The sequence below is a fragment of the Dromiciops gliroides genome, chromosome 3, assembly GCF_019393635.1.
Source record: "Dromiciops gliroides isolate mDroGli1 chromosome 3, mDroGli1.pri, whole genome shotgun sequence".
NCBI classification, from domain to species: domain Eukaryota; kingdom Metazoa; phylum Chordata; class Mammalia; order Microbiotheria; family Microbiotheriidae; genus Dromiciops; species Dromiciops gliroides.
This window is the reverse complement of record NC_057863.1, coordinates 339,805,355-340,093,712: the sequence shown is the minus strand read 5'-3', so window position 1 is coordinate 340,093,712 and position 288,358 is coordinate 339,805,355. Positions and strand designations below refer to the sequence as shown.

Below are 288,358 nucleotides of genomic sequence, written 5' to 3'. Positions count from 1 at the left end.
AGATGTTGGTCTATGCCTAATTTCTGCCATACTCACTTCCACTTTTCCCAGCAGTTTTTGTCAAATACTGAGTTCCTATCCCAGAAGCTGGAGTCTTTGGGTTTATCAAACAGAACATTACTAATGTCATTTACTACTGTGTCTCCTGTGCCTAATCTATTCCATTGATCCTCCACTCTATTTCTTAGCCAGTACCAGTGTGTAATTTAAGATTCTAAATGTGGATTCTAATGTGTTCCCCCAGTTTGGGGGAAACTGACTAAAAATCACTGATAAAACGAGTTTAGGTTTTTAAGGGTTTATTGGAAAATAGAAAGAAAAAGATTGAGAACAGAATTCTAACAGCCTGGCATTCCTATCTTTCCTCAAATTTCCTGTGAAGTCCTCTGCCGCCACCACCATCAAGTCCGGAAGCCAAAAGGGCCAGCACTCTCCGCCCAGGCTCCCTTTCCCCCTTCCTGTCTCCTCTTCCCCCTTCCTGTCTCCTCCCAGACCATAGGAGGCTCCTCCAGTTGATTGGCTGGTAGACTTGATAGACAGCACCCATGAGCAAACGTCATTTCCTGACGCCAAGGAAAAGCCACAATGCCTCTGAGGCATTTTCCTCATGGTGGAGCTCTCCACAGCAAGTCTCCAGTAGGTGGCGTCATTCCAATCATTACAGTCCCCCCTTTTGTTCCTCAAGAAACAAAATGTTTCCTTGACGGAACAGTAAAAAGAATATAATAACTAATGCTAACTAATAATACGTGAACAACAATATAGAAAAGGAAGAGAGGAAAGTTTTGTCCAGAGGGGCGATTTTTTTTTTTTCTCTCATGAACCGACGCTTTGACATTAGTCTTGCAAAGGGAGGGCCTCTGCATAGGGTACATGTTACAGATGATGTATATTATAACAGAAAGGAGATAGTAAAAACTAACAAAGCAAAACAGTTCATATAAAGTCTCTGAGTTCTCTTGTCTTCTTGAAGTGGTAAGATGTCATCAGGAGGAAACTGGATTCTGGTCTGGAAAACTGGATTCTGGACTCTGGTCTGGATTCTGGATTCTGGACTCTGGTCTGGAAAGCTGGATTCTCTTCTTTAACTGTTTGAATTGCTGTATTTTTACTAAACCTTAGCATAGCATTGTCAATGATCAAATTAGTAAATTCCATTACATTCCCTTCTTTATATCCTTAGACTTCCAATAGAGGGTTGAGGTAGTTTTGCAATCAGTAACACTTTTTACCACCATGTGTCTGGATCAAAGCCAAATTTAGTATGTGTTCATGACACCTGAAAATGTTATGGAAAGGTTATCATACCATATCTCATGGTTCCGAGACAGCCAGTGATTGTGCTAGGCCACAGGTGAGTTCAACAGAGTGAGATAAAAAGATAAATAAGTTCAGTTAAATTAGGTTAAATTAAGTTAAATTAGGAGGGAGAGAGGATGAATACTGGACTGTGCCTAGTAATTGTGCTCTACATAGTCACCATCATAAGCAAACCATGGACTTACGTGTACCTGTCTCTCCTTTTGTTGCACATATATTCTCTCCAGGGCCTGCATCAGAGTTCACAGCAAGTTAGTCTCTGAAATGATAAGTTTCCATATTTCTGAAATCTCATTAATTTCAGAATTCTAACAGCCTGGCATTCCTATCTTTCCTCAAATTTCCTGTGAAGTCCTCTGCTGCCACCACCATCAAGTCTGGAAGCCAAAAGGGCCAGCGCTCTCCACCCAGGCTCCCTTTCCCCCTTCCTGTCTCCTCCCAGACCATTGGAGGCTCCTCCAGTTGATTGGCTGGTAGACTTGATAGACAGCACCCATGAGCAAACGTCATTTCCTGACACCAAGGAAAAGCCACAATGCCTCTGAGGCATTTTCCTCATGGTGGAGCTCTCCACAGCAAGTCTCCAGTAGGTGGCATCATTCCAATCATTACACCAGATAGTTCTGATGACTGCCGCTTTATAGTATAGCTTCAAATTTGGTACAGCTAGCCCACCTTCCTGTGCATTTTTTCATTAGTTCCCTTGATATTCTTGACCTTTCGTTTTTCCAGATGAATTTTCTTATTTTTTCTATTTTTTTAGGTAGTCTGATTGGTATGGCACTGAATAAGTAAATTAATTTAGGTACAATTGTCATTTTTATTATAGTAGCTTGGCCTATCCATGAGCAATTGATATTTTTCCAATTATTTAGATCTGATTTGATTTTTGTGAAAAGTGTTTTGTAATTGTGTTCATAGAGTTCTTGGGTTTGTCTTGGCAAGTAGACTCCCAAGTATTTTATATTGTCTACCATTATTTTAAATGGAATTTCTCTTTCTATCTCTTGCTGCTGGACTTTGTCGGTCATGTATAGAAATATTGATGATTTATGTGGATTTATTTTATATCCTGCAACTTTGTTAAAGTTGTTAATTGTTTCAAGTAGTTTTTTTTAGTTGATTCTTTAGGATTCTCTAAGTATACCATCATATCATCTGCAAAGAGTGATAGTTTTGTTTCCTCTTTACCTATTCTAATTCCTTTAATTCCTTTTTCTCAATAAACATTTAAGTGCCCATTATGTTCCAGGTACTGTGCTAAGCACTGGGGACAGAAAGAGGCAAAAGACAAGGGTAGGAGGTAGAACAAGAGCTTGTTAACTGAAATAAATAGAAAAAAAATGTTAAGCCTCCCTAATATACTCTTTGTTCCTCCTGCAACATAGGAAAGCCCCCTGTTGGCCATCAGTCTCTTTTGAGACTTACTGTATCCCATCACTCTCTCTGTGTAAATCCTTGTGGTTGCATGCTGACTTCCAAAAGACAACTACAGCATTCACGCCCATGTACCCTGCTCTGGGTCCCTATTCATCAATCTCCTTATCTCAACCTCCCTGTCTACTACCTCAAGTACCCACTGTGATGGTTATACTTTGGACGTTCTCAAATCTGTACCACCTTGGGGAAGAAGGTAGAGTCATAGGTTTCTTATGAATGGATCAAATAATGTAAGTTAAAATCCCCCAAATTTAGAAACCTTAAACTATGGTAAGAAGAAAAATAAAATAATGTCACAAGCTAATTAAAATAAATTTAGGCCAACTGATCATCAAGACATTGTTCTGGGTACTCTATACTACCACAAAACAAGCATACTGAACTTGAGATTTAGATGTGAAGAGAAAATCTTAATAGATATGAAAAACCTGAATACCTTACTTCCTCTCTGCCCACCTTACTCCTACCCTCCCCAAAGAAAAAAAAAGTTGAACATTACCCTAAATAAAACTGATTAGGACTGAGGCAATAAAATCCAAGCATATCAGTTTATTAGCAAGGCTAGCAGTTGCATAACAAATTGGGTCCAAAACCTCAGTAGACACAAGGATACCATTTGGGAGTTAATATCATTCTTATAGGCAGTAATGAGGAACCAATCAATTTATGCAATCTTGAGTAACATTTTCTCTTCTGATTGGTCAGAGTTTTATAGATCTTGTCATTATTTCCAGGACATCCTGGTACACCCTACAGTCATTACAAAGCATCCTGGAACATTCTTATAATAACCACAGAATGTTCCAGTATGTTTGCCAAGATGTACAGAACATTTTGTGGACCACCCCCTATTACCTAAGTTTCTCAGGATTGTTTCAACATCTTAATTTGCCCCCATAACCATTTGATAAACAGCAAAGCAAGGCCTATCTCACAAAATGGAGGATAATTGCAATGTAAAAAGAACCCCCCAAAAATGGAATTTTAACATTTCACACCAGAAATATTGGCAGTAGATGCTGAAATCTAGGTTGAAAGAACCTATAGAACACCAACAGGAAGAAAGTCCAAATTTAAATCACTGAGAAATCAAATTTCAGAGCAAGTCTTACAAGTAGCAATGAAAAAACCTTCCAATTTCAAGGTGCCTCAAAATGGTACAATCCTGTGGTTACAAGAAGTCAGTGGAAAAACTGGAATATGGTATTACAAAGATATGAAGGTTAACTGGTGCTCAAAAATTAATATTGTGGAAAACTGAGGTTAAAACTCAAAGAAAATAATTGGATGTTGAATAAAGAGGAAAAAATTGAATCCATTCATTCAAAATAACCCGGAACATAAGCAAAATAATCACTTTAAAAACTGACCAGACAGAAAGTCAAGTAACTTTCAAATATGGTCAAGGCTAGATAAGGATGTGAATTCAAGATGTGGGGAGTATTTCTTTTGTTTCATTTTCTTTACAAACACATTGGCAGTGATAAGGCAGAATATAAGTATAATGGGGAAATAATGAATAGTTGGGGAGGGGAATTCTATTCTTTCTCCTTCTGCCATTAATAAATCAATGTTAGCTGGATAATGTTGCTTCTGTGATGGAACGAGGATGAATTGAAAGGTAAGAAAAAGGGGAATTACTGCTCAGGAAGATGCTTTCAGTCTCTTCTCCTGCATTACATAGCAGGATAATAAAGATAGGATAATGTGGAGCAGAACACAGGGAAAAAGGAGAGTTGGGGATAGACATCAGAAAGTGAACAATCAGACTGAAACCTTAACCGAGCCCATGGAGACTGGAGGGGTGAGAAAAAAGTATGAAACAAATGTGGGGTGGGGGTAGAAATGGGGTGCTAATGAACAGCAGATCTCCAAGACTAGGTCCTACTGTAGAAGGTAGTATATCATGAAAGGCACAGCTTAGAGAAGAGTAGAACAAGGTAATCTAAATTCACAGGGATGATGATGGCATTGAAAGAGATAAGTAATAGGGGAAAGGCAAACAATCACCCCCAGAATGAAGGTCACAACAATTTCTACTGTACCCAACTGCCTCCACAATAATTCTATGAGTATTCTTTTTTTTTTTTAAGTTTTTACATAGTTTATTTTTGTTTTGTTTTGCAGTGCAATGGGGGTTAAGTGACTTGCCCAGGGTCACACAGCTAGTACATAGTTTATTTATGCTCTGATGAAAAATCCATATCTTCATGGATAAACATCCTCCATAGTGCCTTTTATTCCTTCTTTTTGCCAGCACTGACATTTGCCTTTGCAGTACTCCTGACTTTCTTCATTCTGTTCTTGTGCTCCTTTCACTGCTTTCTTGACGTCTTTTTTCTTCTCATACAGGCCATGCCTTGCAAGACTGTGCTTTGGTTAATTTTTCTTTGTATAGTTAAGGGAATCATAAATCATGCCAAAGCCTGTTGTTTTGCCACCACCAAAATGGATTCTGAATCCAAAGACAAAAATGACATCTGGAGTTGTCTTGTACATCTTGGCCAGTTTTTCTCAAATTTCAGGCTTGGGCACTGTGGCCTTTCCAGGATGAAGGACATCTATAACCATCTGTTTATGCTGAAGAAGTCTGTTTGTCATGAACTTCCTTGTTCTGATGGTTACAGTGTCATTCATGGTGGCGATCAGCTAGCTCCTTGAGCAGCAGGTGAGGACCGGTGAGTATTCTTGAGAATAAATTCTATAGAATCCTAGAAGGGGGGGGGGGGCAGCTGGGTGGCGCAGTGGATAGAGCACTGGCCTTGGATTCAGGAGGACCTGAGTTCAAATCCGGACTCAGACACCTTACACACTTACTAGCTGTGTGACCCTGGGCAAGTCACTTAACCCCAATTGCCTCACCAAAAAAAAAAAACAACCAAGAATCCTAGAAGGGATAGGGGGTTACAAAGTGAGTAAAAAGAAAACACTTTGTGGAAAGGGACATCACAAATCATTAAGGGACATCATTAAAAAGAATGGGGCATCTGGTGGTCCAGTGGATAGAGCACTGGCCCTGGAGTCAGGAGGACCTGAGTTCAAATCAGGTCGCAGACACTTAACACTTACTGACTGTGTGACCCTGGGCAAATCACTTACCCCAATGTGTCTCACAAAAAAAAAAAATTTAAAAAAAAATTGAATGAATACAGTGGGGGTGGGAGAGGGAAGATTAGGTACTACATTAAGTTTTTTTAAAAAAGAAAAACATGGTCTACTTCCGGGACGGAGCAAAGATGGCTAAGGAAAGGCAGTAAGCTCTTTAACTCATGACATGATCACTCCAAAAAACATCCAAATAATGCCATAGGACAATGCCTGGAGAAGTAAAACCACAGAAGAATGTGCTAAAAATCATCTTCTAACCAAGAACAGTTTGGAAGATCAGAAGGGAGGGAGCAGCTGTCCTGAGACAGGGAGTCGAGCCAATCCACAATCTCCCTGACACAGATCCAGTCCCAGGAAGGCTTCACCAGAGGAAGGAGACTCCAGAGCCTCTGAATCAGCTGACGCTCCTGTGTTGTCTGGAACTAAGTTCACAAGTCTGGTAAGAGGGCTAATCCCTGGGCAGGGGGGAGGACTACAGGGGTTCATGCTGGTGCTGAGCAGAACTTGGGATATTTCACCCCTTCTGGGAACCAGGAGGTAGGCTTGAGTAGCAGTGACCCAGGTAGGGGAGGGCACAGGCTCATAGGAGCTGACAACCACAACACACAAAGCTGGTTGATTAGCATGTTGGTCTGGGGTCATCTACAGACCAGGGAACAGGACCAGGTGAATAAAGAACCTGATCCTTCTTAATCATACCACCTGGGTCTTCTGAAGCTTGGGATACTGCAGCCTGGAAACAGTGCCCACTTTAAGGAGCTAAAAGTCAAGTTAAATGAAGACAGATGAGCAGACAGAGAAAAGTGAGGACCATAGAAAGTTTCTTCAGTACAAGGAAGACCAAGGGGCACCCTCAGAGGAAGATTTCAAGATCAGGGCCCTATATCTAAAGCTTCTCAAGAAAATAAATGAATTGGTCTCAGGCCATAGAGGCACTCACAAAGGACTTTGAAGATAAAGTTAGAAAGGTAGAGGTAAAAATGGAAAGAGAAATGAGGGCAATGCAGGAAAGACACGAGAAAAAAGTCAACAGCTTGAAAAGTCAAATTGGCCAAATAGAAGAGGAGGTACAAAAGCTCTCTGATGAAAATAATTGCCTAAGAATGAGGATTGAACAAATGGAAGCCAGTGACTTTATGAGAAACCAAGACACAATAAGCAAATCCAAATGAATGAAAAATAAAGGCAATGTGAAATATCTTCTGGGAAAAACTGCTGACCTGGAAGATAGGTCCAGGAGAGATGATTTGAAAATTATTGGTCTACCTGAAAACCATGATCAGGAAAGTTTAGACATCATCTTCCAAGATATTCTCATGGAAAATTGCCCTGAAATTCTAGAAGAAGAAGCTAAAATAGAAATTGAAAGAATCCACCCATCATCTCCAGAAAGAGCTCCCAAAAGGAAAACTCCTAGGAATATTATAGCCAAATTCCAGAGCTCTCAGGTCAAGGAAAAAATATTGCAAGCTGCCAAAAAGAAAGAATTCAAGTACTGTGGAGCCCCAGTCAGGATAGTACAAGATCTAGCAGCTTCTACATTAAAGGACCAGAGGGGCATGGATTATGATATTCCAGAGGCAAAGGAATTGGGAATCAGAACCAAGAATCACCTACCCAGCAAAAACTCAGCATAATCTTTCAGAGAAAAAATGGGACTTTCATAAAAAGAGACTTTCAGGTATTTGTGATGAAAAGACTTGAACTGAATGGCAGGACCCTAGAGAACCATAAAACATTGAGTTGGGGACATACCTGGGGTCGTGCAGTGGGTGACTGTCTTGTGTCTGAGGCTGGGTTTTGGCTGGGATCCCCTGGGTCCAGGGGTGATGCTTTGTCCACTGTGTCACCTAGCTGCCCCATGATGACATCTTTAGGGTTAAATTGAGGGGTGAGGGGAATGCATTAGGGGAGGGGGGAAGGGCAGAGGTGAAATCCTACATGAAAGAAACAGGAAAAGGCTTATGGAGTGGCAGAAGAGATGAGGGAGGAGCAGGGCAATAAATGAATTTCATACTCATCAGAAAAGGCTCAAAGACCTTAAACTCATCAGAGTTGCCTCAAGGAGGGATTAACACACACACCCAACTGGGTGAGTAATCTATTTAATCTGGCATTAAATCAGCCTATCACGCATCAGAATTGGCTCAGAGACCTCAATCTCATCAGCATTGTTTTAAGGAGGGAACAACATACCCACTCATTGGGCAAAAGAGGGGCAAAAGAAGGAAGGGCAGATTGGGGGAGAGGACAGACAGAAGCAGACCCCTTTTGAAGAGGGATAGGATGAAAGAAGATGGATAATAGAATAAATATCATGGGAAGGGAAGAGGATGGAAGGAAACAGTTAACAATAGTAATTATGAAGAAGAGAAAAGGGGGAAAAATTGTACAAAAAATATTTATAGCAACTCTTTGTGGTGGCTAAGAATTGAGAACCAAGGAATGTCCATCAATGGAGGAATAATGGAAGAAGCTGGTGGTATATGATTGTGGTGGAATGGTCTTGTGCTATAGGAAATGACAAATAGGATTATCCCAGAAAAACCTGGAAAGACTAATGAACATCCGATGTATAGTGAAGTGAGCAGAACTGGGAGGACATTGTGCATAGTGACAGCAGTATTCTTCAATGAGCAATTGTGAATGACTTAACTATTCTCAGCAATACAATCATCCAAGACAACCCCAATTGACTAATGAGGAAGCTTACTATCCACCCCCATAGAAAGAACTGATAAAAAGAGCACTTGTGGATTGTACATATATAACCTGGTTGCTGTCTTGTGGAGGGGGGAGGAAAGGGAGGGAGAAAAATTTGGAACTCTAAATCTTATGAAAATTAATGTTGAAAACTACCCTTACATATAACTGGAAAAAATAAAACAAATGTTTGTTGCAAAAAAGAAAAAGAAAGAAAAACACAATGAATTTGAGTTTGAACCACTAAAAAAAGAAAAAGGAAAAGCACACACACACACACACATATATAATATGAAAATATTTATAGAAGCTCTTTTCTGGTGGCAAAGAATTGGAAATTGAGGGGATGCCCATCAATTGGGGAATGGCTGAACAATGCTGTGTGATTGTGATGGAATATTATTGTGTTGTAAGAAATGATGAACAGGATTCCCTCAGAAAAATCTGGAAAGATTTACATGAGCTGATGCAAAGTGAAATGTATTGTCTATAAAGTAACAGCAATATTGTAAGATGATCAGCTGTGAACAACTCAACTATTCTCAGCTATACAATGATCCAAGTCATTTTGAAGGACTTAGGATGAAAAATGCTATTCATCCCAGGCAGAGAACTGATGGTGTCTGAATAAAGATTTATTTTTCTTTAGGGTTTTTTTTCTTGGTCTGTGTTTCTTTCACAACATGACTAATATGGAAATATGCTTTGCACGACTACACATGTGTAACCTATATCAAATTACTTGCCTTCTCAATGAGAGGGGTGGGAAGGGAGGAAGGGAGAGAATTTGGAACTTAAAGTTTTAAAAACAAATGTTAAAATTGTTTTTACATTTAATTGGGGAAAAATAAAATACTAAATTAAAAAAATGCAAAAAAAAAGAATTTGGGTTTGGGCAGGGTAATCAGAAGGAGGTTCACATTAGTATAAGTAAAACAGAAACTTAAGGGTAGGATTCAAAAAGTTGCTTTTAAGCTTTCCCTTCTCACCTCCAGTTTAGTATCCCTAATTTCCTTCTAAAAATAGTTCAAATGACTTTTTCTACATGAACCTTTCCCCCCCCCCATCTCCTACTGTTCTTTCTGGCTATCTCCTATACCTGGATCATTCTTTTTTTTTTTTTTTTTAGTGAGGCAATTGGGGTTAAGTGACTTGCCCAGGGTCATACAGCTAGTAAGTGTTAAGTGTCTGAGGCCAAATCTGAACTCAGGTACTCCTGACTCCAGGGCCGGTGCTCTATCCACTGCGCCACCTAGCCGCCCCTGGATCATTCTCTTCCTCCTTGGTTCTGACTACTTGACCTTCTTGGATTTCTTTTCCAACTAAAATCCCACCTTCTACAGGAAGCTTCCTTAACTCCTCTTAATTCCAGTGCTTTCCCCTCTTGATTATTTCTTATTTATCATATATTAAAGCTTTTGTTGTTCAGTTGTGTCTAGTTCTTCATGATGCCATTTGGGTTTTCTTGGCAAAGATACTGAGATTAACCAGCCCTGGATTCAGGAGGACCTGAGTTTCAAATCCAGCCTCAGACACTTGATGCTGTAAAGAATTAATTGTTATTTGAGGTTTTTATGACCCCATCTTTTGGCTAGAATTAAAAAAAAACCCCGGCAGATGCACTGGTCTGGGGCTCCACAAACCGCACGGTGCTCCACCCACTGGTTGTAGCCGTTGCCAGGGCTCTAGCACCTCACGTCATCACCACTGGCAGATGCCTACATGGGCCTGGCAAAATTATAATGATTGGAAGCCCAGTGAGGGCAGTCATGTGACTGTCAGAGAGACTGTCAGCCATTTGGCTGGGGGCTGTGTGTGGTCAGCCTGGGGTCTGCTGGAAGGGAAGTTTTTCACCTTCCTTCTTCCCAGCAGACCCCAGGCTGCTGATGACATGAAGTGTCAGCGCCATGGCAACGGCTACAACCAGTGGGTGGAGCCCCAGGCCTGTGAGCGTGCTGAGATTTAAAAAAAAATTCTAGTCAAAAGATGGGGTCATAAAAACCTCAAATAACAATTAATTCTTTACAACACTTACTAGGTTTGTGACCCTGGGCAAGTCACTTAACCCCAACTGCCTCACCAAAAAAAAAAAAAAGATACTGAGGTTAACAGGATCAAGTGACTTGCCAAAGCTCACATAGCTGATAAGTGTCTGAGGCCAGATTGGAACTCATAAAGGTGAAGTTTTCCTGACTCCGGGCCCAGAGCTCTATCCCCTGGGCCACCCAATTGCCCATATAAAGCTTGTTTTGTATTTATTTTTATACATGCTGTATTTCCCATTCAATTGTAAACTTCAGGACAGGGACTATCTTTTGCGTCATTTCATATATTCAGTGCTTAGCACAGTACTTGCATATAACAGGCACTTAATAAATCTTGATTGATTGATTCCTATTTCTAAATGTTATTACTTCCCTTCTTAGTTACCTTTTAGTTATCTTGCATATGTATGTATACATGTGAGCATGTGTTTCTACACATATGTATGTGTGTTTCCCTTATAGAATGTAAGTTTATTGAGGGCAGGAAATTTAATTTTTGATTTTGTATCCCTATGGCCTAGCATAGTGTCTGTCACATAGTATGTGATTAATAAATGTTTGTTGATGGATTGATTAAGTTTTTTTTAAAAACCTCAAGAACAAAAATATAGAACTGGGCAGATTGTTGGAGAAACTATATTTGACTGATCTACTATATTTGACAGGCTAATTTTGATTGGGAAGGTAAAGTAATACACATTTTTCAGTATCCTTTACAAAAATTGTTCATATACTGAGGCATGAAGGAATCATAAATATAAAAAAGCAGATAAAATAAATGCCTTTAGCCTACTCTTTTCTAGACTAGATTTCATTCTTTTTTTTTTTTTTTTTTTGCAGGGCAATGAGGGTTAAGTGACTTGCCCAGGGTCACACAGCTAGTAAGCTTCAAGTGTCTGAGGTCAAATTTGAACTCAGGTCCTCCTGAATCCAGGGCCAGTGCTTTATCTACTGCACCACCTATCTGCCCTCCTAGATTTCATTCTTAAAGGATGTTTCCTTCTACCAATGCAGATTGGTACCTGCTCAGCAACTTAAAACTTTAGAGAATTGCCTGGTACACAGAGTGGTTAAATGACTTGTATTCACACAGTTGTATGTATCAGAGATGGGCCTCAAACCCACATTTTCTTGACTGTGAGGCCAAATCTTCATGTCATAGATACCATGGGACCTCGGAGTAAAGGAATGATGAGCAAAAAATACAAATGTAAAGAGAGACTGATGATATGCTGAGTAATGATTAAGTCAAAGAATGAATCCTAGAAATAATAATAAGTAATGATAAAGATGAAATAACACATCAAAACATTTTTGATACAAACTAAAGCAGACCTGAGGGGCAAACTTATAGTTCCCAAAACAAAACAGAAAAAGATCAATGGATTGAGCATGTGATTCAGGAAAAAAAAAATTATCAAACTTTAAATAAGTACAAAAGAAAAATCTTAAACTAGAGAAATAAAGAAACTTGAAAAGTAAAGGATTATAGAATTGATAAAATTAAGAACTTTTTTTGTTTAAAGCTAGCAAAATCTGTAAACCATTATCCAACCAGATCAAGAAAAAGAGAGAGGTGGGGCAGTCAGGTGGTTCAGTGGATAAAGCACTGGCCCTGGATTCAGGAGGACCTGAGTTAATATGGCTTCAGATACCTGACACCTACTAGCTGTGGGACCCTGGGCAAGTCGCTTAATCTTCATTGTCCTGTGCAAAAAAAAAAAAAAAAAAGAGAGAGGAAGTTCAAGGTACCAAAATAAAAAATGAACAAGGTGAATTCTTGACAGAGAACAGACAACAGGAATTATCAGAGGAGCCTCAGAAAGACAGGTACACTGATAGGTTATTAGAGGAGTTGTATTACTGTACTGACCCAAGTATTTTGGAAAATGATTTGGAATCACTCTAAAAAGTGACTAAAATGTTCATGTCCTTTGATTCAGAGATCCCACTGCTAGGCATATACCCAAAGGAAGTGAAAAGCTGAACAGTCATTGATACCAAAATATAATAGGAATATCTTTTTGTTGTAGAAAAGAACTGAAACAAAATAGATGCCCATTAACTGGTGTGGTAGAAATTATTGGAGTTTAACTGACTCATTTGGGAGGGGCCACACCTGATGTATGCTACTGAGGTCAGGAGAAACCTCCCCCTAAAAGGGGAGGAAGATTGAACTCCCTGAGGGGAGGCTGAGGAGCTTCCAGAAAGCGCGCGCTCGGGCTCGGGCTCTCTCTCTCTCTCTCTCTCTGTCTCTCTGTCTCTCTCTCTGTCTCTCTCTTTCTGTCTCTCTCTCTCTCTCTCACAACTGCAGACATTCCATTAATCTAATTCCTTTGAATTAGCTTAATTGGAAACGAGCTGGGGATTGTATAGATTTAGGTTGGAGCTAGGAGAATTTATCTGTATTTCTTTTTCCCTACTTCCTTATCTTTGATTTTTTTAAATTTCACCTTTGTTGTCTAATTAATTCCCAAGTAATAAAATTTGATCCTTTTGTGGAAAAGAAGTTGTAAAGCTCCTTTCTTATTGGCCTGGGAGAAATATCTAAAAGGGCAGTTTGGAGGGGAGGGAGCTTTGAACCTAGAGGTCCCTCATTATTTCCAGGACCCCACTATTTTGGCGAGTCACCCAATTAACTCTACATACATTAAATTTGGCCCTCACACTAGAGAATACCTAAATAAAAAGTGGTACATAAGATCATGGATTTAGAGTTGGAAAGTCATCTAGTCCAGGGCTTTTCCCACTCACTACTCCTTTTTACCCAAGAAATTTTTATACTATCCCAGGTCTAGAGGTACACAAATCAAACCTTTACTGTCAAATGTTTCACAACCCCCATATTCAATTTAAGAAGCTTTGATATAAATCCTATGAAAACAAATGTTGAAAACTATCCTTACATGTAACTGGAAAATAATAAAATACTTTTATTTTTTAAAAAGTCATGCAGAATTGAGGGGCAGCTAGGTGATGCAGTGGATAAAGCACCGGTCTTGGATTCAGGAGGACCTGAGCTCAAATCCAACCTCAGACACTTACTAGCTGTGTGACTCTGGGCAAATCACTTAACCCCAACTGCTTAACCAAAAAAAAAAGAAGAAGAAGAAAAGCATTTATTAAGTGCTTACTATGTACAGAACACTGTGTGAAATAAGCATTTAATAAATGCTTTTTTTCATGGATTCATTGATTCTTTCATTCAAGACCTGCTCTATACCCACAAGTTGCTCATAGTCCCAGACACATAGTATTTGGCCACCACTTTCCTCCAGACTACAACAGTTTGAGGTAGAGTAATATCTTCTTTTAGGGTGTCTTTAAGTCTGCTCTAAGCATACTTCTTATATTAATATTACCATCAGTCACATCTCAATCTATAAAGTGACAAAAGGGCTAGGTAAACCTCAAAGCACACCAAGTCACTCTCCTGACATCCTGACTATCCTTTTTAATGTTATTTGCTCTCAAACACATCAAATGTTGTCCTAAGAGGTACTATTCATAATATTTGTACCATTCATTTTACATTTCCTCTGTAAACTGACCAATTGCAAGGTTTTTGTTTTTGTTTTTTGTTTTAAAGCTTAGTGGACCTACACGATATTTGAAAAATATCTAAATGATGGTATATTAGAGAATCCTAAAGAATCAACTAAAAAACTACTTGAAAAAATTAACAACTTTACCAAAGTTGCAGGATATAAAATAAACCCACATAAATCATCAGCATTTCTATACATGACCAATAAAGCTCAGAAGCAAGAGATAGAAAGAAAAATTCCATTTAAAATAATGGTAGACAATATAAAATACTTGGGAGTCTACTTGCCAAGACAAATCCAGGAAATCTATGAACATAATTACAAAACACTTTACACAAAAATCAAATCAGATCTAAATAATTGGAAGAATATCAATTGTTCATGGATAGGCTGAGCTAATATAATAAAAATGACAATTCTACCTAAATTAATTTACTTATTCAGTGCTATACCAATCAGACTACCTAAAAATTATTTTACAGAGCTAGAAAAAATAATTACAAAATTCATCTGGAAGAACAAATGTAATGTACTGTTTGATAAACCCAAAGACTCAGCTTCTGGGATAAGACCAAGGCTAATTTCTCTAATTGGCCTTGTATTGTTTCCTTCTTAAGGGTGCTTTATAGGTTAACACTGTTCCTTGTACCCCAATGCTCTTCAAATCTTTGAATTCTGTCTACCAACTACTTTGACTATATCTATAAAAATTCTAGGTCTCATTATTAAAAACCTCTATTTCCTCTCAAGTATCCCCTCAAATTTCAACCTATATCTCTTCTGTTTTTCAGTGCCAAACTCCTAGGATGATTCTTTCATATTCACTGCCTCTGTTTTCTTACCATCCTTCACTTCTCAATGTCTTAATTTTGCTGAATCTGCTTATCAATCAATATCTTTTAAACAAAATTTTATTTTCCTCATTTATCAAGCATTCATTTTCTCTTCCTTCTTATCTTCCTCCCCATTCTCACCCCCAACTGGAAAAAGAAAAACAAAACCCTGTAACAAATATTCATAGTTAAAACAAATTCCCCAAATGGGTATATTCAAAGATAGGTTTCCTTTTTGTTGTTTGTTTGTTTGTTTGTTTGTTTTGCAGAGCAATGAAGGTTAAGTGACCTGCCCAGAGTCATATAGCTAGTGTCAAGTGTCTAAGGCTGGATTTGAACTCAGGCCCTCCTAAATCCAGGGCCAGTGCTTTATCCACTATGCCACCTAGCTACCCCTGGTTTCTTTTTTTTTTTTTTTGGTGGGGCAGTGAGGGTTAAGTGACTTGCCCAAGGTCACACAGCTAGTAAGTGTCAAGTGTCTGAGGCTGGATTTGAACTCAGGTCCTCCTGAATCCAGGGCCAGGGCTTTATCCACTGAGCCACCTAGCTGCCCCCCAAAGATGGGTTTCTAATTCTGCATATGAGTCCATCACTTCTCAGTCAGGGAGACAGATAGCATTCTTCATCATTGCTCTTTTGGAATCCTTGTTGATCATTGCATTTAAAAGAATTCTTAAGTCTTTCCAAAAAAAGGGGTTTTTTACAATGTCATTGTTATAGTATACATTTTTCTCCTGGTTTTGCTCACTTTCACTCTACATTATTAGTTCATACAAGCGTCCTCAGGTTTCTCTTGTGTTTTCTAAATTATTTGTTCTAAACTGTACTTTCTAAAATTATTTGCTACTTATATATTAATGCTGTTGCACCTGTTTTGGCAGTATTATTAATTAATATTACATATTAATAAAGTATTGACCACATGTCTCCCTGGCTTCCCCACTAGCATCAAGCTTACAGGTCTAATTACATACCCTTAAGAGTCGGCATTCTGAGCCAAGAAGGTGAGCCAAGAACAAAAGAGAGAGAGCAAGACTCTCTTGGCCATGGCTTTTTATACTCTTTTGGTAGACGTGGGTCACTATACATTTATCTAAGCTAATTGGTTATGGCATCATTTATCTCCATTGATTGGCATGACTTGAGGGGTAGTCTAGAGAGGGTAAATTCCAATGGTTAGGTACTTCTTCCCCTAGCAAAACAAAAGAAATGATCTGCATTCCTTTTGTTCACCTGGGCTCATCCCTGGCAGGGTTTAAATCTTCTTCCTATTTGGTACTGGCTAAGAAATAGAGGGCTGGATCAATGGAATAGGTTAGGCACAGGAGACACAGTAGTAAATTGCTTTTGTAATGTACTGTTTGATAAACCCAAAGACTCCTGCTTCTGGGATAGGAACTCAGTATTTGACAAAAACTGCTGGGAAAAGTGGAAATGAGTATGGCAGAAATTAGGCATAGACCAACATCTTACACTTTATACTAAAATAAGGTCAAAATGGGTACATGATTTAGACATAAAAGGTGATACCATAGGTAAATTAGGAGAGGAAGGAATGGTTTACATCTCAGATTTATGGAAAGGAGAACAGTTTATGACCAAACAAAAGATATAGAATAGTATGAAATGCAAAATGGATGATTTTGATTACATTAAATTTAAAAGGGTTTGTACAAATAGAAGCAATGCATCCAAAATTAGAAGGGAGGCAGAAAGCTGGGAAACAATTTTTATAGGCAGTATTTCTGATATAGGCCTCATTTCTAAAATATATAGGGAACTAAATCAAATTTATAAGAATCTAAGTCATTCCCCAATTGAGAAATGGTCAAAGGATATGAACAGGCAGTTTTCTGATGAAGAAATCAAAGCTATCTATTGCCATATGAAAAAATGCTCTAAATCACTATTGATTAGAGAAATGCAAATTAAAACAACTCTGAGGTACCACCTGACACCTATCAGATTGGCTAATATGACAAAAAAGGAGAATAATAAATGCTGGAGAAGCTGTGGAAAAACTGGAACACTAATGCATTGTTGGTGGAGCAGTGAACTGATCCAACCATTCTGGAGAACAATTTGGAATTATGCCCAAAGGGCTATAAAGCTGTGCATACCCTTTGACCCAGCAATACCACTTTTGGGTCTTTTTCCCAAAGAGATCATAAAAAAGGGAAAAGGACCCACATGTACAAAAATATTTATAGTTGCTCTTTTTGTGGTGGCAAAGAATTGGAAATTGAGGGGATGTCCATCAATTGGGGAATGGCTGAACAAGTTGTGGCATATGAATGTAATGGAATACTATTGTGCTGTAAGAAACAATGAGCAGGCAGATTTCAGAGAAACCTGGAAGGACTTACATGAACTGATTCTGAGTGAAGTGAGCAGAACCAGAAGAACATTGTACACAGTATCAACAACACTGTGTGTTGATCATCTGTGATAGACTTGACTCTTCTCAGCAATACAATGGTCCAAGGTAGTTCCAAAGGACTCATGATGGAAAATGCTATACAAATCCAGAAAAAAGAACTATGGAATCTAGATGCAGATTGACCCATACTGTTTCTTTTTGTTTGTTTGTTTTTATTTTTTGAGGTTTTCTTTTTGTTCTGATTCTCCTTTCATCGCATGACTAATGCAGAAATGTGTTTAATGTGATTGTACATATATAACCTATATCAGGTTGCTTGCTGTCTTGGGGAGGGAGGAAGGTGGGGAGGGAGGGAGAAAAATTTGAAACTGGAAGTCTTATAAAAACAAAGGTTGCAAACTATCTCTACATGTAACTGGAAGATAATAAAATACCTTTTTTTTTTTTTTTGCAGGGCAATGAGGGTTAAGTGACTTGCCCAGGGTCACACAGCTAGGAAGTGTCAAGTGTCTGAGGCCGGATTTGAACTCAGGTACTCCTGAATCCAAGGCCGGTGCTTTACCACTTCGCCATCTAGCTGCCCCATAAAATACTTTTATAAAAAAAATTCCTCCTAAGAATTGAACTTTCTGGGGTGAGGGACAGAGAACAGCTAAAACTGGGTCTCTGGGTCCCCAAGAAATTCATTATTGTTTTTGTTGTTGTTGTTGTTGTTTTTTGTGGGGCAATGGGGGTTAAGTGACTTGCTCAGGGTCACACAGCTAGTAAGTGTCAAGTGTCTGAGGCCGGATTTGAACTCAGGTCCTCCTGAATCCAGGGCTGGTACTTTATCCACTGAGCCACCTAGCTGCCCAAGAAATTCATTATTTTTTTTTAATTAATTAATTTATTTTTTGGTGAGGCAATTGGGGTTAAGTGACTTGCTCAGGGTCACACAGCTAGTAAGTATCAAGTGTCTGAGGTCAAATCCGAACTCAGGTCCTCCTGAATCCAGGGCTGGTGCTCTATCCACTGCACCATCTAGCTGACCCCAAGAAATTAATTATTAATAATTATTTTCTCACACTCTGAAACCATCTCCTTAACATTCACATACCATAACTTATTCAACTATTTCAAAGATTTTTTTTAAGTTTTGAGGCTTTTTGTTTTTATATCAACCCTTTGCCTCAGTGAGCCTTTCCTTGTAAGAAGAGGACAAAAAAGCTAAGCAACCAATGAACACATTGATCCATCTAATAAGCATAAGCAGTAGTCCACACTCAGAACCCTCACTGGCTCTACTGAAAAGAGGAAAGTGCCTTTCCTGATTCTTTTTCAGGGACCAAGACTGATTATAATTAAGCTGTGCTCAGCTTTGTTTTCTTTCCCCCATTTTAAAATGTTTTGCTAATGTATTTGTCTTCTTTCAAATCACTCTTGCTTCCCAGTGATTCTCCCCTTCCCCATAACAAATAAGTATGATTAAATAAAATTAATTATCATATTGATCATATCTGAAAATGTATGCCTCATTCCATATCTAGCATTTATTACCTCTCTGCCAAGAGGCAAGAGGCGGGTTTCACTCTAAGTCCCTCTGAAGTTACAATTGGTTATTGCAGTGGTCAGTATTCTTGCAACATTGTTTTTCTTATGTATTATTCTGTCTGGGACTACTTCCCCCACTCTAACTCCCACTCAATAGTTGGGTTTTCTAGAAGGTGAGGTGTTGATTAATACTTTTAGGATTTTAGGAGTAAGCCCAAAGGGCTCAGATTTCTAGTACTGTGGCTCATACACCCTCACTGGTGTGTTTCCCATTGATTATCATACAGTAGCCTCAATTAATCTTTTTTTTTTTTTTTTGCAGGGCAGTAGGGGTTAAGTGACTTGCCCAGGGTCACACAGTTAGTGTCAAGTGTCTGAGGCCGTATTTGAACTCAGGTACTCCAGAATCCATGGCCAGTGCTTTATCCACTGTGCCACCTAGCCGCCCCCTCAATTAATCTTTAGCGAAAGCTTTTATTAAGATGGTTTAGGAAGAACAGTTGACACAAAACATTCCCTTCAAATTGGAGACACATTCTCACCCTACACACACAAGATTCCTAGGCAGGATGAGATAAAATGTCAAGTTCAAAGGTAGTAAGGCAAGCCTGTAGTAAATACGAGTGGCAAATGGGTAACCCCCCCCCAATACTGGCACTATCCAATCCAATAAACATTTATTAAGCTTCTACTATGTACTGGAGATATGATAAAAATACAGTCTCTGACATCAAAGAGCTTAACAATATAATGGGGGAGACAATACACAAAAAGAAGCAGGAAAAGGGAAGGGAATGGATTTGGAACAAGGAATCTTGTTCATTGGAGTTAAAACCAGGCAGAGCAGCAGATGCAGAATGGAATGAGCCAAAGGCCAATTTCTGCCCTCTATAAAGGAAAACATTGGGAGGACCGGAAGTCCATTCCTTTCTTTGTGAAGTCCCCATGAAGTTCACCATTAGTGTAGCTCTCTGTTGGGCTCTAAGGATCAGTGCCTTTCTAGAGTTCATAGCTGGGATTCTTACAACCATGAAGGGCTACACTCCCTGAAGCTGCTTCCTCCCTCAGTGGCTATCCTGTATCTTTTTGTAACTGTCTTTGTCCTCTGGGTGTTATTATCTGAACCTAGTTTGATGCCATACACTACTGATACAATTTTTTCAATAAAGCGGTCAATTGAGGACAAGGAAAGAGAAACTCTTGTTTCTCAAGAGTGAATTCTCTGAAGTTTGGCTCAAACTAGAATCTTTAACTGCTGAACTGAAATCTTCCACTGTTATGTTAGACCTTTAAACTAGGCTTTGATAAAAATCAAATCAAATCAAATCAATCAAATTACTGGATCTCACTGATTGGCCAATGGTGGACCCCAAGCCTCAGTTGGTTATTGTTTGGGGTTTTGTTGGCTCAGAGTGAGTGTAAGTAGCAGTTGTTTCTGTTCTGGCCAGGAAGCCTGAGAGTCTTTCCCTCTCAGATGGATTTTTTTTTTTTTTGCCTCATTTCTTATCTAACCTTAATCACTGAATGTTTTTCCCCCAGGGCAATGGGGGTCAAGTGACTTGCCCAGGGTCACTCAGCTAGTAAGTGTCAGGTGTCTGAAGCTGAATTTGAACTCAGGTCCTCCTGAATCCAGGGTTGGTGCTTTATCCACTGCACCACCTAGCTGCCCCCTACTGAATGTTTTTTGCCTCAGACAAACTGAGACCTGGGAAAGACCTTAGCTGAAAAAGGCCAAGATCTCCCACTTCATTGGAGGATATCTCCTGTGTTCCTGATCTAGTCTAGTCACTGGACCCAGATGGCTCCAGAGAAGAAAGCGAGACTGGTGACTTTTTACTGCCCTTCTCACTTAAATCCAATTCACTTGCAAATCAAGACGTCACCTTTTTCTGATATCATTGGTCCTCTTCAAGGAAGGACAAACAACAACAACAAAACAACAACTTCTGCTACCTAAAGTGCCCAGAGGCATAGTTAGCTGTTTTGCTTAAATTTTCCCCTTCTGGATTCACCAAAGAGATTTTTATCTCATAAAGTAGCCAATCTTGTTTACATATCATTTCCATTGATTCTCTAACTCAATCAAAGCCATTCTCACCTAATAAAGGTATGAAGGCATAAAACATCTTTTTAATTGGGGTTTCATCCCTTACATTTACATTATTAGAGTCATCATGCCTGGGGACTACTGGGTGGTACAATGGATAGATAGAGTGCCAGGCCTGGAGTAAGAAAGACTAGAGTTCAAATACAGGCTTAGACACATACTAGCCATTTCACTCTGGGCAAGTCACTTAACTCCTGCATACCTCAATTTCCTTGTCTATAAAATGGGGATAATAATACCTTCCTCCTAGGGTTGTTGTGAGGATCAAATGAGATAATAATCATAAAGCATAGTAAGTGCCATATAACCTATTATTGTTATTATTAAATCATTCTGCTTCTGCTTATTTCATTCGGCATCACTTCCTACAATTCTTCCCAATTTTTTTCTGAATTCTTTATATGTGTTGTTTCTTACAGTACAATAACATTCTATCATATTGATTTATCACAATTTGTTTTAAGCTTTGTTTTTTTCCAAAGATCTCTTTACTAAGTCAGATAGTCTTTTCTCGGTCCTTACTTTCTTTTGACTGTTTTGCAAGTTTTGATATGGCTGACCATGCTCTCTTCTTGGATAAATTCACCTCTCTTGGCTTCTTTGATGTTGCTTTCTCTGCTTTCTTCTCCTAGTCATCTTTTCACTTGTTCTCAATTTTCTTTGTTAGAGCATCATCTATATCCCCCCTCCTAAGTGTGGATATACACCCACAGCTCTGTCTTGTGTCATTTTCCCTTCTCACTCTCTACAATCTTTCCATCATAATCTGATCTCTTCCCATGAATTTAATCATTATCTCTATGCAGATGACTCTCAAATGCATATATCCATCCTTATTCTCTCTTCTGAACTTTAGTTCTATATGGCCAACTGCCTGCCAGACATCTCCATCTGTATGTCTTGTCAGACTTCAAATTCATCATATTCAAAACAGAGGTAATTTTATTTCCCCTTCTCCATGCTCACCACCTCTAAAGTTCTCTGTTTCTGTTGTGGGCACTGACATGGGGTGGGGGTTGTGGGGGTTGTGGTGGTTCTTAGGTATTTATTTCTCAGTAAAGAATTATACTCTTAGGGGCAGCTAGGTAGCGCAGTGGATAGAGCACTGGCCCTGGAGTCAGGAGTACCTGAGTTCAAATATGACCTCAGACACTTAACACTAGCTGTGTGACCCTGGGCAAGTCGTTTAACCCCAATTGCCTCACTAAAAAAAAAAAAAGAATTATACTCTTGAACACAGAATTAAAGTAATCTTTATTTGGCACTAGGTAACGTGACTGAGAGGAAAGTCAGAGACAGCCTCTCAGGGAGGAAAAAGTTTGAAAGAATTTCCTCAAAAGACAGAGGGAAGGGCAAACCTTTTTATAGAGGATAGATGGGGGGGGGGAGGGAGAGGGATTTGACACCAGATGCTGAAACCATTGGTATTACATTTCCTGGACACTGGGGTTGAAGGTTACATGCTTTGGGGTATGGATAATTCTGTCCTCTGGGATTTTCTCTGTCTCCTGGTTTCAGCTAGGTAGTAGCACAAGTGGTTAACATTTGGCTTCCTGCTATCCTGTTATCTGGTAGATTACCCATTTTTCATAAGAGGAACTTCCCAGACACTACTGCATCTTTGATTTTGTTTCTCATAGGCAAAACCCCTTCTGATTGATTTTAGTCCCATGTCAGCACCATCATCCTCCCAGTCACTCAAGTTTGTAACCTCAGATTCATCATGAACCCTTCTTTATTCATCACTGACTCTGTCATATTTGATTAGTTACTATGACCTGTTAATTCAACTTCCTCAACATCTCTTGCATACATCTCTACATAGAGTCATTACCCAAGTTCATACCTCAGCCTCTTAATTGGAATCTCCCTCCTCTCCTATCTCCCCCTCTTTAATATATCCCTCATAAAGCTGCCAAAATAATATTCATAAGGGACAGATCATTCTTTTTGCTCAAAAACTAGTGGCCTCTTTTTGCCTTTAGGACAAAATTCATACTGCCTAACCTGGTATTCAAAGGCCTATTTGAAACAAAGAACTATTTCTTCATATAGTTTGGCTCCTACCTCCCTTTCTAGACTAATTTAATATTACTCCTCTTTCCTGTACTCTAAGCTCCAGAAAAATTGGACTGCAATCTACACCCTAACCTCAGTATTCCATTGCCTACATTCATTCATTTGCATAAACTGCCCATGCCCAGAATTCGTTCCCTTCTCATCTATGCTTTTCAGAATCCTTACCTTTCTTCTAGGCTCAACTCAGGTGCTACCTTCTCCATGAAATCTTCCCTGATCCCCCCAGTTGTTACTATCCTGCCTAATGTTAAATTAGCCTATATTTACTTAACTGGGTATAAGTTGGAAACCACTACCTAAAAAGATGTAAGAACTGTTTTTTCATTTCTGTTTTTGTATTTCCAACAACTAAAACAATGCGTTGCACATATTGGGCATTTTAAAAAAAATTTAATTGAATGAAAATATTTTATCCACTTAAAAGATGGAAAGACGAAAGAGATGGATAAACCAGATTAAGCCAGAATATATGCACACACACACACACAAAAAAACTAAAATTATATTGAGAAGAGAGCAAGAAGCAACAGAAGGGTAAAATTGGATTTATAGTTTTTGGCCTGCAGCCTGGATGGAGTTTCCCATCCCTGTACTACAGCTGTTGAACATCTGGCCAAATTAGATAAGTAGGACTGAACTTTACTTTTCCATGGAACTAGTGCAAATTAGAATTTACGTGAATTAGTATCTTCATGGTAGTTAAGGGAAGTAATACTACCAAATACCAGCAATTCTTTCAACTTTCCTCATTAGTAGATCATTTATTAGCAAATGTGAAACTTCCCAAGTTACAGGATACAAAGGTACTAAAGTGATATATGTGGGGGTAGAGTAGAAGGGGAGGAAGATAGCCTACCTACAATTAGAGTTAAAAGGAACCTCAGAGGTCATCTAGTGCAATCTTTGATTCTACAGATGAAGAGGTTGAAACCCAGTGACTTGCCAAAATCACATGAATAATACAGGTAAGTGATGGGATTTCAACCTAGGTTCTTTGATGCTAGAAAAAGACACTGTTCTTGATGGAGGAGGCTAAAAGGGTTAACAGATAACCTATCAATAGTAGCTAGCAATAGTACCTAAAAGAGTTAACAGAGAAACTAGGGTTTCTGTTCTTACAGTAACCAAGAGGGTTCAGTCCCTATCAACCCTTACTATCAACAGAGACAGTAACCAGGGACCATTGACCATTAATAGCCATTAATATTCTTAGATGACAGGACACCTAGAAACCAGGCCCAAGTAAGAAAGATCAAAAGCACAGAGACACACTGACCGTGGCAAGTTGAGGTATGGGGGTTTTTTGTTTTTGTTTGTTTGTTTTAGGGCAACAGGGGTTAAGTGACTTGCCCAGGGTCACACAGCTAGTAAGTGTTAAGTGTCTGAGGCCGGATTTGAACTTAGGTCCTCCTGAATCCAGGGCCAGTGCTCTATCCACTGTACCACCTAGCTGCCCCCGAGGTATGTTTTTAGGAACATAAGCAGAAAGGACCAAATGTGTCCCCAGATTAACTTTATGACGTGTAAACCCCACAAAACACACCTCCACGGAAAAAGGTACCTGCCTAGGGGGTTGGCTTAGGACCCCAGAAAGTCCAAATTAAGACAAGACCTCCCATGAACCTCCCATAAGGATGAGATTAAGATAATGAGGTGATAACTTACTTTTTCTCACTATAAATATAACCATTTTCACCTCCCTATTGGGGATACCTCTCTCCTTGAGTGCTTTTCCCCTGTGGTCACTCACAGTATTGCAATAAAACTTGGGAAACTGAGTCACTGAGTCTTGTAATTCTTTGGGAGGCCTCACGATTAATTTGATCACCTTAATCCCATCCATCCTACATCACTCTTTCTGGGTGTCACTCTGTCCCAATAGCTGTATTCTTGAGTGCAACTCACTTTAAGAACTTAATGGAGAAACAACCAAATGTATAAAAAATGAATTTAACTTGGGTAAGATTGTGTCATTATCAAAAGATTATCTTTTATGAAGAGTACTGAACTCCACTAACATTAAGTTACAAATGAGGAGCCTCAAGAAAATATTAGGAGACTCTGGTAATTGCCTATCAATCAGAAATGATACATTTCTGGAATCTTGTGGGGAAATTATTGGGATAACAAAGACTTGATGCATACAACTTTTCAGCTGCATACACTATTTAAAGTAAAAAGTAGGTTAATATGGACTAGTGAAGAAAGTCTCAACAATTCAGTCCTCCATTGAAATTGTTACCCAGCTACCCCCTTTGCCGTTCAGAGAAAAACTCATGTCAACTTTAACCAAACTAGTCCTTGCTATGGTGATTTATGATTGTCCATATCCTTTCCTTGCACTTGTATCTCCCCTAACACAGTCCTGCTATAGTGATTTATGATTATCCCTTCCTTATACCTGTGTCTCCCTTAGCACAGACTCATAGAAATATATACCTGGTAGGGAGCTCATTACTATGATGCAGTTCTAGAGTTGAACATCTGGAGGAGTTTGTGGATGACAGGGAATAAAGAAGAGCGGGAAGAGCGGGGAGGTAAATTTAAGGATAACACTAATAAAATTCTAACTTGAAACACGTCTGAAAATAGAGGAAAGAGTCTATAGGTCAATATGAACAATATGAAATTAATATACAATATTATGAAGGGATGCAACTGTCCTGTTTTTTGTTTTTGTTTCTTGCACCTAGGCATTACCCTGAGGGGGGCAGCTATGTGGCCCAGTGGATAGACTGAGGGATTTGGAATCAGGAATTCATGAGTTCAAATCTGGCCTCAGAAACTTGCTAGCTGTGTGACCCTGGGCAAGTCACTTAACCCTGTTTGCTGCAGTTTTCTCATCTGTGAAATGGGCTAGAGAAGGAAATGACAAACCAATCTAGTATCTTTGGCAAGAAAACACCAAAATGGGGTCATGAAGAGTTGGACATGACTGAAATGACTGGACAAGAATGCTACATGAAACAAATCCTAACAAAGCATGACCACAGTTCCTAAAGAGCAGTCATTTGTCAAGGTTTAAGAATAAATAAAAACATCCTGAAAGAAAGTGATGCAATTTATATAATGGGATAGTCTAGCCTAGGGGAAAGGGCAGTCTTTAGAGCATGAGCCGATTATTTCCTTCCTGGTTAAAGTTTAAATAACCAAATGGTAGCTTGTAGGCTGTTTCCAGCTATGTATGGCTGAGGGGGCTGATACCATTTTCTAATTTGCTGTGGAACCAGAGGAACATATGGGCCAGGGACTGAGGATCTGGAACTCAATGGATATAGAAAAAGAGATGATCTGCCTCTTTCTTGTCTTTGTGTCTTTGAGTGATGCAGGCCTCCTTTGAGCTAGTAGTGAGAGTCTGTTGGGGGAGAAGATACAGATCTGTTTCTTTATTTAGTTCCTGATCTCAGGTGAATGAATACTCTAAGAAAAGAAATGTTAAGAGACCTTATGACTTTAGGAAATCCAGAAGTTGATTAAAGGTGGTTGGAGTTGAATACGGCAGCAGTGACCACTGGAATAATAGTAGAGGCCGAAGGTAATGAAAGTGTCTGAAGCTTGATGGAGAAAGGCATCTCAAGCGTGGAAGCCCCTTCCAAAAAGATAACTCCTTTCACCAATGAAGAGAGCCAACGGTGGATCCTTGGAGCCCAACAGAGAGTTTCATGTAAGGGAAAGCTCATGATGACTGCATGGAGAAAGCATAAGACCCCTCATCCTTTGCCACATTTGCATTCTTAGCCCATGTGCCTCACTGTCATTCTATGATTATCGTTCTATGATTATCCTTAAACTTTTTTTTTTTTTTGCGGGGCTATAGAGGTTAAGTGACTTGCCCAGGGTCACACAGCTAGTCAAGTGTCTGAGGCCAGATTTGAACTCAGGTACTCCTGAATCCAGGGCTGGTGCTTTATTCACTGTGCTACTTAGCTGCTCCTGTCCTTAAACTTAAACTTAAGTTTAAAGACAGTTTGAACTCTCCAGGGATGCTGTGCATCTAAGGTGAGAGGACAGCCCAGATCTGAGGGAATGTTGTATACCATCTGTTCTTACTGTATGCTTTCTCAGTAAATTCCTTTTCTAGAACTTAATGACACCTAGCCGACTAACTGCTAATGTGGAACGCAGCAGTAGGGGCTTGTGAAGGATAGAGATAAAAAGAATCTAGCCCTTTAGGGTAGCTCTCAAGAGAGTATAATAGTCAGCAACTCTCTGGGGATCCTAACCAAAAACTGGGTGTGTACAAACTGGGGGAGTGAGCGCCAGAGGAGGTACAAGACATGTTGTTTTTGTTATTAAGTCATTTCAGTTGTATCCAACTCTGTCACCCCATTTGGGCTTTTCTTGGCAAAGATACTGGAGTAGTTTGCCATTTCCATTTTACAGATGAGGAAACTGAGGCAAACAGGGTTAAATGACTTGTCCAGGATCACATGGCTAGTAAGTGTCAGATCAGATATGACCTTAGGTCTTCTTGACCCCAGGCCTGGTCTTCTATCCATTGCACCACCTAGCTGTCCATTTATATGTGTAGACTTAATCAATGTAACATAATTATACAAGTTGACATAATCAATAAACTGACAGCTGCTGGCCATACTTAGGATATAAATACTCTGCCCTTGAAGAGGTTATGGTCTAGTTGGACCCCAAGACAAAATTTTAAAAGACAAATGATACAGTAAAACCATAACTATCTAGAAATTAGGCTTCCAGAACCCTCAATCTTTTTGGATGTCTCTGGACCTAGATGTAGTCAGAAGCAAAAAAGAAACTGCCCCGGAAACCAAGCATAGATGAACAACATCTCACACCATATACCCAGATAAGGTCAAAATGGGTACATGATTTAAACATAAAGGGTGATACCATAAGCAAATTAAGAGAGCATGGAATAGTTTACCTGTCAGATCTATGGAGAAGGGAACACTTTATGACCAAAGAAGAGATAGAAAACATGAAATGCAAAATGGATAATTTTGATTACATTAAATTAAGAATTTTTTTTTACACAAACAAAACCAATTCAACCAAGATTAGAAGGAAAGCAGAATACCCTTTGACCCAGCAATCCCACTTTTAGGTCTTTTGCCCAAAGAAATCATGGAAGGGGGAAAGGGACCCACATGTACAAAAATATTTATAGTTGCTCTTTACGTGGTAGCAAGGAATTGGAAGTTGAGGGGGTGCCCATCAATTGGGGAATGGCTGGACAAGTTGTGGTATATGAATACAATGGAATACTACTGTGCTGTAAGAAATGATGAGCAGGAGGAGTTCATAGAAACCTGGAGGGTCTTACGTGAGCTGATGATGAGTGAGATGAGCAGAACCAGAAGAACATTGTACACAGTATCATCAACATTGAGTGTTGACCTACTGTGATGGACTATATTCTTCTCACCAATGCAATGGTACAGAAGAGTTCCAGGGAACTCATGATAGAAGAGGATCTCCAAATCCAAGAAAAAAAAAGAAAGAAAGAACTGTGGAGTATAGATGCTGATTGAACCATATTATTTCTTTTGTTTTGGGTGCTGTTGTTTTTTTTTTTTTCTATTTTGAGGTTTTGCATCACTGCTCTGATTCTTTCTCTTGTAACAGGATTAATGCAGAAATAGGATTAATGTTATTATGTGTATATATATGTGTGTGTATATATATATCTATATGTATATGTATAGAGATATATAGATATAACCTATATCAGATTACCTGCTGTCTAGGGGAGGGGGGAGGGAGGGGAGGGAGGGAGAAAAATCTGAAATTGTAAAGCATGTATAAACAAAAGTTGAGAACTATCTTTACATGTAACGGAAAAAATAAAATATCTCATAAAAAAAAAAAAAGAAGGAAAGCAGAAAGCTGGGAAACTATTTTTATAGCCAGTGTTTCTGATGTAAGCCTCATTTCTCAAATACATAGAAGCAAGTCAAATTTATAAGAATACAAGTCATTTGCCAATTGAGAAATGGTCAAAGGATGTGAACAAGCAATTTTCAGATGAAGAAATTAAAGCTATCAATAGTCGTATGAAAAAATGCTCTAAATCACTATTGATTAGAGAAATGCAAATCAAAACAACACTGAGGTACCACCTCAAACCTATCAGATTTGGCTAATATGACAGAAAAGGAAAATGATAAATGTTGGAGGTGTGGGAAAATCGGAACACTAATGAATTATTGTTGGAGTTGTGAACTGATTTCAATCATTCTGAAAAACAATTTAGAAATATGCTGAAAGGGTTATAAAACTGTGCATACTACTACTAGGGCTATATTCCAAATAGATCATAAAAAAAGGAGAAAGGACCCAAATGTACAAAATTATTAAAAAACAAAAAACCCTAAAATTATTTATAGCCGCTCTTTTTGTAGTAGCAAAGAATTGGAAATCGAGGGGATGCCCATCAATTGGGGAATGACTAAACAAATTGTGGTATATGAATGTAATGGAATTACATATTAATTGTGCTGTAAGAAATGATAAGCAGATGGATTTCAGAAAAACCTGGAAAGACTTATATGAACTGATGTTGAGTGAAGTGAGCAGAACCAAGAGAACATTGTACACAGTATCAACAACATTGTGTGATGATCAACTGTGATAGACTTAACTCAGCAATACAATGATCTAAGACAGTGCCAAAAGACTTATGGTGGAAAATGCTCTCCACATTCAGAAAAAGAGCTATGGAGTCTGAATGCAGATTGAAGCATACTATTTTCACTTTTTTGTTATTGTTCTTGTATATTTTTTTTTTTTTGCAGGGCAATGGGGGTTAAGTGACTTGCCCAGGGTCACACAGCTAGTAACTGTCAAGTGTCTGAGGCCAGATTTGAACTCAGGTACTCCTGAATCCAGGGCCAGTGCTTTAACTACTGCGCCATCTAGCTGCCCCTTGTGTATTCTTTCTTGCATTTTTTCCCTTTTGTTCTGATTCTTCTCTTACAACATGACTAATGTGGAAATATGTTTAACATGATTGTAATATATAACCTTTATCAAATTGCTTGCTGGCCTTGGGAGGGAGGAGGGAAGGAAGGGTGGGAGAAAAATTTGGAACTCAAAAAAAATCTTTATATGTTATTGAAAAAAATTAAAAATTAAATTAAATTTTAAAAAATACTATGCATACCCTTTGATCCAGCAGTACCACTATTAGGTGTCTGTTACCCAAAGAGATTTAAAAAAAGGTAAAAGGACTCACATGAACAAAAATATTTATAGCAGCTCTTTTTGTGGTGGCAAAGAATTGGAAATTGAGGGAATACCCATCAATTGGAGAATGGCTAAACAAGTTGTGGTATATGAATGTAATGGAATACTATTGTGTTATAAGAAATGATGAGCAAGGAGCAGCTAGGTGACACAGTGGATAAAGCACTGGCCTTGGATTCAAGAGGACCTGAGTTCAAATCTGGCCTCAGACACTTGACACTTACTAGCTGTGTGACCCTGGGCAAGTCACTTAACCCTCATTGCCCCACCCCCTCCCCCAAAAAGAAGGAATTAGAAATGACAAGCAGGCTGGTTTCAGAAAAATCTGGAAAGATTTATATGAACTGATCCTGAGTGGAATGAACAGAACCAGGAGAACATTGTATACAATAACAGTAACATTGTATAATGATCAACTATGATGAACTTAGCTCTTCTCAGCAATGCAATGATCCAAGACAATTCCAAAAAGACTCATGATGGAAAATGTTCTACACATCCAGGAAAAAGAACTGTGGATTCTTTTTTTTTTTTTTTTAGTGAGGCAATTGGGATTAAGTGACTTGCCCAGGGTCACACAGCTAGTAAGTGTTAAGTGTTGGAGGCCAGATTTGAACTCAGGTACTCTTGACTCCAGGGCCAGTGCTTTATCCACTGCGCCACCTAGCCGCCCAAGAACTGTGGATTCTGAATGCAGATTGAATCATACTGTTTCTACTTTTTGGTTGTTTTTTTCTTTTTTGAGGTTTTTCCCTTTCGCTCTGATTCTTCTTTTACAACATGACTAATGTGGAAATATGTTTAACATGATTGTACTGTATAAGCTATATCAGATTGTTTGCTGTCTTACGGAAGGGGGAGGGAAGGGAAGATGGGATGAAAATCTGGAACTCAAAATGTTACAAAAATGAATGTTGAAAACTATATTTACATGTAATTAGAAAAAAAATACTATTAAGATGGGGGGAAAAGAAACTGCTTTGTCCCCAGAAAAGCAGCCCCTAAATACCTAATAACAAATAATGTAAAAGAGCCAATTACACACTCAACACACTGTCATTGGTTGGCTTATTGGATGGCAGGAAAGTAACACTCTATTAGTCTGGTAACATTTATAATTAAAGCTCTGCCATTTTGTGTGAAGTCCAAGATGCCTGAAAGGATTTTGTTGTTTGTTGTTCAGCTGTATCATTGTGTCCAACTTTTTATGACCCTTGCACCAGCAATCCAGGCTCTTCTATTCACCACCATCTCTTGACAAGTTCATGTTCGTTGTCTCTATGACACTATCTATCCATCTCATCCTCTGCCATTCCCTTTTCTTTTTGCTTCCAATTTTTCCCAACATCAGAGTTTTCCAGTGAGGCCTGTCTTCTCATTATATGGCCAAAGTATTTAAGCTTCAGTTTCAGTATTTGCTCTTCCAGTGAATAGCCTGACTTAATTTCTTTAAGTATTGACTGTTTTGATCTCCTTGCTGTCCAAGGGACTCTCAAAAGTCCTCTCTAGCCCCACAATTTGAAAGCCTAGATTCTGCAGCACTCAGCTATAGTCCAACTCTCAAAGCCATACAATGCTACTCGAAAAACCATAGCTTTGACTATATGGACCTTTGTGAGCAAAGTAACATGTCTGCTTTTTAGTATACTGTCCAGATTTGCCATAGCCTCCTTTCCAAGGAGCAAGTATCTTTTAATTTAATCGTTGTCTGCAGCAATCTCTGAGCCCAAAAATATAAAATCTGACACTGCTTCTATTCCTTCTCCCTCTATTTGCCAGGAAGTGGATGGGACCAGTGATGGGAAGTGATAGGACAAGATCTTAGGTTTTTGTTTCTTTATGTTAAGCTTTTTTTTTTTTTTTTTAGTGAGGCAATTGGGGCCAAGTGACTTGCCCAGGTCACACAGCTAGTAAGTGTTAAGTGTCTGAGGCCGGATTTGAACCCAGGTACTTCCGACTCCAGGGCCGGTGCTCTATCCACTGCGCCACCCAGCTGCCCCTTCTTTTTTTTTTTTTTTTTTTAGTATGTTAAGCTTTAAACCAGCACTTTTACACTTTTCTCTTTCACCTTCATCAAGAGTCTTTTTGGGGGGCAGGTCAATGAGGGTTAAGTGACTTGCCCAGGGTCACACAGCTAGTAAGTGACAAGTGTCTGAGGCCGGATTTGAACTCAGGTTGGTGCTTTATCCACTGCACCACCTAGTTGCCCCCTATCAAGAGTCTTAAACTGTGAATGAGCTATTCTCAGCAATGCAATGATTCAAGACAATCCCAAAGGACTAGTGATGAAGTATAGTATCCACCTCCAAAGAAAGAATGGATATTGGTTGAACATAGACTGAACCATGCTATTTTTCAACTTTCTTTCACTTTTTTCTTTTATTTGAGTGTCTTTATACAAAATGACTAATATGGAAATATCTTATATAATTGTACACGTATAACTTATATCAGACTGCTTACCGCCTCAGGGAGGAGTGTGGGGAGGGAATGAGGGAGAGAGGGGTAGAATTTGGAACTCAAAACATTAAACAGGGGCAGCTAGGTGGTGCAGTGCATAAAGCACCAACCCTGGATTCAGGAGGACCTGAGTTCAAATCTGGCCTCAGACACTTGACACTTACTAGCTGTGTGATCCTGGGCTAGTCACTTAACCCTCATTGCCCCACCAAAAAAAAATTAAATAAAAATGTTTATTTTTTAAAAAATCTTCTTAATTAATATATAGGGAACTAAATCAAATTTATAAGAATCCAAGTCATTCCCCAATTGAGAAATGGTTGGGGCAGCTAGGTGGCACAGTGGATAAAGCACCAGCTCTGGATTCAGGAGTACCTGAGTTCAAATCTGGCCTCAGACACTTGAAACTTACTAGCTCTGTGACCCTGGGCAAGTCACTTAACCCCCATTGCCCTGCAAAAAACAAAACAAAACAAAACAAAAAAAAGAGAGAGAAATGATCAAAGGATATAAACAGGCAGTTTTCTGATGAAGAAATCAAAGCTATCTATTCCCATATGAAAAAAATGCTCTAAATCACTAATGATTAGAGAGATGCAAATTAAAACAACTCTGAGGTACCACCTGACACCTATTAGATTGGCTAAAATGACAAAAAAGTAAAATAATAAATGTTGAAGTTGTGGAAAAATTGGAACACTAATGCATTGTTGGTGGAGCTGCGAACTGATCCAACCATTCTGGAGAACAATTTGGAATTATGCCCAAAGGGTGGTAAAACTGTGCATACCCTTTGACCCAGCAACACCACTTTTGGGTCTTTTTCCCAAAGAGATCATGGGAAGGGGAGAAGGACCCACATGTACAAAGATATTTATAGATGCTCTTTATGTTGTGGCAAGGAATTGGAAATTGAGGGGATGTCCATCAATTGGGGAATGGCTGGACAAGTTGTGGTATATGAATGTAATGGAATACTATTGTGCTGTAAGAAATGATGAGTAGGAGGAATTCAGAGAAACCTTGAGGGTCTTGTGTGGGCTGATGATGAGTGAGATGAGCAGAACCAGAAGAACATTGTACACAGTATCATCAATATTGTGTGTTGACATACTGTGATGGACTATATTCTTCTCACCAATGCAATGGTACAGAAGGGTTCCAGGGAACTTATGATGGAGGAGGATCTCCAAATCCAGGAAAGAAAAAAAAAAAGAACTGTGGAGTATAGATGCTGAATGAACCATACTATTTCTTTTGTTGTTGGTGCTGTTGTATTTCTATTTTCAGGTTTTTCCTCATTGCTCTGATTTTTCTCTTATAACATGACTAATGCAGAAATATGTTTAATGTTATTATATATATATAAATATACACATACACACACACACATATATATATACATATATATAAAACAACTATATCAGATTACCTGCTGTCTAGGGGAGGGGGGAGGGAGGGAGAAAAATCTGAAATTGTAAAGCTTGTATAAACAAAAGTTGAGAACTATCTTTACATGTAATGGGAAAAAAAATAAAATACTTTTAATAAAAAAATCTTCTTAATTCTTCACTTTCTGCCATCAAATTGGTATAGTCTGCATATCTAAAATTGTTAAAATTTCTCCCAGCAACCTCTGGGGCAGGCACTCTGTCCCCTGTAGCACCTAGCTACCCTGCAAGAAAGGATATCAAAAACAAAAAGGAAGAAAACGTTAAAAGAAAGGGGAAGCAAGTGGGTAGAAGTGGTGCTAACGATTAGAGGAAACAAGTAATTGGGGGGATGGGTAGCAAGCAGCAGTGCCTTACAGTGGAGGGGAGAAAACATGAAAAAGATATAGAAAATAGAAAAGCTGGGCAATATGAGAGAAGAAATGGCCCATCTATCTGTCTTTCTGTCTGTCTATCTATCTAATCTAAATTAATCCTGGGGGCAGCTTAACTCCAGAGGGGGTTACTCTCTTTTTGTTCTCTATGAATCATTATACCTTTGCACTAGAACATAGTTCCAGGGAAAATCTCTTAATCAAAGTTCGAGTAAGACTTACATATTATATCTAGGGTTTCCCCAAAAGAGATTAACAAGATCCCTTCATGGAAAAAGTAAAAATGTACAAACAGGGGCAGCTAGATGGCGCAGTGGATAGAGCACTGGCCTTGGAGTCAGGAGTACCTGAGTTCAAATTCGGCCTCAGACACTTAACACTTACTAGCTGTGTGACCCTGGGCAAGTCACTTAACCCCAATTGCCTCACTAAAAAAAAAAATTTAAAAAAATGTACAAACAATGTACAAAATAGTTATCATTTATAGGATAGCTATTTATTTTCTCCACTACAAAAGAAATGCTTAAGGCACAAATAACTCATAAAAATATATTAACTAATTTTTTAAAAAGACCAATAAGCCATTACACCAATTATACTTTCCTGGGAGGAGGAGGGAAATTTGTAGGACTAATGAACAGCTATTACATTTTCACCTCAGAACACTGTATGGGCAATTACCAAGGTCTAGCTTTTCTGTACAATAAGACATTTCATCCTTTCAAGGTTAAGGTTATCTTGTAAGTGGTCATTATTCTCATCCAATAATTCATGGAGTTCTAGGAAGCACCACTGGATGTACCAACTATACTGAACCAGGAACTCTAGAAATCACGAGATGGTTACCAAGAATATCCATATCTCAGAATCACTGGTTCCTGGATGCACATCTGGTTGTTTTTTTGTTTTTGTTTTTGTGCATGGCAATGAGGATTAAGTGACTTGCCCAAGGTCACACAGACAGTAAATGTCAAGTGTCTGAGTCCAGATTTTAACTCAGGTCCTCCTGAATCCAGGGCTGGTCCTTTATCCACTGTACCACCTAGCTGCCCCCAGATCTGTTTTCTGAGAAGAAATAAAACAGCAGAAGAACACAGCCAGGGATTCAGCCTTACTTAGGAAAATACTAGCAGCCATGTGATTGTGCTTCAGGCTGCCATTGCTGAAGGGTTGGAGAAGGGAGGGAAATCCTCTTCTCCCATCTCTGGATATCTGAAGGATGACATGCTCAGTAGAGGGCAGATAGTCTCTCAGGCTCTCCTAATAACCTATGGAGGGGAGAGTCTCTTTCTGACTCTGTGGCCAATCATCTTTGATGTAATTCCAGTTGGGGGTATAGATCAGGAGTTATTGTATTATGTATGTTGTTTGACAAGGGGCTACAACATGTGCTTCCATAAAAAAAGACCCAGGATGAATACCCAGCCCCATCTTTATACTGCAGGCTACCCCCACTAGAGATGGAAATACTCTGTTAGAAAGGTTGTAGGTAAGACTGGCATAGTAATACACTGTTGGTAGAGCTGGGGTTTGGCCCAAACATTCTGGACATCAATTTAGAATTGTGCTTTTAAAAAGTGACCAAAAGACTTACATGAACTGAGGCAAAGTGAAGTGAACAGAACTAGGAGAACATTGTACACAGTAAGAGCAACACTGCGATCAACTGTGAAAGACTTAGCTATTCTCATCAATATATTTCCAAAACAGTCATGATGGAAAATGCTATTCACATCCAGAGAAAGAACTGAGGGAGTCTGAATGAAGACTGAAGCACAATATTTTCACTTTTTAAAATTTCTTTCTTTTGGCCTGTTTCTTCTTTCACACCATGACTAATATGTGAATATGTTTTACATGATTGCACATATATAACCGATATCAAATTGCTTACACTTTTAGGGAGGGGGAACTGAGGGTGAGAGGGAGAAAATTTTGAACTTAAAATTTTTAAAAATGAATGTTAAAATTTGTTTTTACATGTAGTTGGAAAAAATAAATTACTATTTTAAAATCTTGTTATAAGGGAAAGCTCATTGGGCAACAGAAATGGTTATATTTGCCAATAAATATGGTATGAAAACAGAAGGAATCAATTAAAACGCATGATAATAATGGAAGGTGGTTTTTTTTGATTGATATCAAAAGTGTCCCAATAGCCTTGGAAGGCATTAAAGTTTCAGACTGCGCCAAGATTTTTGAGAATTATATAGTCTACTTTCCTGACACTAAATTGAGGGATTTTTGTTTTACTTGGAAGCCAAAATAACACTTACAAACAAGAAAGAGATACATATCATTGGGTTTGAGTTTCAGCTCCACAATTGATCAGTTGTGTTACTTTGTAAGATCCTAGAGGTTATATTTGTCTCGATTCCCTGTACTTAGCACACACTGATTTCCACATGGTAAGTGCTTAATATTTGTTAAATTTAATTTGGACAAATCACTTAACCTCAATTTCATCTTTTGTAAAATGAGTATGATCAAATCTAACCTACCTGCTTCATAGGATTGTTGTGAGGATCCAATGAAATAGTATATAAGAAAGTACTTTATAGACTATAAAGAATTATACAAATGTAAATTATGATGACTGACAGAATTGGAGTTGTTTACATATTTTTGGCAAAAACTCAGAGCAGTTATCACCACCTAAAGGATATTTAACTGGGTAAAGATAATTTTTCATTTGAAAACTGTGAAGGAAATAATCCCATAATATTTATATCAAGAAAGTTATTTAATGCAATATTGCACAAGAAAGAATTCCAAGGTTGGAATTTGGACTGTCCATTCCCAAAGAGTAAAGTTTAAAGAAAGTTTTTTATAAATATAACATATAGTCTGAGACATTTATCTCTGTGGTTGATGAGTCAAGTCCTCAGAGCTCATCTCCTAGCTTCTCTCAGGGCTCAATAGTAACTCTAAGGGGTTTGGAAGTACAGTTTCCAGTCCTATTAGCTCAAGCTCTCATTTCTGCCATGTATTTCAGTTGAGAATCATTTAATTAGGCATAATTAAGCAGCTTCTAGAAAGGAGCATTTACTAAGGTGGCCCTGTAAGAATAATTGGTACAACACATTTTCCCCCCAGAAAAGTCCGTACCACACTTTCCTACAAATATATACTGAATCTAGGGGAAAGTGGGCTCAAGCTCAGAGAGTGCATGTGACAAACAGTAACAATACTCTTCGTTGCTAGAAGTCTTTTTATCTCCATTGTGGGGCACCCAAGAAGTTCCTTTATGGTATTGTAGGTTAAATGATTTAACATTTGTAAAGTGCTTTGTAAACCTTAATGGTACAAAAATGTTAGTTGTTGTTATAGTATAGCTTCTTTCCTGGGTTCTTTGTAGAGCTGTAAATTTCCACAATGGACCTGGAACTCAGCTGTTCCAGGTTTGCTGCCAGAATGCAAAAGGTAAAATGACCACACATCAGTATTTTGGGGGGGGGTGGGTGGGGGTGGCAATAAGAATTAAGTGACTTGCCTAGGGTCACACAGCTAGAAAGTGTCAAGTGTCTGAGGCTGGATTTGAACTCAGATCCTCCTGAATTCAGGGCCAGTGCTTTATCCACTGCATCACCTAGCTGGCCCCACACATCAGTATTTGCAATGCATTTCTATGAAAAACATTTTTATATGCTGTAGTGTGTAAAGAATGAATTGTTATTTGAAGTTTTTATGACCCCATCTTTTGGCTAGAATTTTTTAAAAAAACCTAGGTGCACGCATTGGCCTCTGGGGCTCCGCAAACGGCACAGTGCTCCACCCACTGGTTGTAGCCGTTGCCAGGGCTCTGGCACCTCACGTCATCACCACTTGCCGACGCCTACATGGGCCTGGCAAAATTATAATGATTAGAAGCCTAGTGAGGGCAGTCAAGTGACTGTCAGAGTGGCCATTCCATTGGCTGGGGCGGTGTGGGGGTTTCTAGGTTTGGGGGAGGAGAATTGGGCATTCTAGGTGGAAGCTGGAAAGAGACAAGCATTCTGCTGCGTATTTTCAGCTGATTCCTGGGTGGTGGTATTTTTTTCAGGTATTATAATTTCCCTTTCCCCATTTTATTTCCTTTCCCTTGATCCTACTGATCCTGTTTGTGTTGTGTTTTTTTTTAAAGTTTGTTCTTGTTAAAATAAATCTTGTTCTGTTTTGAGGGAGGCTGCCGGTCTCCTTCCTTGCCCCAGTATTGCGGTGAGCTGCTTAGCTAGCACTCCCCAATTAAAAATTGGTCCCCACAGAACTATTGGGGAAATCAGGGAAACTCTGTCAAGATACCCCTGGTCCTATCACCACTTCAACATTCCATTGAATCCTTAGCTAACCCACAAGGTCCTACAGAGGTATCCCAAGACTCACAGAGGGATCCTTTGGTTTGGATTCCTTTCCTAATTCCCAGAAGATAAATACACCTTGTGGCTCTTGAATAAGCAATTCCTTCCCATTAGATTTATACTTTTTGAATCACTCACCAGTAAAACACAAGTCTTCTGCTGTCTTTATAATGTGGCTTTAGTCCCTAACTGATTGGTGGGCAACATTTTTCTCTTTCTAATAAGTATAAAGTGGGGCAGCTAGCCAAGTATTATGCTAATTACTGGTGATACAAATATAAACAACAACAACAAAAACAGTCCCTGCCCTCAAGGCGATCCCATTCTAATGCAGATATGTTTTTGAAAATCTAGAAGTGGGGCAGCTAGGTGGCACAATGGATAAAGCACTGGCCCTGGATTCAGGAGGACCTGAGTTCAAATCCAGCCTCAGACACTTGACACCAGCTGTGTGACCCTGGGCAAGTCACTTAATCCTCATTACCCCACCAAAAAAAAAAAAGAAAAGAAAAGAAAAAGAAAGAAAGAAAGAAAGAAAAGAAAATACTTGAAAATCTAGAAGCTGGGAACTGAACCAAGAAAGGAATGAAGACTGGCATGGGCCCCTCCACAAAGAGGTTCCAGGAAGAACTCACCAATGGAAGAAGGGAAACAAGCATTTATTAAGTGCCTACCAATTGCCAGACTAGATTTTTTAAAGTAAGGGCAGCTAGGTAGGGTAGTGGATAGAACACCAGGCCAGGAGCCAGGAAAACCTGAGTTCAAATTCAGTAACAGATACTTAGTACCTGTGTGACCCCGGGCAAATCACTTCACCCTGCTTGCCTCAGTTTCCTCATCTGGAAAATTAGGGGGAGAAGGAAATGGCAAACCAATCCACTATATTTTCCAAGAAAATGGGGTCCCAATGGGGTACCCAAATGGGATCAGGAAGCCAGACAAGACTGAACGACAGCAAAAATGCCAACCACTTCATCTTATTTGAGCCTCATAACCCTGAAGAATAGATTCTATAATTATACCCATTTTATTTGAAGTAACTGAGTCAAGCAGAGGTTAAATGACTTGCCCAAGGTCACAGATATAGGAAAAAGTCAAATTTGAACTCAGTTCTTCCTGACCGAAGGCTCAGCAAGCTATCCATTGCACTACTTAGCTGCTTCTGATAGGATAAGGGGGTGGCCTTACAGAGGGACATTCTAGGGTGAGGAGGCCTTCGGTGCTGAGAGAAGTTTGAGGATGAGACAGCATGATTTGGAAGTCTGGAAGACAGAAATAGAACTGTGAGTGGACTGGTGGCCAGAGGGAGACCCCTTAACAAAATCTGCAACCGATTGTCACACACAGGATAGGCAAGGCAGCCAAAGCTGAAGCAGCAAGACACTCAGAGAGGGATGAGAGGCAGTATGTCCCAGGCATGTTTAACTGCCATCACCACCTAGACCACCGTCTTCCCTCAGAGCCTGACAGAGAAAGCCCAGGACCCTGAGCTCAAGAACCTGGACAATAGCAGCGCTTCTGGCCCAGACCTCACAGCCATAGTCCCCTGTGGAGATGCAACCTGGCAGTTGCTCGGGAAGGTACTACATCCACAGCCCCTAAAGACCCAGAAAAGAAAATCCTTGTTGCCAAAGTCCTTGGCACTGTCAAATGGTTCAACATGGGATGTGATTCTACCAGTGGAAATTACATTAAAGAGGAAACATCACCATCTGCTTTACTGCCGAAGCCTAAGGACCATAGGATCTTTCCATCTGTCTTGCAGTTGAAACCTTGCAAATGCATTGTTCCCCCCATTAGAATGGGAGCTCTTTGAGAACAAGAACTGCCTTGCTTTTTCATTTGCCTAGTCAGTGCTTCTGAACAGTGCTCTGCACCCAGTAAGTGCTTAATAAGTGGTTAATTCATTCACCAAGGAGCCCCACCAAACCAGCCAATTAATTTGGGGGCTGCCCTGGTCCTTGACACCTAATCAGGAATGATCATCGTCCTCAGCATCCTACTAATGGGCCTGAGTGTCTCATCCAAGGTCCCAAACAAAGGTTCATTGCCCTGTAAGCACATCAAATGGAAGCTCAAAACAGAAACAACACTGTACAGAGAACAAAGAAAACCCACAAAAGGCTTACTGTGGCAGGCCCTCCCTGCCCTCTCCTCCTCAGCCCAAATTCAAACAATCCTAAAATGAAGGCCTCTGGGTATCTCGAGGTCGCGGGTATAATTTTAGACTCCTCTGGGGATGCAAGGGCTTTGCAAGGGCGGCTTTCATTGGGTGGGGGTGGGGGTGGGGGCGGTATTCTGGTCTCTAACCGGCTTCCATCGGCTTTTGTTTGTTTTGGGATTTTGCTGTCAGACTAGCGGGGCTCCTCTTGACTCAGGTTCAGGCTTCTCTTGCAGCCCTTTATCTTCCAGTCCCACTCCATGTCCCCCTCCCCATTTTTCCTTCTCACCACTTAATGGATACTTAAGTCGGCTAAAATCTGGCTGTAGCGGTATTTGACAGACCTATTCCCAGGACACACCTATTTCTGGGATACTCCTTAAGGAAGATCGAAGCGGAGACATTTAGGTTTTCTCTCTCCTCCTCCCACTAGGGTCACATTATTATAGAATGTCTGGGCGGGAAGGGACCTTGGACGTCTCCTTTCTTTCCTCCCTTCCCCCCCCCCCCAATGACAGATGAGGAGTCTGAGGGAAGGGAAGTGTTTTCCAATTGACTGAATGGATGGAAGGAAGGAAGGATGGATGGATAAATGAAAGAAGGAATAAAAGGATGCAGGCAGGAATACATGAAGGAATGAAGAAGAACGGAAGGCATAGTTTTGTTGCTGATGCTGTTGTGTGTTTTTTTCTGTCACATTAGTCGAACTCCTCGCAAAGAAAAGCGCTCAAAGGGACTGGAGACACAGCTCAGGTTAGGGAAGGGGGAGGAGGTGGCAAGGGGCCTTGCACGGGGGTTTGGCAGGAAGGGAGACGAGCGCGCCAAGAGCGCGGCCGAGGCTGTATCCAAAGGGGAAATGGGAGGGGCGCCAGCTTAGCCTCTGCCCATCCTGCCTGGACCACCCGGGGCGCCCCTGCCGGGAGCCGCCGGACTCCGGTCAGGATATCCCGCGGAGCACGCCGGGATGCCAAAGATGCAAATCACCCCGCGTTAAGGAAAAAAAAAAAAGCCAGCCACCGCAGCCGAGTGTCCGTGGCGAAGGCAACCAATAAAGCTTCTTGAATTTGAAACGAAAAGAACCGGCGGCGGGGCTACCGAAAGCAGTCCGGCCCAGAGAGGGCGGGTCCGGTCGCTAAGGGGGCTGGCTGAGTAGCGTACTTACTGACTAAGGCGAGAAGGGGGGAGTGGGAAGGACTGGGTGGGACGCCTGCGCAGAGCACACAGCGGGGCGGGGAGGGGCGGGGCCCCTGCAGAGGGAGCGGGAGGCGGGGCGGGCAGCGCGCCTGCGCCGAGCGTGCGGCGGGGAGGGAGGACTTGTGTGTCTGTGTTGTTGTTCGGCGGCGGCGGCGGCGGCGGCGGTAAGATGGCGGCGCACGGGGGCTCTGCGGCCTCCTCGGCGCTGAAGGGGTTAATCCAGCAGTTCACCGCCATCACGGGTAAGAGACGCGGGCACGGGAAGGCGGAGAGCGGGCTCGGGAGTGGGCAGCCGGGAAGACCTGGGCTTCCCCGCTCTGTCCTCTCGCTCCCACTCCGGGCTTCCCCCTCGGCTCCCGCCCTCCCTGCGAGGCGGCGGCGGCAGCAGTGACGGGGTCCCGGGGTGAGAGCGCGGGCGCAGCCTCGGCCCCTCCCCAGCCTCGCGCCCCCCTCCCCCGTCCTTCCCCGCCGTGGGACGAGGACGCGGGGACTTGCCTCTCGTCCCGGGGTGCCGGCGGATGGGGCCTGGCCTCACTCGGGGAGCCGGGGCCCCGGGGGCGGAGGAGGGAGGGATCGGGCCCCGCACCCCGCCGGCCGCCGCCCTCAGACTCCTCTGGCTTCTCGGGGGGGCCTGCCCCCTCCCCATGCCCCGCCACGGACGCTCCACACCGGGAGGACGGCGGCGCCCGTCCTCCCCCGGTGACTCCCCAGAGCGACCCCCCAGACCGGGGGGGCCCCAGGGGCCGGCGCCCACATTCCCGACCCCGACTGGCGCAGGCCTCCACCGAGAAGGTAGTGGGGGAGGGGCAGCGACGTGAAGGGGGCGGGGGGGGGGAGAGGACACGACAGGCAGGTATCGCTCACAGGCTTGTGGAGAGAGGGGCAGCACCTAGTGACCCTTCCGCGGGGGACCCTGAGCAATGTGGGGGTGCCACGAACCCCCCCCCCCCCGATTCAGCGACGTAAGGATAAGGATGATGGTGATGCGGCCTTGTGCTGCTCAGGAGAGGCATGGCCGCAGGAGCGTCTGCAGAAAGGGAGCCCTTTGCAGAGTGACAGTATCCACCGCCCCTTATCCGGGGTTCTGCTGTGGGTTTGCACCTCAGAAAAGGACGCATTCGGGTCCCCTTTCTCTGGGGGTTAAGAGCCATTTGCCATCCTGCCAACCCTCCATGTCCTGTTCCTTTCTAATGGTGCTGAACTTTTTTTTTTTTTTTTTGCATGAGTTATTAGAGGGGCGGAGCAAACTGGGAAGTTCTCTGTAAAGTGATTTGAGGGAAGAGTGACTCCATGTGCCTAAGTGTAATTTAACAGTTCTAGTGATTTTTTTTTCCCCCCCAATTTTGAAGGCAGTCAGAGTAAGTAAGTCTATACCATATCTGTGAACCAACTAAAAGAGGTATTTGCAATATCGAAAATGCATTTCCTCGGGACAATTATGTTGAAGCTTTAGTTGTCAATCAGGATCTTGCCACTAAGAAAAAATGCCCGTTGTATTGAAGTTTGGAGATTATCGTGACAGGTGTTTATAACAAGTTGGGGAGGTATTATTTTTTGTTTTTAATTTTCACCTTGCTGACGGTGTTGTAGAAAGTTGGTGCAGATTATTTACTTTGTGGTATGACTTCAGTTTTTATCAAGTAGAATTTGTAAATGAAGTAGGTCTAAAAATGAGCAGTTATCTACAAGTGATATTATTGTGACATTTAGTGATTATTATGATAAATATTTGAGAAAAGCGAAATAGCCTTCCAAATGTTTTTTTTCCAGGTAGGTATGTTTCTTAAAAAAAAATTGGAGATAATGTAAGTTAACGTCCTATGTGTTTGCACACTGTCTTTGTATTGAGTGGGTCAGGTCAGAGTTAAGGCAGCTCAGCTAGGCGGAACCTATGGGTTAAGAATGGATGGACTTGGGAGTCCAGAAGACTTGAATTTAAATTCAATCTCGGATAGATGCGAGCTGTGTGATCATGGACAACCTCTTTCAGTCTGTTTCCTCATCTACAAAATGGGGATAATAGCACCTACCTCCCCAGGGAGATTGTGAGGATAAAATGAAGGTGATATTTGTAAAGCTCTTTGCAAACCTTAGGGAACTATTAGATCCAGGAATGATTTGATATATTATTAATCATGTCCTTATTGAGATGATGTGGTATAGTAGAAAGAGTGCAGGATAGACTTCAACTCCAGGCTATAACTTAATAGTGGCCTTGGGCAAGTCATTTGACCTGTTTCCTCATTTCTAAAATCTTAAGTAATTATACTTTTTTTCCTAGGTTTAATTCGGGAGAGGGGGTGTTTTTTAGAAAAGTGCTTTTCAAACCTTAAATGTAAGTAGTTATCAGAATTTCTTGGTTTAATTGTAGATGGCTACCTAAGTAATTTTAAGTGTCTATTTCTTGGGGAGCTCAAAGTGTTCTTTCTCAACATCTCTAGCACTGTTTTAGTTAGAGATAGGTAAGCAACACAGTAATTTCCTAAAAGCCTGGAGCATTGACAAGTGACTCATCTGGTTGCCCTGGTTCTTTTTCCAGCACTTTCTTAATCTAATACCAGAAAGAGTATATATGTGAAAGGAAGGTCTTTGAAAAGTCAGAAGTACTCTACTGATGTAATGTTGTAAAACTGTGACAGTTGGTGTTTTTATTTCCCAACGATGATTGTTAGAACCTTTTGGCAAAGTTATTAGACTAATTATGAATATTTTAGAATATCTGTTACCAAGAACTTGACATAAATAGTTGCATTTAACAAAAATTAGTTAAATTTAGTTTAATCCTGTTTATTGAGGATATGGGGTGTTTTTTTGTTTGTTTTGTTTTTGGTGAGGCAATTAGGGTTAAGTGACTTGCCCAGGGTCACACGGCTAGTAAGTGTTAAGTGTCTGAGGCCAGATTTGAACTCAGGTCCTCCTGAATCCAGGGCCTGTGCTCTATCCACTGTGCCACCTAGCTGCCCCGAGGATATGTTTTTTTAATAAAGATATGTGCATTTATTATAATAAAGCAGTCATTTATATTAAATATTAAGTCGTAAGTAGTTTAAAGTGTAACGATTGGAATGACGCCACCTGCTGGAGACTTACTGTAGAAGAGTTCTGCCCATGAAGCAAAGGTCTTTGAGGGCAAGACCAGGCTTCAGGAAGTGACGAGGACTAGTGGGAGGAGGAAGGAAGAGACTGGCGCTCGGTCTCACTCTCTTTCCTGAGGAGGTTGGCGGAGAAGGGAGCTAAAAATGTGCTCTCCCTTTAATAGATAGAAATCTAGGCTTTTCTCTCTCTCTTTACCAAATTCTTATTCTCCTTAATAAATGCTTAAAAGTCTAACTCTTGCTGAAGCTTATAATTTATTGGCGACCACTCATTAGATATTTTAGACAGACTAGCTAGAATTTTAGCCCTTAACAAAAGAATACAAGTTTCTCCTAACTTAAAATATTAGCTCTTATAGCTAATTTAGTCTTTTCTTGCTGAAAAAAACAGGATAGCTGGTATTTCTTTTTTTCTTTCTTTCTTTTTTTTTTGGTGAGGCAATTGGGGTTAAGTGACTTGCCCAGGGTCACACAGCTAGTAAGTGTCAAGTGTCTGAGGCTGGATTTGAACTCAGGTCCTCCTGACTCCAGGGCTGGTGCTCTATCCACTGCACCACCTAGCTGTCCCTGTTGGTATTTCTTTTAAAGACTTCTTAATTTGTAGTGACTATATCCAAAATGAGAAAACAATTTTTTATAACTTTAGAAACTACTTTCCTTATATATCACTTCAGTAGTCTTATGTAGCCATAGTTACCTATTCCTCAGTAGTTAAAAATTGGTTTATACCATTTATTATCAAGAAAATCACTTAGTGACTGTGCATAGTCTTTTGTGACTTATACAGATTTTCTTTGTGCAATTAAGGTTAAAAAAAAAAGCAACCCAACTGTACAAGTACAAAATAGGGAAGCTGAGGCATTTCATATGAAAAAAACCTGGAGATTTTAGATGATTGCAAGTTCAATATGAGTCGGTGTGACATGGTGGGATCAGAAATATATTGTCCAGAATAAGCAAAGTAATAGTCCTTCTGTATTTTGTGCTAGATAAAATGTTTGGAGTATTGTATTTCATTCTGGGTACCAACTTTTATGAGGGATTTTGAGATGGATTGTATTTAGAGAAAGGTGAACAGGGTTGTGAGGAAATGTAAAACCATATGATTATATGAAAATCAGGTAAAGGAACTGAGCTCCTTTCTAGCCTAGAAAGAGATGTGAGTGGGGCTGTGATAAAGTGGTAGTTACCTCATCTGTAAATGGACATAGTTCTCACAGAATTTGTTGTGAAGAAAGCTTTGTCCATAAAAGTGTTGTAATGGGAGCTGATATTAATAATTCTATGAATGGAGAAGCTCTCTTCAGACTCTGAAAGTTAGAACAAATCAGTTGAGTTTGTGTGTGTGCGCTTACATGCACATATACGTACCTACATATTGGGGCAGACACTAAAGATGAAGAAAAGGATTGGGTTTCATTTGAGAACTTGTGGAGGGCATTTCAAGCTTCTTGAAACAGGTTCATAGTTTTTTATTTTTATTAATAATCATCTTCATTTCCAAAAATACCCTCTTAGCCCCTCTTTAGGGAGCTATCCTTTAGGACAAAGGGTTCATGGTATTTGAATTCATGGATTGCCATAATCTAAAGATTTAAGTTTATAGGCCATCCAAAGCTCAATGAAGAAAAGGACATGGTGAACATACAAAACTGTAAGCATTAATGTACAATTGCACAGGAGAAGCATGGTAAAGGATATCATTAGAGGGGCAGCTAGATGGCGCAGTGGATAGAGCATCGGCCCTGGAGTTAGGAGTACCTGAGTTCAAATTCGGCCTCAGACACTTAATACTTAACTAGCTGTGTGACCCTGGGCAAGTCACTTAACCCCAATTGCCTCACTAAAAAAAAAGGATATCATTAGAGAGCTGTAACTAGGAGAAAAAACAGTTAAGTAGTAAGAATGAGGAATAGCACTGAATAGTCCAGATATTCTTTTGGTGTCTACTATACTTCAGTAAATCTAGAGAGAAACCCTCAGCGTGTTGGGTAGTTCCTTTGTAGTATTCTCAAGATGAGATCTGGACAGGATTAGGGGTGACTCTGCACTACTGGTGATAGCATGTACCTAAGTGAATCTGAATCCATTAAAGAAGTATTATGGGAAGGGGAATTAAACTGATTCTTCTTGATTCCAGGAAAAACTAGGATTAGCCTATATGACTGATACATCAGAAGCTCATAATATAAATAAGAACTTTCTAACAATCAGGAACATCCAAAAATATCTTGTGTTTCTTCATGAAGAAATGAATTTCCAGTCACTGGTGGTGATCAACCAGAGGCTTGTTTTGACTTCATAAGGATCATTTGTAGTTCAGACAGATGTTGGACTATATAATCTTTAAATGTCTTTTCCAACTCTTAAGATTCTATGATCCCCTCCAAAACAATTCTGAAAGACTCAAGATAGAAGATACTCTCCACATCCAGAAAAAGAACTATGGAACCATGGATTTTTTGGGGGGCGGGGTGAGGCAATTGGGGTTAAGTGACTTGCCCAGGGTCACACAGCTAGTAAGTGTCAAGAGTCTGAGGTCAAATTTGAATTCGGGTCCTCCTGAATCCAGGGCCGGTGCTCTATCCACTGCGCCACCTAGCTGCCCTAAGAACTATGGAATCTTAATGCAGATCAAAGCATACCATTTTCATTTTTGTTTTTTTTATTTCTTCTTGTGGTTTTCCCCTTTTGTTCTGGTTCTCTCACAACATGACTAATGTGGAAATATGTTTAACGTGATTATAATAGGTTATAATTTGAATTTTTAATTTTATTTTTACATTTGAATATTTGATATTGATATTTGAATAGTCTTTAAGATTTATCTTCCTAATTGTGCATTTTGTTTTGTTTTTTGGTAGGGCAATGAGGGTTAAGTGACTTGTCCAGGGTCACACAGCTAGTAAATGTCAAATGTCTGCAGTTAGATTTGAACTCAGGTCCTTCTGAATCCAGGGCGGGTGCTTTATCCACTACTACATCTAGCTGCCCTTCCTAATTGTGTTTTACTTAGGCCAGTATTAGTCTACAATGCCTTAAGCACATAATTTATTGCTAAGGAAGGGAGAGCATTTTGGAATTAAAATTGGCTGTTAATAATCAAGAGTTTCTAAAGGGATTAATTTTTTGCAGAACCAAGAGAATAATAACCAAAGCTCAGCTTGTTGGTAATTATTTTTGGAGTCATTTTTAGTAAAGTCTTATTAATCAGAATTTGTCCTTAAAATGAAAGCCTAACTTTTTAGTAAAAGTGATTGTCTGGACGTAAATGTTTAAAAGTGCACTCAAATACTGAACAACTGTGACAAATGACATCTGCACTTCTTCCTTGAATTCCAGAAGTTTCATTTTTGCTTGTAAATACAAAAATTCAACCTGACTCTTTAAGACCATGTTTTGTTAGCTACTCAAGATGATATTTCTTCATGAAGTTAAAATGAAAAGTGAGTGCTAGAATGTGTTGAGATGTTCTTTGAAACTTAAAAATAAGAGAATGTTTTGAATGGTACCCCCAAATTTAGAGAATTGTGTGATAAAGGTGTCAAAGGTGATTTGGTTGAGGGCAAGAAAACAACTTATAAGAAGGCTGCTTCAACTTTGATTCAATAATTACCTTGCAGAAGTACAACTTCTGTCATACAGTCCAAGTGATTAGCTGTTGTACATTTTATGTATCTTGATTAAAAAAAGGTAAATGACAAGAAATCAGACATAATGGAATTTATTAAATAAGTTTTAAGGTATGGATTGATACAGATTTCAAAGATGTTCAGTGTCCCAGACCATATAGCCACAAACACTAGCTTTGTGACCTTGGGTTAGTTATATGACCTCTACCTCAGTTTCCTTAGCTATAAAATAGGGATAATAGCACCTACCTCCTAGGGTTGTTAAGAGGATCAAACTATATATTTGCAAAATACTTAGCACATAGTCAGTGCTTAATTAGTGCTTATTCTTTTCCTTCCTAAATAATTGATCATGATAAAGAACCTCTTATCAGTAAAAGCTATTTGATATGCTGTTTACTTAAGACAAAGTATACAATATATTTTGTAAATATTTCTATCCTAAAAGGTTTAAAACAAACAAGTCGACACTTAAATAATAAAACTTAAATTACTCAGAATGCCTCATTTTGTATTACCACGCCTCAGGTACATTGACTTTTCAGTTAAAAATGAGGTAATTAGAGTAGATGACATCCAAGGTCTTTTCTAGTTCTAAGTATGTAATTCTGTTCTTTTTTGTTAAGTAAAGAATAAATGTTAATTCTTTTACTTTTTGATGTAAATATATGATGGATTTAGTTATAATATATAATGGAGGCGATGTCTGTTGATGTGATTTCATCCTTGTGAAATTTTATAGTAAAGTTAATTCAACAATGAAACGGTAATATTTTTTCATTTCAGAAAAAAAGCAGAGATTCTTCTAGTGCACTATAGTAGTAGGTTTGGCATTTTCCCCCAGCACCCTTACACATCAGTAGTAAGATTAGACTCCATTCCAAGAAAAGGAAGCCAATAGTTTAGATAGGATTGGACATTTCTCATTCCAATTGATGTGTAAAACTTATTTTCCCCTATTTGCAATTTCCTATTTTCATATTGTTTTGCTATTGATGAAATATCTTGGAATCTTTGTATGAAACCTACTTTGATCCCATGCCACATATCCTTAGTCTTCATTTAGGTTGCTACACTATGTTTGTAAATATTTAGAAATAATTAAAATTCCCAAGATAGATTAGTGTTGGTCTGGAGCACACTGATGTGACCTCAGAGCTCCAGGCCACCATTTAAAAAAATAAATGTTTATTGATATGTTTTGTGTTTAGGTAACTTTAAAAAAATAATAAAACTCAGATGCTTTGAAACTTACTAGCTGTTTGACCCTGGGCAAGTCACTTAACCCTCATTGCCTTGCCCTCCCCACCCCCTTAAAAAAATGTACTTTGGGGCCCTGAGCCTTTAGGGCCTTTGCTGAACCTGAGATTTCATAGGTAGCTTGTGTTCAATAAAGAACAGCAGCTGCTTTCCAACTTATAGTCCTAACAGGTGTCTGGGACACTGAGGTGACTTGCCTAGGATCACACAGACAGTGTGTGTCAGGGTATCAGAAACTTGAATCCAGATCTTCTTGAGTCTGATACCAGCTCTCTCTTAACTTTGCCGTGCTGGCATATTAAGAATATGCCCCTTAAAATGACAGCTCTTTGAAAGGAACAAAAATTAGATGTGTCCTGGGGAAAAAAATACCAAGTACAGGTTGCATTCAGGTTTTTTTTAAAGCTAGCTTTAAAAAAGGAAAGGGCAACCCAGTATTCAGTCTGTAGTGACTTAATCTGGAGTAGTCATAGGGCCTGAGTTCAGTTCTATACTTGCAGGTTAATTACAAGTGTGACTTTGGGCAGGTAACTTAATCTTTTTAGCTCTTATTTCCTTATCTGTAAAACTAACTTTTAAAAGACCCTTTTGGGGCAGCTAGGTGGCATAGTAGATGAAGCACTGGCCCTGGATTCAGGAGGACCTGAGTTCAAATCTGGCCTCAAGACACTTGACACTTACTAGCTGTGTGACCTTGGGCAAGTCACTTAACCCTCATTGCCCCGCTAAAATAAATAAATAAACAAATAAACAAACAAACAAATAAATAAATAAAATGAAAGACCCTTTCAGGAGGAGGCAGGGTCAAGATGACAACATAGGGAGACAGACAGACATAGAAATCTCTGGACAGGGCAGCTAGGTGGCGCAGTGGATAGAGCACCGGCTCTGGAGTCAGGAGGACCTGAGTTCAAAATCCGGCCTCAGAGACTTAACACTTACTAGCTGTGTGACCCTGGGCAAGTCACTTAACCCCATTTGCCTCACTTAAAAAAAAAAAAAGAAATCCATGGAGAGCATTTTACAGGGAAAAGCTGTGCTCTAGAGCAGTAAGAGGTATCCTCTTCATGAACCTTGTGTAGGTTGCACCAATAGGTGCTTAGTGCCAGTTCTGTTACTCTCTATTATGTCTGTCTTCCTGTGCTGACATGGGCTGGAAAAAAATGACTCACTGTGTTTTTTTTCCTTGCATTTCCTAAATAGGATTCAGAGTGGTCCATTTTTTAGATCTGGAGGAATTTAGTGTGGGACAAGGAAGCTTACTCTATTTCTTTTTGCTACTCTGCCATCTTGACTCTCCATCGTATCTAATTCTTTATGATCCCATTTGGCGTTTTCTTGGCAAAGATACTGCAGTGGTTTGCCATTTCTTTCTCTAGCTTGTTTTACAGATGAGGAAACTGAGACAGAGTTAAGTGACTTGTCCAGGGTCACACAGCTAGTAAGTATCTAGGGTTAGATTTAAACTCAGGTCTTCCTCATTCCAGGCCCAACACTCTACTGCACTACCTAGCTGCCCTTACTTTAAAAAATCTAGTCTAATTACTTCATTTTACAGATAAGGAAATAAGAGGGGTAGGAAGATTAAATTACCTCCCCACAGGCTGCTATATTGAACTGTAAAAGCAAGATCAAAAGCAAGCAAGCAGCTTTGTAGCTTGGACTTGACATGTGGAGTAAAGTGGAGTCTCAGTTCCAACTTCCAGCTCAGTCTAAAGTCTGCAGAGGAATAACTAGGGCAGACATCCCAGATCAAAGGGAAGCCTACTCTTCTGTTTCTCTGAACATTGGCAAGGTACAGTCTTCTAGATTGCTGATAAGTTGAGTTGCAGCAGCAGTCTACTGAAACTCCACCCAGGGCAAGCTCACAGGCTTGTTGCTCAGACCCAAATTGAACTTAGGAACTTGAAAAGTTCAAACCAAGGAGGAAGCAATCAGATTCTGCCTTGGGTTACAGCGTTTTAGGAACACTGACAGCTTGCAGGTCCTCAGCTTGAGCTGTTCCTGAGATCTTGGAATAACAAAGCTTATTACCCTAAGAAGGCAGCAGTAGGACCACCTTAGACCTTCCTTTCAGAAGTCTACAGAACCTAGCTCTAACAAAGTCTGAAGTCAGAAAGTAGTCTGGAAGAATAAACAAACAAAGAATACTACCATAAAAGGCTATTATGGTGACAAGGGTGACCACAAAACATCTGTAAACAAAACCTCAAATGAAAACACAGCTAGGACATAAATTCAACTAGAATTTCTGTAAGAGATGAAATGGGGGGGGTTGGTTTAAAATATTTTTAAAAATGAAATAGTATTTGGGGGAGGATGAAAAAGAAATGAGAGCTATGGAAGAAAGAATTGGAAGGGGAATGAATAGCTTGGCCACAAGAGATATAGAACTCCTTAAGTAACAAACTCCCTGAAAACTAGAAAGGATCAAAAATAGAAACTAATGACTTCATGAGACAAAAAATATTAAAACAAGGTCAAAAGACTGAAAAAACACCTCTCCATTTCAGAACAAAGTATCTCATAGCAAAAATGACCAACTTGGTTAATATGAGTGAGCCATAAAAGACTGAATTGAGAGTAAACTCTCTCTAACATTTTAATACAGGGAGAATATGCACTTGTCCTCTCAGAACCTTATTAGCAAGGGGGATGGAGTAATGATGCAAGGCCTAGCAGTGGTTCTGTTATGTCTTTTTTTTTTTTTTTTTTAGTGAGGCAATTGGAGTTAAGTGACTTGCCCAGGGTCACACAGCTAGTAAGTGTCAAGTGTCTGAGGCTGGATTTGAACTCAGGTCCTCCTGACTCCAGGGTCGGTGCTCTATCCACTGCACCACCTAGCTGCCCCTGGTTCTATTATGTCTTGATCAGAAAGGGAGAAGAGAAATGGTGGGGTGAAGGAGGAAGATTGAAGGGAAAAAGGTTATCTCACATAATGGGAGTGGCATACAAGTAGATAGAAGTCTATACAAACAAGGAGGAAAGGGTAAAGAGTGAGGCAAACCTCACTCTTCTTGTTTTTTGTTTTTTGTTTTTTGTTTGTGGGGCAATGAGGGTTAAGTGACTTGCCCAGGGTCACACAGCTAGTAAGTGTCAGGTGTCCGAGGCTGGATTTGAACTCAGGTCCTCATGAATCCAGGGCTGGTGCTTTATCCACTGTACCACCTAGCTGCCCCAAACCTCACTCTTCTGAAGTGATCAAAGGAGAAAAGAATATACACAATTGGATACAGAAATGTGTTTCACTCAAAAGGGAAATATGAGGGAAAAGAGAAGAAGGAATTAGAGGGAGGGAAAATTATATTTCAGAAGAAAGAGATATAATGCAAAACAAACCTTAAGGAAATATAAAAACATAGTACTTTTTGCGGCGGCAAGGAATTAAGGGTTGCCTAAACAAGTTATGGTACATAAATGTAATAGAAAACTGCAGCTTGATGGTGCAGCAGAACAGTACTGCTATCAGTGGTGGCTAGAGTAATAGCAGAAGTTGTCCCAGTATCATGTTATTTCTGCTTTCTGGGATATTTTAATGCAGCTTGAACTTCAAAAGGAGTTATCTAGATAATTGACACTGAACTGTTTCTCTGGGAAGAAAAAAATAGATAACTGTCTAGGGAAGTTAATTCTAAAGCTTACTGGTAAGTGACAGAGGACACCTTATTTTGATAAGGTGAGCAGCCAGAGAAAAGCCTTTAGGGTTTCTTTGATACCCAGAAGCTAGAAGCTGATGGAATAGATAGGAGTTGGTGATGGATCTGCAAAACTAAGTGCCTAGTCTTTGACAGCGCCAATATTTTTAGATCAGAATATTTTTTTAAAATAGTGCTAGAATTAATATTAGAAGTATCACAAAATTACACGTATATCTTTGGAGAAATATATAAACACAGTACTGTTGATTTGAACTGTTGTGAAATTTCACAAATTCCAAGAGACTTTAATATTTGGAACATCTATGTATTGTGTTGAATATTCTACAACTTATTCATTTCAACAAATATTCAGCATCTTTTAGGGTGCAAAGTACCCTGCTGTCAAGGATCTAAAAGTAATGGACTAAGCTAACACAGAGATAACTGACACAATAATCATATAGTTACAATACATAATAATATGTGATAATTACTTGAACAAGGTACAGCTTAAAGTGCTGTGTGAAATACAAGAGGGAAAAAAGTAGATATCAACTTGAAAACATGAGGAAAAGTTTCATTGAGGCCAGTAGAATTTCAGTTGGTCTTTAATATTAGATAGGAATTTAACAGGCAAAGAAAGGGAAGAGCAGGGCATTATAGAGTACAGTGTGAATTAATTGGGAAAGAGTGAAAACTAAACTTTTTTTGAACCATACACCTTTTAATGTTCTTTAGAACGTTAACATTTACATTAAAGAATGGTCCTTTTACTATACAATGTTCTTTTGTTGTTTTTACTTACAATTTTACAATTAGGCATTGAGTTCATAAGAATTTTATATTTTATTCACCATGAATCCATATTTTATCACATTGGATATTAAGTATAGTGAACTGTCTATTTTTCCAAGTTTAGCCTTAGAGTCCAGATATTTTTCCACGGAGTTTGAATCAAGCAGGTTTGGATAAATTTCTTAAGGTGTAGCATAATGTAAGGTCATGTTGCAATATTACATCTTCCTTTAGGAATTTTTGTAATTCTGGAACAGTTCTTCTAATCAGTATATCAGTCAGAATTTGTCATTTCCACAAAAAAGACAAGACTTGACAGCCCAGTAGAAATAAACAATCTTCAGCATTTTTAGAGGTAGATGTTTTACAATTTGATGATGATGCCTAGATCTTACAGGCTCACTTTGATAACTTATCTCAGTGGTTTTGAAATAGCTTTCAATGAAAAAGTGAATTTCATTGGTAAAAATTAATTTTTCAATCTTCTTTATATTGCCTTGTACATAAGAATTTTTTACTTCTAGCAGTGGTTAGCAGCAGTTTTTAAATAGTTTTCTTCCATTTAGAAACAAATTACAATCTCTCCAACTGTCAACTTTCCTCTGAAGTTCTTTGCTAAGGATTAATAAGGCTTCTTTATAGTGATAGTTTGCCATTTCTTGATGTTTTTCATTTTCAACTATACTTGTCTTTGAGCTTTGGAGCAACTTATCCTTGAAACTTTTTTTACTTTTTCCACATCAGCGCTGCTACACTATCTCTAACAGTCATTGAAGTGTGCTCTATGAGAGCTACAACCTTTTCACATTTCTTTGGAGTAATCACCATTCTTTTTTTTTTTTTTTTAATTGAGGCAATTGGGGTTAAGTGACTTGCCCAGGGTCACACAGCTAGTAAGTGTTAAGTGTCTGAGGCCAGATTTGAACTCAGGTACTCCTGTCTCCAGGGTCGGTGCTCTATCCACTGTGCCACCTAGCTGTCCCTAGTAATTGCCATTCTTAAAAATAATGATAAAAAAGAACAAAGAATATGTATAGCACTGAACTGTCAGAGAAATAACTAAAAGTAAGGAAAGTAACTCAGTTCAGTTTTACCTGAGCAAGGTCAGATGTTTTTCATCAGCCTAGTGTCCATAGAAGTACACACACAACTCTAAAAACCATATCAGATTGTACATATATAACCTATATCAGATTACTTGCTATCATGGGGAGGTGGAAGGGAGGGAGAAGAATTTGAAACTAGAAATCTTGAAAAATGTTAAACTATCTCTACATGTAACTGGAAAATAATAAAATACTTTTATAATTAAAAAACCATATCAGAATTATTGCTTGCTCTGAATAATTCATACATTACCATAAGGAATATTTTGAGCCAAGGCAGGGGACACTAAAATGAAGGTTATATTTAAGGAGTAGTGTTCAGTTTGAAATGTAGAGAGAAGTAATACTAATAACTGACTTTATATACCATTCAAATTGAATGCTACTTTATAGCTTATATGTTTTTCTGATCCTCAACAGCCTTGTGAGGTAGCTAGTTTATTTATTTATTTATTTATTTTTGTGGGGCAGTGGGGGTTAAGTGACTTGCCCAGGGTCACACAGCTAGTAAGTGTCAAGTGTCTGAGGCCGGATTTGAACTCAGGTATTCCTGAATCCAGGGCCAGTGCTTTATCCACTGGGCCACCTAGCTGCCCCCGAAGTAGCTAGTTTATTTTTTATTTTTATTTTTAATTAATAAAGTATTTTATTTTTTTTCCCGTTACATGTAAAGATAGTTCTCAACTTTTGTTTATACAAGCTTTCCAATTTCAGATTTTTCTCCCTCCCTCCCCCCTGCCCTAGACAGCAGGTAATCTGATATAGGTTTTATATATATATATATATATATACACACACATACATACACACATAATAACATTAAACATATTTCTGCATTAGTCATGTTATAAGAGAAAAATCAGAGCAATGAGGAAAAACCTCAAAATAGAAAAACATCAGCACCAAAAACAAAAGAAATAGTATGGTTCATTCAGCATCTATACTCCACAGTTCTTTTTTTTTTTCCCCCTGGATTTGGAGATCCTCTTCTATATCATGAGTTCCCTAGAACTCTTCTGTACCATTGCATTGGTGAGAAGAATATAGTCCATCACAGTAGATCAACACTCAATGTTGATGATACTGTGTATAGTGTTCTTCTGGTTCTGCTCATCTCACTCATCATCAGCCCACGCAAGATCCTCCAGGTTTCTCTGAACTCCTCCTGCTCATCGTTTCTTACAGGTAGCTAGTTTATTAACCCCATTTTTTTCTAGATGAGGAAACCGAGATTCAGAGAGGTTAAGTAGTTAAATCCATGATCACACAGTGTCAAAGGCAGGATTTGAACCCAAGTTTTTCTGACTTTCAGTCCAGTGTCCTACCCACTGTGCCAGACTATCTATGAATAATTTGAGATAAAGCTGGCACAGTAGCATGACCCAGGATAATGAAGGTCCTTGAATGCAAGGTATAGGTATTGGACCTTAACTGAGTAGGCAGTAGGTAGCCATTGAAGAATTCTGAGCAGAAGAATGACAGGATCAGATCTGTGCATAAGGTAGATTATTCTGAAAGCAGCATGAATCTGTGGGTCACAGAGGAAAATAAACAGAGGGGATTGAAGACATTTTAGTCAATAAACAAACAACCATGTGCCAGGCACTGTGCTAAACACTAGGGAGATCCAAAAAAAATTTGGCAAAAACACATTTCCTGCCCACAGGGAGCTCACTTTCTAGTGAGGGAGACATGTAAACAATGATATACATAGAACATATAGAGAGAATAAATGGAAGATAATCTGAGAGGAAAGACTACTAGCATTTGGGTGAGCAGAAATAGAGGGTGGGTCTGTGGGAAAGGCCTCATACAGAAGGTGGGATTTTGAATTGAGTCTTAAAAGGAGCCAAGAGGCAGAGGTAAGGAGGGAGAGAGCATTCTGTGTATGTTTGGAGCATTTTATGTAAGTTACAGCAAGTAGGTCAGTGTGGCTGGATCTTCCATGTAGGAGAATAAAATATAAGAATGGAAAGGTAAGAAGTGCTACCCCCCCAAAAAAAAAAAGAATGAAGAGGATTTTGTATTTGATCCTATAGTTAATAGGGAGGTTTATTGAGTAGAGTAGAATAATATGGTCAGTTCTGTGCTTTAGGAATATTATTTTGGCAGCTGAGGAAGTACTAAAGTGGGGAGAGACTTATGTAGGGAGACCAACCAGAAGGGTTTTAACAGTCGTCATGTGAGATGTTGAAAGCCTGAACAAGGGTGGTCTCTGGGAGTTGAGTGAAAGGGTATTTATTTAGCAAATTTAGTGAATGTAGAAGTGACAAAGACTTGGCAACAGATTGCATATATGGAGTGTAAGAGAAAGGAGTTGGGGATAACACTGAGTCTGGGTGACTGGGACTTCTTTCCAAAATATGTTGGTTTTTTGGAATAGGGGTTTCTTTGTAATGCTTCCAAGTAGACTTGTAGGATTATTGTTGTGATGGAATTTCTCTTCTCAGTCAAAGTTATAGTGTGATTTGAGAGATGGCACAAGATAGCAGACAGGAATTAAAGATGGGGGCTCTAAGTCATTTTAGTAATGGAGTTAGAGGAAAAGATGGTGATGAGGTCTCAAAGGATGGAGGATTGTGTACTGATAGAATGTCTCTGCTTATCCAGAGATCAGTCATCCTTATTAGTTGTAATTAAGTACAAAAGTTTCTTCTTTTTTTTTTTTGCTTTCTCTACTTTTTGAAAGATAAAATTATTATCCAGGCACATTGAAAGTGGATCATATGTACTCTTTTCATGCAGAGTATGATTTAAGTGAATATGTTAATGGAGAATTATATTTCTAGTACATGTGAAGAGAATTGTCCTCTCTCCTCAGTAAGTCCTCTGGCTTGCTTGTCTTCAGGCCGGTTTTATTGTTTTTAAGACTTGTATCTGTCTTCATCATTTAGTTGATGAATCTAGAGTGTGCTTTCATAGCAATGTGCTCTTTCACTTTCTGTTCTTGGTTTTTTGTTTTGTTTTGTTTTGTTTTTTGGTGAGGCAGTTGGGGTTAAGTGACTTGCCTAGGGTCACACAGCTGGTAATTGTTAAGTGTCTGAGGTCGGATTTGAACTCAGGTCCTCCTGAATCCAGGGCTGGTGCTCTATCCACTGTGCCACCTAGCTGCACCTTCTTTTTCTGTTCTTAACAAAGTATGGTAATGGTTAGCTAGGTGATGCAGTGGATAAAACACAGGCCCTGGATTCAGGAGGAACTGAGTTCCCACTTTAGACATTTGACACTTACTAGCTGTGTGACCCTGGGCAAGTCATTTAACCCTCCTTGCCTCCCCCCCAAAAAAAGTATAGTAATAATAATGGTTGATTTTTAAAAATATTAAGTTTACAAAAGCATTTTACATAATTTGAAGGTAGACACTCTGGGTATTTTTGTTTTCATTTAATAGATGAGAAAACTTGCGATTCATAGAGGTTAAGTGGTTGAGCCCTGGTCATGAAGATGCTTTTTACCCTTCCATGGCTGCCATGTGTCCTTCTGCAGAGTCTGTGACACTTTCATGAGATCATATTTACTTTATGAAAAAATTTTGAGTTTTTTTTCTGTCATCTGTACTCTCTTCATACATAGATGTGCCCATAGATATTCGAACTACTTTCCTTTTTTCACAAGAATTATCTGGCACTGTTAGTTGGTATTAGGTGTTACTTCTACTGTGCTGCTTCTTTCTTTATTGAACATGTTTGGGTTTGGTGTCCCCCGTCCCCCCCCCCCCCCGCCCCGCCATATTGTCTAGTTTTGTAACTTATCTGGGTAATGTGTCTTCTCTCTCCTTTCCCCTCTTACTTCATGATCAGATTTGTAAGTCTGCCAAAAACATTCTTTATAATCCTCATGAGGCCAGGGCCTCAGAAACCAAATACTTCTTGAATACCATCTACAAACATTACTTTCCAGATCTTTCTTTCAAGGAACTGATTTTCTAATTGGGAGTAGTTGTTAAGGCTAGATGGCATGTAGGTTGAAGTACTTTGATAAAATAAAACTTTTGATTTATCTTGTAAACCAATTTATCCATGTAAATCTTGATTTTTTTTTTATATCCATATAAATCTTCAATAATTATACAGAGGATCAAAATTATACTTTACAAGAAACTTCAGTTAATAATTTCTTGCATGAGAATTTATCACTGTTATTTAGAGATAGCATGATCGGGTAGGAAGAGGACCAGATTTGGGAATCTGGCCTTTGGTTTAGATTCTACCTCTTGGAAGACTGGGCTTTTTTCCTCAATGGAATTTTATTAAAATTATGAAAACTTGTGAATTTTTAAAAAGTAGGTATATTTTAAAAGCACAAAAATGATTTACTGCTGTTTATTAAGTAAATTAAATCTCCAGGATTTTGAGAATGTCTAATCTGGTACCCGATCAGTGCTAGTCAGCTGTGTCACTGTTTCTTTTTGTGTGTGGAGAGACAAGATTGCTGTAGCTTGATTGAAAATCCTTCCTGAATTATGAGTTTGCGTGCCTCATTTTCACTGGATTTGTGATCTTATTAATGTGGGTACTCCCTCCAGTACCAATCCATTCAAACTTTTTTATCCTGTGCAATATCCATAAGAGATCTATAAGCTTTTTTAAAAAACCCATTATATGAGTACTAGTGCAACACTCATGCCATCTGTTATTTCTCCCCACTACATGATCAGACTGCCTTCTTTTCTGGTGACACATCTCTTGGGTGATGCATTTTATGCCCCCGTTTGCATGTAAGTGATCATTGATAATATGCTGCAACCTGTTTGTGTTTATCAGGCATTTCTCCATCCTTGTATGCAAATTTAATTCCTCAGAGATTGTAGTGTCCTGTGATTCACAACCATATAACATCATAGGGAGACTCATTAGAAATAGGAGTTCTTATTTCAGGAAATAATTTGGTGTAGTTGAAAGGACTGTACAATTTCATTTTAGAAATGTTTTATTGATACTCTTTAATTTTTTTTGTATGACTGTCATTGTCCAGTGATTCTCACTGGTCCCCATCTCCATAGAACCCTCTTTTATAAAGTGTAGTCAAACAAAACAAATCAACACATTGGTCACCTATAGTCTACCCCCCCACCCCACCCCCCACATTTTTAAAAAATGTGTGTGAATTCTTTGTTTTGTTTTGTGGGGCAATGAGGGTTAAGTGACTTTTCTGGGGTCACACAGCTAGTAAGTGTCAAGTGTCTGAGGCCAGATTTCAACTCAGGTCCTCCTGAATCCAGGGCCAGTGCTTTATCCACTGTACCACCTAGCTGCCCCCAGTCTACCTCGCCCCCTTTTTTTTGGTGAGGCAATTGGGGTTAAGTGACTTGCCCAGGGTCACACAGCTAGTAATTGTCAAGTGTCTGAGGCTGGATTTGAATTCAGGTCCTCCTGAATCCAGGGCTGGTGCTCTATACACTGCGCCACCTAGCTGCCCCCAGTCTACCCCTTTTTTGACGTGAGGCATGAGGCACTGCACATATTCCAAAAACAACCCAGTTCATTGTCTGTCCATCTGTTCATTGTTTGACTAAGATACATTTTCTTGGACCAACTTAATAGGTTGTTCATACATCTCTTTTTTTAAATTTAATTTTATTATTTTCCAGTTACATATTACATATAAGGATAGTTTTCAACATTTGTTTACGCTGGATTTTTAGTTCCAGATTTTTCTTTTCTTCCCCCCTCCCTTCCCTCCCTCTTCCCCAAGATGGAAAGCAGTCTGATATAGGTTGTATATGTACATTCACATCAAATATATTTCATATTTCTACATTAATCATCTTGTGAAAGAAGAATCAGAGCACAAAGGATAAACCTCAAACAAGAAGGAAAATAAAAAAAACAGTCCAAAAGTAGAAGCAGTATGATTGAATCTGCATTTATAATTCACAGTACTTTTTTCTGAACGTTGAGAATATTTTCTATCACGAGTTCTTCGAAACTGTATTGTATTGTTGCACTGCTGAGAAGAGGCAAGTCTATCCCCATTGTTCATCACACAATGTTGCTGTTACTGTATACAATGTTCTCCTGGTTCTGCTCCTTTCAATCAGCATCAGTTCATGTAAGTCCTTCCAGGTTTCTCTGAACTACTCCTGCTTATCATTTCTTATAGCACAATAGTATTCCATTACATTCATATACCACAATTTGTTTAGCCATTTTCCTATTGATGGGCATTCCCTTGATTTCCAATTCTTTGCCACCACAAAGAGAGCTGCTATAAATATTTTTGTACAAGTGGGTCCTTTTCCCTTTTCTGTGGTCTCTTTGGGGTTCATACATCTCTTTATCATGGCTTGGACAATAAGTATTCTTTAGTTGTTGCTGGGTTTTTTCCTTATGTGGATCATTAGTTAAGAGTCTCTGTAATATTCTGGAGTTGGATGCAATCCACAAACAGGAACTTCTGGACAACTCTATTGCCCCTACATAACTCCTTTTCTGGATCCTATGATGGATGTCTTCCATGAAAGTGGTAGCTGGTTTTTGTTAACATTTGTCTGTTTTCCTACTAATTATCTATACTAGAAATGTTAAATTCACTTATCCATCATATCCATTTAGTTGTCAAATCCAAGAAATTCTGCCTGCAAAACCTTGAATGTCCACCTATTCCTTTTCCTTCCCAGAGTTACCTTATTTTGTATTTCAGCATCCTAGCCATTCTACTTATTTTCTCTCATCCTTCCATTATCCAGATTAATATTTTACACACACACACACACACACACACACACACACACACACACACACACACACACACACACACACACACCCTGATTACATAAATCCATTCTTTATAACTTTTTAGCACTACCCAGTTTATTGTAAATAAATATTGTCTCTTTGAGGACAAGCTTGTTCATTATAATCTCAAAGTATTCAGTTTCAGTGTTTTATTGTTTTTTCACTTATATTGTTTTATTGTCTTTATTACTTTTCTAGTTCTGCCTGTTTCACTTTGTATTAGTTCGTCTAAGTCTCTTTCCATGGGAAGACTGCTTTTTAGTTATGCCTCATCCCCTAATCTCTTTGTTTCACATCTAGCTGCCTACAAATAAGGTTTAGAAATCCAGACTTCTAAACTTCAGGCATGGGGGAAGGAAAGACAAGCATAGAAAAAAATGTAAAAATGCTCTCAGTTAATAGTGATAGTGACTTTGTGTCATATATTACATAATGTAAAATTTAGTTTTTGTCTTTGACTTTTTTTCCTCTGCCTCTTTTTTTTTTTTTTAAGGTGCAAGTGAAAGTGTGGGGAAACATATGCTTGAAGCCTGCAACAATAACCTGGAGATGGCTGTCACAATGTTTTTGGATGGTGGAGGAATAGCTGAAGAGCCTAGTACCAGTTCAGCCAGTGTATCTTCTGTCAGGCCACACACAGAGTATGTCTGTTTTCCCCCCACTATTGTGGGGTTTGTTTTTGTTTTTGTTTTTTTGGTCTAATTTAAACATTGTGTTTTTAGGAGAATTACTTAAACTGTCTTTTTGGTCAGGAGCTGAATACCTTAAAAATCTTACATCAAAAGAAAACAATTGCAAGTAGAAATAGTAATACTGCAATTTAAGGAACGATATTTTTTCCACCATGATTTTATTACTGCAATAACCATCTAGGGCAGACTTTCCCCAATTTTATGGATGTGGAAATGGATATATAGAGCCCAAGTGACATGCTGGAAGTTACGTGGTCTGTTCCTGACAGTTGGGATAAGAACTGATGTCATGCAACTTCTTACATAAACTGGCAAAAAATTATTTATTAAACACGAAAGGATTTTATTATTTTCCATTTACATGTAAAAATAATTTTTAACATTTGTTTTCATAAGATTTTTAGTTCCAAATTTTTCTCCCTCTCTTCTTTCCCCTGTCCCCAAGACAGAAAGCAATCTGATACAGGTTATATATGTACAATCACATTAAACATATTTCTGCATTAGTCATGTTGTGAAAGAAGAATCAAAACAAAAGGGAAAAACCTCAAAAAACAAAAAAAAAACCCAAAAAAACCCCCAGAAACCGTATAGTTCAGTCTGCATTCGGGAGAACTGGATAATTTACCTTTCTGGAAAAGAAAAATTTCTGTATAAAATTAGATGCCCAGAAAGAATTGTATTATGTTAATGATATTCATTATAGTGACTTATGAAAGGTTGCTTACTATATGTCCCCAAGAATGTCAAAATATAGTAAAAATATTGTAGGGGCAGCTAGGTGGCACAGTGGATAGAGCACCGGCCCTGGAGTCAGGAATACCTGAGTTCAAATCCGGCCTCAGACACTTAACACTTACTAGCTGTGTGACCCTGGGCAAGTCACTTAACCCCAATTGCCTCACTAAAAAAAAAAAAAATTAAAAAAAAAATATTGTAGCAGCACTTCTTGTGGTAGCAAAAAAACCTAGAAACAAAGTAGGTGCCTATAAATTAAGAAATAGACGACAGATTGTCACATGAGCATATAATGGAATATGTGCTATAAGAAATGACACATATAAAGACTTTTAGATAACTTTGGAAGACTTGCATGAACTGATGCAGAAAAATAATAAGTAGAACCATGAGCAGAATTTACCAAATGACTACAGTGATGTAAAGGGAAACACAAACTTGCATGACACCAACCATTGCATTGAATACTCTTGATTCCAATACTGACAGTGATCTGTAATTCTCAGTTTGAAAAGCATTGGAAAGTTTAAAAGATGTTTTGGGTTAGAAGTAAGCCATAGATGTTATTATGTGTATATATATGTGTGTGTGTATATATATATCTATATGTATATGTATAGAGATATATAGATATAACCTATATCAGATTACCTGCTGTCTAGGGGAGGGGGGAGGGAGGGGAGGGAGGGAGAAAAATCTGAAATTGTAAAGCATGTATAAACGAAAGTTGAGAACTATCTTTACATGTAACGGAAAAAATAAAATATCTCATAAGAAAAAAAAAAAAAAAGAAGTAAGCCATAGACTGAATTTAAATGACCAGGCCACAAGTGGCTAATCTCCTTTTTTTTTTTTTTAAAGAATTTAGTCCCAGGGGACAGCTAGGTGGCGTAGTGGATAGAGCACCGGCCCTGGAGTCAGGAGGACCTGAGTTCAAATTCGGCCTTGGACACTTAACACTTACTAGCTGTGTGACCCTAGGCAGGTCACTTAACCCCAATTGCCTCACCAAAAAAAAATTTAGTCCCAGTTTCCGCAGCATTTTGTTTCAGTATAGTAGTTGGACTTTGTCATTATTTTTATAAAGCTAATTTTCTTTAAGCATATGATTACTTTTAAGTGATCTTCATGTTATAAGTTGTTTTCTGTATCATTTGTGGGCTTAAATTTTTTTCCCTAAGAGAACTTATCTATAATTCTATAATGGAAATAATGTAACATGATTACATTTCCAAAAAACTAGTTCTGTCAGTAATGAATGACTTTTCCTGATTCTCCACAATCCCACTAAAATGAGTTTCATTGTTTTTGATCTTGTCAGTTTGGCAAGTGTGAAGTCATACCTCAAAGTCATTTTAATTTGCAATCTTTTGGTTATAAATAATGTTGAACTTCTTCCCAAGTGATTATTATTATTATTATTTTTTGTGAGGCAATTGGGGGTTAAGTGACTTGCCCAAGGTCACACAGCTAGTATGTGTTAAGTGTCTGAGGCCGGATTTGAACTCAGGTCCTCCTGAATCCAGGTCCAGTGCTTTATCCACTGGGCCACCTAGCTGCCCCGAGGACCTTAACTATCAAAACTAACTTTTGTGACATTCCATTTTAGAATTGCTTAGAAAAGTTCTTATAGTGATTTGAATGCTTCCTTCTTATAATTTTCACCCCTGTGGAACCATACGAAACCTGTCTGGAAACATTTATTGTGAACCCAAAGTTTTGTGTAACTTTAGGCTAAATATCCCTAAATATCCAGTTATTACTTTTATGGCTGCTTATTATGGGAGCCGTCTGTTTCTCTTGACGATAACTTTTGTAAGTGGTCCCCTTAAAATGGAGCACAGAACTCAGAACTATATTTTACATGTGGTCTGATTAAAGGAGTGTAGTGGGTTTGTAATTCTGGACATAACTGTTAACTCTTGCTGAATTTCTGGTCAACTCAGACTCCCAAATTTTTTCTTGTGAATTCTCTCTTATACATAAAAAGTTTTATTGCAGTACCACCTTTTGTTTTTGCCCGTTTCTTGTTTCCTTTATTGTTATTATTTGAGGTTTTTTGTTATGAACTTGGCAGACATGAATATTTCCATGTATAAAGAACAGAAAAAGGATTCCATATGAAACCATATCTTATTAATTTTGTAAAAAGTATATATTAAATTTAGCCAGCAATAATACCCACTCTACCTTGCTTATCTGAGTCCCCTTGTGTACTTTCTTCTGACGTCCCCCATGTATTTTAAAAATATTTCATTGATACTTTTCTTATTGTTGATATCATTGTTGGCCTCTCACTCCCTTCCCTTCCCCCCAATAAAAGAAAGCCCTCTCTTATAACAAAAAGTAATCAAGCAAAAAAAAAATGCGCACAATTTGGTCAGGTCTGAGATGGTATCATTCTTTACCTGCAGCCAGTCCATCATCTCTCAGCCAAGCTATGGGAAACAAAACAATCATCAGTTATTATTGAGAGTTATTGTCTTTAAAAGTTGTTTTCCTTCACAATGTTTTTGTTTTTGGTTTTTTTTTTGGTCATTGTACTCCTTGTTCTGCTCACCTTATTCTGTATCATTTCATATAAGATTTCCTATAATTCTCTGAATCTATCCCTTTTGTCATTTCTTAAGGCATAGTTATATTCTGTTATACACACACACACCCCATTTTTTTCCTTGGCCTTTACCAAATTTTTGTTTTGTTTTTGTTTTGTTTTGGTGAGGCAGTGGGGGTTAAGTGACTTGCCCAGGGTCATACAGCTAGCAAGTGTCGAGTGTCTGAGGCCGGATTTGAACTCAGGTACTCCTGAATCCAGGGCCGGTGCTTTATCCACTGCACCACCTAGCCGCCCCCTTCCTTTACCAAATTTAATGGGCAACCACTTTGTTTCCTATTTGTATGAAAATGTACTGCTTAAACATCTTTGTACATTTGGGTCCTTTTCCTCCTCTAATCTATTTGAGGTATACAGCATGTGCTGGTATCTTTGGGTCACTGGTTAGTGACATTTTGAACATAGTTCCAAATTGCTTTCTAGAATGGTTGTAGTAGGGGGCAGCTAGGTGGTACAGTGGTTAAAGCACCAGCCCTGGATTCAGGAGTAGCTGAGTTCAAATCCGGCCTCAGACACTCGACACTTGCTAGCTGTGTGACCCTGGGCAAGTCACTTAACCCCCATTGCCTCACAAAAAAAACCAAAAAACAAACCCCAAAAAACTAGAATGGTTGTAGTAGTTCATAGTTCCACCAACAGTGCATTAATATACCTTTTTCCCTAAAGCCCCTCCAACATTTGTCACTACCGTTTTTATCATCTTTTCCAATCTCTGATTGGTATGCAGTGCTGTAATTTAATTGCATTTCTGTAATTATTACTGGTTTGGAGCATTCTCCATATAGCTGATTTCTTTTTTTGAAATGCCCCTCTTCATATCCTTTTACCATTCACTCTTATTTTGAATCAGTTCTTCATATGTCCAGGAAATAACACCTGTTACAAAGATTCCACCCCCCCCACCCCCCCAGTTAATTCCAACTCCATTGTTTATGGAAAACCTTTTCATTTATGTATTTATGGTATGACTTAAAATCTAAGTCTATATGTAATAATTTATTTTGTTTTGTTTTTTTTGGTGGGGCAATGGGGGTTAAGTGACTTGTCCAAGGTCACACAGCTAGTAAGTGCCAAGTGTCTGAGGCCAGATTTGAACTCAGCTACTCCTGAATCCAGGGCTGGTGCTTTATCTACTGTACCACCTAGCTGCCCCAATAATTTATTTCTAATTATATATAAGATAAATATCCTTTTGGGACTTAACAACCTAAGTATGTGTGAATTGTTTGTAACTATCCTTTGAAGAGATCACTTTGGCATGTATCAATATATTTAAATTGTAGATTGACATACGTACATTTGACTATACACAGGTGTACACAGATTTAACACTTGACTACAAAAGTTTACATAAGAGTCATTTGCCAGGAAGGGTACCAGATTCCTCTAAATGACTTTGCCAAATTTTGTATTCAGTGAGATAGAATGGAGAAAAGGCAGCTAGGTCGCATAGTGTGGATAGTGTGTCTGGCCTGGAATTAGGAAGACTCATCTTCCTGAGTGCAGATCTGACTTCAGACACTTAAAAGCTGGGCAAGTCGCTTAATCCTGTTTGCCTTAGTTTCCTCATCTATAAAATGATCTGGAGATGGAAATGGCAAACCACTTCAGTCTTTTTGTCAAGAAAGCCCAAATGTGGTCACAAAGAGTTGGGCATGATAGATACCAAGTGAACAACAACAAGAATGGAGAAAAAGTGGTTGGAATCCAATTTTTTTTTTTTAATTTTAATTTTTGCAGGGCAGTGAGGATTAAGTGACTGGCCCAGGGCCACACAGCTAGTAAGTATCAAGTGTTTGAGGCCGGATTTGAACTCACGTCCTCCTGAATGCGGGGCCATTGCTTTATCCACTGCACCACCTAGCTGCCCCTGGAATCAATTTTTAAAAAATTAAACTGAGGTCTAGGCACAACCATGCCCATGAGCAATTTCTTTCTAACCTATACTTCATTGGTTTAATGGCTTTTTTCAGTCTATTTTAGGTTCTTTGATGGCCGTTTGATGTTTGCATTTTAGAAAAGTTTGTTCAATGTGGGCCCTAATCATCAAAAATTTTTTATTATAAATTTAATCACAAAATCAGACATTACATATACAAAGAACAACAAAAGGATTGTTCAGTACATGGTCATTTAAATTATATTAAATCTAAGGCTATGCAAACAACAAAATTGCCCTATTTGTGTTCCCTTCTGATTTTTTTTGTTGTTGTTTTTATATTGCCTACATCACTGTATATTTCTCCCTACTCTCTTACAGAGCCATTCTTTATGTTTAAGAATAAAAAAAGAGGAAGGAGGGGGGGCAGCTAGGTGGCACAGTGGATAAAGCAATATCCCTGGATTCAGGAGTACCTGAGTTCAAATCCAGCCTCAGACACTTGACACTTACTAGCTGTATGACCCTGGGCAAGTAACTTAACCCCCATTGCCCTGCAAAAAAAAAAGTGGAAGGAAAAAAAAGTTAGCAAAATCAACCAATAAAAAATGAAATTCTGTTATGTGTACTGTTCCCATGGACTGCTATGAAGAGGTGTGAGGGGCAGATATCTCTCTCATCTCTTTTGTAGTCAAGGGTGATTATTGTATTACCAGCATTCTATCATCTCTCACTAATTCTCCCCTCCTGATCGAAACTCTTACGTGTATCAAGTATAGTCATGTAAAACAGATCAGCACATTGGCCACATATGATAATGTATATTTCATCTGCACCACTCTGCTGAATGACAAGAAGCATGTATTATTAGTTTTTCCGAGTTCTGAAGTCTTTTGAGGTTGTTTCGCTCTACATTATTATGGTCATTGTGTACATTATTCTTCTGGTTCTCTTTATTTCAGACCCAATGTGAGCAAGAGAGTCGATGTTTAAAACAAGTCATTTTTCCACATAAAGTTTATGGCACTGCATTTTTGATAGTTGTAATCTCATGGATATTGATTTTCCAGCCCCAACAAGATCTGAAAACTTTATTTCACTTGCTATTTCTGGCTTCAGTTTAGTTGTCTAGTCCCTACAGATATGACAATTCAATTCCTAAGGAGTCTTTTCTTCTGAACCTGTTATATGTTGATGTATTTTATTACATTCATGAAAAGAGACAACGAACCCATGTCTAATTGGTTATCTCTTTGGGAATATTGTTATTCCCTTTGGTTCTTGTTTTTCTTTCTTTAAAAATTATTTTAAAGAATAAAAAAAGACAGTTCAGCAAAATACTTACTTAGTGAAACTTCGACATTACATGCTGTGGTCCACACTCATAGTCTCCTACATCTACAAAGAAGTAGTGGGGAGAAAGGTATCTTTTCATATGTCTTCTTTGGGGTCATGCTTGCTTTTTATAATTTGACATTAATTTTCATTTGTTTTGTTATCATTGTTCTTTCTGTGTACGTTGCCTTATAAGATGTATATGTTTTCCTGGCTCAGCTTACTTCATTTTCTATCAGTTAAGTCTTACTATGCTTTCTCTATGTTGTTCATGTCCTTTTTTCTTACAGAACAGTAATAATTACATTACATTCACATACCATGGTGTGTTTAGCCATTCCTCAAACAATGATAGTCTACTTGTTTCCAGTTCTTTCATGTCACAAGTAGTGCTGCTATACAATATCTTGGTATACATTGGGCCTTTCATTTTGTCATTGACTTTTTTGAAGCATATGCCTAACAGTGGATTCTTTGAGTCAAAGCATATAAACATTTTAACCACTCTCTTCAGATAATTCTACATTGCTTTCTAGAATGATGCTTTTCAGTCTTTTCGGTTCTTTCTTTACAGTCTCCACTTTGGATTTTATGGTATTCTGATAAGGGGTCAATGTATTTCTTATTACCTGCTTCTAGATTTTCACTTGAATTTTTGGCATTTTGATTGCTCATGGCTTTGTTTGTGCCAAGGGCCTTTGGCATACAGAATAGAATATCAGGAACGCTGTCAAGCTTTACATACATATGACACCTACACATCTTCCTTTCCTGAGGAGATTGTGAAGTTTCCCAAATGGATGTTTTCATCTCTGGACACAGCAAAGTGTTCTAAAATTATATACAGGAATGTATATGCATGTTTTTATGGTAATCCTAAAGTGTGGGGAAGTTCTTGAATGGACCTTTTCATGGCTCAGAGATAATCTAAGAGACTTCTTTTGGTCCTAAATTAGCTATTTCAGTGCACATAGCGACAATATTGCTTGGGGTTCAGGAAAGCATGAAGCATGAGTGTCTAGATTGCTGTCTAGGTAGGGAAGGGCAACAATTTTTCTTCACACTTCTCACTATTTGTGCAATAACTGTACTTTTGTTTCCCTTTGTGTCTGATAGTTTTCCTTTTTTTCTTCCTGGCCTTTCCTCGTTGCAAAGGCAGAGAGGATTGATGTTTTATTGATCTCCTTCCTCACTCAACTGATCTGTTAGACAAAAACAAAATTGAAAACTGTTCCTGTACCGTGGGATGGCTGTATTGGAAACATCAGTTCATGGATTGTTCTAACAAATCTGGGCAGTAATGTGGTGGTTTGGGAGTCCAGAAACCTGTGTTTTAGTTCCTACCTTAATTTTACCTTTTAATATAGCATGTCATTTTTGCTTATACAGGGAATAGATTGAATAAAACCACTAGGTTTTGATGTTCTCTCCTTTTCCTCTCCTTTTTTTATAGAGATGAAGTACGAGCTCCAATTCCTCAAAAGCAGGAAATATTGGTAGAACCAGAGCCCTTATTTGGTGGTGAGTTTCCTATCCTTAGAATTTATTTGGCTTCATTGTTTTTCTTTATATTATACCAAAATTATAGAAAGTATGAGGGTCTATCTAAAATTTTTGTGAGAGCTGAATAATTAATCATATACTTTAAATTCTCCTTGGGAAAGTTGCCCTAACCCTAAACCTAATAACTCTAACCCTCATTGCCCTGCAAAAAAACCCCAAAAATTGACCCTTTAAATTCTTCTTCACATGAATGTGGTTCTCGAAAAAAATCTCACTGGATGCCATTCTGATTCGGGAACACTGGGAGGTACTCAACAGGCCCTGGGTGCCAAAATATCCTGCCTGCTGTTGTTTGAATTCCATTTTTAATCCACATTGTGGAACTCTCCTTTACAGGCCAAAGAGTGTGGCCAGATGCAGAACAAGTGGCTTATGATCAGCATGGATGTGAATAAGAGTCAAAAAATCCTTATCTAGACAGGCTGCCTCATAGTGTTTGCACTTTACATTAGTTCAAGTCAGTCTGTCCATATTTCTCTGTGTTTATCTTGTTCATTGTTTCCTTAGAGCCAAGAATATTCTTTTTTTTTTTTTTTTGCGGAGCAATGGGGGTTAAGTGACTTGCCCAGGGCCACACAGCTAGTAAGTGTTAAGTGTCTGAGGCCGGATTTGAACTCAGGTACTCCTGAATCCAGGGCCGGTGCTTAATCCACTGCGCCACCTAGCTGCCCCACAAGAATATTCTTTTACAGTTATTTCCTACAAATTGTTTCTACTTCTTAGCTAGTCCTGCTATAAATATATTGATATATATTGGACCTTTCTTTTTGTCATTGACCTCTTTGGGGTATATATTTAGCAATTAATCCTTTGCAATAAAGGGTATGTATGGCTTAGATAATTTATTTGCATAATTTCACATTGCTTCTCAGAATACTAATTGTGAATACTAATTCACAGCTCTACCAACAGTGAAATAGTGTGCCTGTTTTTTTCCACAGCTAGTCCAACATTTACCACTGTGATCTTTTGCCATTTTATTGAGTGTGACGTGAAATCTCAGGGTTATTTTGATTTTTATTTCTTTTATTAGTTATTTATTGGAACTATCTTTCATATGGTCATTAATAGTTTGCAATTCTTTTGAGATCTGTTTATTCCTATCCTTTGACTAATTATCTGTTAGGGAATAACTTTTAGTGTCTTATATTGCTTTTATCTGTATCTTGGACACTGAACCCTTATCAGATGTCTGATAAAAAGTTTTTTTTTCCAGTTGACCACTTCTTATTCTTGATGCATTAATTTGGATTGTGTGAAAGTTTATTAATTTCATGTAATCATAAAGATCATTTTTATCTTTTGTAATTGCCTCTTTCTTTTGTTTCTTTTTGTTTGGTAAGAATCTCTGTTATACATGCCTGTAAAAGTTAAATCATTTGCTTCTCTACTAATTTCCTTGGCTTGATGGTCAGGTATCTGTATTGAATTTATTATGGAATATGATGTAAGATGTTTTTCTAAGCCTAATTTCTGCCAATATTTGTCCTAATTTAATGACTCTTTGTCAGATATGTTGTATGTGAGATTCCTTTTTAGGTATAAGTTAAACTAGATGGTTTCTGACGTCCCTTTTCAACACCGAAATTCTATGATTATAACTGAAAACTAGCACAGATCTTTTTCTTGATGTAATTTATCAGACAAGTCATAGTTAAGTGTGTTGATGTGAGAAACTTATAGATCAAACAATTTTAGGATTGAATTTCATGAAAAAAAAAACCAACAAAGACTAAATATTTACTTCTTTTCCTGTAGCTCCTAAAAGGCGACGGCCAGCTCGTTCAATATTTGATGGTTTTCGAGATTTTCAGACTGAAACTAGTAGGTATCTGTGGAACTTTTTTTTCTTACCTTTGTCTTGTTCAATGGCAATTATATTGCTTTATAGATAGTCTAAGTAAAATAATGGATAGAGCAGTAGATTCAGTTAGGAAAACCTGGGTTCTTAGATACTAGTACCCTGACTAGGGACTTAAACTCTGCCTCAGTTTTCCTAACTGTAAAATTGGTATAACAATACCTATCTATACCAGGGCTTCTTAAACTTTTTCCACTCGTGACTCATTTTTGCACAAGAAATGTTTACGCAACCCCAGGTATATAAGTATATACATAACCTTTTATTGTTGCCAAATTTTTCGTGACCTCCACATTCAGTAACTCAACCCCACAGTTTAAGGAGCTTTGATCTATACTGCCTATATCAAAAGAGCTGTGAGACTCAAATGAGATAAATAATATAAAATTTTGTAGATTTTAAAGGACCATGTAAATTATCATTACTATTAATTATAGAAGCACTATAAAATAGTTCTTGGGAGCAGCTAGGTGGCGCAGTGGATAAATCACCGGCCCTGGATTCAGGAGTACCTGAGTTCAAATCCGGCCTCAGACACTTAACACTAACTAGCTGTGTGACCCTGGGCAAGTCACTTAACCCCCATTGCTCCACAAAAAAAAAATAGTTCTTTAATTAAAGATTCATCAACACAATAAAAACAAGGTAATTTTAGCTTGGGGTTCATAGATTTTGGGGTGAGTGTGAATTTGAATAGGGAAAAATTACATCTATTTCAATATAACTAGTTTCCTTTGTAATCCTACATATTTTATGTATTTAAAACCATCATTCTTAGGAGGGTCCCTAGGTTTCACCAGACTGCCAAAGGGTCTGTGACTCAAAGAACAGTTAAGAATCTTTGCACTATATAAACACTTTTCCCCAGGGAGTTATAGCTTCAGATTTTATCTGTGGACCTACCAGTAAACACAGTATCTGTGATTTGCAAATTGCTTTTATAAAATGTCAAGAGAGGAGCTGTTTTTTCCATGTTAAATATGTAGGAACATTTTCAGACTATTTTGGTATTGTTTTATTTTTCAAATTATATATCCTTTTCATTCCATAGTGATTTTGTTCTATCTGAAAGTGGGCTAGTGTATGGTCAGATTTGTTGATTTCATTTTTTAAAAAATCCCCATTGAGGTCAAATGCTTAAAATTTTAAGTCATTAGGCTATAGGAGGCCTATTACATACATAACAGCACTGACAGAAACAGGGAGGGAGATATACAAGGTCTAATTCACGGTTGGCAGTATTTAGGACCTAAAAAATAAAAAATTCACTATGTGATATTAAAATGCTTCCTACTCTGGCAGTGTCATTTTTGTTAATAGGGCTGCTTAGTTCCCTTGGTTTCTTTCAGCTAGAGAGTGGTGTTTGTTTCAAGAGACATATCTATACATACATACATACATACATACATACATACATACATACATATATATACACACACACACACATCTATATATCTATACATACATATATATATAAAATAGGTGTACATAACCTTCTACTGTTGCCAAATATTTTGTGGGGGCCCCCCCCCCATTCAGTTACTTGACTCTATTCAAGACCCACAGTTTAAGAAGCTAGGCATTATAGGGCTGTAGTTCCTGTGGGTTTTTTTTTTTTACTCTCCCCATTTAATTGAGGACAGTTTTTTATATATCTGCTTTTGAAAACAGTGCATTATAATTATAATGATTATTTTTATTTAGTGAATCAACTTTTGTCCAAAAAATGTAATTGCAGACATTAAAGAATGCTGTTTCCTATTTCACTAACTTTGTTTTCTGTCTCTCTTCAGTTCGGCAGGAACAAGAGTTGAGAAATGGAGGAGCAATAGATAAGAAGCTCACTACCCTTGCAGATCTCTTCCGACCACCTATTGATCTCATGCATAAAGGCAGCTTTGAAACTGTAAGTTTTTAGGTTCCAAGTTTTAACAAAATGACCCAGAAGAACAGTGAAGAAAATTTTGAGTATTTTTTCTTAATGCCTTTATCTTCTGAATTGGGAAATTCTGCTTTTCTTGGAGTACACATTATTTTATTAACCCATTTGGAAGCTAGTATTGTCAGTGATCATTATTAGGTGATATACCCAAATTCTTTTGAAGGCCAGAATTTATGTGCAAAACTTCATTCTCATTGGGAGATAGGGTAATACTGGATACAAATCATAGATAATAGATATATAGTGATCCCCACAAGTACATCGTTCCCAAAGCTTGTTTTCTCTAATAGCTTTAGCTTTCTTCTCCAATTAAGAAAACAATCACAGAATTGGAAGGAAACTCAGTCTAATCTTTACCTATATATCTGAACAATGATTGATCAGCCCTGTCTTTCCTTGAAGACCTCTTGTGAGGAAAGAACCCTTTACTGCCTGAAGTAGCCCATTCTACTTTTAAATAGCTCTAGTTGCTTAGAAGATCTTTTTCAAGAATCAAGCATTAGTTTCTTTTCAGAATAGCTTATATCTGCTCGTTTCCAGCCTAAGCACCCCTAGTTCCTTGATCTGATTGTCGTATGACACTATCTTATGATCAGTAATTATTTGGAGGCCCTTCACCATCTTGGACTTCCCCCCTCATTTGCCAGCAAGTGGTTTGGAGAAGAATGTGTTCAGTGTTTCTCCTAACTTGTACTCATGTATTAATGGTGACCTAGACCAAGATTTCTAAGAGCCTTTTCCTTACCTCCATTTGCCTTTGCAAAATCTGTCCTTGCTCTGAGGTTGGTACTCAGAATAAATGGGTAAATAAGAGGGAAACTTCATTACTGGGACACTTACAGAAGTCACTGTGTAAGAACAAACTTCATGGTTTTGTAGTCATGCATACGATCCTTGAATTATTAAAAATTGACCCTTTAGGGGGGCAGCTAGGTGGCACAGTGAATAAAGCACCAGCCCTGGATTCAGGAAGACCTGAGTTCAAATTTGGCCTCAGACACTTGGCACTTAGTAGCTGTGTGACCCTGGGCAAGTCACTTAACCCTCATTGCCCTGCAAAAAACTGACCCTTTAAATTCTCCTTCACATGAATGTGGTTCTTGAAAAAAATCTCCCTGGATGCCATTCTGATTTGGGAACACTGGGAGGTACTCAACAGGCCCTAAGTGCCAAAATATCCTGCCTGCTATTATTGTTTGAATTCCATTTTTAATCCACATTGTGGAACTCTCCTTTACAGGCCAAAGAGTGTGGCCAGATGCAGAACAAGTGGCTTATGATCAACATCCAGAATGTGCAGGACTTTGCTTGCCAGTGCCTCAACCGGGATGTCTGGAGTAATGAAGCTGTGAAAAACATTATCCGGGAACACTTCATTTTCTGGCAGGTGGGAATGAGGCTCAAGAAGAGTTAGAAAAGCCCTTTTCTTTACTTCACAGGGGAAGGGAAGTGGCAAAAATTGTTTTTTAATCAGCCATGTCATTTTATAAACTAAAACCAACCCTGCTACCATGGCTGAAATACCATGATAGCTGAATATGGAATATAAGTAGGGAAGGGTGTATACTCAGTTATCTAAATTACCAAACTCAGTTATCCAAAATTACCTTACTTTCTTGGTGAAAAGAACAGCAGACTAGGAATCAGGAGACCTGTAATTCTAGTCCCATTTCTCTTAGTACCTTCATGGCCTGAGCAAGTCACTTAACCTCTCGGAGCTGAACTAGATCAGAGGTATCTAACTCAAGACCCACTGGCCACAGGGGTCCCACTCCTAAAGGTGGCCAGAACCAGAATAAAATATAATTTTAAAATGTTTAACAAAATAAATATAAAAATACAACATGGATAATATTAATGGGGAAGCTAGGGGGTATAGTAGATAGTTTGCTGGGCCTGGAGTCAGGAAAACCTGAGTTCAAATCCAACCTCAGACACTAGCTATATGACCCTGGGCAATTCACTTATCCTTGTTTGCCTTAGTTTCCTCAGCTCTAAAATAAGCTGCAGAAGGAAATGGCAAATCACTGCAGTTATTTCTGCCTAAATCCCAAAAGGAGTCATGAAGAGTCAGTCACACACAACTGAAATGACTAAATAGCACCAGTGTTAATTTATGGTTGTATTGGTATGTAGACTGCCGGGATCTGAGTGTGACACCACTGCTTTAAAGCAAGGTCCTTTCTGGTTTTATAATTCCTTAATTGATTTTAAATAAATTGTATAAAAGTTCTGTAACCTTAGTCTAAATGTTAATTTAAAGGCCTATCTTAGTGCTCTTTATAAGCATCCTGCCCACACCCAGTTTAGTTGTAAGTAGTATCTTTTGAATTTTTTAACTCCATCTTAAACCATATCTCTATTTTCCTTTCTTTTTGAGAATTGCTGATTTTCATTGTATGTCAAAGTAGCAGTTGGTAATTTGTCTTTGAGATTAGCTAGCTGTTTAATATCTTATGGTTTGACAGGTATATCATGACAGTGAGGAAGGACAGAGATACATACAGTTTTACAAATTAGGGGATTTTCCCTACGTCTCCATCTTGGATCCAAGGACAGGTAAGATAAGCATCAATTTTATTAAGTTTTGCAGGTCAGTTCAACTTATAACTTATAACTCCCCTTGAACATGCAAGGTACTGTGCTGGGTGCCCAGAAATCAAAATTAAAATGGACATAGTTCTTGTCCTTAAGTGGCTAGTTTTATTCTATGAGGGTGGCTGGGGGTGGCTGGGGACGGGAGCAGGGGGGGGGGCCCTCGGGGACTGGGAAAAGGATGTGCCTTGTATTCAGGCATAATATAAAATAAGTAGTGATGGTACAAAAGAGAACCCCAGAGAAAGTGCTAGAAAGTTTTAGAAATTTCTTAGAGTTGGGGAAGGATTCTTTATTATTATTTGTTTTTTAATTCTTTTTTTCCCCTCTGTTTAGAATTTTATTTTCCAAATTACATGTAAAATGAGGAAGGATTCTTAAAGGCATCAATAATCTTTTGTGATAGTCCAGACAGGAAGTGATGAGGACTTAAATTGTCTGAGTGGGAATGGTGGGGATAGATGTAAGAGATGTGGAGACATGAAAGTTGACATTTGATTGGATGGTGTTAGGGGAGGAGAAAATAGAAGGGATCAGAGATAACTCCCAAGGTTTTGAGTCTGAGTGACTGAGGATGAAGGTAAAGAGAGGTATCCTTACTAGAAATTGAATCATTAAAAGGAAGATAATTTCAGTGTTAGACATAATGAGGTTGATCCTGGTAGGACATCCAAGTAGAGGGGCGTCTTGACATCTTGAGTGATAGGACTGGACTTTGGGAGAGCTATTGGTACTGCACTTACAGATTTAGGAAGGTTCCAAATAGTGATATCATTTGAGTCCATGGGACCAGGAGAAAGTATACATAAAGAAAGACTAGGACAGAGACTATACTTAGCTATCAATAGAAAGAACAAGATGGAAGAACCAGGAAAGAGGAGTGTCATAGAAGCTGGGGGAGAGAGTAAATTAAGGAGAATCAGATGTGGCAGAAAGATAAAGGAGCATGAGGGCAATCTGAGAATGCACTTGTAAGCATATTTGCATAGGTCCTCTATGTGTGACATATCTTACATTAATGGTATTGCTCCATTTTCTGAACTAGTTCTTGGACTATCTGCACTCTTCTGTCAGAAACTATTAGTGCTGCATCAGCATCCCAAATCTGTAAAGAGCACGCACTTTTTCACCCAGGGTTTTTGCTGACAGTGTCTAGATTACCTAGCCCTAAATAAATACAATTTTGTTCAAAAATGGTATTTAACACAGACTACCACGCTTATATGACTGTCAAAAGTGAAATTCCTAATTCAGTATATATTATCAAATCTAGAAAAAATGCCTCATGTGAAAATAAAATCCTTAGCAGTAATTCTAAAAACATTATGTATACATAATTCATAATTCCTTTTGAAAGGAAGATGGCAATGAATACCTTTTCCTGGACCCCATTGAGCCTCCCTTGACATGAGGCCACAGCAGACTTTTCAACTTCAACTGAGAGAAAAATCCCTGCTTCTTGATATGCCCACTAGAAGAGCAGCCTTCTCTGCTACAACCCTCAGAGAAGTGAGACACCGCAATACTGGGTCCTTCCTCCAGAAGAAAAAAAAGAAGACACAGGGATAAATAGCTTGGCTCACTTGGCCTGCTAGAATTCAAGAGCAGTAAGAACAAAAGATCCAGAAAAGAAAGCAAAAGACCTGTGTCTTGAAACCCTAGGCAGGTAATATGGACCTCCAGACATACTCCTTTGCTCTTGAGTTCATCCCCTTGATGATTAGAAGCAAATGTCTTATTTTCTGCATTTACAGCTCTGCCCTATCTGAAGGTCAGTGGAGGTCAGTTCCTCCTTTTCCAAGGAAAAGAGTCATTTTTGTACCAAGTAGGTCTTTGTCCTATTAATGAATAGACACCTCCTCAGCTCAGTCAGTATGACTCATTGGGGACCACTTTCCTGGCTAAAGATGAATGGAGGAAGGGTGATGTCTTTTGTCTCCAGCTCCAGATGGCTAAATGGTAGCAGGTAAATTAAACTGGTGTGGTAGTGGCGATCAATCAGTTAATATACCTCTTGGTATCTGATGCTGTATCTTTTCTCATCCAAAGGCCTTGATACCTGGATTTTTATTGATGTTGTGTCTCCATCTGTCTGCTGTGACCTCTATAATCTAGTTGTAATAGTAATTAATGCCTCGTGCTTATGTAACACTTTATGGTGCTCTATTAAAATAAAGAAATTTCTCTTCAGCATCAGTTTATATTCTGCAAAGGCCTAATATTGTAAAATCGTTACAGGGAGAGGTATTGAACATAAATGCTGTTTCATATCTTAGTTTTTCTTCTTCAGGTCAGAAGCTAGTGGAATGGCACCAATTGGACGTGACTTCTTTCTTGGATCAAGTGACAGGATTCCTGGGTGAGCATGGTCAACTGGATGGACTCTCCAGCAATCCCCCCAAAAAATGTGGCCGCTCTGTAAGTATAAGGGTTCAGGGACCTCTAAGCACAGTTGTACTTAACATCTTATATAATATGCTTATTGAATTTAATTATCATATGTAAATACTGCAAAAAACGAAATTATGTTCAGTCAAACCAGTGCATTGTTATATGGCCATAGTGATTTTATCCTTTAAAAAAAACTTCTCACCTGATCAGCAAGAAACATTGTGAGTCTTAGGAGAAGATCACTGTTGGTAACAGTCACTGTAAGGTGACTACCCTCAGTTTTTCTTCCATTCTGTTTTGTGATTTGTTTTCTATTTTCTTTTTGAGCACATATTTTATTCATAAGTATAGTTAAAATGTTGTCATTAGCAATATCAAAACTATAGAAACTACATTTCTAATTATCCAAACATAAATATTGGGACTAGACTTGTTAGAAGTTTGTTATTTTCTTCAAAACCAAAACACCCTCTTAACAAATGAAAGGGGGGGGTGTTTAGAGCAAATAGTAGTGAGGAATGTATAAATCATATCCTTCTCAATTATAAGGCTTTAGAGAAAAAATTGAGAAATACCACCTGAGGTACCATCAGGTGACTCCTGTTTGTCCTTATGTTTGGACTAGTTGGCTCTTTTCATCACCTTAACATACCAGATTGTCAAAAGTTTTGCTGGATAATTAACCCAAAGAGTATTTTGGGGCTTGTAGTTGAAATCATGGAAGAAAGTACAGAATAGCAGGAAATTAGCATTCCTATCTTGACCAATCAATAGCTTCAAGAAATTGTAGGACAAGAGATACAAATTCTATAAAACAGATTCTGTAAATCCGTTTAATTGTGCTTGAGGAATTCAGATTTACATTTAAGTAGAGGATTTAGTTGTATTGTTTTGGAATATTAAGCTTTTCACTAATTTGTAAAAATTTAATTCACAGAATGACTTACTAGTATCAAGAGTTGAGGCAGTACCTAAATGTTCTCCTCTGCCAAGATCTATAACATTTCTCTCTGCAGCCATGTGTCTTCTCACTAGCAATAGAGGGGGAAGGGAAATGAAAATGTTCCTTTGGTGGGAGCTCATTCAAAGGAGGTAGGCATGGGTTGTCCTCTAGCTCTAGCTAAATGTGCTGTAGAAAAAAAATATAATTCTTGACATCTTGGTTGCTGCATTTCTTATGTTCTTTTGAATTTGATTGGCTGTTTTCAGGTTTGTAAATTGTGTTTTTCCCTTCACTTATGTCTCATGTCTGCACCTGGCAGGAGAGCCTCATAGATGCAAGTGAAGACAGCCAGCTAGAAGCAGCTATCAGAGCCTCCTTGCAAGAGACACATTTTGATTCTACACAGGCAAAACAGGACAGCCGCTCAGATGAAGAGTCAGAATCTGAACTTTTTTCTGGAAGTGAGGAGTTCATATCAGTTTGTGGTTCTGATGAGGAAGAGGAGGTAGAGAATCCTGCCAAATCTAGGAAGTCTCCCCACAAAGACTTATTGCATAGGAAAGAGGAGAACCGGAGGCCTCAGACTGAGCCTTCACCTAGGACTGAACCTGGAACTGCAACAAACCACCAAGTACTGTCAGGAATGGATTCTGAAATATTGGAGGTGTTACCTGAGAAGTCAGATGGGCTTTCAGAGGGGCTGGAAATGAATGGTGAGTTAATTTGTTTCCTAAAATGTGATTTATGCATCAGTTGTCTTCGTAATCTTACTATATTTCCTCTGTACTCTCATATCTTTTTTAAAATTTATTTAGGACCAAAAGCACAGCTGATGTTGAGGTATCCAGATGGAAAGAGGGAACAGATCACTCTTCCAGAACAAGCTAAACTTCTCGTAAGTAGAATTAACTAGAACTTTTTATAGCGGGCAGAGAAGTTACCTAACTGGAAGAATAGTTCTTTGATACTCCTTTGAAATAATCATCCTTGATCTAATTTAAACAGAAGCAAAAATAAACGGTGTATGTTCATAATACTATTCTAGACACTTGAGGCAGTCTGGCTCATAACCCGAAAGCAGGAATGGCAAATCCTAACTCTGGTGTTCCCATTGATTTGAAGGAAGCTATTTTCTGACCTATAAAAGAGCCAAAGAAAAGAAGGCCTTGTTAGTTGTTAACATAAGATTTCATAAAGGTGAACCCTAAATCACTCATTTAATTTCATTGGGGGGGCAGATTAGTTTTAAAAAGAGATCTAGGTTTTCTTTTTGTCCTAGAGAAGCTGAGGTTCTTTTCTTCCTTGTGTGCTTTGGAATCAAATCTGAAATTACCTAGAGAGAGCCATTCTTTCTCTTCACTTTCTTTTTCAGCACATACCTAAGCAACCTCTTATCAAGTCTGTTTCCTCCATCAAAACCTTTTGAGGGGCAGCTAGGTAGCACAGTGGATAAAGCACAGGCCCTGGATTCAGGAGGACCTGAGTTCAAATCTGGCCGCAGACACTTGGCACTTACTAACTGTGTGACCCTGGGCAAGTCACTTACCTCATTACCCTGTCCAAACCTCCCCCCCCCCAAAAAAAAACTTTTGAAAAGATTTTTAAAATTTTAATTGGAAATTTTAAATTAAAGTTGTGGTTTTCACCAAAATTACTTATCCAAATGATGAGTTTAAAGAACATGGAAGCTTAGTTGCTTTTAGCTCATCAGAATGGTTCTTCTCAACTGGAGACACAATAGCAAGGAATTTTAAAGATTTATGTACTTCCTAGAATATATCTATTTGACAAAAGTTAGTGGAAATCATGTAGATTTTAGTTCCATGAATAAAACTGAAGACATTAATTTTAGGTGCCATAATATCCTTGTTTGTCAAAGGTGGTTTTTTTCATTGAATTTCATTTTACAATTTGGGGTACTTTCTGGTATCTGCCACTGTTGTTATTCTCTTCCATTTCTAGGTTATGACACTGCCAGTGCCCCTTCTGCTGCCACATAATCCTATTGTCACTATTGTTAAAATCCTGAGAAGCTTTTTAGAGCTTAGCACCATTCTTTACCTGTACCCAACTCTGATACATAAGAAAACCAAAGTGGAGCAGATGGTTCTGTTCAGTTTCCCAAATAAAAGCGCATTGAAACCCAAATTTTTTTGGGTACAGATAGAGCCCCACCCATTCCCATTTCAGGTGCTTTGATGGATTGTATTCTGTCTTTAAGAGCCCTCCAGTTTTATTTTGGTGGCTCTTAAAAACAAGGCAACTCCTGAGGCCCACAGTACCAACTAGAGCCTTTGCCTGATTGATCAAGGTCTCAGGGCTCTTGGAGTACTATAACTGTTATAGTGGTGGAGGCTCTGGGCATTTTTGTGACCCTTCTTACCAGATGGTATTGTCACATGTAGAACTGGAGTCAGGCCTGAAAGTTTTCCTATTTAGAATGAAGACTTTGGGGTGTATCACTGAGATCTGTCTCAGACACTTTATTTGGCTTAGAGTTAAAGCAGAAATATAAGTAAAGTGTTAGCAGAAAGACAGCCACAGAAGAAAGTAGGTAGGGGCAGCTAGGTGGCGCAGTGGATAGAGCACTGGCCCTGGATTCAGGAGTACCTGAGTTCAAATCCAGTCTCAGACACTTAACACTTACTAGCTGTGTGACCCTGGGCAAGTCACTTAACCCCAATTGCCTCACTAAAAAAAAAAAAGAAGAAAGTAGGTATCATGACAGTAGAGCATGGCATAAGTGGCAGTGACATCAGGAGGAAGAGAAAAGCCCTTAGAGAATTTTTGTTGATATTGGGCAAGCCACTTAACTTCTGAAAAGGCAAATATTAGTAGCACCTACCTCAAAAGGTGGGTGTGAGGATCAAATGGGATAATGTATATAAAAGCACTTTATAAAATATTCTATAAATATGAAATATTAATTACTACTGAAGAAGAGCAAGTAGCTTAAAATCCCATGATCTTCCCTTTGGTTTCCTCATGGTGCTTTAGTTTGGGTTTTGAGATACTTCATCCAAAGTTAGATCACACAGTCTTCAATAGGAAAATCACTGCTTCTTCCTGCTTTTTGAAATGCCTAAGATCATGTACATAGAAGATCCATGCCCACAACATGCATCTGTAGACTCCTGGTCCATTGTTTTCTAGTGTGCTTCACTATCCCCTAGAATCTTAATTCAATCTGCTTTTATTGTTTTTAAAAGTCTTCCACATACCATTGTTAGAAAAGAAAGGGGTGTTACTGTCAAAATTTAGCTTTTTGTTGAAGAAGGTCAGTGCTTCTTTTAGGCTACAGCTGATGCAGATGGAACTGAGGTGGTCATTAATCCAAAGAATATTTTATCTAGTTTATCTAAGATAATCATAGTTTACTGTAATCCAGTATGTGGATTGGTCAAGAGATCACTTGACTGATTTTTTTTTCACCTTCAGATATAAGTATAAATCATAGGATATTCGGTCAGAAATGAATTTGCATTGACCTTCATCTCTTAAAGGTACCTCAGTGTAACTTTAGCACACTTGGTGGACCTACCCTAGAGAATAATAGGGCCGAGTAGTTAATACATCATTAAAAGCAGTGTTTTTTGAACAGGGAAGGGGGGCTGTTAGAAAGGGGCATACTCATATGAAAAAAATGCTCTAAATCACTATTGGATTATTATTATTATTATTATTATTATTATTAAATTTTTTTGGGGGGTGAGGCAATTGGGGTTAAGTGACTTGCCCAGGGTCACACATTTAGTAAGTGTCAAGTGTCTGAGACTGGATTTGAACTCAGGTCCTCCTGAATTCAGGGCCGGTGCTCTATCTACTGCTCCACCTAGCTGCCCCATAATCACTATTGATTAGAGAAATGCAAATTAAAACAACTCTGAGGTACCACCTCACACCTGTCAGATTGACTAATATGACAAACAAGGAAAATAATAAATGTTGGAGAAGCTGTAAAAAAAAAGTTGGAACACCAATGCATTGTTGGTGGAGTTGTGAACTGATCCAACCATTCTGGAGAGCAATTTGGAACTATGCCCAAAGGGCTAAAAGCAATTGACCCAGTAATGTCACTACTAGGTCTGTATCCCAAAGAGATCATAAAAAGGGGAAAAGGACCCACATGTATAAAACTATTTACAGAAGCTCTTTTTGTGGTGTCAAAGAATCAGAAGTTGAGGGTATACACATCAATTGGGGAATGGCTGAATAAGTTGTGGTATATAAATGTACTGGAATACCATTGTGCTGTAAGAAATGATGAGCAGGCAGATTTCAGAAAAACCTGGAAAGACTTAAGTGGACTGATGCTGAGTGAAGTGAGCAGAACCAGGAGAACATTGTACACAGTAACAGCAACATTACGTGATGATCATCTGTGATAGACTTAGCTCTTCTCAGCAATACAATGATCCAAGATAATTCAAAAGCATGCATGATGAAAACTGCTAACCACATCCAGAAAAAAGAACTGTGGATTCTGAATGCAGATTGAACCATATTCTACTTTTTTTTTTCTTTTTTGAGGTTTTCCCCTTTTGTTCTGATTCTTCTCTTACAACATAACTAATATGTTTAATGTGATTTGTACATATATAACCTATGTTAGATTGCTTTCTGTCTTGGGGAGGGAGAAGGGAAGGGAGGGAGGAAGAAAAATTTGGAACTAAAAATCTTATGAAAACAAATATTGAAAACTATCTTTACATGTAACTGGAAAATAATAAAATACTTTTATGATTTACAAAATAAAATAAAATGAACTTTCCCCACTAAGGAGGCAAGTTCATGATTTGAAGACGCTAGAAAAAAAGAGGGAGGGACTGACAGCAGCAAGAAATTATAGGCAGGGGGCAGCTAGGTGGCAGAGTGGATAAAGCACCAGATCTGGATTCAGGAGGACCTGAATTCAAATATGGCCTCAGACCTTGACACGTACTAGCTGTGTGACCTTGGGCAAGTCACTTAACGCTCATTGCCTACTCAAAAAAAGAAAAAGGAAAGGAAAGAAATTCTAGGCAAACAGAGAGGGAAACCAACAAAATATTTTTAAAATATGCAAAAACTTAAAGCATAGCAGAATGGGGTTATTTTTTTCTTTTAAAATTTTTAATAAACATTTTTATTTAAAGTATTCCATTTCAAGTTCTGTTCCTCCCTCCCTTTCCCCCTTTCTGAGGCAGTAATCAATCAGATATAGGTTATACACATGCAATTATGTAAAACATTACCATATTAGTCATTTAGTCAAAACTTGAATAAAAGAAAAAAACGAAAGTAAAAAATAGCATACTTCAGTCTGTATTCAATCAATATCAGTTCTTTCTCTAGAGGTGATTATTAATATGCTTCATCATTAGTCCTTTGGGATTTTCTTGGATCATTGTATTGCTGAGAATAGTTGTCATTCACAGTTCTTCATTGAACAATATTGCTATTATTGTGTACAATGTTCTCCTGGTTGTGTTCACTATTCATCAGTTCATGGAAATATTTCCAGGTTTTTCTGAAATCATCCTGCTTGTCATTTCTTATAGCACAATAATATCCCATTATAATCATAAACCCCAGCTTATTTAGACACTCCTCAATTGGTTTCTAATTCCAGACCTAAATTTTTTTTTTTAAAGAATTTTATTTTTCCCAAATTACATGTAAAAACAAATTTTAACATCGATATGTAAAACTTTTTGTCAGAATGGGGTTATTTACTATTTATTAAGTACCCTTACACACTTCAGTGCTGGTAAGGTGATTATTTGTATTTGTAATACAGAATGGTAATTGATGCTCATGATGACTTTGAATCATGAAGAACTGTTTAAAATTATGGTCCTTTACTCTGACTTTCATTTTTCCTTTTAAAAAGGGGGTTAAATTGTTTTTTAAAGTTTTGGCACTTAGAGGGAATACTTTAAGTTACTAAGGAAATTTTCTTATGTGTAGATCATCACATTCCCTAATAGTACTGTCTAAATGAGGCATTATTGTATTTGATTTACTACATGCTTAATGTTGTTTCTGTCATCATCTGTTACTTATGCTCTCTCTCTCTCTCTCTCTCTCTCAACCCCCCCCCCCCCCCCCCCCCCCCCCCCCCCGCTTTAGGCTCTGGTGAAGCATGTGCAGTCAAAAGGATACCCAAATGAACGTTTTGAACTTCTCACCAACTTCCCTCGACGGAAGCTTTCTCACCTTGACTATGACATTACATTACAAGAGGCAGGCCTCTGTCCTCAAGAGACTGTCTTTGTACAGGAAAGAAATTAGCACCGTGGCCTGACCTCTCTCAGCTGCCCCTCGTCCTTTTATGTGGGATACTGCATCCCTGTGTTGTGCAGTTTGGCTCCTAGGACCACAGAGCCAAACTGGACAAGCAGCACCCGCCTGCTTTCTTCTTTGTCTGGGCTCTCCTCCATAGCGTCTTTCCCTCTGTCTTCTTCTGTCCTTCCTCCTCTCCTCTTTCTTCCCTTTCCCCCCCTAATCTGGTGACCAAATGAAAACCTAAGTATACCATCTGTCCTAATATTGGCAGCAGGAAATGCTTGTTCCATTTGGAAAAGAGAGATGCTGCTGTCTGGCACATCACTCTCTGGAAATATGAAAAATAATGTGACCTCATTTTCCTGTGGTGGAGGAAGGGCCAGATTAAAAAAAAAAAAAAAGAACCACTTCCCATCCCCAACTTATTCTTTGCCCTTGGGAGAAAAAAAAAAGTGTCTTCATTTTTTTAAAGTTTCACATAAGAAATATCATGTAACAAAATAACCAGGCTTTTGCTTATGTGGAGAAAAGCGCTCCTTATGATAGTTTGTCTCCCCCCCAATTTTTTTTTAATTTCTCTTTCCCTCATTCTCTCCTGTAGAAGAATAGGTCCATGGTATATGTGCTATTGGGAAGTTGATTGTCAAATATGGGATGAGATAGATTAGAATGGCTTTCAACACTCCTGCCTTAGACAGTTTTCTCCATCACTCTTTATTTGGAATTATTTTATGGAAGCTGGTGATACCAACATACTAGGAGTGAATAGTAATTCAGTGAAGTTATTGAATCCTTTATACCCATTTTCAAGCTAATGATATCTTAAGATTTTCCATAATTTCAAAAACTTCTCGTGTTGGGAAAAGAAATGTGTTTACTCTTAGGACAGTATAGAATTTCCTGGCCTCTTCATTTTCTGGGTCCAACAAAGGGTTTAAGAATGGCAGGAGCTTTTTTTTTCCTTTTTAAATTGTAGTTTTACAATCATGCAGTAATGGTAACTGTAAATTAGAAATTGGTCTTGCTATTGATCTTATCTATGGTGCTTTAGGGCTGCCTCAGAGAAAGAGAGGAAAAAAAAAGGAACTCTGAATAGGGGGTTTCTTTAGATATAATGCAAATTCGTTTTGATCCCAGGGTAAAATAATCTTTAAGAGGCTATACTGACTAAATGAGCTTAACTCCTTTAAGATTTTGGTTCTGCCATCACCTCTTGTAGCCAAAGGATATTCAGTGGCATGAGAACTGAAAGCATCTCTTAAGAGAACACCTTTCAACTCAGTCCATAAAGCAGCATTTAATAACTGGAGTGAGAAAAGCTGTCTTTAGTAATCTTCCAACAGTTGTATTTTTTCCTGCCACAAAAAACTAACTCATTTAATTTGTAAGTAAAGTGAGAGTTTGATATTCAGCTCCAAAGAAGTTATCTATTTTGGATGAACACAACACCATTCATTTGCCCCTTCCTTATTTTGAGCTAGCAGGAGAGTAGGGACTTGGGGTGAAGGTGGCAATAGAACTAAAACTTTGTCTATATAGAGATCATACTATAGAGTGTACCAAGTTTTGTCACTGTTATTTAGGCTGATTTGTTTCTGCACCTTAGAGGAAAAATAAATTGCTAATGTTGGAAATAAAGTACAAAGTTTAACTTGTAACCCAAATTCAGATATATTTTCAGAGACTTTTAGGCTTCCTGTCTATTTTAAGAGATCTTACCTTTTAGCACCCAAGGGATAAAGGAGGAGGGGATTATCTTTTGTTCGTACACAATTGTGGAATGTGATTTCTAATGATTGATTGGTGAGGCACCCTCACTAAAGAATGAAATATATGTCTTCTATAGGAAATCATGGGAAAGTCTGTTTATTCTTTAATGGATCTTTACAAATGAATGTCCTTACATTTTCCTAAGTCTGTGTAAGTGCTTATGTATAAGTATATAATTGTATAAATATTTATAAATATATTTATATAATTACAGTTTCTTGTATGCATTGAGTCAGAGTTATCTATCCAGATTGGTGATTAAACAGCACTACTTTGGTGTTTTTGCACAGGGGTCTACAGGTTTACCAGCAGCTTCTGATTCCTTGCAAAAACATACCTTTCTTGGTAATCTCTGCAGGTAATATATTGGAGGGCCTTAGATATGAGCACTTGTTAACTATGGAGAAGCACTGTGTATTATCAGTAGTACACAGGAAGAAATGGAGATTTTGGATTAGAGAAGGATTTAGAAACCTTGAATTTTCGGGTGGCACGAGGTCAGGGCCTCTTCTAGGAGTACGGGAAAGACCAGTGAAGTAGGTCCACTTGTGAACTACAGATTTGTGAGCAGAGTGACAGCTGAGTGTGTGAAATGTTCTTTGGATAAATCACCCATTGAATTCCTTCCCCAGTTCCTTTGATATTCTCCTTTTTAGGAAAAATAGTCAAAGTCAAGATGTAGTCTTTTCAAAGGCAAGTTCCAGGCTTTCTGATAAAGCCCAGTCATTGTTAGGTGACTATTTGTATTTAGTATAGTGAATCTTGAGGGTGGAAATATGTAGAAAACTGAAAAACAGACAAATGAAAAGAGCAAAGATTCCTCCTATCCTAAGCACACTTTGGCCTTGAATTTCAGAATATGGTCATTGAATTATTTTATCTCACAGAGACATAACTATTCTGTGGTTGTTAGGGCTTCAGTAAGGGCACAGAGCTACCCCTTAATGGAGCACATACTTTATATCTAGCATTCTCCAATCCCAGAAAAATTTGTTGCTGCTCTCCTTAAAATTATTCTGCTTTCTTTTTATGCCTTCTTTCTTTTCAAGATTCTTTAAACTAAGTTAAAATAGTGATTTTTCGCTATTTTGGAGGCAAAGAGAAATGTGTTATGATTTAGCTTCGAGAGCTAAATTAAGTGGGTTGAGAAAGAAGCACTTTGGCTGTACATTTTTACTTCTTTCAGGACTTTCCCTTGCTCCTTTGAATCTTTCTCTGGATTAAGAAGAGGGAGCCCTTGTCTTTCCCTAGTTATGGAAGTACTGTTTCTGGGAGGGGAATTGCTGAGAAGAAAGTGGTTTATATGAATTACACTAATTGGTTTTGTTATTGGTTTAAATGGTAATTGAAGTTAGGGGGTCAGAGATAAAGAATCTATAGTCCAGCTGCAGACTTAAGAATGTCTGAGCACAGTCCTCTTACAGTATTTACTTACTCTAGCTGGGTGCTTTTCCTAACCTGCTTTGATCTTCAAAGGAAAGCATCTATGTGGAATCAGCATCCAGATTCACAAAAGTATAACTTGACACAACAGTTCAACAGCTGTGATTATAATGGTTATTTTCTTTTAATACACTGGGGCAGGATGGGAGGGTATTTAATAGGTTGGAAGGGTTGGGGGAGAAGGGAGGGTTTGGGAAGGGGACACACCTTAGAAATAAGCCAGGCCACAGAAATTAATTGAGAACTGGTAGGGAAAAGTGAGTTCAGGAGAATTTAAGATGAAGAGAAATATTTTTTGATGCAGGAAGGACCCATTTAAAAGACAAGATTTTTATAATTTGGGAAAGAAGATTGTTTTTGGTTAATGGTAGTTAATTCTATTTCAAAGGCCTATTCCTCCAACATTGACTAATAAAGCTTAAATTTAAAATCATAGGACTTTAATTTGTCTATTAAAATTTGGGAAGGAAAAAAGGGAAAATAATGGTAGAAAATTTTGAAGAGGACTTGCCCTGAGAATCAAAATTTCTTAATCATTCCACTGTTCTGAGGAGCTAGCTTTTTTTTTTTTTTTTTTTTTTTTTTTGGTGAGGCAACGGGTTAAGTGACTTGCCCAGGATCACACAGCTAGTAAGTGTCAAGTGTCTGAGGCTGGATTTGAACTCAGGTTGTCCTGACTCCAGGGCCTGTGCTCTATCCACTGCACCACTTAGCTGGCCTGGGGCTAGCTTTTAATACTAATTAGGAAGCTATTATTAAAATGAGTAGACTGGTGAAAGTATAAAAGGAAAAAAAAGAACTTAAATTATTAGATTGCTTGCCATGAATAATTACTCTGTCAGTGTACTTTACATCCTTAGGAAAGGATAGATTCTCTTCCTGTCTTCAAATATTATCAGGCTCAATATCTGTTGTTTAAGGACTTTTCCTATATCATTTCATTCAGGTATCATTGTCCCATTTTCCAGATGAGGAAATGGCCTCAACGAAGTTGAAAAATTTGTCCATGATTGCACAGGTTTAAACCCAGATCTTCTTGATTCCCAAGGTCAGCAGTCCAGCTGCTACTCCACTTTGCCTCTTGCCACACATTTGTTGAGTCCTGACTGCTGTGTCACCTGGCATAGACCCATGATGGACTACTAAATGAAAGGTTTAAAAAGAAAAGCATAATGTAGAACCCTGGTTCTCAAGGACCTGGAAACCTAGTTAAAGGGACGAAATACAAACGAAACGTTTAGAGAATAACGAATTACTAAGGTGCCTGTTAATGTATCGTTAGCAGTTCAGAGAAGATAAAGACCAGTATGGACTAGTGATCAGAGATGGCTTTATGGAAAAGGTGTTCTTGGGGAATAGGTGGGAAATGACCTGATTTTAATATAAAGCGACAAATTCCTTTACTCCATTTATTGCTGCCACAGTTTATGGTGTGATTGGGTGGATCCTTTTTTTTTTTTTTTAAGTGAGGCAATTGGAGTTAAGTGACTTGCCCAGGGTCACACAGCTAGTAAGTGTTAAGTGAGGCCGGATTTGAACTCAGGTCCTCCTGACTCCAGGGCCGGTGCTCTATCCACTGCGCCATCTAGCTGCCCCCTGGGTGGATCCTTTTAAGTTTTTGTGTCAGTTTTACCAAGATTGCTAACCACCTGCTTCGCCTTGAGACTATAGCTCACTAAGAAAATATCCCATATTTGGACACATAGGAGGAACTACTTGACAGAACCTCTAGTACTTAGTACAACTTGGAGAAAGTTATCTTCTCTGCCACATGCCAAGTCATTCATAGATGCCCCCTTGTTTTGTTGTAGGTTGTCCCAGAAGACTTTAGAGATGAAGTGTTTCCTTTGCCCTTTGTTCACGAACTGGTTTTTTGACTAATCAGTCCTGTCTGCTGAAATTCAATAATGGTGCAGTGGTTTTACTCTTCAGTGCTTTATTCCTGGTCAACATTGTCTCCAAATAAGGGATGATTAAATCAACCCGGATAGTTCACCATTGCTATAATAACATTTAACTTTCCTTGTTTTATAGGTTATTTTTTGTGCTGAAGCCTAAGATGTTAACTGTCTGAGTAATTTTGTGAGGATTGGTTTCAGAATCTAAATCTGTCTTTTTGGTTGTTTTTTGAGAAAATTTCCAATACTCCATCAGGCTATAAGTTACAGAGAAGTTGTAGTAGAGAGAATTTCCTCCCTCCCCTCATCCTATTAGATTGACTTGTAAAAAGACAGAAACTGATAAAGACATCTCTCTATGTTCCTTGCCATTTCCCCCAAGTTTTATGCTTTGTCTCTCTGAAGCACTTATTGTGCGGTGCTCATCTCTTTTATTATCATCATTGTTGAAAAGAATAAATTTGTGAGGAGTGCTCATGTCAGCCCCATTAGGGACACAATAAGTTTTTGACCATATTTGGTTTAGAGAATGCAGTGGACATTCTGTGGTTTGTCCTACTCCTTGAGTGATGGGTTTGGTTGGGGTTTTTTTTGTTGTTGTTTTGCTTTTTTATATGTGAAAGCCTTAGCATTCCCCAACAGAGGAATGGCTTTTCAGTGCTAAAGGTGTCACTTGAATTTAATGAATGAGTGTGTCAGCCTACTGTTTTACAGGACTTTTTGCCTTTTCAGCAATAACTTTCCACCCCATGAGGCAGCACTGCTGTCAGGATAGCTTGGGATTTCAAGTATGGTGTCAAGATGAATAATGATGGCTTTGAAGGTCTTCTGCCATTGAACTCATATTCATTGATTGTGAGATTTAATGTTATTTACTAAGTGATGCTTTCCTTAAAACATTCTTTTTCCTCTTCTCTGTTCTTAATTTAAAAAAAAAATCATTCCTTGAAAATTACTTTGATTATTGCAATGACCTGTGTTTAAGGGAGCTCATTTTCTAAAACATCTGGCTTATTTGTGTCACTTTTGGAGAAGTAGGTAGGAAAGCCTCTTTCCAGAAACATCAGAGGTGAGTGTTCTTGTTTTCTTTCCCCCCTTTCTTTAGAGAATCCTTTGTCCTATAGTTTTCCATTGGCCTCAAAAGGGAGAAGCAGATACTAGAATTGTTACATTACTGGAAGCCTGTAGAATAAGCAGACTGGCTTATTCTTAACTCCCTCATCAAAATCTTTGCTTATCCATTCTTTTCTTATAGGAGGGAGACACTATGGAAGTTGTATGGTATGCTTCACAAAATGCCACTGTAGAGCCTGGGCCACTTAGTCAAATTGATAGCTATTATAATTTGTGGTTCAGGATTTTTTTTTTTTTTTGCCAAATGATAGTTTGAAGTGAAACTGAATCAGAAATGCAGTGCATCTGAAGAAGTAATGGTAAAGCTTCAGAAAAAGAAACACCTGTGGTGATCTTGCCTATGCAATAGGTTCATAGGTTAATTTATGAATATTACAGTTTGCTGTGTTGGATTTGGGCCATAGCTAAAAACAGTAATTAGTCACTTGGAAAAGAATATTATTTCAAAAGATAATTCTTGCTATGACCTAAAATTGCTATCCCTATTAGTACTCAATGGGATCTTTAAAAAGAAAAGTAGAACTAAATATAAATGTTTATGATTTAAAATAAAAAGCTTATTGATTTATTTTTCCTTGCCACATTTATTTAACCAATGCTATCTCACAGTACCTTGAACATTTAGGCATTTAATATGATTGATTTTCCATTTCAGATAACTGTAGTCTTGAAATGGAATTCTCCTAATGTTAAAATTCTTTCTTTGCTTTCTGACAAAAGTCTCTCGGGGAGGGAATATAGTAGGAAATTTCAGGAGATAGACCTAAATTGTTATCATTTTTAGCTCCTCATGCATCTTTTTATATTTCAAGTGTCTTTAGTGTGAGTTACCAAGATTTGTGCTTTGTGAGTGGCATTGGAATCTAAATTCTTCTGGGGGCACCTTACTGGCATTGTGTGACAAGAGCAAATAAATATATCTTTCTCACAGCTATTATAATGGAAATCCAGCAGTTCATTAAACAGGTATGACTCAAAACAAGAAGAGATGTGCCACCTTAATCCTGCTTTCTTTAACTGCTCTTTTATTTTTCTGAGTCTTTACCCCATAGATTAGCTCCACATGTAGTGAATTTTATACCACCAAAGAATTTCTTTATATTCTGGTTATCAGGATGAGAATGATTTGTGCCCTCCACTTTTTAGTATGTGTATAGCAAGATTGTGATATAATCTATTTGTTTAATCCCTTGGAGTCTCAGGCCTCCTTATTATTTTCCCATTTTTGTACATTAGATTTAGAAAACTTACAATCCTTTCTGGGAAACAGGTGATGATGCTTTGTCACAATTTTCTGTTGGTTCCTTTTCCCTTAGGTGTACAGCACTGGATAATCGGTTGAGTTTAACAGTTCTAAGAGCTCTAAGAGGGTAGAATAAAGAGTTGCTACCTAGAACTTCAGTCCTCATTCATTAGGCAAGTGCTTTTAGCACCTCCAGGACTTTCTCTAGCGCTAACAACTCTTCATTTAAGTCTTGCAAAATATTGACTACATAGTTGTTATTTTAATCTTATAAAAGATTGTCATAATATGTGTAGTTCCATAGAAATTCATTGCAATGCTTATGGACACTTCATGTTTTATGGGTTCACTTGAATCATCTGGAATGTAAAATTCTAGCACACTTACCATTTTTTAAACTTATTTTCATGTTTTTATTTCCCCTTCTATATCCTCCATGTTATTCTGAGACATCAAGAATTGGAAATTTTCAATTATAGTTTGTGTTGGGTTTTTTTTTAAATAATAAAACCAAGATGAATGTCTAATTGAAAATGTTTCTCAAGCAAATTACTGAAAGAATTTAGAACTCTCTTAGGAATTTGTAAATTCCGTTATTCTAAGCAGAGGGGATAGTATTATCAAAATTCTTAGTTTAAGGAGAGGCCTCTAGGTTTGATTCCTCAATTAACCCTGCCCTGTTATTAAACCCAAGCTATTACTAGACTAGTGTTCCCATAAACGTGTTTCTAACATGTCCCCTGCTAAGATGAACGTTTTCAATTTTCTGGGCCTTTTATCCCATGGTGCTAGGAGGTATTATTCCTTCTTGTGGCAGTTCCCAGTGCTATAAAGTTCTGGGACTAATGAGTGAGGCACAATGAAAAGACTGTTAGTGTCATTTTTGTTCAAAGCAAAAGAACTTTTTTCTATAGATCTAGTAAATGGTCCTTAAGGTACTGAGAAGGCACGTGAACGTGGCAGGAAATCTAAATGAGGCAGAAAAGAGTGGCATTGGTTAAGACATCTATACTGTAACTGCTCACTTTAACAATTTCTAAATTAGGCTCTTTTTCCAGTTGGTGGTGATCTAGCTTTGGCCATACCAAATTGTGAATATTCCTACTATGTTGTACCCAGTTGCTTTATATTGATATTGCAACTTGGAAGTAGTTGGGTGGGGGGTGGGGGGGAGTCTTTTTAAGACATCAGCTCACTGTGCTGAGAGAGGGACCAAACTCAAGGAAACCTCTGATCTATAAACACAACTGCTGCAATTTTTTATAAATACATGTAAATGTCCTGTTGTAATATTTGATCTTGGAAATAAAAACAAAAACTGTTTTCAGTATTCACTTGTGTTTTGTTTTTTTGTGGAATAAAAATTCTCAAGGACAAAAGATTTTCCTTAATGCAATTTTAAATTGAATGAATGAATTGCATTAAGGGCATGGAGCTTTTGAATTAGTATAAAGGAAATTGCCATACTAAATTTGGGCACCCTCAAAGTATGAGCTGCTCCACACAAAATTGACATCTACTCTATATGTAGCTTCAGAGCTGGGAGTGAGTAGGAATCTTAGAAAGCCACATAGTCCAGCCCCTTTTGTTTACAGATGAGGAAATTAAAACCTACACATATTAAGTGACTTGTTCAAGGTCATACATGTTTTATGTTCCTCAGTCTCTGCCACAATATGGAACTTGCAAATGGGTAATATCTACTAGCATATCCATCAAGTAGGCCCTGCTTGTAATTATGTTGTAAAATAATTTTTTATAATGTAAGAACATTACCATGGAAGATATTAGATAATATTAGACCTTCCAGGGAAAGTGAGTCTTCATAATTTATTTGTATTTGTGAAATTCTAATAGCATTTTATATATTTGGGGCGGGGTGAGTCAATTGGGGTTAAGTGACTTACCCAGGGTCACACAACTAGTAAGTGCCAAGTGTCTGAGGCCGGATTTGAACTCAGGTCCTCCTGACTCCAGGGCCAATGCTCTATCCACTGTGGCACCTAGCTACCCCCATAATTTTTTTTTTTTATAATAAGGACTGCAATTAGTTTTAATGAATTTTATCATAGTTGAACATACCAGGATAATAGCCACATTTCAAAAAATTTAATAGTTTCTTATTCTTCACCTACCCTGCCCCACCCCCCAAAATGTTGGTCCTAATACAGATTTTGTTGGGTGAATTATTAAAGGTCCTTGTTTCTATATCCTTTTGTTTTGATCTCCTGTGCAACCTACTAAAATGTCAAAGGAAATTATGTTCTCTTCCATTTTAGTCACAAGCCTGCCAGAAACAATTTTTATTCATTTAGATTGTCCTAATCTAAATATTTCTGCTTAGAGTACTAAGACCAAAAAACAACCCCATGACTAAAAGTCTTTCTAACGTGTCGTTTTTGGAGTTACAGCATTCCTGGACAATAGACAATGATCCCACAGTAAGAAAGAGGCCTGTAATTTTTACCAAACTGCCAAAAAGGGGTCCATGATATTAAAAAGGTCAAAAATTCCTATTCTAGGTCTTATTCATATAGACCTTGTGGAAAGTCTATTTTTTCTTTTCTTTTTTTTTTTCTTTCTTTTTTTTTTTTTTAGTGAGGCAATTGGGGTTAAATGACTTGCCCAGGGTCACACAGCTAGTAAGTGTTAAGTGTCTGAGGCCAGATTTGATCTCAGGTACTCCTGAATCCAGGGCCGGTGCTTTTATCCACTGCGCCACCTAGCCGCCCCTTATTTTTTCTTTTTCATCTCCATTTAGACCTGTTATTTTCTCTGTCTTTTGGAAGATCTTTGTATTTGCAATATTTTTTAATGTGATATTTTATTTTCCCCAATTACATGTAGAAATTTTAACATTTTTTCCCCCAAATTTTGAGTTCTAAATTCTCTTCGGTCCTTCACACCTGCCCCCATTTAGAAGGGAAGCAGTTTGACATAGTTTATACATGTGTAGTCATACAAAACATACTTTCATGTAAATCATGGTATGAAAGAAAACACAAGTAAAGAAAAAGTACCTTCAATCTGTGTTCAGGCTCTACTAGTTGTTTCTCTGGAGATGGATAGCACCTTTCATTATAAGTCTTTTGACATTCTCTTAGATCATTATATTGCTGAGAATAACTAATTTATTCACAGATCACCATACAATATTGCTGTTACTATGTACAATGTTCTGGTTCTCATTTCACTGTGCAGCAGTTCATGTATGTCCAAATTTTTCTGAAATCCACTTGCTCATTTCTCAGAGCAAAATAGCATTCCATTCCATTCATAAACAACCTCTTTTATGTGAATAATTTGCCTCATTCTACCTCTCCTTCATTTCCCTTTTTTCCCAGTGCATCTTTTTCTCATATCTTTCTTAAAAAAATCATCCCATGTGGGAAAGCTGGAACACTAATCAACTGTTGGTGGAGTTGTGAAAAGATCCAACCATTCTGGAGATCAATTTGGAACTATGCCCAAAGGGCTACAGAACTGCATACCTTTTGATCTAGCAATACCACTGCTAGCTTTATATCTCAAAGACATCTCCAAAAAAGAGAAAAAAGACCTATTTGTACAAAAATACTTGTAGCAGCTCTCTTTGTGGTGGCTAAGAATTGGAAATCAAAGGAATGCCCATCAATTGGGGAATGGCTAAATAAACTAGTATATGGTGCTGATGGAATATTATTGTGCAATAAGAAATGACAAGCAGGATGACTTCAGAAAGGCCTGGAAAGACACGTATGAAATGATGTATAGTGAAGTGAGCAGAAGCAAGAGAACATTGTCCACACAGACAGCAATATTGTTTAATGAAGAACCGAATGATTTGACTTTTCTCAACAATGATCCAAGACAATCCCAAAGGACTTATTGAGAGGAAACATACTAACCACCTTCAAAGAAAGAACTGATGCTGATGAAACAGACTGAAGCATGCTATTTTTCACTTTCTTTCATTTTTTTCCTTTTAATCAAGTTTTCTTGTGCAAAATGAAAAATGTGGTAATGTTTTACATAATCATACATATATAACCCCTGCCAAAATCATCCCATTGTAGTCAACTCCCATCCATTCCCTCTATGTATACTCCTAACTGCCCTAATATGATAAAATTCTTAGGAATTACAAGTATCATCTTCCCATGTAGGAATGTAAACAGTTTAACCTTATTGAATCCCTTATGATTTCTCTTTCCTGTTTACCTTTTTATGTTTCTTTTGAGTCTTGTATTTGAAAGTCAAATTTTCTATTCAATTCTGGTCTTTTCATCAGGAGTGTTTGAAAGTCCTCTATTTCATTGAATGTCCATTTTCCCTCTGAAGGATCATACTAATTTTTGCTGTTTTATATTCATAGCTCTTTTGCCCTCCAGAATATCATCTTCCAAGCCCTGTGATCCTTTAATGTAGAAACTGCTAAATCTTGTATTATTCTGACTGTAGCTCCACAATATTTGAATTGTATCTTTTTTGGTTGCTTGCAATATTTTCTTCTTGACCTGGGAGCTCTGAAATTTGGCTATAATATTCCTAGGTGTCTTTATTTTGGGGTGTCTTTTAGGAAGTAAGTGATCAGTGGCTTCTTTCAGTTTTTTTACCCTCTGGTTCTCGAATATCAGAGCAGGGTTTGTTTTTTTTAATAATTTCTCAAAAAATTATGTTTAGGCCCTTTTTTTGATCATGGCTTTCAGTAGCCCAATAATTCTTTAACTATCTCTCCTGAATCTGTTTCCAAGTTCAGTTTTTCCAATGAGATGATTCACATTTTCTTTTTTTTTCATTCTTTTGATTTTGTTTTATTGTTTCTTGCTGTATCATGAAGTCATTAGCTTCCACTTGCTTGGTTTTTAATTATTCAGAAATTATTTTCTTCAATGAGATTTTGTACTTCCTTTTCCATTTGGCCAATTGTACTTTTTTAAAATTTATTTATTTATTTATTTTAGTGAGGCAATGGGGGTTAAGTGACTTGCCCAGGGTCACACAACTAGTAAGTGTTAAGTGTCTGGGGCCAGATTTGAACTCAGGTACTCCTGACTCCAGGGCCAGTGCTCTATCCACTGCGCCACCTAGCTGCCCCCCAATTGTACTTTTTAAGGAGTTTTCTTCAGCAAATTTTTGTTTATCTTTTTTCGTTTGGCCAATTCTGCTTTTCAAGTCATTCTCTTCATTGGATTTCATTTAATTTCATTTATTTATTTATTTATTTTTGCCTCTTTTACCAATTGGCCTCTTCTATTTTTTAAGGTGTTGTTTCCTTCGATATTTTTGGTGTCTCCTTTACCAAACTGGACTTTTTTCATGATTTTCTTGCATCACTCCTTTTTCTTCCCAGTTTTCCCTTTATCTCTTACTTGATTTTTTACATCCTTTTTGAGCTCTTCCATGACCTGAGGACAATTAATATCTTTCTTTGAGGCTTTGGATGATTTTGTTGTCTTCTTCTGACTGTGTTTTGATCTTCCCTGTCACCATAGTAACTTTCTTTAGTCATTATAATTTTCTGCTGTTTGCTCATTTTCCAGACTATTTCTTGACTTTTAACTCTATGCTTAAGTGGGGCTCTGCTTCTAGAGTGGAGGGAGCACCATCCCACACTTCAGGGTTTTTATGCAGCTGTTTTCAGAGGGACTTGTAAGTTTTTGGTTCTTCCAATGTGGTATGATCTAGGGCAAAGCTTCTTCTTTTTTTTTTTTTTTTTTTTTTTTTTTTTTTAGTGAGGCAATTGGGGTTAAGTGACTTGCCCAGGGTCACACAGCTAGTAAGTGTTAAGTGTCTGAGGCCGGATTTGAACTCAGGTACTCCTGACTCCAGGGCCGGTGCTCTATCCACTGCGCCACCTAGCCGCCCCCTAGGGCAAAGCTTCTTAAACTGTGGGTTTTGACCCCATATGGAGTCACAATGTGAATGTGGGGATCATGAAAAATTTGGCAGTAAATGTTTGGTTTGTATAGCTATTTTATATACCTATTTACTCATGATTGAATAAAAATTTCTCAGGTGAAAAGGGGTTGCAAGTGGAAGAAAGATTAAGAAGCCCAGATCTAGGGAGAGGTGTGTTTACTACTCTCCTGTACTGTGCACTGGTCTGTGAGTCACCACAAGCAATCTTTTCTACCCTGAAACTGTGCTCCACTGCAGCCACAAGCTCTGGTGTGCTCCTCACCCTGGAACAAAGACCCAGGACTGTAACTCAGATCCAAGTATGGACAATGCAACAGTTGTCTTGCTTCGGGTGCCAGTGAAAGGACTCCTATAATCTCCTTCTGATCAATTGTCTGACCCCCTTACCTGTGTCTGTGGGCTGAGAGGTCCAGAAGCCAGCACTTATTCAGTCAACCCTAAGGCCTGCTCCTGGTCTGCGCTGGACTGCGCTCCACTCTCACCCTGGTGCAACAGACCATTCTTACTGACCTGATAATTTGTCTTGGTCTGGAAAATTGTTTTACCCTGTCCTTTTGTGGATTCTGCTGCTTTAGAATTTGTTTTGAGGCATTATTTAAAGGTATTGGGACAGGGTGGGGTTGGGGGAGAGCTCAGGTAAGTCCCTGCCTTTTCTCTGCCATCTTGGTCATATTTGCAATAATTTTTAATACTGGTTGCTTTAATTTTCTTACCTCTTTAGCTTTAGTTCCTGAATTGGGGCTTTGTGTCAAGGCCTAGCAAGTCCTGTGATACTTTGGGGTGGAATGATCAGCCCTACTTGGTTTTATCCTGAGTCTCCTGCTTTTTTATGGTGACTTATACTTCTTAGACTCCTTGTATCTTTGAGGTTCAGAGTACTGGATCTTCAGCACCCTCTCTGGAATCTCAGGACAAAGTGCTAGGGATAATAATCCAAGCTTTTCTACAGCCCTTAGGCTTTGGGCTTACTTCTGGCTGACCTCATCTCATTCTGGGGTTAAAGAAGTTACTGTAGTTTCTCATTGAATTTCTTTAAAAAAATTTTTTTTTAACATTTTATTTTCCCTAATTACATGTAAAGATAATTTAAACATTTCTTTTAAAACTTTTTGAGTTCTATATTCTCTCCCTTCTTCCTCTCCTTCCTTGAGAATGTAAATCATTTGATGTAGATTATATATGTGCAGTTATGCAAAACACTTCCATATTAGTCACACTGTAAAAGACAGGAAAAAGAAAGTTAAAAAAAATGTTTGCTTTGATCTTCATTGAACTTCTTTTTTTAAAAGATATTTTCAGATCTGAGTTCTCTCCTGTACTCCACCCCCCCAATTGAGAAAGCAAGAAAAATTAAATTGAAAGTGTATAGTAAATCACAACAAACTCCCACATAGGCCATCTTATGGAACTTTTTCATCCTTATTCCATCCACTGTGAATTCCAGGGCTTTCCTGGAGTAGGTATGTAGAAGCTAGGTGTTCAGATAGCCATCTTTTCTATAAGTTCATCATTTTCCTATGCAGAGGCTTGCACTTTCATTTTTGTTTGTTTTTGTTTGGTTGGTTTTTTTTTTTTAGTGAGGCAATTGGGTTAAGTGACTTGCCCACGGTCACACAGCTAGTGTCAAGTGTCTGAGGCCATATTTGAACTCAGGTACTCCTGAATCCAGGGCTGGTGCTTTAACCACTGCGCCATCTAGCTGCCCCTGAGCCTTGCACTTTCAATAGCATTATCTTTTTCTGTAGAGTGGGAGTTAGCAGTTAAAGGCTAAAATTATGTAAATCAAACCCCAGATAAAATTTGCAATAGTTTTCCATTAATGAAGTGGGGGGAGGGGCAGGAGAAAGACTTCCTCTTCAGAGCCTACATTAGATTTAAAGCTATTTTGACATTTCCTCTTTTTTTCCCCTAAAAAGGAATACCTCCCACACCCAGTCAGCTGCAGTTGAAATCCTAAGCTCACCCACTAGGTTACTGAGTAACTTACTCCCCTATCTGGGAATGAGCTGAGTCAGTTGTCTATCTTGTGACTTCCTCATCCCTTTCTCTACCTCTGACCAATCAAGCCCTTTTTCTCAGCTCTGTCTTGTGCCAGACCTTCCCCCCCCACACCACTCAGACAACTATCACCACCACCACCACTCTTGAACATGTCTTATCTTCCTCCTCATTCAGAAGCCCTTTTTCTTTAGGAAGTCTTTTGTTGTTGACACAATAAAGCCACTTTATTACAGTCAAACATCCAATTCTGCAAATGCTTCCTTTATGAGGAGCTATCCTATTTGACAATCTTCTTTTCAAAGATTAAATTCTAATTGTTAAGAAATCTTGGTTCCTTTCTTTTTCCCTCTGTGAATCCTTTTCTAAGAAGTCTTTCACAGCAATAAGCCAGAGTCAGAAGTTACTCTTCTATTCCAAGCCCTTTTGATGGTTTGCCCTGAGCCTCTTCTCCTCCAGGCAAATGACAGCAAGTAATATCTAGAAGTCAAAATATCCGGGGACTTTGCCAAATAAAACCAGTATTACAGCCAATTGTTTTAAAAATAGGTTTGCCTTGTTTCCTTGGATATTAGCTCTTGTAAAGATAGGGTTTCAGTGATAAAGAACCCAGCCTCAGGAAAGTAAAGGGCCAATACAGCTCTCCCAGCAAATCCAAATACTAGAAAGTGGAAATGTGTTTTCTTAACAGGGATTTATTTTTATTTAGAATGTTCTAGCTGAGACTGTTAGAGCTAGAAGGGAACTTAAAAATCATATCATCCAAACCTCCCCCTCTTCTCCCATACCTCTTTTTACAGTTATGGAAACAGACCCAGAGAAGCTGACTTTGGCCAAAGTCACCTGGCTATTGGCAGAGCCAGAACTAAAAGTAAGATGTTCTGACTCACTTTCCTCACCAGTTCTCTGGCTGGCCCTGCCCCAAAGCTCCTGAGAAAGATTTATCTGCCCTTGGATGCTCCCACCTCACAAATCCAACTTATCTTTTTTTTGTCTTTTTTTTTTAATGTGGGGCAATGAGGGTTAAGTGACTTGCCCATCGTCACACAGCTAGTGTCAAGTGTGAGCCTAGATTTGAACTCAGGTCCTTCTGAATCCAGGGCCGGTGCTTTATCCACTGTGCCACCTAGCTGCCCACAAATCCAACTTAAATGGACAAGGGAGCTTGGTTCCTATTCAGGTAATCAGTTAAGACAACATATTATGCTTACTGTATGCTAAGTCCTCCTGGAGAGGTTACAAAGACAGATAAGACAGTCCCAGCCCTAAAGAAAACTAGTAGGAGAATTAATAGGTAGATGATTCAAGACAGAATGGGATAATTCCCAAAAAAGGGGTATAAAGTGATGAGAGGGAGAAACCACTTTTGCAGGATCAGGAAAGAATTCATTTAAGCTAGATTTTGAAGAGTGGGTAGAATTTTGACAGGTGGAGATTAGGAGTGGGTAGGAGGGTAGATAGGACAAAAATAGTACAGAAAAAAATATTAGCACATAGTAATCACTGATGAATATGAAGGGAGGAGAGGAAGGAATTGATTCTGGGAAGCAATCAACCAATCAATAAACGTTTAAGCACCCACTCTCTGACAAGCAGTGTGCTGGGCACTTAGGTAAAGTTAAATTCAGTGACATTGCTATACACTGGAAAAAGCACTGGGACTAAGGGAACCTGTTTTCTAATCTTGGTTACATTACTAACTTGTACAGTTTTGGATAAGTTGCTTTTCTTTTTCTAGGCCTCAATTACCTTTTCCTTAAAACAAGGGAGTTGAATTAGATCTCTCAGGTATCTTTCAACTCTTGAAAATTTGAGACTATGACAGTGACCAAGGTGGTTTTCAATTTAAAAGCAGAAGAATCTGCTTTATCAGAGATAACCTCAGACACATAACTAGCTGGGTGACCTTGGGCAAGTCATTCAGCTTCTGCCTCCATTCCTTCAGTTGTAAAATGGGCTTTCAGGATAGTACCTATGTAAATTAGGAGAGGAAGGAATAGTTTACCTCTCAGATCTATAAAGAGGAGAATAATTTATGACCAAACAAGAGATAGAGAATATTATGAAATGCAAAATGGATGATTTTGATTACTTTAAAAAGTTTTTGTATAAACAGAAGCAATGCAGCCAAAATTAGAAGGGAAACAGAAAGCTGGGAAACAATTTTTACAGCCAGTGTTTCTGATAAAGGCCTCATTTCTAAAATAGATAGGGAAGTAAATCAAATTTATAAGAATGAAAGTCATTCCCCAATTGAGAATGGTCAAAGGATATGAACAGGCAGTTTTCAGATGAAGAAATCAAAGCTATCTATTGCCATATGAAAAAAGTGCTGTAAATCACTATTAATTAGAGAAATGCAAATTAAAACAATTCTGAGGTACCACCTTATACCTATCAGATTGACTAATGTGACAAAAAGGGAAAATAATAAATATTGGAGAAGCTGTGGAAAAATTGGAACACTAATGCATTGTTGGTGGAGCTGTGAACTGATCCAACCATTCTGGAGAGCAATTTAGAACTTTGCCCAAAGGACTATGGTGCTGTGCTTACCCTTTGACCCAGTAATACCATTTCCAGGTCTGTATCCCAAAGAGATCATAAAAAAGGAAAAAGGACCCACATGTACAAAAATATTTATAGCAGCTCTCTTTGTGGTGGCAAAGAATTTGAAATTGAGGGAATGTCCATCAATTGGGGAATAGCTGAACAAGTTGTGGTATATGAATGTAATGGAATACTATTGTGCTGTAAGAAATGATAAGCAGGCAGATTTCAAAAAAACCTGGAGAGACTTAAGTGGACTGATGCTGATTGAAGTGAACAGAACCAGAAGAACATTGTGCACAGTAACAGCAACATTGTATGATGATCAACTGTGATAGACAACTCAGCAGTGCAATGATCCAAGACCATTTCAAAGGACTCATGATGGCAAATGTTCTCCACATCCAGAAGAAAGAACAATCTGGATGCAGATTGAACCATACTGTTTCTACTTTTTTTTGTTTTGTTTTTTGAGGTTTCTCCCTTTCATTCTGATTCTTTTTTCACAACATGACTGATGTAGAAATATGTTTAATGTGATTGTGCATATGTAACCTATATCAGATTGTTTTCTGTCTTGGGGAGGGGGGAGGGAAGGGAGGGAGGAAGAAAAATTTGGAACTAAAAATCTTATGAAAACAAATGTTGAAAACTATCTTTACATGTAACTGGAAAATAATAAAATACTTTTATGATTAAAAAAAAAGAATAGTACCTATGTCCCAGGGATGTTGAAAGTCTCAAATGAGGTAATATTTGTCAAGTGCTTAGCACAGTGCCTGTCACATAGTAGACACTTAGATACTTATTCCCTTCTATCTTAGTCATTATTTTGAAAGAATAATTCTCTGGGAAGGTATAGGATTTCATTTAAACTAAAAACAATTATCCTTCAAAATAAATGGGGCACCTTAAGTGATAAATTTGCTAAAAGTTATTAATTGCTGTATTCTTCAGCCTGAAACAGTTGAAGACTATAAAAATCCTTATATGATTTCAAACCCTATAAACATTCATAGATTTTAGGGATTTTGATAAATATATTTTTGGTAATGAGCAATGAATTGATTTTTTTTCTTTTAGAGCTAGACTAATAACTGACTACAGGACCCAGTTTACCTTCTCATCTACAGTGGCCATTTTTACTGGTCACAGGAACTGAAACAGATGTGTAGAATATACAGCTGTTAATTGTAGTTGTGCTCAATGTTATTCTCTTTGCTTTAAAATAGGACCATAGATTCAGATCTGGAATTACCTTTAGAGTCTACCTACTCCAATCCTTCTTGTTTTATTTTTGAGGAAACCGACACACAGAGTTGCTAAATGGTTTGCTTCAGGTGTCATAGTGGTGTGTGACAAAGCTGAGATTTAAATCTAGGTCTATGTCTCTTGCGACTATATCACCTTGCTCCTCTTTCCTCTCTGCTCCCCCATGCTCCCAAATGCCCATAGTTTGATGGGACCTGTGATGTGATGGATAGAGAAAACTCAACCAGTACAGACCAGCATCAACTTATAAAACTTAAAAAATATGCAAATGTCCCACAATATCCAGTCTTAGTTGCTTGGAGCACTGAGAGATGGCATTGATTTTCTGCACTGGACTCAGGTAAGAGCAGAAGGTGGAAAAGAATCCCAGGTTCTAATGAGTGTCCATTGATCTGGCTAAGTAGAGGGTAGAGTGTCTACCTAGTCAATTAGTATTAGCCTTTTTAGCTAACTATTCCTTTTCAGCTATTCAATTCACCAGTCATCTTTTTTCTTCTATGGTTAGAGCAGGGCTTTCCACTCACAACCCCTTACTGCCTGAGAAATTTTTACATGACCCTGGGTATATAGGTATATAAAATAGGTATACATAACTTTTTACCATTGCTAAATTTTTCATGACCCCCCCCCCACATTTAGTTACATGATCCCATATGGGGTTGTGACCCACAGTTTAAGAAGCTAGGGGTTAGAGAATAAGTATAGAGCATAATTCATGTTTGTGGAAAGCCTTATTGGGGTCTTCAGGAGGACCAGCACCTCTGCTGGGAGGGTTTGCCAAGCAGTACTGCTTATCCACCTTTGGTGTCTACCTGATTCACCCAACTCATCAGTGACTCCAAGAAGCTGTAACATACACAGCAGCCACACCCTGGTAAACTGCCTTAGCAGACCAGGCTAAACCAGGTTCAGAGTAACTGAAGGGTCTGAAACCCATTGGTGAGTTAGGGGAGTGTCTGCCCCAAGCATGTAAAGACTTTCCCCAGCAGAATTGGCAGATGAGGAAAATTTGTTCTAGTGACCATGAAGGTGGAGGAAGCAAGCATTGTGGAGTGCCTAGAGCTCGGTCAGACACAAAAGATGCCAAGATCATCCACTGCGTCCCAGGCCACCACTGGTCATCTTGACTTTTGTCTTGATTTTGATGACTGGAAGAGAGAAGCTGAAGACTGTACAACTCAGTCTCCCTTAAATCTAATTCACACTCAAGTCATGACATCACTCCTGATGTCACTGGTTCTCTTTGAAGACAAAGTAACAAAACAATAACCGCCTTACAATATCTCTTTTATTATAGGGAAAGGAAAAGGAACAAGCATTTAAGCTCTTGGGGGTGGGGAGGCGCTATAATATGCCTTCTAGAGACACAGAATTTGTCTATTAGTCCCTTTGTAAAACGTTTCTCAAACCATCCTTCCCACCCTCTCTCCAGATTATGGGGTGCTCCACATGGAACATCTAGTGTGACTTCTTTGTACCCAGTGAATACTCAATACCTACTGTTTCCTTGTAGGCATTTTGATAATAGCAGTAACTACTCTGCTGTTTTCTTCTCAAGTGCTCAGAATAGAGGCTTCTATGCTGAGATTAGGGCTCTGAGACTGTAACCAAACAGATGAGGATTAGAGCCTAGAGGGGGATATGCAGAGAAGCAAAGGAATGAGAGCTTGAGGAGATTGCGAAAGGGGGTGCCCAGTAAGGAGATGAGAGTGTGAGACTAGCTCTAGTGGACCCACCTCTGGGTGACTCATTAAGAGTATCCAGCTCATTCATTATTAACTCATTGCATTTTCTTTCCTTTTTTTGAAGTCACATGAGCGTGGGATCAGACAGAAAAGAGGTAGCCACTTGGATGAGAAACTCCTCAGATACTGACCATGTAGGGCAGAGAGAAGGGAGAGGTACATGTTTAGGGATGTATATATGTGGACACACACAATACTTTTCTTAGCTCCTACACAGGATACACCAGAAAGAAGCAAATACATCAGGCCACTGTGAGGCTCAGTTGGGGCTACAGACAGAAAGAAGCTACCTGAAGAGAAACGCACTTTAAGCTTGAACTTTCATTGACATTCATGCTCTTCACTGGGCACAAGTAGGAAGAAAAGAATCTCAAGTGCTTGTGAGTACCCATTGATCTCACTATCTAGATATTAGCTGTCATTCTTTTGGACTAGCTTGTCTTGCCTTTTCAACCACTTGGCACACTCACTACCTGCCAAATATTAGATGTTCAAACCGTTTTTAAAACGCTTTTTGACTTAGTGGGCCAGTCATCTTTTTTTTTCTTTCTTTTTTTTTTTTAAGTGAGGCAATTGGGGTTAGGTGACTTGCCCAGGGTCACACAGCTAGTAAGTGTTAAGTGTCTGAGGCCGGATTTGAACTCAGGTCCTCCTGACTCCAGGGCCGGTGCTCTATCCACTGCGCCACCTAGCTGCCCCACAGTCATCTTTTTATCTAGCTGTGTTCTATAGTAAGATAATAAGAACTAACTGTAGAGCATAACTCTTGTTTTTGGAAGTTTTATATTATTATTATTATAATCTCTTAGTTATTCAGGGACAGATTACCCAGACCCTTTGTATCTCTCCCAAATCTGGCCTCTGCTTTTTTTTTTTTTTTTTTTTGGAGGGGGGTGGAATGGGATGGTGGGAGGTAGAAAGTCACCATAGATTACTCCTTCTACCAGTGTATATAGGCAGGGCAGGAGAGATGGGGAAATTCATAAGCTTTATTTTTGGTCAGAGCTGCTCAAGTCAATATCAGGTAGGGAAGATGGGAGGAACACTAAAGCCACAGGTTAAAAGAACAGTTATCCAGATCTCATTTATCTATACTCTACATGACTGAAGGCACCACATTTGAGGGGTTTTTTTTTTGGTCTCCTTTGTGTTCATACACTTTCACTTCCTTCCCAAAACATTTTGCCTGTTAAGGTTTGAGCAATTAGTCCTTTGAAAAAAATTACATATGATATATGGTACCTAACTCCTGACAGAGATGATGGATTCAAGCTATAGAACAAGACATACAGCTTTGGGCATGGCCAGTGTGGGAATGTTTTGATTGATGATGTTTGTTACAAGGGTTTTGGTTTTTTTTTTTTCCTTCTAAATGGGAAATTTAACAAATTAACAAGGAGGGGTGATGAGAGGCACAGAAAAATAAAGGGTTTCTAATTTTTTTTAAAGGAAAAGATGATACTTTTAGCAATTTCAGGATTCAAAAGGGACAATTTGTGGTCAGTACCCAGAATGCTGCTGGTCCCAAACAGACTCTACCATTCCAAAATTTGAAGATAAGGTCAGTCAATAGCCTCTGAAATGGAAACAACACAAAAAGTATGAGGTTAGCTATAGTAACCCACCTACCTTAAAGAGATGGTTTGAAAATGTGCTGTTAGCAAGACTAAGAGGCTTCTTAAATCTTAGTAATGGGCCTCCAACACTCTTCTAAAAAGGGAACACATAATTTTTTTTCAAATTATTTATAGCATTGCTTTTTAAAAAAAATTGAGATCCAAATTCTCTCCCTCCCTCTTGACCTTCCCCCACCTATTGAGAAAGCTTGTAATATATCTACTGCACATGTGAATCCTGCAAAACATAGTAAAATGTCAATTTAAATAGTAACTAAAATACTGTAAAATGATCAACTGTGAATGACTTAGCTATTGTCAACAATACAATGGTCCAAAACTATTCCAAAGGACTCATGATGAAAAATGCCATCCCCCTCTAGAGAAAGAACTGATAGTCTGAATGTAGATTGAAGCATACTATTTTTCACTTTCTGTATTTTTAAGGGTTTTTTCACCTCTTTGGGTCTATGTTTTCTTTTACAATATGATTAATATGGTAATATGTTTTGCATGGTTGCATGTATATATCCTATATCAAATTGCTTACTGTCTCAAGGAAGAGGGTGGCAAGGGAGGGAGAAAGAAAATTTGGAACTCAAAACTTAAAGAAAATGAATATTAAAAATGGTCCCAGGGGCAGCTAGGTGGCGCAGTGGATAGAGCACTGGCCCTGGAGTACCTGAGTTCAAATCCGGCCTCAGACACTTAACACTTACTAACTGTGTGACCCTGGGTAAGTCACTTAACCCCAATTGCCTCACCAAAAAAAAAATGTCCTTACGTGTAACTGGGGAAATATTATTAGGACATATTAAACAAAATATTTAATATTAAAGTAGGAATATTAAATAGGAAATAAAATATTATGAAGGGGAAAAAGGTAGCTAATGTAAGACAAGTGGTAGTTTTGGCAATTAAAATGTAAGAAAGCATAAAAAGAGGGGTTTACAATGACTGACATTGATTTCACTTCCATTTGGTTTTCTTTTCTCCAATCTATCCTCCTAGTAAGTGACAGTCTTCCTAATCCACAGCTTGGACGCTCTCATCCCTCTGCTCAGAAACTGTCAGTGGCTTCCTATTGTCTCTAGGATAAAATATGCACTTCTTTAGCCTGTCATTTAAAGCCTTCTGTGATCTGGCTCCAACTGACCTTGCTGTTCTTCCCAACCCACACTCTTATCCCTTGACTCCATGCCTGGAGTGTTCTCCTCCTGTTTTGGCCTCTTGGCTTTTTTTATTTCATTCAAATATCAGCTCAAATCTCACCTTGCATGGTAAGTTTTTCCCAGGCACTGCTACTGCCTACCCTCTGAGATTACTTTCCCTTTACATTGTATATATCTTATATGTACCCAATTTTTTCAGGTGTTGTCTCCTTCTTTAAATGGTGAGCTCCCCTGGGGCAAGGAATGTATTTTGTCTTTCTTTGCATCCACAGGGCTAAGTATAGTGCCTGGTATGGAGTAGGTGCTTAATAAATGCTTGTTGATTGACTGAAATAAGGTTAGTCAGCTTTTTTTTTTTTTTTTTTTTGCGGGGCAATGGGGGTTAAGTGACTTGCCCAGGGTCACACAGCTAGTAAGTGTCAAGTGTCTGAGGTCGGATTTGAACTCAGGTACTCCTGAATCCAGGGCCGGTGCTTTATCCACTGTGCCACCTAGCCGCCCTGCTAGTCAGCTTTTGTTGTTTTCTCCTCTTTGCACTCCCTAGAGACTAGCAAATAAATAGCAGTTTATGAAATACTGAAAAAAGGAGAACTATAAAATAAGAATTTATCAAGTGTCTCTAACATTTTCCATGGAAAGGGTGGGTGTCAATACAGATTTAGAAAAATTCTGGTATCCAGTACAAAGAAATCTGCTTTATTGAGGAGACGTGCAATGTTAAAGGTCAGTCAGAGTGACTGGTGTAAACTGATCAGGCAGGCTATATTTCTCACCCCTTCCCTCTCCCCAATTGGACAAACCCAGTGGGGGCCAGTAATGGAATCGACCACTCCAACCTGTAAATGATTTTTAAAAAATCAATCAATAGGGGCAGCCAGGTGGTGCAGTGGATAGAGCACCAGCCCTGGAGTCAGGAGTTCCTGAGTTCAAATCCGGCCTCAGGCACTTGACACTACTAGATGTGTGACCCTGGGCAAGTCACTTAACCCCAATTGCCTCACAAAAACAAAAACAAAAACAATCAATAAACATTTAATAAATGTCTACTATGTGTCAGGCACTATGCTAAGCACTAGGGATACAAAAAGAGGCAAAAAGTCCCTTGCCCTTACGGAGTTTACAATGTAATGTAAGCCTGATGGGTTTTTATAGGGTTCTTAGATGGGTCATACTAGATATATACAGAGTAGATTGAAAGTAATCTGAAAGGTAAGGCACCTTCAGTCTCCTAAAAAAAAATATATTTTTTGGAGTAGGTCAAAGAGGCCTACTTTTTGCCCCATTTCTTACCTACCTTTAATCACTGAATGGGGTGTAGCCTCAGACAAACTGAGACCTGGGAAAGTGATGTATATCTTGCCACTGGACCCAGATGACTCTGGTGGAGAAAGTGAGACTGATGACCTTGTACAGCCCTGCCTCATTTAAATCCAATTCACTGGCAAGTCAAGATATCACCTACCTGGCTTTGGTCCTCTTTGATAAAGAAAGACAAACAACAAACAACAACAAATCTACCTTTACTTCTGGCTCTGTCATTTGCTGCTTGACCTGAGAGGGTTTTAAGAATATCTTTGAGTACCTAATCCCTAGTTAGATAGTTATCTGTAATAGAAGGTGTCAAAAGGGAAAAGACCTAATCTTACCCTAGAGGCAATCTGCCTAGTTCTGGTCTACTAGACCTGATGACTTTGACTAAAAAAGCTGTGAGCCTATCTTATCTTAGTTTAGCTCTTATCTGGCAGAGTGTCTAGCCCCACTAACCTAGATTCTACAAGGCTGAAGTCAAGATGCCTTGAGTAGCCCTGAGAAGATGAGCCTAGAAGATAGTTGTAGGGAATGATGCCCATCAAGACTACATGCCCCCCCCCAGTTTTTTTAATAGTTGAATAGAATTTTATTTTCCAAAATATATGTAAAAAAAACCCCCAAAACAAATTTTGACATCAGTTTTTTTTTAAACTTTGTGTTCCAACTTCTCTTCCTCCTTCCCTTCCCACTCCCCACCCACAAGAACTCAAGCAATTCAAAATACGTTATACATGAGTAGTCATGGAAAACACTCCCACATTAGCTAGGTTGTGAGGGAAAACAGTTAAAAAACAAAACTTCAGATTAAGGAATTTTTTAAAATAGTTGATAGTTGTAGGGAATGATACCCATCAAGACTACATGCCCCCCCAAAACAAACAAACAAAAACAACTACATGCCCAGTAACTACCAGAGCATCACTTTGCTGAGACTAGCAGATACTAACAGAACAGTGGCCCGGCAGAGTTGCTAGCACCCACAGAATAACACGTCAGGACCCAGAAAGGGCTCATGAAGAGTATGAAAAATGGCTAAATAACAATAGACAGCCTGATGCCCCCCCCCCTCAGCATAGAGTAGACATCCCATTTCCTTAATCTCCAGACTAAAAGTTGTGTTGAAAGTTGATTACCTAGGACAGCTAGGTGGCACAGTGGATAGAGCACCAGCCCTGGAATCAGGAGGACCTGAGTTCAAATCTGACCTCAGACACTTGACACTTACTAACTGTGTGACCCTGGGCAAGTCACTTAACCCCAATTGTCTCACCAAAAAAACAACAAAAAACCCAACCAAAAAAAAGTTGATTACCTGAAAAATGGCCTGTTCCAAACATTTCCCTAGTAAGAGAATGGTTAAAATTCTGAGAAGCAAAGAACAGGCTAAACTGATCCCCAAATTAGAGGTAGCATGATGATGTGGAAAGAACATTGGATTTGGAGCTCATAAAATGAGCTCAAGCCCTGATTTTACTGTTTACCCTTATGTTAAGGGCTAAAATTCTAGCTAGTCTGTCTAAAATATCTAATGAGTGGTCGCCAATAAATTATAAGCTTTAGCAAGAGTTAGACTTTTAAGCATTTATTAAGGAGAATAAGAATTTGGTAAAGAGAGAGAAAGGCCTAGATTCCTATTTATTAAAGGGAGAGCACATTTCTAGCTCCGCTCTCCACCCGAGTCCAGAGGAAGGAGCCGCGAGACTGAGCGCGTCAGTCTCTTCCTTCCTCCTCCCACTCGCCCGCGTCACTTCCTCATGCCAAAGAAAAGACTCCTGGTCTTGCCCTCAAAGACCTTCGCTTCATGGGCAGAACTCTTCTACAGTAAGTCTCCAGCAGGTGGCGTCATTCCAATCGTTACACTTACCTTGTATGACTTTGGGCAAGTCTCTTTTGCTTTCTGGGCCTCAGTTTACTCATCTGTAAAATGAGAGCATCAGATCAGATTATCTCAAAGGACCCTTCTAGCCCCAAATCCTATGATTTAAAAAATGTGCAGACTTTACAAAACAGCTTCTTATAATAAATTTTACATTCCTCAGTGACATTGATATGGGAAGGTCAGATTCCCCTCAATTAGAGCCTATGTTCAGCCAGTTATAGCCAGGTTATAACCAATACAGAATTATAAGGACTGAAATCATAGCAATAGTAATCTGCTTATCCCTTTGTTGTTTTAACCATGTCTGACTCTTCATAACCCCATTTGGGTTTTTCTTGCCAAAGATACTGGAGTGCTTTGCTGTTTTCCTTCTCCACTCATTTTACAGATGAGGAAACTGAGGCAAACGGTAAAGTGAATTGCCCAGGGTCACCCAGCTAGTAAGTGTCTGTGAAGTCTGTGAAGGTGAGTCTTCCAGACTGCAGGCCCAGCTCTCTGTGCACTATGGCGCCACCTAGATGCCCTTATACCTTAAATGACTAATTGCCATTGTTTTCTTATGCATTTGCCCCAAACTCAAGGGTCCTCACAATGTGGCACCACCCTACTTTTCCAGCCTTGTCTCATATTATTAAACCGCACATCCACCATTCAGTCAACAAGCATTTATTAAGCATCTACCGCATGCCAGGCACTGTGCCAAGCTTGGGAATACTGTATCTTTTTTTTGTGTGTGTGTGTGTGTGTGTGTGTGTGTGTGTGTGTGTGTCAGTGTTTTACTGGCCTTCTTGCCTTTGCTCATAGCCTTCCCTGTGTCTGGAATGTGGTTCTGGACTCATGGGGTGAATTCCCAGGGTTGGAGAGATGACCAGGCACTCATGCTCCTTTCTCAACATGTAGCAGTTAATGCTCTCTAAATTAATAATTATGTGGTAAACAGCATCCCTATGACACCAAAAGGTGAAAGCAAAACCTAAAACATCACTCATCTATGTTCCGTTGGGCCAGATTTTCAATGGGATGTAAAGAGAACAAAGCAAAGGCTGCCAGTGGTTCCCTCTGGTACTTCCAGGTAAAGGGCACAATCCTCTGGAACTAGAGAGTTTCTTCTGGTCCTATACCAGCCTTCTCCATAACGATATAAGGACCAGTATCCGTGGGAGGGCCACAGGATGAGTTTGCAGCAACAATTTGTCATGAGGTTGGATTGTTCCTGTTTATATACTAGAAAAGCCCCATGTCTGACATCTGTCTTTATCAATGAAGCCTCTAGAAGCTCTTCAATTATTCTTGAAAATTTGAGTGCCAATTGGTCAGATGGCAGATGCCTGAGCTGGATCATGGTCTACTCTGAATGCTAATTGGCAAGGGTGCATGTGCCTGGCATAGGAGCAGTCTTGCCCACACTCATGATTGGCCTTTGACCTTCTGTATCCTCAGATGTAGGCTTCTGATGTCCAGAGGAAACTTATAATGGATTGGTTCCCATAATTAGCAGGCAGCTGGGTGGTACTGTGGATAGAAGGCCAGGCCTGGAGTCCTCAGACACTTACTAGCTGTGTGAACCTGGACAAGTCACTTAACCCTGTCTGCCTCAGTTTCCTCATTTGTAAAATTAGCTGGAGAAGGAAATGGCAAACTACTCCAGTATCTTTTGTGTGTGTGTGTGAGGGGCAATGAGGGTTAAGTGACTTGCCCAGGGTCACACAACTGACTCCATATCTTTGCCAAGAAAACCCTAGACCCTAAAAAGGGGTCACAGAGAGTAAGACACAACTGAAAACATCTAAGCAACAACAAATTTCTTCCCCTTCTAAATTGTAAACTCTAAGAAGGCAAAGACTACCTTATCTAAACCTATTTCTTTTATCTCCATCAGTGTCTAGCCCAAACAGCCCTTTGTACACAGTAGACATTAGATAAATATGTATTGAACTGACATTCCATCAAAACAAACCTAACTTCTTCACACACAATGTCTTTCCTGGTCACCTCAAAATCAGAGCTTAAGTTGTCTTAGATTTAATAGTATCAGGGGCAGTTTAGAGGCTCAGTGGATAGAGCACTGGCCCTCGAGTCAGGATAGACCTGAGTTCAAATTTGACCTCAAACATGTACTAGCTGTATGACCCTGGGTAAGTCACTTAACCCCAACTGAAAAGATTTGTTAGTCTTTTGGATAGAATAGTCTCTTGATTTTATGATACTCCTCATAAAAGTATATTAAGAATGTCATACTTGTTTTCTCAGAATTATACTTTTATTCTGTTCTCTCATAATCTTAAGACTACCTGTTTGCTTGCTTCAGAAATTTTGTGACATTCTTTGGCCAAAATAAATAAGGCTTTGACCAGGTGAAAAGACAAAGGTCTTGGATGGGATTGCCCAACATGGGGGAAGGGAAGAAGGCTGCACCAGCACTGGCTGCTTCTATGGACTATGCTTCCTTCTTCCCTCCCACTGTCCCTAATTCACACCTGAAGAAGTACTTCCTATTCTTTCCTGTTTATGGATGAATAGTCAGTTAGGTGGTGCCATAGTGCACAGAGTGCTGAGCCTGGAGTCAGGAAGACCTGAGCTTAGATCTGACCTCAGACACCTTATTAGCTGTGTGACCCTGGGCAAGTCATTTAACCTATTTGCCTCAATCCACTGGAGAAGGAAATGGCAAATCACTCCAGTATCCTTGCCAAGAAAACCCTATGTATTGCCATGCTATGGTCTACAGGGTCACAAAGAGTTGGGCACAACTGAACAACAATAAATCAGGGCTGAATGCATGATCACCATAACTTGGGAGATGGGGCAAGGGAGGAGAAAGGGTACTATCCAAAAAAAAAGTTATGTATACTTCCCATCTCGGAGTCTTAGACTCAGCCAGGATTAGAAGTAGGCAAGAAAATCAATCCATTAGGACACAACATATTGTGGGGTGGGCTGGAGGGAAGTAGAGGAATGATGTTTTTATATGACTTATTCATGCATGGGGCAGCTAGGTGTTGTTGTTTGTCCTTTGTTCTTTTTTTTTTTTTTGAGGCAATTGGGGTTAAGTGACTTGCCCAGGGTCACACAGCCAGTAAGTGTTAAGTGTCTGAGGCCAGATTTGAACTCAGGTCCTCCTGACTCCAGGGCCGGTGCTCTATCTACTGCATCACCTAGCTGCCCCTGTTCTTTGTTCTTGAAGAGGACCATGACAAATGTCATGGCTTGTAATGAATTGGATTTAAGGGAGGAAAGGCTGTGCAAAGTCACCAGTCTCACTCTTTCCTCCAGAGCCATCTCCAAGATATACATCAGGATGACTGGAGATGGCCGCAGATGTTTAAAGCAATTGATTTACCTAGTGTCACACAGCTAGTAAGTGTCAAGTGGCTGAGGCTGAATTTAAACTCAGTTCCCCTTGACTCCCAGGCCAGTGCTCTATCTACTGTGCTAATTAGGTGGTATAGTGGATAGAGCTCCAGGCCTGGAGTCAGGGAGAATCATTTTCCTGAGTTCAAATCTGGCTTCAGACACTTATTAGTTGTGTGACCGTGGGCAAGTCACCTCACACTGTTTGCCTCAGTTTCCTCATCTGTAAAATGGACTAGAGAAGGAAATGGCAAACCACTCCAGTATCTTTGTCAAGAAAACTCCAGATGTGATCAGGAAGAGTTGGACATGACTGAGAAATGACCAAACAACAAAAACATACATATACACATTTTTTTTTGGTGAGGCAATTGGGGTCAAGTGACTTGCCCAAGGTCACACAGCTAGCAAGTGTCAAGTGTCTGAGGCCAGATTTGAACTCAGATGCTCATGACTTCAGGGCTGGTGCTCTATCCACCGCACCACCTAGCTGCCCCATACGTACATTTTTAATGCCAGAATATCTTACTCTCTACAGATTGTAGTTGTATTTGTTTTAGGATCAGGCAAGTTTCGTGTGCTACAGTGGAGGATCAAAGTAGAGAGTAAAGTGGAGGAGGGCAATAACACAGGAGGGTTTGGATTTTAAACCTTGGGCACATAAATACCTCCTCTGAACTTTGGTCTAGAGAAGACAATTAGTACTGGAATGCTTCATTTTTAATCCCTGGGATGGCTGCCAAGTATCAACCTCATGCAGCTATAGTTGGGCCAGTGCCTGGCTCATTTTACCCAAGGGAACAGGTGGGTCATCTGGGGGCAGAGAGACTTTGAGATCCTGTAAAACCACCTAAGATTCACCACCAATGCAGTATTACCTCGGCAACACTTAAGTTTAAAGGATAGGTTCACTCTACTGGAAATCATCTTAGAATCCTTGAAAGCACTTCTTGATTTCAGAAATGCAATCCAATCTGCCATCTTCCTCCTATTACACTTTGGTCCAGTTTATTGTCCAGAGGCAATGGGGAATATTCATTACCAATGTACTAATCCAACAGACTGGCTACATGATATAGTCTGGAAGCTAAATATAGATTAGTTTGTTTTCAAAGAACTAGCCAAGGTCTTTATAGATTTTCCTCTCTAACAGATGTTGGCACATAAACTGCATTTTAGCATTGCCATATGGTGATGGTGGCTCTTCCAAGCATAAAGTTCCCTACAGCTAGAGGCATGTGAATGCAGACACTTCTGACCAGGTCATCATGCAGCTTGTCTCTTTTCTCTGCAGTCTGCTAGATCCCTCTGCTATACAGAAACAGAGTAGAGGGATGGATTTCCCTGAATGTTTGCTGTATGTCTTGTTCCCCCTATTTTATTGTCAGTATTGTGGGGGGAGATCCTACATCTTATTTGTTTGGGTATCCCCTTTCAGTGCATAGCACAGGGTACAATACTTTGAAGGAAACATTTGTCGAATGAATGGATAACCTGAGGTTTGAAAGCTCTGATTAACCTTTCTCTGATAAGACCACCTCTGGAATATTGTATTCATACAGAGCTAACTGTCCCTTGTAACAAAGATTTTAAAAGAGAGGAAAAACAAACAAACCCCAAAACCAACCCAGTTCAGCAAAACCAACCATATATCAGCCAGGTCTGTGATATTACACTCTGGGTGCCACATTTTAAGAAAGGAAACACGGAATAATATTCTATAGTAGATACCACTTCTTAAGAATGCACATTGACTGGGGGCGGCTGGGTTGCACAGTGGGTGGAGCGCCGGCCCTGGATTCAGGAGTTCCTGGGTTCGGATCCGGCCTCAGACACTTGACACTTACTGGCCGTGTGGCCCTGGGCAGGTCACTTGACCCCATTCCCCCGTTAAAAAAAAATTAAAAAAAAAAAAAAAGAATGCACATTGACTTTTTGGTGGCAAAGAATTGGAAATTGAGGGGATGCCCATCAACTGGGGAATGGCTAAACAAGTTGTGGTATATGAATGTGATGGAATATTATTGTGCTGTAAGAAATGATGACCAGATTGCTTTCAGAAAAACCTGGAAAGACTTAGTTGAACTCATTCTGGGTGAAGTGGGTAGAATCACAACATTATACACAGTAACAGCAACATTGTGCAATGATACAAGGCAATTCCAAAAGACTCATGATGGAAAATGCTCTCCACATCCAGAAAAAGAACTATGGAGTCTAAATACAGACTGAAGCAGACTATTTTCACTTTATTCATTGCTGTTGTTTTTTCTTTCTTGTGGTTTTTCCCTTTTGTTCTGATTCTTCTTTCACAACATGATTAATATGAAAATAAGTTTAACATGGGGCAGCTAGGTGGCGCAGTGGATAGAGCACTGGCCCTGGATTCAGGAGGACCTGAGTTCAAATCCAGCCTCAGACACTTGACACTTACTAGCTGTGTGACCCTGGGCAAGTCACTTAACCCCAATTGCCTCAATGCCCCCCCCCCAAAAAAAGGTTAATGAGTGTAAAACACTTGAAATGCGAATGGAAAAGCAAAATCCAGTAAATGGAAGGTGCAAATTTTGGTACGATATAAGCTTAACGATGACAACTTCTCCTAGCTAGGGCTTCGAAGGTTGAGAGTACTTTTCTTTTCTCTACTAACAGACCACTCTTATCTTTGGACACATGAATTGAGGCCAAACCAGACATCCATAGAGAGCTCTTTATGATCCTACCCCTGAGCTCTGGGGAAAGTTCTTAAAACTTAGGTTTTACTGTTGCCTAAGATCTTCCCAAAAAGGAAGGGATAGGAAGAAGTCCAATGTAACCTATAGATCGGGACAGCTACTTATCTCTTGTACACAAAAGAAATGCTAAACACAAAAGACTCACTAGCAGGCACTGACCAAAAATAAAACAAAAACAAAACTTAAAGAATAAGCAGTAATAAACTGCTCTTATTATTTCTTGGGAGTTTGTACAGCTACTTAATAGGCATTTTGTGGGACTGCTAAGTAGGCACTTTACATTTCTCTTCAGTTCTGCATGGTCCAAACAATTACCTCAAGGTCCATGTTTTTTAGCAAGCCAGAATAGGGCTGGGGCTCATTCTTCTCTCGGTGTTCATCTTCTCAGATGCAGAAAATCCTGCTGCCAGTCAGCTGTAATTGAGAGTTTCAGGATCTCCTAAACTCCCAAATTCAAGAAGATATCTCGATATTACCTATTACTTAATCACCAGTGCTTAGAGAAGAAACACAGAACAAGAGGCAGCTAAGACTTGGAAATGGCGATTTCTTAGGTTCACTTAGTTTTTTTTAATTAAAAAAAATTGGGGGGGGCAGGGCAATGAGGGTTAAGTGTTCGCATAGCTAGTAAGTGTCAAGTGTCTGAGGTCAGATTTGAACTCAGGTCCTCCTGAATCCAGGGCTGGTGCTTTATCCACTGCACCACCTAGCTGCCCTCTCTTAGGTTCACTTAGGCAGGGAGTGCTTTCCTTGACATGTGTTTCTAGCCTACATATGGCTGGCTATGGTGGGGGATAACAAGGTGTTAGCACCTCTTTGTAGTTTGTTAACCTCATTGCCTTTGTTATTTTTCCTTGCTTTCTTTGATTATAATATTCAGTGGCATGGAGGGAAATCAGTTGGTCAGACAAGAGGCTATGGGAAGGTGGATTGAAAGCTAGAGCTGTCAAGCAGGATGATTTCAGAAAGGCCTGGAAAGAATTATATGAACTGATGCATAGTGAAGTGAACAGAACCAGGAGAACATTGTGCACAGTGACAGCAATACTGTTTGATGAAGAACTATGAAAGACTTAGCTATTCTCAGCAATATAACAATCCAAGAGAACCCCAAAGGACTAATGATGAAGCATACTATTCACCTCCAAAGAAAGAACTGATGTTGATTGAACAGACTGAAGTATGCTATCTTTCACTTTTTTCTTTTATTTAAGTTTTCTTATACAAAATGACTAATATGGAAATGTTTTATGTAATTGCCCATGTATAACCTGTATCTGATTGCTTACCACCTCAGGACAAGAGGAAGAGAGAGAGGGAAGGAGGGATAGAATTTGAAACTCAAAACTTTAAATTAAAAAAAAAAGAATTTAAAGGAAAAAAACAGAAAGCTGGAGCTGTAATAACCTGCCCCTCTTATTCTATCTTTTAGGACACAGTTCTTGCCCCAAGTCATGATGGCATGTTCTCGATCATGTTCCCGCATCTTGGGTGTCAGTCTTGGCATCTCAGCCCAACTTGCTGCTGGTGCCAACCTTGCTCTGTTCTTTCCTGACTGGCAAGTGACCTATCTGAAGAATGGCCTTATAGGCAAGCATGCTATGAGGGGTGCAGGCCTTTGGGCAGGTGGACTCATGGTAAGGGGACATCTTTTTCTTCACACTGGTCACCTTCTCTACTTTTCCTCATGGTGGTGTGCAATTAAGTCAGTGAGAGGTCTTTTTCTTTTTTTTTTTTTTAGTGAGGCAATTGGGGTTAAGTGACTTGCCCAGGGTCACACAGCTAGTAAGTGTTAAGTGTCTGAGGCCAGATTTGAACTCAGGTACTCCTGACTCCAGGGCCAGTGCTCTATCCACTGCGCCACCTAGCTGCCCTGAGAGGTCTTTTTCTAAGGAGCCAACACACTAATCTGAAACCTGAGATGGCTTCAAGATTGACTGGGAAAGAAGAGAAAAGAAGAATCTTTGTGACCAGTTTGCCAAATTGTAGTTTGGAGAATATGGGGAATGTTCTGACTACAAGGAATGGAGCAGCTAGCCATTGATATGGTGAAGTGGATAAAGCACTGGCCCTGAAGTCCAGAGGACCTGATTTCAAATCTAGCCTCAGGCACTTAATAGCTGTGTGACCCTGGGGAAGTCACTTAACCACAATTGCCTCCCTCTACCAAAAAAGAGAACTTGACTAAGATACAGAAATAGGGGATTAGCCTATATATTCAGGGTATTTGACTAGCCTACTGAGCATGAAGATGGAATCCTAAGAACTACTCTTTCTACTTCCTCCCTACTTTTTTTCCATAGGTGCTATTTGCATCCATTCTCATCACACTGATAGGCTGGCGCCGGGGCTGCTTCAGTAACACTGGGCCTTGCAAAAGTGTAAGTGGTTCTTTTGTTCTAGTTCTTAAAATGTTGTGATTCTTATATCTTTTTATTTTAGTTCATTGCTTAGTTTGGTATGTTCCCTGAATTACGAAATTATATAATGCAACTATAGAGATGTATATAATATGTGAGTGTATTTATATAACATGTATGTAATACATATATGTAAATTACATTGAATATATGTCTTTTTTCTTTTTTTTGTGTGAGGCAATTGGGGTTAAGTGACTTGCCTAGGGTCACACAGCTAGTAAGTGTTAAATGTCTGAGATCAGATTTGAACTCAGGTCCTCCTGAATTCAGGGCCAGTGCTTTATCTACTGTGCTACCTAGCTGCTCCCTGACCCACATCATTTTTTTACATTATATGATATTTTCTGCCCATATAAGTTTAGGGGGTTTGAGATTTTTTTCCATCAGATATGTTTATTACGGGATTAATATTTAAGATCTATAGGAAACTGACAAATACATAAAATTAAGAGCAGTTTTCCCATGGATGAATGGTGAAAGATATGGAAAAAAATTCTTAAAAGAATTGAAGGGGGCAGCTAGGTGGCACAGTGGATAAAGCACTGGCCCTGGATTCAGAAGGACCTGAGTTCAAAATCCAGCCTCAGACACTTGACACTAACTTTGTGACCCTGGGCAAGTCACTTAACCCCTTATTGTCCCACACACAAAAAAATTGTAAATTATCAACAATTCTATGAAAGATTACTCCAAATTACTAATAATAAGAGAAATGCAAATCAACACAACTCTGAGGTTTAACCTCAAACCTAACAATTTGGCAAAAATGACAAAAAATGGGAATAGTCATTGTTGGTTGAATTAGCCTCTGAAAGACAGGCACACTAATATATTCCTTGTGGAGTCGTGAATTATTCCAACTACTTTGGAAAGCAATATACAATTAAGCTAATTAAAATGACCACATCTTTTGACCCAGGAATATACCCAGGGTAGGCATGTACTTTATTAAGGTCAAAGATAGAAAATAGTCGGGGGAGTACTTTTGACAGTATCAAAGAATTGGAAACAAAGTGGATGCAAATGGAGTGGTGAATGCCTAAACAAATTCTGCTGCATGAATATGATAAAATATTAATGTACTGTAACGAAACATTAATAGGAAGCATTCAGAAAAACATGGGAAAACTTTTATGAACTGGTATAGTGGCTCCAGGCATTTTCTCTGGCTGTCTTCCATGTCTGGAATGCCCTCTGACCTCTTTGGCTTCCTTTGAGTCCTAACAAAAATCCCACCTTTTACAGTAAGCCTTTCCCCAACCCCAAGAGGGGTGCCTTTCCTTTGTTGATTATTTCTGATTTGTTCTGTTTATAGCTTGCTTTGTATATTTTTGCATGCATGTTGTAAGCTCATTGCGGGTAGGGACTCTTTTGCCTTTTTTTGTATTTCTAGCATTTGACACAGTGCCTGGAATAAGTAAGCATTACTAAAGGTTGATTGATTAATGTAAAGTGAAGTAAGCAGAACCAGGGAAACAATATACATTATTTCAATAATATAAGTTGAAGGAATAGAAAAAGAAAACAGACTTCTGTAATTACAATGACCAAACTTGGCTTAGGGGAAGAAATACCTTCTTTGGAGAAGTGGGGGACTATGGGTATGGGTTGGTATCAGATTGAGTTGATGTGTTGATTAGTTATGCTGAACTTTTCTTCCTCACTCCTCTTTTTCTTTTTCTTTTGCTACAAGGGATGGCTTGCAGGTAGAAGAGGAATATACTAAGAAATGAAGGTGTTATAAAAACAAGAGAAAGCAAAAACAATTGCAATTTTTAAAATTAAAATTTTTCACAATTAACATTGGAAAATATTATTTTTGAAAATAAGTTTTGATGATACTTTTTTGCAGGGCAATGAGGGTTAAGTGACTTGCCCAGGGTCACATAGCTAGTAAGTGTCTGAGGACAATTTTTTTTTTGGTGAGGCAATTGAGGTTAAATGACTTACCCAGGGTCACACAGCTAGTTAGTGTCAAGTGTCTGAGGCTGGATTTGAACTCAGGTACTCCTGAATCCAGGGCCAGTGCTCTATCCATTGTACCACCTAGCTGCCCCATGAGGCCAAATTTTAACTCAGGTCCTCCTGAATCCAGGGCTGGTGCTTTATCCACTGCGCCTCCTCGCTGCCCCATTACCTTTTCTTTTTATATAAGTCATTTCTGAGTACAACCCTTCCCTTCTTCAATGAACCCTTCCTCATAAAAAGGAAAAATGGTTAAGCAAAAGCAACTAAGGGGCAGCTAGGTTGGTACAGTGGATAGAGTACCAGCCCTGGAGTTGGGAAGACTTGAATTCGAATCCAGCCTCAGACACTTACTAGCTTGTGACCCTGGACAAGCCACTCACCCCTATTGCCTCAAAAAAAAAAAGGCAACTGACAGTGACTGTAGCCAACAATATATTCAATGTTCCATACCCATAGTCCCCCATCTTTCTACCAAAAGTAGGGAAGTATTTAATCATCTCAGATTAGGATTGGTTTTTACAGTTACTCATACATCAGCTTCATTTTATTTAATTATTGCATGTGGTATTCTATTAATTCTACTTGTTTCATTCTGTATCAGTTCATATAAATCTTACCATGTTTCTCTGAATTCCTCATATTTCTGAATACACAATAACATGCCATTGCATTCATGTACAATTTATTCATTCTCCAAATGATGCACGCGCGCATGCGCGCGCGCACACACACACACACACACACACACTTTGCGTCCAGCTTTTTGTTGTCACACACATATAAAAATCTATTGTAGATATTTTGGCATTTCTGGAGGCTTTGATATTGTTGGCGTATGTGACCAGTAGTGAGATTTCTGAATCAAAGGGAATCAATGGTTAAGTGCCTTTTCTTGCACAAATCTAAATTGTTTTCCAGAATTCACTGTGAATCTTTAACTTAAAATCAAAAATTTCTGCAACATATGTATACCTTCTGTGTACTTTGGGCTTCAAGGCAATTTGGCTTAAATGGAGAAACTACTGTATATCTGCATTTTTAAATTATGTATTCTTTACTCAAATGTATTTTAAACTTCATATTTTCTGGTTCCTTTAAGAAAGTAGATGATTTGGAAGTGAACTGGAAGCCAAGAAAGCCAGCAAAAATAATAATAATGATAATGCTAACATTTATATAAGCATTTAGTATGTGCCAGACACTATGTTAAGTACTTTACCATTTTAACCATTTGATCCTCACAACAACCCTGGGAAGTAGGTGCAATTATTATCTATTATTATCCCCATTTTATAGATGAGGAAACTGAGGCAAACAGGGTTAAGTGATTTGCCCAGGGTCACAAAGCTAGTAAGTGCCTGAGGCCATATCCTGACTCCAGGACCAGCACTCTATCCAAGGAGCCACTTATCTGCCCAAGGAATACAACTGACAAAGAAGCTAGCTAACAGAATTGCTGATTAGGAAAAAGGTAGATTGCCCATAATTTTTCTTTTTCTTTCCTGTGTTTGTTTTGAGAGAGAATTCAAGAATGAGAAAGTTAGAATTTAGATGGGAAAATATGGCCATATTTTGGGGGAATCGTTAAGCAGTTAAAACTCAATCTAGGGCAGCTAGGTGGTGCAGGGCATAAAGCACCAGCCCTGGATTCAGGAGGACCTGAGTTCAAATCTGGCCTCAGACACTTGACACTTACTAGCTGTGTGATCCTGGGCAAGTCACTTAACCCTCACTGCCCCGCAAAACCAAACCAAAACTCAATCTATCTAATGAGATTGTTAAGGGCTAAAATTCTAGCTAGACTGTCTAAAATCTAATGAGTGGTCGCCAATAAATTATAAACTTTAGCAAGAGTTAGACTTTTAAGAATTTATTAAGGAGAATAAGAATTTGGTAAGCAGAGAGAGAAAGGCCTAGATTCCTATCTATTAAAGGGAGAGCGCATTTCTAGCTCCCTTCTCCACCAGTGTCCTCAGGAAAAGAGCCCAGTCAGAGCGCCAGGTTCCTCCCTTCTTCCTCCCACAAGCAGACGTCACTTCCTGACGCCAAAGAAAAGACTCCTGGTCTTGCCCTCAAAGACCTTCACTTCATCACAGAGCTTTTCTACAGTAAGTCTCCAGCAGGTGGCATCATTCCAATCATTATAAGATCAATGGTTGAGTCAAAGATGTAAAGATGTTGTGAAACCCTATACCACCTCCTGACTTCTGTGCACTGAAGGTCTAAATGCAGATGGATTCTATACAGAGGCAAAAAAGCCTCTGTCCTATAATACTGGTACTTCTCGTTCAACTTCTGTAAGGTACCTAGTGCCATTCCAACACCCACATCATCTTAGTTGTGCTATGACTATCTATCAGTAGGGCAGCTAGGTGGTGCAGTAGTGCTGGACCTGGAGTCAGAAAGACTCCTCTCTCTGAGTTCAAATCCAGCTTCAGACACTTACTAGCTGGGTGACCAAGGGCAAGTCACTTAACCCTGTTTGCCTCAGTTTCCTCATCTGTCAAATAAGCTAGTGAAGGAAATGGCAAACCACTCCAGTATCTTTGCCAAAAAAACCCATGAAGAGGGCATCACAAAGAGTTGGAGAAGAATGAAAAAACAAATGAACAACACATATTTCAGTGGAGTGGAGAGAGAAACCAAAGCATAGTGATTTGCCTGGGTCACACTGTAGGTTAGTGGATAACTCTGTCTCAGAATTAGTTTCATTGTTTTTTCCCTCCTTCTATAGATGCTTGCTTCGGTGCTGGCAGGTTGCCTGGCTTTTTTTGGGGCCTTTGTTTGTTTTATCACTTCTGGTGTGGCCCTAAAGGATGGTCCCTTCTGCATGTTTGATGTCCCCTCATCCAATGAGACACAAGCCTCAAAGTACGGCTATCCATTTAAAGGCCTGAATGACAGGTAAACGGGAAAATGATCACAGGACCATAGATTTGGAAAAGGAAGGGACTTTAGAAGTCAAATGATAGCTTTACAACCTTAGTCCTTTCCCAGGAAATGAGAATGCTCATGCTAGTTTCTCATTCTTTTTCTTAATTTGTACTTGTCAATGATGCCTTTTGTCTTTTGATGTTGTTTAGTCATTTCAGTTGTTTCTGACTCTTTGTGACCCAATTTGGGGTTTTCTTGGCAGAAATACTGGAGTGATCTGCTGTTTTCTTCTCTAGCTCATTCTACAGATGAGGAAAGTGAGGCAAACAGAGGTGACTTGCCCAGCATCACACAGCTAGGAAGTGCCTGAAGCTAGATTTGAACTCAGGGAGATGAGTTTTTCTGACTTCAAGCCTGGTACTCTATACAGTAGGCCATCTATCTACCCCACTAATGGCATTTATACCCCATTAATCTCTTGACATTAGCAGCTAGGTGACTCATTGGAAAGAGAACTGGTCTTGGAATTAGGAAGACCTGAGTTCAAATATACTCTCAGGGGCAGCTAGGTGGCACAGTGGGGAAAGTACTGGCCCTGGATTCAGGAGGACCTGAGTTCAAAGCCAGCCTCAGACACTTAACACTTACTAGCTGTGTGACCCTGGGCAAGTCACTTAACCCCCATTGCCTCTCAAAAAACCCCCAAACAAACAAATATACTCTCAGGCGTTCACTAGCTGTGTGACCCTGGGCAACTTAACCTCTTTTTGCCTTAATCCACTGCAAAGGGAAATGGCAAACCACTCTTGTTTCTTTGCCAAGAAAGCTCCATGGACAGTATGGTCTACAAAGAGTCAGGTGCAAGTGAACGACTGAACAACAATAATTTTTTGGCATACTCCTTAACCCCAACAGAACCTTTTCTTGTAACAAAGTAAAAAACAGTTAAGTAAAAAACCAGCCAACACAATGACCATTTGCCAAATTTCATACTGGTAGTTTATCTATCACCTCTATTGAAATGTATGTTTTATGGAAATTGTGTTTTATCCTCTGTCCCTTAGGATCAAGACTGGTCATTCCATTTAATCTGGGTTCAGTTGTCTTTTTCAGTTGCTTGAATATGTCTTTCATTTATAGCATTGTGATCATGTGTCCATTGTCTACTTTCTTTACTCTGTACCAGTTTGTACAAGCCTTTCCAGATTTCTCTGAATTCTGAATGTTCATTGTTTATTGTGGTGCAATAATATTCTATTCCTTTCACATACCCACAATTCATTTTGCTATTATCTAATGGACATTTTGTTTCTGATTCTTGTTGTTGTTGCTTTGATCCCCAAATGTGCTGCTACAAATATATGAGACATTTCTTTCTCTCTTTGATCTCTTTAGGGTATAAATTTTAGTAGTGCAATTGCTAGGTAAAAGAGCATGAGCAGTTTAGTAAGTTTTTTGGGGGTGTGGAGGATTGGGCTTGTTTTCCAGAATGGCTAAATTCCTTTAGAGTTGAAATAATTTTATTATTTATATTTGTATCTCTAGTACCTAGCACAGTGTCTGACACAAAGTAGATATTTTAAATGCTTATTGAAAAAAATTATTTTAAATGCTTTTTGAATGATGGCTTCATTAGAACATCTAACTCTTGTGACACAAAATTCCTTTTTTAGATTCTGATTTGAAGTCTTCCATTTATTTTCCTCTAACTTTGAGCTCAGTGAAGGTAAAAGCCTAATCTCTTTATACTAGAGTTTTACACCAGTTCCACTTTATGAAGTCCCTGTTTCTAGGCTATCTGGGCTTCTTAATTTAATTTGTTTAGTTTTCTGTGTTCATTCCCACTCTTTTGGTTTTGTCTTTTTTGGGGGGAATAGGAACTACCTTTATGACCGCTTCCTCTGGGATTCAGTCTGCATTGAGCCTCCTCGAGCTGTCATCTGGCATGTAACTTTCTTCTCCACACTCTTGAGTGTCAGTGTCATCCAGATTCTCCTGGTATTAGTTCAACTAATCAACAGCTTCTTGGGTCTCTTCTGTGGCTTCTTTGAGAAGAGAGAGGTAATTTCTCTTTTGGGTACCTCTTAGAATGGACCTTCTTAGAATCCTTGAGTAATAATAATAGTAGCTGGGCGGCTAGGTGGCACAGTGGATAAAGCACCGGCCCTGGATTCAGGAGGACCCAAGTTCAAATCTGGCCTCAGACACTTGACACTTACTAGCTGTGTGACCCTAGGCAAGTCACTTAACCCCCATTGCCCCGCAAAAAAAAAAATAGTAGCTAACATTAATGTTTTTCTTTCCCTATAATTCTTTTTAATCATATTTAATTTTTTCCAATTACATGTAAAGGCAAATTTTAACAGTCATTTAAAAAATTTTTTTGAATTCTAAATTTTCTCCCTCTCTATTTCCTCTCCCCCCTTCCTAAAAAGGTAAGAGTTTTAAATGAGTTATAAATGTGTAATCACATAAAACATTTTCATATTAGTCATGGCTAACATTAATTTAGAGCTGTAAGGTTTGTGAAGGGATTTGCATATATTATCTTATTTAAAACTCTCAAAACCCCGTGACATAGGTGCTATTGTTATCTCTGTTTTATAGATAAGGAAACTGAGTTTGAGAAAGGTTAAGTGATTTATTTACCTAAGGTCATAGCTATTAAGTGTCAGGGGAATGATTTGAACTCAGTAACTCAGTTGTTTCTAGGTCCAAGACCAGGATTCCATCCCCTCTATCACCTAGCTACCTCTGGTTGAGTTAGGAGACAGAGACAGAGGGTCCAAGTGGTTAGAAACTGGAACTGAATATGGATAAGGGAATGTGTATGTATTGGGGGGGTGAGGGGAAATCCTAAGGTACAAGAAGTATCTGGAGAGGGGGCAGCTAGGTGGTGTAGTGGATAAAGCACTGGCCCTGGATTCAGGAGAACCTGAGTTCAAATCCAGCCTCAGACACTTAACACTCACTAGCTGTGTGATCCTGGGCAAGTCACTTAACCCTCATTGCCCTCAAAAAACCCCAAAACAAACAAACAAGTATCTGGAGAGATTACAAAAATGTTCATTGACCGGGAAGGCAAAGGACATAGAAGAAGAATGACAGAGGAGGGGACAATCCTAGAAATGATATTAGGTTAGAAGAGAATCCCAAACAGAAAGACTTGGGTAAAATTTCACTAATATTAGTAGAGACATTTCAGATGCAAGTTAGCTACTAGCAAAAGGCCTATAGGAGACTTTGAGTTGCTTAGATAGGGTGAGTAAAAGGAAGATGAAATGTTGGGATGATAAAATGTGTGTGTGTGTGTGTGTGTGTGTGAGAGAGAGAGAGAGAGAGACAGAGAGAGACAGAGAGAGAGAGAGACAGAGAGACAAAGACAGAGACAGAGACAGAGAAGAGTAAGGCAGAGAGGGAAACACAGATGCTGTTCCTACTCCTTTGCACATCAGGTCTGCAACTGCTCTAATTCAGTGGAGACTGCTAGAAGAATATCCCCCAAATTTCCAAACCCCAGGGGCCAAAACAAGGGGCCTAGAACACTCACTTTTTCTTTCGTAGCACTATATCCACTGCACCACCTATATGCTGAAGCTATTAGAAACCATTAGGTGATGCTCAAAACTTGAATTACTAGACTCACTAACTGTCAATAGCATCACAGCCTCTTTTTCAGTGCCCGAGGCTCTTATATACAGACTTTCAAATAATAATTCATTAATCTCTCTCTTTCTTGGTTAATTTTGCCCCCAGCCCTCTGGATTTTCATTTCTGGTTTTCCTTTTTTGGACATGGGTCTAAACAATTTATTCACTTGCGTATAGAATGAATGGATTTTTTACTATTGTGAAAGACAAGGTTCAGTGTTTTAAACTCTCAGGCAGCTAGCCAGAGTGTTTTCTTTTCTTTTTTGGGGGGGAGGGGGTGGAGCAATGAGGGTTAAGTGACTTGCCCAAAGTCACACAGCTAGTAAGTGTCAAGTGTCTGAGGATGGATTTGAACTCAGGTCCTCCTGAATCCAGGGCTGATGCTTTACCCACTGAGCCACCTAGCTGCCCCTAGCCAGAATATTTTCGTTTTTTTTTCTCTTCTGTCCCTTCCCTAGTTTTTTTTCAGTATCAAACCTTATTGCCCTGGAATAATAGCTAACATTTATATCGCACTTATAATGTGCCAGCCATTGTGCTAAACACTTTTCGATAATTATCTGATTTGATCCTTACAACACTCCTGTGAGGTAGGCACTATTATCACTCCCTTTTTACAGATGAGGAAATGGAGGCAATCGGAGGTTAAATGACTTGCCCAATGGCACACAATGAGTAAGTGTCTGATGCTGGATTTCAACTCAGGTCTTTGTGATTCCAGGCCCAGCACTCTACTTTGCCACATAAGCTGCAAAAATGAAAGGAAGAAAAGGCTGATACACCTGAAGATCTTTGTAGTGGAGCACTTTCAAGCACTTGGGACTCTCAAAGTCCCAGGGGAATAGTCTAACTATTGGCTCGTTCCCTGAGTGATCCTTATTTTAAATTAGAGGGGCTTTTAATGCTAAAGTTAACAAACCCCAAATAAGCTTATATATGAAGCTGTGAAACACTATTTTATACAACTTGCTTTTCTTTTAAAATATCTAAAAAATTAATATTATTTTCAAGACTGTTCTGCTTGTCTGTATTTACTATGGACCTTCTGTTTTCTGGTTATTTAAAAATGGTTATGTGACTCTTTCTTCCTCTTCTACCGGTTTTTTTTAAACTCTGTCTCTGACCTCTTCCCTCCTCTACTTCCTTTTCTCCTCCCCAAATTAAAAGGAGAAAAATGAAACCCTTGTGCCCAGGAAAAGAACAACAACATTGTAAAGACAAACAACTTTGAAAGAGTTAGGTACTCTGATCTATGCAATGATCAACCAAATGCTAGAGGACTTGTGACGGACCATTCTACTAACCTCCTGACAGAGAGGTGATGGACTCAGGATGTAGACATATATTTTTTGAACATAGCCATTGTGGGAATTTGTTTTGCTTGACTGTGTGTGTATGTATATATACTGTGTGTACATACACTCACATAAATACATATACTCATACATATACATATACACATATACATATATACATACACATACATTATATGTGTATGTTTGTATAAAAAACAAAGGTTTTTTTTTCCTTTTCCTACCAGTAGGGGGGAGGTTGGGAGTGAGAAAGGGTACATTTTTGTTGATTAAAATTTTTTAAATTTAATTTTTAAAAAGTAGTTAGATAGGGGCAGCTAGGTGGAGGGGCAGCTAGGTGGCACAGTGGATAGAGCACCGGCCCTGAAGTCAGGAGTACCTGAGTTCAAATCCGGCCTCAGACACTTAACACTTACTAGCTGTGTGACCATGGGCAAGTCACTTAATCCCAATTGCCTCACTAAAAAAAAAAAAAAAAGTAGTTAGACTAGGAAAGCATTAGGGTAGCTAACATGTTGACTATTTTTGCTTTTTGTTGTATCCCTAGAATAGGAAGGGTTTAATTAATGCTTGTTGATTGATTGCTTGAAGACAAAGTCAAGATCTAAAAGGGTTTGGGTGGGCTGGGATAAGACACTGAATCTAATAAAATGAAATCTAATGGGGAAAAAGAAAGGCAAACATATATACTGCATAATGGATCGAAAGTCAACTACTGACTCAGGAAAATCTGAGTTCTGTCACCTTTTATACATGTTAGCTGTGTGATCCTGGGTAAATAACAACCTCTCAGTTCCCTGAGGGAACTCTCTTATTTTTTATTTTTGAAAAAGAAATTCAATATTTTTTAAAGTAATAAACATTTTTATTTATAGTTTTGAGTTCCAATTTTTATCCCTTCTTTTCTCCCTCCCCTCCCCCTCCTTGAGGCAATAAGCAATCAGATATGGGTTATAAATGTACAATTATGTAAAACATTACCATATTAGTCATTTTGTACAAGAAAACTTGAATAAAAGAAAAAAATGAAAGAAAGTGAAAAATAGCATGTTTCAGTCTGTGTTTCATCAATATCAGTTCTTTCTTTGGAGGTGGCTAGTATATTTCTTTTTTTTTTCCTCTTTGGTGAGGCAATTGGGATTAAGTGACTTGTCCAGGGTCACACAGCTAGTAAGTGTTAAGTGTCTGAGTCTGGATTTGAACTCAGGTCCCCCTGAATCCAGAGGTGTTGCTCCATCTACTGCGCCACCTAGCTGCCCCCAGTATATTTCATACTAGTCCTTTGGGATTGTCTTGGATCATTGTATTGTTGAGAATAGTCAAGTAATTCACAGTTCTTCATCAAACAATATTGCTGCCACTGTGCACAGTGTTAACCTGGTTCTGCTCACTTCACTATACATTAGTTCATACAAATCTTTTCATGCCTTTCTGAAATCATCCTACTTGTCATTTCTTATAACACAATAATATTCCATTACCATCACATACCACAGCTTGTTTAGTCATTCCCCAATTGATGGGCATTCCTTTGATTTCCAATTCTTAGCCACCACAAAAAGAGCTGCTAGAAATAGTTTTGTACAAATTAGGTCTTTTTCTCTTTTTTGGAATGTCTTTGGGATATAAACCTAGCAGTAGTATTGCTAGATCAAAGGGTATGCACAGTTTTATAGCCCTTTGGGCATAGTTCCAAGTTGTTCTCTGGAATGGCTGGATCTTTTTCACAACTCCACCAACAGTGGATTAGCATCCCAACTTTCTCACATTCCCTCCAACATCCAATTTTTCCATTTTTGTTTTATTTGCCAATCCGATAGGTGTGAATTGATACCTCAGAAAAAATTCAATGTCATTTCATTTTTGGTTCCAAATTCTCTCCTTTCCACTGCCCCTCTCCTTATTGATTGAGAAGGCAAGAAAAACAAAACACATTACAAATATGTATAGTCTTGCACAATGAATTCCCACAAAGCTGTGTCCCACATAGCTATGTCTAAAGAAAAAGAAAAACAAAAGAAAGAAAATATGCTTCAACTTGCACTCTAATGGACTGTATCAGTTCAGACAAGTCTTCCCAGGTTCCTCTGAAACCATCCCTATCATAATTTCTTACAGCACGATAGTATCTTATCTCATTTATATACCATAATTTGTTCAGCCATTTCCCAATTCATGGGTATCTTCTCAGGGTCCAATTCTTTGCTACCAAAAAAGAACTGCTATAAATATTTTTGTACCTATGGGAACTTTCTAAGACTATTAGTTGGTGAATTTCTTCACTTACAGTTTCCTGCCCTGTTCATATCACAGGCCAGATTAAAAAAAAATTAAAATTAAACTCTTATACTTGGGTTAAAAATTTAATTCCTTCAATTAACCCTCATTGCCCTGCAAAACAAACAAACAAAATTAATTCCATAAATAGAAGTTGGAGGAGGCATGGCTAGAGACAAAGATTTCTTTGAAAAATACTTGGGAGTTTTAGTGTGCAATTCACTGCAAGCTCAACATGTCAAGTATAGCATTTATTAAGCATTTACTCTGTGTAAAACAGAGTTATCAGAATGACTGCCCCTAAGCTGATTTTTTTTGGGGGGGGATGATGGGGAGGGAATGGAGGCTGGTGTCTGGAGCTATTATTTAGCTCCAGGTGTGGAAACTCTATTGAAACAAATGACAATTCCTAGGCAATTCTCCTCTTTGTTGCCTGGGATCACAAGAGGCTAGATGACATTGGTCACCTAGGTCACAAAATTTCTATCAGAGTTAGGACTTGAATTCAGGTTTTCCTAATGCTCAGACTGATCATCTATGTTACATTGTGTCCCAATTTGATCTTTTTTTTAACATCTTAAAAAATAAAAAAGTTATATATATGTAGTGTGCCAGCCTTTTGCTGCACTTTTCCCCCTTGCCCCTACCATCACTTGGCATTGAATTCACAAGATTTTGATACCCATTCTTTAGTACTTCATCATGAAACCCCACATTACATTAAGAGTACTTTGACACATAGTACATTTTCCCAGTTCTTGCCTTGATTATACCCCAAAGGTTTTCAGTGAAGTTTAAATCAGGTTATGCTCAGGCCACTGAAGCTTGCTTATCTCCATCTCTTGGACAAATTTCTTAACCTTTTTTGACATGTGGCATGGTGTGGCAAGTGGATCTAAATTTTGGGGGTGTGTGTGGCAATGAGGGTTAAGTGACTTGCCCAGGGTCATACAGCTAGTAAGTGTCAAGTGTCTGAGGCCAGATTTGAACTCAGGTCCTCCTGAATCTAGGGGTGGTGCTTTATCCACTGTGCCACCAAGCTGCCCTCAAGTGGATCTAAATTTTAAAAAGTTTAAAATTGAATTCAATTTGATCATAATTGACATTAGTCAGTTCAGAACAAGGGAGGTGCCAAACTGTGACTAGGAATTCTGACACCTGCAATAAATTCAATGTTTGCATGTGAAGGATGGGAAGGAGGATCTAAAGTATAACCATTCCTGTGAAGACTGGATCCAGTGGTGATAGGAATGGAGAAGGCAGAGGAAATGAGAGGCCAGCTTGGTGTAGTGGATAGAGCCCTAGATGTGGAGTCAGGATGGACTTGAGTTTGAATCCCACCTAAGACATTTATAAGCTGAGGCACCAGCAAAGACATGGACAGGTTGGAGTACCCTCTAAAGGAGTAGTTTCTGATTTATAGTGGCTGAGTGAGGTTCTGGAAGTGATGGGCCAGGCAAGGGAAAGAAAAATATACGTAACTCCTTTTGGCTGTTAAGAGGAGCAGCCAGATTCAGAGAAGGTAGCAGTGGAAAGGGTGTCTTCTAGGTTTCAGTGAAGAAGATGTCTAGGATGGAGTCAGTTTAAAAGAGAATTACAAGGGGCGGCTAGGTGGTGCAGTGGATAAAGCACAGGTCCTGGATTCAGGAGGACCTGAGTTCAAATCTGGCCTCAGACACTTGACACTTACTAGCTGTGTGACCCTGGGCAAGTCACTTAACCCCCATTGCCCTGCCAAAACAAACAAACAAACAAAACAGAGAATTACAGAAAGCTCAGTGAGAGAATTAGGATTAGAGAAGGGATTGGGATTGGATCAATCAACCAGGAAGCATTAAGTATCTAATATATGCCAAGAACTGTCCAAGGTTCTCAGGATACAAGCACCAACAATGAAACAATTCATCTCAAAAGCTGCCTGGGGATAATAAGTTCAAAGAACAGCAGAATTTGAGACTTGGAAAGGACCTCAGCAGCCAAATCTTTCAAACCATGTACCAAATTGATCCCCATTCTAATTGTTGTTGTTCGTCCTTTTTTTTTTTTTTTTTTTTTTATGAGGCAATTGGGGTTAAGTGACTTGCCCAGGTGTCTGAGGTTGGATTTGAACTCAGGTACTCCTGACTCCAGGGCTGGTGCTCCATCCACTGCGCCACCTAGCTGCCCCTTGTCCTTCATTTCTTTATTTTTTTTGCTGGGCAATGGGGGTTAATTGTCCTTCATTTCTAAACAAGACTAGTGATATCATAGGGTGATGTCTTGACTTGTCTGTGAATTGGATTTACGTGAGGCAGAGTTGTGCAAAGTTGTCAGCCTCACTCTCTTTTTCAGGGTCATTGAAGTCCAGTGGCAGGACAGAGGTGAAGACAACTGGTGATGGCCCTGGATGCAGTGGATGACCTTGGTGTCTTCAATGTCTGACCAAACTTTAAGTGCTCCACAGCATCATCTTCAAGAACGTTCATGGCTGTTGGAACAAATTGTTCTCATCCCCCCCTTTCACCAGGGGAAGCCTTCATATGCTTGTGGTAGACACTCTCCCCTAACTCCCTTATGGGTTTGAGACTCATCCATTACTCTCTTTTTTTTTGGGGGGGGGGGTGAGGCAATTGGGGTTAAGTGACTTGCCCAGGGTCACACAGCTAGTAAGTGTCAAGTGTCTGAGGCCGGATTTGAACTCAGGTCCTCCTGACTCCAGGGCTGGTCCTCTATCCACTGCACCACCTAGCTGCCCCCCTCATCTATTACTCTCAAACAGGTTTGGCCTGTCTGCAGATGGTTTAGCAGTGTGTGGCCACTGGGCTTGCTACAGTTTTTTTGGGCTACAGGTGAGAATTGAGTGCCAGATAGCAAAGGTGGATGAGTATACTGCCTTATAAAGGGCTTAGCAGCCCTCACAGCAGAGGCGTTAGTTCTCTACCCCATATACCCCAGTGGTGTTCCAGCCTTTGCTGGAGGGGAAAACCCCCCACCATCTCTCCATGGCAACTATTTCCTTTTGGGGGGAGGGTTTTTTATCTAAGCAGAAGGAAATTCTGAATCACAGAAATTAGAGGAGCAGGACATAGTAATTTGTTGTCAGTAGCGGGATAAAGAAGCTTTAATCAGCCCCAAAGTTCTAATTAGAATGATGTGTAAGACTTTGAGTGACTTAATTATTCTCAGCAATTTAATGATAAAGACAATTCTGAAGAACTTATGATGAAAAATGCTATCCACCTCCAGAGAAAGAACTGATGGGCTCTGAATGTAGATAGAAGCATTCTTTTTATTTTTATTTTTAAAAAAAACTTATTTATTTTGTGGGGCAATGAGGGTTAAGTGACTTGCCCAGGGTCACACAGCTAGTAAGTGTGTTCTCTTTTGCAACCTGGCTAACATTGACCTGTCTTGCATGACTTCACATATAGGGAAGAGGAGAGAGGGAGGGAACTCAAAAATTTTAAAAAATGAAGGTTAAAAATTGTTTTTACATGTAATTGAGAAAAATAAAATAAAAACATTCTTTAAAAAAAAAAGAAAAAAGAATGATGTGGAAGTCTAAGTGTGTTTCCTCCCTTTTCCAACTCCTATCCCTTCTTTCTCCCCTTCCTTTTTTTCTTCCTTCTCCTTCACCAACTCTCCTCTCCCCCTCCCTGTTTCCTCCTTTTAATATGGAGTCCCCTCAGTTAATTAAGGGAAGTAGTATGGGGTAGATAGGTAAATATAGTAATATAAGCATAAACAAATAGTGCTCTCAAAGAATTTGCTGTGGGGAGATGTAGGAGGGTCATGGTAGTGGTGGAGTTGAATCCCCAGGCCAGACTTTGTGATAGCTCCTTTTCTTGAGCACTTATGAGGTATAGTGCTTAGTTGCTTTTTTGTGAGTCTTTATCTACTCAGACCTTAGCACAGTGGCCTGCCCCACTGTTGTTCAGTTGTGTCCGACTCTTTGTTACCCCATTTGGGGTTTTCTTGGTAAAGATACTGGAGTGCTCTGCCATTTCCTTCTCTAGTACATTTTACAGATGAGGAAACAGAGGCAAACAGTGTGAAGTGACTTGCTCAGGGTCTCACAGCTAATAAGTGTCTGAGGCCAGATTTGAACTGTGGAAGATGAATCTTCCTGATTCTAAGTCCAGTTGCTCTATCTACTGTGTCACTTAGCTACCCAAACCTGGCCCATTAGTAGGTACCTAATAAATTCCTATTAAATTAAGTTGATTTGGGGGCATCATATTTAGTTAACAGACTTTTATTAAGTGCTTACTTAATAAGTAAGTGTGCTAAGCACTGGAATGATACTGACCAATTCAGTTCATGACCAAAGATGAGGTGACCAGGATGGACAAGGGTCTGGAGACATTATCACTGGAGATAATAATAGCTAGTGTTTATGTTAACACCTTGGTGCTAATACTATGTCCAATTATAGATGAAGAAATTGAGGCAAACAGTGGTTAAGTCTGAACTGCCCAAGTTCATACACCCACTAAGTATAAAAGGCAGGATTTGAACGTGTATAGAGCTGCCTACAGGAAGGAGTGATAGATCTTTAAGGACATTAGCCTTTTTTCCCTCTTTAAGGCAAGTTAAGTGGTGGGTTCGAATTCCACTTCACACATTTACCTCCTGTGTGATCCTGGGCAAAGTCAGTTAACTTCTCTATGCTTGCTTCCTCCTCTGTAAGATGGGGCTAATAAGAGCATCCCCCTCGCTGGGTTGTTGTGAGGGTCAAATGAGTTCACATATGTAATATATTACAAATGTTTGCGAACCTTAAAAGAGTTATGTAGACCCTGGTTATTATTATATTATTTTGATATCCTTTACTCTGCCCTTTGCACAGGCTTATAGGGACCACTCTCCTCCCCTTTTTCTCCCTCCCCTCCCTTTCTCCTTTCCTCCTCCCCTTCTCTTTTTTTCCCTCCCCTCCTTTCTCTTTCCCCTCCTATCTTCCCCTCCTCCCCTTTCCAATTTCCACTTCCAAGTCCCAACCCGTAGCCTTTTAGGACCGAAGCCCGCCAGACGCCGCGTACGCCCACGCTCACTAAGCGCTCCGGTCCAACTACAAGAATACTGAGAGGGCGCGGAAGGGGCGGGGCGGAAATGACGCCACGTTGCTAGGAAACAGTCTCCGAGCGACCGGGCTAAATCTGGCCGCGGTTTCCATCTAGCTGCGGGCCCGGCGCTGGGGTCTCCCCGCCGGCCGCGACCATGTCCATCTCAGTTCCCGTTCTTGGTGTGAGCGACAAGGACAAGAGCCACGTGGGGTCGGAGAACACCTACATCCTGCGGCCCATCTTCCAACAGAGGCGGGTACTTGGGTTGGGGCCGAGGGCCTGTGTACAGGCCGCGGGAGTAGATGGCTTCGGGTTAGGAACCGGCGGGGTGCGTTGGTAAAATTTTAACAACCGGCTCTCCGGGAGGGGGAAACCACAAAGATCATGTACGCTAAATTTAATCTGAATATTTAACATTTCCTCCATCCTTTCTTAAGTCTCGAGACAATTAAGAAAGCAACAAACCGAGCTCTGATTGGTAGCCCGTTTGCCGATTTCAGAGGTGTAAATGCCCACCCTGAAAGTATAACAGTCGGCTCTGGTCGGCGTAAACGGGCTCTTCCGTTGGAAGCCTCCGAGGTAGGGGAAGAGAGGGGGCCATTCTTGGGATTCTCGGCTGAGGCTCGATGTTTGCAAGCTCGGGTCCTGTCGTGGACTCACCTGCAGGGGGTAGCAGAGCACGCCTTATCTCCCCCCCCCCCCACTTTGGAGGCGCCCAAGGCGCTGTTTTCTGAGGGCGCAGCCGCGGTGGGAAATACTCCCCTCTTCTTCTCCCCTCCCCCCTCCTCCCCCCTCCCTGTCTACTCTGTTTTCCTCTCCTCTCCAACTACCATCCCCTTTTTCTCCCCTTCTTTTTCCTTCTCCCTCACCAACTGTCCTCCTTATTCCCTCCTTTCTTCCTCTCTTTCTCCTCTTCCCCTCCCTGCAACAGTTGATATTGTCATTATTGTTAGTCATGACTCCCTCCCTTTAAGGCCTTATTACATTTGCTCGTTGTGGTGAGGGAATAATCCTGGGTTCTCAAGGGCTATCAGTGAATGCATTAATCAACCAACATTTATTAAAGAGCCTACTATGCCCCAGCCACTGGGGATACAAAAAAACCAAAAACCCAATCTCCACTCACGTGGAGTTTATATTCCCACCTTAGAGACAAGTACATGTGAATGTAAAATCGTTTATTAATAATAGCCACCATTTCTATATTATATGCAAAACACCTTATAAATATCTCATTTCATCCTCACAAACAACTCTGGAAGGTAGGTTATCATCATTTTATTGATGGAAAGGGAGACAGACAAACTGTTGTTTCCCAAGGGGTCATACGGCTATTAAGTGTCTGAGGATGGATTTGAAGGCAGGTTTTCCTGACTCCAGGTTCAGGGCTCTTTCCTCTGTGCTACCTAGCTGCCTAGAGTTTTTTAGGTTTTTTTAATTAAATACTTGCCAGGCACTGAGCTAAGTACTGGGGATACCCATGCAAGCAAGAAAGCAAGCAAGACAATACCTGCTCTCCCAGAAGTTCTACATTTACTCTTATCCTGTTAGAATTTCGGTTCCACTAGTACAGCATATCATTCTATCTTGTTCAGCCATTCCTCAGTTGATGGCATCCCCTTTTCAGTGGTGTCGGACTCTTTGTAATCCTATTTGGGGTTTTCTTGGCAGAGATATTGGAGTGGTTTGCCATTACCTTCTCCAGCTTATTTAAAGATGAGGAAACTGAGGCAAAGAGGGTTAAGTGACTTGCTTAGGGTCACACCGACAGTAAATGTCTGAAGTCAGATTTGAACTCTGGAAGAAGTTTTCCTGACTCCAGGCCAGGCACCCTACTGTGACATCTAGCTGCCCCTTCCAATTTTTTGTCTCCACAAAAAGAACTGCTATAAATATTTTGGCATGTAGGAATCCTTTTCCTCATTCTTTGATATCTTTGATTTATAGATCTAGTATTCTAGAATCTAGTATCTAGTATAGATCTTATTCCTTGGTCAAGGGGCAGATGCACAGTTTAGCAATTTTTGGATCATAGTTCCAAATTGCTTTTCAGAATGGTTAACTAGCTGGTGGAGCTGTCAGTCTAACACTGACAGTCTAACATAGGCAGGTCCCTACACTTAAAATGCTCTCAGTCATCTTTGCCTTTTAAATTGTTACTTATTTTCCTTCAAGACTGAGTTCAGGTGCCAACAGCTCTGAGTAGTTTTCCATGATCTCCCCAGCTAAAAGCATTCTCCCCTCCTCAAATTTACCTAGAGTATTTTCTCTGTATTTCTCATTTCTCTCCATCATTCTCTATTTTGTTATAATTATTTTAGCATTTGTTGTATTCACCCCAGAGTGCAAGTTTCCTGAAGGCAGAGATTGTTTCTTTGTATTAATAGTAGGTAACAGAGTGTCTTGAATATAGTTGCTTACTATATTTTATTGAATGAATGTATTCTTTGTCCAGCTTATGAAAATTCAACACAGACAGATTAGCAAAATTTCCTTTCTCTCTTCCTTCTCTTAACACAAAATTTGATGCAGAGTGGTCACTGTGTGATGAAATTGAGGAACCTGGGAGCTATAATCTCATATTACAAAGAGTAGAGAAACTTAATGATAATGCTTTTAAAATAAAAAAAAAGAATATTAACAAATATAAAGAAAAACACCAACAAAATAAAATCAAGTAAAACATATATATATATATATAAGAATTATTTACACAAAATTCACCATTTCCAGTTTGTTTTCTGTTTTTTATTTGTAAAATTTTGTTTTATAGGACAGAGAAAAGTAGGTCCATAACCCTTTCTCTATACTTTGTTTTCTTTTCTTTTGTTTAGAATTTTATTTTTTCTCAAATTACATGTAAAAACAAATTTTAACATTGATTTTTAAAACTTTGTGTTCCAAATTCTCTTCCTCCCTCCCCCCTCAAGAACTCATGCAATTCAGTATAAGTTATACGTGTGTAGTCATGCAAAACATTTTCACATTAGTCATGCTGTGAAAGGACAAAAAACTTTAGAAAAAGGAAGTAAAAAAAATTATGCTTCAATCTGTATTCAGACACCATCAGTTCTTTCTCTGTACTTTGAAGTGGAATATATTTAACCTGACAGCACAAAACTGGACATCAAGACCTTTCAAATTTCAAGTGTTATCAAATTTTGGAATAAGCAACTTCACTGTTTATTTCCTGATTTTTTTCACTTGTAAAATAGATATACTAAGTGGCACGTTCATTTATCTTGATAAATGGCTTTAAAATCTTTAGTTGAAGAACACTGAAAAAGTTATATATATTGAAACTGTGTAAAGGATGGAATAAAGTTGGGAAGTGAAATGAAATTGAGATTATAAAGTCCTGGATCAGATTTCAGTGCATAGTAGTTGATTTTCTGTTTTATTTAGGTTCCGACCCTCTACGGTGAAAGAATGCATCCATACCATACTCAAGGAAGAACTGGCAACTGCTCAGTATGAGCCAAGTGAAATGCCTGCCCTCACAAAGTTTTTATCAGAGAGCATCAAAAATAAATTAAAAGGTAGTCATAATGATTTCTCAGAATATTTTATTTCCCTCTTATCCATTCTTTCATATCCTTGCTGTGGAATCTGATGGTCCATCAGGTACATGCTTATCAGTATCTAGTTGCCCAAAGTAATTTGGATGACAGTCTATAAGTAATACATATTGATGGGGTTATTACTGAGCCAGCAATGCGTGGGAAAGAATAAGGATAAGGGGGAAAGAACCATTACCACAGTAGGCAGTTTGAATTTCATAAGTTTAAATTCTGGGTCCCTTTGTGCCCAAGTCATGGATGCTTCCTACAGATTGAGCCAACTACTTTTAGACTTAACTGTTAGATGAGAGGCCTCTACCTTATTAGGAGCCATGTGAAATGGAAAGGGCCCTTCTCCTCCAGAATACATACCTCATTATAACAGAATAATTTATTCTTTTTTGTTGTTGTTGTTGTTTTTTGAGGGGCAATGAGGGTTAAGTGACTTGCCCAGGGCCACACAGCTAGTAAGTGTCAAGTGTCTTAGGCCGGATTTGAACTCAGGACCTTCTGAATCCAGGGCCGGTGCTCTATCCATGGCGCCACCTAGCTGCCCCCAGAATAATTTATTCTTAAAAGTATTTTCAAAGTAAAAAAGTGTTAATTCTACCAAACAATCAGATTTCTTGTGCTAGCATTCAAGGCCATCCATAGTCTATCTCTAACCTACCTTTCTGAATGCTGGTCCAGTTTACATGCTATACTCATTGAGTTTTCCTGCCTTTTCTTTTGTTCATGCCATTCTCACTAGCTGGGATACTACCCCATAACAAATCCTACTCATTTTTCAAGATCTCTTTCCAGTTCTTTGTTCTGTGAAGCCTCTTCAAACCATTCCAGTCCTTACTGAAAACTAGAATCTCCTGTAGCACTTATTTTCTGTACTATTCATTTGGCAATTAATCATGTATGCCTTATGACATCTCTTATTAGATTGAACTATTATTTAGCTGTAGTTTAATTTTTTTTTTAATTTTCTTTCCCCACTTATAAATTCCTCAAGGGTAGGGACTATGTTATACTTTAACCTACAGATCTAGCATGGCGCCTTGTTCACTATAGACATTAAATCAGTATTTTTCCACTTGATTCCAAAGTTAGTTGCTTTGACTTTGTTTTATTCTAAATTTGTTAGTGAATACAATTTCTTGATCTGATAGCATTCAGTCTCAAAATTTGACTTTCCTAGGTAAATATGTACCTGCCTGGCCTAGTCCTGACAGATATTGGTGTTTTTTTTTTTCTTTCTCTCTCTCTCTCCCTCTCTTTCCTCCTCTCTCTACCTCTTCCTTCCTCCTACTTCTCTCCTTCTCTCACTCTCCCTTCCCCACTTCCCCAAAATTTGCATGACTCTACTTTCAATGGATTGTTTCTTTTTTCTTTTAATAAAGTATTTTATTTATTTTTTTCCAGTTACATGTAAAGATAGTTCTCAACTTTTGTTCATACAAGCTTTCCAGTTTCAGATTTTTCTCCCTCCCTCCCCTCTCCCTTAGATGGCAGGTAATCTGATATAGGTTATATATATAATAACATTAAACATATTTCTGCATTAGTCATGTTATAAGAGAAAAATCAGAGCAATGAGGAAAAACCTCAAAATAGAAAAACAACAACAACAGCACCAAAAACAAAAGAAATAGTATAGTTCATTCAGCATCTATACTTCACAGTTCTTTTTTTTTTTTTTCCCCTGGATTTGGAGATCCTCTTCTATCATGAGTTCCCTGGAACTCTTCTGTACCATTGCATTGGTGAGAAGAATATAGTCCATCACAGTAGATCAACACACAATGTTGATGATACTATGTACAATGTTTTTCTGGTTCTACTCATCTCACTCTCAATGGATTATTTCTTGATACTGAAAGCCAGGGTAATATTTTACTGTTCCATATAATTTTCTTTATAGAGAGGATTTGTTTTTTTTTTTTTTTACAAAATGTTATCATTTTCTAACACAGAACGTTGAAGGCCCTTGGTTCAACTACCTTCCCTAAAATTGCTTTGTTTAGAAGTTTCTAGATTAAAAACTTGACAGTTCATTTTTTTGGACCATAGCTAGCTGTTCATAAGCACTGACTTGGAGGTACACAGATAGTATTTTCCAGAAAGCCTTATAATATCTTATAGTTCAGGTAGAAAACTTCTCATGTTTTAAATGAATTGGTTACATCACTGTTCTAGCAAAATGTGACTTCTGGGTTTTTGGGTCACTTTATATATCCATTCCTTTCCCATTGATTTGCTTTTGTTGTCTAAACAGAACTAAGTTCAGTTTTACAGAACAACTATAAGATTGATATGCTCAATGATTTGATTATCTGGGTTCTGGTTGCTTCAGTGTTTTGAGTAAATATATATGGAATTTGCTATAAAAATGTTTACTATTTTTTGTTGTTTAAGAAAAAGACTGTAATTGATAAGTATGGTCTATATTTATGTTTCCTGCTCTGCTCCTTATGGTGGCTTTAGGGTGAATTTCTTTTTAATAGACATTTTCACTCTATTTGCTTATAACTACATGTTTTTCTTTTTCTTCCCTTTTAGAAATGGGATTTGACCGATACAAAATGGTGGTGCAAGTAGTGATTGGAGAACAAAGAGGTGAAGGAGTAAAGTAAGTCCTTGCTATGGCTTCTTGTTTTTTAACTTCCCCAAAAGGGTATGTTATGTTTACTGCCTTGTAATAAGATTCTTTTTATATGAGTGTATGAAAACAACCTAGGTGGAATGTTAGTGATAAAAGGAAAAAAGAGAAAAGAAATTGTGGTTCTTACTGGTACTGAACAGTAACCACAATTAAATGTGGATGTTGAGGGGCTCTCCCACATCACCAACTTTCCTTTTGGACATTTTAAGCTGGATGTGCAGTTGACATTTCAAACTCAACATGTCCAAGACAGAATCCACTCTTTTTAACGTCCCTCAAACCTTAACTTCCCTATTTCTGTCAAGGGTACCATCATCCTTTTAGTCATGTAGATGTACAAATCTGAGTTGTCCTCAATTTTTAACTCTCTTCTTCCCCAAATATAGTACAATCAGTCTTATTGATTCTACCTTCCACAACGTTTCTATTTCTCTCCCTCTTTCTCTTATGGCAAATTTACTTTGTGGTACTCTGCCACATGACTGACTTATTTGTAAAATGATTACTTAGGTGACATACTTTACCTGTATTTTAATGTGAAGGGTAGCTTAAAAATTTTCCTGGCTCTCATGCAATGCTTAAAGGGGTGGACCAAGTGAATTTTGGTTTGACATACTTTTAGCACTATGGAAAGGAATCAGAAAATGTTGTTTACCTGCTAGAAGTGTAACTTGCCTTATTGAGACATACTTAAAAATTCTTTTCTAGACTACTGGACTACGTGTAGCACAATATAGTTAATGATGCAGAAATTTGAAGGCTTTGTGGTTTAGTAAAATGAGCACTGAATCTAGGGGTTAAAAGGGACTGTGGTTATATTTTTGAGGTTTCCAGTGACTACCTATGTGACCTTGAGCAAGTAACTGACTTTTATGGGCCAAATTTTTTTCATATATAAAATAAGGGAAGTGAATTAGATGCTGTATTGGGTTTTTTCCAGATATAGATCTTTGATCCTTTGACTAGTAGCTCTAAAGTTCTCTTATCCTATGTCCATTGACTGATTTAGCATTGAAACTTTCATATTATTGACTTTAAAAGCTTTTAACAAACATCTCAGCTGAAGTCATTTATAAGAATGTCTTAAAGAAAACTTACCAAAGACCCATTGTTCATATCAGTTGTAATTCAGACTCCTAGCATATTGATGTTTCCTAATTCTTTTTTTGGCTGGTTAGTATGGCTGCTCGGTGTTTCTGGGATGCAGACACAGACAACTACACTCATGATGTTTTTATGAATGTAAGTATATTTGGAGCTTTTTTTTCCCTTTGGAGATATGGGGATTTCTAGTCATATCAAAAACTCTGAGTTTGTGAAGAATAGTGAATACAAAGCATTTCCATCAGAATCAAGATGGTAGTGATAGTGTTAGTGTTTATTGTGGTTTTGTATCATCAAAGACAAATGTATCAAATAAAAGGCATTAAGGCCATTCTGTACATAAGCACTGTAATCTTCCTGATGGTGAATTTGAAAGTAACATAATCATTATTCAGTGTACTATGTGCACTGCATCTATCCATTTCTGCTGTGAGGCTCCATCCAGCCAAGTGATTATTTTCCTCCTATTTTCCCAGATATTAGGTATACCTTAGAGCTATTTCTTAGGCCTGAGCACTGCTAGATTTCTTTCTTTCTTCCAAAATTCTTTTCTGGTACTTTCTTATAGCTTGGAGGTAAGCCTGGGTTTTCAAAGACTCTGTGAATGAATGAAAAATAATAAGTGCTAAGTGGTAAGCACTAGGGACAAATACAAGAGTGAGATAGTTCTTGTCGACAAGAAGCTTCTAGTCTAATAGGAGGGGACAGCATATATGGGGAATGGTGGACAAGGAAGGGTATTTTAGTGAAGGAAATTATAGAGATAGTGGATGGAGCTGTGTTGGATATTTTTCCCAGAAGCAGTGGTAGTATTGACTTGATTATGATTCCTAGAGCAAAGAGGGCAGGTTGGGGTGCATCTGCTCTGTGCCTACCTATTTAAGGTATAGTGGGCTATCTGAGGCTGTACTCACTCTCTCCCTAGTCTAGCAGGGTGAGATCTGGGCATGTTTGCTACCATTAGAGAATGAGCGAATATATAGGTGGATACTCAAGATTAGAGAAGGAGAGAGGGGATGGAGACTTCAGGTTGTGATGGCCAGGCGAAAGGTGTAGAGAAGCCCATTTCTCCTACTTTTACTTCAGCATGGATCAAAAAAGGCCACTAGATTGTACAGTGACCAAAAAAAGTCAAAGAGAAATATTTAGCAAGCTCCTTCATTTAACCCAGGACTGAAGAAAAAAAAGATAACTAGATGCTGTGGACATTGGAATAATAGGGATCTTGCTAAAGAAGCCAGCATCAAGGCAGGTAAATAGGCTGAGTGAACATAGTACTGGGCCCGGAGTCAGGAAGATCCAAGTTCAAATCTAGCCTCAGACACTTACTAGCCCCTTAATCCTGGGCAAATCACTTAATCTCAACTATAAAATGGGGATAATAATAGCACCTAAGTTATACAGTTGTTGTTAAGATCAAATGAGATAGGGGCAGCTAGGTGGTGCAGTGGATAGAGCACTGGCCCTGGATTCAGGAGTACCTGAGTTCAAATCCGGCCTCAGACACTTAACACTTACTAGCTGTGTGACCCTGGGCAAGTCACTTGACCTCAATTGCCTCACTAAAAAGAAAAAGAAAAAGAAAAAAAAAAAAGGAAGGTGGGGGCAGTTAGGTGGCACACTTAACCCCAATTGCCTCACCAAAAAAAAAAAAAAGATCAAATGAGATAGCATTTGTAAAGTGCTTAGCACAGTGCCTGGCACCTAGAAGGTGCTATATAAATGCTTATTCTCTTCCCCTTTCCAGAAGCCCTGAGCATGGAAACCCTTCAGAGTGCCTTGACTAGGAAAACCTTAGCGATAGCAGTAGCCCATGACACCAGGAGGCCCTAGGGGATTCAGTAGGAAAACTCCAGGGAGGACATCAGTCCACAGTGGCATTTTGTCTTTGGATAGCCATCCATAATGCTCTGATGGTGACACTGGAGCCTGCCACAATTTTGGGCCAGGCACATGAGAAGAAGTGGAAGTTAGGAAAGTGTCAGTACCAAACAGAACCTTTCTACCTCATTCATATGGCCAGGAAGACTGGCCCTGACATGGATCCCAAATCAGGAACTGAGATGGAATATTTAAGTATAGAGCACGATGAATAAACATGAGTCAAGATTTTCACCTAAGAGGAAAACTCAGAAGAAGAAAGTACAAGAACTTAAAAATATAATGTCAGAATGAAAAAATGGTTTGGTCACAAGGACTATGAGAATATCCAGAAGGAATGAAGCAAGATATTAAAAATGAAATAAGAATTCTGGAGAAAAAAATGGAAAGAATAAATTTCTTTAGAACAGAAGGAGAAAACATAATTCAAATAATGGATTACCTGAAAATTAGAATGAACCAAATAGAACCAGATAGCCTTATGAGACAATGAGAAAAATTACAACAAAACCAAAAAAATTTTAAAAATAAAAGAAAATGTTATGGGTGTGTGAGAATTGGAATGACACCCCCTGCTGGGAGGAATATGGTGAGCTTTGGCCTGAAAAGAAACCATGTGACTTTAGCATCTGGAAGTAACCTTTTCTGGGGTTTCAAAGGTCAGTTTGGCATCAGGAAGTGATGTTTGCTTATGGGTCCTGTCAATCAAAGTTATCAGCCAATTAGCTTGGAGGGGTGTGTGTGTGTGTGTGTGTGTGTGTGTGTGTGCGCGCGCACGCGCGTGCGTGCGCGCATGTGTATGTGTGTGTATGTGTGTACATGGCCCTTTTTCCTGTTTCACAAGAGGTTCTGGGAGTAGCCGCTGAAGCATGGGTCTTTTTTTTGGTTCCTGACCTCGGTATGGCAGGTCGGATGCTGGGGTCTCTTAGAGATAGTTAGATTTTTACCTCTCTCTCTTCACCAACTTCTTATGCACTTTAATAAATACTTAAAAGTCTTAAAACTCTTGCTAAAGCTTCTAATTTAAGGCAACTACTCATTAGATTTTAGACATCATAGCTAGAATTTTAGCCCCTTACAGATGTATGTGTATGTGGTGATTGCATATATGTGTGTGTGTGTGTGTGTGTGTGTGTGTGTGTGTATGTGTGTGCGAGTGCGCATACACACCCCTATACATATCCTTTGGGCTGGTCATATATATATATATATATATATATTAGCCATCCCCTTTGGCTTAGTCATCATATCAATACTAGGCCTGTACTTCAAAGAAGTCAAAGAAAGGAAAAGCCCATAATGTGCCAAAATATTTTTAACAGCCCTTTTTGTTACAGCAGAGAACTGGAAACTAAGGGGCTTCCCATCAATTTGGGAATAGCCAAACAAATTACGTTATATGAATTTAGTGGAACATTATTGCAATGTAAGAAATGATTAAAGATGTCTTTTTACACAAACCTAGGAACACTGTATGAACTGATACAGAACAAAATGAGCTGAAGCAGTACAATTTATATAAGTAGCCTCTGCTCATCTGACTGGAGGGTAGACCAAAAAACTCCTCCCAAAATTCACATAAAAAGAGGGCTCAGAAGCTTAGGGAACTCTTCATTTCCCATCTTTGCCATCATCATGCCCTGTGATGTGTACCAGCTTCTTGAGGGCAGGAGATGTTTTTCCTTTTCATATTTATACCTAGGTCTTTTTTTTGGGCTGGGCAGTGAGGGTTAAGTGACTTGCCCAGGGTCACACAGCTAGTAAGTGTTAAGTAACTCTGAAAGACTTAAGAACTCTGATCACTACCCTGAACAATCACACTTTCAGAGGACTGATGAGGGAGCATCATAGGTCTCCTAAGAGGTGGTGAACTTGTAGTGTACGATCTGAGGGTGTTATTCCAAACTTTCAATCATATTGGAAAGATGGCTTTCCTCTGGAAAGCTGGCTGGCAACTTCTTTGCCCTGGGTTTTATGGGTAACCCTGAGGTGTTGGAAGTGTCTTTATGCTTTTGCTCATGAGCCCCTACTGGTGGGCTTCTTCCATTGATTATCAATTGATATCAGTTAGGCTTTCAGAAATGAGTATTTGCTAAGGTTATATAGGAAAAACAATTGGTACAAATCCTTCCCCCAAACTTTGGGCATACTTTTCCCATAGAGTCCAAGGAAAGGTAGGCTCAAGCTTAGAGAGCTCTTATAGCAAATGAGTAAACTCACAGCTACTGAATGTGGGAAGTCCTTTTCTCTCTTCTTGCTTTTCTTTATGTTTCTCTTAGGTGAGGGAGAGCTTTCTACTGTTTATCTTTATAGAATACTGAAGTTGCCTTTTCTCAGTGTGTCTAGTTTATCCTTCACTTCTACTTTCAGCTACCCTGGTTCTGGGGACACTTGCTGAGATGCCCATTGGAAGTCTGTATTCTCCTACTCCCTTCAAAACTCACAAGGTCATCTTTGATCTGTGGGGAGGGGAGGAGACAGAGTTCCTCCTCTACCAGAGATGATTCCTTCTCTTTTTTGAGGGGCTTGGCTGGAGCTGCTTTCACCACTGGGCTGGCCAGACAGTCAAATGCTGGATTCCAAACTGTTTTTTAAAAAATTTTATTCCCACAGAGTATGACTGAGTCTCCTCAACCAGTGCCAATACACATACTCTCTATAGCATAATCGTTTCATCCTGTGGCTTTTGTTCTCCCAAATTAAGGGCTTTTCACATTTACTTTAAGGGCCTTTGATTGGCTAATTCAAAATAGGTATTCTTATCTGATGACTGGAGTTACTGTAAGAGTGACTGGGGCAGCTAGGTGGTGCAGTGGATAAAGCACCCGTCCTGGATTCAGGAGGACCTGAGTTCAAATCCAGCCTCAGACACTTACTTAGCTGTATGACCTTGGGCAAGTCACTTAACCCTGATTGTGGGGGCCCCCCCCTTTAAAAAAAGAAAGATTAAGTCAGCAGATCCTCACCCTCAGAGACTCAAGGAACAGAAAGAGATATATGTGTTTGGACATGGCCAATGTGGTAGTATGCTCTATTATGCATGTTTGCTAGAGGGATTTTGTTTTTCTTTTTCAATTTGTTGGGGAAAGGAAGAGGGTACAGAGAGGGGAGTTAGCAATAGGGTTATCCCCCTCAAAAAAGAAGAAAAGAAACAATAGGGGATGTTTAGGTATTGAAAAAAACACAGAAGAGCAGTGAAGGGAGTTCAGAAGGAAACAGAGAAGCAGGACAACTTTAAAAGTAACATGTTGAGGGGGCAGCTAGGTGGTGCAGTGGATAAAGCACCAGCCCTGGATTCATGAGGACCTGAGTTCAAATTTGGTCTTAGACACTTGATACTTACTAGCTGTGTGACCCTGGGCAAGTCACTTAACCCTCCTTGCCCTGCAAAAAAAAAATATGTAAAGGGAAGGAAGGTGATTTAGCAGTACTAGATCTCAAACTATGCTACAGAGAAATAATCTTCAAAACTACTTGGCATTGGTTTAAAAAATAGAAAAGTTGATCAAGGGGACAAATTAGTAATGCAAAATCCCAGAAATAATGGAAAATTGGGAAATAGAACTTCATAAACTTTAAGACCCCAACTACCGGGGAAAGACACTTTTTTTTTTTTTTTTTTGCGGGGCAAGGGTTAAGGAAAGACACTATTAAACACAAACTTCTGGAAATACTAAAAAGCAGTCTGGCAGAAATTAGGTTAAGACCATCATTTCACACTATATGCAACAATAAGCTCTAGAAAGATACATGTACATATAAAAGGTCACATCATAAACAACAAGTCTAAGTAAGAAGGAAAGAGGTACCTTTTGCAGCTATGGACTAGAGGTAAGGAATGAGCATGTCTGTTTCAGACATGGCCAACATGTGGCATATTTTGCTTGACTATGTTTAGTGATTACAAGGGAGGAGTAGGGAGGGTCAAAAATGAGATAAATATTGGCAGGAAAAAAATAACAAAAGCATTTATGCCACTGAAATAGTAGGAAGTTTCAGGGGAGACAATCAGGACAGCTTTAGAAATAATGGGCCAAATGTGATCAGTCAATTGATCTATTTATTTCTATATCTTTAAAGTAAGCAGTAGGGGAGAGGACTGTGGGAAGATGGCAGAATAAGTCAGAAAATTCCAAGCTCTCCAGAATTCCCCCACAAAAAAGACAGAACTTTGCCTCAAAGTGAACATAGAATTGCAGAAATAAATCAAAGTCAGGGTAAAGCAGTTGTTCTCCTAAGACAATTTGAGAGGACCTCAGTAAAGACGGGCCTTCTGGAGGCAGAGGTTAAGCTGAATTTAAGTGCAAACACCTCCAGGTAGACTTTACTGAAACAACAGCCACAAGCCCTGGGGAAACAAGCCTAGGAACCTCACTGACCATGTGGGCATTGGACAGCTAAGCAGGGGAAACTGAAGGACCCTTGGCTGTTTACCTGAAGCCAGGCCCAGCTCTGTTGACTAGGCATAGTTCAGGCTGCAGTTGTGGGCAAGGAGTGAGCACAAGTGACTGAAGTACAAGATGGGCAGGGATCCTGCTGACTCTTAAGCACTTGCCAGGTGTGCAGAGTCCCTGGTTTTCATTCCTGGGCAGAGGAGGGCACTGAAGTTTGCAGCTGCAGGGACCTGCAGAGGGCAGGAGCATTTTTAGGACAGTGTCGCTGGGGGCCTCAGCTTGGCTTGGGATTGGAGAGGAGTGCCAGAGTTTGGGCCTGGGATAGAGCTTAAAAAATGACAATAAAAAGGACCCGAGGCCTGGGATACTATTCTCAATACCCTAGGACTAGAGCCAATTACAATAATAAGCTGCTAAAAATAAAATAAATCAAATAAAAGTAAAAATGAGTAAGGAAAGGAGAGAGAACTGGACCATAGACAGCTATCATGTATGTGGATAGAGAAGATCCAGGTTCATATTCAGAAGAAAATAGTGGAATTAAAAAAGCCACTCCTAACTCAAAGAGAAAAACAACTGATCTGGAGAACAGATCAAGGAGAGACAATATAAGAATTATTACACTGCTTGAAAGTTATGATTAAAAAAGAGTCTTGATACAGTATTGTAAGAGAATAATGGAGGAAAATTGCCCTGCAGTTTTAGGATAAGAGGGTAAAGTAGAAATAGAAAGAAAAAATCCACTGATCACCACTTGAAAGAGATCTCAGGATGAAAACTTAGAGGAATATCATAGTCAAGTTTCAAAGCTCCCTGTTAAAGAGAAAATACTGCAAGGAACAAGAAAAAAATAATTTAAAGACCATGGGGTGGGCAGCTAGGTAGCAGTGGATAAAGCACGGGCCCCGGATTCAGGAGGACCTGAGTTCAAATTCGGCCTTGACACTTGACACTTATTAGCTGTGTGACCTTGGGCAAGTCACTTAACCTTCATTGCCCTGCCCCCCCCAAAAAAACAAGACAAAAGACTAAAGACCATGGGGCTACAATCAAGATCACAAAAGACCAGGCAGCTAAATGGTTCAGTGGATAAAGCACTGGCCCTGGATTCAGGAGGACCTGAGTTCAAATCTAGCCTCAGACATTTGACACTTAGCTCTGTGACCCTGGGCAAGTCACTTAACCCTCATTGCCCCACTTAAAAAAAAAACACACACACACAAGACCTAGCAGCTTCTATGTTAAAAGACAGTATTTCTTAGAATATAATACTTTGAAGAGCAAAAGAGCTGGGGTTATGACCAAAAATAACTTGCCCAGCAAAGTTGAGTATAATCCTGAGGAGGGAAAATAGACATTCAGTGAACTGAAAGACTTTCAGATATTTGTGACAAAAAGACTAGAACTCAATGGAAAATTCAACATAGAAGACTCAGGAGAAACATAAACATTCAAGACCAATTATAAAGGGCTTAATAAGCTCAAACTATTTGCTTATATCTGAAAATATTATCACTATTATTAAGATTGTCATCATTACTTGGGTGGTTTGAAAGAAAGGCTTGGGCTGAGCTGATTGAGATGGGTTGATTCTGAAAAATAAAACTGGGCAGGGAGAGGTAAAGAGGAGCAATAGTTATTTCATACAAATGAGGCACAAAAGGAAGAACTATAGAAGCAACAAGTGGGGATGGAGAGCTGCTACTACTGGAAGTTTATTCTCGAAAGAACTAAGTTAAAGAGAGAACAACATACATTTAGAAGGGTATAAAAGACTTCTAAATGTATAAAGAAATGAGAGGCAGGGGATAGGACAAAGGAGGAACTTTTAGAAGGGTGTGTAGATTAAGAATTAGGAGGAGGGGGGCAGCTAGGTGGCGCAGTGGATAGAGCACCGGCCCTGGAGTCAGGAGTACCTGAGTTCAAATCCGGCTTCAGACACTTGACACTTACTAGCTGTGTGACCCTGGGCAAGTCACTATAACCCCAATTGCCTCACTAAAAAACCCAAAAAAAACCAACAAAAAAAGAAAAAAAAAGAATTAGGAGGAGGGGTAGGGGGAAAGGATAAGGAAAGTCCTCTTAGAGGGGTAGGAAGATTAAGGAATAGGAGGGCAAAGTAGTGGTTAGAAGTAAATAAGACTGGGCAGCTAGGTGACACAGTGGATAAAGCACCAGCCCTGGATTCAGGAGGAGTTCAAATATGACCTCAGGCACTTGACACTAGCTGTGTGACCCTGAGCAAGTAACTTAACCCTCATTGCTCCGCCCCCCCCCCCCAAAAAAAAAGAAGTAAATAAGACCTGTAAGGATGAATAGGTTATTAGGGTAAACAGGATGAGAAGGATAGTAAGGAAAAATAGGATGGAGGGAAATATACAACTAGTAATTATAACTCTGAATGTTAATAGGATGAATTTACCCATAAAATGGAAATGGGTAGCAGAATAGATTTAAAATCAAAATCTGACAGTATGTACTTTATAAGAATCACAATTTAAAATGAGAGATACAGAGTAAAATAAAGTGCCGGAGTAGAAGTTGTGATGTTTCAGCTGAGGTTAAAAAAAAGTGGAGGTAGCAATCAGTGATTTCAAAGTTAAAGCTAAAATAGATTCAGTTAAAAGAGATAAACAGAGAAACTGTACTATGTGTCACCAACATGATTCAATATTGTTTTAGAAATGCTAGCAATAGCAATAAATGAAGAAAAAGAAATTGCAGGAATCAGAATGGGAAATGAGATAATAAACTATCTCTTTTTGTAGATGATATCATGATATATTTAGAAAATCCTAAAGATTCAACTAAAAAATTAGTTGAAATAATTTTAGCAAAGTAATAGAATGCAAAATAAATTCACATAAATTATCAACAGTTTTATATATTTCCAACAAAACCTGATAAGAGATAGCAAGAGGGGGCAGCTAGGTGGCGCAGTGGATAGAGCACCGGCCCTGGATTTGGGAGGACCTGAGTTCAAATATGGCTTCAGACACTTAACACTTACTAGCTGTGTGACCCTGGGCAAGTCACTTAACCCCATTGCCTCACTAAAAAAAAAAACAACAACAACAAAGTAAACAGTCTGAAATGGAAATTCATGGTTTTATATTACATCCCTTATGTTCTGCTGTATATGTAGAAATGTTCTTTCCCCCTGTTCATTTTGTATTTAAGTTTAAAATGAATTAAAAGATTTAAAATAAGTAAGCTGTAAGTAATTGAGAGTCATAGTTTCATGTACATTCTTTGTATATGGAAATGCTCACATTTGCTGCTGTTGGTCAAATTTGGAATAACAAAAAAATTAAGTCTTTTTTTAAAAAAAGATGATTGTAGGGGCAGCTAGATGGAGCAGTGGATAAAGCACGGGCCCTGGATTCAGGAGGACCTGAGTTCAAATTCGGCCTCAGACACCTAACACTAGCTGTGTGACCCTGGGCAAGTCACTTAACCCCAATTGCCTCACCAAAAAAAAAAAAAAAAGATGATTGTGAGGATGCTTAATCAGAAAAAGTTAAGAGGAAATGGAATCAAAGGTACAGGGTTAGCTTTAGGAAAAGACCCTCTCTTTTATCAGAGACTAAAGGAGGAATGTGCCTATTACATAAAAGAGATAGCTTAGAAATTAAAATTTTCTGAGTAAAGGTTCTGCCACAAGAAGACTGAGAAGAGTATTGCAAAATGCTGATATTTGTCACATAGGCAGTTTCCATATTTCCTAAGAATATGCTTTCATTTTAGATACTTCTAATTAGTAGGATGTATAAGCATACAAGCTCTGGAGCGGTATAAAGGTCCAACCCCTGATTGACCGACTTTATTGTGGGACTAAAGCTCTCTCAATAACCCTATTGGCTTCAGCCTGGAGACTTCTTTGCTTCTGTTCCTCCATCGGACTTAGAAATTTTCCCGACAAACTGCAGTATGTACACAGTGTTATCCTCGATGCTGGATATAAAAAGACAAAAAGCAATTCCTGCCCTTCAGGAGCATAGTTAATGCTGGGAAGTAGTAGCAATGTCAAGATTTTTTATTTTTACATTTTTGATTGAGTTTTATTTTATTTTCAGATCAATATTCTTTCCTTCCCACTTCATCTTTTTCCTGTTTGAGAAAGCAAGAAAAACAAAACTTATAAACATGTAGAATCAAACAAAATGAATTCCCACACTGGACATTCCCCACACCTCCCACCCCCTGCTGCCAGTATGTTACAGTCTGTATTCTGAGTTCATCATTTCTCTATCAGGAAGTGGGTAGCATGTTTCATTTTCCTTGAGATTTTTTAAACAGAAGATCCTTTTGAGATGCTTAGAATGAATCTACCTAAAAGTAGAGATGGACTAGATGACGTCAATTTCTTTATAGTGCCTTTATACTTCACAGATGAATAATAAAGTTAATTTACATTTTTAAATTTACATTTTTTATTTTACCTAATTGTTCATTTTATTTTATTTTACAGGGCAGTGAGGGTTAAGTGACTTGCCCAAGGTCACAGAGCTAGTAAGTGTCAAGTGTCTGAGGCTGGATTTGAACTCAGGTCCTCCTGAATCCAAGGCCGGTGCTTTATCCACTGAGCCACCTAGCTGCCCTAAATTTTTTATTTTAAAAAAGTTATTGCTTTTTTACGTCACCTGTATCCCTTTCCTCTCCTGTCCCCAGAGCATTCCCTTATAACAGAATTTAAAAAAAAAAGACAAGAGGAGAAAAAAAATCAGAAAAAATGATTAATACATTGAAAAGAATATGACAACATCTGTTGTGGATAAATTCCAGGGTATCTGTGAAGTTGAATGGGAAAAAACAATTATATCTTTATTTTCATTAATATTTGGTTTCTTTTGTAATCCTATTATTTCATTAATGGCATTTAAAAACATTCAGAGAAGGGATTCATAGACTTCACCAGACTGCTATGGGGGTCTGTAACAGAAGAAAGATGCTCTAGACACAGAAATAGAGAAGCAGAAGGCTGGAAATCTTTTCAGGGAGCCAGGTGTCTGGCACTATGGATTCAAGAGAGAATTAGCCCTTAGAGCTGAGAGTGAGCTATGGAGAGGAGCAAACCCAGGGAGGCCAACTGGGAAGACTAACCCAGGAGAGAGAAAAGAGGAAGGCTTGTAACATTGGAGGGAGGGAGTTGCTGTGGTTATGTGTTCCCTACATCGGTCTCACTACCACTGTAGTCCATGTTACTGCCTTCTTTCATGCATGAGTGTTGCATATCTGTGGGAGAGTGTGCTCCAGGTTTATGAGGGCCATGTTTTGTAGCTCCTTTTCCTCCTACATCTTAGTCAGGTTGTCACTTTGAGTTAACTGTATCTGTTGCCTGAATTAAAGTTAAGTGTGCTGGTAGGGACTATAGTTTTAGTAGTGGCTTTGTGCAGCCTACTTTGGGACCGTTGAGAGTAGTTATTCACTTTCCCCCTACCCCCTAGACCTATAGACATGTGAGTGCCAAGTTGGAGAGGTAGCCCCAAAGGGGATACATTGATAGTCATTTTGTATGTATGCATGTACATATATGTATGTATGTCTACACATGTTGACAATAAATGCAAACATCTTGAGGGCAAGGACTTTGTCACTTTTATCTTTATATCTTCAGTGTCAGGCACCATGCCTAGCACATAGTAAACACTTTCTAAATTCTTATTGTCAAAAGACTTCAGACCTGGACACACACTTATAATTTAATTCTTAGATTTTATAAAATAAATGAGGTCCCAGTGCTATATGCTTCTCCATCATTACCTCTGTGCTCACAGAAATATCTCATCCTTTAGTAACATAGATTGTTATAACTGGAAAGAACCTTTAGAAATCATTTAGTTCAACTCTCTTGTTTTACACATGAGACAGTTGAGGTCCAGAAAGGCAAATTGATTTTATTCAAGGTTACACAACTATTAAGTGGTGAAGTGGGCCTATAATCCAATACTTCTTACTCTTTTTTTTTTTTTTGGTGAGGCAATTGGGGTTAAGTGACTTGCCCAGGGTCACACAGCTAGTAAGTGTTAAGTGTCTGAGGTCAGATTTGAACTCAGGTCCTCCTGAATCCAGGGCCGGTGCTCTTTCTACTGCGCCACCTAGCTGCCCCTCTTACTCTTGATTTAGTGCTCTTTCCACTATTCTCAAAGCTTATCCTTTTAGGAGCAACTCTGCATGTTGTCTTTCTCTTTGATTTCATCATGGAGAGAACTCCTGGTGAGGAAAGTTCCTCTATCAATGCAGAGCTCATCCTTTTAGAGAGCTCCCTGGGGCACTGAGGTTGTCAATTACTCCGTATCATGTGGCCATTATCGAACATGTCAAGAGACTGGAAGTTGAATTTAGGCCTTCCTGACTCTGAGGATAGTTTTCTTTATCCACTCTGCAATGCTGCCTTTCATTGTTAAAGTTTTTCTGGGGGAAGGACTTAAAAAAACAAAAAAACCCTTAAATGTTCTGAGAAAAAGGATATTATCAAGGATATCAGCAAAGAAGTTGGGCTAGTTACAAATCAGGGATGAGAGAGAATAGATAGAAAATTTGAGTAGTATATTGTTAACCAGATATACTAAAAGAGCATTAAGTTGAGCAGATCCTCTATGGAAGAATTATAATGGACAAGAATTGTACAGGACAACAAGGCTAGAAATGGTTCTAATTGCCTTGTTAGAGCATCTATCCATGATGAAATTCTTCAGTGTCCAAAAGTGATCTGATAATTAGGGTTTCAGTCACAAGTGTTGCAAATATATTGTTATTAGCACTAAAAACATTTTCTCTTGTTTTCTCAGGACAGTTTGTTCTGTGTCGTAGCTGCATTTGGCTGTTTCTACTATTGATCCTTTGAAGAGCAGGGTAAAGAAATGTCCAAAAAGAAATGATGAAATTTTTCTTTGCTTTATGTGCTGAGTTTAGAATTCAACAAACAAGCATTTGTACATATGTCTTATTAAAATAAAGATTGGTTGATAGTCTGGCAACTACTGGACCTACCCTGTTTAGGGCTTTATATTTTTAATTTTTGATTTCTTATTTGTACTTCTAGAATTTCTATTCATTGTGCCCTTGGAATTAACACAGATTTTGAATAAAACAGAACCTTAGCTATTCCAAATCAGTACTTTATTGGCGTGTACATTGCTCATTCAGTTAAACTGGCCAGACTGGGTTATCTAAATTCAATAACTTTTTTCATAGGATCAAACAGTTCTTAGCATAATGGACACTCAATAAATATTCAATGATGTTGGTGGTAGCATCTTTTTCAGTCAGACTTGTAAATGTGGTGAAATGGAAAAAACACAGAACAAGTAAGGTTTTTCCCTGGCTCTGTCATTAGCTATCTAACCTTAGGCATGTCACTTCAATTTCAGGGTCTAACATTTCCTTTTCAGGGTTAGCTGAATTATAAGGTGTTTTTCCCAGGTCTAAAATTCTAGGATTTTCTTCTGTTTATTGATCTTAAACTTGGACATGACCCCCTATCTGCTCCCCTCCCCCCAATCTAAAAGCTGTACTTGTTCCTGTTAAACTTAATCCTGTCTGTTGCATTACATGTGGTATAAATGCTTGATAAGACCTTGACAAGCTAGTAAATGGATTAGAAACAAAGTCTTGTGTGGATTTTCTTAATTGTTTCTTTCAGTGTTACAATGCTCACTTCTCTTAAATTTTGCTTCGAAGACATCATAAATCATCGAGTCTCTTTAACTTTATGGCATTTCCTATTCAAATATCTGTGGTTTTTCTCATCCTTAAATACAGGCTGTGTTTACATGTATGCAAAAAAGCTCAGCTTTAGCTAAATCCAATTTACATGACTACATTTTATATAAAGATGAAAAGTACAGGGATTACCCTGCAGTTTGTAAGACAGACTTTATGAATAACAGTGAAATGAACTCCCAAAATATATACTGTACATTATGAGTCAGTGTCTCTTAAAATTAAACAGATGCTTAGAAAAAAACGACCTTGGATTTCAGGTCTGTTAGGTCAGGTTTGGAATAAAGACTAGATTATCCATCCTTATTCCAGGGACACTGGATGTTAAGGTGAATTATTGTGTGGGAATGAACACAGCTCCTCATTTATCAATGACAATGACACAAAGTTTGACTCATTTGAGTTTGATCTCTGATGTTTGAGTTAGTTTTCTTGGTTGTTTTCTGTTATAAGTGAGGCCAATTCAGAACAAAGGTGATAGATTATTAATATACTATGCCAATATGACATACTAAATTACACACAGCTGCAGTGTAACTGGCTGGAGCTTTTAAACAATTTGCTTATTGAGGAAAAAAATCTGTGTAGCTTTTAGTTTTCTGCTTACTCCCCTTCTCTTTCCTCTCTTTACTTTCAACAAGCATTTATTAAGCACTTATTGGGGCATGGGGTCTATAAAGACCTTCAACAAAACATGTCTGCACTCAAGGAACTTACATTTTGCTTTCATTCTATCTACTCTGATAATGGGAGAACAGCGTGAGGAGGTTAGGTAAAAAGAAAAGAAGACCAGGAAGGCAAAGGTGATAGATAGCCCCTGGGTCAAGTTGCTTCCTAAGTTGGCTTGTCAGAGAAAGTAGGTATAAAAATAGCAAAATGGCTTTTGTAGTATGGCACTTGGCTGAGCATCTGCTATATATTTTCCCTTGGCTACTCTCTCTAATGGCACTTATAGGAGCAGCTGCAGTTGACATAGGACCTGGTATAGAAGTAGCTCATGTTATTTGCTGCCTGCTTTCTGGAAGACTGGAATACCACAGAAGTTGGCATGGTGAGCCCTAGCTTCTGGGTCTTTTCCTACCTTCGCCATCCCCATTCTACTTTCAGTTTGACTCAAGAGAGGATTAGGAGATTTAAAGAGAAAGGTACCTCCTAATTTGGAGACTGATTTAGTACCTATGATTTTTCAGTCAGTTTGGGTACATTTTGTACTTGAAATTTAGAATCTACATGATGCTTCCTATTGTATCCTTTCTCCCTTTTTGCTTTTTCCTCCTCTTTTCCCTGATCTTATAACAATAAGCCCCTTCATCTATCCTGTGTTCTAGCTTTCCTCGTGATTTAATATGAGAAAGTAATATTGGAACCCTCCCAAAGCAAAATTACTTAAATGCTTACGAATTCATTATCACTTCTGCAGAAATGGATAACTAATGTTTGGTTTTCAGTCTTTTCTCAGGCTGTAAGTTCCTACATTAAAAAATTAATGATGAGGGGCAGCTAGATGGCGCAGTGAATAGAGCACAGGCCCTGGAGTCAGGAGTACCTGAGTTCAAATCCGGCCTCAGACACTTAACACTTACTAGCTGTGTTACCCCGGCAAGTCACTTAACCCCAATTGCCTCACTAAAAAAAAAAAAAAAGAATGATGTATGACTTTTTTTTTTTTGATGTATGACTTCTAAAGACAGGATCGAGTTGGGTGTTTAATATTAGACACAATGACCATTAAGCCATTCTTCAATTCATTTCCACATTTAATAAGTGCAAAGTGTCATGACACTAGGCTAGGCACATAATTAAGACTATTGTTTTACCGGTGTGCAACTCTGCACCTTTTTAATTTTCAGAAATTGCTGGTGTTGTGTATCATTTAAAGTCGGTAGATGGAAGAGCCACTTACAGGAGCTGGAAACTTTCTCAGTTCCTTCCGTGCCCAAGCCTGACAGGCAAGATGTAACTTCTTAGATAAGTGACTTTCAAGATGGGGTTAGAGGTTTGCTCCCCAGCCCAGTTGATTCCTATAAAGCAGCTCTCTCTCTAGGTGTCTTGTTCACTTTCCTCGGAGTCTCACCGCTCCTGGGAGTTTCTGCTTTGTGAAAATGCCGTCTATGAAGAATGGTCAGAGGCTGATACAAAAAAGTGACCTTTGCTTAAATAAATACAGCCCAGCGGTGATATCCGCAGGTTCCCTCCCCTTCACATTATAAAACAGGCATCCGAATCAGGACCTAGTGATTATTAGATCAAAACTACCCACAAAGTTACCTATGGCCAAGCCGGGGAGCTTGGCCTGGGCTGCTCTAGAGTGCGAAACCCATTGGGGCGGCGGCATGCGCTCAGATACACCCCGATACACCTCCTCCATGAAGTCTTTTTCCTCCTCCCATCGACTGCCGACCTCTTCGTGCTCTTGCCGAAGCAAGGCTCCTCCCTAAGTGTGGAAGTATGGCAGTTGGCAGGCATGCGTGTCTGCCGGCTTTCAGAGTGAAGGCTTCCTGGAGCCGCTTGCCCCGTGGGTCTGGTAGACTGCTGCAGCCTCTCCTTTGCCTCCACGTCTCCTTTTCGGCCTCCGGTTTCCTGCCCAGCTACTTCTCCCTCTGGCCCCGCTGCGCATGCGGAACCTTGGTAACAAGCTTGGAAGTTCCCGGTGGGAAGCCCTGGGGGGGGGGACTCCCTAAGGGGAGGGGAGTTGTAAGGGAGTTTCCGGTTTGGCGTCAGCTGCCTTCCCCCGGTCCTCTTCCCTTACTGCTCCGCCGGTGACGCGGCGCTTGAGGGAGCTCGTGAGGCCGAGGGAAGGGTGAGCGGCGCGGGCACACGCAGGCTGGCAGAGCAGGGCAGCGAGCGGTGTAGGTAGGCAGCCCCGGGCCGCCCGGGGGGTGACGAGGGCTGGGGGGCCGGACGGGGGGAGGTTGTGAGGAGGGGGCGGTTAGGCGGGGAGGGCTTGACGAGGGGTGGATTGGGGGAGGCTCGGGGGTCGTGGGTCTGAGGCTTTGCTCTGGGGCGGGGTCGGTGTCCTGAAAAGACTGGAGTCGGGAATTCAGGGTTCTGTCCCGGCTCTGCCGGGAAGGAGCTGTTTGACCTTTGTCTAGTCACTGCATCTCCGTGGGTCTCAGTTTCCCCATCTGTCAACGAAAGGGCTGACAGCGGGGTCGGGGATTGGCGCTGGAGAGAACGGGGCCGGGCGGGGGGCGGCGAGCGGGGTCATTAGACTCGGGGCTCCCTCCCGGTGCCTTTGCAGATTCGGGGTGCAGGAGGGCCTGGGGCGTGCTTAGAATTGGCTGGGGGAGGGGGGCCCTGACTTGGGGACCCTGGCTTGCGGTTGGGGAAGTAATCTGCGCTGGGTTATTGACAGCGGCGGTTAGAAGCGAAGCAGACGTCAGGCAGGTGAGGTCGCGGAAACCCGCAGGAGAAAGTGGCCGCGGAGGGTGAGCTGGTCATGGGACGGGAGCCGGTCCTGGTTGGAGCGCGCCCTGCCCCGGGGGAGAGAGCACTACGGTGCGGACACTGACCCTTAGCTCTGCCTGCCCGGCGTCGCTACAGCCACTGACGAGGCACGAAGTTTAGATCAGCGTATTCCTGCTATCAGGGTGCTTGCTGGCCCAGAAGACCTGCATATGATAGACACCACTGGGTTGTTAGTCGTATGTAGAAAGGGACAATGATAATGCCCTTCATTTATATAGAACTTTTAAATTTGCAAATTCTAATGCATAGTGACCCAGAAATCCGGGGCAGAGCAGTGATCCCTGGTCATTGGCAAGTGACCAGAATATAATTAAGGGATACAGCTGTTTGAATGATCAGTTTATTGGGTGGAGGGCCGATGAATCCAGCCGAAGTGGTGTTTTTCTTTTCTTTTGGGGCGATGGGGGCGCCAATGAAGGTTAAGTGACTTGCCTAAGGTCAAACAGCTAGTAAGTGTCTAGTGTCTGAGGTCGCATTGAACTCAGGTCCTCCTGAATCCAGAGCTGGTGCTTTATCCACTGCGCCACCTAGCTGCCCCTCCCAGTGGTGTTTTTCATGAGACCATTGGGTAATCTATGAGATCTATAGGTAATCTCACTATTTTAGCTACTGGTTTTAATTTCTAGTTGTTTACATCTTGACCAGCTCTACTAATCATGCAGATAAAATGAGTTCATTTTGAGTTAAAGTCGGTTTCCTTCCACTTTTCTTTGCACATCCTTGCAGAAGCTGCTGCTACTAATTAATTCTCATCCCTTCTGGCATGAGAAGATTGGAGGGGGGGGGGCGTGCATTTTAATTTGTCAAACACTATATTGAAGCTAGTATCTCAATAATTAACCTCTCCATACAAATTATCAAGTCTTGTAGTTTTGAAGACTGGTATTAAGATAACAGTATTTTTTCATATTTGTGTTGAGCTGATTGTACTTGTTTTGTTCCATGCTTCTTTAAAATTTTCTTTTATAAACATGATAACCAGACATTAGTAGAGCCAAGCTTTGCCTCAAGCTATAGATTCTCTTCAGTTCATTTGTTTTACAGATCTTTATTTGTTGCTGAGAATTTCTTTTTCCTCTATGCAATTACTTAAGTCAGAGCAGACTTCAGTTGATTAGCTGTGATTCCATTGGAAAGATCTGTCCCCAGGTCATATTTTTCTGTCAATGGAATAATAGTAAGGCACCTTAGACAATGTAAGAGCTGGTGAAAATTTATACACACACAGGTTATTTAGTCCAAACTTTTTATTTTTCAGATGAAACTGAATCAAAAGTTAAGTAATTTGCCTAAGATTACACAGCTATTTAGTGACCGATTCAGGTCTGCCAATTCTCGGGCTAATTTTTCCACTATACCTTCTCCTCTTCACTATTGTACTTATGAGGTAAATAGGGTAGGGTCAAGTATTATCATACTAATTTTATAGATAGAAAAACTGAAAGAGAAATTGTTCGCCAGAGTTTCATGTCAAATTACTGGCAGGACTAGGACTCATCCTCTTACTTTCCATGCAGGCTACTAGTTACTTTCTGAATCAGAACAACTTTATCTAGTTTTTTTCTGTTCTCCATTGGGTCAAGGAGTTTTTAGTGCTTAAAAAAAAGAAAAACAACTTTATTATGAAGACTTAAAAGTTTATATTTTTTAAATGAATTTTGACGTGTAGGCAACTATAACCACTAAAAACTTATCAGTTCCTTTTTTGTCCACTTTTGTGCTCCTATATCCTTTTTATATAGTTGAAATCACTGAAGCTGTTATTTTCATCTTGCTCATATAATTTCACACTATTTCATGTCTTTTTCTATTTCGATATTCCTGTTGATCATTCTTAATTACATTGATATACTGTTACATTGCTATGACATGCTAAGAAATAGTTTTATGACATGGTGTCTCTCTTTTTCCAAAGAGGAATTATTTTATTTTTGTTTTGTTTTTAACCATAGTTTTCACCTTCTTTCAGAATTTAGTTAGAGAAATTTCTTATAGTTCTTTCCTACCTTATTGGATTTGGGGGGAGTTTCTATTAATTTTTAAATTTTTGTTTGTTTTTTGTGGGGCAATGGGGGTTAAGTGACTTGCCCAGGGTCACACAGCTAGTAAGTGTCAAGTGTCTGAGGTCATATTTGAACTCAGGTCCTCCTGAATCCAGGGCCAGTGCTTTATCCACTGTGCCACCTAGCTGCCCCTGGGAGTTTCTTTCTTTCTTTTTTTTTTCTGGGAGTTTCTTTTAAAAAAAACCCATATATTTTTATTGGTATTTATTTTTACATTGCCTACATTTCCTTCTATATCCCTTCCCCTTTCCCAGGGAATCAGCCCTTATAATAGACTTTTTTAAACAAAGAAAAAGAGAAGAAAACAATTCAGGGAAACTGATCAATACATCCCAAACCAAGAACATTCAAATTCTGATGTTACATGCAATGTTTATTTTATTTATTTATTTAATTGTGAAAGTATTTTATTATTTTCCAGTTACATGTGGAGATCGCTTTCAACATTTGTTTTTATAAGATTTCTAGTTTCAAATTTTTTTCCCTACCCCCTCCCCAAGACAGTAAGTAATCTGATATAGGTTATATATGTACATATTTCTGCATTAGTCATGTTATAAGAGAAGAATCAGCGCAAAAAGGAAAAACCTCAAAAAAGAAAAACAACAGCACCAAAAACAAAAGAAATAGTATGGTTCAATCTGCATCCATATTTCACAGTTCTTTTTCTTTTCTTTTTTTTCTGGATTTGGAGAGCCTTTTCCATCATGAGTCCTTTGGAACTATCTTGTACCGTTGTATTGCCAAGAAGAATCAAGTCTATCACAGTTGATCAACACATAATGTTGATGATACTGTGTACAATGTTCTCCTGGTTCTGCTCATCTCACTCATCATCAGTTCATGCAAGTCCTTCCAGGTTTCTCTGAAATCCTCCTGCTCATCATTTCTTACAGCACAATAGAATTCCATTACATTCATATATTTTATTTATTTTTGAGACTGGGTCTCCCTGCTTCACCCAGGTTGGAAGTATGGTGGCCACTTCAGTGCCCACTGTTAATCTGCTTCCTTTTGGAAAAGGGCTATCTCCTCCCCAAACACATACATTTAGCTCACTGAAGTTTAGGATTCTTGAGATGGGATAACCCGGGCCCCCCCGCCTCCCCATCTTTCTTTGGGACCAAACTAGTTCCTTATAACCTTGCAGCATTCATTTTTCACTGTTTCAGGGCAGTTATTTCCATTTATATTATTGTCATTGTGTATATTATTTTCCTGGGTCTTCATTTTGTATCAGTTCATAGTAAATCTTTCTCTCCTTCTCTGTACATAATCATCATTTTAGTTGTTTCTTACAGCACAGTAATATTATATTATATTCATGTCCCACAGTTTGTTTAGCTATTTCTCAGTCAGTGGACGTCTACTTTGTTTTCTGTTCTTTGCTACCACAAAAAGTGCTGCTATAAAATTTTGGTGTATAGGGAACCTTTTTGTCATTTATCTTCTGCAGGTGAATTTCTTACTAAGCAGAGGAATCTCTGGGTCAGAGGGTGTGGAATTTGAGCCACTTTATTTTTGTAATTCCAGATTGCTTTCTCAAGTGGTTGTACAAATTCACAGGTCTGCCAACATTATCTATTCCCATCTTTTGTCATCTTACTAACTTGCTGAATATTAAGTGAAAATTCAGAGTTGTTTGGGTCCTCATTTCTCTTTATTATCAGTGATTTGAATCATTCTTTCATACAATTGTTTATAGTTTGCAATTCTTCGTTTGGGAATTGTTTGTTCTGTTGGACCAGTAGTTAGCCTATTAAGGAATGGTTTTTACTCTTATATATTTCTGTTGAGTCTATCATCTTAGATACCAAACCCTTATTAGAGACAAAAATTATTTCCCCAATTGATGCTTTCCTTATCCAGGATTCATTAATTTTATTTGTGCAGAAGCTTTGTAATTTAATGTAATCTGAGTCATCTAGGTCTTTTGTGATTGGCTTAACTATCCTTTTTTGATTAAAAAGTCTTATCCTGGGGCAGCTAGGTGGCGTAGTGGATAGAGCACCGGCCCTGGAGTCAGGAGGACCTGAGTTCAAATCTGGCCTCAGACACTTAACACTTACTAGCTGTGTGACCTTAGGGCAAGTCACTTAACCCCAATTGCCTCACTTAAAAAAAAAAAAGTCTTATCCTACCCATAATTGTGAAAATTAATCTGCTTCTTTTATAATTGTTTCTTTTTTCTTTTTTTTTTAGTGAGGCAATTGGGGTTAAGTGACTTGCCCAGGGTCACACAGCTAGTAAGTGTTAAGTGTCTGAGGCCGGATTTGAACTCAGGTCCTCCTGACTCCAGGGCCGGTGCTCTATCCACTGTGCCATCTAGCTGCCCCTCTTATAATTGTTTCTTATAGCATGATCTTTAACATTTAGTTAATGTATCCATTTTGAATTTATTGCAGAATATGGTATAAGGTATTAGTCTAACCCTAATTTCTAACTAAAGGGAATTCCTTTTTTGATCAAGGTCCTGACTGTCTATATCTGTAATATTATTATTATTATTTTTTTTTAGTGAGGCAATTGGGGTTAAGTGACTTTCCCAGCATCACACAGCTAGTAAGTGTTAAGTGTCTGAGGTTGGATTTGAACTCAGGTACTCCTGACTACAGGGCCGGTGCTCTATCTGCTGCACTACCTAGCTGCCCCTATCTGTAATATTATTAACAGACATACTGGAAAAGGAGCATGATTTAGTAAAAAAATAATGGATCTAGGTTCCTGTCTCAATTCACAGATCTCATTGTTAGACAGGAACATAGAAATCATCTTTAATTTAATCATCCACTACATTCTGCCACTCATTTGTCATATTATGCAAGACTAAGAATCTGTCTTCTAAACCTAAACTGGTCACAAAACTCTGTTTCCAGACCTCTGTAGTTTCTCTGTCCTTTAAACATTAGGACTTTTGCTTCTATTTCGTAAATAAAGGTGTGATCATTATTTGCTACGATCACCTTTTAATTACTTAATGGATGATTTGTGCCAAATTTTAAATCTGGACCAGCTTCCTCCAATTTCTGGCTGGTGTGTGTTCAGTGAACACAAACTGATTTTAGTATTAGTTTAAGCAAAATATAATTAGATAAAAATGATGGAAACCAAACATGGTAGTTTATATTCTGAAACTAAATGTAAGTAACTTTTAAAGATTTCTTTTGGAATGCCTATACCAGTCAATTGCTCTTGATAATTTTAGGTAAACCAAGTTGGCTGACAGATAAATAATAGCTCTCTGAATCAGAAAGTTGTAATGGTTTGAGGTTTTTCTTTTTATATTTAGTTTTGGATAGCTGACAGAGAGTACAGAGATCTATTGGTCTTTTATATCAAATTCACAGCTATTTTGCATGCTAGGTTTGACGTGGGATCTGTTAAAAATAACATGATCTATTTAGGGAAAGTCAAGTGCTTATAAGTAGGTGCTTATAAGTGGGTAGTAAGCTGGTTTATGTCCCAAAATACTTATTATAGAGAGATCATTTAGATGTAGTAGAAATTGTGGTTTTATAGATCTTCTTACTCTCTTTGAGTAATAGGATCTAGGGATAGATATAATATTTTGACTCTTCAAATAGGGTATGATGTCAGGGGAAAAAAATCCAAAAACATCTATAGGAAGAACTACTAGAACTGCAGTGATACAGACATTAGAGCTAATTAGGATAGCTGCTTTTAGAGGTCTCTTAGAGGTCTCTGCCATGTGAATTTTTCTCTGGAAGAGTGAGCTGTCATTACTTCCTATGATTACATTAAAAAGATGAAAACTTAGCTTTTGGTCAACAGGAACTTTTGGGTTGTGGAGATTGAGGAAGCTCTGAGTTGAAATTCTAATCTGTGACTGTGGTATGAAATGAGTAAATTGGCTATAGGAATTCCCTAATTAAGGATGGTGTTGTACTTTGTCCAAACTCTGACACATTTGGTACATAATAAGTACAAAAGAATGATTGTATAGAATAGTGGATAGAGTCAGCACTGGAGTCAGGAAGACCAAAGTTTAGATCCTACCGCAGATACATCCTAGCTATGTGACGTTGGCAAAATCACAACATTTTAGCGTCCCTGGAAGCTCTTTAAGATGATAAATTACGGGGGGGGGGGGGGGGGGGGGCAGCCAGGTAGTGCAGTGGATAAAGCACCGGCCCTGGATTCAGGAGGACCCGAGTTCAAATTCGGCCTCAGATACTTGACACTTACTAGCTGTGTGACCCTGGGAAGTCACTTAACCCTCATTTCCCCGAAAAAAAACAAAAAAACAAACAAAAAGATTATAAATTACAGACAAGATTCCAATTGGTAGATGGAATTTCCATACTGAGAGTTCCCCACAATAATGACAGGTCCTTACCCCCCCCCCCAAAAAAAAAAACGGTCTTATAACTGGACATAGTGTCCTAAATGTCTAGTTCCAGCTTTAAGCACCTTTGGAACACCTGTATAAATTCTAGTGAACCTTATCCCAGATGGTTCATTGAGACATAGTTAAATGGGTCATCTGTTTCTTGCAACTTTTCTCATAATTGAACTACTCTTATAATCTGGATAAGATCTACTTATTTATCAAAAAGATTGGTCCTCTCCATAGCAGTGGAGTCAACTATATTTGGATGTTACTTTAGGATCTCTTTTCCCTTGGTCTTGAATTCAGGGACTTTTTGCCTTGGGTTTGGGATAAAAACTCCTTGAACTTGACTGATATTACTTTGTGCTCTTGCTCAGAGCCCTCAGTGCATTGTAGATGACATGAGTAATGACAAGAAAAATAAGACCACTCCAAGCCGAATTTGAAAACTCTTTCCCTTTTAGCACTATTCCCTTGTAAACTTCCCAATGGTAGTAGTGAAGTAAGAGTCCCAAGTAAGACAGAGTGTTAAGCTTTATTGGCTTTGAGCTGGCTGCTGTTATACCATTTGGAAAAGTACTGAGGGAAAGAGGAGAGCATTAATATTGTAGAAGATATATTGGCCCATAGATGGATGGATGAAGCAAGATTACTGTACATTGTGATAGTGTACAGAGCTCTCCAATTTCCATGTGGTTCCCTTTAGTAATCAGGCAGTTTAAAAGGTATGATTTAGATTTGGTTTTTGACTATGACAAAGTATATGTGATTACAGTTTACCATATTTAGGTAGTTTAACTAGCAGCAACTTTATCCTGGTAATGTCATGCTGAGGCTGGCTTCCATAATGGAAATAGAGTGGTAGAAAAGAGAGGTCTGACTTTAAACCTTGGCTATTGGGAACGGGATTTTGGTGGTGGTGGTGGTGGTAGTGGTGTGTGTGTGTGTGTGTGTGTGTGTGTGTGTGTGTGTGTGTGTGTGTGTGTGTGTGTGTGTTTGTTTTAATGTATGTCCATTTTGTACAAAGAGTCAGGGTCCAGATTCCATCTTTGTGTATGTGGCCTCTGCTGGATGAAATTTGGAAAAACGTACTGGATCATGCCTATCTGCTCTGCCACACAGTTTCTGCCTCTTAAGTGCCTTCTTAGTATTAATATGCTGTTTCCTATTAGGCCTTGTTTGGGACATTGTTGGAACACTAAATAACAAGGCAGTCAGTGTGTACTGAGGAATGAGTCAGCAGAAAGAGGAGCCAGCTTTTGTGAACTAGAATAAAAATCTTAAGTGCTGATCTACTAGAGTAAAGTCTGCATCTGAACTTTGAGCCCACTCCCACTTTGGGAAAATAGACTAATGAATACATGAGTGTTCTGGGCAAGGGGGCAGCTTAGCTTCTTCTTGAAACCCACAAGAATGGGGAATTTGAATGATTAAAATAGGGTGACTATATTCTAAGGGCTGAGTAGGCTGTGATATTAAAGGGAGCACCTCACCCTGATTCCATATTCAGGCCGCCAACCTCCTTTGACTCTTTCGTCACAGTACCTCGTGCAGCTTGTTGGCATTTGAGAAAAGAACTGTCTCTTGGGGAGAAACCACAGAGGAAACAAGAAGTCCTAACCCATTTCAGTAATGTTAATTTACTCTCTTTGATCTCATTTAGTTTCACGAATTTGAGTGCTGTGGACAGGGAACCAGAATCATACTGTGTAGCATTGGAAAATGCCATTCTTTCTCACACACCCCATCCCCCTTACATTGGCACCAAAGGGTTGCTGTAATTTCACAACCTTTTCACTCCTTGAGCAAACACAAAATGTAATAAGGGAGTCTGTTTTTCTCTTGAACATTGAATTTCAATCAATAAACTTTTATGAAGTTCTTACTGTGTTTAGGAGCCTGTGTTAGGTACAATGGAAGTACTGTGAGAGGTATAAAGAAGTATAAGACACGGTCATTGAGCGCAGAGAAATAATACATAAACGATTGAATATTGCTTTTCAAACCATCTCCTTGTTTGGGTTTGTCATTACATCTTTTGCATGAGTAGTATCTGTTGGTTACACAGATAGAGGTGTGGCTTAGTGAAGATAATTTATCTTGGCAAACTTCTTCAAATTCCTTAAGCTCCTCCCTACTTTATTTTTTGTTATGATTAAAAACCCAACAAATTTCTTAGGCTGTCTGAATTTTTAATAGGATCAGAAATCTAAAATTGCAAGGGACCTCAGAGGGCATCTGGTCCCACCTCTTCATTTTACACATAAAGCAAACTGAGACCCTGAGACCCTGGGTGACTTGCCTAAGGTAACAAAGGTAGTAATCATCAGAGATAGCATTTGAACCCTAGGTAGGTCCTCTCTCTGCAGAGCTAGTAATTTTCCACTATATACACTATTTCCCTTATTAGAAAGGAGGAAACAGGGCAAATGGGTGGTAGAGGTTAAATTTTTTTTGGAAATTACAATAATTAGGGATTTGCATATATCATTTATATTTTTAATATCAGCTTTAAAACAAATTTTTTTTTTTTGGAGGTGAGGCAATTGGGGTTAAGTGACTTGCCCAGGGTCACACGGCTAGTAAGTGTTAAGTGTGTCTGAGGCCGGATTTGAAACAATATTTCTTTAAGGCATGTATTTTATCTACTTTTGAAAGGACTCGAGGTTTAAAATTAAATAGTATTTAAGGTAAATCCTTTCATTATAAAACAGCAAAGACCATCGGAAGAAAGTAAGAGGGATGTCAATTTATTAGAAGCTGGAATAGGCAGATAAGAAAAACTTAATATGAGGGTTTTGCTTATTCTGACTTGACAAACTCAGAAATGATTAATTCTTTGGTTCCTAGTGCTTGCAACTTTATTAGAGAATGAACTAACCTTGGATAAGAGTGCTGAGGGTTTATTTGATGTCATGCTTCTGGTCTTTCATATTTAAAGATTGGTTAAATGTTACCTTAAGAATTAGCATAAATTCTCATAAAATTTAGCTTTTTTGAAGTAGGTCAAATACATTTTGATACAATATAGCTGTATTACTATATCAGTTTGATAGCAAGGGAAATAAGAGTAATTCAGGAACAAAGGATTACTATAGTTATGTAACTAGTTGCTAGAAGATCAAATTCTGCTAGGCTCCCTTCAGATAGCCAAATTACCCAGGAAGGTTAGTGATTCTCTAAGAAGGTGCCAAGATGAGATGTAGTAAGAACCTAATTAGTGATACATGTAATGTTGGATACCTTGTTTCATATTAATAATCAGTGTCATCAAGTAAAATTATCTGTTCCATCTTTCAAGGAATATTCTGTGATTTTAAGACAGTTGTCAAGCAGGAAGAACAAATGGAATCTTTGTCAGCTGTATAACTAAAGATAAGGTCTGCTATAGAATATTACTTGGGAAAGGTTGTTTCCTTCTTATATATTCATCAAGCATATCCTCAGTAGACATACTGGTTTTTCTCAAGGTTTTGTAGAGATGAGAAAGTAGCCATATGTTTTTTTACTAATTTACTTTTTTTTTTTTTTTGCGGGGCAATGGGGGTTAAGTGACTTGCCCAGGGTCACACAGCTAGTAAGTGTCAAGTGTCTGAGGCCGGATTTGAACTCAGGTCTTCCTGAATCCAGGGCCGGTGCTTTATCCACTGCGCCACCTAGCTGCCCGCCATATGTTTTTAATATTTATTGATGTCTTCTCCCTTGTCTTTTTCAGTAGTGGTAAAATCTTATTTTCCAATCATTTGTATTCTTCCCTTTCAGATAGCTCAAGAATTGATCTGCTGTTTTTGGGGGTGGGAGGAGGAATAAAGTAAAAAGTACATAGCCCGTTTTCTTGAAATGGAAATTTATAGTTTTATTTTGAATCTTCTCTTATGTTCTACTGTATACATGCAAGGTATTTTATACACACACACACACACACACAACCTTCATATATCAAAGTTTTGTTTAGCCATTCTCCAATTGATGGGTACCCATTTTGTTTCTGTCACTATGGCTAGACATGCTGCTGTGATCTTTTGGTATTTATGCGACTTTGATCTTCTTGGAATATGGCTATATGGGCAGTAGTGGTATCACTTGGTCAAAAGGAGTGAACATTTTAATCACTTTTTATAATTCAAATTATTTTCTAGATTGCATGGATTAATTCATTTTTCTACCTATAATATATTAATATATGCTTGTCTTATGATAGCCCCTCCAACATTGACTATATCCATTTTTTAGAGTAATAAACATTTTTATTTATAGTTTTGAGTTCCAATTTTTATCCCTCCTTCCCTCTCTCCCCTCCCAACTATATCCATTTTTTATCATCTTTGCTGATTTCTTTCTTTCACTTTCTTTTTTAACTGGATTCGTATTGATATATATATATATATATATATATATATATATATATATATATATAGTTGTTGTTGTTTGTTTGTTTGTTTGTTTGTTTTTAAGTGAGGCAATTGGGGTTAAGTGACTTGTTAAGGGTCACACAGCTAGTAAGTTTTAAGTGTCTGAGGCCGGATTTGAACCCAGGTACTCCTGACTTCAGGGCCGGTGCTCTATCCACTGTGCCACCTAGCTGCCCCGATATATTTTGTTTTTACCTTGCCTAGATTTCCCACCACATTTGTCCCCTTTTCCCTGCCAAACAACTTTTCACTATGACAAAGACCTTTTTTAAAAGAGGAAGAAAAAAATTCAGAACCAGTCAATGGAAAAAAAAAAAATCTGATGTTAAATGTAGTGTTCCACACCCATGGACTCTGACTTCTACAAAGGACGGAGGACAGTTGCCTTCTTATATCTCCTTGGGGCCAAGTTTTTTTTTTTTTAAGTTTCACAACAATTCACAATTTTGATTGCCTTATGGTGGTTGTACTTTTCATTTAGAGTGTTGTAGTTACTGTATATCTTATTTTTCTGGCTCTGCTTACTTTGCCTCAGTTCATGTAAATTTTTCCATGTTTCTCTGTATTCATATCATATTGTTCTTCCTTTTATTCCTAAATGATTTTGAGGTGATTTACCAAACTTCTTGCAAGTTAATTTTTCCCTCTATCAATTACTTTTTTTTTTTTTTTTTGCAGGGCAATGAGGGTTAAGTGAGTTGCCCAGGGGCACACATCTAGTAATTGTCAAGTGTCTGAGGCCGGATTTGAACTCAGGTCCTCCTGAATCCAGGGTCACTGTGCCACCTAGCTGCTCCCACCATCTATATTTCTAACTAATTGGTTTTGATCTTTGCTCTAAGAAAATATGACTACGGGGGCGGCTAGGTGGCGCAGTGGATAGAGCACCGGCCCTGGATTCAGGAGTACCTGAGTTCAAATCCGGCCTCAGACACTTACTAGCTGTGTGACCCTGGGCAAGTCACTTAACCCCCATTGCCCCGCAAAAAAAAAAAAAAAGAAGATATGACTACATCTAAGTTGAAATGACCACCATGTTAGTAAAGACTTATTGCCTATTAAAATAAAATTAATTTTGTTTTTTATAATGTTAGTCAATTGACTGGAACATTGGGTACATGAATGGGAGTAATGTGAAATCAGTCTAGAAATATGATAGATTGTAAAATGCCTGCCGTTCCAGACAGAGGTGTTTATATTCTGAATACTATTATCAGTAGTAGCTACTGAAGTTCATTCAACAAGGGAGTGATGCTGTTGGACATGTGCTTTAGGTATATCAATATGGCAGCTCTGTGGAGGATGAATTAAGAGAAAGGGGAGACCCGAGAAAAGGAGGAAAAATTAGAGAAGGCTTTTGTAGTAGTCCAGGACACAGGTGTTGAGAGGGTGATGGCCATGTGACTAGAGAGGAAGCAGATGAAATGTTATAGAGATAGAGAATTGACAAGACTTGGCAACTAGTTGAATATAGGGGTGAGGTAGAGTGAAGAATTAAAGATGACTCCTAAGGGGTGAATCTGAATGATTGGAAGGATAGTGGTACCCTTAACATAAGTAAAGAAGTTACGAGGGAGGAAATGGGTTTAACAGGAAAGAAAATGAGTTCTGTTGTGTACATATTGTGTTTGAAATGTCAATGAGATATTTAGGTAGAAATGTCAGTAGGCACCTGGTAATGTGAAAATAAAGCTCAGTGTGTACATTTGGGAATCATCTGAATGTGGATGATTGAATCCCTGAGAACTCATGAGATCATTGAGAGTATAAAGAGGTGAGAGAAGAGGGTAAGTGTGCATTTTGGGGTACAAGATATTAGAGAATATCCAAATGAAAGCAACAGAATGGTGAAGGGTATAGAGTGAGATGCCATATGACAGACAGTAAGTTGAAGGAACTGGGTATGTATGCTTAGCCTGGAGAAGAGAAGACTTGGGGAAGAAACTTTTTTTGAATGTAGTAATGATTCTCCAGACCAGACACCTTACTCAACATGTGTTCATATCATTCACTATATATAATGAATGTGGAAAGCCCTTCAACCAAGGCGTATAACTTACTGAACATCATATGGTTCCTATTGGAGAAAGTCACTGTTAATATAATGAATGTCAGAGAGACTTCAGCTATCATGTTTTGTCCCAGCCTTTCCAATGCAAACTTTAGTCATGGAGGAAAAAACAAATATATAAAAATTGACCATTTCTGCTTTTTCTTGTCAGTTATTCTCATCCTACGCATCCTAAGAAGTAGTCTTAACAGTTCTTTCAGGCTGCTCTTTCCCCCATATAATGTAGGCCTTGCTTCATTCATCCTTGCCAAATCCAAGCCCTGTGTTTCTTTAACTGTTTCTCCTCTTCTTAGTCATGCTGCTGAACAGGGCCAGAGAAGGTCAATCAATATAATGTGAGGACTGAGTCTGCTATAAATTTATACCTAATCTCAATTGGTTCCTCAGTTATATGGGGTATCTCCACCTACATGTCTCACTAAAACTTCAAAAATCAACATATTTCAAATGAACTTACTATCTGTCTCCCAACACTGCTCTTCCTTCTGTCATCAGTATTTCTGCCTATGAAATCACCATTCATCCTATCTCCCATGGGGTTACCTGCAGTGTTTCCCTGCATCCTCTTCTTCTAATGGGTTGATTTCTCCCAGAATCTGTTTTAAGTAAAGTGGTTTTTTTTCTTCTTTTTTTTTTTTTTTCAGTGAGGCAATTGGGGTTAAGTGACTTGCCCAGGGTCACACAGCTAGTAAGTATTAAGTGTCTGAGGCCGGATTTGAACTCAGGTACTCCTGACTCCAGGGCCGGTGCTCTATCCACTGCGCCACCTAGCCGCCCCAAGTAAAGTGTTTTTACTTGGCCAGACATGTTCCTCTTCAGGCTCCAATCTGATTTCTCCAAGCCTTCCACCCCTCCGCCCATCCCTCTTCAGCTTCCTATTATGAATTGTCTTCCTGTGTAAGAATGTAAGCTCTTTGAGGACAGAGGCTATCGCTCAGCTTGTGTTCATATTCCTAAAGCTTAGTGCTCTTCTAGGAACATAGTAGTGCTTAATAAATGTTTGTTCTCTCACTGTCATTCTCTCATTCGCAACCCCCCCCCCCCCCCAATTCCTTCATCTTCCTTACTTCTCATATGCAGATATCAGGTTCTCGCAATTCTACCTCCACGATCTTTCTCAGATCTTCCCCACTTCTCCTTTCTATTCTGAATGCCACCATCCTGGTACATACTCTCTTTATATCTTTCCTGAACTATTACAACTGCCTTCTAAATGCTACTTCTCACATTGATTTCTTTCACTGTTCTAACTTATCCTTCATATATTAATGCCAGCTTAGTCTTCCTCATGACCTGATCATGGCATTCTCACTGTTTAAAATCCCTCAATGGCTCCTTATTTACTTATGAAATCAGGCCAATAAAACAATTCTGAAAGACTTAAGAACTCTGATCAACATGATGACTAACCAATCACAGATTCAGAAGGCCCCTAATGAAATATGCTTTTTCCATCTTCTGACTGAAAAGTGATGGGCATAGGATGATGAAGGAGTTTTATTTCTTGGATATGGCCAACATGGGGATTAATTTTGCTTGACTATGCATATTTGCTTACAGAGTTTTGTATTTCTTTTTTTAATGGTGGTGATGGTATGAGATGGGAGGAAGATTTTTCTAAAGTTGAAAAATAATAAAATTAAATTTTTAAAAAGAAAAAAACTATTGGTCTATTATTCAAGTTTTCCCACAGACTAGCACTACCTTTCTTTCTAGTTTTATCTCACATTACTCCTCTCCCATTTCCTGGGTTGTCCTGTTTTCTTTTTTTTTTTCTTTTTTGCGGGGCAATGGGGGTTAAGTGACTTGCCCAGGGTCACATAGCTAGTAAGTGTCTGAGGCTGGATTTGAACTCAGGTACTCCTGAATCCAGGGCTGGTGTTTTATCCACTGCGCCACCTAGCCGCCCCTGTCCTGTTTTCTTGAACACAACTTATTCTTTTTTTTTTCTTTTTTTTTTTTTTTGTTAAGAAGCTATAAATTCATTTGCTAACATTCATTCTTGACCTAGACAAAAACAATTAGAAGATTATTTTGTTGTTGTTGTTGAACCATTTTCTTATACGAATAACCAAACAATTCCTTCTCAATGAACACAACTTTGTCCTGTTTTCTTGATCAATCTGTTAACTATGTCTGGAATGCCATGCTACCCAACCCTTCAAATCTCTATCCTACTTTAAAGCTTGGAATAAATGTGATCATCTCCATGAAGCATTTCCCGATCCATTCTACTTTCTATAGTCGATAATCATCATTGCCTCTATGAGACCTTATAAAGCTCTGGTTTTGTACTTGTATACTTTTCCTATATCATTTAATACTATAGTTGTTTATGTGTGTGTTGTAGCACTCTACTTGACTATGTTTTATGTGAGGGGATTGTGTAATTATTTAAAATGTATTTGTCCCCTAACATTTATCACTATACTTTGTTTATAATAGGTGCTTAATAAATATTTGACAATTAAAGTTGTCACCAAATAGCTATGTATCACTCAATAAATATCTGTATGTACTGTTTGGTCATAGTTATTTGTATGTGGTCTCTCATATTAGAAGCGAGCACCTTGAAAACAGAGACTGGCTTTTCTCTTTTTTTGTGTCCCCAGAGATTAGCATAGTGCCTGGCACATAGTTGGTGCTTAATACATTTTTATTGACTGATTGACTAGACTCTAAATCTCCCTGGGCCTCAGTTTCATCAGTAAAATAAATGTTTTGAACTAAATAATTTCAAAAATTCCTTTGAATTCTAAAATTCCTTATTCTAAGCCATAAGCTATGTGACTTTGAAATAATCATTAAAATTTCTTCATCTGTTATATAAAGGGTTTAAGATGGGCAATCACAAAAGTTCCTTTCAGCTTTTTTAGTCTAATTTTATGAATGGTGGATTTTTTTAAATTTAAAAACTTTTTAATTAATTTGAAATGTAAATACAAAATGAGAAAAAAACACATTTCAGCATACACAGCAAAACATAGAGGATTCAATATAAAACCATGAATTTCTATTTCAAACTGTTTACCTTTTTTGGAAAAATTATGTAATAAATACTACTTATTATATATATATATATATATATATATATATATATATATATATATATATTAGTGAGGCATTTGGGGTTAAGTGACTTGCCCAGGGTCACACAGCTAGTAAGTGTCAAGTGTCTGAGGCTGGATTTGAACTCAGGTACTCCTGATTCCAGGGCCAGTGCTCTATCCACTGCGCCACCTAGCTGCCCCTACATATTATCTTAAAAGCTACCCACCTATTCTGTTTCCTTCTAAGTTTTCTTTTGTTCTTTGCACTTTTTATTTTTTTTCTCCCTCCCACCACACTATCCTAGAGAAGGCTACAGCTAAACACAAATATACACACATATGTACCTACACACACACACACACACACATTCTCTCTCTCTCATGTAAAACCATACTGTGCATATGAGTTCTTTTTCTGGGGGTAGAGAGCATCTTCCTTCATCAGACCAAGTCTTTCCATAGTTTTCTAAAATCAACTAGCTCATAATTTCTTATAATGCAGTAGTATTCCATCACAATCATATACTACAACTTGTTTGGCCATTCCCTTATTGAAGGGTATCTATCATTTTAACCAATCTGATCAGTGTAAGATGATATATCAAAGTTGTATTAATTTTCAATTTCTCATCAATAATGATTGAGCATTTTTTTCATATGACTATAGTTTTGATTTCATCGAAAATCGTTTGTACCCTTTGGTCACTTTATCAATTGGAAAATGATTCATATTCTTATAAATTTAACAAAGTTTTTTATATATTTGAGAAATGAGATTTTTATCTAAAAGACTATATGAAATCCCCCTCTCTCCTCCTCCTCCCTCAGTTCTCTGCTTTCTTTCTAATCTTGGCTACATTGGCTTTATTTGTACAAGAACTTTTTAATCTAATATAATTGAAAGTATCCATTTTACACCTCACAGTGCTCTCTGTTTCTTGTTTATCCATAAATTGTTCTCTCCATGAGTCGGATAGGTACTATGTTCTGTGAGAAATAATTATTAAAAATCAACATCTTGGGGGGCTCAGATTTCTCTCTTAGTTCTTCACAACCCCCCCCCCCCCCCAAATAATTCTCTTTGAGAGACTTCATCAAATTTCATCTGGGTCACTACAGTGGATAAAGCATTGGCTCTGGAGTTAGGAGGACCTGAGTTCAAATCTCACCTCAGACACTTACTAGCTGTGTGAATCACTTGTAAAAAATATTAATTATTAACTATAACTAATCTAGAAAAATTATATATATAATTGGATTTATGAAAAATTATAGGTTTAGAAAACTTTTAATTTGATTGGGGTACTAATTCTGGGACTTGTGACTAACTGACTATCTGACTGCTGTTAATTTAATGTGGGCCGTTTATAAAGTTCTACCACACTGCTCTACTCCCAAATCGATAAGAAAAATATTAAGAAGCCTCTTAACTAAATAATCTAAGCAGAGTTTATTTACGAGATACTATTGAAATTAAGAATACAGGGAAATAAAATGTACAACCTGACTGCTTTCCTGCGGTCTCTTTCCACTGCATCTTTCCCACCTGCTGGGCTTGGAACTTCTTGAATACAATAAGGGCCTTAGCCAAGCCCCTTTCACTTTGTAAATCCCCTTGCTTCTAACTTTCCTCTCCTTACTGTCACCTCTGAACCCCTGTGTTCCTTGCTCATCGACCTTCTGTCTGTCTGCTCAGTCAGTCTGCCCTCTGCCGCCTTTGCCGCCCCTTTAATCTTGTGCACCTCTCTTAATCTTGTTCGCAGGCCTTTCCTCCTTGCTCCTAGTCCTGCCTTACTGTTTGTCTCCTCCCCCATCTCCTTGTCTGAACCTCCTCTCAGCCTCTCTCGTCTGTCTTCCTCTAATCTTGTCTGCAGGCCTTTCTTCCTTGCTCCTAGTCCTGTGTTACTGTTCGTCTCATCCCCCTGCTCAGCTCCCCTCTAATCTAACTCCCAGGTCTATATATACCTTTTCTTCTCTCCACTCAAATCTCGGGGCTTCCTGCGCCCCCACAGACCAAGCTAAACCGCTAGCCAGAGCCGTAGCTGGTTGGGGTGTGTGTGTGTGTGTGTGTGTGCTCGAGCAGCTTGTGCCTCAGCACAGGCTATCCGGGATCTTTCGGATAGCTCCACTCAGGTCGGAGGGGGCTGGGGGCTTTTCCCCCCAGCTGTCTGACCTTGTGTCTTGTACAGCCCACGGGGCTCTTTGGCTCAGCTGAAGCAGAGGGGGAGGGGAAGAGACCCTGAGGGCCTAAGGCTTTCTAATCTCAGCCTAAAGGTAGGGTCCCCAAATCAAAATAAATTTCCACACACTCAACCCCAATTTCCTTAAAACATTTTGGGCTATGTCCAATTGTCTTATGCTCAATGGATTCTTATCCTCAAAACTTAATTAATTTGTCACTACTATGTATTATATGTCTAGTCTGTGTCACTGATCTACCTTTCTATTTTTTAGCCAGTACTAGATTTATATTTATTGCCTTATAATAGTTTGAGATTTGGTACTGCTGAACTGCCTTCCTTTACATTTTTTTTCATTTGTTTCTATGAAATTCTTGACCTTTTGTTCTTCTAAATGAATTTTATTATTTTTCTAAATCAGTAAAATCAATTTTTGTTAATTTGGCATTGAAGAAATGTGTTAGGTAAAATTGTCATTTTTATATTGGCTCTGTCTACCCATGAACAATTAATATTTCTCCAATTATTTAAATCTGTTTTGGCAGATATACTCTGAGGTATGCCATCTATACTTATTTTAAATGGGGTATCTCTTGCTATCTCTTCTTGCAGGACTTTGTTGATGATATATAAAAATGCTGATAATTTGTGTGGGTTTATTTTACATCCTGCTGTGCTAAAATTATGAAATTATTTCAACTAATTTTTTAGTTGAATCTTTAAGATTTTCTAAATATATCATGAAATTAACTGCATAGTTAATTAGATAGCTTATCACCTCATTTCTCATTTGGATTCCTTCAATTTCTTCTCTTATTGCTAGCATTTCTTTCTTTCTTTCTTTTTTGTGGGGCAATGAGGGTTAAGTGACTTGCCCAGGGTCACACAGCTAGTGTCAAGTGTCTGAGGCCAGATTTGAACTCAGGTACTCTCCAGGGCCAGTGCTTTATCCACTGCACCACCTAGCTGCCCTATTTGCTGGCATTTCTAAAACAATATTGATAGCACATAGTTTCCCTTTTTATCTCTTTTAATTGAATTTATTTTAGCTTTAACTTTGAGATCATGATAGTTTTAGCTTTTATCACTTCAGCTGAAACATAATAACTTCTACTCCAGCCCTTTATTTTACTCTCTTGGGTATCTCTCTCTCTCTCTCTCTCTTTTGGCAGGGCAGTGAAGGTTAAGTGACTTGCCCAGGGTCACACAGCTAGTAAGTGTCAAATGTCTGAGGCCAAATTTGAACTCAGGTCTTCCTGAATCCAGGGCTGGTGCTTTATCCCCTGCGCCACCTAGCTGCCCCTATCTCTCATTTTTAATTGTGTTTCTTGTAAAGGACATATTGTCAGATTCTGATTTTTAGTCTGTTCTGCTATCCATTTCCATTTTTAATGGTAAATTCATCCTATTCACATTCAGAGTTATAATTACTAGTTGTATATTTCCCTCTATCCTATTTTTCCTCATCCTTCTCATCCTGTTTACCTGATTCCTCCTTACAGGTCTTATTTACTTCTAACCACTACATTGCCCTCTTATTCTTTAATCTTCCTATCCCTCTAAGAGACCTTTCCTTATCGTCTCTCCTCACCCTTCTAAAAGTTCCTCCTTTATCCTATCCCCTGCCTCTCATTTCTTTATACATTTAGAAGTCTTTTATACCCTTCTAAATGTATATTTGTTCTTTCTTTAACTTAGTTCTTTTGAGAATAAACTTCAAACAGTAGCAGTTCTCCACCCCCACTTGTTGCTTCTATAGCAGTTCTTCCTTTTATGCCTCATTTGTATGAAATAACTGTTGCTTGGGGCAGCTAGATGGCGCAGTGGATAGAGCACCGGCCCTGGAGTCAGGAGTACCTGAGTTCAAATCCAGCCTCAGACACTTAACACTTACTAGCTGTGTGACCCTGGGCAAGTCACTTAATCCCAATTGCCTCACTTAAAAAAAAAAAAAAGAAAGAAATAACTATTGCTCCTCTTTACCTCTCCCCGCCCAATTTTATTTTTTATAATCAACCCATCTCAATCAGCTCAGCCCAAGCTTTTCTTTCAAACCACCCAATGATGACAATCTTTATGTGATAATATTTTCAAATATAAGAAGTAAATAGTTTGAGCTTATTAAGCCCTTTATAATTGGTCTTGAATGTTTGTTTCTCCTGAGTCTTCTATGTTGAATTTTCCATTGAGTTCTAGTCTTTTTGTCACAAATATCTGAAAGTCAGTTCATTGAATGTCCATTTTTCCCCCCTCAGGATTATCTTCAACTTGGCTGGGCAAGTTATTTTTGGTCATAACCTCAGGTCTTTTGCTCTTCAAAACATTATCTTCTAAGACCTATTGTCTTTTAACATAGAAGCTTCTAGGTCTTGTGTGATCTTGATTATAGCCAAATGGTCTTTAAATTGTTTTTTTTCTTCTTGCTTGCAGTATTTTCCTCCTTAACTAGGGAGCTTTGAAACTTGACTATGATATTCTTGTAAATTTTCATCTTGAGATCTTTCAGGTGGTGATCAGTGGATTTTTTTTTTCTATTTCTACTTTACCCTTTCATTGTAAAACTTTGGGGCAATTTTCCTTCATTAATTCCTTATAAATATTGTATCAAGACTTTTTAATCATAACTTTTAGGTAGTATAACAATTTTTAATACTGTCTCTCCTTGATCTGTTCTCCAGATCAGTTGTTTTTTCTTTGAGTTAGGAGTGGCTGTTTTAACTTCACTGTCTTCCTCTGAATATGAACCTGGATCTTTTCTATCCCCATAGTAGCTGTCCATGGTCCAGTTCTTTCTCCTTTCCTTACTCATTTTTATTTTTATTTTATTTTGTTTTATTTTTAACAGCTTATTATTGTAATTGGTTCTAGTCCTAGGGTGTGGTGAATGTTTCTCCAGGCCTCGGGTCCTTTTTACTGTTATTTTCTGAGCTCTTAACAGGGCTCAAACTCTGGCACTCCTTTCTATCCCTAAGCCATCTCCATAATTTCCAATTCTTTGCCACAACAAAAAGAGGTGCTATAAATACTTTTGTATATATAGATATTTTTCATTTTTATCACCTTGGGATATAGACCTAGTAGTGGTATTTCTGTGTCAAAGGATATGAATAGTTTTATAGTCCTTTGGGCACATTACTTTTCCAGATGGTTGGATCAGTCCACAATTCCACCAGCTTTGCATTAGTCCCAATTTTCCTATATCCTCTCCAGTATTTATCATTTTCCTTTTCTGTCATATTAGCCAATCTGATAGATATGAGGTGGTATCTCAGAACAACATAATTTTTATTCCTTTAGTAAGTATACTGGATGGTGAATAGCATGTGTGTGTGTGTGTGTGTGTGTGTGTGTGTGTGTGTGAGAGAGAGAGAGAGAGAGAGAGAGAGAGAGAGAGAGAGAGAGAGAGAGAGATTCCATATAAGTTAAGTCCACAAGCACTTGTTAAGCACCTACTACATTTGAGGCAAAATGCTAAGCATTAGAGATGGTACAAAAAACAGTCCCACCTGTCAGGGAGTAAACAGTCTAATGGGGGAGACGAATGTAAAGAACTATGTAGAAACAAAATATACACAGGATAAATTGGGAATAGGCTCAGAAGGAAGGTACTGGCATTATACCTGGATTATGGAAATTAAAAGGGACCACTAAAAAAAGTTATGCTTTCCATTTACCAATTATGTAAAAAATCCAATGCTTATGTGAGTAGAAAAAGATGGAGAATTCTTATCTGCCAGTGCTGTGGGGCTGATTATATATAAAGTGTTTGATGTATGTAAAAAGCTATAATAAAATCATGGTTGTAATTTTTTAAATCCAGAAAGGTAGGGGCTTGTCTGTAGGTCTCAAAGGAACAGAAAGGTGCTTTAAACAAGAGCTCATCGAATCTGAGAATCAGAAGGAACTTCAGTGCTCATCTGATCTAACTTTGCCCTGAAAAGAAATTCACACTAAAACATACAGTCTATGCTCCAAATCCTTCAGGGAACAGAACCTATTGTACTTTGGGGCAGCCAAAATTGTTAGGAACTTTTTACTGCCATCAAGACTTTGGTTATGTTTCCATTTATCAATTATGGCAGTTTAATGTTCTTACAAATAGTTTTTTGCCTCTTGGCAATTTCCACTCCTGTTGCTACCATCTGAAGCCAAAAAAGACATATCCTTTTTTTCTCATGTTGCTGTTCAGTCATTTTCAGTCATGACCAACTCTCTAGGCCCAGGGCTCTATCCACTGTGTAGCCCAGTTCCCCTTCTCCTTGACAGCCTTTCAGGTATACAGTGCCCCTAAAATCTTGCCTTTAAACTGCCCTAAAACTTTAGGGACATCTTGTACTTGAACACAGCTGTTATAGCATCCTTGCCCCCCATAGTCTCTTCTCTAACTTAACCATAACCAGTTCCTTTAAATAATATATTATATGAAGGCAGCTGGTGGCACAGTGGATAGAGTGCTAGGTCTGGAGTCAGGAAGACCTGATTTCAAATCCAGCCTTACATGCCTAACTAGCTATGTGGCTGTGGGCCAGTCACTTAACCTCTGCTGACCCCAATTTCCTCAACTCTAAAATGAGGATAAGAACATCTACTTCCCAGGATTGTTTTGAGGGTAAAATAAAATAATGTTTTTAGAGCATGGTGCCTGGAACATAGGTGCCAATTATGATGATGATTATTGTATCACATGACCCAAGGCTCTTCACCATGCTGGTTGCTCTCGAATTTAGCAAAATCGTTCTTAAACTGTGGTGTGCAGAACTGAAGATAAAAATCCAGGCAAGTTCTGAGGAGGGCAGCGTACAGAGGTACGTGATTCCTGGAAGTTATACTTGTCTCTTTGATTGCCACATCACACTGCTGACTCATATTGAACTTGTAGTCCACATCGTGGACTAGATAAAGAGCAGGGGGAAAAGGACTAGGCAGTGGGATCTTGTGCTGACAGATTGAGGATAGGAAGCCTTGAACATAAAAGAGGCTTAGACCATAGCTGTGGAGAGAGACTTCAACCACAGAATGAGGGAGGAGTAAAAGGAATACCTTCAAATCTATTTTTCAGTTTTGTAAAAACCTTCCATCTCATACTATCAACACCACTGAAAAAAAGAAAAACAAAACCCTGTAAGCAAATATGCATAGTCAAGCAAAACTAATTCCCACATCGGTCATATTCAAGAAAGATAACTCCTTCTGTAGTCCTGAGCCAATCACTTCTCAATCAGAAGAGGGGAAAAGCATATTTCTTCTAGATTTGTGCTTGGTTAGTCATCACATTGATTAGAGTTCTTGTCTTTCAGAGTTGTATTACTGGCCTTATTTCATAAGCAAAGATATTGGTGGGGTCTGCCTTCTCCAGCTCATTTTACAGATGAATTGAAGCAAACAGGGTTAAGTATCTTGCCCAGGTTCACATAGCTAGGAAGTGTCTGAGGCTGGATTTAAACTCAGGTCTTCTGACTCCAAGGTCAGCACTTTATCTGCTGTGCCATGTAGCTGCCCTAGAGAGAGAGAGAGAGAGAGAGAGAGAGAGAGAGAGAGAGAGAGAGAGAGAGTGTGTGTGTGTGTGTGTGTGTGTGTGTAATGTAACCCTAATGAAAAATTTGCATAGCTGTTGCTTTAAAATTCACACCCTTTCTAATTCTACATCCAAGTAAATTATGCTTTCAGAGAACACAAGTGTGAAGCTTAGAAATTGAATTTTAGTGCCATGTAAATAGCAAGCACTCATATCTCTTCAATGAATAGATTGACCAGTGTTGGCATTTGTTGTTTTTCTTTCTTTCTTTCTTTCTTTTTTTGATGGGGCAATGAGGGTTAAGTGACTTGTCCAGGGTCACACAGCTAGTGTCCAGTGTCTGAGACCGGATTTGAACTCAGGTCTTCTTGAATCCAGGGTCGGTACTTTATCTACTGCCCTACCTAGTTGCCCCAGGCATTCATTCTTTTTCTTTTTCTTCCTTTCTTTCTTTCTTCCTTTCTTCCTTCCTTTCTTTCTTTCTTTCTTTCTTTCTTTCTTTCTTTCTTTCTTTCTTTCTTTCTTTCTTTCTTTCTTTCTTTCTTTCTTTCTTTCTTTCTTTCTTTCTTTCTGTGAGGCAATCAGGGTTAAGGGACTTGCCCAGGGTCACACAGCTGGTAAGTGTTAAGTGTTTGAGGCCAGATTTGAACTCAGGTTCTCCCGAATCCAGGGCCCGTGCTCTATCCACTGTGCCACCTAGCTGCCCACATTCATCGTTTTTTAAGCACTCTGAATTAGATCATTGAATTGTAGAGTTGGAAGAGACCTTAGTGATCACCTAATCTGTTACCCTCATTTTTTTTAGATTGAGTACCCTGCTTCTCCCTTTCCCTGTTCCTTTCTCTTTTCTCGCTTTCTACTCCCTTTCCCACCCTTCCTCCCCAGTACCACTTTCTTCCTTCTTCCCTGTTGTTCTTTCCCCTTCCCTCTTCCTCCTCTCTTCTCTCCTTTTTCCTTTCTCCCTATCCCTCTTCATCTAATTCCGGTGTCTTTATTTCTAGTCCACTGCTTTCTCTACCACTACATGCTGCTTCAACATAGGTAAATGTTGCTGAATATATTTTGAAAATTTCAAATTCTTACCTTAAAATATAGCTGTATTGGAGTTGGGGAGGGGGTGCTCTCCAAATGCCATCTTTTAAAGAAAAAACCACCTCACTTCTTGCTCTGGAAAATGAGAAATGTTACATCTTACTTCCTGAACAGTTTTTTCTTGAGGTAGCATCCCCATCTGCTGGAACTTTTTTTTCCTTTTTATTTTATTTATTTTTATTTATTTATTTTTTTGTGGGGCAATGAGGGTTAAGTGACTTGCCTAGGGGTCACACAGCTAGTAAGTGTCAAGTGTTTGAGGCCAGATTTGAACTCAGGTCCTCCTTAGTCCAGAGCTGGTGCTTTATCCATTGTGCCACCTAGCTGCTCCCAAAGAATTTGGTACTGGCTAAGAAATAGTGGTGGATCAGTAGAATAGATTAATACATAACACACAGTAGTAAATGACCATAGTAATCTAGTGTTTGATAAACCCAGAGATTCAAGCTTTTGGAACAAGAAGTCAGTATTTGACAAAATTGCTGTGAAAACTGGAAAGCAGTTAGGCAGAGGTATAGACCAATACTGCACACTGCAGACTGAGATAAGGTCAAAATGGGCTCATGATTTAGACATGAAAGGGTGATACCATATACAAATTAATGAGAATGGAAGGTTTTAGCTGTCAGATCTATGGATAAGGGAAGAATTTCTGACCAAACAAGAGATAGTGAGCATTACAACATATAAAATGGATAATTTTTATTACATTAAATTAAAAGGTTTTTGCACAAACAAAACTAATGCAGCCAAGATTAGAAGGAAAGCAAGAAACAGGCAAAAAACAATGTTACAGTAAGTTTTTCTGATAAAGGCCTCTTCTCAAATATATAGAGAACTGATTCAAATTTATAAGAATACAAGTTATTTCCCAGTTGATAAATGGTAAGAGATATGAACCTGTCATTCAACCTTGATTCATAATAACTCTAGGCATGAAAAATTATAACACATTTTTGTAGGACCTGTCTTTCTGCTGCTACTTGTATTATGTAGAATTGCTTAACTCTTAGCATTTGTTTTTAGACATCTTCCTTAGGTGGGATTTCTTGTTGGCAAGCTGACATTTTCTGTCTGGTATTTAGTTTAATAATAATGGCAATGATAAGTGCAAACATGATGCTTAACTATGCTAAGTGCTTTTTGATTATTATCTCACTTTCTACCATTTCTTTGAGGATCAAGTCAGATGATTTGAAAATGAATCCTTTCCCTTTTTTAGTTTAGTTTTTTTTTTTTGAGAGGCAATATGGAATAGTGTGGGTAGGGTGCTGATCCTGGAGTCAGAAAAATCTGGATTCAGATCCCACCTCTCAGATCAGCTGTGTGGCCCTAGTGTTATAGGTGGAAATAGTGTGTGTTTGGGATATGGGGTTCTTAGGAATTCCTCTTTAAAGAATTATACCCTCTTGCACACAAATCCAATAATTAGAGTAAAATAATAGTTTATTTAAGTGCTAGGGAAAGGAAACCAAGAGAGAAGCCCTTGGACTTTTTCTCATGGGGAGAAGGCATGGCACAGAGGTGTGGCTTTCTGAGATACCTTTCTTCCTGAGCAGGAGACAGGCAGATACTTTTAGAGGACGGATGGTGGTCCAATGGAGTGATCATCTGACTGTGGAAAGTTCCCTTATTGAGGGAGGACCATCTCTCACTGGTGGTGGCTGGGGGAAGTTGGGTGAGAGGAGGCTCCGGATCTCTCAAGCCATCTCTCTCCTCCTCATGCCACAAAGGCAACAGCCACACCTAATCTTAACTCCCCAGAAGTTGGGGAGACTGGAATGAAGGGTGGTGGTCCTGAAGCTAGCTCAGTCCCAATCTGGTGCCACTTATCTCTTTAGGTTTGTCTGTCCTTTGGTTTAGTTTCTCAAGGAGAAGGTTCTTTAATTTACCCCAGAAAGCTTCTGAGGTACCCAGGGCCCATAACACTAGGAAAGTCACTTAGCATCTCTGACCCTCTGTTCCTCATCTGTAAAATGAAGGTGTTGGCTTGATTAATCTCTTAGTTCCTTCCTAGTGCTAAATCTATGCCCTGAATTTGTGGACTGTTGGAATGCTCTCATGCCATAGAGTTTGTGCTCTACTCTCTGGCTGATTGGTATTGATGATAGTGACGGGTTTTTTTTGTTTGTTTGTTTTTTGTTTTTGCGGGGCAGTGGGGGTTAAGTGACTTGCCCAGGGTCACACAGCTAGTAAGTGTCAAGTGTCTGAGGCTGGATTTGAACTCAGGTACTCCTGAATCCAGGGCAGGTGCTTTATCCACTGTGCCACCTAGCTGCCCCTGATAGTGACAGTTTTTAAAAGAGAAAAACATTTAATTAGGACACAAATTAAGAGTAAAGTAATAGAATTAAGAGTTTTTATTTCTCTTTTAACCTCAGAGTAATTTAGGAAAGATTCTTTCAAAAGTCCCAAGGCTCCACAGGGTGCCCTCTCCAAGAGGGGTTCTTCACTTGGCACCTGTGAATTTGTCTTTAAAAATTTTTTTGATAATTATATTTCACAATAATTGGTTTCCTTTGTAATCCCACATATTTTATTTTATGCATTTAAAAACATGATTCTGAGAAGAGAGCTACACATAAAAAAGGGTAAGAACCCTTGCTCGGTGATTAAAGTTAAGGTAGGAAACCACCCCCACAGTGATCTCTAATTAGAAGCCGTTTTCTGAGTACTAGAACACCCAGCAGGTTAATGGGGTTGGGGTGGGGGTGGGGCGAGGTGTGTGTGTGTGTGTGTGTGTGTGTGTGTGTGTGTGTGTGTGTGTGTGTGTGTGTGTGTGTGGTGAGGGTCTGTCTTTGCTAATAGTTGGTGAATTTTGTGTCCACAGAACAGCTGTACTTTGTAGTTGGCTTGTCAAATCATCCTTGTAGTCATTTCCTCATGAAAGGTGCAAGTATCTTGTAGTTGGGGTGGCAGTTTTCCTTCAAGTCATCCTTTACCCTCCACTAGATGCTCCTGCGCAGGATGTGCTCGAGCAGTTCAGTTCATCAAGGGTTTGCAGACACTTACACTAGGCAAGATCACGTCAAAATACAAGGAGCTCACTTTTTGTTGAAAGTGGCGGGGATGGACACAAAGGGATACTGTCTAATTGTCAGTCTCTGGTTTCTGGCTTTTGGCTGCTGATTCGCTGGCCTTAGGGTCCTTTTTAGAAAAAATGCAGATACTCCTGAGAGGGTTACTATCTTGAATTTTCTCAATTTAATGCTTTGTCCCTTAGTAAGGAATATTTAACCAGCTTCCAAGAGAAGAATGTCAAAGACAAATTTCAGTTGTTTCATGATTTTGCCTGAGGTTAACCTTGCTACACAGAACCATGGGCAGTACAACCTTTGATAACTGTACCATAGGTTGCTGATTCATGTTATAAACTAGTATCTTTGTTGCTTAAGACTATGTTTCAGTGAGTACTTGAAACTTTTTTTACCCCCATTCTTCTACTCATCGCTACTTCTACTTGTTACACTACAGCTTCTTGGGTGTCCTGATGCCTTGTTTTCTTTGCCTGTGGCTATAGTATAGTTGTATCATGATAAGCATTGCTTTACTTCTAGTAGCCCAGGGAGTGCACAGAATGAGCAAGGACATTTCAGACTTAAGTGAGAAGGGGGAGAGAACCTAGAGGATTCAGATAGAAGATAGTCTAGGCAATGGGAGAAAAATGTTTGGGGACAGGGACTATCTCAAATATATATATATATGTTAATTTGCCACAGCACCTGATATTGTTCTGTCATGGAAACTCTAAATACTAGTTGAAGGGGGAAATGAATGAGAGGTAGAAAGAAAGATGGGGAGAGAAGTATGGATCTATATACATTGTAGGGAATCTATGTTACTAGTCAGTAATTAATATGGGCTTGATCATTTTATTTCTTTCTCTTGAAAATGTAAATTTATTCTTTCATATTGCAGTCTCTTTCAACAATCATCTGCTCTAATTTGAAGATTAGCTTTTGTTACATGGAGCTTTGTTCATTAAACATTTCAATTCCTTCTTAAGTTATCAAGTTCCAGACTGAAGAAATTATTCACAATTAACTTTACCTTTTTACTTTAGAACATTTAATTCACTGTCAGTAATGAAGAAGGGTGGGGGGATTCTCAGGACAGAAAAATTGATTTAGAGTGGAACATTGATCAAAGTATAGCCTCAGTGACTAGATTGTAAATATCTCAGTTTGCTCTAGGTGGGAGTATGTGTGGCTCTGCCTTTTTTCCCTTTTCTTCCCCAAACCAATCTCAGCAAGCTTCCCGTATACCCACCATACCTCCAGAGTTCTCCTGCCACAGATGTGAGCAATAGTAGAACTTATATAGTATCCCTTTTAAGCCCAGGAATTGTATTCTCTGATCTGCAATAAGAATGTACTTTCAGTGTTATTATAAACATGTTTGTGAGTTATAATATGCAGTATAGTTTCTGCACACAAATGGAGTTGTAGGGAGTCAGAAGGAAATAAAAGTGTGACCACCCTTTCAGAGGCGTCATTCACTATCTCTGCCAGATACTTTGCCTTATTGAGTATTACTGTTTATGCCAAATGAAAGTGGCATACTTTGTAGAAGGGTACACATTGGAGTTGACAATTTGCTGAATCCATATGTTGTTGGTGTTCCTGAAATGTTAGCTTGCTTTTTCTTCCCCAGTAAGAAGGAATGTTCTTCCTTTTCTCTGTTCAGGTTAGAGAAAAATGGATGCACCGAGTTCAACCAAGTTGAATTCAAGGAAGAGGAGGAGAGAATCTGGACCCAATGGAGCAACAGAAGATGATGGGATTCTTGCCAAAATACCTCGCTGCTCAGTTGTAAGTAAACAAGGGATTTTTTTGGTGTGGCATCTCTCATCTTCAGGAGAAATTGATATAGCATTGTTGGAAGGCTTTTTCTATTGGTACTAATGTATTATAACCCACAATTTAGTTTAGCTGCTTTGCACTAAAGTTCTGAAGGACTGGTGGGAAAGTTTAGAGCTCTTAGGTACAAATTCTGGCCAGATAGCAAACTCTAGTAATAAAGTGGAGGAAAGGAGTTCTAGCAACATATCTAATTTAGGGTTCTCACTCTAACCCCAGACACCTTTCCAGTGAATTCAGCTATTATGCCTAAAGTCCTCTCTGTTTTGCTGCAAAAATAATAATAGTGATAATAATAATAAAATTGTAGTTCTAATTTGCTGCTTCTTATCCCCACGGCCTTCTTTCATTCATTCTTCAAATATGTCTCATGTGGGAAACTACTCCTTAGACTTTTTCTGAAGTTTTCCACTCTACCTCAGCTCTATAATATTTCATTAACACTTTCCCCAGAAAGACAGTCAACTCACTTGATATTATCAGCACCTTTTATTGTTGCGCAATCAGTAATAAGGTAACAGTATTCCAGGAACACAGTAGAGTTTCCCATTTTTATGGGTGCTTAATTTATGTAGAACTGGGCCCCTCTGGCCATAACATCTGCACTGATTTTTGACCCACTACTGAAAAAATCAAGGCTAGCACCTTGAAATTAAAAAGTGCTATAGAAATCTAGCAAATTAATAAATTTATTTAAGTCATTGTTTTCCAAAATGGATGGTATTGGGCAGCTAGGTGGAGCAGTGGATAAAGCACTGGCCTTGGATTCAGGAGGACCTGAGTTCAAATTACTTACTAGCTCACTTACTAGCTGCGTGACCCTGGGCAAGTCACTTAACCTTCATTGCCCTGCGCCCCCCCCCCCCCAAAAAAAAGGATGGTTAGAGAGGAAGGGCTCAGAATGGTTATAAGAGGACTGGTTTGTTTGTTGGTCATAAGTTACAGTATAGTTTATAGTATAGATTTTTGTTGGTGATGATGGTAAAACTGAAGATTATATGAATGGATTCTCTCTCCTCTTCTAGTATTTAATAGCTGTTGTAGTTTTAAAAAGAAAAGGAATTCCGGACTGTATCTTTTTGGTACAGGAATGATGTTGGTGAGGGAAATAACAAACCCTTAGGAAATAGAAACACAAAATCTCTTAGAATCATATGATTGTAGATTTAGAACTATAAGAGAATTTAGAGGTCATAGAATCAAACCCTTTCATTTTGTGGAATAGGAAACTGACGGTAAGAAAGATTGTTGCTTGCTCAGGGTCACATAGCTAGTATACATCTGAGACAGGAATTGAGCTTAGTTTTCCTACCCTAGCACTCCAGCTGCTGCACTATCTAAGGGTTCTTAGGTTAAAAAAAAAAGAACTAAGGGTCTCAAATGGGGCAGTATTATGCCCATTCTGAACTTGTAGGTCCAAATGAAGTTAATTCTGGTGCTGAAGAAAGTCTGCATGACAGAGTAGAGGTCTCTTGGCTTCTTTCATTAAACACTTACAAGCCAAAGTATTTTTATTTTAAGATTTTTCACTCATAACTACAAAGACAATACTTTTATTCCTGTGATTGTATCTCTTCTATAGCATGTTAAAAAAATAAAACCTTGTAAACAAATATAGAAAATTCCTCATTATCTGAGTTGTAAACTGTTAGTCATTTGTGACTGATGAGTTTGTTACTTGGGCAAGGCAGCAGAATGTGGATATTATTGCTATTTAGGATAAGATGGATATTATTACTATTTAGCCTTATACTAAAGACCTACACTGGTGCTTTATACAGGTATGAAAATGACACTAAGTACTTAAAGGCTGTGCCATTGGAGCACAAGCTAAAAAAAGGCCTTGACCTGGTAGGCTTGGTGATGGGCTTAGGTGCCTCAACTTGAAATAGCCCGGCTAAATTTGGAGAGACTCACCAACAGGAGGCTGACCACTAATAATTCCCAGAAGGTTGATCACCAGTGATAATGGATGTTTCTGACCACAATAACTCGATAACTCAAGAAATCATCTGCAGATGTGAGGAAGGGTTTTGATATTAGTCTTTGGAAAGGAGTACCTTTAGTAATTAATCTTTTGACGTACTAAAGTGTAAGTTAATAATAATATAACATTTGGAGTCATTGTGGGCTTCATTACTATCTGTTTTTCTTTACTTGTCTCATTTTCCTCAGGCTTATTTGTGTAACTCATGTGACTCTCCTATTTTGAGGGGGAAAATTGAAACCCTCAACCTCTTGTCATAGAGTAACTTCTACTGGATTTTTACTAAAGGGAAGGTTCTTTATCAGATAATCTGGGGCAAATGGATGAATAATTCCCTTCCATATACCTCCGACAGACCATACAATCAAAGATCAACCACTGTTTCCTTTCTATTTTACCAGCTGCCAGTGCACATCAAAATTAGGTTACTTTTGTAGGATACAAACTTATTTTCTGTTGAAGTGTTATGTAATGGTATTTCTTGGATGTTCTGTTCCCTAATCAAGCTAGGAAGTCGTGTTCTGTCTCTTCATCTTAATCAGCCCAAGTTTGTCCTTTAAACTTAGAGGTTCTTTTTTTTTTTTTTAATTTTATTTTATTCAGGTTCTTTAAATTTATTTTATTTTATTTGTATTTTTGTGAGGCAATTGGGGTTAAGTGACTTGCCCAGAGTCACACAGCTAGTAAGTGTTAAGTGTCTGAGGCCGGATTTGAACCCAGGTACTCCTGACTCCAGGGCCGGTGCTCTATCCACTGCGCCATCTAGCTGCCCCAAAACTTAGAGGTTCTTAACTTGGTGTCTATTAACTTGTTTGTTTTATTTATTTTTTAAAAAAGATTTTGATAACCATATTTCATTGTAATTGGCTTCCTTGAAATCTTATGTATTTTGTTTTATATATTTAAAAACATTCTGAGAAAGATTCCATAACTTTTGCCATACTGCTAATGAGGATCATCACATACAAAAAGATGAACAACCCTTGCTTTACACCATAAACTGTTGAGATTTGATTCTGAAGAGCAGTGACTAGAAACTTTTGGATCCAGAAAGACTTTCAGCAAGTAAAAGGATATGCCAATGAAGTCTTGATTTTTTTCATTTTGTTCTACTGGGATTGTGAAGTCTTTCCAATGCACATACAATACCATATTAATATTCTTGGTTAGCTGAATATAATTCCACCCAATTTATAAGCAAGTCCTCAGACTTAGTTATTCTGTGATCTCATCCTCCCCTGTTAGGTTCCTATCACACTTCTATTGGAAATGGATATAATGGGACTATGTGCAAGAAGAGCAAGAGGAGTAGCTAGGTGGTGCAGTGGATGAGGCACTGGCCTTGGATTCAGGAGGACCTGAGTTCAAATCCAGCCTCGGACACTCGACACTAGCTGTGTGACCCTGGGCAAGTCACTTAACCCTCATTGCCCCACGCCCCCCCCCCCAAAAAAAGAGCAAGAACACAAGGAAGTACTTAAAGACAAGGGACACTTAGTTGGTACAGTGGAGAGACTACTGGGCTTGGAGTCAGAAAAACTTAAATTCAAATCTGGCTTTAGACACTTACTGCCTGACCCCTAGGAAAGTCACTTAACCCTGTTTATCTCTTTTGTTTTTGTTTTTCTTTTTTTTTTTGGGCGGGGCAATGAGGGTTAAGTGACTTGCCCAGGGTCACACAACTAGTAAGTGTCAAGTATCTGAAGCCAGAGCCAGTGCTTTATCCACTATGCCACTTAGCTGCCTTGTTTATCTCATTTGTAAAATGAGCTGAAGAAGGAAATGGCAGACCATTCCAGTATCATTGTCAAGAAAACCCCAAATGGGGTCATGAAGAGTTGGACATGACTGAAAAATGACCAATTGACAATAAAGTTCCTCTCAATTATTAAGCATTTCCCGATACCTCTTAATTTTAGCACCTTCCTTCTCTGAATTCTTTTTATCCTTTATATAGCGTGTGTTTGCTTGTTTTTTCCCCCATTAGATTGTGAGCTCCTTGAGGGCAGGATGCCTGACACATCATAGGTACTTAATAAATGCTTACTGACTGACTGCAATGCAGACCAAAGGAGAAGGGTTCTATAGTGATCACTGTTTTCAGTCTTTAACTGTAGAGCTAAGAGTAGTTTCCTGCAGTGGTGGTAAAGGGAATTCTTGTGTTTCTCTTCCTTAGCCATTTAAGGTCATCTCTCCTTATTTTTGATTTCATGAGGGAGGGATGAGAATTCTTTTGTCTTTGGTTTGTCCAGGGTCCTGTTGATCTTCTCCCTGTCCTTTTTAAAATAACCAGTAATATGTACATTTTTTTTTGTATTAGTTGTACTACCAGGAGGATGACCAGTTTCCCACAGTAATAATTCACATCTATGTATTACTTTACAGTTTGTATATTTACTTGATTGATTGATTGATTGAGACTGGGACTCCCCATCTTGCCCAGGCTGGAAATGTAGCAGCATTGGGCCCTGGTCCTACCACTGAACCATATGGGAGTGTTGATCCAACCTGGGCTAGTTCATCCCTCTTAAGGCAGGTGTCCCCTCACCCCCATACCCACTTGTACTCACCATATTGGTGCTGGATTTAATGCAGGGATCCTATTGACTTAGCTGACCTCAACTCAAGACTCCTGAATTCAAGTGATCCACCAGTCTCAGCCTTCCAGTAGCAAAGATTACTGGCACAGATACTAGCTACTTTACATTTTACAAAGGCCTTTCCTTTCAAAATTGTGATGTTGGTTGTGCCAGTATTATTATCCCTGTTTTTTAGAAGAGGAAACTGAGACCCATAGAGGTTAAATGACCTGCCCACAGTTAGGATGGTTAGTAAGTAAAAGAGTTGGAACTCAAACCCATACCTTCTGACTTAGACTAGTACTCTTCTTGTTATACCAACCATATGGCTATGAATTTCTGGAAAAAAAATTCTTGGTGCCAGTTTGGAATTTGTTCTAGAAAAGAGATGAAAATCCTTGGTTTGATGGAAAGAACACCTGAAGAAGGTGAAAGATATGAATTTTAATTTCCTTATTTTTGCTGAGGATCTATCTGTATGATGACATAATTTACTTAATTTTTCTGTAGATTATCTGTAAAATGGGGATTATCACCTTCATAATATCCATAGCACAGTGCCTACCACATGGTAGGCATTTAATAAATGCTTATTTTCTCCCCCATCCTCTTCTTCCTTACCTGACTTATATTTTAAGAGAAAATGAAAAAATAAAAATGAAAAAAATAAAAAAGGGGCAGCTAGGTGGCGCAGTGGATAGAGCACCAGCCCTGGAGTCAGGAGTACCTGGGTTCAAATCCGGCCTCAGACACTTACTAGCTGTGTGACCCTGGGCAAGTCACTTAACCCCAATTGCCTCACTAAAAAAAAAAGAGAGAGAGAAAATGAGATGAAAAACATTTTGCTAAAAGGTACCATAGACAATTCAGTAATATTTTTTTGTTTGTTTTTGGTGAGGCAACTGGGGCTAAGTGACTTGCCCAGGGTTACACAGCCAGTAAATGTTAAGTGTCTGAGACCGGATTTGAACTCAGGTCCTCCTAACTCCAGGGCCAGTGCTCTATCCACTGTGCCATCTAGCTGCCCCCGACAATTCAGTAATATTAAAATTTTTTATATCAAGTTTTAATGATAAAGACCTCATTTCTCAAATATATAGGGAACTGGGTAAAAATTTTAAAAATAAGAGCCATTCCCCAATAGATAAATTTAAAGGATATAAACAGGCAGTTTTCAGAAGAAGAAATCAAAGCTATCTTTAGTCATAGGAAAAAATGCTCTAAATCTCTATTGATTAGAGAAGGGCAAATTAAAACTCGGAGGTATCACCTTTTGTTTACTTTAGGACTTGTTAGGAATAGGCTAATTGACCATCAAAGTCATATAGAAAAGTAAATAGCTTGTTGCAAAGTAGCTCCCAAAGACTGCATTCTCAGAATAGAAAATAGGTATGACTGTAGCAGCAGGTTTTTATTGCACTTCACCAATAAATAAATTATGGTTGAGAGACTGAAATCAGTGTAATATATAGGCAAGATAACTATATTTATGGTGTTTTGGAACATAATGGCAGCATGCCAAGAAGCATGTAGGGCCAGGGCTTCTGTCATATTTGCTTAATAAACAGATGGGTTAATATAGAAGGTATCAAATGAAGCCAGGGAAGGCTGCGTTTTAAGTCTCCTTTGAAAGGTGGTTGGAGGCAGCTAGGTGGCATGATAGATGGAGCACCAACCATGGAGTCAGGTGGACCTGAGTTTAAAACCAGACTCAGAAACTTGACACTGAATAGCTATGTGACCCTGGACAAGTCACTTAACCCAAATTGCCTCACCAAAAATAAAGGTCAGGCAACAGATCCTTCTAGGCTTAGGTATTGTTGGTGATAATTCTGTGCTTGGCACATAGTACTATTTAATAAATGCTTGTTGACTGACTGTAGGTGATTAAAAATTGATTCCCATCAGCATCATTGTAATCATCTTTGAAGATGAAAGACAAAATAATATTTTATGTATTGTGATTAATGATCAACAACTACTTAAATAATATCTATCAATCAGTCAGTAAACATTAATTACCTACTATGGGCCAGGTACTGTGATAAGTGCTGTACATACAAAGAAAGGGAAAAAAAAGAGTCTTGGCTCTCAACATGCATGCAAATAGAAGGAAGGCATTAGAATTGAGGGGAACTAGGAAAAGCTTCCTGTAGAAGATGGGATTTTAGCTCGTCTTCCAGAATCCAGGGATGGTGCTTTATCCACTGTGTCACCTAGCTGCCCCCACATTGGATTTCTTGATCATGATTTGGGATTGTCTTGGATCCTTGTATTGTTGAGAATAGTCAAGCCATTCACAGTTCTTCATCAAACAATATCCACCTCCAAAGAAAGAACTGATATTGATGGAACAGATTGAAGTATGCTATTTTTCACTTTCATTTTTTTCTTTTAATTAAGTTTTCTTGTACAAAATGACAAATATGGTAGTGTTTTACATATTCATACATATATAACCCATATATGATTATTTGCTACCTCAGGAAGGGGGAAGGTGAGGGAGGGAAAGAGGGATAAAAATTGGAACCCCAAACTATAAATAAATGGGGGGGCGGGGCAATGAGGGTTAAGTGACTTGCCCAGGGTCACACAGCTAGTAAGTGTCAAGCGTCTGAGGCTGGATTTGAACTCAGGTACTCCTGAATCCAGGGATGATGCTTATCCACTGCGCCACCTAGCTGCCCCCCCCTTCTTTTAAAAAATATGAAACTATATAGAAAAAAAGCTGCCTTACTGTTACTGTTTTCTCCTACTTCTCAATTCCTTGAAGTCTAGTTTAAACCCACTGTAATGCAATATTGGCTGGATCTGGAGTCAGAGGACTTGTGTTCAAAATCTGACTGCCACTGATGATATCTGTGTCTTTGGACAAGTCATTTTACTTCTTTGGGTCTCAGTTTCTTCATCTGTAAAATGAGAATGTTGGACTAGATAAATTTTGAGGTCCTTTTCATTTTATTCATATTATCATATGACTAAAACTTCTCTCCAAGGTCACCATCGATTCTTTATTACTAACTCCAATGACATTTTCTTAGTCTTCATCCTTGACCTCTCTGCAGTATTTTTCATTGTTGACTGTTCCCTCCCCCCAGCATTCCCCTGCATGCCCCACCTTGTGCTTTTTTCAAACCCTCCCCCCCAACACACACACACACACACACACACACACACACACATACATTCTTTCCTTTCTTCCACTCTGACCATTCTTTCTCTGACCCCTTTTCAGGATCATCATCCATATTCTGCCCACTGTGTGTAGATATATCCCAGCATTATGTCCTGGACCCTCTTCTCTTCTGTCTTTACACTCTCTTGTAAAGTTCATCAGTTTCTATTAGTTCAATTGCATCTCTTTGCAAATGACTCCCAAATCTATTTATACAGCCTATATCTCTCTCCCCATTTCCAGACCTACATCCCTAAAATGACTGCTGGCCATCTCCACTTGGATGTCCCACAGGTATCTCAAACTCAGAATTCATTATCTTTCCCCATAAACCCACCTCTTTTCTGAGATTCCTGATTTGTGACAAGGACACTGCAATCCCTCAGGTTCACAGTCTTAATCATCTTCAACTCTCTGGTCTCATTCTCCCTTCCCCACAATTTAATTATTTGATCTTGTCATGTGTATGTCTACACTGGCCCACTGCTCTCGTTTAGGCTCTCATTATTTCTTGTCTCAAACTTAATTGTTCTTTTAATCTCTCCCCTCCCACATGGCTACCAGATTGCTATTCCTAAAGCACAGGTCATTCTTCATGACCACATTACTCCCTTGCTCAAAAAGCCTCATTGCTTCCATATTCTCTCAAGAGAAAAACAAAAAACTCCTCTTTTTTGGAATTGAAAGCCTTTCACAATCTGGCTTCAACCTGTCTTTCCAGGCCAATGGTGCATTACCATCACTACCACTTCCCTGCTCAACTGTATGGAGGTAAACTTGGCCTACTTGATGTTCCCTGTGTATGACATCCCATCTCCCACTTCACATCTTGGCATAGATTGATCCCTGTGCCTGAAATGCTCTCCTTCCTCTTCTCTACCTCCAGGAATGTTCTGGTCCCTTTCAGGCTCAGCTCAGGTGGTACTTCATACTAGAAGACTTTTAAGATCCTCCCTTCTCTTAATTACATTTGTATATATTTGATATTTACTTTTCTGAATGTATATTGTATTTCCCTAGTAGAGTATAAATTCTTTGAGGTCAGGAGCAGTTTCATTTGTGTCTTTGTATCCTTAGTACCCAGTGCAATGCCTGGTACATTGCAGGTTTTGAATTCTTTATATGTCTTGGTTATCAAACAAATGTTTATCAATAATAGCTAATATAAATATTCTTTCTGTTTAATAATTTATTTTCTAATTGTATCTGCCTTGATTTGTTTGTGCAAAATTTTTTAAATTTTACGTAACCCATGACTAATGCAGAAATATATTTAATGTGAATGTACATATATAACATTAGGTTGCTTGCTGTCTTGGGGAGGAGGGAGGGAAGGAAGGGAGAAAAATTTGGAACTAGAAATCTTATAAAAACAAATGTTGAAAACTAGCTCTATATGTAACTAGAAAATAATAAAATACTTTTATGATTAAAAAAAAGAAAAAAATTTATGTATAACCTAACTCATTTATTTTCAGTTTTATGATTGCTTTTCTCTCCCTTGTTTGACTAAGAATTCTCCATTTTAAAAAATTACAGTAAACATTTATATTCAAGTCACATGTATATTTGGGGCTTATTGTGGTATGTGGTATAAGGTTCTGTTTTAAACCTAATTTTTGTCGGAAAAATTACAAAAGTCATTTAAATTGAAAACCATTAAAAAGCATAGATGTAGAAAGATTCTTCAATATGATTAAAAACTTTTATCCAAAACCAGATTGGGCTTTATTTGCAATAGAGAAATATCAGAAAGTTTCCTAGTACAAATAATTATCAAAACTATCTGATAATGGTCTATTTATTCATTCATTCATTCATTCATTTATTTATTTATTTATTTATGGTGAGGTTAAGCAATTGAGGTTAAGCGACTTGCCCAGGGTCACACAGCTAGTGTTAAGTGTCTGAGGCCAGATTTGAACTCAGGTCCTCCTGACTCCAGGGTTGGTGCTCTATCCACTGTGCCACCTAGCTGCCCCTTGATAATGGTTTAAAAATTGAAAAAATAAACTAGATCAGTGAAATAGACTAGATAAGCAAGAAACCAAAGCAATAAGAAACAGAAATCCAGTGTTTGAGAAACCGAAGAAAATAAATAAGGGGAGGAAGGATTCTATTGGAAAAACCTCTACCTGTAAATCTGACCTCATCCCATAAGAACCACTTTCCTCAACCAAGTGTTGAAAAGAGATTAGATTGTGCCATGTAGTCTTAAAATGTCAGGATATTTAATTTTTTTTTTAATTTGCCCTTCCTTTAGTAATTTGGTTGTCATCCATTTTCTTCAGTAAAAGCTAACTTTGTTTCTTCTCCTTTACTTTTCTTAAAGGGCTTAAAGGAACCAGCCCCATTTTCAGATGAAATTGAAATTGACTACAGTAAGCCCTATGTCAGAGTAACTATGGAGGAGGCCAGGAGAGGGACTCCTTGTAAGTAAATTTCACATAAGTGTGCTTTCTTGTTCATTTTTCAGCATCTCATGGTATTTATAAACATTCATCTGCATGGTGTAAACTAGTATAATAGCCACTGTTCTCTATAAATATATAGTAAGTTTACATCTGGTGTTGGAGTAGGTTTTCCTTTCATCTGGCTTGCCACTATTTGAAAGGACACATTTCAGTCTCTGAGCTTCCATTCATTCATTCATTCACCTTCTTTTTTTAATTTGTAACACCCCCCCCCCCCCCGCCAAGATTGTTGGCTAGGGCAGAAAAGGTTATTTACTGAAATGAGTAACAATCCACCAATCTGATGAAATTTTTACTAGCCCACGGATTCGTCCCCATTTCTCTCAATGGCATTACCTTTCTCTCCATAACCTAGGCTCCAAATTTCTGTCAGTTAACTTATCTACTGCCAAAATCCAGTTAGTTGCTAACTACTGTTGATTCTGCTTTTGAAACTTCTCATATTTGTCTCCCCTCCATTCCTTTTTTTTTTTCTTTTTTTTTTTTTTGTGAGGCAATTGGGATTAAGTGACTTGCCTAGGGTCACACAGCTAGTAAGTGTTAAGTGTCTGAGGCCGGATTTGAACTCAGGTCCTCCTGACTCCAGGGCCAGTGCTCTATCCACTGTACTACCTAGCTGCTCCCCCTCCATTCCTAATATCACCACTCTTGTGTAAGTTCTCATTGTCTCATTCCTGGGCACTTGCAATATCTTGCTCCTCTCCTCTCAATTTCATCTTCTTTATACAGACATTTAATCATCTCAGATTACTCTTCCATGCTTTGGTGGTGGTTTTACATATTGATTGAAGTCCAGAAACCTGGCATGTGGCCCAACCCTCATCCTCACTCTTATTCTTTCCTTCATTTATTCTACTTAGTCTGTGAAGGAAGCAGTCCTAGACTTCAGGCATTAGTGAAATAAGCATTTCTTCTGCCTGGAACCAGTCTCTTCCACCCAAGACTGTTTTCTAAACGTTTGTCATAATCAAACTTGAACTTGAGCTGCTGCACTTCCTGATCCCCATACAGCCTAAGGATCCTTCCAATCCATGGAAAAGGGAAGAGGGTGGGGGTGGGGAGAGATCTGCTAATTCAAGCCTTGATTACTTCTTATTCTGCTACTGCACCATATTTTCATGTCATATTCTTGCACCTACTTACCCATCTCACCTTTTGCCCTGGTTATTACACATTTAAGATGAGAATATTGGATTTTTTTCCTAGAATTTATTTGCCCCCCCCCAAAAAAAAGAATATGAAAATTCAGAAACAATATACCTTAACTTACTAGCTGTGTGACCCTGGGCAAATCACTTAACCCTCATTGCCCTGCAAAAAAACCCAAAAAACCCAAACCAAAAACAATATACCTTAGTAATTCATATTCACTAACTAAGTTACCAGATCTACTCAATTTTATCTCAGAAAAATCTTCTATAGCAGTCTGCTTTCCTAATCTTTACTACTATAACCATGATATGAGTAGAGATACAGGATAGGTGCTCATGAATATTCTCAGATTTAATATATCTGGGTAAGATTATTGGTAATTATTATTATGGGTAAGTATAAATAAAATGTAGTTCGAGACTGGGTGGTGCTATATTTCCTAAGTTGTATTATTTAGTACAGTTCCCTAGGACTAGTTTGGTCCACTTTGACTTTACATATGGAGTGTTTGATTCTTCATATCCTTGAGATGAGAATAGGAGAGGAGCATCTCCTCCTAGAGAATTGACTTTGGAACTTACTTAGTGGGACATGATAAATGGAACCCTTTCACTTGTACAACTTATGCCTCACTTGAAACCAATCAGGAAGCTTGTTGATGGTAGAGCAGGGCCTTGTTCTACATTGCTACAGTCACTTAGCTGACCAGATATTTCCCTCCCCTGCTAGTAAAGGGAATTCAGGAAAATACAAAATAGGTACAGTGTTTGCAACACCTTAAAAATCTATTCAGTTCGGGGCAACTGGGTGGTGCAGTGGATGAAGCACTGGCCCTGGATTCAGGAGGACCTGAGTTCAAATCTAGCTCCAGATACTTGACACTTACTAGCTGTGTGACCCTGGGCAAGTCACTTGACCCCCATTGCCCCACCAAAAAAAAAAATCTATTCAGTTCAACATAAAAGTCAACCCCATAGTTCACAGAAGACACATCTACTTTCTTTGCAAGGCCAGGTTGGATTGAGCACTATCTTATGCTTGTGTTCTGAACTTTTCTGCTTCTTTGGAGGATGTAGCATTTCAGTTTGGCTCTAAAAGATAGGTATGAATTCAGGGAGTAGGAGAGTAGGGAGGGAGGAGGGCATTTTTAGAACTGAGAACAGCTGGAGAATTTGGCTTGTGTTGGGCCATAAATGCTGAGTTTGAAGTTTTAGTAGGCAGTAGTGGGCTACTGAAAATGTTTTATTCTGAAGATAATTGATCATATCTGTGCATAAGAAAGATTTTCCTGGCATCAGTATAAACAACCAATTAGAATTTAGGAAAACCTGAAAGGAGGTCATTGCTCAGTCAGTTAGCAACCAACCATGTGTTAAGCACATACTGTGTATTAGGCCCTATGCGAAAGGCTGTGGAGACTAAGACCATAATGGATTTACATTCACTTCCTTTAAGGAACATCCATTCCATTTGGGGAGATAATATGTACACATATAAATACATACAAAATGAAGTTCATTTAGGTGATCGTGAGGGCTTGGGCCAGAAAGGAGACATTCGAAATAGGGAGGAGGGAAGGGACTGATCAGAGCTCTTATTGATAGGACACGGTCACTGATTACATAGGAGAGGGGATTGATATGGAAGCATCAAAGATAAACTGGAAATTACAAATATAGAAATGTTGATGAATTGTGATCAGAGAGCAGTAACGAAGTCCAGAAAAGGAGCAGGTTGAGGGAGCATGAGAATAAACCCAATTTTGAACATGTTGCAGTGTGAGGTATGGATTTGGAGCTCAAAGGGCCAAGCTAGGGAATCATTTGCATATGAGGTCTCAATTGAAGATGTGAGAGTAAATGAGATTGCCAAAGAAGAGACAACTGAGAAAAGAGGGTCAAGGACAGACCCGTGAGAAATATCCCCACTAAGGGGCTGAGAAGATGAAGAATCAATAGAGATAAAGGGAAGAAGTAGAGAGATAGGAGGAAAATTGAGAGTGGGTTTGGTATTGAAACTTCAAGAAGCAAGAGTATTAAGGACAGGTGGTTAGATAGTGTCAGAGTAGTAAAGAGACAAGAGGGTAAGGATTGATGAATGGCCATTGGATTTGTTTATTTAGTCATTGTTGATGTTAGAGAGCATTAGAATGATGGGAATTTGATTAAAAGGGATAAGCTGAGAATAGCTGGACAGAATAGAAGGGTCAGAGGAAAGCTGATTTAGATTTGGGTTGACTTGAGTATGTTTGTAGATAGGTAGAAAGGAGCAAGAGAAAAACTGAAGATTCATAAGACAGAGGGAAGCTGATTGCTCAATCAGAATCCTTCAGGAGTAGAGGAAGGAGTAGGATCAAGGACATTTGTTGGGGGAATAAACAGTAAATAAGAGAAATCCTTTTTCTGGAATGTAAAGGAAGGAGGAGACAATAATGATTCTGAGAAGGTTGGAGAAATGGAGAGGAAGGACTGAATGAGGTGGTCAGTGTCCTCAGTTCTCTCAGTGAAGTAAGAGGTTAAGCTATATTCCTGAAGTGTTGTGGACTGTGGCATGTTTATTATTAAGAAGAAACTGGGGGCAGCTAGGTGGCACAGTGGATGGAGCGCCGGCCCTGGATTCAGGAGGACCTGAGTTCAAATCTGGCCTCAGACACTTAACACTTACTAGCTGTGTGACCCTGGGCAAGTCACTTAACCCCAATTGCCTCACCAAAAAAAAAAAAAAGAAGAAGAAACTGGGTGGCAGCTAGGTGGCACAGTAGATAAAGCATTGGCCCTGGATTCAGGAGGACCTGACTTCAAATTTGGCCTCAGACACTTGATACTTACTAGTTGTGTGACCCTGGGAAAGTCACTTAACCCTCATTGCCTCCCCCCCAAAATAATAATATTCCCCCAATTACATGTAAAATTTTTTTTTTAAGTTTCGAGTTTCAAAAATTCAATACTTTCTTCCCTTCCACCTCTTCTTCCTGAGATGGTAAGTAGTTTGATATAGGTTGTACATGTGCAATCCTGTAAAACATATTTCCATGTTATTTTGTGGAAAAAAACTTGAGCCAGAAAAAAAAATAAAAGAAGGAAAGAAAGTGAAAAATAGCATGCTTTGGTCTGTATTTAAGATACCACCACTTTCTCTTGAGGTGAATAGCATTTTTCACCACAAGTCCTTTGGAATTGTCTTGGATCATCGTATTGTTGAGAATAGCTAAGTGAATTGGTATAATTACTAGAGATTGTTAGGTCTAACATGTGATCATGTTAGGCTCAAGATAGGGGGAGAAAGGAGGTAGTTGGAGTTGATCAGATTTATTGAAATGTGTGGTTAGATTATTAACATGAATATTGAAATTCCTGAAGATGGTGTAGAGGATGTAATGGAGGGAAAGAGATCTTGAGCCGTATACTAAAGTAAGATTGGAAAAATCACATTGGACAGAGCTACAACAATGAGGTTCTAATCTCTTTCCTATCTGTGTACCTGTAAAACTTAATTGTTGTAATTGGTTTTAAATTTATAATACATACATTCGCACACATATATATATAATCAGAATCAGGGTGTATACTCAAATATTAAAATGTTGTTAATAGTCCTCATTTAGAATGACCTTACCATTTAACTGGCGGGATAACAAGGATATAGATTAGTAAATACAGAATAAGTATATAGAACATAAACTCAGAGTACAACAAGGCGCAGCCAGATGGTTCAGTAGATAAAGCATTGGGGATTGAATCAGGAAGACCTGAGTTCAAATCCAGCCTCAGACACTTTATAGCCGTGTGACCCCGAGCCAAGTCACTTAGCCCTGTTTGCCTCAGTTTTCTCATCTGTAAAATGAGCTGGAGAAGGAAATAGCAAACCACCCCAGCATCCTTGCCAAAGAAAATCCCAAACAGGGTTACACAAAGCTGAAAAATGACAGAACACCTAAAGACATGTAGTTTGAGAGAGAAGGCATTGATTCATCTGTGTCGTTTTAAAAGTTTACCTCAGGGGACTCACCAAATATGCTGGAAACCTTTGATTTCTCCTGTCACCCAAGGGTACCCAGTGGATTGCTTTGGCTGTCCACCTGTCATCTATCCCCTCACCTACATAACCCACTGGTATTTACCATTTTTCTATTATGTAATTCCTTGAACACAACTTTTCCTGTTCTTCATTAGTTATATGCCACAGTCTACTCATACCCACCATATGCCTCTCCATGAAATTGTGGTGGCTAGACTGTCTTTGATGGAGAAAATGGTTATAATACTTTTTGCAAATCTTTTCCTTTTTTTCTTCCTTTTGTTGTCTTTTCAGTTTCTTTTTAAAATGCCTGTGGGATGATTTGTCTTGCCAAGCTTTCTTTAAACTGGTTTCACTTTTCATCTCTGCTTTATGAGACAGTACTGATCGTAATCATCCTATGCTTCTCTGACTTCATAGTCATCATTTCTGCCTGCACATCATATCGTCTGGCATAGAATTTATTACATTCATGCAACACAATTTGCTTTGTTTCCAGTTCTTTGCTGCCCTAAAAGTGCTGCTATGAATATTTTTTACCTTTGTGTGGTACATGCTTACTACTGAGATCTCTGAGTCAAAAAATTTAGACATTTTAGCCAGTTTATTTGTATGATTCCACAGTACTTTCCAGAATGGTTGTACCAGTTCACAGTTTCACCAACAGTGAATAAGTATGCCTGTCTTTCCATAACCTCTCCAACACTGATGATTTACATCTTTTGTCATCTTTGCCAATTTACTTGTGGTGAGGCAAATGTTCATTTCTTGTACTAGTGATAATTTGGAGTAATCTTTCATTCAAGGAATGTTCTTGGCCTTTGAGGGGAGATGTACATATCTGGGATATTTAATCAGAAGAGATTGTTTCATTTTATTTTAGGTAATGATGTAATTTTTATTATATTAATTGGCATGGCTTAACTATGAACAATTAATATCTCTCCAATTATTTACGTGTATCTTCATTTCTATAAAGAATGTTTTGTTCTTTTGTGTGCCTTGGTAGGTGTACTCACAAATATTTCATAATTCCGTAGTTATTTTATTTTATATTTATTTCTTTTTTAGAGACTTTAAAATTCTTTCTTTACCCCTTTCTTCAGATTCAGATTCCTTTCTCCAAACTCCCTTCCCTATCCACTGAGAAGTCAAGAGAAACAAAACCCATTACAAATATATATAGTCTTGCAAAACAGATTTCTGCCTTAGTCATATGTCCTTGTCTCCCATTCCCCATCCCCCACCCCCAAAAAAAGAAAGAGGAAAAAAATTGCTTAAATTTGTACTCTGTGTCCATTAGTTATATGTTTGAACCTGGACAGCATATTTCATCCTAAGTCCTTTGGAACTGTGGTAGAACATTGTGTTAATCAGAGCTAAGACTATCTTTAAAATATTGCTATTACTGTATAAATTGGGGGTTTTTTTGCTCACTTCATTTTTCATCAGTTCATATAGGTCTTGCCAATGTTTTCTGAAATCATCCTCTTCATCATTTGTTACAGCACAGTAGTATTCCGTTGCATTCATATATCATAAATTGTTCAGCCATTCTCTAAATGATGGGCATCCCTTCAGCTTTCAGTTCTTTGCCACCAAAAAAAAGAAGTTGCTACATTTTGGTATGTATGGGTCCTTTTCCTCTTTCTTTGATCTTTTTAGTATACAGAGTTGGTTGCATTATTGCTGTGTCAAAGAATATGCTCAGTTAAATAGTTTTTTGGGCATAGTTCAAAATTACCTTATAAATTATAAAATAAAATGGTTGTACTAGTTCATAGTTCTAGCAACAGTGCATTAATGTACCTATTTTCCCATAGCCCCTTTTCATTTTAGTGAAAATTTATACTGAGAGTTTCCTAGCCCATTGGGTGTAGAACTGGACTTGGACCTGAATCTGTAGTACTAGAGAGGAGGAAACAGTTGAACATTTGGTGGGAAGAATTTATGGCTAAATAGGAGATAGAGAACTAAACTTGAAGGTTTTTACACAAACAAAACCAATGCAACCAAGATTAGAAAGAAAGTAGAAAATTGGGAAATAATCTTTATAGTAAATGTCTCTGATAAAGGACTCATTTCTCAAATATATGGAGAACTGAGTTGAATTTATAAGACCATACACCATTCCCCAATTGATATATGGTCAAAGGATATGAACAGACAGTTTTCAGGTGAAGGAATCAAAGCTTTCTATAGTCATATGAAAAAATGCTCTAAATCTAAATCTGTTGATTAGAGAAATGCAAATTAAAACAGCTCTAAGGTACCACCTCACACCCTCCAACAGATTGGCTAATATGACAGAAAAGGAAAATTATAACTGTTGGTGGGGATGTGGGAAAATTAGGACACTAAAGCTCTTTTGGTTGAATGGTGAACTGATCCAACCATTCTGGAGAACAATCTGGAACTGTGTCCAAAGGGCAACCAAACTGTGCATACCCTTGGATTCAGCAAGGTGTATATCCTAAAGGGATAATAAAAAAGGGAAAAGGACATACATGCAAAAATATTTATAGCAGCTCTTTTTGTGGTGGCAAAAACATTAGCAATTGAGGGTATTTCCATCAATTGGGGAATGGCTGAACAATCTGTGTTATATGAATGTAATAGAATATTATTGTGTAATAAGTAATGATGAGCAGATAGATTCCAGAAAAACCTAGAAAGACTTATGTGAACTGATGCTGAGTGAAGTGAGAAGAACCAGGAGAACAGCAACATTGTATGATGATTGACTATGAATGACTTAACTTTTCTCAGCAATATAATGATCCAAGTCAATTCCAAAAGCCTCATGGTAGAAAATGTTCTCCATATCCAGAGAAAGAACTGATGAACTTTGAATGAAGATCAAATTATGCTATTTTTACTTTCTTGACTTTTTTTGTTTTCCTTTTGGTCTGTTTCTTCTTTTACAGTATGACTTATGGAAATATGTTATACATACATACTTACATACATACATACATGCATACATATATATATATATACATCCTATATAAAATTGCTTACCATTTTAGGAAAAAGGGACGGGGGGGAGAAAAATTTGGAACTCAAAATTTTATAAAAATGAATGTCAAAAATTGTCTTTACATATAATTGAAAAAATACTAAAAAAAAAAAGACTAGTAAATTGTTATAAATATGAATGCTGGGGGCAGCTAGATGGCGCAGTGGATAAAGCACTGGCTCTAGATTCAGGAGGACCTAAGTTCAAATCCAGCCTCAGACACTTGACACTTACTAACTGTGTGACCCTGGGCAAGTCACTTAACCCTCATTGCACTGCAATTTATTATTTTTTTAAAATAATTTATTTAAAAAAAAAATTTTTTTTGGTGAGGCAATTGGGGTTAAGTGACTTGCCCAGGGTCACACAGCTAGTAAGTGTTAAGTGTCTGAGGCCGGATTTGAACTCAGGTCCTCCTGAATCCAGGGCCAGTGATCTATCCACTGCGCCACCTAGCTGCCCCCCATTGCACTGCAATTAAAAAAAAATGAATGCTGCATAATGTCAGTGCCATAGCATCCATGGACAGTACGTTGCAAAGTACCTGGCATCTGAGTCTTCCTTCACTTTACTTTTGCCAAATAGCTCCGCTCTATTCATGTTTCCTTCTGTGATGTGATAGTTTCTGGTTACTTGTAATCATTTGATCAGCAGAATACTTAATATGAGTCAGTATGGCTTAACAAATTATCTCATGCACAGGACTGTAACAAACCCAGATTAGAAACACAGTGAATGTAACAGTGTAAGGGGAGTCAAATTCCAAAATGCCAACAGGCATTTAGTTCAAGGGTCACATTTAGTCATATGATAAGGGATTCAGTTGGAGGGCAGCAATACTTAACATTTTCCCTACTGAAGAAAGTTCTGAGTTCACCATTGTGCTCAACCCCTGAACAAATTGTTGTTATTACTAAACATAACAGTTTGTAAACTTAATTATGGACCATTTTTGGTGAAATATAATTAAAAAAATAAATGGAATATTCATACCATATTCATACATGCCAGATTATTTAACTCAACAAAGCCCATACAGATTATTTGCTAGCCCCTTCACCCTTAGGGAGGGATGAGCATACTTTCCTATTTAGTTTAAATAATTACCCTACAAAATTAAATATCTAAATTCATAGTATATTTCATCATAAATATGACAGTTCTTTTTATGATGCTGTGGTTTCAGTAGTGCTAGGTATTAGTGACATTCCTGGGACTAGAACTGTGGCCTTGTATCTGAGACCAGTGTACTTTCTGTTTTACCGTTTAGTTTCCCTTCAACAGATATTCTTCAGTCTCTTGGTTCTAGGTCACCTTTTTTTCCTGTTAGACATTACATTTTCAACATTCAGATTTAACCAACATTTCTTACATGCTAATGTATTACATGCTAGATGCTAATGGAGGTAGAGATAAGTAAGAGGTAGTCTCTACCCTTAAAGAAATTATAGTTAAATAGGGGAGATAAGTCACATATACAATTAAGCATCACACACAATGATATAAATTCTAAGCGCATTTGAAATATAGACTAAATATTTGCAAGGATTCTTTAGTGTGAAAGATCATTTCCAATTGGGGGAATTGGGAAAGGCTTTAATGTATAAGGTGTCATTTAACTGGATCCTATGATCGTAGATTTAGAGTTAGAAGCACACTTAGAGGTCATGCAGTCCAACCTCAGCTCTTTACAGATAAGGGAATAGCAGCTTTAAAAGAGGAGGTGACAGCCCGGGGCAGCTAGGTGACACAGTGGATAAAGCACTGGCCCTGGATTCAGGAGGACCTGAGTTCAAAGCCAGCCTCAGACACTTAACACTTACTAGCTGTGTGACCCTGGGCAAGTCACTTAACCCCCATCACCTCTCAAAACAAAACAAAACAAAAAACCAACAAACAAATAAAAGAGGAGGTGACAGAGTGAAACCGGGGAGCTGCCTGATCTCTCCCAAATTCCCCTCAGAAACAACGTGAAATTAAGCCTCTCAAAATATTCTGGAGCTGTAAAAACTGCAAAAAGATGAAGTGAAATAATCTTCCAACTTAAGGTAACCTAGATCTTCACCAAAGGTCTGTATCATCTGGGTAAAAGGGGAGTATAGCTCAGTACAGGGGGTGTCTGGGCAAGCCAGCGAAAGGCTCTTAGTCACAGTACAGATCAACAGCTAAGGACCCTTGGTCCTAGCTCAGCAAGCTAGTGACACAAAAGGCCAGTTCTGAGACTCCCAGCCCCAACACAGAAGTCAATCTGCCAGCTGGGATATCTGTTACCCAACAGGACCAACTAGGCTGGGCCACTCTAGTGCAGTGAGCAAACTGTAAACAGCTGAATCCTCAGAGCAGAAAGCCAGTGACTGAGTTTCTGGCCCCCAGCAAAAGAAGCTTAGGATAATGCACACTGTACCCCAGGAGCAGAGCTCAACCTTAAAAGGCACAAAAGAGGCTAAAATATGAATAAGAAACAGAAAAGAACCTTCACCATAGAAAATTATTATGGCGACAGAGAGGATTAAAATGTAAACTCAGAGGAGGACAACAATGTCAAAACATTTATATGCAAAGCTTTAAAGGGGAAAAGGAATTGGTCTTGAGACCAAAAAGCCCTCTTAGAAGGGCTCAAAAAGGATTTTATAAACCAAATAAGAGAGGTAGAAGAAAAATTGGGAAAAGAAATGAGAGTATGCAAGAGAGATTCAATAGCTTGGAAAAAGAAGGATAAAAATTGACTGAGGAAAACAATTCATTAAAAAATGCAGTTGACCAAAGGATCAAAATTGGGCAGATGAAAGCTAATCACTCAGTGAGACATAGGAAGAAGTAAAGCAGAATCAAAAGAATATAAAAATAGAAGGAAATGTAAAATACCTCTTCAGAAAAACAACAGACCTGGAAAATAGATCCAGGAGGGACAATCTAAGAATAATGTGGACTACCTGAGGACCATGATCCAAAAAAGACCGTAGACAGCATATTTTATGACATTATCAAGGAGAACTGCCCCAGTGTCTTAAAACCAAAGGAAAAAATAGTCACCTCCTGAAAGAGACCCCAAAAGGAAAACTCCAAGGAATATCATTGCAAAATTCCAGAATTATCAAGTAAAGGAGACAATACTGCAAGCAGCCAGAAAGAAACAATTTACACACACACACACAAGGAAACAATTTAAATAACCAAGGAACAACAATCAGGATTACACAGGACCTGACAGCTTCAACATGAAAGGATCAGAGGGCTTGGGATATTATATTCAGGAGGTCAAAGAAACTGGGATTACAACCAAGAAGGTACTACCCAGCAAAATTAATCTTAATCTTTCAGGGAAAAAAAGATGGGCATTCCGTAAAATAGGGAACTTTAAAACTTTCCTAATGAAAAGCCCAGAACTGAATACAGAATTCAATCTAAAAATACAAGATTCAAAAGAAGCATGAAAAGGTAAAAAGGGGAAAAAACCAAAACATGTTATTCAATAAGGTTAAAATGTTTACATCCCTACATGGGAAGAAGATACTTGTAACTCTTGAGAACTATATCTGTATTAAGGCAGATAGGAGTAGTACATACAGACAGAAGTGGATATATAAGTTGATTCTGATGTGATGATATTTAAAAAAACAAAAACAAAAACCTTAAGGGATAACAAAAAGGATTATACTGGGAGAAGAGGAAAGGGAAGGTAGAATGGGGTGAATCACATCACATGAAGAGGCATAAAAAACCTATTACTATAAAGGGAAAGAAGGGAAGGGTGAGCATTGTTTTGACCTTACTCTCATCTGATTTGACTCAAACAGGGAATAACACTCAGTTGGGTATAGAATTTTATCTTACCCTATAGGGAAATAAAAGAGGAAAAGGGAAAGAAAGGGGTGCGGTGCTGATAGAAGGGGTGGTAAAACTAGAAGGTGAAAGGGGAAAAAGCAAAAGGGAGTTTGTGCTGATAGAAGAGAGGGTAAACTGAGGGAGGTAGTGGCCAGAAACAAAACACTGGTGAGAAGGGACAGAGGAAAAGGAAAGAGAAAAGTATAAACAAGGGGAAAATAGGGTGTAGGGAAATACACAGTAATAACTATAGAGTCTGAATGCAGATTGAAGCATACTATTTTCACTTTTGTTGCTTTCTTGCATTTTTCCTTTTTATTCTGATTCTTCTCTTACAACATAACTAATGTGGAAATATGGTTAACATGATTGTAATGTATAACCTATATCAGATTGCTGTCTGGCTTCAGGAGGGGGAAGGGAAGAGAAGATGGGAGGAAAATCTGGAACTCAAAAAAAAATCATGTAATTGGAAAAAAAATTTAAATGGGAGGTGACTTGCTTAAGGTCACATGGGTTATTTAAGTGGCATGGTTTGAACCCAGGTCCTCTGACTCCAAACCCAGGGCCCCTGGAAGAAACTTGGAGGGCATAGGTAGGTATAAAAGTACAGAAGATATAGGTATAAAGGAAAGCCTTTGGGAAAGTGATTGTAGCCCAAGCCTGAAAATAAATAGCAACAAGGCTGAAGGCTATTGAAGTTTCTGTTTATCATTATGATTCAATTCAGTGTTTTTTCTTTCTGTTTCTTTTACTAATTTGTTAGGCCAGTAGTCAGGTGACTAAATTCTATGTGTTGCCAACCTAAGAAAAACAATGGCAAAAATCATACCTAGTGAATTTTGAATTTATGCGTGGTATGGAGAAGAGTGTTCCTCAAGTTTTCATAGGGAAGTTTTAATGGTACAATATTAGAGTTAGCTACATGCAATCTAGGAAATAGTGGATGAAGCCAGAGAGAAAATATATATGTGACCATTTTGGAAAGGTTTAATATGGAGAGATAGACAACAGAATCAATCAATAAACATTTATTAAGGGCCTACTATGTACCGGACACTGTGACAAAAAGAGACAAAAAGCAGTCCCTTCCCTGAAGGAGCTCACAATATAATGGGGAGAAAATATGCAAACAAATTTGTACGAAGCAAGTAATGTACAGGATAAATGGGAAGTAATTAACATAGGGAAGGAAGGTACTGGAATTAAGAGGGATTGGGAAAGGATTCCTATAGAGGGTAGGATTTTAGTTGAGACTTAAAGGAATCCAAGAAGCCACTTTCCTTGGAAAGTGGAAATTTTTAAAAAATCAGTAAGTAAATTTTGCCTTTTGAGCAGAGAAGATAGAAGACAAGAGGGGAAGCATGGTAGGTCTGATAAAAATCAAAGTATGTTGATAAGGATAATTTGAGGGATTATATCAAGTAGTAAAGGAATTTGAAATGCAGGATAGTTCTGCATAAGACATCTAGATATCTAGTCTTTATTAATACCTACCCTGTAAAAGTTTAAGGAAGAGACCATGGGTTACTTCTTAGTCTGGTTCTTAGTTATGCTTGCTCTCAGAGGCCTGTGTAGAGAACCAGCTCAATCATTCATTCGATCAAGAAGAAGCACTGTGAGGGGCAGCTAGGTGGTGTAGTGGATAAAGCACCGGCTCTTTATTCAGGAGGATCTGAGTTCAAATGCAACCTCAGACACTTGACACTTACTAGCTGTGTGACCTTGGGCAAATCACTTAACCCTCATCCCCACCCACCCTTCCAAAAAAAAAGAACCATCATGTATCATGTGTGGTGTTAGACACTGGGGATACAAGTACAAAGAATGAAACAATCCTCACTTTCATTTTAATGGGTGAGGCAGCAAGTACAGATATACATACATACAACATAAATATAAAGTGAATTAATACAAATATATACAAGGTGGTTGTGCCGGTAGAATGGCAACATTTGTGAGTTGATTGTATGGAGTTGAAGAGTCAAAGGCAATGTTAAGATTATGAACCTGGGGCGGGGGAAGGGGGGGGGATTATGAACCTGGGACCTGAAAGGATGGTGATAACCTTCAGCAGAAATATGGATGTTTAGGGAGGGGAAAGATGAAGTCTGCTTTGGACATGTTGAGTTTCAGATGTTTCCAGGATATAATTTTTTTAAACAAATTTTTCATTCAATGAAAATATACCTTCTTTCCTTCCTGTCCCCTTCCTCCCCGCTTCCCTTTCCCATAGAGAAAGAAAAACAAAACTACTGTTACAGACATGTATAGTTAAACAAAACAAAATTTCATATTAGTCATGTAAAAACAATGCCTTAATTTGCACTCTGAGCCTATCACTATCAGGAAATGGGCACTAGTCCTCTGCTATCATGGTTCATCAGTTGATTAGCATTCCTAAGTCTCTCAAAATTATTTATCTTTACAGTGGTATTGTTACTTTATAAATTGTTCCAGGATATCCATTTGGAATTGTCTAATAAGCACTCGTGATGCAACTCATTTATTATTATGATAATTAACAACATTTATAATAACTAGCCTTTATTTAAAGCACTATAGTGCTTTAAGGTTTGCAAAGTGCTTTACAAATATTATTTATCTTCACAACAGCCTTGGGAGGTAGGTGCTATTATTATCATTTCCATTTTACAGATGAGGAAACTGAAGCAAACAGAAGTTAAGCACAGGGTTACATAGTGTCCAATGCTGCATTAGAATTCAGTTCTTCCCAACTCCAGGGTCTGATGGCGCCACCTAGCCACCAAAGTGATATTTCTAAGATTAGTTAAACCTATAGGAACTGATGAGTATAGAGGGAGAAGAGGCCCTAGGACAGAACCTTGAGAAACACTCACAATACCCACAGTGAGGGAGCATGAACCAGCAAAAGAAGAAAAGAAGGAGCTGGGTAGATTTGACAAGGATTTTGAGGTTAAAGTCTTAGGGAAGTTAGGTTAAAGAGCAGAAGGGAAGAATTCTTTAAACAATAGCTCTCTGGGTGGGGGCGGTGTCAAGGGATAAATTTAAAAAACAATATCAGAAATAAATAAATAAATAAACAAGAAAAACAAAAAAATCCCAAAAAACAATATCAGTAAAAACGTTTTTTGTTTTGTTTTTGTTTCTTTTTTCTTTTTAAGAATTTTCCCCAAGTTACATGTAAAAAAAATTTTTTTTTCACATTGATTTTTTTAAAACTTTGTGTTCCAAACTTTCTTCCTCTCTCCCTGAGAAATCAAGCAATTCAATATAAGTTATACATGTACAGTCATGCAAAACATCTTCACATTAGTCAGGTTGTAAAAGAAAACAGACAAAATAACTTTAGAAAAAGGAACTAACAAATAAAATTATACTTCAGTTTGTATTCAGATACCATCAGTTCTTTCTCTGTTGATGGTTTGCAGTTTTCTATCTTCTTTCACCCTATCCTTCCTCAAAAGTATTTTGTTTTTTACTGTCCCCTCCCCCAATCTGTCCTCTCTTCACCTCTCCCCCTTATCCCCTTCCCCTCCCACTTTCCCGTAGGGCAAAATATATTACTATACCCACTTGAGTGTGTATGTTATTCCCTCCTTGAGCCAATTTTGATGAGAATAAGGCTCACTCACTCCCCTGCTCCTCCCCCATCTTCCCCTCCAGTGCATTGCTCTTACCCCTTAACTTTATTTTAAAGATGTCATGGGCCAGCTAAGTGATACAGTGGATAAAGCACCAGCCTTAAAAATATAAGTAAAACATTCTCTTTCTACCAACTGTCCCCTAGGCAGCAGTCTTGGAATGCTCACAATATATTCCCTTAATTTATCTCCCAGACTAGTAAATGGAAGAAGTCTCTGGTCTCTAGTTAGAGCTTTTATTGTTTGGTAGTTACAAGGTGATGTTGATTAGAGGGATAGGAAAGTAGAAATACAAAACAAATAGTCTTAAATCTAAGCTTAGTCTATATTCTGTATAAAACTCACCAAAAGCCCAAGGCCACCTTTGGGGGGGAGAGCCGCGTCAGGCACGTGCTGCTAATGGTGAGCCGGGCCGAGTCGAACTCCAGTCAGCATCTGTCTGAGCAGCGCAGTCATCAGACCAGGAGAGCAGGCAAGAGACTTACTTATTGATAACTGAGTTGACTTTATCAGAAAAAAACCCACAACAATAATGTTTTTTAAATTGTTTTAGCTTGTAATTGGGGAAAAATAAAATAATAAATCAATTGTAGCAAGAAGGTAATAACTCATATTTCTATAATAGTTTATATAAGTATTTTCCTCACAGTGGTGCTCTAAAATAAGTAGGGCATTATTTTTCCTCCCCTTTAGATCTTTGTGATCAGGCTAGACCTGATCTGATCCTTTTAGATTGTGAGAATTGGGTGTCCCTTACAAGATTCATTCTGACCAATTTTGGTACAGTGTTACCCAAAATAGAGAATAATGGGACATGTTAAATAAATTGAAAGTTCTTTAAAACAAACAAACCACAACATCTTTTTATTGCTGGTTTTTTGGTCTTCAATTCCAAATTGTTCTCCAGAAGGACTGGACCAATTCACAGCTTCATGAGCTGAGCTGTTTTGTGCCTGTCTTCCATAACCCTTCCAGCATTTGGCATTTTCATCTTTTGTCGTCTTTGCCAATCTAATGAGTGGGAGGTAAAAATTCAGAGTTGTCTTGACTTATATTTTTCTTGTTATTAGTGTTTTGTAACTTTTTATATGAATTTTTATGGCTTGCATTCCTTCTTTTAAAAATTGATTGAAAAAGAAAAAAAGAAATATACTATTGGTAGAGCTGTGAATTGGTTCATCTGTTCTGGAAAGCAATTATATTAAGAAAAATTAAAATGCTCATTCCTTTCAATTCCAGAAACCTCCCCACTAGGCATATTCCTCAAGGAAGTCATTGATAAAAAGAAAGGCCCCATATATTTAAATTTGTGGAAGTACTTTTTAATAGTGGTAAACAATTGGAAAGAAAATAGATGCACATTGATTGGGAAATGGCTAAACAAGTTGTGGTACATGACTATAATAAGATAAATTATTGGTTATAATAAACAGGGAATTTGATGAATACAGAGAAGCATCAAAGACTTATGAACTGAAGTGAAGCAAGCAAAACCAGGACGGCTATAAAAATGGAAATGGAAAGAACAACAACAAAGCAATTGAAACAAAATACTGTGATGTTGTAATGACTCAACTTTATGCCATAGAAAAGATGAGGAGCAATTCTCTTTTTGTGTGGGAAAATCCACATGTGTTGGTTAGTTATGCAGAATTGCTTTTCTACCTCTTTTTATTTTTTGTTATAAGGGATGGCTCTCTAGGAAAAGGAAGGGATCTATTAGGAAATATTTGAATCTATTAGGACATGTTGCAGTCATGTCCAACTCTTGGTAACCTTATTTGGGTTTTTCTTGGCAAAGATACTAGAATGGATTGCCTTTTCTTTCTCCAGCTTGTTTTACAGATGAGGAATTGAGGCAAACAGAATTGAGTGACTTGCTCAGAGTCACACAGCTAGCATCTAAAGCCAGATGAGTCTTCCTGACTCCAGACCTGGCATTCTATCCTTTGCATCACTTAGCTGCCCCTATTAGGAAATGTAGGTGATACAAAACCAAAATTTTTAAATGAAAAAGAAAACTGCCTGTTTATATCCCTTGACCACTTATCTATTGGGAAATGGCTCATTTTCTTAATGGGTTTGTGTCAATTCCTTATGAAGCTGGAATTTCAGACCTTTGTCAAACATATTTGCTGCAAAGATTTTTCTCCAGATAACTTCTTTTCTTCTAATTCTAGCTGAATTGATTTGATTTGTGCAAAGGCTTTTCAATTTTATGTAATTGAAATGGTTTGCTTTATCTTTTACAATCACTCTGTTCCTTTTGTATCTAAAAGGCTTAGTTATCCAAGAAACTTTCATTCTTCTATGTTGTTTTTTTTAATGGTATGACTTTTTTTTATTAGTTTCTTATTTTTACATAATTTAAAAATATGGAACGCTTCACAAATTTGCATGTCATCCTTGCGCAGGGGCCATGCTAATCTTTTCTGTATTGTTCCAATTTTAGCATATGTGGTGCTTGCTTCAGCATGGTATGACTTTTTATATTTAGTTACTGTACAGGAAAATTTGGGGATATTATTTCTAATCTCCTCAGTTTGAATGGATAACCAGAGACTCTTCAAGAGGGAAGTAGAGGAGGAGGTGTCAAATTTCAGATCATTTGGTAGGCACAGTAGTCAGGTGTTAAATCTAATGACATTTTTTTTTTTTAAGTGAGGCAATTGGGGTTAAGTGAGGCAATTGGGGTTAAGTGACTTGCCCAGGGTCACACAGCTGGTAAGTGTTAAGTGTCTGAGGTCGGATTTGAACTCAGGTACTTCTGACTCCAGGGCCAGTGCTCTATCCACTGTGCCACCTAGCTGCGCCCTCTAATGACATTTTTTGGCATTTGCACAGAGGGAAACTGTCTCTGTCTTGGGGAGGGTTGACCTTGTCCAACTGTGATCTAATCCATTGCCATTTGCAGAATGTAAGATGATGAATCATTTCTTTTTTCTTTTTTCTTTTTTCTTTTTTTTTTAGTGAGGCAGTTGGGGTTAAGTGACTTGCCCAGGGTCACACAGCTAGTAAGTGTTAAGTGTCTGAGGCCGGATTTGAACTCAGGTACTCCTGAATCCAGGGCCAGTGCTCTATCCACTGCACCACCTAGCTGCCTGAATCATTTCTTTTTAATGAGGCATTCTTATCTTTCATTTTAAGGTGATCGACCTGTAAGAGTTTATGCTGATGGCATATTTGACTTATTTCACTCTGGTCATGCCCGGGCCCTGATGCAAGCAAAGAACCTATTCCCCAACACATACCTTATTGTGGGAGGTAAGCAAAGATTTTTTAACTCTTGTTCAGAAAGAGATGGTAAGTACTAAGGATCTCTTCCTTTCTTTCTAATACTGAAATACACAGTAGGAGAAACTATAATCAAGAGAATCAAACTTCTTTGTTTATTGAACAGAGATGCCATATAATAACTTCGTTCACTTTTAGCTTAAGTTTCTTGAGTCATTGGAGCATCTTTGATTTATTTTGTTCAGTTGGCCCAGGTTTCCATTTTTAAAAAATCTTGTACCACTTGAGGTACAATGAGCCAATGTTTTAGGCCCAATCCAGCTCTCTATATAGATATTTATCAACTGAACTAGGAACAGATAACTAAGTTGTACCAGAGCAAACTTAAGAACTTAACTAAGTGTATTCATTCCTAGACCTTTATCCACTCTGGGAAGTTCTTACAGGAGGCATGTGCATTTATGGTTGGGAAAATGCATATGCAACCACTTTGATTCTTGGGTTTGGCAATATCTAGAAAACTGCTCAGGATGTGGAGATTGGTTCATTTTCTAGGTGGGAAAGAACACAAGCTGGGGGTTGGGTAAGCAGAAGTGATTTTGTCTTGATAACTTTATGGTGCCCATGGACTTAGTTTGCAGCGATGAGTTGACACACAATTTCAAGGGCTTCACAGTGATGAATGAAAGTGAACGCTACGATGCAGTTCAGCATTGCCGCTATGTGGACGAGGTGGTGAGGAATGCTCCCTGGACACTAACACCTGAATTCTTGGCAGAGCATCGGGTAAGAGACTGGGTATATGTGTCCATTCTTGAATCCCCTTTTCCTTCCTCTCATTGTCTCTTGAGAGTGGCACCTGGGCTTTTCCCTCCCCTCCTATGGAATGATATTGTATGTTTATAGATATTCACCAGAGCCCCAGACCTGTCCTCCAGATCCGATATCCAGGAGCCAAAGATAGGCATAAACTTTTCTATTGATTTGACTTAGTTTGGATTTGGTTTTGTTGTTAATTTTGGGGTAAAGTCTGATGAGGAACAGGAGGGTTTTCTCTTTTTCTTTAGTTTAGGAATTGAGCACCATAATTCTTCATCCTATCGTAATTCCCATGTAAAATGAAGAATGCCATCACTGCTAGAAAAGGTGGGTGTAAAACATGAGGAAGCTTAATAGGGCAGGAAGAAGGGCCTTGAACATGATAAATTAAGGAACATCTCACCAGATGTGACCCTGGGCAAGACTCAGTAGTCTTTTAGTGCCTTAGAGCTCTCTAATACATAAGTTGCATAGTAAGGGCTGGTCTTTATAGGTAGAGGGATTTTCCTTCCTGTAAGTTTCCTATACTAATGAAATCACAAGTCTAATTAAGAAAAAAAAATTCCCTTCAGATAGAAAGCTATAGAAAACTACTAGATGAAGAAATGAAGAATAGTTATGACTGAAATTCTGTGAAACAAGATTTAGGAAGGTTTAGGGATAGGGGAGATTTGTTCAAGGCCCTTGGGAGCAAATAAAATCATCTGCTACTTCTACATTTTAAATGAGTAAAGGAAGAGTAGTATGTGAGATGATTTTTAGTGGTTTAACTTGAGTATATTCTAGGCCAAATTAGGAGTTGATCTTTAGTATTCTCTCATGTCTCCCATCAACATTTCCCCCCCTCCCCCCACCTTTTTGCTTTTTTTTTCTTGTAACATTGGTCAGCCTATGCTGGTTCCCATTCTTGCTCTCGGCAGGCTGTCAACTAATTGTTACTTAACTGATAATTAAGGTTCTAAGTGATATCTCCATTGCTCTTTGCCTCCCTCCCCAATTTGGCTGCCCCATCCTTTCTTCTCAGAGGACTGAGACTTGGAAGATTCTCTTGGATTTTTCTTGATGGTTCTACTTAACTGTATTGCTTTATTCCGTAAGCAGCTTCTTCAAATCTGGAGGGAGCTGGGAAGAGGGAATGCTGGCCAATGACCTGTGGCAGCCCCATTTCCTCTTTAAAAAAGAGTAAATAAAAAAGAATTTGCTTTGCTACTCCTAGAAGATTGCTATTCTACATCATCCCTTATTATTGCAAATAAGAGTTACTGTTTAGTAAGAAGATGTTCTGAAATCAGAAGGCCTTTTCTGAATTTGGCTTTTGGAGCTCAGCTGTAATTCTTTCTTATTAGCAATAAAAGATTTTTTAGTTACTATTCAATGATGAAAAGAGAGGCGATCAAAGATGAACTTGTTTCTAATCGAATTCTGCATTATCAGAGACCCTTACTTTGCCAGTCCTTTACAGGATTGGGAATAGGAGAGTTTTCTCATTTTACTTCAAAAAATCAATGTGCTACTTATGAGGTTTCCATTCCTTGGGCAAAGGCATGGTGGCAGCTTTAAAGTCAGATTTCCATAGTGTTTCAAGATGTTAAAGCCAATAAATCTCACTTTTGCTGCCACCATTCTCTAATGAGGTTGTTGGACTGTTGGTTGTATGGTTTGTGAATGAATTAGGAAATTTATGAGTATGATAAAGAGAGGTTGGATCCTAACCTTTGATTAGTATCCTTTTCCTAGGAAAGTTTACTGGCTCTTTTCAGATGGTAATTTTCATGGGTTTGAAATATTTCCCTATTTTCAGATTGATTTTGTAGCCCATGATGACATCCCATATTCTTCTGCTGGGAGTGACGATGTTTACAAACACATCAAAGAAGCAGGTGAGTCAGTGGTGGATTCTCAAGCTGTGGGACATCAGTAGTAGCTGGAGAGGATTTCTTGTACCTCTTTTAAGTCCGAAGATTCCCTTTAGTAACACAGCCTGGGCTTCCCAGACTTTACTGTGGCAGTGCTATGACCAGACTTCTTTATAAAGCAAATAAGTCCCGTCATCTGGGCTAAACAAAGTCCTATCATCTGCATGTGTGTTTGTATGTATATGTGTGTATTTGTGTGTATGTGTCATGGTGTTAGGCATGTTCGCACCAACACAGAGGACAGAGGGTATATCCACATCAGACATCATCACCCGCATCGTTCGGGACTATGACGTATATGCAAGGCGGAACCTGCAGCGGGGATACACTGCCAAGGAACTCAATGTCAGCTTCATCAATGTGAGTCATAGCCCCATAGCTCCTCTAGGGCCTTGTAGTCTGTGTGCCTGCCCAGGCCAACTGAGTAGGGCTTGGTTTTCATATTTCCCTAGTTTAGCATCAGTTTAAACCTTTTAAATGTGTATTTTTTTTGCCTGTAGCATTTCACTGGGCTCAGTACACTGAGGCTTATATAGATTCAGTGTCTGCCCTATAAAAGCTTATAGTCCAGAAAATGTGTCCTTATATATAAGAATATACATATATATTTATGGATAAAGTTCATAAATCAGCATGTACATAAAGAATAAAATATTTTTATTCAATACATGGAAAGGGAAAGTACATTGATATTTTAAATTTAATAATCATTGAACAAATTTGATATTGAAAGTTTTTTGCTTTGATAATTTGACTCTTAGGGCAGCTAGGTGGCGCAGTAGATAAAGCACTGGCCCCGGATTCAGGAGGACCTGACTTCAAATCTGGCCTCAGACACTTGACACTTATGAGCTGTGTGACTTTGGGCAAATCACTTAACCCTCATTGCCCTCCTCCCAAAACAAACAAACAAACAATACCAAATAAAAAAAAAGAAAATCTGACTCTTTGTAGACATAATTCTCTTTGGAGTTTATAATGTAATGATAGTGTTACTAGCAACTCTCTACTAGGTCATATTTATAGTGCTTTATGGTCACATAGCAATTTCATATATATTATGATTTACTTTTATTTGATTTTCAGAGCTACCAGTAAGGTAGATATTGTTAATGTATTCATTTAATAGATGAAGAAGCTGAAACTGAAAGTTCAGTGATTTGCTCAGGGTCATTTGGCTAGTTGTTGGTAGGGCCAGCATTGGACCTTTGCCTTTAAATCCAGTATACTTTGCATTAGAACAATGATTCTCAAACTTTTTGGCTTCAGGACCCCCAGTTTTTTGTTAAAAATAATTGAAGACCTCAAAGAGCATGTATATCTGGTTTGTTTCTATCAATATTTTCATATTAGACATTAAAACTTTTAACTTTTTAAAATGTATGTTAATTCACTTAATAGTGAATCGATTACATGTTAATATAACATTTTTATGAAAAATACCACAAAATTTCCACAACAGGAAAATTTAGTGATAATTGTGGCATTGCTTTACATAGTTTTGCAAATTTCTTAATTGCCTGGTTTAGTAGAAGATAACTCAATTCTCTTTTCTGCTTCTGTATTCAATTTGTTGCCATATGTTGTTTTGGTTGACATATGTGAAGAATATCAGATCTCATGTAGATATATAGTTGGAAAAGGGAGGAGTATTTTAATAGGCAAATAATATATTAGTATTATTATGAAAATAGTTTTTACTTTGGAGACCTTCTAAAAGGGTCTCAGGGACCCTCAAGGTCTTTGTACCATACTCGGAGAAACATTCTTCCAGGCTATGCTGACTTTCTATCCAACTTAATTAAGATGCCTGAATCTTCAAATCTAAAACAGATTATTCAGGCAATAGACACTGACTACTCAAAGAATGCTTATATAGTTTCCTGTGAACTGAGCAATATTTTATTCCCTCATTTTACTTAAGAGCAAATTGAATCATAGAATTAGGAATGATTTAAACTAGTGTTAGAAGCAGACCTAGAATTTGTCACCTCCATTTCCCAGATCAGTTCTCTAAGCTATGCAATTGGCATTTTCTTGACAGTGTTACCAGTTGATCTTACCATTTTCTGGACATCTCCATCAGAAATGGATGTCTGAGCTGTTTATGCTTTAGGTTTGGGTTTTACACCTAGAGAATCCCCCTCTATTAAGTGTCTGCCTCTCTCTGAATGTCCACTGTAAGTTGTTTGTGAATCCCAAGCTTGTATGAAGAAATTAGGATAAGATGATCAATTTAGACCATGTTCCATATTTATCCATATTTATCCTCTAAAATAAACAAATTGGGATGGGTTATGGATGAAGATGGGATTCTTAATGTAGGACATTATAAATAAGATATGTTAGAAACCTTCTCCTCTTACATCCCAGTATAGGTGAGTATTTTTCAAAAGAGTTATTTCTTTTTCCAGGAGAAGAAATATCACTTACAGGAACGTGTAGACAAAGTAAAGAAGAAGGTAAAAGATGTAGAGGAGAAGTCAAAGGAGTTTGTGCAGAAGGTGGAGGAGAAAAGCATTGACCTCATTCAGAAGTGGGAGGAGAAATCCCGAGAATTCATTGGAAACTTCCTGGAGATGTTTGGCCCAGAAGGAGCACTGGTATGATCTTTCTCACTGGTTAGAGAGTATATCCTTTTAAGCATATGAAGTTTTCCTGCAGTTTGAAAAAATCATAGAATACTTGAACAACAATAAAAGGACAACAAAAGGGGCAGCTAGATGGTGCAGTGGTTAAAGCACTGGCCCTGGATTCAGGAGTACCTGAGTTCAAATCCAGCCTCAGACACTTAACACTTACTAGCTGTGTGACCCTGGGCAAGTCACTTAACCCCCATTGCCCTGCAAAAATAAATAAATAAATAAATAATAAAAAAAGGACAACAAAAGGTTAGTCTGTTCTTCAGTGATAAATGTTTGGTGATTAATAAAGGAGCTTGTATACCTTCTTGATAATTTCTTCAGTCTTAGATCAGCATTCTCAAAAGATCTAGTATTTGACATTCAGAGACATGGTTTCTGGGTAATTTAATCATTTTATTAATAAAGGATAGCAGATTATTAATAAAAAGATGGTCATTTGACCATTTCTCTTAGACCAAAGACAATCATGGTGGTGGGGCTCAGTTTATGTACCCTTCCAATGAGGAACTGATATCACCCCATCATCATGTTACCTTTGGACAGAGAAAATATTTATGCCAGACCAATCCCAGCTTTGGGCTATCTAGACAAAAGGATCTGTCTCCACCAAGCTCGAGTAGAACACAGTGGGCTTTCAGGATCCTGGATTAAATTCCTTTCAGGGTTTGGTAGGACCTGACCGAGATCTAGGAGAGTCAATGCAGTCTCATTATCAGTAGTGTCCTTCAGACTAAACTTTTTAAAGAACTTTAGAAGAAGGGGAGAGCTCGGAATCTCCCCAAATTATTGGTTCTTAATGATTATTTCTTACATATCTAAGTAAGTCTTTAACCTCATTTGGCTTGCTTCAGTGTTGTCCTTATGGCCAAAAGAAGAATGATAATTATGTAAATTATTACTTTTGGGAAATATACCTTATGAGCCTCGATGTTAGATTGGTCTGTAATTTTGTCTAGAAGTAGAGGGTTATTGTAGAGACTGCTTTCCGAGGAGGTTCCTTCTGTTAGAATTATATGGCTGTATATTCAACAGTGGTTTACTATAGTATAGAACCTCTTTAAAATTCACTTGTGCTTAGGAAGTACCTAAAACTTATGATTATGATCATGATTCCTCCTCATGTGGCCAAAGTCATCCTGCAATATCAGTTCAAGGTGGTGACTTACTGAAGCTCGGGATGACTCACTGAGGCACTAGGTACTTAGTAAAGTACCATGTGATCTAAAAGCAAGTCACTTGGCCTCCTTGGGCCTCAGTTTCTTTACCTGTTAAATGAGGGAGTTAGAGTATATGGCCTCCTAGTTATTTTCTAGCTCAAAATCTATAGTCCATTAGTAGTGATCAAGAACCAACCAGAGGTTTCTTCTAACTTTCCTTTTGTTATCCTCCCCATTCCCAGAAACATATGCTGAAAGAAGGAAAAGGCCGGATGCTTCAAGCCATCAGTCCCAAGCAGAGTCCAAGCAACAGCCCCACACGTGAACGTTCCCCTTCTCCCTCCTTTCGATGGCCCTTCTCTGGCAAGACTTCTCCACCCTCCTCCCCATCGAACCTCTCGGTACACAAGGCTGTTCAGTATGACATCAGTGAAGATGATGAAGAGGACTAATTTGCCATCCCACCTCCCTCCTTCCTTCCTCTGTCCTGTCACCTCCAGCTGTCTTTTGAATTCCAAATTGTTAATTCCAACACTAAACTCAAGGACAGTTGTAGGCAAGGGAAGGAGAACCTGGGACAGAGATCAAAATAGCCTGTCCCCAAAGGCGTCACCCTGAGAAACAGAGAAGGGACTGCCTTAGAAGCCTCTCCTCTATTCCCCTGCACCAGCCTCCACAAGGACGTCGCTTTACTGTTTGCATTCAGATAATCTTGAAGGGAAAATAATAGTTTTTATTAATTATAAAATAGCCTTTTAAATGTAATAAGTGGAGCCCCAACCAGGAGAGGAAAAAGAGATAGTATTGTTCCCAGAGGCCTTTCTTCCCCCTTAATTCACTATAATTTTATTTCTGCTCTGAAGCAGACTTACTTGCCAAGTCCTTATACCTGATGTGAACTGTGCCAGATGTGGTTTAGGGAAAATTATGTGAACTTCCTTATAATTTGATTTCCATTTTTTTCTTTTCTTTTCTTTTTTGAAGACAAAGCTGACCTCCAGAAGTCACAAATACCCTAAAGTTTGTTGCTGGCAAATGTGCTGAGGTGTAGTAGGGAGCTCTCAGAGGAGTTTCTCTGGGTCTGTCCCTTTTCACTCCTTGTGATGGGTCTGCTGGAAATACGCTACCATTGTGATCCCTGAGGGTAGCGGGTAAAGGGATGATTCATCAAGTAGTTTCCCTGAATGTTCATCTTTTCAGAAACTCATCTCCAATTTTCTGAGCTGCCTAGGAGTCCTTGGTGAGCTTTTTGCCTCTTTCTTTCTATAGCCTGCTTTTAGAGCACAGAGCATACTGTGATATTTATGTAGAGAAACTGAATTACAGCGGGGAAACAGTCTTGCACCCAGCCATTCCCATATCTAGGACTTTACCTTGCTTCTCCCAAAAGGATACCACTGCAAGTGTTTGGAGGCTTTCAGGGTGTTCTTTTAATCCATGTTCCTACGCCCACATTTAACGATTGTAGAAGACTCCCTGGAGTTTGGGAACAAAGAGTCTAGGACCTGTCTCCCTTTCTCTAACAGTGGCCACACTCTCATCTTTTTGCCTCAGAATTTTCTTAACCTTGGTCAGTCCTCCCAACCTCTTCCTCCCCTCCCGAGAGACAGAGCAAAAAGGGACTCTCTTACAAAGCAGAGCTCACATGTCTTTCCCAGAGGTGAGACCCGATTTAGGTGCAGACCTCCCTCTCTCCCTCTTTTCCTCCCATCTACCCACCATTCACATGGGCCTGGCTCAGCCTTGGGGGAGTACACCACTTGACTCCCTTCCCAAGGAATGCAGATGCTTAAGGCTGTGCTGCTGCTGCTGAGCATGTGCCTCTTTCTTAGCTTCACCATCCTGCCTCCTCAACCAAATGACCAGCAGAGCAGCCCCTACCCCAGTGCTCGTGTTGTGGGCCCAATGGGAAGACTGCTTGTGTCTGGCTCTGCTCGGTTGCTCATCAATGCCCCTTGTGGGGGTGGAGTTTTAGTGTTTTCAGCTATGAAAACCACAAGTTGCTTTCTGTGTTTGTCCATGTGTTGGGGCTGTTTGCCTCCCATGGCCTCCCACATGAACACTTTCTAATAAAACCTGTTTTTTGTGCCTGCTAGATGACAAGTAATTGTCACAGGATTTACACTGTACCTACCCAGCAAGGCAGTGAGAATGCTTAAGATTCAAGCTGCCTGGAGAGGTTGCTGACATATCAAAGTGAAAGAAATGAATAGAGGGAGACTTCCAATGTATTCCCCAGTGGCTTATGGAAACGGTGTTTCTGATGAAGCGCCATTTTATTCTGGAGCCTTTTGGTTCTAATGAGCTTTGGTTTGGGATCCTCTGAAACACTTAAAATCAATTTTTTCCCTTGCTATGCTGCTTCATGGCTTCCTTTGATCAAGTGTTAATTTAACTTCTTTGCTTTAGCCAGGCAGGCTTTTCCTGTATTAGTGATATTGTTTCTGTCTAGAACATTCTTCCTGGTATAGATTTTTTATTTTCTGAGGCTGTGTATTTGAAGCCTGGTGGTGGAGAAGGTGTTTCTACTGAAATCTGTCCCCAAGGTCTTTTATGGTACATCCTTTGGAATGTCCCCAGTATCTTGAGTTTACAATTTCTTCTCTCTTAAGATGTGCATTTACAAAGAGACACCATAAGAATATGGTTTTTCTTCCTTTCAATTATTCACCAGAAATGTATTGACTTTGGGGTTTTAGCAGATAAGACTCCTCTCTGCCAATGACCAGTGGGATACTCTATTTGGATATGCCCCATCCCAAGGAAGTAACCTTTAGGCAAATAGTTAAGCCACAGAATTGTTAAGCCTGAGTTTGTGTTCAGCACTGTCTTTTGACTTGTCTCAAGTAGACATCTTCTGAACACAAATAGCTTTTCATGAGGTTGAGTCCTTTTGTTGCCAGAGATGTTTGTCTGGATCCCTTAAAGTCTATATTTCTATATCTTTGCACCCGAGGAAAGGTGAAACTAAGAAAGGAAAATAATCGACACCACTGGAATGATGCCTCTTTGACTATTTATCTCATTAAATGAAATTAGAGGGGGAAACTCTGTGCCACGATTACCCCTTTATTCTGTGAAGGTTTAGGGCTTTTTCTCTCTGTGGGTCAGTGAAAGCAGTAGGTCCAGATGGGATGGCTAAGGTGGACAAAGCACAGACTCCCTAGAGGGATCAGAGCTAGGTGCTGGTCTGCAGGTTAGGAAGAGATGTTTGTAACAGTCCTATATAGATGCCCTGAGACTGACATTAAGGATGGGCCATTTTAGTAGTGGCCTCACTGTGGACTGGGCAGAACATCTACTTTCTGCTTTGGCAAAGTCACCCATCACCACAGCCGTGAGGAAATGAGGTGTGGGAATTTACATGAGAAAAGAGAAGGGGATCGTTTCTCCTGCTTCTGCCTCTCCAAAGCAATCAAAAAGCAGACCGTGATCAAAGGATTAGGTGAGAATAGGAGCCAAAGTGTTCTGTAAATTATGGAGAGAGGGAAAAAACAAAACAAAACAAAGGGAAGATCTAGACACATTAATAAAGGGAATAGGTAACTTCTTTCTCTGCCACAAGAGCACCTTATGCTGTACCATAATTACATTTTTCTTCTTTCTTTGCCTAGGGGCCAAACACCTAGTAAATAGCACTGATGGAGGCTCATCTCCATAGTATTTCTTCAGAGTATTTTGTTCTTCCATCTTTGGATTATCTTGTTGAGTATGACTTCCTCTATAAAGGAGTTTGATGCTTTTAGGACCTTACTCTGGATCTGTTCCCCATAATCTCTTTCAAATCAACTACATTTGCCTTTTTATTCTGTCAAAAGCCATAGCTCTCAAGAATTTTCTCTGTATACAGTATCATAGGGAGCCTCACCAATGCAGATGGGAAAAAAAAGAAAAAAGATGTTTTGTAAGTAATTGTATTTTTTTTAACTCATCAATATAAGTATTTCTAAGAATCTATATTTTTCAGAGTCATACCACAATGATTTGTATTTTTTTCCTTCTCTTGAAGAACAGGTTGTCATGGGATGCAGGAATGATCCCTCCTAGCTGTTATTTTTCCAGATTAATAAATGGAATATGGTCTTGGGGTTATGATATTAAAATACTAATTTCCTTTAAAAAAAACAACACAGCATTTCTTTCTGCCAAAGTCTTATGTAGGTTTATACTTGGCAGGGACAGGAAGATAAAAAATGAAAGCATCTGTTTTACATTGGGTTCCAAGTTGAAATGGCTCAGTTTAACTTCATTCAGATTAAACGTAGGCCTTCCTGACCCTGTCAACGAAGATATGTCATCTTAGGTTGTTTGGGGGTTGAGGCTCCTTGGGGAAGGAATTGTCTTGGAAAGAAACACAGGTCTTGGCGTGAATGTTAACTTCATCATTAATGCCATAGAGTCCAAAGGAAAGTTTTCCTCTGTTGGTGTTTAGTCTATCAGTTTCTGTCTGTGTGTTGTTAATCTGTTCGCAGTTGTTTTGGCTTTTGTCATTTAGCCAAATAAATGCAAAGTGATTTTAACCAATGTTCTCATCCCCTGTGTTTTTGACTTCGTGTGGTGATATATTTGTTTGGGCGACAGGGAGGTGGTACCTGTCTTCCCGGTTCCCTTTCCCTAGTAGAGCCCTTTGTTCCGAATTTATAGTATCATATTATGGAAGCTGGGTCACTGTGTGTTATCTCAGAGACAATTCCCTAACAGGGAAGCTTCACACAATTTTTGCCCCACAGAAATGAAACCCAGCCCAATTGTCTAAATGATGTTTCTGTAGTTGTATAGCAAATGGAATATTTTCCATTTTCATTTTGTTCTTACCCTACCATCTGATTTCTTTATGGCTTTGGGCATGGCCAAATTATGTTACTTATCTGCCATTTCAAAGGATCAAGACCAGCAAACTTATTCTTCATTTGCTTTGGGATGTGTCCCAGATTGGTTACAGTGAAATTTTATGTACACATGGACTTTTTAGTATTCTGACTTTAGGTTGCACTGAGACCTCTGTATACACTGCTCCCCACCCCCAAAACAAAACCCTTACATTTTCAGAGTTTAAAACTCCATCATTTAATTTTTTTTTATAAAATAAAATCTTTTCTTTCTTAACCCCACCAGCACTTTATCATGTTAAAATAATTCAACTTAATTTCGATAGTTATTTGCAGCCTGCATAATGACAATGAGAATATCCTTGCTCTTGTCATATCTGGACTAATGCATTTTTGGTGGCTCCAGCCATCTTTGGGGGGAGCCAGTCTGTCTTCATTTAATTGTCAGTTTCAGAGGATGGGTCCAGAAAAGATAAAGGCTCAAATCCCATCTTATCGTCTCGCTTCCGATAGTATATTCTTGTCAGTACAGTCATCAGAGAGGTCTCTATTACCAGAAGGTGGCAGTTCATCACTATAAAACATCATTACATTACATATAAAACATGGCTTACATTGAGAAACAAAGGCAATATCTTGCTGATAAATTCAAGTCTAAATAGCCCATTAAAAGGATTGTTGTTGTTCAGTCGTTTCAGTCATGTTCAACTCTTTGTGACCTCATTTGGTGTTTTCTTGGCAAAAATATTGGAATGGTTTGCCATTTCTCCAGCTCATTCTACAGATGAGGGAACCGAGGCAAACAGGATTAAGTGACTTGCCCAGGGTTACACAGGTGATAAGTGTCTGAGGCTAGATTTGAACTCAGGAAGACTCCTGACTCCTGACTCCTGGCCTAGAGCTTTATCCACTGTGCCACCTCGCTGCCCTGTTGAAAAGGATTATTGGTTTATCAGATTTCTGACTTTATATTTCTGTGATACTTCTCTGCAAGATTTCCTAAGATTAATCAGTTTAGACCTGATTGATATTAGTACATCTAAGTCACCTGAAAGTAAGTTTAAATCTAACTCTTTCAATAACCCAGACTTATTCCCAAACTGATGATCTTACTGAAGATTGGTTATTTAAAATCCTAATGGCTACTTTTGGCTAGGTAGACTAGGATAGAGCACTGGGCCTGAAGTTAGGAATATTCCTCTTCCTAAATTCAAATCTAGCCTCACACACTTCCTAGCTGTGTTACCCTGGGCAAGTCACTTAACCCTGCTTGCCTTAGTTCCTCATCTGTAAAGTGAGCCAGAGAAGGGAATGACAAACCACTCCAGTATCTTTGGCCAAGAAAACCCCAAATGGGGTCAGGAAGAGTCGGGGCATGACTGAAGAACAACATATGGACAGCAGTGCCCAAGAATAATAAAAAATTATGCCACGCTGCATTTGCATAGTACTACAGTAATGATGTTGATAAAACAGATAATATCTCCATCTTAGAAATCAGGAAATGGGCCTACAGAAATTAAGATTGCTCAAGGCCACAGTAAATTAGAGATGGAACCAGAACTAGTGTCCAAGTCTCCTGTTTTTTGTCTAGTCCTCTTACTCCAAGATAAGTTTTATGAAGATATTAAAGAGAATGTGTATAGTACAACTATGGATAAACTTGTCTTACTACACAATACATCTCTGTTTGCATGGCCTTCCCTTGATATGGATACTTATTCTTAACCCAGAGGTTATGTGATGGAAACTGTAACAGACAATACACTCCTTGAATACTCTCCTTGTCTGGGCATGATGGGTAGTCTCAAGCTGTTGGGTTTTAGTTTTCTTTCCCTGTGTAAGGCAAAGGGTTGGAGGATCAAGGTGGCTTTGACCTCTAAAGATTCTCCTTTTTGATAGCATCGGTAGGGGTTTGGAACAGAAGCTGAGACTTACTTATTAAGTAAGTTAGATACTCACCTTGGGACCTAATTTTAGAGGAAAAAGGTGGAGAACAAGCAATCTGGCCAACACTGGCCAATATTGAGAAGATAGAGGGCTGCAGTGCAGTAAATACAACGAGCACCTGTGAATGAGAGTAAAGTGAGACCGCATTCCAGAATGTTCCACTGTGTTTGGGGAAGAAGTGTGTTTAGAGGAGAAGGACCAAAACCAGTGAGTAATCTAAAGATCATGTCATGGGACTTGAGTTGAAGGAACTTAGAGGAAAGAAGACAGAGGGACATACTATGTGTCTTTAAGTATAAAAGGATTGTAGGGGCAGCTAGGTGGCGCAGTGGATAGAGCACCGGCCCTGGATTCAGGAGTACCTGGGTTCAAATCCGGCCTCAGACACTTAACACTTACTAGCTGTGTGACCCTGGGCAAGTCACTTAACCCCAATTGCCTCACTTAAAAAAAAAAAAAAGATTGTCACGTGGAAGGAGGGACTTACTCTGCTTGTCTCTGAAGGATAGAATAAGGAACACTAGGTGGAAATTGCAGTGTTAGGTGTTAGCTTTAAGCTTAATGTAAGGAAAAACTTCCTAAAAATTTACAAATGTCCCAAAGTGGAATGGGTTGTCATGGGAGTTTAGTTAGTTCTCTTCAGGTGTGCAAGTGAAAACTGGATGACCACTTCCTGGGGATATCATAGACCAGAGGATTCATTCCCTTCCAAATGAGATTTTGTAATTCTACATGAAGAAAGCTGAGACCTTCTGATTTCCCAGTGTGAGGATAGGTAGCCTTCTAGGTTTTCATCCATCTTTTTCATTGTATATAGGTATAACCATGCTCATGTTGCAATGTTAAGAGAGTAGGAGATTCAGGTATTTAAAATCCAGGTATATTAGAAAACCTCTTACTATAGTTCCTCTTCCCTCATCAAACATTTGACTAAAACTGTTAACCAAGAGCAATATGTATTGATTCAAAGCTCATGAAACCCTGACATAGCTGGAGGTGCTAATGCGTAAGCATCAAAATGAGCAATCTGGAAGAACAGAGCAAACATTGAATTGGCTAATCCATTGGTTAATCAAGTCAACAAACACTTATTAAGCACCTACTCTCCAAGTGTTATATAGAATTTGATTTTCATTCCCTCTGCCTAGATTCCCTCATCCACCCCTCCCTTGCTCCCATCCAATAGCTGCTATTTATCCTAGAGATGTTCCAATGTACCAATTTTCTTAGTTTAGTCAAGAGCAGGTTCTGAGTTTTTCACTATTCCTTTACGTTAATCATGGCAGGATCTCACAAACACAGTGTATTTCCCCATATGACCTTGCACTGCATGAGAAAGCTGGTTTTTTTTTTCCTCTTAGGAAAGATCTCAATTGAATCTCTGTTACATGCCCAGCATCATATCTAGGTTTTGCTGGACATAAAAAGTATAAACACGAGTCATCCTTCAAATAAATGAGTCTGGTTGGGGAAATAAAGCTACTCTATGTGTATTCCTCAGAGAATGTGGTTAGGTATTATATTCAGAAATACTCAGCTCTGTGATCTCAGTAATTTGTAAGTCCCAGCGATGCAGCTGGTCATCCTTCCGTGTCTGCTCATCCTGTGAGACTCTTCCTAGACTTCACCAGATACCTAGAGGCTGCTGGTAGACCGCTCTGTAATGCTATCATCCTTTGCCCTCACTTCTTTTTTTTTTTTTTTTAAGTGAGGCAATTGGGGTTAAGTGACTTGCCCAGGGTCACACAGCTAGTAAGTGTTAAGTGTCTGAGGCCAGATTTGAACTCAGGTACTCCTGACTCCAGGGCCGGTGCTCTATCCACTACGCCACCTAGCTGCCCCTGCCCTCACTTCTTGACCAGTTCATCTTCTTTTCCTATCATGTAATTCTTTGATATATTTTGCTTCTTTTCATTGACATTCCCATTGGCTATATGTCACAGGCTGCTTAGACCCATTCACCTCTGTATATTTTAATTTTTTCTTGGTTGACCTACCTCGAACTAGAAGTAAAGCCACCATTCATAGGCCCAATCCCAACACCACACAACATGGATCCTTTAACCTGTTCCATTTTTCCAGATTGGGCCAATTTGCCCCTGAGGCAGCCTGGTATCCCTCAGCTCCCAAAGACTGACCATATTGGTGCCAGGCTGTGTGGATACCCAATTAGCTTAACTTTGCTACAGTTCTTAACTCCCAAATTTAAGCGATCCACCAGCCTCACCCTCTTCCAGTAACAGGGATTACAGGGGGCAGCTAGGTGGCACAGTGGATAAAGCACCAGCCCTGGATTCAGGAGGACCTGAGTTCAAATCCAGCCTCAGACACTTGACACTTACTAGCTGTGTGACCCTGGGCAAAGTCACTTAACCCTCATTGCCCAGCAAAGACAAAACAAAACAAACAAACAAAAAAAAAAAACCCAGGCATTACAGGTGTGTGCCACTACACCCAGGTCATTTTCAGTTCTACAGATGCCATTGTATTCTATGTCTTACTGCCATACAGTACCACTAGTGGTACCGCTTGTTCAGTCATCTCAGTCATGTCCAACTGAAAGCTATATATTTGTTGTTCAGTCATGTCTGACTCTTCGTAATCCTATGTGGGGTTTTCTTGGAAAAAATACTGGAGCAGTTTTGACATTTTCTCCTCCAGTTCATTTTACAGATGAGGAAACTAAGGTAAATGGTGAAATGACTTGCCCAGGGTCACACAGCTGGTAAGTGTTTGAGGCCAGATTTGAACTCACAAAGATGAGTCTTCCTGACTCCAGGCTCAGAGCTCTGCCCTGCACCACCTAACTGCCTATAGCAGGATATGATTATTAAATATAACCCAAATATGTGAACAGTAAATGCTGTGGACCATTTACAAAGTAAGAACTTAATACTGGTTTGAGGTGGGCTTTGAAAGACCGGTAAGAGTTGAATGGGTGGAGAGGAATAGGGCCTTCCAAGAGCACTAGCATCTGGGGGGGTGGGGTAGAGTGCAGCGTGCTAGGAAAGGACTCCTGCAGAAGGTAGAAACTGAGCAATCTTGAAGCCAGGGAAACTCAAAAGGTGGAGAGGAAGGAGCAGTGTCCAAGGTATGGGGACAGCCAGTGCAAAACATCGATGCAGGATATGAAGTGTCTCATTTAAGGAAGTGCAAGTAGGCCACTCTACGTGAAGAGATATAAACAAACTATAAGAAGATTGGAAAGATAAAAGGCCAGGTTATGAAGAGCTATTGTTTTGCCAAACAGAGGATTTTATATTTAATCCTGGAAGTAATCGGGAATTTATTGAGTATGGGTAGGGGGGTATATGATCGGATCTGCACTTTAGAAAAATCACTTTTGAGGGGCAGCTAGGTGGCGCAGTGGATAGAACACTGGCCCTGGAGTCAGGAGTTCCTGAGTTCAAATCTGGCCTCGGACACTTAACGCTTACTAGCTGTGTGACCCTGGGCAAGTCACTTAACCCCAATTGCCTCACTAAAACAAACAAACAAACAAACCCAAACAAACCAAAAAAAAAAAAGGATGGTATCTTAACTACTCTTCTCCCCTAGCACCTAGAAAAATGTTCTATATGTTGTATGTGCTGAATTGGTTTTTGAATTGTATTAACCTACATCTGGGGAAATGAAGATATAGATTAGAGCAGTGGCATTGGAAAAAGAGAATAAGACATGAGATATTTAAAAAATTATAAAGTTGGGAAGTAGGGGATGACTAAAGAGAGAGTTAAAGATAATTCAGAAGTTTTCATGGATAAATAGGAGGACTATGGAAAGAAAAAGGGAATATTGGTAGGTTATCCGAGTGGAGAGATCTTGAATTCAGGTAAGATTATAACATTTTTGGTCAGGTCCAAGAAATGATGATGGCTAGAAATCTGGGAGTCTGAACACTGACAGCTGGAGAGCATTCTGAGGTAGGTTATTAGAGATTATTATGCCATATTGAAATCAACTGAAAGAACTGGAGGTTTAGGGAAACATGACAAGCTTGCTTCCAAACATTTGAAGAACTGGTAATATAGAAGGGCAATTAGGTGCATTAGATAGAAGCGCTGGGTCCTAGAGCCAGGAAAACCTAACTACAAATCCACCCTCAGACACTTACTAGTTGGGTGGCCCTGGGCAAGTTACTTAACACTGTTTGCCTCAGTTTCCTCATTGGTAAAATGAGCTGGAGAAGGAAATGGCAGATCACTTCAGTATCTCTGCCAAGAAAACCCCAAATGGGGTCACAAAGAGTTGGACACAACTGAACAACCCAACAGCAAATATTCAAGGCTGCTGTTGTCTACACATCATGGGTACTCTGAATGCTTTTCCCCTTCAAATTTTTCTTCCAGTTTTAACTTCTTACCCCCTTTCCTTCTCCCTGATTCTTCTCATCCTTGGCTCAGTTGCAGACAGATTAATTTTCTAGCTCCCCAAACCTAGAGGAGCCCTAGGGATGCCCAGAATTCCTTTTGGGAAACTTGGGACTAAGGTCAGAGTTTTATATGTTGAGCTACTGTGAATGGGCTGACCACATGTATACACTTAGATGTAGTTACCTGAAAGATAGCAAATTTGCCTCCTATGTTCTGAGCGCCAAGGTGTAACCTGGCCTGGCGGAAAATGATGCCCAGGGCCCAGAGTGCCAGTAAAGTCGACACTCCGAGGAGAGTGTTCATCCATAGAGCTGTGCTCTCTGCAGAAATCTAGGTGGGTCAGAGAAGAAAGGAGTCAGTGATAGAATTCTGCCCAGAATCTTTTTTCTCCTCATGTTGATGATGAGGAAAAGGTCATAATGCCCTTTCCCTCAGTGTACTACATTGTTTCCCCACAGAAACCCCTATAGCCTCTGCTGTGCTCCAAACACCAGAATGGGGGAGCATCTCTGTGTTATGTTTGCTCAACTGGAAACGGAAAGTGTGGAAAGAGGCTCATCCTGGGTTTTGTTTCCACTCCCGGGCCCCTTCCCACTTACATCTGCTGGATTGTAGATGCCATCAGGTATCAGCAGCAGGCCCAACAAAACAAAGACCATTTTGAAGAACACGTACTGGAATGGGGCCAACATCAGCACCTGCAGCTTCCTCCTGAGGAGAGTGGGAGGGGAACATTGACTGACACAAGCCCACCCCTCTACTGCCCCTTGAAGCCCTTTGGTCATCCTCAGAGAAAGAGGACAGCTATAGTGGTTGCTCAATTTGTGGGAGGTGGATCCTCTGTCTTCTGGGGATTGAGACACCATAGGTTGGTGGAAGGCAAGCTGAGAAGAAGCTAAGACTCAAGTTCAAATTCTGTCTCAATCATTTACTAGTTCTCTGATTCTGAGGAAGTCATTCAATTACTCAGTCTCAGTTTCCTCATCTATAAAATGATGATAGCACCTGTCTCTCAGCTTGTTGTGAGGAACAAAGAAGATATAAAGCACTTTACAAACCTGAAAGTGCTATATGAATGCTAGCTATCGTTATTACAATACTGAGATGGCAGGACTCCCACACGCCCCTCATCTCAAAGATGATGGCTCCTGGGCAAAATTCAGTGTCAAGGCAATTAGATGGCCCATTGAACAAAATGTTGAACCTGGAGTCAGGAAGACCTGAATTCAAATCGGATCCCAGACACTATGTGACCCTGAGTAAGTAATTTAATGTCTGCCTCAGTTTCCTCAACTGTAAAATGAGGTTCATAGAACCTACCTGTTGTGAAGACTAAAAGATATTTGTAAAGTGCTTAGCACAATGCCTGGCACATAGTAGGTACTTAATAAATGCTTACTCCCCTTCCCTTTCCCAAGACTCAAGGACAATGGCAGAGATGAGCAAATAGAGCAATTCATAGCCTGATCTGTACTAGCTAACTCTGTTTGGAGGAGTCTGTGAGGCTGGGTGGGAGCAGCCTCAGAGCCCTAGTTCTCCCCTCAGCATGCCTCCACCAGTAGGCATTCTAAATGAGTCATCAGCCTGGCCAGGCAAAATCTCTAGAGGAAAAAACTTTTCACAAGCTCGATTCTGGGATTCCCAACATTTTCACCAGTGGTATTGTCCCATCCTGAGCTCCTAGAGGGTACTAATCCGCACACAGTCTGTCTCTGTCTCTGTCTCTGTCTCTGTCTCTGTCTCTGTCTCTTCCATACTTGGTAAGAATGAGGCGGGGACAGCAGGGGCAGCAACAGCAGCAAGGGCCAGTATGGACTATCATTGGGGTGTCCTTCAGCGTCCTCAGCACTGCTTCTTTCCCACCAAAGCCTTCCACCATGACCATCATCATCAAGTAAAAGCAAATGGCAAAATACCTGAGGACAGAGAAAAAGGAAAGGTTAGCTGTCCTAGGTAGGAACAGGAGGTTTGCTGTCTGGGGAAGGGAAATTGTGAAGTAGGAAAGAGATGTGCTGGGGGCTGGGGTTTAGATGTTGGTTGCTGAAGGGGGAAGGCAGCAGAGACTGACCTTGTGTGTGGAACAGAGGGAGGTGAGAGAACAGGACCAGGGGACAGTAGAAAAGATGCCTGATTCTAGAAACAGGAAAGGGGATGTGCCTTAATAAGGAAGAGAAGGGGACTTCTTAAGAACCATGGGCTTCCTCAAGAGCTGAATATCCACAGTCTGGAAAGTGCTCATTTTCTGATCAGGACATCTATAATGGGGCTGGGGGTGGCAGTCCGCTTTGATCAGCCCCATGTCAGGGAGAGGTTACAAGTACAAGGAGAAGAGCAGAAGCTGTGGGTGGGGAGGAGCAGAGCCCCAAGTCTGAGCTCTCCTCAGCCTATGGTGCTAGTAGGAGAAGCCAGACCCTAGAGGGGTACTAGGATGCTTACGAGGTGACAGCCATCTCCACCAGCATCAGGGAGCGGGGGATCCAGATCCCACAGCAGCAAAATATAGACACTACCTACTTGGAAAGAATGAGAGGCAATCAGTTGGGAGAGGGAAGACGCCTCATTCCCAGGACAAAACATCTCTTTGTCCTCTACAGCCCCAAAGTCCAGTTTCTTGGTGTAGTGTGTAACAGGATGGCTGGTCAGAGCTCAAAAGACGATCTTTTGACTTCAGTGGACACACCTTTGTAGCTCACTCCCAAATCTATGCTTCCACCCCTTACATCTTCCCAGTTCTAGGCTTCTATTTCTCTGCTAGGTGTCTCCATCTGGATGCCCCACCAGCACCTTAAGCATAAAATAGGGGAGTCACTTTTTCTCTGTGGGTCTTAGTTCCTTTAGGTATAAAAATGGCAGTTGTTCTGTTATCACAATCCCTGTGATCGTTGTTCCAAACCATCCTCCTTCAATCCTCCAGATCTGCTCTTTCCCCTCATTCTTAGCAGATGGCCTCATTCACCGTACGTGAGAAGATTGAGGCCACTGGACAATGAATGAGCTGCCTCAACTTGGAGAAAGCATGGCTAAGAATGTTGAAGGACAAGAAATTGAAGACCTTAGGAACAAAAGTGGTTTTTAAATGTTTATTTTATTTCTATTTTTCAAAGAACTCATCCATTGTTTGAAAGTTTGGGTTCCAGAAGAAAAGAGATGGATTGGGAAAAGTGAAAAACTGGTTAAAAGGCAGACATCCGAGAATGGGATTTGGATTTCTGGACAATGGTTATGAATTGCTCTGCCGTTCCCCCCGCCCCCCCCCCATATCTAGCCCAGGGCTTCTTTTTTTTTTTGCGGGGCAGTGGGGGTTAAGTAACTGGCCCAGGGTCACACAGCTAGTAAGTGTCAAGTGTCAGGCCGGATTTGAACTCAGGTACTCCTGAATCCAGGGCTGGTGCTTTATCCACTGTGCCACCTAGCCGCCCCCAGCCTAGGGCTTCTTAAACCTTTTCCACTCATAACCCCTTTTCAGCCAAGAAATTTTTCCGTGACCCTGGGTATATTAGGTGTATAAAATAGGCATACATAACCTTTTACTGTTGCCAAATTTTTCTCAACCCCCACATTCAGTTACGAGACTCCACATGAGGGTCTCCCCTACAAAGTTTTGGTCTAGCCAGCCCCAGATCTCTCCATGACACGTTGCCATCTGCCTTGCTGCTGTCTTGTGTACTTCCTTTCTCTGACCACCGTCCCATTTTCCATCTCTCACTCTGGTCTGGGCACAGTAATTAAATCAATGCTAGCATTGTTTCTGGCTCCACACAGCATGCCTGTGGTTTTCCAGACCCAGACTGTCTTCCCTGGCAGACAGGATTCAAATTCTGATCTCTTTCTGACTCCAAGTCCAGACTTTTATCCCTGTAATCTCCCTGAGGACAGGATTTGTCCCACTTTTGCATCCCCAGTGCCTAGCACAGTACTTGGCATATAAGGGCTTAGTAAATGCATTCTTCTTTCCCTTCCTCCCTCCCCCTCCCTTCTTCTTCTTCTTCTTCTTCTTCTTCTTCTTCTTCTTCTTCTCTCTCTCTCTCTCTCTTTTTCTCTCTCTCCCCCTCCCTCCCTCCTTTACAATCAGTTTAGCTTTCTCTCCCCATCACTTTACTGAAACTGTTCTCATTTGTCGGATCATCATTTATATTCTACCCATTGAGTATGGATGTCCCTCAAGGGTCTGCTATGGGTTTTCTTCATATCCTATACTCTCTCCCTTGGTGACCTCATCACTTCCAAATGATTATTATCTCTGTGAAGGCGGTTCCCAAATCTGTCTGTCTCTGTCCAACTGTCTCTTTGTCTATCTGTCTCTCTGTCTATCTATCATCTATCTGTCTATCTATGTATATATGTATCTATCTACACACACTTTTTTTTGGGAAACAGAATACTTTATTATAAGGGGTTAGGTAGAATAGATGGATTTGATAAATATAGGTAAACACTGAGAGCCTAGGAGTACATCTCAGTCAGAGCTCACCCTTTTGTGGGAAGCATCTACTCACTCCAAGGAGATGCCAATGAGGGAGAGCATCAGGGGAAGGGGCACAGCTGGTTGAACATCCACCTAGATGTCCCATTGAAATGCCTTCCCCTCAAACAACATATCCACAATACAACTCATCTTTCCCCCCCAAACCCACTTCTCCAATTTTCCTCGGAATGTCTATATGGACTATTTGTGCCCAACCTGTGATAGAGCTTTCTGAATTGGTTTTGGTTTGATCAGCTACAGTTGGACACACAGTACCTGGACTCCAACATAGCGATGTCATTTTGGTCCTCTTTGAGAAGGAAGGACAACAAGCAAACAACCCTATTCTATTGATGGTGCCACTATCCTTCCAATCTCCCAGGTCCATAACCTCAGAAACATCCTGACCTCTCCTCTCTCTCATATTCCCCACACTCAATTAGTTGCCAAGCCTTATAAATTCTACCTCCTTCCCTCTCCCATCCATATTCTCTCCATTTATGTGGTCACCATTCTGGTTCAGGCCCTGATCATCTCTTTCTTGGACTATTAGTCTTCTAATTGGCTTCCCTTTCTCAAGGCTCAGGTTCAGTTACCCTAGCTCAAAGATTTTACTTGTCCTCTATTGCCTTTAGGGCAAAAAACCCCCTTAGCTTAGTGTCTAAGGGCCAGTATATCTGTCTCTAATCTACCTTTCTAGCCTTATCTCCCATTACTCTTCTTTATGTACTTGGACTCCCAGCTTAAAAGCTCCATCAGCTTTTCCTCTTGGGGCAGCTAGGTGGCGCAGTGGATAAAACACCGGCTCTGTATTCGGAAGGACCTGAGTTCAAATCCGGCCTCAGACACTTGACACTTACTAGCTGTGTGATCCTGGGCAAGTCACTTAACCCTCATTATCCTGCCCCCCCACCCCCGCCCAATCAACCTGAGCTTTTCCTCTAATCTTGACATTCTGTATCCTCTGGTCTCCCATCCTTCCTCATCTCAGCCTCTCAAACTTCTGACCTTGCTTCAAAAGCTTAGCTCAGGTGTCACTAAATCCATGAAGCTTTTCTTGAGCCCATTAGATGCTAGTGCTTTCTCTCACCTCAAATTTTTATTGATCTGCTTTATATAATAGCAATAGTAATAATAATAATAATGATAATGATAGCTAGAATTTATATAGAGTTTTAAGGTTTTCAAAAATATTTTGCAAATACCATCCCATTTGATCCTCACAACAACCCTGGGAGGCAGATGCTATTATTATCCCCATTTTACAGATGAGGAAACTGAGGAAAACAAATGCGAAGTGATTTGCTCAGGGTCACACAGCTAGTAAGCATCCAGAGCAGTGAAATATGAGGGCTTTAAGGACTCAATTCTGAGTCTCACTAAATACAGTGCCTTCCATAAAGTAAGCATTTCATAAATTTTTGTTGAAATAAATGAACTGAATGTAATTCCTCTCAAACTCTGGAGGACAACTCCTCAGAGACTTGAATAGCTGAGTTTGATGGCTGTCCTCCCCCCTCCCCCATCACTGGTCCTCTCACCCTGCTCCCCTCTCCAAATGTTGAGGCTCTCACCGTTGGAGCAGAACTGCTCCAAATCAGAGTCTTCCTTTTGATGGGGCACCGTATATTCTTGTACAGGTAAGTGGCATCCTCCAGGTAGATGACGACAGAGATCACAGTGAACAGGGTCAGGATCCCTGTGATAACCAGCTCCACAAAGTTCAACTCTGGGATAGAATAATAATAGCAACAAGTAAGTATGGCCAACATTTACAAGGTACTTTTTTTTTTTAATTTTGCAGGGCAATGAGGGTTAAGTGACTTGCCCAGGGTCACACAGCTAGTAAGTGTCAAGTGTCTGAGGCCGGATTTGAACTCAGGTCCTCCTGAATCGAGGGCTGGTGCTTTATCCACTGAGCCATCTAGCTGCCTCCTACAAGGTATTTTTTACATATTATTTAATCTGATTCTCAAAACAACCTTGGGAATCAGGTAACAAAAGTATTACAACTAGGGACATTTTAGTGTCTTGCCCGAGGTCACAAGGAACAACTAGGTGGCATAATGGATAGTGGATAGAATGATGGACCTGGAGTCAGGAAAAATCATATTCCTGAGTTCAAATCTGGCCTCAGACACTTACTAGATTTGTGACCCTGGGCAAGTCACCTAACCCTGTTTGCCTCAGTTTCCTCATCTGTAAAATGAACTGGAGCAGGAAATGGCAAACCACTTCAGTATCTCTGCCAAGAAAACCCCAAATGATGTCACCAAGAGTCAGACATGACTGAAAAAGGCCTGAACAGGGGGCAGCTAGTTGGCGCAGTGGATAAAGCACCAGCCCTGGATTCAGGAGTACCTGAGTTCGGATCCGGCCTCAGATACTTAACACTTGCTGGCTGTGTGACCCTGGGCAAGTCACTTAACCCCCATTGCCCCGCAAAAAAAAAGAAAAAGAAAAAGATAAAGGCCTGAACAACAAGATCACAAAACAAATGATTAGCAGAGCCTATTCAGTAGTTCTACAATTCTCCCTTGAGTTTCTGCAAACTTGGAGGTCCAGATTAATGAGAATAATGAATTCCATGAGGTGGTCTTATATGTTCAAATTCACACTATTTGCATGTAAAATTATGCCAACTATGCTACTGGTTTCCAGCCCAATGGAAATATGCATTGTAAATCCGAATAAGGAGACTGCTTATTGGAATTCATTGTTTTCACTAATGGAGACCTCATTGTAACAGGAGATATGGGCTGCTGTTTTATGTTTTAAATTATTTGTCAACGTGTTAACTATTAAGTTTATTCAAGTCAGAGAAGCAAACTATTGCCCCAGTGAACAGTGAGTAAGCTCTAAACTTTAAGAGGCTGTTTATCTGGGGCAGCTAGGTGGCACAGTGGATAGAGCACCGGCCTCAGACACTTAACACTTACTAGCTGTGTGACCCTGGACAAGTCACTTAACCCCAATTGCCTCAGCAAACAAAACAAAAAACAAAAACAACCCAAAAAGAGGCTGTTTATCTCTTCTACCCTTTGTGACTAAACTCGGAAAAAGCCATCTACAATAGGTGCCTCCACTTTCTCTCTTCTTGTTCTCTTTTTAACCCCTTACAGTCTGGCTTTTGACTTTATCATTCCACCAAAACTGCTCTCTCCAAAGTTATCAGTGGTCTCTTATTTGCCAAATCCAATGACCTTCTCTCAATTCTCATCCTTCTTGGGCTCTCTGCAGCCTTTGACATTGTCCATCACCCTCTTCTCTTTGATACCCCCTTCTCTCCAGGTATTCAGGACACCACTCCCTTCTCGTCTTCCTCCTTCTACTTATTAGACTGTCCTTTTCAGTCTCCTTTTCTGGATTGTCATCCAGGACATATCCTGTAACCTGTAGATGTCCCTCATGGTTCCATCCTGGGCTCTTTTCTCCTGTGCATCTAGTGATTTTATCAACTCCCATGGATTTAATTATAATCCCAAGGCTGATGATTCTCAAATCTACCAATCCTGTCCCAATCTCTCTGCTTGCATCTCTAACTGCCTTTCAGAAATCTTGAACTGTATGTCCAGTAGAGATCTGAAACTCAATATGCCCCAAACCCTGAACTCATTATCCTTTGTCCCAAACCCATCGCCTTTCCAAACTTCTTATTGCTTTTGAGGGCAACACCATACTACCAGTCCTTCAGCCTCAAAACCTGGGTGTCATCCTTGATTCCTCACTCTCATCCCTCTGTTGCCAGGGAATCTTGATTTCACTTTTTAAAATGTAAAACATTAAGGGGCAGCTAGGTGGCGCAGTGGATAGAGCACCGGCCTCAGACACTTAACACTTACTAGCTGTGTGACCCTGGGCAAGTCACTTAACCCCAATTGCCTCACAAAATAAAAAAACCCCACAAAATAAAATGTAAAACATTACCATATTAGTCATTTTGTACAAGTAAACTTGAATAAAAGAAAGTGAAAAATAGCATGCTTCAGTCTGTGCTCCATCAATATCAGTTCTTTCTTTGGAGGTGGGTAGTATGTTTCATCAATAGTCTTTTGGGATTGTCTTGGATCATTGTATTGTTGAGAAGTTAAGTCCCTCACAGTTCTTCATCAAACAATATTGCTCTCTCTGTGCACAATGTTCTCTTGGTTCTGCTCACTTCACTATCCATCAGTTCATACAAGTCTTTCCAGGCCTTTCTGAAATCATCCTGCTTGTCATTTCTTATAGCACAATAATATTCCATCATCATCATCTACCATAGCTTGTTTAGCTATTCCCCAATTGATGGGCATTCCTTTATTTTCCATAGATTTCACCTTTGCAACATCTCTCAAATAAGCCCCCCTTTTCTCCTGACACTGCCACCACTCTGGTGTAGGCCTTCATTACCTCACACCTGGATTGTTCCAATAACCTGGGGGTGGGTCAGCCTGCCTCAATCTCTTTGCTCTCCAATCCATTCTTTATTCAGTTGCCAAAATGACTTTCCTATAGAATAGGTCTGACCATGTCACCACCACTTCCATCCCCCTCCTCCATTCAGTAGACTTCAGTGGCTCTTTATTGCTTCCAGGATCAAATATAAAATTCTCTGTTTGGCATTCAAAATGAGAGAAATTACTATTTCTCTCTTATATTAGACAACCAATTACTGGGGAGATCCAGAATTTTTTCCTTTTTCCTATTTCAAAGTCTAGTCTTTCAAGGAGATCTCTGACCTTGCCCCCAGAATTTACCATCATATCTAGGTGGAGTTGTTGCCCCACCAAACTAGAAAAACCTCACAAAGAAAATCTAATCCAGGTGAAATGCAGGATATTCATTCTTCTCATTGTTAACCAATCAGAGTTGATTGCCACCTGTTGGGAATATTCTTCCAAGGGCATATAAACCTCCAGAAGGCACCATGATTGGTCTTTGGTTTACAAAAGACAGCCAAATGAGCAATCCTTTTATTAATTACCCACCAGCAATAATTAATAAAACAATTACCCAGAAACTATGTCTCTCAAACTTTTTATACAGTCACAAAAGTCTTTCATAACCTACCTCTCTCCTCACCTTTTGAGTCTTCCTACACCTTACTCCCTGCCAGTTAGGTCCAGTGACACTGGCCTACTGGGCTGTTGTGTGAATAAGACACTCCATTTCTTGGTTCAGGGTATTTCCCCTGGTTGTCTCCCATGCCTGAAATGCTCTTCATCTTCATCTTTGCCTCCTGGCTTCAAGTCCCAACTAAAATCCCATCTTCTATAGTAAGTCTTTCCCAATCCTTTTTTTTTTTTTTTGGTGGGGCAATGGGGGTTAAGTGACTTGCCCAGGGTCACACAGCTAGTAAGTGTCAAGTGTCTGAGGACGGCTTTGAACTCAGGTCCTTTCTGACTCCAGGGGCAGTGCTCTATCCACTGCGCCACCTAGCTGCCCCCTTTCCCAATCCTTTTTAATTCTGGTGCCTTCCCTCCGTTAATTATTTCATATTTTTCCTTTATGTGGCTTGTGTGTACATATTTCTATGTTGTCTCCCTCATTAGTTGTGAGCTTTTTGGAGACAGGGGTTTTCTTTGCCTCTTTTTGTGTCAGTGCTTAGCATAGTACCTGCCACACAATAGGTACTTTTTTTACACAAAAGGTACTTAATAAATTCTTATTGCCTGACTGACTGGCTGACTAACTTCATAGCCTGGTTTTCCATTGCCTGCTGAACCCACATCGTACTTGGTTAGTCAAAATGAGAAGGAAGTTCCTGCCCCAAATTGAGGCAAGGACATAGGTGTTGAACATTTGATCCAAACAGCCAGTTTCCGCCATATAAGCATAAGCAATAACCAAGTGTTTGCAGTTTCCTACTCTTCCCAAAGTTCCCATTCCCCAAATTTCTCACTTTTCCTTTTGAAAAAGAGTTCTAGGGGCAGCTAGGTGGTGCAGTGGATAGAGCACCGGCCCTGAAGTGAGGAGGACCTGAGTTCAAATCTGACCTCAGACACTTAAAGCTTACTAGCTGTGTGACCCTAGGCAAGTCACTTAACCCCAAATGCCCTGCAAAAAAAAAAAAAAAGAGTTCTAAACATATCTTTAAAAAAAAAAACCCTGAATATTAGAGAGAGCTAGCTCAGACATCCCATTTCTCACCTAGGTGCACTACTTTGAGACTTCTCTGACCCACTTCTCTTCATCATGCCCCAGGAAGTTTATTATTGTAATAACCTCATCATCCTGGAAGATGTCACCAGCCTCTGTCCTGCCCCTCATCACTACCCTCTGCTTCTCTGATTGGAGACTAGGACCATGAACTGCAAACTTCCTCATGTCTTACCTGGTTGAACTACTTGGCCTCAGATACTTACTAGCTGTGTGACCCTGGGCAAGTCACTTAACCCCAATTTCCTTAAAACATGGGGGGCTGATGAAGAAATCAAAGCTATCTATTCCCATATGAAAAAATGCTCTAAATCACTAATGATTAGAGAGATGCAAATTAAAACAACTCTGAGGTACCACCTGACACCTATTAGATTGGCTAAAATGACAAAAAGGGAAAATAATAAATGTTGGAGAAGCTGTGGAAAAATTGGAACACTAATGCATTATTGGTGGAGCTGTGAATTGATCCAACCATTCTGGAGAGCAATTTGGAATTATGCCCAAAGGACTGTGAAGCTGTGCATACCCTTTGACCCAGCAATATCGCTTTTGAGGCTTTTCCCCAAAGAAATCATGGAAAGGGGAGAAGGACCCACATGTACAAAGATATTTATAGCTGCTCTTTATGTTGTGGCAAGGAATTGGAAGTTGAGGGGATGCCCATCAATTGGGGAATGGCTGGACAAGTTGTGGTATATGAATGTAATGGAATACTATTGTGCTGTAAGAAACAGTGAACAGGAGGAGTTCAGAGAAACCTGGAGGGTCTTACGTGAGCTGATGCTGAGTGAGATGAGCAGAACCAGAAGAACATTGTACACAGTATCAACATTGTGTGTTGACATACTGTGATGGACTATATTCTTCTCACCAATGCAATGGTACAGAAGAGTTCCAGGGAACTTATGATGGAGGAGGATCTCCAAATCCAGGAAAAAAAAAAGAACTGTGGAGTATAGATGCTGAATGAACCACTATTTCTTTTGTCGTTGGTGCTGTTGTTTTTCTATTTTGAGGTTTTTCCTCATTGCTCTGATTTTTCTTTTATAATATGACTAATGCAGAAATATATTTAATGTTATTATATATATATAAATATACATATATATATATAACCTATATCAGATTACCTGTTGTCTAGGGGAGAGGGAGGGAGGGGAGGGAGGGAGAAAAATCTGAAATTGGAAAGCTTGTATAAACAAAAGTTGAGAACTGTCTTTACATATAACAGGAAAATCTAAATAAAATACTTTATTTAAAAAAAGAATATAAATTGATTGAGGGCAGTGATTGTCTCACCTTTGTATTTGTAATCCCATCTATTTAATAAATGCTTTTTATTTAAAAACAAAACAAAACATGGGGGGGGGGAGGGCAGCTAGGTGGTGCAGTGGATAAAGCACCAGCCCTGGATTCAGGAGGACCTGAGTTCAAATCTGATCTCAGACACTTGACATTTACTAGCTGTGTAACCCTGGGCAAGTCACTTAACCCTCATTGCCCTGCAAACACACACACACACACACACACACACACACACACACACACACACACACCACAAAAACCATGGGGGATGGGGATTGCCAGTCATTCTGATGTGTTTCTTGCCACTGGATCCAGATGGCTCTGGAGAAGGGAATGAACTTGGTCACCATGCACAGCCCTCCCTTGAAAATTCAATTCACTCCAAGTCCTGACATCAACTCCTGATGTCATGGTCCTCTTGGAGAACAAAGGACAAACAGCAGCAGCAGCAGCAGAAGCAGCACTATTGTAAGGTTTCTCTGACTGGCTTCTCCACTATCCTCTCCCTGGTCAGGTAACTCTTTGTCCCTGCCTTCCCACCTCTTCATCTGGCTTTTGTATTTTGTCTTCCCTTATTAGAGTATAAGTTCCTTGAAGACAGAGCCCGTCTTTCCTTTTTCATATTGGTATTCCCAGCACTTAGCATGGTGCCCGGAACATAGTAGATAAATGCTTATTAAATGATTGATTGATCGAAGTTGTATCCCCAGTGTAATAGGACCAATATTTATCAAAGTTTCCCATACCTCCCCTCTCCTACAATAAGGATTAGGCCTATTTTTCCTAAAAACTGTCCATAGTTTCCCATGCCTCCTCCTCTAACCATGGGTTATTTTCCTGTAAAGGAAACAAAGCTGACTTCAGAATGTATTGACTTCTGCCTTTCTTGGCCACTTCCTAGTAGCCTTTGGCCCTATTAGCTTAATTTTTTGGCGTGGCATTACTTAAGGGTATAAAAAGTCCCACCTACTCTAGCCTGAATATCTCTGTAATAGAGTAGTAATAATAATTAATAAATACTTGATGATTGATTAATTGAAAAGATTGAAGGGAGCTGAATTACTCCAACAGTAGGCAAGAAGGAATCATAGTAGGGGGCAGTTAGGTGGCACAGTGAATAGAGCACTGGCCCTGGATTCAGGAGGACCTGAGTTAAAATCCAGCCTCAGACACTTGACACTTACCAGCTGTGTGACCCTGGGCAAGTCACTTAACCCTCATTGTCCTGAAAAACAAAAAAGAAAGAAAAAGAAAAAAAGGAATCATAGTCCTCTCAAACCACTAGAGTCACTATACTCTGCCTTGCTGGTCAGATGTGTTTCTATAAGAAGGCAAAGGAAGCCTTTGTCTACTTAAAGTTGAAGCTAAGTGCTAACATCCTTGCTGACATTTTTTTCTAAGCTACAGCTAGATAAACCCCTTTTGTTAACAGTTCAGTGAGTCTACAAGTACTCCACTGGGTTTCAACATTGAACTTGAAAGAAAGGCCCACAGTGTGACCCTGGGCAAGTCACTTAACCCTCATTGCCCTGCCAAAAAAAAAATTATTAAAAAAAAATAAGAAAGAAAGGCCCAACCCTAACACCCAGTCTAGAAGCTAACTCCTGGAATCTTAGAGTCATTCATCCCTTGCAGGCTAGGTTGGCTGGTTCTTCACCATTAAAGTGCCCCTGTGTCTTCTCTGAACTTCCTGGCTATGTTCAGTCTTGTCCAACTCTTCATGACCCTATTTGGGGTTTTCTTGGCAAAGATACTGGAGTGATTTGCCATTTCCTTCACCAGCTCATTTTACAGATGAGGAAACTGAGGCAAATAGAGTTAAGTGACTTGCCCAGAGTCACAGAGCTAGTAAGTGTCTAAGACCAGATTTGAACTGGGACACTTTCTCCACTGTACCACCACAGCCCCCTGACTATGGTAGATCAGCTTAAAGAATCATTCCTTTTTTCAGAAAAACCTGGAAAGACTTATATGATCTGATGTATAGTGAAGTGAGTAGAACCAGGAGAACATTGTGCAGGGTGACAGCATTATAGCTCTATGAACAATTGTGAATGACTTAACTATTCTCAGCAATACAATGATCCAAAACAATCCCAAAGGACTAATGATGAAGCAGACTATCCACCTCCAGAGAAAGAACTGATACTGATTGAACACAGACTGAAGCAGGCTATTTTTCGCTTTCTTTTTGTTACTTGAGTCTTTTTATAAAAAATGGCTAATGTGGTAATGTTTTACATAATTGCACATGTATAACATATCTGATTGCTTACCACCTCAGGGAGGGGGGAGGGTAGGGAGGGAGGGAATGAGTGAGGGATAGAATTTGAAACTCAAAACTTTAAATAAAAATGTTATGAAAGTAAAAAAAAAAGAATCATTCCTTTTACTATGCTCCCCTTATTGCCTATTGTTGGAGTAATTTGGTTCCCTTCAATTAATCAATTAACAAACATTTAAGTGCATATTATATGGCAAGCACTGTATTAGACCAAAGAAGATGCCAAGACAAACAAACAAACAAAACCAATCTCTGCCCTCAAGAAACTTACCATCTAGGGGCAGCTAGGTGGCTCAGTGGATAGAGCACTGGCCCTGGATTCAGGAGGACCTGAGTTCAAATCCGGCCTCAGACACTTAATACTTACTAGCTGTGTGACCCTGGGCAAGTCACTTAACCCCAATTGCCTCACCAAAAAGAAAAAAAAAAGAAACTTACCATCTAGCTGTGAGATCATGTGTACAAAGTAGAAATACAAATAAAGGATGGGGGGAAAGGCAGCTGGGGGAATTGGAAAAGGTTTCATGTGGGAGGTTATGCTGGGGCTGAGCTTTGAAGAAAGTTAGAGATTCTAAAAAGAAGAGCTGAGGAAGGTGCTCATTCCAAGCATGGGAGTTACAGCCAGTGCAAAGGATAGAAGGTGGAATATTAGGGGAGGAGCTTCAAGAAGGTTATTCTGGCCAGAACTGGAAAGATATTTTAGAATAATATAGCTAACATTTATACAGCATCTACTTCATGCCAGGCACTGCACTAAGAGCTTTACAAATATTATCTCATCTTATCCTCACAACAACCCTGGGAAGCAGGTGCTAGTATTCCATTTTACAGTTGAGGAAACTGAGGCAGACAGCAATCAAGTGCCTTGCCCAGGATCACATAGCTGGTAAGTATCTGAAAACTAAATTTGAACTTAGGTCTTTCTGACTTCAGGTCCCTTATCTATGCACTGCACCACCTAGCTGCCCGTGCTGCAAAAGGCTTTAAATGCCAAACAGGTTTGCATCTGATTCTGTAGGTGATAGGAAGCCACTGGCACCTATTGAGTAGAACAGTGACATGATAAGGCCTATACTTTAAAAATATCATCTTGGCAGCTGTGTTTAAGATGAATTAGAGAGAGGAAGAGGCTGGATGCAGAGAAACCAATCAGGAGGCCGTTATAATTGTCTCTGTCTCCATCTCTCTGTCTCTGTCTGTCTGTCTGTCTCTCGACAGATATGAGAAACTGGGGAGGTAGAATTGATTATTATTATTATTTTTATTTTAGCAGGGCAAGGGGGGTTAAGTGACTTGCCCAGGGTCACACAGCTAGTAAGTGTCTGAGGCCAGATTTGAACTCAGGTACTCCTGAATCCAGGGCCGGTGCTTTATCTACTGCGCCACCTAGCTGCCCCCTAGAATTGAAACTGAAAAAGTGTGTGCTTTCCCAGCTATGGAAGAATATCCTAGGGGCAGCCAGGTGGTGCAGTAGATGGAGTGCTGGACCTGGAGTCAGGAAAACCTGAATTAAAATATGGCCTTAGACGTTTACTAGCTGTGGGATCCTGGGCAAGTCACTTCACCCTGTCTGCCTCAGTTTCCTCACCTGTAAAGGAAATGGCAAACCACTCCAGTATCTTTGCCAAGAAAACCCCAAGTGGGATCACAAAGGGTCTAACATGAATTAAATAACTGAACAATAATAGCAACAAAAGAGCAGCACACAAAGAAGCGCCCCTAGTCCTTGTCAAGTGTCCCTCTACCTACAAAAGTGAGCCCATCCCATCCTGTCCTCCAGCACATCTCCTCCTCTGTCATCTCACTTTTCTTCAATCTCTCCATCTACTAAGTGCCTTTCCCCTCCTGCCTGCTCCTGCAAGCATAACCATATGTCCTTTATCCTCAGAAAGCTCTCACTTGAGCATTCCATCCCTGCTAACCCATAGTCCTACACGTGTTTCTGCCCTTTTCGGCTGACCTCCTTGTGAAGGTCATTGTCAGTTGGGGCCTCCACTTTTTCTACAATCTGGTTTCCAACTTCATCATTCCACCTAAACTGCTCTCTCCATAGCTACCAATGATTTCTTTCTTTTTTTTTTTTTTTAAGTGAGGCAATTGGGGTTAAGTGACTTGCCCAGGGTCACACAGCTAGTAAGTATTAAGTGTCCGAGGCCGGATTTGAACTCAGGTCCTCCTGACTCCAGGGCTGGTGCTCTATCCACTGCACCACCTAGCTGCCCCCCTTCTCAGTCTCCTTTGCTGGATCTTGATCCAAATCACACCCACTAACCACTGATATCCCACAGAGTTGTGTCCTGAGCCCTTTTCTCTTCTCCTTATCTATTACTTCACTTGGTGATCTCATCAATGTCCATGGATTTAATCATCATGTCTATACTGATGATCCTCAAATGTACCACTTATCTAGTTCTAACCTCTCTGTTGATCTCCAGTCTTGTATCTCCACCTGCCTTCCAGATATTTTGAATTAGGTGTCCAGTAGACGTCTTAAACCCAATACGACTAAAATGTAACTCATTATCTTTTCCCCAAACATTCCCCCTTCCAAACTGTTTTTATTACTATCAGAGACATCACCATCCTTCCAGTCTTTGAAACCTAGGAATGATCCTTGACTCCTTACTCTTTCACTTACCCTCCATACCCAATCAGTTTCCAAGACCCATCTATGTCACATTTGCAACATTTTTCAAATATACCCCCTTCTCTACTCTGACACTGCCACCACTCTAGTACAAGTTCTCATCACCTCATGCCTAGACTATTGCAATAGTCTGTTGTGGGGGCACCTAGGTGGCACAGTGGATAGTGCACCGGCCCTGGAGTCAGGAGGACCTGAGTTCAAATCTGACCTCAGAAACTTGACACTTATTAGCTGTGTGACCCTAGGCAAGTCACTTAACCCTCATTGCCCCACAAGAAAGAGAGAGAGAGAGAGAAAGGAAGAAAAGAAAGAAAACCCTTCATGAACTACCCTCCATGGAACTCACTGAGAATATGGATCCAGTCCAGTGTGGGAGTACCTTAATTAGAGATGACACTCTTCCCCTCTCACTGACCCCAGCCCTGGGGGCCACAGATCTTACAGGTAAACATAATTGAGTTAGATTTTTGAGTTGAATTTAAGATACCTATTCATGAGACATCCAGTTCAAAATGTCCAGTAAAGAGTTGGTGATTTGGGACTGGAACTCAGAAAAAAGTGTTTTGTGTGTGTGTGTGTGTGTGCATGTGTGCACATGCACATGTATACATATATACACATAAACAAACATATACTTACAAATATACATATTTAAATATATTATACATACACACATACCTTTATCTATCTATCTATCTATCTATCTATCTATCTATCTATCTATCTATCTATCTATCTATCTATATGAGAGTACTCTGCATATAGGTGATAATGGAGGTGCCTGAGAGAGAGTGTAGAGAGAGAAGTACAGGAAAGAGTCTTGGGATATGCTCACAGTTTGGGGGCAGATTATGGCAGGTTATAGCTCTCTAGCAAAGGAGGACTGAGGAGTGGTCAAACATGTAGGAGGAGAACCAAGAAAGATTGGTATCACAAAATCCAGAGAGAAGAGGATGAGGTGGTCAAACAATTCATAGGCATTTATTAAGTGCCTACTTTGTTCCCAGGTCTATGCTAGGCATCAGGATAAAAATACAAAACTGAAATTTTTTCTTGTCCTCTCTTAAATGTTAATATATTAAATCCTGCAGAGAGGAGGCAGCTATGTAGCTCAGTGGATAGAGCACTGAACTTAGAGTCAAGAAGACCTGAGTTCAAATCCAGCCTTAGAACCTTAGAAAGTCTTTTAACCTCTGTTTCCCTTAATCTACTGGAGGAGGAAATGGCAAATATCTCCAGTATCTTTGCCAAGGGGGCAGCTAGGTGGTGCACTGAATAGAGTGCTGGGGCCTAGAGTCAGGAAGACTCCTCTTTCTGAATTCAAGTCTGCCCTCAGATGTCACTTAACCCTGTTTGCCTGTTTCCTCATATGTAAAATGAGTTGGAGAAGGAAATGGCAAACTACTCCAGTATCCTTGCTAAGAAAACCCCAAATGGGGTCATGAAGAGTTGGACACAACTGAAAAAGACCAAACAACAATATCTTTGCCAAGAAAATCCCATGGACACTACACTATGGTCCAGCGGGTCATGAAGAGTAGGATATGAATGAACAACAACAAAACAACAACTACTACAGAGAGGACAAGAAGGATGAGAACTGAGAAAAGACTGTCTTGTTGGTAATGAAGAGGTCATTGATACAATGGAGACAGAAGATTCAGTTGAGTAATGAGATCAGAAATCAGATGGCAAGGAGTTGAGACAACAAGTGTGGACAGTTATTTCTTAGATTTGGGCTGAGAAAGGGAAAAGTGAGATACAATAGGGGGCAGCTAGGTGGCACAGTGGATAGAGCACCGGCCCTGGATTCAGGAGGACCTGAGTTCAAATCTGGCCTCAGACACTTAACACTTACTAGCTGTGTGACCCTGGGCAAGTCACTTAACCCCAATTGCCTCACCAAAAAAAAAGAGAGAGAGAGAGAGAGAGAGATACAATAGAACCCTAGCTGTAGAAGTAGAAGGGACTTTAAGGTCCAGGAACATGGGTCAAATGAGGTTTTCTCAGGCATAAGGGAAACCTAGACCTGAGTTTTTGTTTTTTTGTTTTTGCTCCAACGGAAGAGAAGAGCTGCCTAATAATCTAGTAAAATAATCTGCATCAAACATCATACTTGCCCCTTCCTTCAGTCAGATGAGTAAATTTTCCCTAATAGTCCCTTCCCTAGTCTCTTTTCTTTTTCTTTTGTTTTTGTTTTTGTTTTTTTGCAGGGCAATGAGGGTTAAGTGACTTGCCCAGGGTCACACAGCTAGTAAATGTCAAGTGTCTGAGACCAGATTTGAACTCAGGTCCTCCTGAATCCAGGGCCAGTGTTTTATCCACTTTATCCACTTCACCACGTAGTTGCCCCACCCCCTTCCTACCTTCTAAACCAGCATTTCCCAAACTATGGAATTCTGACATTCTGTGCTATATAAAGAGAGGTTCCATAAAAAAGTCAATGTTATACATAATTTCCTCCCAAAATATTAAAAATTAAATTATGTATAAAATTATCTATGGCATTTTTTGTTTAAAAAAAGGCTTCCTTTCTTTTGTACCAAAATATCACAACCACCACCACTACCCTCTCCTTCTCATTGGATTTTCCATACTTTTAGGTCCCCTAGACACTTGTTTCTTAAACTGTGGATCTTGACCCCATATGAGGATCATGTAATTGAATATGGGGGTTGTGAAAAATTTGGCAACAGTAAAAAGTTACATATACCTATTTTATTTACCTATGTACTTGGGGTCAATTCTCGTATCTTCATTCTATTTGTCATTTGATTCTGAGATCAGTCAGAGAATTGGGAAAGCTACTTCAAACATGTCTAAGCTTGCCAAGCGTGTCTGAGCAACAGTAAACTGACAAGACAAACCAAATTTGCCGTCTATAGAGCATGCATCCTGAGTACCTTACTATATGGCAGTGAAACATGGACTACATACACTAGACAAGAGAAGAAGCTTAACAGCTTCCACATGCGCTGTCTTTGGTGTATCCTTGGCATATGTTGCTCAGATAGGATCACCAACACAGAAGTGCTCCAACACGCGCAACTTCTGAGCATCTACATGCTACTGAAACAAAGACGGCTGCGCTGGCTTGGTCATGTGCAAGATGGACTCATTCCTAAAGACCTACTCTATGGTGAGTTAGCCTCAGGCCAAAGACCTGCTGGATGCCCCCAGCTTGGCTAGAGATGTATGCAAGCGAGACTTGAGGGCTCTGGGAATAGACATGGGCAGTTGGGAGGAGATGGCCAAGGACCACGCCCGATGGAGTTCAGTACTCAGGAGCAGCTTGCATGCAGCTGAGATGGGCCTTCAAGCTCAGAAGCAAGAAAAACGAATGAGACGCAGGAACCGACAGCAACAGAGAGCACAGTTTTCTGATGTTCTTGTTGAGGCAGGAGCTGCGGCTCCCTTATTGGACGCCACAGCCACACTGTAGCCTGTGGCTCTTTGAGACGCTGATCCATGGTCGTCTGTGACTGGTGGAGGCATACTATACTTGGGGTTGTGTAAAATTTTCTCAGTCAAAAAGGGGTTGCGGGGACAGCTAGGTGGCTCAGTGGATGAAGCACCAGCCTTGGATTCAGGAGGACCTGAGTTAAAATTCAGCCTCAGACACTTGACACTAGCTGTGTGACCCTGGGCAAGTCACTTAACCCTCATTGCCCCACAAAAAAAGGAGGGGTTGCAAGTGGAAAATGTTTAAGAAGCCCTGCCCTAGATCAGTATTTCCATCAATATTAAAAAAAATTTTTTTTTGTTAGTGAGGCAATGGGGGTTAAGTGACTTACCCAGGGTCACACAGCTAGTAAGTGTCAAGTGTCTGAGGCCAGATTTGAACTCAGGTCCTCCTGACTCCAGGGCCGGTGCTCTATCCACTCCGCCACCTAGCTGCCCCTCCATCAATATATTTTGATCATCCAGGAAAAAACAAGTAGATGATGAAGGTCTCTTGCCCAGATTAAAACATGCGTTAATATTCACATTTATATAGAGCTTGTCCATCAGTAAGAATATCTGGGACAGAGAGTACATATGGACAATGAGTTGGGCCCTGTATTTGACCAGAAGAGGAAGGTGGGTTGAATTACCTTCAGGAAATCACAAAGCTTCCTTAATGGTTCCAAGCTTCCCATGAAAGCAGAGGCCCATTATTTTACTGCTGACATTCTACTGGTGATGCAAGATGTAGAACCCAATCATCTCAGAAGAATTAAAAAAGAAAAACAACAGAGAGAGGTATATATGGTGGGTGTGCACGTGGTCTGACATTTAACTCATGAGAAACTCCAAAGAAATTAGGAGCAAAGATGTCATCAATTGTATGATAGGAAGAGAAGATGGGCTGGTCTCCTGGTTGAAGGTAAGGGACTACAAGGAGACAGAGCATTCTTCCTTGTGATTTTAAGAAAAATCAAGAAAGGACTTCAATGCACTGGGTTGACCCTCCCCTTCCCTCACCCCCTTCCTCACTATTCCCCTGTAGAGAATTTATGGAAAGACTTGGATAAGAATCATGTAGGATAGGGGCAGCTAGGTGGTACAGTAGATAGAGCACCGGCCCTGGAGTCAGGAGGACCTGAGTTCAAATCTGGCCTCAGACACTTAACACTTACTAGCTGTGTGACCCCGGGCAAGTCACTTAACCCCAATTGCCTTACTTAAAAAAAAAAGAATCACATAGGATAAGCAGGCATGAATAGGTTTCAGACCTCAGCAATGTTGATGATGGTTTTTTGGTTTTTGTTATTTGTTTTGTTTTTTTGCAGGACAATGAGGGTTAAGTGACTTGCCCAGGGTCACCCAGCTAGTAATAGTAAGTGTCAAGTGTCTGAGGCTGGATTTGAACTCAGGTCCTCCTGAATCCAGGGCCAGTGCTTTATCCACTGCATCACCTTAGCTGCCCCCATGGATAGATTTCAGACTATATCACTGGAAGAGACTTCCAGATTTTTGTACTCACAGATCTCTTAAAGTATTTGGTTCAATATGTTTTAAGCCCAGAAATATTTCATTTAACGTTCCCTTAGCATGCAGTAATTTTTATAATCCTTTAAGAAAAACTTCATTTTATACTAAAAATTATTTTGTTAAAGGGCTAATGACCTCCTTAGGAATAAACTATGTCTGATCAAAATTTAGAGTGAAAATTATCAGAAAAAATGACTGTAGATGTAAAGTTGTTTTGCAATAGCCTCCAACATAGTCCTAGTTTGATTCCTTTCTTTCATTAATGGAAGCACTATTGTCTCATGCTCTCAACCTTAGAGTCACCTTTGAGTTCTGACTATAATTTTCTATGTATAGCCACTTAGCAAATCTTATTGATTCTTCCTTTATAATGTTGCTCAAGCCTGGATCTTTTTTTTTTTTTAATTCTCATTATCTCTACCTTAGTCCAAGGCCTCATGACCTTACTTTTGGATTAGTGTAATAACCTTCAATTAGCTTCTTTGTTTATAATCTCTATCTCTTCCCATCCATTCCATCCATTCCTATATACATTTATTAGTTTTTCCAACTGATAAATCATTCTAACTTACCACTGCTATAATGCCACTCCCTTCCTCAAAAACTTTTGATGACTCCCACTTGCCTAAAGAATAAAGTCCAAATTTCTCTGTCAGGTTTTCAAGGCTCTCTGTACTCTTGATGTAGGAGGTGAAAAAGGGGTTAATAGAAAAACCTAAGACCCAAGCTTTAATTCAGATATTAGCTCTAAGAGGGATTCAGATTCCAGTTAATGGATAACTTACAAGTCAGGATACTAGGTTCTCTTACCCATAGTAATCTGTACCCGTAGCGGGAACAGAGGGAGCTAGGCCATGAAGACCTTAAATAAAATGACAGGCTATAGAAATTCTAATGAAAAATGAAGATGTTTTGAAATTAGACATGGGAATCAGAAAGAGAAATGTGCAGAAAAGGCCAAATTTGTCCCCAGATTCACCTTGTGATGTGTAAACCCCCAAAACACACCTCCACTGAAAAAGGTACCTGCCTCGGGGGTTGGCTTAGGACCCCCAGGAACTCCAAATTAGGATAAACCCTCCCCTGTAACACCCCTAGGTGGAGATTATTATGAGACTGATCATCAATTTATCTATACTATAAATATATCTATCTTTCCTTTCCTTATTTGAGAGATACCTTTCCACTTTTCTGGTTCTCTCCCTGTGGTCACCTACAGTATTGCAATAAAACTTGGGAAACTGAGTAACTGAGTCTTGTAATTCTTTTGGGATGACTCACAATCAATTTGACCCGAAATCCAGCCCACATCACTCTCACTTCAAACTTACCTACCCAATCCTTCCTTATTTCTTATTGCTCTCCATAGAAACCTTTCACTCCATCTGGGCTAGCCTCCTCACTCTCTTGTGATGCTTATTTCTGTCTCTGCTCTGTCACCTGGAGAGATGGCCTCATCTCCTCTACATCAAACCAATTTTTGCTCTTTTTTTTAAGACCCATCTACCCTGATCTCTCCCTTCTCTGAATTCCTTTTATAGTCTGTACCACTCATTTGGGCACTTAAATTGAATCACCAAATAGTAAGTGATTAACTGTTCAATGTCAGTTAATTAAACTGTGAACTCCTCGAGGGCAGTGTCATGGGAGGATTATGGGCCCCTGTCACCCCAACAATTCTCGGGGGGGTTCAAGGAACTTTTTCCTTGAAACCTCAGGGGTTGAAATCAAGTAGGCCTCTCCTTGAACACAATCAAGGACACACACGCACCTAACGGAGATAAGCGGCACAGATTGAACTGAGCATGCTCCAGGACCATCACCCCCACATTCCAGTCCTCCTAAGCATCTGGATGAGGTAATCCAGGAGAAGACCACCTGGAACCGCCCATCAGCAGACTGCTTAGACCCATCAGGACAAAGTTGACACCCACCACCAGATCGCTCATGAGAGATTCTTCCTACCCCAGCGCAAGGCAGGAAGACCACCAGCCCCTCATGCAATAAGAGACTCTTACCCACCCCCATCTAAACCCTATAAAATGGCACCCCACAAGTTAGCCGGGGAGGAAAGCGTTTTGTTCTGGCAAAACCTTCCTCCCGGCCGGTTTCTCTTGTACCCCAATAAACCTGTTCTCTTATTCCTGATTAGGTCTTGTGCAAGAGTGTAATTCTTTACAGAGCAATCCTAAGGACCCCCGTGCTTTCTCCTATCCGTTTCTCCCCCATTTCAGCAGGAATGATGTCTTATCATTCATTCCCATGAGAAAATAGGGATCCCCCCCCCCGTCAAGTTGTATGAATGCTTTCTGTTTCCTACATTTCCCTAATTCAGTTGGCTGGGATACCTGCATGAAAAGGCATTGGAGCAGGTGACAATGGGACACAGTCGACAGAGAGAAGGCACTAGAATGAAAGGGAGTCGGAATTGGGATAGGCTTCTTGGTGAAGATGGAATTTGAGCTGAGAAGGCAGGAGGCAGGGATGAGGAGGGAGAACATTTCAGGTATGGGGACAAGCCAGTGAAAATGGTTGGAGCTGTGAGATATGGAGTGTCTCGTTCTGGGAACAGCAAAGAGTCCTGTGTCACTGGATAGCACAATATGTGAGTGGGGGGTGGGATGGGGTAGGAGGGTGGGGCTGGCGAGGTGTAAGGTTATGAGGAGACTGGTAAAGTAGGAGGGGGCCAGATTATGAAGACTTTTGAAAGCCAAGTAGAGGATTTTACATTTGATCCTGGAGGTGATTAGGGAGCTACTGGAGTTCACTGGGGTGGGGGTGGGGGGGGTTCAGGGGGATGAGGCCTTGGAGTGGAACCATAATGGAGGATTATAGATGTAAGGATACTTAGAGCAAAAAAATCAAATAAAATGAGCTACATTCACCATATAAAAGCTTACCACCAGTATCCCACTTGTATCTCCTAGAGATTCTACAAGTTTCTATGGCTGAATTTTCCTGTTAGTTTTTTGAGCTCTCCCGTAAGTAAATGAAGGCCGTTTTCTATCTTCTAAGGGTATAGACTTTACAAGACAGTGCTCTGTCTTTCCCCCTCCCCCCTTCCCTTCAGATTGTTTCAGGGCAATGTTTGACTCACTAGTCAGGAGCTGGGCTGCTGTGGGAGGATGGGAAAAGCACTCTACTGGAACACTGTAGTTGGTTGTCAGCACCTCGAAAAGACTGGGTGAAAACCTAGGGGAGAAATACATTTCACTAACTCCAATGTTCAAAATCGTGGTGGGAACAGAGGGACTTTATGTAGGTGGGGCTTACTCCCTGAATTACTAAGTGTTCTCTGTAGCCACTGTCCTCTCCCCAACCATTATGGCCTGGGTTCTGTAATCATTTGTAAGATTCCAATCTAGAAAAGCAACTTTAGAGATCCTCTAGAATCAGTCCTTTCATTTTACAGATTCGGAAACTGAGGTCCAGAAAAATGAAATGACCTATCTAAAGTCACATATCTATGATGGAGCAGAGTCAGGATTTGAACTCAGGTCTTTGGCTCCTAATCCAGTGTTCTTTTTGCTATGCCTCTATGCGTTGATCTTATTTTTGTTCTCAGTTTTTATCCTTTCTATAAGGAGCCCTGTGGAGAGATCCCTGACACTGAAAAACCTATCATACTCTGAGGGCGATTCTTGTCATGGGGTAGGGAGAGGAGAAAGAAGAGAATAAACATTTATATAGTGCCTACTATATGCCAGGCACAGTGCTAAGCATTTGAGCCTAACAACAACCCTTCGAGGTCAGTACTGTTATTTTCTCCATTTTACAGATTAGAATATCAGGGCCCATGAAGGCTAAGTGACTTGTCCAAGGCTACACAGCTAATAAGTGTCTGGAACTGGATTTGAACTCAGTGGGACAGCCAGGTGGCACAGTGGATAAATCACTGGCCTTGGATTCAGGAGAACCTGAGTTCAAAACCAGCCTCAGACATTTGATACTTACTAGCTGTGTGACCCTGGGCAAGTCACTTAACCCTCATTGCCCCACAAAAAAAAAAAAGAAAGAAAAGGAAAAAAAAGGATTTGAACTCATATCTTGCCGACTCTAGACACAATGTTCTATCCACTGCACCACCAGTCGCCATCATGATATAGCTGAAATCACAGTGGCTCTAGAGTCAGAGGACCTGGATTCAAATTTTGCTTCCGATGCTTACTATCTGTGTGACCCTGAGCAAGTCACTTAACCTCCATAGGCCCCAGCATTCTCATATGTAAAATGTCAGGGTTAGGCTAGATGACCTCGGAAGTTTCTCCTAGTTCTAGCCATGATTTCGCAGCTTCTGTCTGCTCTCCAGGGAAGCCTGGCCTTCCTATATGTCAGTGACACAATTTCAGCCTCCTCTCAGTCAAGCAGAACCCCGGTCCACAGGGCAGCCTGAGTCAGTAGTTATCTTCTCCAGCGCTGCAATGCTTGAGTTCTCTGGGCTGCACTACTAGCTCATTCCCTTTCCGTGACAGGAATAGGTTCAATGTGAAGGTCCCCCTCTGGGGGGAATAGGACTAGGGGCTACCTACCTAAGCACAAGAAGCTTCTTTTTTTTGGGGGGGGGTGCTTATAGTTTAGCAATCAAACTTCCAGGGACCTAGGATTGCCGGTTGCGCTCACTTACCTGAGGTCATTTTTAATCTGGCTCTGGCCTGGCTCCATTATCCAAATTTGTCTACTGCCTGGGTCTGGCTGACTGGAGGGGTGAGTGAGAGCCAAGTTCAAGGTGTGCTCTGCCTGAGCTCCTGAGATTTCAGTGGGGAGCTGGTGGTTTCTGCACCTAAGCTACTTCTCTTCCCTTCTTCCTGCCAAGCCAAGTTCCTGGTGTCAGAGTTCACCCCTAGAGACATGCAATCTTTTCCTATCAGTTGAATGTCCCAGGTCCTGACTCCTCCCTGATTTCCTGTGTTTTCTGCCTCTTCACTCCCACAGATAAATCCTATCCCTGGTAACTGCTGTATTCTTCCACTGACCTTTCAGGGCTGGCTGCCAGTGAGACTCCTTTCTTACCAGTAGAAGGTCCCAAAGTATTTAGGGTGAGCAGAAGTCCTTTCCAGTCAGGAGACTGGAACTCTTATTTGCACCTCATGACTTACTTCAAGTCCCGCTAGAATTCCATGTTCTTATGTCCAAAGGACTCTAAAACTGTGCATACCCTTTGAGCCAGCAATACCACTGCTAGGTTTATATCCCAAAGAAATCTCCCCCAAAAGAGAAAAAGACCTATTTGTACAAAAAATATTTCTAGCAGCTCTTTTTGTGGTAGCTAAGAATTGGAAATCAAAGGAACGTCCTTCAGTTGGGGAATGGCTAAACAAGCTGTGGTATATGATGGTGATGGAATAGTATTGTGCTATAAGAAATGACAAGCAGGATGATTTCAGAAAGGCCTGGCAAGATTTACATGAAGGGATACAAAGTGAAGTGAGCAGAAACAGAGAACTTCATGCATAGTGACAGCAATATTGTTTGATGAAGAACTGTGAATGACTTAACTATTCTCAGCAATACAATAAGCCAAAACAATCCCAAAAGATTAATGAGGAAGCATACTATCCACCTCCAAAGAAAGAACTGATATTGATTGAATACAGACTGAAGCATGCTATTTCTTTCTGTCTTCCTTCCTTTCATTTCTTTCACTTATTTTATTCAAGTCTTCTTGTACAAAATGACTAATACAGAAATGTTTTACATGATTACAGATATATAACTTATATCTGATTGCTTATTATCTCAGGTAGGGGGGAGAAGAAGGAAGGATGAAATTTGGAACTCAAAACTTTTTTTAAAATGTTAAAAATTTGGGGCAGTGGGGCAGCTAGGTGGTACAGTGGATAGAGCACCAGCCCTGGATTCAGGAGGACCTGAGTTCAAATCTGGCCTCAGACCCTTGACACTTACTAGCTGTGTGACCCTGGGCAAGTCACTTAACTCTCATTGCCCCCCCCCAATAAAATAAAATGTTAAAAATTGTTTTAACATGTAATTGGGGGGCAGCTAGGTGGCGCAGTGGATAGAGCACCGGCCCTGGAGTCAGGAGTACCTGAGTTCAAATCTGGCCTCAGACACTTAACACTTACTAGCTGTGTGACCCTGGGCAAGTCACTTAGCCCCAATTGCCTCACTAAAAAAAAAACAACAACAACAAAAAACATGTAATTGGGGGAACAATATATATATATATATATATATATATGTGTGTGTGTGTGTATATGTGCATATGTGTGTGTATGTTTGTGTGTGTATATGTGCATATGTGTGTGTATGTGTGTGTATAAACAATTCTATGTTTTACAGGAAGTCTTTGCCCATCCCTCTTAATTCTAGTAGAACTTCCCCTCTGTTGATTATCTCCAACTTTTCCTGTCTATAGCTTGTTGGTACGCAGTTGCTTGCATGTTGTCTTCCTCCTCAGACTATGAGTTCCCTGAGTACAGAGATTGTTTTTTGTCTTTATTTTGTCTTTCTTTATATGCCCAGTGCTTAGTACAATGATACATAGTGGGAGGCTTAATAAATGTCTGTTGATATGACTTGTTGTATTAGAGTCCGGTGGAAGGACACATTGATGAGCCATACACCAGCCTCTGTTCTTCTCTTTTTGTATAATCCTTGTCATCTCTGCAAAAAAAGGTAGGACCCGGGGCTCACTTCAAGTCTCAAAGACCATGCTTAGGAGCTCCATCTCAGAGAGTAGAAGCTGGAAAGAGGGGAGAGGGGCAGATGGAAACCCTGGCCAAACATACTAGGGTGATTAAACTCCAGACAGCCTTGTCTGAAGCATCACTGGTGAAGGAAAACAGAGGTGTTGGTGGGAAGGCAGAGGACCGGAAGCCTCATATATAGGAACATATCTTGGACTTTTGGGGGTGGGGGGGAAAGCTTGACATATTTCTTTCCCTTAAGTTATAGAGATAAATGATGACTAGAAGGAAAATCCCCATAAGGTTAGATTCTCATTCTATTTTAACTCCAAGCCTCTTCTTGCCTTCTGTCCATCCCTGCTCCTTCACTCAATTCCTAAAGAATTTCAACTCTTTACCTAGAGGTTGGGAAGAGGTGTTTGAGGTGGTGTGTGAATATTGGCTGATTATGTTACTTTCTTGTTATTTTCCTATTTCCTGTAATTTGCCATTTCTTCTCTGTCATTCAGATAGCTCAAACTAGGGGGCAGCTAGGTGGTGCAGTGGATAGAGCACCAGCCCTGGATTAAAGAGGACCTGAGTTCAAATCTGACCTGAGACACTTAACACTTACTAGCTGTGTGACCCTGGGCAAGTCACTTAACCCCAATTGCCTCACCACCAAAAACAACCAAAAAAAACCCCCAACAAATCCTACAGGAAGCCTTTCTGATTCCACTTAATAGTAATGCCTTTTCTCTTCTAATTATCTCCAATTTATCCCTGTAGATCTGTCTTGTACATGGCTGTTTGCATATTGTCTCTGTGAGAAAATGGATAGTTGTCTCCCCTCAATGAGAATATAACAATCAATCATATTCCTCCTGACCTGTTTTTAGGACAAAGGTCTCAGATCCCCTCCTCCCCCTCTGGCTAACAAAATCACATGGTTCAAGGAGCCCTGGTCTCAATAAGGTCTGCTTCTGAGTTGTGTCCATATAAGGAAGAATAAGGTCCACTCCTGAGTTATGCCCACATAAGGAAGAGGGATGGGAATACTGCATTCTGATTAGCTAGTTTTTGTGCATAGATTGTAACCGTTGAGTAATCGGACCATTGATAAAAAAGGGGAGGGTCCATTCACGTTAGGGACTAGGGTTTAAAACAGGGCCTGAGAGCCCCCTTTCTTTGTACTCACTAGCTGCACACTAGGGTGCTTCCTTCTCATGAGACTGCTGAATTCCTGAGAATTATTGAGAAGAGAATTGTTTTCCCTCACAGTCTCCCTCATTAGACTGTAAGTTTCTTGTAAGCAGAGAGAGAGTCATTTTTCATTTGTTTGTTTTCATTTGTTTGCTTTGTTTCCCCAGCTCTCAAAATAGTACCTGGAGTTCTTAAATCTTTGTTGACTTGATTTGACTCCAAGGAAAGAACTCACCTAGGGAGCTAGGTAGGTGCCAAGGGCCAGGAGTACCATAAAGGAGGTGGGAGAGAAAGGATATTGGCCTCTCAGGTGTCTTTGACCAGTGACACATCCACCTGTCCCTGACAGTAGGGCAAGATGACTCAGCCTCCTGAAAATCATCTCCAATCAAACATTCCCCTAGGTCATTCAACCCAGAATTAAGGTGGGAGACCTTGAGGTTAACTGCTCAGAATCCTGAACTTTAGACTTGTGGGCGGGAGGTAGAAACTTTTTTTTTAGTGGGGCCTGGAAGTGTGTTAAGGGGAAAGATTTGGGGAGGTGGAGGTGACAGGGACCTTAGAGGTTATCTAAGAAACCAGGGAGGGTAAGAAACTTTCCTAAGGTCACATAGGTAATAAACATCACAGGTGGGATTTGAACCCAAATCCCCTGACTCCAGAAGGATTTCTGAATTAATAAGAAAGCTCAAAGTGGCATGCAATAGAATATAAAAGTGCAGTACTGGGGCCAGCTAGATGACGCAGTGGTTAAAGCACCGGCCCTGGATTCAGGAGTCCCTGAGTTCGGATCCGGCCTCAGATACTTGACACTTACTATCTGTGTGACCCTGGGCAAGTCACTTAACCCCCATTGCCTGCAAAAAAAAAAAAAGTGCAGTACTAATTTTATTTGAAAGAAAGTATGAGAATTGGAATGGCACTCCTGCTGGAGAGATACTGTAGGGAAGCTCTGCCATGAGAAGAAAGCATGTGATTTAGAGACCATGTGACTTTAGTGTCTGGAAATTACATCTATAGGACCACCTGTGGGACTTCTCAATCAAAGCTTGGAGCTGTGTGTGTGTGTGTGTGTGTGTGTGTGTGTGTGTGTGTGTGTGTGTGTAGACGGTCCTGTTTCCTGTTGGAGAGGAGGTTTCTGGAAGGAGGGAGCTCTTTCGCCTGAGACCTCATTCTGAGTGGAGCTGAGATGCTGGCTCCCTGAGATAGATAGATGAAAGAATTTTGGCCTCTTTCTTTCTGATCACTAGATCCTAATGCACCTTAATAAATACTTAAAAGTCTAAACTCCTGCTAAAGCTTATAATTTATGGTGACCACTCATTAGATATTTAGACAGTTTAGCTAGAATTTTAGCCCCATACAAAAGAGAAAGAGAATTGTGGGTCTGTGGGAGTGATCTTGGTATTGTATCAACACCTAAAGCATTTCACCTCTGTTTTTTGTCTCATTTTCCCTTCTACTCCTTTAATCAAAGAGAGAGGATTTGTTTTCTTTCCAGGAGATTCCCCTGTGGCTTAGTCAGATCAACCCAAAATTGATGCACATGAGGATAAGGAGGGTCTTAGTTGTACAGGCCAAGTGGGAAGAGAGCACCCAAGAGAATCAACTAAGAATGGAGAAGTTGGGATGGAGGAAGCAGGGCCATCTTGACTTGGAAGGATATATAAAAGATAGGAGGACCCAGAAGCTTTATTGAGCTCCTACTATGGTCAGGGTGATGTGAGAGGGAATTTGGGGTCAAATTGATAATGAGTCATCCCAAAAGAATTATAAGACTCAGTGACTCAGTTTCCCAAGTTTTATTGCAATACTGTGGGTGACCACAGGGAAAGAACCAGAATAGTGGAAGGTATCTCTCGAAAAGTGAAAGAAAAGACAGTTACATTTATAGTATGGATAAATTGATTATCAGTCTCATTATAATAATCTCCACCTTAAGGAGGTACAGGGGAGGGCTTATCGTAATTTGGAGTTCCTGGGGTCCTAAGCCAATCCCCAAGGTTGTACCTTTTTCTGTGGAGGTATGTTTTTGGGGTTTCACATCATAAGATGAATCTGGGGACAAATTTGGCCTTTTCTGCGCATGTCTCTTTCTGATTCCCATGGCTAGTTTCAAAATATCTTCAGTTATTATTTATTTCTAGTCTAAATTCCTATAGCCTGTCATTTTATTTAAGGTCTTCATGGCCTAGCTCCCTCTGTTCCCATTATGGGTACTGATTTCTGTGGGTAAGAGAACTTAGCATCCTGACTTGTAAGTTATCCATTAACTGGGGTATGAATCCCTCTTAGAGCTCATATCTGAATTAGAACTTGGGTCTTAGATTTTTCTGTTAATCCCTTTTTTTTGCCTCCCACATCAAGGGTGCTATACTATGTGCTGGGAAACAATGTTATTCAGTTGTGTCTGACTCTTCATGACCCCATTTGGGGTTTTCTTGGCAAAGTTACTGGAGTAGTTTGCAATTTCCTTCTCCAGCTCACTTTACATATGAGGAGACTGAGTCAAACAAGATGTAGTGACTTGCTCAGGGTCACACAGTTAGTAAGTATCTAAGGCCATATTCGAACTCAGATCTTCCCAACTCTAATCCTAGCACTCTATCCACTGAGTCAATTTTGAACTCCGTTGAAGCTTCTTTTCTCTCACAATCAGAAAGGGATAGGCAAGCTCAGAGGTGGAACTTTCTTCTCTGGTCCTTCCTAGTTCCCCGTCCTTTCAGGTAAAAGGGGCAGAATTTAGCCTCCAGGATCTGTGTTCATACCTTCAGTGGCACCATGCTCCAAATGACTCATTCTTTGACGTCAGGGTTCTTTACCCTTTTTTTTTTTTTAATATCATGAACAACTCTGGAAGGGTTGGAGGGTTTAATGAAACCTCTGGACTCCTTTTCAGAATAATGTTTTTAAATTCATAAAATAAAATACACAAGACTACAAATGAAATCAATTACACTGAAATGTAATTATAATAACATGTTTAAAACAAATTCATGAACCCTAGGGTAAGCACTTCTGGCCTAGGGGATATCTAAGTGACCCCTGTTTTCAAGTTTTAGGATTCTGTTTGGGAGAGTTATAACATTATTATTAAAGCTAAACTGCAACTCAATAGCCACCAGGGTGGTTTTTTTAACCTTCCACACCAGAACTACAGGGTCTTAGCAGGAATAGTCTATAAAACACAAAAATCCTCAGGGTCCCCCTGGGAGGGAGCATTCTAGTTTCAAGTAATGATTTGACCATGGACAATAAGAACAAACCCATTTATTTATTTATTTATTTTTGGTGAGGCAATTGGGGTTAAGTGACTTGCTCAGGGTCACACAGCTAGTAAGTGTCAAGTGTCTGAGGGCCAATTTGAACTCGAGTCCTCCTGACTCCAGGGCTGGTGCTCTATCCACTGCGCCACCTAGCTGCCCCCAAACTCATTTATAAAAAGAAAAAAATGGAAAGAAAAAAGAAGCAGGCTGAGAAACTAGCATCAGTAGGACTATATGGGGGCAGCTCTTCTTCAAACAATATTGCTGTCTCTGTGTACAATGTTCTTTTGGTTCTGCTCACTTCACTATGCATTAGTTCATATAAGTCTTTCCAGGCCTTTCTTTTCTTTTTTCTTTCTTTTTTTTTGGTGGGGCAATAAGGGTTAAGTGACTTGCCCAGGGTCACACAGCTAGTAAGTGTCAAGTGTCTGAGGCTGGATTTGAACTCAGGTACTCCTGAATCCAGGGCCAGTGCTTTATCCACTGTGCCACCTCGCTGCCCCCTCCAGGCCTTTCTGAAATCATCCTGCTTGTCATTTCTTATAGCACAAGATTATTCCATCATCATCATATATTACAGCTTGTTTAGCCATTAGCCAATTGATGGGCATTCCATTGATTTTCAAATCTTAGCCACCACAAAAAGAGCCGCTATAAATTTTTTTGTACAAATAGGTCTTTTTCTCTCTCTCTTTTTTTTTTTTTGGCGGGGGGGGGGGGGGGGGGGGGGGGGGAGATGTCTTTGGAATACAAACCTAGCAGCGTGTACCTATAGTTTGAAAGAATCTCAGATGAGGTGTAGAACAAATGAACAATCCCAAGAGACAGTTTTCTGGGTAATTAATAATCAATTTGTTAATTAGTCCAGCTAATAATCAATAAATTAATGATCACTGATCTTTCTCTACAACCAAAGACCAAAGCATGGAGATCACTGAATGTTTAAATGCCTTTGGAAAAGAGGGTACCCCTGACAAAAGAAAATCAACCCTGATTGGTGAACAATTAATGAGGGGGTGGGCATATTAATGAGGAGGTGAGTTAAAAGTCTTTAGCTCCTCCTGCTGAGAACATGGCTTGATCTTGAGACTCAGCTGCCTCCAGCAATCAGACCGCTCTGGTTGGTTTTCTTCTAAACTGGGTTACCCTTTACTCCAGTAGAGGGATGAAAGGGCATAGACTTGATGCTTTGTGGCTGGAATTCAACTAGATTAGATTCAGGTTACACTATAAACAAAAGTGAGGTCTCCTAGTTGGGTGGGATCCCTCCTAAGATTACCAGGAGCACGTACCTGGAGGATTAGGCCAATCTCTTCTATCAGCCTTGTCTTTCAGAGAATGGCTGAAAGACCTACCGGGGCTGGTCCCTAAATGAGGAAATAGAAAGGAAAAACCTTAATCCTAATTTAATAATTGGTTATCAATAGAATAGAAAAATAATCACTTATCTCTGGTGTCTGGACTCATATAACAAAGAAAGCATATATTGTAAGTCTGCTAAAAGTTTTTTTTAAAAATTAAAAATTAGGGGCAGCTAGGTGGCGCAGTGGATAGAGCACTGGCCCTGGAGTCAGGAGTACCTGAGTTCAAATCCAGCCTCAGACACTTAACACTTACTAGCTGTGTGACCCTGGGCAAGTCACTTAACCCCAATTGCCTCACTAAAAAAAAAAAAGCAAACAAAATTAAAAATTAAAAGTATGAACTGTAGTATGCTGTAGGGAAACTGCTAGTCCCTAATATTTTAGAAATGCAAAATGTAAACTTCTCATATTAACTTCATGTAAGCTTTGAGGATCCTCTCAACTGGCACTAATGAGTTGGGTCCTTATAACTTGGCTACAGATGGCTACAGACCCCCTCAGGGTCTTATGAATAATTTTGAGGTATCAGAGGAAATTCTTTGTCATTGGTTAAGTCCCCACTAGTATTCCTCCCCCCAGTACAATCAGTGGAAAATTAATATAGTTATCTAAGCAGCTAGGTTTCTGGGCCTAGAGTCGGAAGACTCATGTTTGTGAGTTCAGATATAGTTGTGTGACCAAGAAAAAAAGGAAAAAAAAAGAAAACTCTAAATGGAGTCACAAAAAGAGTAGTGTGTGTATGTATGTATATATCTATATCTATATCTATATCTGTATCTGTATATATGTATATGTAAATACATGTATGTATGTGTGTATGTATGTATGTCCCAGACTCTTTGGGGAAATGTTTTGTACCAACTTTCCTCATTGTATCACCTTAGTAAATAAATATCCCATTCATGGAAGGGATTAACAGACAAACTTAAGACCTGAGCTCTAATTTAGATTTGAGCTCCAAGAGGGATTCAGACCCCAGTTCTGAAAGGGATTAATGGATAACTTAACACTTGGGCCCTCATCAAAGTCAGGGCCTAGGTTATTGTTAACTGGTACCTGGAGGTCTGGTTCCTATTAATTATCCCCATTAATCATCACTCATAAGAAGACCATAAAGAAGCAGGTCACAGAGACCCTAACTACAACAAAAACATAGAGACAGATTATGGAAACTTTAACTGATAAATGTTAATATCAAGAAACTAGGCCTGAGGGTGAAAAACACAGGGACAATGACCTTGGCAAGTTGAGGTAACATGCGCAGAAAAGGCCAAATTTGTCCCCATTTCACCTTATGATGTGTGAACCCCCAAAACATACCTTCATGGAAAAAGGTACCCACCTCAGGGGTTGGCCTAGGACCCCAGGAACTCTAAATTAGGATAAAGCTCTCCTCTGTACCTCCCTATGGTGGAGATTATTATAATGAGAATGATAATCAATTTATCCATACTATAAATATAACTGTCTTCTCTTTCCCTGTTCGAGAGATACCTTTTCATTTTTCTGGTTCTCTCCCTGTGGTCAGCAGTCTTTTAATAAAACTTGGGAAACTGAGTTACTGAGTCTTGTAATTCTTTGGGATGACTCACAATCAATCTGATCACCTAATTCCATCCCATATCAATTCCAAAAATTACACAATTACATTAGGTCTAAGTTATATTTAGACGTTAGCCTTGACTTTTCAGTGTCAGATATTATTAGGAAACTCCCTGTTTTACAGAGATAAGGTCCAGCAAGCAAGCTGTGTGTGCCCTGCGCTTGTCATATCAACAGTCCTTTGTGCTCACCCTCTGGATGAATACTGCAACTGAATCACAGAACTGATGCTCCTTCCACAAGTATATATATAAATCAAGTTTCAACCACACTAAAGTGGTCTCCCCACTAGGGGTGGGGCCCTGGCACATGTGTCTACCTCCTTGCTTGCAAACCATTTCTCTCACTGAAATTAAACTTGTATTTGATTCCTGACTCTCATGTCTCTAGCCTGCTCTGTTAGGTGGCCATCCACCCATTAGAGACTGACTCTAGACAGTTGACATTAATTGGTGTCAGAAGTGGGATTGGCCATGCAACTGGGTCATTGGACTCTCCAGTCCCAGTGGGAAAAGATTAGGTGCCACCAAAGATTTCTTTCTCCAGAGTTCCACCCCCCTCATCTGGTGAGTCCTCTGTCCTTGTTCCCCCCTACTCTGAGCTCCTGCCTTGGTCAAGCTTGCCATTCTTTGTAAGGAAAATGCCAGGGGCCCTCCTGTGATCCAATTCATCTTGGATCACTCTGGTAAGGATGTCCTTTTTTAAACTGCACAACCCTGTTAATTGGTTCCTCTGCATGCCTTTGTTGTTTTAACTGCACACTTCTGTAAAACTGTAACTGCGTGCCTCTGTTTCTTTTTTTCTTGCTTTTTGTTTTGTTTTGTTTGGTTTTGTATGGAGCAAACTGCCTCAGTTTACCCAAATAACTCGAGGAGACCACCAAGTCAAGCAGAGATAGATTTATTACATCCTCATGAGGACGGGCAAAACCCAATTACACATTGAAGTCTTGCAAAGATATGCCCAATCCTCTAGGTTTTTATAGTAATCTTGAAAAGGACTGTCCCCACATACACCTAGGGTGGATGAGCTCACAATCTAACATCCAATCCTGTCTCACCCAGGGTGCGTATGGAGACATGCATACGTGTTCCAGGGACAAGGGGGAAAAGGGGAGGGGGAACAAGGTCAAACCAAAGGAAAAGGAAACAGGGGAGTGAGAGTCAGATGTTTCACATCTCACAGTTCCCACTGACTCCCCTCTCCAGGCCCCTGTCTCTAAAGATAAGGATGACAGGGTTAAAATTTATCTTTGGCTATGTTGGGAAGAAAAGAATAATCCCTTGTTGGGACCCCCAAGGCCAAGGGGATTCTGCTCTGAGAAAAAGAGACAATGTTACTTAACATCTGGTCTCAACTCAATGGCTGCATTCTGTGCCTAGTCCCCATCCTTTCTTCTTGAGTCCCGAGTATTGAATTGGTGGGCAAACTCCCTGACCCACTGACTGGGGGTTCTGACACATGATAGATTGCAGAACAAAACTAATATGTAGCTGACAAGTGGGGAGACTGAGCAGAAGTAAAAATACTGTTAATTGGCAATAAAACTTAAAGGAGACAGTGAGAATTTTGACAAGCAATAAACTTCTAACAAAACTATACTGGGGCAGGTCTGGGTACCTTTCCAGACCCCATGGTCAGAGTTATATCTGACTCAAATCCATAATCATATCATACAATCCTCCGTTTTTCTTTTTAGGCTCAGAGAGCATATTCTGGATTTGAGTCACTGTCATTGAGCCCTTCAGCCATGCAGGATTTCAGCCCATCAGTCCAAGTCCAACTCATCACCAGTCTCTCCTTCGTGAAGTTTCAGAATCAGGGTCTTTAATCTTTTCTCAGTGAACTGCTGAGTCACCATCAGCTGCATCTGTTGAACTGCACGTTGTATCAAACCTATAAAGCAAGGGACTAAACAGGGACAAGTATAAGGAGAACTCCAAAATTACAAATGAATACCTAATCCTGTCCCATAGGCATCTTTCAGGAGGTAAATTGGGGTCTAATTAATTATCCCAATATACCATATACATGTCAATAACTACCAATATTATAACAACAAATATGATTTAAAAACCTCTTTATAATTTCAGTGATGTGCTCCCAGTGTCCATTCACTTAGCAATTTTCATCTTTGACCTCAGGTACCCCTATTAGAACCTTTTACAAAGCAAATTTAAATAGCAAATACAACTGTTTCCCAACTTTATCCAAGGAAAGAGTAATCTCTAATTGACCTCTTTCTAGGCCTGAGTATCCCCAACTAGACTCAGGCCCACCAGGCTACCACTACATTTCCCCACCCCTCCTTCCATAGCTAAGGAAAAAGAGGGCGAAGATCTCTTCTTCTGTTAACTGCTTCCAGCTGAATATGTGTGTAGAGCTGACAGTGGAAGGTGCCAGAAATCCTTGCAGGCCTGGTCCAGATGATGAAGGGGGTATATAGTCTGGAATTGCTAACATAAAATTGAAAGCCTTGAGCCTAGATAAAACAAACTATCAAGAGGTTAAAGAGACAAAGACAAAAATTTTAAAAGACAACAATAGGGAAAAGGGGCAAACCAAAAGAGTGAATCCAGGAACCCCCAGATCCTGCATCAGGAGCGAAAAGCTGTTCACAAATGTCCTTCATCCAGTGAAAGGTGTCATGAATGCCCCGTGCTGTTCAAAGCTTTACCTAGTCTGTATCTGACAGACACTTATTAACAACAAGTCAAAGGGTTACCACTATCTTGCTACATGCAAGCCATATAATCCTAAATGTTTCAAAATGCCACTGATGGCAGACCCTTAAATTTTTCCAATTACATTCTATATCCATTTCACTTTATTTCTCCAAAAGTTTTCACTCAATTGTTTAAGAGTAATCCCACATAAAACTTAGGTTACAAAATACCTTTGTAAGAAGATGACCACAAATGAACTTACATAAGAGTTACCAAGTTAACTTCAATTCTAATAAAAGACTTAGGAGGACATTAACCAATTAATTTCAAACAGTGCATGTCAAATAAGTTGTCCATAATAAACCATGTTTGTATTACAGACATGCCTCTATAGACAGATATTATTTCTACATACACAATAAATTATAAACAAAACATTCTATATTTTACTCTTCTCTGTTTTCTTGAAACAGACTTGAGATGTTCTCTGGTTCAATTTCTAACATGCATAACTAATAACAGACAGATGACAAGGCTAAATGCTTATACATTCTAGGTGTTCAGATTCTTGAAAGGGACTAGAATTTCTAAGGCAAATAGCTTAAATCTTAAACCTGCATCTCACCCAGATGTTACAGTATTAATCTAGGGATGAAGAGACAATATTGTGTTCGTGCTTATCAAGTGACATGATTATAGGAACTTGCCACAAAAGAAAAAGAACAAAGCTCTGGGGGAAAGGTACTTTCCCAACTCCCAGTAGAAGTTTTGTGGACAACCAATGCAATATGCCAGACCTAAAATCAGCCAGGTGGGAAAGTTTGCATTCCATATGTAATATTCGGGGAAACCGAGTCAGGAGACACCTACCTCAGCCTTTGCCAAACAGTCGGTCTCCCATCCTTTCCCAAGAGAACTCCACCTGCAGTGCACACATGTAAAACCCCTATAGGGTTGCTGGTATCATGAATCATATGGCTCACCATTCCTTGATAGTAATAACTGGAGTCAAACTCAGAGCAATAATGATTAATAGTCCCATAACATCTTAAATAGCAAGTCCCAACAATCAGCACTAAAAGTGAATTCATTTCTCAAGGATCGCATATCCTAGACAGCAAGTATTAACTATACTTGTACTTAAATAGGTTTCTCTTTTCATCCATAGGTTAGCACTACACAAATGAATCTGCTTTGAGATGCTCAATAACAAGCAATGGTTGAAATAAGTGTAAGCAATCCCAAATTGCATACTGGGAACAAACTAGAAAATGCCCCACACAATAGCACATGGTAAAATGGGTTTAGATGTTAAACATAAGATACTGTCCTCAGAATTCCTCTAAACAATGGGAACATCTTTAAAGTGACAACTAGTTTGCATGTGTTTCTACACATGTTCTAATTCCAATTAAATAAAAACATAAGTAAACTTCAGATTCCCTATTAAGATGATACAAGATAGCTCATAAGTTACTTATTGTTCACTAACATGTCATACATGACAAGTTCAGGCACCAATTTAACTATTACTTAGCACCAATAAATCCAGATCAAAACAGCAAGATCTTTCTCATAACTTACAAATTATTTAGATGTTCTTGTATTAATTCAATAACCAATAATTCAATGTTGCAATAACAAACTTCCACTTTGTCCATTCTCATAATAGAAATATATACCAAACCTTAAGAATAAAACTCAAATATTCAGATATTCAGGATTCCAGAAAAGCTTTTTCCATTAATTAACACAATTTCACAAATCACAGTAAGTTTGAACATGATTGTTATCAATATCAAATCACCATTGCAACAAATTAGCTTAACTTTATCTCTGCTCCCCTTCTCTCTCATCTAAAGTGTTTGCAGTGGGGAGGAATTTCAGCTTCTTCCAAACCAAAGAGGAAATATTCAAATAACCCGTTCCAATCATAATAACAAATTTTACTAGGCCCCTTTTTAAATCCTCTCATTATCTCTTGTTGTAGTTGTAGTTGTTCTTTCAAACTACAGTATACCAGATCACAATACAACTTGAAGTAATCCAGCAGTTTCTTTTGCCAGTTTTTTTTTCTTTATCTCTAGATTTCGTTTCTTCCTGTCCTTCAAGGTAAGAGACTGCACTAAGGATTTCAAGTCCCATCCCCCTCTAATACCAAATTACATTTCACAAAGAGATCCCATCAAGCTTCTAACTTTTAGAAAAAAAAGCAAATCACTATACTTTACTGAGGATCTGTTGGATCTTAAAGCCTTAATATACAGCTAAGAATATTCTTACTATGCCCACTTCACAGAAAACCATTATCACATTCAATTAAATTCATAACCCAAAGTAATTTAGAGAGTCCAAATCTGACCATATCTCCAATACAATAAACTATTAAACTATTGGGCACTTTTCCTTTCCATATTACAAATCACCTTGAGGTAGTCAGCTTAAAGTTACACAAATAGAACAGTATATATTTCACTTAGAGTTAAATCAGAATTAATTCAATTAAACCCCAATTTATTTTCTGAATGATATCGTATAGAACCTCATTGATAATTTCATATTAGTATTAATTCATCCCATAATCACTTAATCTAAACACTTCCTATTTTCCTGTTTTTGTTTCTCCTTAAACAGTTCCATTACAAAAGAAAATTTTTAAAGTGGCAGTATATAGTTTATATGATTCCCAAAGTTTCTTAAATAGATAGCCCAATCAAATTCAATTACCCTTCTTGATTCCCTAATTACACAAACTTTTCTTTTGCTAGTTTAAAGGAATATTTTAATGCCACATTTAGTCCTCCAATTCAGTCTGAAAGACAATGCCAGAGCAGCAAGATTCCCCCTGCTCCTCCCCCACTTCCTTAACCTAGCAAGTTGTTTTTTTTTTTTTAAGGGTAGCTTCTTCAATTAAACAAAACTTTTCCTTCTAAATTCCAAGCACAGACTTATGCTCTCTCCTCCCCCACAGCAGAAAAAGGGGAAGGGGTGGCTTTCTTTTCTTTCTTCTTTCTCTTTCTCTCTCTCTTTCCTTCTACTTTCCTCTCTTTCTCTCTCTCAAAAATCCTAACTATTCACTCTCATACCCCTGGTCACAGTCAATGCAGACAGGGCAGACCATGTAGGCTAGCAAACAACTTCCTAACCATTCATTCCTCCTCACTTAATCAAACTTCCTCGTACCTTCTCAACATACTTAAACCATCTGAAACTAGCAAAGTGGCAGCTTAGCCAATATCTCACCAAATAACCCCATTTATCTATTTTAAGATAGACCCAGGGGATTCTCTTCTTTAATCTGCCTATTACAAACTTTAGGTGTTCCCTAAGAACAAACTTCACACTCACTCTTTCTCCTTTGTGGTCAGCAGCCTTTTACCTAGGGCTGCAGACAGATCACATTTCAATGGCTCAATTCAAATTCTGAGTAATTTACAATTCTACAATCCCCTTCTCAGTCCCTTCTCTAACCCAGACTGCAGGGATCAATTTCCCTTTCTTCTTCTTTTGTCAATACAGTTATTTTGATGGAATTTTTACTCCTGGACCTCTACTTTAATTTCAATTGAAAAGGTCTCCTTCCAATTATCTAATCCAGGATTTTTTCCAGCCTCCTCTGGCTCTTTAAAACTTGCCCTACTCTAGATGTTCTACCCGTATTTTGTTCAAGATCCTAGCCTGGTCTGGACTTTTTAACCCTGAACTCACCGGGCTCCTGTTTTTGCTCAGGATGTCTATTCAACCCTGGCTCAGCATGGACCTCCACCTTTAAAAGGTCTCTACCATCTAGCCGGTTTTTCAATCCTGCAAACAACAGGTACTAAACCCCCCCTAGGGGCGTTCCTATATTTTGTTCGGGGTGTCTATTGTTGGTTGGGCGTCCCCAGACCTTTTCAACCCGCAAACTCAATAGGACCTAGAGGGCACCCTAAGGTTAATTCTGTATCTCGTATCAGGGTGTCTATTCAGTCCTAGTGACCTGTTCAACCCTGCAAAACTTCAACAGACCTTAGGATGATAACTAGGGGTTCCCCGATTTCTTCCTAGAAATCCCCCTGAATGGTCACCCAGTTACTCACCAGTCTGGGTCCTGTGCACACGTTGTGACCGAACCAATCCGGATACTCCTCATTACTTTAGCCGGCATCCCTGTGTCTGGTTGGCTTTTAAGTCTCTCTCTTTCCGGGCATGGATGCTGAGAAGCCTCACCAAGAGCCAGACCCCTGAACCTGCTGAACTCAGCAGGGACGTCCTTGTTCAGAAGGACAGGCTCCTGGGAGTCTCCAAAGATCCCCAAAGAGATCCCGGACGAGCCCCCATCTGTATGGAGCAAACTGCCTCAGTTTACCCAAATAACTCGAGGAGACCACCAAGTCAAGCAGAGACAGATTTATTACATCCTCATGAGGACGGGCAAAACCCAATTACACATTGAAGTCTTGCAAAGATATGCCCAATCCTCTAGGTTTTTATAGTAATCTTGAAAAGGACTGTCCCCACATACACCTAGGGTGGATGAGCTCACAATCTAACATCCAATCCTGTCTCACCCAGGGTGCGTATGGAGACATGCATACGTGTTCCAGGGACAAGGGGGAAAAGGGGAGGGGGGAACAAGGTCAAACCAAAGGAAAAGGAAACAGGGGAGTGAGAGTCAGATGTTTCACATCTCACAGTTCCCACTGACTCCCCTCTCCAGGCCCCTGTCTCTAAAGATAAGGATGACAGGGTTAAAATTTATCTTTGGCTATGTTGGGAAGAAAAGAATAATCCATTGTTGGAACCCCAAGGCCAAGGGGATTCTGCTCTGAGAAAAAGAGACAATGTTACTTAACATCTGGTCTCAACTCAATGGCTGCATTCTGTGCCTAGTCCCATCCTTTCTTCTTGAGTCCCGAGTATTGAATTGGTGGGCAAACTCCCTGACCCACTGACTGGGGTTCTGACACATGATAGATTGCAGACAAAACTAATATGTAGCTGACAAGTGGGGAGACTGAGCAGAAGTAAAAATACTGTTAATTGGCAATAAAACTTAAAGGAGACAGTGAGAATTTTGACAAGCAATAAACTTCTAACAAACTATACTGGGGCAGGTCTGGGTACCTTCCAGACCCCATGGTCAGAGTTTAATCTGACTCAAATCCATAATCATATCATACAGTTTGTTTGGTTTTTTTAGGAACAGTTAGCAAGTTTAATTTGATGAAAGCGGAGAGCAGGTAGGCCAAAGAGGACATGTGTTAGGGGTTGGAAGGAAAGATGTTGGTAACCCTGACAATATAGTTAGTTGCTTCAGGGGTGAGAGGATCATTTTCACACTGAGAAAGTTAGGGGATTCTTTGTGGAAAGGGGACTTTTGTTCTCAGCCATTCAGCACCATCCGGACTAGCTCTTCATAGTTGATACAACCGTTGCTGTCCTCATGCCCTGCCACCAACACTTCCACTTCTTCCTCGGTCATCTTCTCACCCAGAGTGATGAGGACATGCTGTATTTCAGCGCCCATGACTGTGCTGTTCCCTTCCTTATCAAACACCCGAAGCCCCTCTACGTAGTCTTCATATGTGCCCTGGTCCTTATTCTTTGCTACAGTCTGCAGCATTGGCAGAAAGTGGTCAAAATCCAGCACCTTCACATTCATCTCATCACTCTTGGGATTCCTTCCCTAAGAGCCTGAGCACCTCAGCACTGGTGGGGTTCTGGCCCAAGGCCTGCATCACGTCCCCACACTGGCTGTATAAGATCTTTCCATCCCCGTGCGGTCAAACAGCTGGAAGGCCTCCCTGAACTCAGCAGTCTGATCCTTTGAGAAGTCACACATTTTGGCCGTGCAGCTCAGTCTCTGCTGCCACCTCTGCTACTGCTGCTTCTGCTGTGTGTAATGGCTCTCGTGCCTCTGTTTCTTAAACTGCATGCCTCTGCAAACTGTGTGCCTCTGTGAAAAAATGGTAACTATGCGCTTTGTTAGAACTGTTTGTATCTGTCTTGTAGTTTTGTCTGTCTTTGTAAAATGTAAAGTGTTTGTGTCATGCAATGAATTATAAATTGTATCAATAAGAAAATGATACAAGATCAATCTTAGTCTTCTCAAAAACAAAATCCTACAACCAACTTGGACATACTTTTTTTTTTTTTTTTGTGAGGCAATTGGGGTTAAGTGACTTGCCCAGAGTCACACAGCTAGTAAGTGTTAGGTGTCTGAGGCCGGATTTGAACTCAGGTCCTCCTGACTCCAGGGCCGGTGCTCTACCCACTGCGCCACCTAGCTGCCCCTTGGACATACTTCTTATCTGGTGTTATTTCACTTCATCAAATAGCTTTCAAAAAGTTTTCCCACTTAGTCTAAGGTCTTTCTGATTAAATGAGACCTGTTCTTACTTAGTTAAGGTATTGTCTGAGATGAAGTGGTTTTGACCTCACCTTTAGAAAGTAAAGAAAGATACAAAATGGTCTTCTGTCCTGGGTTTATCACTTCTACTTCTTCAGTTAAGGTGACATAGTGGTAGAAAAGGGGTCAGAGCATACTAAGAACCGCAGTTTTTAGAGGGCCAAAAATTGTTGATACTTAAAATCAGTGGCTCTCAGAATATGGTCCAGGGATCCATAGGACCCTTCAGGGGCATCTGTGAAGTTAAAACTATTTTTATAATAATACTAATATGTTTTCATTTCTATTATGGCAAATTGTGCCACTTATACATTTTGGGAGAGTTCTCGATCATTTTGAAGAGTATAAAGGGGTCCTGAGACCAAAAAGTTTGAGAATCAATGCTTTAATAAATGATTAAATGAATAAAAAACCACAAAAGCTACTATGTTGAGAGCACTATGATGAGTGTTCAGAATACAAATAGGAAAAGTTAGAAAAGTGAGATAGCTGGAGCATCTCTGCTCTTAAAGAGCTCACACTCTAATTGGAGGAGGCAGTGCATAAGTTCAGCTACAGAGCAGATGGAAAAACCTAGAAGCCCCAAGAGCAGAGTCAGAGGTTCAAGTGGCAAGGGCCAGAGGCTTGTTATATTATGTCAATAAGTCCTATGATGGTGCTGGAGGTCTTCATGGCAGATTATAAAGCCTAGAGGACCTTAGGATGACACAACGGGGCAAATGCAAAGCCTGATGGTACTTTGTCTCATGGGAAGGAAGAAAATTGGTAACTCTCATCTCATCTAAGTCACATGAGCAGTTAAGCAGCCCCATCAAGTTCTGGGATAGCCCAGAGAAGAAAACAGGGGGAGGGATGCTCACGATGTGGTAGATCTTCCCAGAGCCCATCCATCCAATTTGGGCTCTAGAATAACCCCACTAGGGGAAGGGGCAAAGGAGAATGCTGTTCCCAGGGGTGAAATCCTTTTCCAATGACATGTTACTTAATGAATTGAATTGTCTCCCTTTGACACTGTCATTATAAATGAAACCAATATATTAAAAGGGAAGGTGGGGGCAGTTAGGTGGTACAGTGGATAAAGCACTGGCCCTGGATTCAGGAGGATCTGAGTTCAAATCTGACCTCAGACACTTGACACTTATTAGCTGTGTGACCCTGGGCAAGTCACTTAACCCTCATTGCCCTGCAAAAAAAAAAAAAAGAAAAGAAAAAAGGAAGTTGTGGTTAAGGTTCTCCTTGGAGAATGCAAGAAATTAATTGTGATTTGCAGTTTCATCACCCCATCTTTGCTTCATTATTGTCAGACTGAAAAGATGTAATCTTGAAAAAGCCTAAGAGAAGATGGGTGTGTACTTGAAGAGATTATAGAAAAGAACAACTAAGTATCTAAGCCTCCTCTAAGCAGTTCCCCTATGCCCCTGTGGGCCTGGCCAAATTATAATGGAGACAGCCCAGAGGGTATATTGAACCAATTGAAGACTCAGCATGGCTAAGGACTTCTCCTTCCTGTGGGAGAGGCAAAAAGGGGTGAGAGGGGAGCTGTGTGAGGGAACTTCAAAGCGAACCTGGAGAGAGACTGCACAGCTGATTCTCATTGAAAAACTCCGGACCCCAGGTGGTGGTGAGTGGAAGTGAGGCCAGCTCTTTGAGCTAGCTGAGCAGCAAGCAAGTTTGGGGTTTTGGGGTTTGAGTCAGTCTTTGCTAGAGCCGGGGAGCTTGTTTTCTCTTCCCCTATTCCCTTCCTCGTTGTCCCTGGCTTTATTAACTTCACCTGTGTTGTAAATTTTATTCCCTTTAATAAAACCTGGTTTGTTTGTTGAAAAGAGGCTGTTAATCTCCTTTCTTATTAATCTGGGAGAAATAACTAAAAAAGGCAGTTTGGAAGGGAGGAAACTTTGGAGCTAAAAGTCTCTTGTTATTTTCTGAACCCCAATATTATTGGTGAGCCACCCAATTAAAATTTGGCCCTTACAGAGGCAAATAAAAGAGTAAGGAGACCCTGCAATACCACTACTAGGTCTATAGCCCAAAAATATCATAAAAAAGGGAAAAGAACCCACATGTACAAAAATATTTATAGCTTCTCTTTTTGAGGTGGCAAAGAATTGGAAACTGAGAGGATGCTAAACAAGTTGTGTTATATGAATGTAATGGAATATTATTGTCCTGTAAGAAACGATAAGCAGGCAGATTTCAGAAAAACCTGAAAACGCTTACATGAATTGATGCTGAGTGAAATGAGCAGAACCAAGAGAACATTGTACACAGTATCAACAACACTGTGCAATGATCTACCATGATAGACTTAGCTCTTCTTAGCAATACAATGA

General features: G+C 39.4%; 4 protein-coding genes, 1 long non-coding RNA gene, 1 other non-coding gene and 1 pseudogene across 8 annotated transcripts; 3 read left to right on the top strand and 4 right to left on the bottom strand.

The window, feature by feature from the left end:
• The first annotated feature begins 42,403 nt into the window (after positions 1-42,403).
• On the top strand, positions 42,404-94,566 carry UBXN7 (UBX domain protein 7). Its single transcript, XM_043992175.1, has 11 exons — positions 42,404-42,533; positions 63,048-63,195; positions 71,266-71,333; positions 73,134-73,199; positions 75,030-75,142; positions 76,419-76,565; positions 77,647-77,737; positions 80,064-80,191; positions 81,427-81,820; positions 81,923-82,002; positions 87,219-94,566. The coding sequence occupies exons 1-11, from the start codon at positions 42,461-42,463 to the stop codon at positions 87,378-87,380; spliced, it is 1,470 nt and encodes a 489-aa protein (XP_043848110.1). The 5' UTR covers positions 42,404-42,460; the 3' UTR covers positions 87,381-94,566.
• A 27,280-nt stretch (positions 94,567-121,846) lies between these two features.
• Positions 121,847-140,000, top strand: TM4SF19 (transmembrane 4 L six family member 19). Its single transcript, XM_043993514.1, has 5 exons — positions 121,847-122,029; positions 122,696-122,773; positions 127,515-127,684; positions 129,532-129,715; positions 139,878-140,000. Exons 1-5 carry the CDS (start codon positions 121,847-121,849, stop codon positions 139,998-140,000), a joined length of 738 nt encoding a protein of 245 aa, XP_043849449.1.
• Positions 139,960-234,463, top strand: PCYT1A (phosphate cytidylyltransferase 1A, choline). 3 transcript variants are annotated; one of them, XM_043996132.1, is made up of 14 exons: positions 139,960-140,188; positions 143,342-143,475; positions 146,047-146,116; positions 147,328-147,389; positions 164,001-164,106; positions 164,279-164,284; positions 194,149-194,266; positions 204,388-204,487; positions 223,316-223,432; positions 224,037-224,188; positions 226,023-226,101; positions 226,355-226,497; positions 228,552-228,740; positions 230,182-234,463. In XM_043996132.1, the coding sequence occupies exons 1-14, from the start codon at positions 140,091-140,093 to the stop codon at positions 230,389-230,391; spliced, it is 1,584 nt and encodes a 527-aa protein (XP_043852067.1). In that variant the 5' UTR covers positions 139,960-140,090; the 3' UTR covers positions 230,392-234,463. The 3 variants fall into 3 exon arrangements, with proteins under 3 accessions (XP_043852067.1, XP_043852065.1, XP_043852066.1); XM_043996130.1 differs by lacking the exons at positions 139,960-140,188; positions 143,342-143,475; positions 146,047-146,116; positions 147,328-147,389; positions 164,279-164,284 and having other exon boundaries at positions 163,954-164,106; positions 194,142-194,266; XM_043996131.1 differs by lacking the exons at positions 139,960-140,188; positions 143,342-143,475; positions 146,047-146,116; positions 147,328-147,389; positions 164,279-164,284 and having other exon boundaries at positions 163,989-164,102; positions 194,142-194,266.
• Positions 156,547-163,887, bottom strand: LOC122749666. The gene is made up of 3 exons (XR_006355692.1): positions 163,522-163,887; positions 163,157-163,382; positions 156,547-157,638 (listed from the first exon to the last, which is right to left on the bottom strand). It is a non-coding gene; the product is annotated as an uncharacterized LOC122749666 (long non-coding RNA).
• On the bottom strand, positions 222,538-222,644 carry LOC122752145. The gene has a single exon (XR_006355942.1). It is a non-coding gene; the product is annotated as a U6 spliceosomal RNA (small nuclear RNA).
• Positions 234,464-235,003: 540 nt separating the features above from the next.
• On the bottom strand, positions 235,004-267,698 carry SLC51A (solute carrier family 51 subunit alpha). Its single transcript, XM_043996133.1, has 9 exons — positions 267,535-267,698; positions 266,008-266,102; positions 247,131-247,285; positions 243,528-243,601; positions 242,849-243,007; positions 241,691-241,802; positions 241,275-241,421; positions 236,731-236,836; positions 235,004-235,342 (listed from the first exon to the last, which is right to left on the bottom strand). Exons 1-9 carry the CDS (start codon positions 267,570-267,572, stop codon positions 235,206-235,208), a joined length of 1,023 nt encoding a protein of 340 aa, XP_043852068.1. The 5' UTR covers positions 267,573-267,698; the 3' UTR covers positions 235,004-235,205.
• Positions 267,699-284,907: 17,209 nt separating this feature from the next.
• Positions 284,908-285,461, bottom strand: LOC122750094 (annotated as a pseudogene).
• Positions 285,462-288,358: the final 2,897 nt, after the last annotated feature.

What these genes read in the sequence shown, in the direction of transcription:
- PCYT1A (XM_043996132.1), top strand. Translation starts at nt 140,091, where the DNA reads ATGTCCATCTCAGTTCCCGTTCTTGGTGTGAGCGACAAGGACAAGAGC. An exon ending in AAATACCTCGCTGCTCAGTT is followed by an intron (nt 194,267 to 204,387) that starts GTAAGTAAACAA and finishes CTTTTCTTAAAG; the next exon opens with GGCTTAAAGGAACCAGCCCC. An exon ending in CAAACACATCAAAGAAGCAG is followed by an intron (nt 226,102 to 226,354) that starts GTGAGTCAGTGG and finishes TCATGGTGTTAG; the next exon opens with GCATGTTCGCACCAACACAG.
- UBXN7 (XM_043992175.1), top strand. Translation starts at nt 42,461, where the DNA reads ATGGCGGCGCACGGGGGCTCTGCGGCCTCCTCGGCGCTGAAGGGGTTA. An exon ending in CCAAAAAATGTGGCCGCTCT is followed by an intron (nt 80,192 to 81,426) that starts GTAAGTATAAGG and finishes TGCACCTGGCAG; the next exon opens with GAGAGCCTCATAGATGCAAG. An exon ending in CAGAACAAGCTAAACTTCTC is followed by an intron (nt 82,003 to 87,218) that starts GTAAGTAGAATT and finishes CCCCCGCTTTAG; the next exon opens with GCTCTGGTGAAGCATGTGCA.
- TM4SF19 (XM_043993514.1), top strand. Translation starts at nt 121,847, where the DNA reads ATGATGGCATGTTCTCGATCATGTTCCCGCATCTTGGGTGTCAGTCTT. An exon ending in TTTGGGCAGGTGGACTCATG is followed by an intron (nt 122,030 to 122,695) that starts GTAAGGGGACAT and finishes TTTTTTCCATAG; the next exon opens with GTGCTATTTGCATCCATTCT. An exon ending in ACACTGGGCCTTGCAAAAGT is followed by an intron (nt 122,774 to 127,514) that starts GTAAGTGGTTCT and finishes CTCCTTCTATAG; the next exon opens with ATGCTTGCTTCGGTGCTGGC.
- SLC51A (XM_043996133.1), bottom strand. Translation starts at nt 267,572, where the DNA reads ATGGAGCCAGGCCAGAGCCAGATTAAAAATGACCTCAG. An exon ending in CAGATTAAAAATGACCTCAG is followed by an intron (nt 266,103 to 267,534) that starts GTAAGTGAGCGC and finishes TTTCTCCCCTAG; the next exon opens with GTTTTCACCCAGTCTTTTCG. An exon ending in AGCAGCCCAGCTCCTGACTA is followed by an intron (nt 247,286 to 266,007) that starts GTGAGTCAAACA and finishes ATTCTATCCCAG; the next exon opens with AGTTGAACTTTGTGGAGCTG.